This window comes from Hesperophylax consimilis, chromosome 29, assembly GCF_061612785.1.
Source record: "Hesperophylax consimilis isolate HC1 chromosome 29, BYU_Hcon_1.0, whole genome shotgun sequence".
Classification (NCBI taxonomy): Eukaryota; Metazoa; Arthropoda; class Insecta; order Trichoptera; family Limnephilidae; genus Hesperophylax; species Hesperophylax consimilis.
Genome location: NC_142864.1, coordinates 3244727 through 3533084, shown reverse-complemented (window position 1 = coordinate 3533084; position 288358 = coordinate 3244727). Strand labels below are relative to the sequence as shown.

The 288358-nt window shown below is 35.7% G+C and overlaps 4 protein-coding genes, 1 long non-coding RNA gene and 2 other non-coding genes across 11 annotated transcripts; all 7 read right to left on the bottom strand.

Annotated features, from left to right (window-relative positions):
* Window positions 1-53217: 53217 nt before the first annotated feature.
* On the bottom strand, window positions 53218-64667 carry LOC149409781 (peptidoglycan-recognition protein SC2-like). The gene is made up of 5 exons (XM_089649147.1): window positions 64529-64667; window positions 57089-57303; window positions 56363-56474; window positions 55570-55665; window positions 53218-53367 (listed from the first exon to the last, which is right to left on the bottom strand). The coding sequence occupies exons 1-5, from the start codon at window positions 64590-64592 to the stop codon at window positions 53252-53254; spliced, it is 603 nt and encodes a 200-aa protein (XP_089505273.1). The 5' UTR covers window positions 64593-64667; the 3' UTR covers window positions 53218-53251.
* Window positions 64668-78429: 13762 nt separating this feature from the next.
* LOC149409778 (membrane-associated guanylate kinase, WW and PDZ domain-containing protein 1-like) lies at window positions 78430-205427 on the bottom strand. 3 transcript variants are annotated; one of them, XM_089649379.1, is made up of 24 exons: window positions 205226-205427; window positions 179743-180308; window positions 162112-162320; window positions 149881-150002; window positions 145061-145196; window positions 142882-143013; window positions 141333-141447; window positions 137725-137862; window positions 134401-134538; window positions 132769-132974; window positions 129371-129465; window positions 123959-124060; window positions 123446-123593; window positions 122239-122367; window positions 112726-113223; window positions 109363-109511; window positions 107309-107389; window positions 100500-100629; window positions 100220-100350; window positions 95317-95507; window positions 90363-90446; window positions 90076-90203; window positions 86653-86772; window positions 78430-85226 (listed from the first exon to the last, which is right to left on the bottom strand). In XM_089649379.1, exons 2-24 carry the CDS (start codon window positions 180162-180164, stop codon window positions 85054-85056), a joined length of 3777 nt encoding a protein of 1258 aa, XP_089505505.1. In that variant the 5' UTR covers window positions 180165-180308; window positions 205226-205427; the 3' UTR covers window positions 78430-85053. The 3 variants fall into 3 exon arrangements, with proteins under 3 accessions (XP_089505505.1, XP_089505507.1, XP_089505506.1); XM_089649381.1 differs by having other exon boundaries at window positions 112741-113223; XM_089649380.1 differs by having other exon boundaries at window positions 205295-205419.
* Window positions 102841-104339, bottom strand: LOC149409780 (uncharacterized). Its single transcript, XR_016305105.1, has 3 exons — window positions 103963-104339; window positions 103380-103676; window positions 102841-103179 (listed from the first exon to the last, which is right to left on the bottom strand). It is a non-coding gene; the product is annotated as an uncharacterized LOC149409780 (long non-coding RNA).
* LOC149409779 (uncharacterized) lies at window positions 126414-128730 on the bottom strand. The gene is made up of 3 exons (XM_089649052.1): window positions 128273-128730; window positions 127349-127756; window positions 126414-126425 (listed from the first exon to the last, which is right to left on the bottom strand). The coding sequence occupies exons 1-3, from the start codon at window positions 128414-128416 to the stop codon at window positions 126414-126416; spliced, it is 564 nt and encodes a 187-aa protein (XP_089505178.1). The 5' UTR covers window positions 128417-128730.
* Window positions 205428-208658: 3231 nt separating the features above from the next.
* On the bottom strand, window positions 208659-285096 carry Wnk (Wnk kinase). Of its 3 annotated transcripts, none has more exons than XM_089649375.1 (28): window positions 285017-285096; window positions 279502-280637; window positions 278209-278307; window positions 274801-274956; window positions 273286-273426; window positions 253549-253657; window positions 250554-250671; window positions 249547-249649; window positions 247407-247579; window positions 244883-245103; window positions 242900-243057; window positions 242275-242363; window positions 240661-240804; window positions 235537-235701; window positions 234183-234345; window positions 231713-233681; window positions 230889-231100; window positions 230562-230705; window positions 228983-230475; window positions 227707-227786; window positions 225960-226043; window positions 222213-222301; window positions 221489-221587; window positions 220719-220919; window positions 219116-219161; window positions 217874-217972; window positions 217022-217630; window positions 208659-213981 (listed from the first exon to the last, which is right to left on the bottom strand). In XM_089649375.1, exons 2-28 carry the CDS (start codon window positions 279814-279816, stop codon window positions 213932-213934), a joined length of 7329 nt encoding a protein of 2442 aa, XP_089505501.1. In that variant the 5' UTR covers window positions 279817-280637; window positions 285017-285096; the 3' UTR covers window positions 208659-213931. The 3 variants fall into 3 exon arrangements, with proteins under 3 accessions (XP_089505501.1, XP_089505502.1, XP_089505503.1); XM_089649376.1 differs by lacking the exon at window positions 285017-285096 and adding an exon at window positions 284542-284720; XM_089649377.1 differs by lacking the exons at window positions 273286-273426; window positions 274801-274956; window positions 278209-278307; window positions 279502-280637; window positions 285017-285096 and adding an exon at window positions 254887-254974 and having other exon boundaries at window positions 208662-213981.
* On the bottom strand, window positions 238453-238571 carry LOC149409777 (5S ribosomal RNA). The gene has a single exon (XR_016305115.1). It is a non-coding gene; the product is annotated as a 5S ribosomal RNA (ribosomal RNA).
* Window positions 238894-239012, bottom strand: LOC149409776 (5S ribosomal RNA). Its single transcript, XR_016305108.1, has one exon. It is a non-coding gene; the product is annotated as a 5S ribosomal RNA (ribosomal RNA).
* Window positions 285097-288358: the final 3262 nt, after the last annotated feature.

The window sequence follows — 288358 nt, the reverse complement described above, 5'->3', positions numbered from 1 at the left end:
GATCTTTTACGATAGAATATCAAAATAACACCTCTTATTAGAAAACCCTGTATAATATTATTATAAGTTTTGAACTAGAGTGGGATTTTCTTGTAGAGTTTAGTACCATAGTAGCTTTTTGCCTCAATTTTGTATTTGTAGGATCTATTTTTGACCCTGAGATCCAGTTTTTCTAATATACGTGTTGGGTGTTATGTCTTATGTTTCGTATTTATGAATACAATAGTGTTCCCGGTGTAAACAGTGTCCAGAAGTAAACTATTATTAGTCCGTTTATCCGAGTATACACCGCACACCGCATTCAATGTTTACATTGTAAACCGAAGGCGGATATTAAAAATGGTATTAATGTAAACGGTGAATGGATAAATCCGTTATAATTTATATATATATTCACTGGGGGAGAGCTTGACAGAAGCCACACGTGATTGTTTCACTGTTTTGCTATATTTAGTGACTAGATCTGAATGGTTGGGTGTTTCGCAGTCATACTCTTTTGCTTCTCCTTCCCAAAATCAACACTTATATCTTTACCTATTGCATTCGATTACACTTCTACTGGTAGCATTCAACAATGGATTTAGAGTACGGACAATGGTAAGATGATAGTTGTAAACATTGAGGTGACTGAAAAGGTAATACTCAACGTTATTCCATAGTTGTAAAGTACCAGGCAATTCAGATCTTGTCAAATAATATCTAATAATGGAATTTGAAACGCAAATTAATTAATTCCATAGAAGCATATTCTTAAATAATCAAGTAAAAATGTATCATTTTCTTCCAAAGATTAAAAAAAAGTTTAAATCGAAATTAGTATTTAAAAATTAAACACATATGTTTAAGATTATTTTATAATTTTTTATTTCGACCTGTTTGAAAGCATGGGACTTATGGTTTTACGATTATTTCATTCAATCTGTTTAAAAGCATGGGACTTATGGTTTTATGATTATTTAATTCAATCTGTTTAAAAGCATGGGACTAATGGTTTTATGATTATTTCATTCAATCAATCAAATAAGCATGGGACTTATGGTTTTATGATTATTTCATTCAATCTGTTTAAAATCATGGGAATTATGGTTTTATGATTATTTCATTCAATCTGTTTAAAAGCATGGGAATTATGGTTTTATAATTATTTCATTCAATCTGTTTAAAAGCATGGAAATTATGGTTTTATAATTATTTCATTCAAGCTTTTTAAAATCATGGGGCTTATGGTTTTATGATTATTTCTTTCAATCTGTGTAAAAGCATGGGAATTATGGTTTTATGATTATTTCATTCAATCTGTTTAAAAGCATGGGAGTTTAATAATCAATTCTTTTATAATTTTCGTTAATTTAAAACATAAATATCATTCTTATCCAGTTTATTATTTTACTGTAAAAATTGAACGTCGATGATTTTTTTTAATATTTTAACAAACTTTTAAGTATGCTTTTTTTCTTGTTTTTTTTTACATATCCTTTTGGATAGACTTTTGAAGGGGCACATATGAGATAAAAAGAGAAAAATGCACCATAGAAAATTTAAAAAAAGTTTTTTAAATAAACCTTACGTTGTTTTAAAAATCACCTGATTTAGTTTTATGTCATAGATGCGTAGAGTTAAAATTAGTTTTTACGACAAGCGGTAGAAAATTTTTGTGGACATAGTATCTTTTAAGGCCCCGTTGTAAGCGTTCAACTATTGTTTGAATGGGGGATATGTAAATACAAATGTTAGAGAGAGAGCTCCAATATTAAAAAAACAATAATTGTGAAAATATTTAATAAACACTACTCTTTTGAAATAGAGCTAAAATCTCTCGACAAATGCTTAAATAAGAGAACAAAACGTGTTTATAATAATTTTCGAACCTTACTTCGCGATTTTTTTCTATCGAGGGAATTTCATATAATTAACGTTTCATCATAACAAATGTAAAGATATTATATTAAAAAAAATAACATATATTTTTTTGGAACTTAAAAACTTAAAGAGTTAACGAGAAACTTGCTATAAATCGGTAGAAATTGGGTATGCAATTTAAGAATCAGTGATTCATTTGTATAGCGTTGTTTTACTGTCTAAAATTAACTCAAGGACACTTCACAAAGAATAGAATAAAACACTGACCTTATTTTTTCAACTCAACATAAACTTAATATTATATTAACTAACTTAGCTTTTGATTCGAAATAATATAACCTAATTAACAACAACTTATGACTATTAACAATTACCGAAGTTTCGGTCAACAATAGATAATAATTATTCAATGACATTTGGTTGATTCTGCGGACTCTACTGAATACAATATAACATTGTACAGGGTTTTCCAATAAGAGTTGTTATTTTGAATAGCCCGCTATTTCGGTAGATGTTACATTTGAAGCTGTCATTTTTTGACATTTGACAAGTAGAAACTACGCCATTAATAAAAATGGAACGATACACGCTTCAACAACGCATTGAAATTATTAAAATTCACTTGAGTGAATCAAATGCAAATCATCTTGAGTGATGAGGCCCAAATTGTCGCATCTGGGGCTCGGAAAACCCAAGAGTTATTGTTGAAAAGCCTCTCTATCCTCAACGTGTGACTGTTTGGTGCAGTTTATGGTCCGGCGGAGTCATTGGACCTTACTTTTTCGAAAATGAGGCTGGAGCAACAGTTACGGTGAATGGATTGCGCTATTGAGAGATGATTAATGATTTTTTATGGCCGGAATTGGATGGTATTGATCTGGACAACGTTTACTTTCAACAAGACGGCACTACGTGCCACACAAATGCGTGAATATCAAAAGTTCATCCATGTATAGCTACTTAAAAAACTAGCGTTAAAAAACTAACTCAATGTTACCCAAATCTAAGATAAGCACTTGTAGCAATTCAACAAAAACATTGGCGTCCCCCACGGATGCAAGACAGTACCTCCCTTATCCTGTCTACCACCCTTCCGAATCGTTCTAGCTAAAACCTATTTCCTCTTTCTCTTACCGTTTTTCCTCCAATATTCCCATCAATTCACCACTTATTTTCATTCGTCCTTTCTGCTTCACTTCGATTATTTTCAGTATTTCTTTCTGGTTTATTTTCACTTTGTTCGCCATGCCTGCCTTACTCCCGTGGCTTGTTTATTTTCTTCTAACTTTGCTTGCATCTGGGTACTGCGCACCTTTCAAGCATTGAGGAACTTCTATACCGCCTCTCAGCTTCACGCATTTAATATTTCAGTATTTACGAGTTTCGACCACTCAACATAGGCCTGTGTAGAGACTTATACTTCGTTTGCAGTCCCCCCATCGAAAGATTAGAATTTATGAAAATAACAGTTTTATTTGCGTAAATTAAGGATGCTTTCAATATTAGAAAATAACTAAAAACTACAGTTCAAGAACCTTAAAACTTACTTTTCGAGCTTTGATAAGTTTCAGTCTTCTAGGATAAACAGCCAAAAAAGATAATACCACGGAATATCAAGATAATTTCCTCGTGCGTCCCCAACTTCGTCCTATTAAAATCCGTTGCGTAGTTTAGAAGAACTAAGCGCACAGACACCACGAATGGCGACATTATTTTGTACTACTTAGAGATGATGTTTGGAGAGACGAGGTTACCAGTATCTCTTTGGATACTGTGTTTTATTCGCTTTTGAATTTAATAGCAATTTCCACAACAAATAACAGCCCGCGATTATCGGCCCATATCAGCATTTGATCAATATTAATCAAACGTCAAACGCTCTTTTAGGGGCTTTTACAGATATTAAAAATGAGTAAACTGATAAATTGAAGTTGTCCAATGACTAAACATAATTATTTCACTCTATTAGTGTTCTTGGCAATGAGGAATACATATGGAAGTTAGCCCCAGAACTTACATTGTAAAAATGACTGAATTGATAAATTGAAGTTGTCCAATAACTAAACATAATTATTTCTCTCCATTAGTATTCTGGGCAATGAGAAATACATATGGTAGTTAGCACCAGAATTTACATAGCAAAAATGACTGAACTGATAAATTGAAGTTGTCCAACGACTCAACATAATTATTTCTCTCCATTAGTATTCTGAGCAATGAGGAATACATATGGTAGTTAGCCCCAGCTAAATAATAAAAATGACTAAACTGATAAATTGAAGTTGTCCAATAACTTTACATAATTATTATTCCGTCCATTAGTATTCTGGGCAATGAGGAATACATATGGTAGTTAGCCCTAGAATTTACACGGCAAAAATGACTGAACTGATAAATTGAAGTTGTCAAATGACTCCACATAATTATTTCCTTCCATTAGTATTCTGGGCAATGAGGAATACACATGGTAGTTCGCCCCATAATTTATAAACTGAAATAAACCAGAGTTCTAGTAATACGTAGTGGAATCCGAAAGCTTATCAATGTAAGCAATTCTGGACTATCAAAAGCATAATTTAGAATTTTATACAGAAATACCAAGTCAGTGAAAATCCTTCTCTCCGATAATTTAAGCATATCAAAGAGTGTTGTAGTTCAACAAAATTGCTGGAATACCCATTTAGATCTTGGAAAGCGTATGAATTTATTTTGAATTCTTTCAATAGAATGTACATGAATATTGTAATGTGGGTTCCAGACGGGAGAATTGTAATCAAGTTAATTTCAGTAAAATATAACAGTTCAATACACTTAATATTGTTAGAATTTCTAGTTAACCTAGTTTTAAATCCCAACATTTGTAAACCCTTGTTTATTAGAGATTTGGTTGAAAAGTTATGCTTAAGGACGTGTTCATCACAAAATTTGAACAATTCTTCAACTTTCAAAGATAATTTTCAAGTTCTGTGAAAGTTCTATACAAATTCTGTCATTATTTCTGTCCTGTAAAGCAACTGGTCTATAGTTATTTAATAACAGAACTTGAATAGGATTTTAACAGGACCTGAAAATTAACGTTGAAATTTGATGAATTGTTCAAATTTTTTGAAACGACCCATCCTTTAGTCTTTAATTTGTGTTAATGTCTCAAACGCATTGTTATCAATGTTATCAATCAATGTCGTTATATTATTCTCGGCCCATTTCAGCTGTTGATCAAATGTTGTCTTAAGCATCATTGGAGCACTCCTTTAATCTGTAATTATTCTACATTTTTCTACTTCTTTGATTTGCATATAAAAATATCTTGATAACGAACATTTTTCACTTGAGAGCGGGTCACATCAGCGATTCGTTCTTGAGTTCAACAGTTGCCAGCTTCTGTGTTTCCTCCCTCCGACAACTTGGGTATCTTCAAGACCCATGTATACCCCTTCCTCTCCTCAAAAAGACCATCCAAAGACGACATAAGCCGTGAGAGATATTATTTTCCTCGGGATTATTTTCAATGAGGCTGGAGCAACAGTTACGGTGAATGGATTGCGCTATCGAGAGATGATTAATGATTTTTAACGCAAGAGGTTGCGTGGGGTTAATTTAAAAAATAAAATAAAAATTAGGAGTCACACTTAAGCCATCATTGGCAGGAATATATTCCAGTACGTGCGGGTTACCAAATGGCCCAATCTATAAATACACTCGCACCGGTGCGAGGCCTGCTGAGTACCAACCTGAGCGAGTACACTGAGTGGCCAGTCGTTCTGCATTGGTTCATTGGTAAGCTTCGATTATAAAACAGCGGTTTGGGATGCAGCAGAACTATGAAGTCTTGTCACACATCCTCAGATTTTAAATTTTTTTTTCGAATTAAAACCATCTCGCGAGATGACAGACCGGTACACAATTCTGTCTCGACACACACTACTTGCTTCATTCACATTTATATATCGTCTCATACATACACGGTGAAAACTTACTGATACGAAATACTGTTAAAAACGGGACTGCAGGGCTTTTTTGAATGACTTGAAATAGTTCCTAACAATGTATTAGTCAAAAGCGAATATTTTATGAGGGCGGCGGAACACGTGTTCATACAAATATTGATATTGACATACTGATATTGTCACATTCCATTATGACATGTATTAGGAAATAACACGTGTTCTACACACATGGTGATAAGGGATATACTTGACTAAATTTAACCAGTGATTTCTGATATGTATTATTTGGAGTAAAAATGAGAATGAAATTTTGGTCTCCGGTGACTTTTTAAATAAACCTTGTGGAAGAAATTTTCTAAATGATAAAAGAACTAAGCGCACAAACAGACTGATGCTGTTAGCGACTTTATTTTATACTATTTAGCGATTAAAGATGAAGATTTTCATAATATTGTCTCTAATGCCTAGCAATTATAATTGCTCTTTTTACACGGAGAAAATGAAGTACTGCTAACTTATTAGAAATCTCATTTAAATTATTCGTAATCCAGTAAACAACGGGATTGCAGGCCCTTAATGAAATAATAATAGGATTCCTGAAAACTTTTTATAAAATACAAATATACAGGCTTTTCGAATAAAAGGTGTTATTTTGATATTCAATCGTAAAAGATCAATGGTTTCGTTGCTTGTGTGGCACGTAGCGCCGTCTTGTTGAAAGTAAACGTTGTCCATCAATACCATCCAATTCCGGCCATAAAAAATCATTAATCATCTCTCAATAGCGTAATCCATTCACCGTAACTGTTGCTCCAGCCTCATTTTCGAAAAAGTAAGGTCCAATGACTCCGCCGGACCATAAACCGCACCAAACAGTCACACTTTGAGGATAGAGAGGCTTTCAAACAATAACTCTTGGGTTTTCCGAGCCGCAGATGCGACAATTTTGCTTGTTGACGAAGCCACCGAGGTGGAAATGGGCCTCATCACTCAAGATGATTTGCATTTGATTCACTCAAGTGAATTTTAATAATTTCAATGCGTTGTTGAAGCGTGTATCGATCCATTTTTATGAATAACGTAGTTTCTTCTTGTCAAATGTCAAAAAATGACAGCTTCAAAAGTAACATCTACCGAAATAGCGGGCTATTCAAAATAAAACTTCTCATATTGGAATTCCCTGTATTATCACGATGTCAGGACACGTCTTTATAAAATCGTAATATTTTCGCATTTTGCCATTATATATCAAGGCCATGTTAAGAATTGCTCATTTTCCTCCGTGTACTATAAATATTAATTAATAAATAATTATGTAATATTTATATTATATTAATATTTTAACATCTTCAATATTATTTTTCTTCTATTTTAACACTTATAACGGTGCCTTACGCGGGAAACAGAGGTTGTCAACGACTGTCGCGTTGCTATCGAGACCGGGAGATGTATACTGTATAAGAAGGAATGTCGAACTAATATTTATTACCCAGCGTCTGGAATGCAGGGATTGGAAACCATTTTTTTGGACAATTTTATTTTCTTTTTAATTACCCACCAACTTAAATATGTTTTAACTCCGAAGTAATCGTCCAAAAAGAAGAAAAATATGGTTTGAAAAGGAGATATGAAAATATGAATGTTAGAGAAAGCTAGCTAATATTAAAAAAAATTGGTTATACCAAATTTAAAGGCGTAAGAGAAAGTATTTAATAAATTATGAAGTATTTAAAATAGAACAAAAATCTCTCGACCAATGTTTTCAGTAGCATTTAAAGAAACATTGTGAATTTTATACATATTATAACATGTTAAATAACAGAACTAAATGTGTTTTTTTAATAATTTTCGTGACATACTTTGCGATTTTTTTCTATCGATGTAATTTAAGGCGATGCACTACGTCGTGTAATATTTTCAATCGAGCCGATATCAATAGCAGCCCTTATGTAGATGGCGATAAGGTTTAAATTCACCTGTCTTGATTTATGCAAAAAAAAAACATGGCCAAAAAATGCCTTTTATTTTATTTTGTGGATGTTCAGGGATAAATACTTAATTTTTTTCCGATCATTTATAAATAACTTAATTTGCCACATTATGCAATAAAATCATAGCCGAAAATGGGTTCGTAAGTAGGAGATTTTGAACTTTAAAGCAGTTTTCATAAGCCTTATACATTATTTTTTTCGGGGCTTATAAAAAGATTTATCTAAAAAATACTCGATTATTTCAAAGGCCAAGATGTATTCTACTCGCTGTATTTAATTAAAGCATCTGAAACATTTCTAGGCGACCAAATTTTCAAACCAAAAACACATGATTTTGCATTACTACGTAGTGCATTGCCTTAATATAATAATTTTTTAACTCGGTTAATGGATAGAGATATATTTCTTTAAAAAATATATATAAAGTAAATAGTTTTGTCCGTATAAAAACTCAATTCTTTTAAGAAAGGCATCTAATACAATATTTGGTTGGTTCAATCCACCCGTATATTTATTTATTTCTTTATTGCATCGCACTATACACAAATCATGTTTTTTCTATTTAAAAAAATCAATTATTATTATAACGTACGTTTGATTTAACTTTAATTATTGAGTCCTCTACTGCGATTGATACTTTTTTAATGCGACAAGTTTCTCCACAGTGCAGAACCAATGGGTCTATGACATCAAAAATTAAGGTATGAAGATAGATTAAGAAGTATAGCGAGGAAATGGGTTATGATATGTCTATCTGGATTATTCAGTATTCATATTAGAAAACATAACATTGCTGCAGTGGAGTTGTGGACACTGTCAGTATCGCTCTGGTTAAGGCGAAGCTTAATGCTAAATAGTGATTTGTGATTAATCTTTATAACGAATTGGTGTACATTATGAATACCAAAAATATGCTTTAGATAAATTGAAGGTTGTCCTATCGTTTCTCTTGAGGAGAATACAAATAAATATTTGAATTACTCAACAAAAATATAAATGTAAGCTACTTAAATATGTATTTATTCAATACAATCGTATGAACGCACAAGTTAAACAACTTTAAAAAAATACAATATTAAGGCCAAGATTATCTGTGACAGTTTCCCTTGATTAACTATTTTTGCGTTCTTAAAAAAATGTTTTCAAAATAAATAAAAACAAACACTTTTGCGCTTGAAATTGAGTGTTAGTGACTCTGTTTGCCAAGCGATTTTAATGCTTATTACCGATATTCGTGACGAAATAAGGCATACCGAGAATGTACACATTTTTCTCTTAACAACAACTCTTGACCACAAGTCGGGATCAACACGTTGATTAAAATGACTTTAGCTGAGTTTGGTACTTCCCGACCTTCCTATTTGCCATCTCATTCCCCTCCCCACTTCCTGCAGCGTCACAACTTATCCTAATAACTTGCGGATGCTAAAGTCTATCTGGCTGAATTAAAAGATAAATAAATATAAATTTATTGTTTTGATTGTTTTTTTACGGCAATATTTTAACTTAGCATTTGCTCAGTTTTATTGGCGAAAGCCGTCGTAAAAGAGCAGAACCCAAATAGGTCACCTGGCTATTAAACTCCTACGTAATAATATTACACTTCTAAACATCAAACAAACTAATTTCGGTTGTGGGTCTGTCTGTGACTGATTGTAACTCTGATTTCTTTTGAATTTTCAAAATTGGAACTGATTGTGTCAAGAATTCAGAAAAGCGATAAAGTATAATAAACCTATAATAATATAGTATTTTCATCATAGAAAATTATTTTAATTCTTTATTTGAAAAATGTGTTTCTTTTGTTAAAATTTTTTGGGATTAATATTGAAAAATAAAAAGTAAAAATAATTAAATTTTTAAGAGTGTGCTTTTTCCATTTTTAAAAAAAAAATTTACTAACTGAATTTATTAAAAAAATATTCCGTGATTTATCAAATTATAAAATATATACTTGTGTTGTACGTAGCAAGTTTCCCCATCGCTACGGTGGTAGTGGCATCTGTTGAACGTCATAAAGATGGTTAAAATTGGACCGCGGCGGGAACGGGCCGATTTCTCCAGCTTCCAAATTCAAAAACAAGACGTTCCAGAAGGGTTACGGTTCCCATTTGAAATTCAAATTATTCCCATAATGTTTTGAAAGCAAAATGCTAGGTGTATTGTTTGAAATTTGATGGAATTTTCTCGGCCTTCTGCGCACAATGAGATTTATATTACCTATGTATACGTTATACAATTTCTATTTTATTTTTCCTTTTAATTTGTGTTATTTTGTCATTGTATATTACCTGGAGCCAGGAGGTAGACAGCACTCACAATATTGGAGATTGTAAAGGACAGAGGATATTTTTAAAATCCTGACTATTCTGATTTTTTTGAAATTTTTGAGAATTTCACGAAATTTCTGTTATAATAACGGTTTTTTTTCTCTTTCCTTAATTTTATATTATACATTTCCTAGTATTTTCAAGTCAACAGAAGCGAGTTAAAAAAAGAATTTAAAATTGTTGTTTTTGTTTGATTGAGGATTGCACCTTCCTCCCCAGAGACTGACCAAAATGAGTGAACCGCGATATCACTGAAGCCAAACCTGATGAATGGTACCGATATTTATTTCGTATATTATCTGTTTTAAATTTTTAAAGTGTCATCCAATTTCAGTGAAGTACTTTTGTGTACGCGTGTATGTGCTTGAGTGCCACCAAACGTTGATAGAACGCATTGTCATTGACAACGAGTATATCGGCAGAGTTTCAGTTCGATCGGATGTCGTAAAGTGGATTAATTTTCACTTCAAAGATTCAATTTTAATAATTCATTCATTTTTTCATTCAACCTAAAAAAACATTTTTTTTTTACGTTATGTATTGTATTATTTGCGAATCTGCACACTTCTCACACGATCATACTCGGCTTACACATACGCCTCAGGGATCTCATTTTTACAGTCCACTTTCATCCTTCCTCTTGCAGTTCCATACATCAATGCCATCCATCAGAGTAGGTACCAGCACTCTGTTGTGGACTGCTAGCTTCGCTCCTTAAATTTTATCGCAATTGATATCATATTATGATATTTAGTTCATTTCAAATGAATAAATCCACAAATTTAAAAAAAATCTCATTAAATATAATATCTACATTTTTACAAATTTTTATCTGTCTTCAATGAATGATTCACAAATCCTTAATTAACTGACATTGCATTATATCTCTGCTTTACTTGCAAATTTCTGTGTTGGGAACTCTTTGATGAAGTAAAAGGTTCTTTACTATAATTGCGTTTATTTACGTTACGATAAAAAAATTCTGGATTTAGCTACACTGTTCATTACCCGAGGGTCGGTAATTCTCTTTTTCTAGAAGCTTGTTGTCTGGCAATAATATCCCACAGGCAATAGCTACACTCTAGCGACATCTGTCGGACTCGACGGAGTAAGCTTTATGACTGGTGCCATCTATCGCTTGAAAACCCAACTTATTAACAAACATCACAGTAATTAACCCACAAATCAAAAAAGATTTCTGAAAATGAACAAAAAAATCCATTAATTAGTTCGCCACAAGATAGATAAATTTACAAAGACATCCTTTGTAATATGAATTAATTAACCCTCAAAAATCACGATGCATCATTACACTGTCCGCGGTTGTCCAAAATTTGATTAATTTCAGAAATTAAAAATGTTAAACAATTAGTTAATTTGATAAACTGGTTCACCCTTCGTGCGCCTCTCATAGAGTCTAATCAACCTGGAGTAACTGTTCTATTTTTGATTTTCTCCCCTATCTAGGAGGGGTGACTACAATCTTTCAGATTTTTAAAAAGGTCTTTAATTTAAGGCCAGGGGTAAAATTTTAATCCACACCGTACGCCGGTACACAATTTTCGTAACAACTTTCTTGTTTTTTGCAAAATTATGTTTCTGTAAATTGTACTGTCATACCAGATAATGTTTCTATATACATATATAATAATAATATTATATTAATATTATGCTAGTAAGCTATGCTACTAATATTCAGACAAATTTATTTGTGTCTCTCTAATGTTAAAACAATATTGTATAACGAAGATATACGATATTTTCTAGATATTAGAGTTCTTTACAATAAAAATAACTCACTTGAGGATGTCCTATGAATAAATACAGTACTGTGAGTTAGGAAAATCAAAATTATATCATTTCACTTGAAATTTTGCGACGCGCTTTTTCACAGATAAAATAAATATGTTTGCAAGTGACGAACGGACAAGCTAGAATAATATTAAGATACATTATTTCCTTGATAAGCGAATAAATTAAAATACCATAAACCAAGTGTGGTGAGCTACTTGGAAATCCACGTTGGATTTCTTTGCACGCTGTACCAAGAAAAAACAGAATAGCTGATTTATTTATTACTAAAAATGTTATTGCTATCCATTTCCTGATAAAATATCAGTCCGTTCCGAATATATCGGATTACGTGTTCATGCAGGTGTCCTTTTCCCGATAAATATAATGACGGAATGCCACAATATTAGAACTTTTACGAACACGTGTTCCGTCGTCCTCACAACACATTCGCGTTTTACTGATACTTTGTTAGGAAATGTTTCAATTCATTCGTTACAGGCCTGTAGTCCCGTTTTCAACAGGAATACGAATAATTTAAAGAAACGTGAAGTTAGCAACTAAATACGAAATGCAAAAATGACCTATTTTTGAGGATTGGAACAAAGTGTTGCCAGTCTAAAAAAATCTTGCATGGATATTATTATGAGTAAATATTTTAATCCGAGCAGTATACGGCCCTTCTCTCGGTAGCATTTTACCTCTGAATCATTTCCTTTCAAAAGAAGAAATTTATCTTTCGAATGTCAGTAAACTTGAAAAATGTAGACATTTGTCTAATTTTTAAACAAAAATCTTTATCGCTTGTCTAATACGATTTAATCTCACCAGTTCCAATTTAAAAATTGCAAATTCATTGAACTGGAATAATTTCGCGCATTACGCTGGAATATTTCACATCACTGAATATTTCGTGCATTCATGCACCGACAACCGAAATTAGTAGGTAGGTTTGACAATAAATTGTTAAATTTACTGTTCTACCGAATTAATTTCTTGATGAAACCGGTTAGTAAATCATAAAAAATAGTATGATTTAACAACACTTAACATGTATTTTTTAAATCAATCTACGTATAAAATAGTCTTGAAGTTTTTAAATTGCTTCCCAAATAGTATAGGTACTATATAAGTACCTTGTGGTATCCCCCCTCTTTCAAATTTTGACTATCATACCTTCCATTAACTAGGATTAGATCCAGAATTTCTCGCGTGAGCTGCTTCTGTTACTTAACTTACGAACCAGGAGCTGTTTCTTTTTAATTAGTGAAGCCATCCTATGATTGATAATCGCGTGTCCATTTTTAACAAATCTCCAACGTTTAATTATGCGTAGCCCATTTTCTAAGCGTTGATTGATCAAAAAAGCTCCGCCCTGAGCGCAATTGGCAGCCATCTTTGTGTGTGAGTCACCACTCCGGAACGTTTGAAAATAGAACGCTGGCGTTCGAAGTTTGAAATAATTATTATGGGAAATCGATCGTATTGGCCGATTTGAAATGCTATATTTGTGGTTGGTAGCTAGGGGGAAGAAATTGAATAAAGTGTTTAAATATAGTTTTAGGATACCTGGCAACTCTGCGTGAGAAGTTATTTTCGGATTTTGTTGAATTATGTTGTGGTGCAAGTGGCGTAGATGACTTCATGGTTGTAAGTTTGCAAGTTTTATTCCCGTCGATTTGCAAATTTTAAAATTCGGCATCGATTTAAGTGTGCAAACCATTATGCGTGTGACGTTACAACAAATTTAATGATCCTAAAAACAAAGTTTTTTTAAAACTATTAATAATCTATTTTAAATTTTCGACGTAGTTGCCTCATCTCTTGGGACGGCTAGTAAATCTAGTAATCTCAAAGAATTTATATTTTTGGTTTGACTGAGGATAAACCTTCGTCCCCAGGCCCCAGGACCGTGCTAACAACGCGCCAAATCCCGTTTGGGTGGGACTGACATTTATTTCGTACATTAACTGATATCCAATTTCAGAAAAATGCATGCATGTCCTCGATATTTGCGTGAATTTCAACAAAAGTTGATAGAATTCATTCAGCGCGAGCAGATGTCTGGAAGTGGGTTGATGTCCACTTCCAAGATTTACATTCATTCATTACATTCATTCATTACATTCATTATTACATTTATTCATTCATTCATTACATTAATTCATTACATTCTATCATTACATTCTATCATTACATTTAACATTACATTTATTCATTGTATTCATTCATTACATTCATTAATTACATTCATTAAGTACATTCATTCATTACATTCATTCATTACATTCATTCATTACATTCATTCATTACATTCATTCATTACATTCATTCATTACATTCATTCATTACATTCATCCATTTCACTCACTACATCCATTCACGAAAACCAAAGTGAAATTCAAATAGATGTATTTAACGAACTTACGCTATTTTTACTACTTTAGACCATAAGGAGGATCTCCTATCCTTGTCCTATATTCCCAGTGCAGCTTACATCATTATCCTATATTCCTCTTCCTCTCCAATTAAACTATCTCGAAGCAACTTTATCATCGGTAACTTTTTTGGCTTAATTTTAATATTATATTAACCTCATGGGTATATTAGGTGTTTGTCTCTTACAAATAAATATCTTTAAATAGTACAAAATAAAGTCGCCATTCGCGTCTGTCTATTTGTGCGCTTAGTTCTTCTAAACTATGTAACGGATTTTGATAGGGTTTTCACTATCATTTAGAGAACTTCTTTCGGAAGGTTTATATATGTATATAATACAAGTATATTATATTTATAGAAAGTAGAGAAAAGAATATATTTTTTAATCAAGTAGTAAAAAATATATTTTCGGGCACTTACATTGCTAACGCTGGCTAAACTTTATGAAATATATCAAAGGAATGTAATACATAGCCTACAGAAAAGTCTGCGATGGTATATGTCTATCTCCTAAGGATAACCCCTAGCAACGCCGGGTACATCAGCTAGTAAATAAAAAAATAAAAAAAATGATAAAGTAATGTTTATAAGACAAGGTTTTATGCATAGCACCACAGACATAGGAATTAATAGACGAGAAGATAATGGCGAGGGGTAAAATCAACTGTTGAAGAACGAAGGGAGTGAAGCTGACTGTGATTCGTCAATAAATCAATCTGACAGTAAATAGGCATCTCGCATTATAATATCACCATTTACTTCTTAAAAGTAAAATCTGCTTTTGAATGAATAGACATTTTTACATGGGAGCGCAAATTACTCGCCACGTTATGAACAAATTTGCGAAGTCCAAATTCGGCAAAAAAATTCGGTTCTCTTTTCAGAGTCGAATATTTCGTTTAAGTATTTAGTTAAGACACTTTTATAAATGTTCATAATTTACTTCCCAGCAACCAACCAGCTTTGTGTTTCGCGTCCAGACGTTTCTCGATGTGATAGTAACAACTGATTCATATTATACGATGTGAATATGCTTAAAATAAAGTAAAATAATGCTTATATATGGAATGTAATACGACAATTGGATTTATTCTCTTTTTCACATCTATTTTTACAAGTTTTCATAGTACAAGTCAACATTTTGCCGTGTTATTTCGTAAAATGAACCGATGATGCCTCGACCATAGTTCGCACAAGAATGATGACGTCACGTTTTCAAATTTCACTTGAGGCCATACGCGAGCACAGCCGGCTCCAATGGAACCGGTATGGGGAGTGGGGATAATACGCTTTTAATCACTTAGGGCAGGTCTACTAATATTCATATGTCTATGCATAGCACAAAGAATAATAAATTACTTACAGGCGACTTATTATAAGCAATAATAAGTCGCCTGTAATATCAATACGAATTGAAAATATCTTCCGAGTAAAAATAAATGCCGCCGACAGGAATTGAACCCGTACCTTCTCATGTCCGGTCAGGTGCTCTGGACTACTGAGCCACGTCTGCTTATTTCCAACACGCCAAATAATTCAATATGCACTAGGACATCAATCAACAATTAATGAAAATAAATAACTTTGTGTACACTACTATTTAATCAAAATAATCGACAAGCTTCGAAACCAATGGTTTCTTCGTTAGGATAAACTTATAATGAAAAGATAATTTATAAAATAAATGTGGAAAAATTAGTACCTTTGTCGCGTCATTTTTTTTTTTGAATTTGAAATTATTGAAGAAATATATTTTTTATGTATATTAGCAAAAAAATTTTTTTTAATTAAACCAATTTATATTTATGTTTCAGGTTAATAATTATTATAATAAATATAATTTTTATAGTTCTTTTATATTTTCCAGAGTGCATAGATTACTTATAGAGTAGTATATCATAATTCAGAATTGAAACGTCGCTTGAAATGGCTTTGGCCGTGTTTGTTGACCAGATCTGAATAGGTACTTCCTCTTCTCCATCTCCTTCCACTCCCCCACTACCTCCAGCCTCACAACTACCCCTATTAGGGGTTGCCAAAGTCTCACTGGCTCCAGACGTTTGGAAGCAAATATTTTTTATTTATTTTTTAAAAGTAGGTTTGATAAGTACCAAAGTTTTAGACTTACAAATAATGGACCTGAGCCTTCAAATATATGATATATGCAGATTTTCGTGTTTCATTTGGGTCAGCGAAAATTCCAATTAAAAAAATTAAATCATTTTATTTTCCTAAAATTATTCCACGTTTTTTCCTGCAGGCATATTGTTAATTCAGAAAGAAATATTTCTTCCCCAATTTTTAAAATTCAAACTAAAGTGGAAACTCTTGAAGAATCCGCCACTTGTGGGGGTCACGTAAAAGTAAAAATATATTAAACATTTCTTTAAACTGAAGGAAACGATTGAAAAGCCAGATTTACCGATCGATTTTTAAGCATTTGAAGTGAAGTGAGAGATATTCTATAATATTCTGAGCTGAATCTCTTTTCTGAAGATCGACGTAAAAAATGTGATTTATTTGTTAAAACATAACATCATCTGATAGCTTCTGTGGTTGAGTGCTTATGATCTTTGGCTACAAATCCAGAGGCCGCGGGCTCTAATCCCTGCGTGCGCGAGTGAATTTTATTTGATTCGTTTGTGCCATTTGACACATTACAATATATTTGAGGCACGTTTCAGAGTAGTATATACTTTCAGTGTTGCCCTATTCAGAATCGAAACGTAGCTTGAAATGGTTTTAGCTGAGTTTGATAACCAGATCTGCATAGTCACATACTTCCCCATCTCCCCCCCTCCCCTACTTATTACTTTCTGCATCACTACGCACCCCAATTGAGAATGCCTTAGTCTCAACGGCTAAGTGCAGTATTTGGGACGTATTCATACAGGAACCAATATTACTTATTGGATTATCAATTCCTCTGGCGTAGGTCACCCCAAGTGCCAATCTTAGCAGGGGTGCCCTGGTTCTTGGGGTGAGGTTTGTCCAGGTGTTGCCACGAATGCGTAGAAATAGGCCGATTAAATGAGACCCTTTGACTTCTCCAGCAGGACTCTCGACCCATCGCCCTGAACCGCAGTGGGAGGGATGGATTCATACGTCAGTCCTGTACACATTGACCCACCCCTCATTCCTTTTTTTTCTTGGCCGAACTTTCGCTCTTTCCTTTTCTTAAGAACACCTTCCACACAGCATCCCTCAAGATGACATAGGCTGTGTGAAGTCAACGTTAAAAAATACCATTTTGAGGTTTATTGTATGTCTGAAGCAAGAAGGGACGAGAAAATTTGGAACGTGTCGGACTATTTAGATATTTTTTTCTTAAAACGTCTGAAGTCATTATGATAAGTCATTATGTCCTGTTCAGGGTTGATCAAAGCAAAACGAACTCTAAGCAGAATTCTTGCCTGAACAGACTATGCAATAATTACAATAGCGTATTATCCAAGGTTGATATTTTCAGTTGCGAATTTACCAAATACAAGAGATAAAATAATATTTCTCTGATGGTTTGTGAATAATGTTTGTCTCTATTGTTTATATCTCTATTATGATTTGATTTATATCTACAAACTCTCTCCATGGCTATAAATGTATTGTTTTGTAAATTTTTCGTTTTATATAATCTTTTGTTTTGTATAAATTTTTTAATTCATATTCCCATCTCGCCAATTTAAATAACTTATTCCATATTATGCTGTCTCAGTTAAAGTCACAAGGAGGAAATCCATAATTGGTTTTATTTTACTATATAATACTTATGTACAAACTGATTAAATGTAAACTTTCGATTTTCCGAAAATGAATAAATAAATAAATAAGCAACATTTCGCTTCTGTCTTTCATCAGGGTGATACTGAGAGTATCTGCCACGCCGCTTTCTACAATAAAATACAAATATTCGAAAAAGCAACGTTTTACACATTTTTTTAAATATTCATTCACATCTGTCTTTCATCATACTTAATAAAACTGACAAGCCGCCCTATTTCCAATAAGTCGACAAATTAAAAATGAGTATTTCAACTAACCGAGAAGTAATGACGTTTTCTCAGCGAACCGACTAGCTTCGCCCCAGTAAAATATTAACGGCTTTCCACTAACAAGCTATTAATACCACTTCAAACGCTAGACTGTAGTCTGTTCAATGCAACATTGCGACAGTTTTGTAAATATAATAATTTGTTCTTCACAGGTTGGGAGCGGAACGACGGAAGCCACCGGAACAAACATTGCGGACGATTACTGTCAGAATTTGGAGAAATTATGGTGAGCCATTTATTGTTTTATGTTTTACTAAACAAATAGGTTAAACCTATATTTCTACCTACTGATTTTATGGTATTTTAAAGTTACATGTTTTCTTTCAAATTTATCAAAAAGAATATTTAATGTCCCTTGACTAGGAGTTGAAAATTAATATGCTGTAGAGGACATATTATATTAAAACTACTAAGTACTTTTACATAGTATTTCTAAGACTTTTTGTACTTTTTTTAAAGAATTCCTTTAAGGCGATGCCATACGTAGTAATTCAAAATCATGTGTTTTTGGTTTGAAAATTTGGTCGTCTAGAAATGTTTCAGATGCTTTAATTAAATACTGCGAATAGAAAACATCTTGGCCTTTGAAATAATCGAGTATTTTTTATATAAGTCATAAGCCCAGAAAAAAATAATTTAAAGGCCTATGAAAACTGCTTAAAAGTTCAAAATCTCCTACTTACGAACCCATTTTCGGTTATGGTTTTATTGTATAATGTGGCAAATTAAGTTATTTATAAAATGATCGAAAAACATTTAAATATTTGTGCCTGAACATCCACAAAATAAAATAAAAAGCACTTTTTGGCCATGTTTTTTTCTTGCATAAATCAAAACAGGCGGATGGTGTTAAGTGGGAATTTAAACCTTATCGCCATCTACGTAAGGCTTGTTATTGATAGCGGCTCAATTTAAAATATTACACGACGTAGTGCATCGCCAGTTAAAGTATCTAAAGCGTATTTAGAAAAAGTTTTTTCATTTAATGAGTTTACGAGTTTAATAATAAAAAAATGAACCCGCAAATTTATTTTTATTTTAATTTTAAATCATCTATTTTTATAAACAAATGAATTTAAAAAAATGTTTTATTTTGTGTTTGACTTCCTCCTCAGGAACTTGAGTCAACCGCGCTAACAACTGAACAAAATCTCGATTGGGTGGGACCGACATTTATCTCGTATATTACTGCTGTAATGTAATCAAATATCAGAAAAATGCGTATATTTTCGCGTGTGTATGTGTGATGCCACCAAAAGTTGGAAAGAATGCATCTGTATTTGTAAAAAGCCTTATTTTTTAAATTATTTAAATAGGTGTCGGTTTTGGTTTCGGCTGAAACTAGAATAGAAGCTGAAATTCGCTGAAAGATCTCGGCTGAAAATCCGGTTTCAATCAATTAATCATGTTAGTAATTAAATCAGATCCTATCAAAGGGTGTGTGACAGTCAATCCTGTCAACATAACACATGGTACTACTCCTGCAGAGATAAAGTGTGACCTATAGTTACTTAGTTAACTGTGAATTAAAATAATCAACTATGACTGAATTTCTGTGTTATTACCGTTATGCTATCGATAATGACTTTCTTTAATTCTCCCAAAGTGTATATATCGATATCATATCAGTCTATCAGGGGAAGTCTAACCCAATTGTCCCATAACTCGTCCGTTGTTGGTCTAAATGTGACAAGCAATCTTCCAACTCAGACGTAAGCAATCTGTACTGCGTTCTTTATTGAGTGTAATTAAATCAAATACATTTAATCTAATTTCTCCGTATCTTAGCCAAGGTAACTCTATTATATTATTAGGCTTTTTGATATCTTATCTACCCAAAGATATTGTTATACAAGTATCTAATTTACTTATTTTGTAATGATAAACTAATGTTTATAAGACAAGGTTTTATGCATAGCACAAAGGATAACAAATAATTAGTCGCCTGAAATATCAATACAAATTGAAAATATCTTCCGAGTAAAAATAAATGCCGCCAATGGGAATTGAACCCGTGCCTTCTGATTTCCGGTAAGGTGCTCTGAAACCACTGAGCTATGTCGGCTTATTTCCAACCCGCAAAATGATTCAATATGTACTAGTAATAACTAAAATGTTACAATATATGGAAGTTAATAGGTACAATTTTACATTGGAATATGAGTTCCTGAGTTCCACAGGACAGACGGACATCAAAAAAATATTTTTGATAATGTATATACATAATGAATACCATTGATTCGACTTTTCAAGGAATTTTCCCTGTCTGTTGATGTAATTTTTAAAACGAAAAATTATAATAACTTCCTTTTTTAATCTGCAAAGCTATTTTGAAGTCATTTTTTAGTGTGATTTTTTTTTTTGTAAACAATAAACTTGATGATATTCTTACTCTAAGATGACATAGCAGCGTACATCGTACAATAATATAAAAAAATTGATTAAAAATAATCTGGCATCATCTGAATTACAACGTTAATAGAGAAGCAATTAAAATGCATACATTTTTATTGGAGTACCACACAAGAGTCCCAACTGCTTTTGGGAAAGTACCTGGCTATTCAGATCCGCTTACCAAATATGGCCAAAGCTATTTCAAACAGAATGTTTACTATATAATGTATACATTCTATCTAGAATATATCTACTGTGAATACACTGTGAATTGAATCTGCAGCATTTGACCACGGAGGGAACACGCAGTAAAGTATAGGAATTGTTGCTTCGTGACATAAAGTCTTCTCTTTTCTCTTGTCTGTTAATACTAATTCATTTATAGTAATAGCACTCGCCTAATTGACTGCAGTTAGGAGAATGGATAGCCATTTGAAATGTTGGCTTTTTTTCTATTTTCTCGTTCAACTTTTCTACGTCTAGGTGCGGCCCGGAGTGAGAAATCGATTTTCCATTATGTTGTGCTTTTGGGTGCAGCTCTGGCGTAGTACAGGGTGATTCACGCATAGCTTGTGCTTTATTGCAAGTATAATACAGAAATACAGTGGATACAGGGAATACAGTGTAGTTTAATCTATAACGAATGTCAAACATTGATAGCCAATTCTAGTCACAGTTTAAAAATCTGTTTAATTTTTTAAATCACTTGAAACTTTTTTGCAAATATCTGAACGTCAAGTTTTTATGTAAATACGAATGTTCAGATCTGAATGATTATTTATGCAGTCGGAGCATTGCTGATGTAGCTACTGCGGATACAACAACAATCAGTATTCAATTCGTTACCACCTCTTTTGGCCGCCTACAAAGAAAATGTGTTGTTCTGTAAGCTAGCCGAACGATACCATTGTAAAAAATTATTATAAGCATTAATTAGTCGCCTGAAATATCCATACAAATTGAAAATATCTCCCGAGTAAGAATAAATGCCGCCGACGAGTATTGAACCCGCACCTTCTGATGTCCCGTCAGGTGCTCTGGACTCTATTTCCAACACGCCAAATAATTCAATATGTACAAGTACTTCAATCGACAATTACCGCTTATTATTTTTTTTCCCTGTAAACAACCAAATTTATTTTTGTAGGAAAGACTTTGTTATTCGCCTGAATACATTTAAAAATAATGTCGTGTATTTATCCCTCTGACCCAAAATAGAGTGTGCTGAAGTAGAAACTTTCTCTTATAATTTATTCGGATTCAGAAAAACGAGAATTCTACTATTGCTCAAAAACATTTTATTTTTATTTATTTTTTAAAATTATATTTATTCAATAAAACAATTTACAATTTGTAATATACATATATATATATTTCACTAGTAATAAGATGAAAGATATTATGATATGATTAATATTTTTCAATGTTCTCCCATAATAAATGTAACAATTGTTGAGCCAATTATATTATTGTATCTTCGTATCTCTCTTTGTGTCTCTTGTGTCTCTCGTCTCTCTTCGATTATCTGATTGATCTGGATAACTTGTCATTTGAATGAGTTTTTATATTTTAATATTAGTATCTATTTGAATTGAATGAATGCAAATCTTGGAAGCGGAAATTAACCTGCTTCTCGACATTCGATTGAGCTGAAACTCGGCAATGTTGTTGATGTCAGTAAACTATATCAACTTTTGGTGGTAATCACGCAATCACTCGGACATATACACATTTCTGTGAAATTGGATGACATTACAACAGTTAATACGGCATAAATGTCGATACTACCCGATTAGCATTTGGCGAAGTTGTTAGCGCGATTCACTTCAGTCAAACCATCTTTTTAATTTTTTTTTACGGATTGTCTTTTGTATAATTTTTATAACTATGTGCTCCTACGGGCGTAAGTGAGAAGATAATGTGTAAGAAAATAAAGAACTCAGAATATATAAATAAAAACGAGTCATTACGAAACAAACCTTTTTTTCTTCCATATAATAAGAAAAATATTTCGAAAGAGTGATAAAATCCACCGTTTAGCCAAAAAACTAATTCAAATGACGGGCGAAGCCGGGTAGTAAAGAAATAAGCATAACTAAACCGTTCGCAAGTTATTACAAAACTTTTAAAATGTTGATAAAAATATTTACTTTTAAATAAAAATTATTTTTCCTCACCCACAGTTTGAGATTAGCTGTGTGCTTAGACAATATCCATAAACCGAGGATCGTTATCCCTAACCCTCCGTTGATCGTTACGCCATACTACTAAGTATGCAGTAACCGACGATGAGCGGTGACGTCCGCTTCTCATACGGATCTGGGTTACGTCACTTCTATTTTTGGGAGCAATGACTCAACGTTGCAGTAGTCTATTGTTAAGAATTTCTAGCGAATGTCAAACATTCCTCGCAAGGGAAAAATATGAAAAAATAAATAATTACGTAATTATTAATTTTCGGGCACAGCAGTAAACTTCTTAAATAATATTTTATAGTATTGACATGGACAGCCTCCTTGGTCGAGTGATTAAAATCCTTGTCTACGAATCTGAAGGTCGTGGGCTCAAATCCCGGCGTGCGCAAGTAAATTTTATTTGAATTAATTTTTGTTATTTCACAATTTATTTATTTAAAAAAATATATTTTTCAGATTCTAAAAAATGGTTGAAACGGCTTTAGCCGTGTATGGTGATCAGATCTGAATAGTCAGTTACTTCCTCACCTTCCTCTCCCACATCTCCTTCCCCTCCCCGCTGTCTTCACACTCAGAAGATAGCATTTTTTACCAAATTGCGTATGCTATAGTCTCTTGCACTTGCTCCAGACGGTTGGGAGCAGTTAAATCTCTTGTTCGGTACTTATCTAAAAAAATATATAAATACATAAATGTATTTTTACACCTTATTGATGACATGATAATGGATTTAGGTATTTTAAGTGGTCAGGTCTGAAGAGCCAGGTACACTTACCAACCTTTCTCTTCCCCACTCCCATCAGCTCACAACTTTTAATTTTTTTAGTCATTAATATTTATTTTTAGGCGACGTAGCTTTCTAGTCTATTTAAGTCTTTTCAGAAGGCGAAACGGCTATCACAATGAAAAATATAATTGTACCTTGCAAAACTTTAATAATCGTATTTGATTCAAAACAATAATACTCGTATATCATTGGTGAAGAAAATATCAATCAAAAACTCTAAGCCTTCGCCCCACGGGTCGGTAAGCAATCGGCAAAAACCGAATACTGCAAGACCCTGCGCAGAAAAGTTACACACTGAACTGCGTTGCAGACATATCTTGCAAAATTCGGTTTATGTTTATATGCTTGCCAACCCGTGGGACGATGAACTTAATGAAAATATAAAACAGACAAAAACCCAGATAGGTTCGTGTGTCCCAGTGTGACCGTTACCTTTTTGACTGAGCATAGCGGAACACTCTTCATTTCGTCTGTCTGTAAATTTCTTTGTGTGTTCCGGGTCCGGCAACACTGTCAAGATGATAGCCGTGTTTGATGGTACCTTTTTATTCCACCGGAGCGCATGAGCGTTGCGACAGTTGCTCGCTGTCAAGTCAGAATTATCACCATTAAGGCGAAGCTTAATGCTAAATCACTATTTTGATTAATCTTTATAACGAATCGGTGTACATTATGAATACCAAAAAATATGCTTTAGATAAATTGAATATTTTACTATCGTTTCGTTTGAGTAGAATACAAATAAATAAGTAAATTACTCAATAAAAAATGTTAATGTAAACTACTAAAAAAAACATTTTTTGAATAGAAATGTATGAACGCGTAAAGGAAACAACTTCAAACAATACAGTATTATAGCTAAGATTATCTGTAACAGTTTCACTTGATTAACTTTTTTGCTTTCTTATAAAATTATTTACAAAATAAATAAAAACAAGTTTTGTGCTTGAAATTGAACGTTTCTAGACTCCATTTGTCAAGCGATTTTAATGTCTATTACCTACAATATAAGGTATACCAAGAATATACACATTTTTGGCTTGTAGCTTCCTCTCAAGCAAAGTATACTGATCACAGAACTACTAGTTATTTTTTTATGTATGTTTCATATTTTTATCGAGAGTTGTCGATATTATTATCTTCGTCAATGATTAAATAATAGAATTAGGTTTTTAAGCTTCAATAAGCTATTCCTAATACAATTGAATAAAAATATTTTAAATCTAATATACCCCTCTGCCTAGCCCTTTCGTCCACCGGAACTTGACCCAAGCCGGAAATGAGACAGATCCGGAATAGGAGCAGCCAGACAAGACTGCCAGTCACGTTGGCCACTCGACTGAGCGAAAAAAAAATCATACCTGAGCTTATAACCGCTTTCTCCAATTAACCTGAGCGATCGCTAAGTAATTTTTTTGCTCAATCGAACAATCTCAGTAATCCCTAAGAGAGGTCGTACTGCGTTTTAGTAATTTGTGTCTTTTTCCTACGTATTTTTATAATATTCCACATAGTTACTAATTACAACAAAAAGTTAAAACTTAAGTAAACTAACTAACTAACCATCACGCTGTTTCCCCGAAGGGGTAGGCAGAGAGAACGGACCGACAAACAATTCGGTCTTGGCACACACTCCTTGCCTCATTCACATTCATACATCGTCTCATACATACTCTTCTATTATTCTGACTCGAGTATCTGATTCATTTGATCGTGACGTGTCTTCCTCGGGCGTCCCCGACTTCTGCTACCATTCGTATTCGCATCATATATTTCTCCTTACACTCCTTTCTTCGCTCATTCGTAATCTTACTCACTACGCTTACATCAGCCTTGCACTCTTTGCGGATCTCCACATTTCTCACACGATCATACATGGTTTTACCACACATACGCCTCAGGGATCTCATTTCAACAGCATTCAGTCTACTTTCATCCTTTATCTGCTAGTTCCATGTCTCAATTCCATACATCAGGGTAGGTACCAGCACTTCATTGTGGACTGCTAACATCGCTTCTTTGGATTTTTTTCTAGCGCCAACTGCGTTCAGTCCTCCATTAATGGAGTTACCTGCATTTAACCTTCTTTCAATATCTGTTTCAGCCTTCCTATCACTCTAGAACATACTTCCTAGATACACAAACTCATCCACCTGCTCCAAGTATTCCTCATTCACAACTATATTGCACACTGTTTTCGTACTCTCTCTTTCAAACACCATGACTTTAGACTTATTTACATTCATCATTAACTCATTCTTCATACATACTTCGTTCATCCTAGACACGAATGACTGTAGATCTTCCATACTGTTAGCAATCAGCACCGCATCATCAGCATACTGTAATATGTATGTGGCTGTAATATCTATCTTCCAAATACGGCCAACGCCATGATAATGGACATTATTAAAGTGAACAATTTTATATGCATTATTTTTCTAACATCTTTTTTATTTTCTAAAATGCTTTCCTTGAAAAAAAGACACTGCTGCTATATTTTTGGTTGGTATGGTACAAAAATGTTGAATTTTGAAAGCCGAATATATTCGCACCAATCTCTTCCTTCCACCACTTAAAACATCACATTAAAGGCTAAGCTCGTTCGTGAGAAAGTCGAAACATTTAAAATAAACTTTAATTGCGTGTGCTAGCTGTCGAATCAACACCATTTAAACCGCGCAGAACTCCACTGTTAACCCAACAATATCGCTAATGGATGTTCAAATAACATCCTGCGACAAAAGCGGCATTTCCCTGAATCACTTCCTACGGGAAGGTGTTAGTCCGGGCGTGGCCTCAAATTGTTTAGAAGTCACCGTGACAGAGTGACAGAGTAATCACACCATCCCGGACCATTTCCTGCCGTCAATCGGGCCAGCTGAGCAACACCACTAAAAGATGCCCGATTTGATAGCGAACAATAATGAGACAGGTGGGGAACGGTTCGTAAAATAAGGTGGAAAGAAAGTGGAGACTCAATAAAATTGTATATTCGATGCGCAAATTGTGTCCAGTTCTAATGATGGCGGCTTGGAGACAGTTGAAAGTATACAGCGAAATCTAGACAGCGAAATGTTTAAGCAAATGCTAGTAAAATAAGTAAGATAATTTGTTTACTTTACTTTATTTTGGTGAACGGGTGGAAGAATTAAGTTGAATGGAAGTGGGGGCGATATAAAATGGTACATTTAATGTCCAAGGGGTGTCCAGTTCTAATGATGGTGGTTTGAAGTCCGTCGACTGAAGGTGTACAGCGAAATTTAGACAGCAAAACGTTTAAGCTAATTCTAGAAGAAAATAAATTAAATACTTTGTTTACCTTACTTTACTTTGAGTAAAGTTTGTGGGTAAAAAAATAAGGTGGGGAAAAGTGATGACGATATAAAATGGTAAATTTGATACTCAAACTGTATCCAGTCCTAATTTTGCTGGTTTGAAGACCGTGGAAGGTGTAGAGTAAAATCTAATAAAAGACTGCAAAATGTTTAAGACAATATTAGAAAAAAAAGTAAGATAGTTTGTTTTTCTTTGATCTTTCACTATTTGTGAAGGGTTTTAGGCTTCGCCTGCACCAAAATATTAACCAGGACTTTATCAAACACTTGGTACATTTATGAAAAAGTTTGTTTTTCTTTGTATCTTTTAAATAAGGTAGGATGGTTTTATCAAATGTATTTTTTTTGTCCACTACATTGGATGCATTTCACCCAATGTATGCATCTTTTCGCCTAAATAAAGTATTTACTATATATACTTAATTATATTACAATAGTCCGACATGTCAAGAGTAACTTGTCTGTTGTTGTTTCTGCTTCAAATTTCAATTATTTTATGTAACTGTCTTCTTATTATTTTGCTTTTGTTTGCATAATTCTGTTCTGTTAATTATGTTCGTTTCTTGTGTGATTTGTGATAGTACAATCAATAATAATAATTGGATCAAATGCTCTTTACAATTTATTATGGTTTTCTAGGATCTATCTAATGTTAATATTTGCAAACAGATGCAGAAAAACATAGTTACCTGAGAGGTTACTTCAGATAAACGCACTTTTATTAAAAAGTTTACGACTTTGCATGCAGAAGAAATACACTAGAGTAAAAATATTGAACATTACATTTGACATTTTACCCTCAATTACATTATATTGGAACATTTATTAGAAGATTAGTGGCAAAAGTAGAGAGGTTATTTATTTTAAAAGACTGGACAATTTAGGACTGGAGATTTTTTATGAATTGACCTTAAAAAGTTGACAAATACTTAGATATAAATAGCTGAAGTAGAGTCTTGACGTTTTGAATTCTATGATAAACATTAACTTTTCTCTACTTTCTACAAATATAATATACTATTAATTAATTATTAATTATAATAAATGCTGCTATTTTGAAGACATAACACTCCTTACTGTATTATTTAAACGGTAGGTAGAGATATCTTAGAATGTCTACCAAATTGTATAATAAAAAGGCTTGAATAATTTTTCATATTTTCCCTTCAAATACTCGAGTCATTTCAAGTATTTCGTTCACGAAATTGTAAATTACAGATTGGATGACATCTGATGATATCCTTGATCGTAATTACAAGGCTCGAAAATATCTTGCTTGCTTCAAAATAAATTATTGCGTACGTACAGATATCATTATTTTATCTGTCAAGCTTTTCCACGTCATTCCCGATTACAGGGAACCCTTCAATTTGTAAATCAACTCAAATAGGGGGTTCGTTTGCTTTGCGTTGGGTATAAAAACATGCTTCCCATAATTTGAACTACAACTCTTTTTGATACATAGAGACATTTTATTCATTATTTGATGACATATTTTACCTTCTTATCCGTTGTGTTCTGCGTGAAATCTGGTTAAATGTAACATGTTTAAAAAAAGGGATATATATATTATTTTTATTTCTTGCTAGAGCAATCCCGATGTTACAAAACTCATTGTAGGACGATAGGAACTTACAATACATAGGTGGGAGTTAATATTTACAATTTTATATTGGTATTTTGATATCAAAATTATAAGCTTCACATAGAAAGGAGTACAAAATTAGAAAAAAAGGGGGTTAAGTAGAACAAACAAGAAAAAACAAAAAATAAAACAAACAGCGATATACACATAAGTACAAAGACAATGTAGGAATTTACAAATGGGTACTTACCGACTAATACATTGGTAAAAATAGGTTATGCTCAATTACAAATACAGGGGATAGGAAAGGAGAGAGAAAGAAACAAGGCAAAATGCAACACGACCAGAATTACTTTTTTTTTTTTTTAATTTTCTTTTAAAGCATTAAAGTATTGATTTTTTGTATATGCTGGCTGTTTTAAATATATATGTAAGAGAGTTATAGAGTGTGTAGGCAATATAGTTAAGAGGTTTTATTCCATATTTTTAGAGGAATGCGGATTTTATTAATATTCCGAGTATTGTGGGGGTGGATGTCTTGATTGTAAAGTAGCTTGATCGTTGGGTAATCTGTAGGATGGTGCTCACGATTTTTATTATTTCTGAAGAACGTATTACTAAAATCTCAAATGTTTCTATAGAGATCCCTACAAATGTAAGTTATTTATATTTAAGATTAATAAAAACAGGACCTTACCATTAAAATATTTTATTTAAAATTGTTTGAAAATTTTATTAAACGTTTTTCAACTATAAATTTAGCGGTAAGCACCAGATTTTATTTTTCTAGACGATGAATTAGTAACTTCCTGAGGCATCCCTCTAGAAACATTTGAGATTTTGGTAATACGTTAATCAGAAATAATTTAAATGAACCCCACGGAAAGATCGATTTTCTAGGCCTGCTAGGGCAAAGTCGACCGTAGGTCCGTCCATTACGCCGAGCCGCGCTCCGAATATTGTTTTTACACCACTTCATACTTATGTCGTTAAGATTGCCACTTTATGTTAGAGATTTGCTAGGGCAAATTCGACAACAGGTCTGTCCAATACAGCAGGACCACGCGTCGCATATTTTTGTACACGGCTGCTTCACTTACGTCGTTAAAATTCTGGCTTTATTTTAGGGTATTGTCTCGTCTTAAAGCGAAACATTACGAAGTAATGCAAAATCGTTAGTTTTATTTTAATTTTAAAATTTGATGGCTTAGAAATATTTTACACGCTTTAATTAAATACTGCGAGTAGAACACATCATTTCAACATCAACATCATCACAAGTATTGTTACAAGCCCAGCAAAAATAAAGTATTAGGCCTATAAAAACTGCTTTAAAGTTGAAAATCTCTTACTTTTGAACCTCTTTTATTGTAAAATGGGATAAATTAAGTTCTTTAGAAAATGATCGTTAGATATTTGTGCCTGAACTTCACAAATAAAAAAAAAACACACTTTTTACGATGTTTTTAGCGGGAATTTAAACCTTATCGCTATCTACATAAGGAGTGTTATTGTTAGCGGCCCGATTCCAAATGTTACACGACCTGGTGCACCGCCTTAAAGATCGGGGATAGAATTTGTGACAATTATCCTTTTGATTTGGTTTTTGTGGTAAATATTTAAGAGGAAGCTACAAGCCAAAAATGTGTATATTCTTGGTATACCTTATATTGTAGGTAATAGGCATTAAAATCGCTTGACAAACGGAGTCTAGAAATGTTCGATTTCAAGTACAAAACTGGTTTTTATTTATTTTGTAAATAATTTTATAAGAAAGCAAAAAAGTTAATCAAGTGAAACTGTTACAGAATCTTAGCTATAATACTGTATTTTTTTAAGTTGTTTCTTTTACGCGTTCACACATTTCTATTGAAAAAATATTTTTTTCAGTAGTTTACATTTATATTTTTTACTGAGTAATTTATTTTTTTATTTGTATTCTACTCAAGCGAAACGAAAGGAAAATCTTTAATTTATCTAAAGCATATTTTTTGATATTCATAATGTACACCAATTCGTTATAAAGATTAATCAAAATAGTGATTTGGCATTAAGTTTGAGTTTGAGTATGTTTGAAGATGCGTAGATACGTAATATGGTTGATTTTCCAGTTCCATTTCATTTCCCCTCGTCAGAAGGTGTTGTAGGGAAAACTCGTCTAACTTTAATGTTTATTTTACGGGTTGTTGTGCCCTGTGTTAATTGAAGCCCGTTTCATTAGGCCAGTCCATAAAGGCGAGGCGCGATGGCCCAGAAATCAACAACATAAAGAATAATACAAAGATACTCTTATTAAAGACATTTTATTTTGTTTGTTCGAGTTAATGGGGGTTTTATGCGGCGTCGTTTAACCCCCGATGTTTATTAGTAGGCGCCGCGTACACACTACACTATTCTACTTGCATACCAATATTGGGATAATGTCCGAGATAAGGGTAGGCAGAGATTATTGGCTGTAAAGAACCTTTCTTGGGACATCACTCCTGCACACACCTGAAATCTCTTCAAATCTCTTTTAAAAACGGGATTGCAGGTCATTAAGGAACGAATTGATAGTATCCTGATAAATTTTAAGTACATTACCAATGTTTTGTCACCATGTCCGTACACGTTTTTATAAAAGTATTAACATTTTTGCATTGCGTCATGTAGATGAACACGTGTTTCGATATTATTCCGAATTTACCAACACTTTATCAAGAACGGCTTGCAGTCCCATTTTTAACATTTTTAACAGGGATTTATTAGATACTATTAAAAATGTGACTGCGTGACAATTTCGTAATAAAAAAAAATTAGTCATTCAGAATATATTTGAACACGTGTTCACGCAGATGGCTTGTCCGAATAAATATAACATATTCGCGGTTATCTAACAGCGTGTTATGAAGTTTGTGAAATAGGCCTCCAATCCTGTTTTTAACTGTAAAACGAATAAATTGACCAGAATTTTAATAAATTATGGGTGGAACTACAGTATTCTCATTTAGTATCTCAAGAAAGATGCTGTGTTTTTACTTATGACGGTATAAGTAAAAACACAGCATCGTACGAGTGTTTTTTAAATGTGTCCACCGATATTTATAACTGCGTTAAATACCAGGCAACTAAGTCTCTATCAAGTCACTACCTTTATTTTAAGGATATACTTAAAAGAGTTCATTATCTGCTCTTCCATAGATGGCGCTAATTTAATTATTTTAGGGAAATAAAATTTTTGCATGTTATGCTTTTTCAAATAATTTAAGACGAATTATTTGTTTGCCGCCCATACATACGCAATATGAATAGATAGTTTTGTCCGTATAAAAACTCAATAATGTCAAGAAAGGCATACAAATAATACATTATTGTATCTGTGATTCAATCCAATATTGTATTTTTATGTCTCTCTAATTCGCGATTACCGAGAATATTTAAGATAAAAACATAAATGTCATTTTGCTGTACCATGATATTTTTTCAATTGAAAAAAAACATTGCCACTGATCACACTGCTACACGTCGCAAAGGATCGCGTGATACGCGCTCTGCCTAGTCTGTTAACGTGCTGCTGGAACGAGACAAAGTGCGTACCACGTGTATCCCTAGGCTGTAATCAACTGCTCATAGGTTTCGAATTGAAAAACTATCATCGGAAAGCAAAATGATATCAACTTTTTTACTCCAAATATGCTCAGTAATCGCTGGTTAAAATATAATTTTAAATATCTCAACCCTTCAGACTGCATCCCGGAACTACTCTGTGGAACTGCACTCGCACCAGTCACCTAGATTTCGAACAGATCACCATGCAATGCAGCGTCTCCCCATTAATCTTCCCCCAGTGAAAAAGAAACACATTTTTCTTAATACTTTAGGTGTCTGCGACTTCGCTATAAATAGATCGTTTGTTGAAAGCTTCACCCCAGTTTGAGAAAGCCTTTCGAAGTGAAACACCTATCTCGCGTTATCAACAGTCGAAGTAAAAACGAGTAGTGTCTTTACGGGAATTTTAAGGCATAGTGTTCTTACTGCCACTTATTTTTTTATTGCCTTGAAAGAGTGTTTTTTCAAATATATTTAGACCTCACTAAGTATTATGCTTGTTCTGATGTCTACATATTACAATATTGTTTTATATCAGTGGCTGAGTTGACATCGCGTTTGGGTCCCAAACTCAGACGTAGTGTGTTCAATTCCTCGGCTTGCTAAGTCCTCCATCATATCAAAAGCAACATTTTCCGCTTACTGTGTTGGCAGTAGGAGATTTTCAAATATTGTCAGGTTATTCGTAACCCTATTCTATGGTGACTTGAACCAATAATATAAAAATAACTAATATTACATCTTGGCATGTTGCTTCTGTTAGTTGTGTTGTTTATTTTTAAAAAAATCAAAAAAATATTTACTGCACAAAAATACAGAGTACAAAGGATATAGCTTATAGGTTACATCGTATTTCTTCCAGGTAACCTAACAAATACACATTATATTACATAACCCAACAATTACATGTTAACAAATGTATGTAAATAATAAATAAAAAACAGAGGTATTTAATTTATGTAAGGTATTCATTTAAGGTGTAGTGACATTTGTTTAAAATAAATGTTTTTAGTGAAGATTTCAATTGAAGTATGTCGGTTATTTGTTTGATGCTACGTGAAAGGTTGTTATATACTTTAACACCTCGTATGCCGGGCCCGCATATGCGCGGCCCATACAAATTTAAAAAAAAAAAAAAAAAAAAAAAATTATATGCGATTTTAACCCTAATGTACAAAGAATTTGTATGGAGAACAAGGTCTTAATCGCTTGAGCTATTCTCGTTCTTTACGCATCATATTTCAGAAACACTTGAAGCTTCTTCCACATCTAATTTTAAATTTTTCTGTGGGATGCCAACTCAACCAAAAATAACGGTCAAAGCAGGTCAAAGTGAAACATCGCGGTTCTATTTTAAAGTGCCAAAACGAAGTAATTTATCAATAAAACGTAAGTAATGTTTTTTTTATACATAGTTTATTGTTCACGGCATGTGTTTCGGTAAATTTAAAATACGAAAACTCAAAATAACCGACAAAATATTACGTCAAAGTATACGCCATGTCTTCGTGATAAAAATGTTCGTTTTATTTCTAGCTATGTTCCATCATATATTGTGTGATTTGCTTTGTTTCGTATCTCATTTTGCAGATAAATCAATTGAGAACATATATCACAGCCTTTGATTTGTCCATATTTAGTTAATATTTTACAAAAAATAATATTCTAATGTCCTCCGCGCTAAAAAAGTGTCCGAGAAATTTTTTGACGTTTCTCCATCAATATTCACGTAAATATTGCCTAATCTTATAAGGATTGTACATTATTATGTAAAGAAAACTATTGAGATTGTGTATAAAAGCCCTAGTTTCGTCAATATTTAGTTAATATTTTTTAATTAAATAAATACGAGACATCGGAAACCTGCACAAATACACGTGAACTGTTTATATGTATGTGTGAGAGGCCATCTTGAAATCATATCCGCGCCTGCGTAAAACGCACTTCGATCTGCGCGCGCAAATATGAACGATTTTTACAAATTCAAATTTTGTATGGGAGCTACAGGGTTCTTACAAAATACATGATTTATTAGAAATATTTATTTCTAATAATATTTATTAGAAATATTATTTTTTATTTATAAAAATGGTAATAAATATCACAAAATTAGATCAGTTATATAGGGTGTGCAAAAAAGTACTAACAAACTTTTTTTTTGTTTAGGTATAAAATATTTATACGCGTATTGATTTTTTTTCTTTTCTTTCTGTCTATAGGAAACCGACCACGTCGTTGCGGAGTTCTACGGATTCACTGATAGCGAGGATGAATCCCTCGCCGGTGATGTAGAACTTCCGTCAATGGTGGAAATGGATGTTATGGATGGAGGATGAGTTGGAGCCTTTGGAGGAGGGGGAGGAGGAGAATCCAGAGGAGCAGACCTTCACCTGGTCCGAGGATTTCTCCACCTTCACGGGTCAGCGTGAGCATTATGCCGTCCTACAGCCTGGCCCATCACCCGACGTGTTCCCTCCGACAGTCGCTACATCTCCATATGACGTCTTCTTATGTGTTGTTGTTTATGGTTTTGGTTATTTGTTGAATGTGTGTTATCATTTGTTACTTGGATTTTGTTATCTGTGATTGTAATTTGGTACTGGTTGTTGTTATTTATGGTTTTAATTATTTATTGAATGGGTGTATTTGTGCATTATTTGAATAAAAATGTTTACTGAAACAAGTGCATTGTGCATCTTTGCATTGTTTGAATTTTCGTTTCCATTCATTGTATCTTCCACTTTTGAGGAGGACAGAAACAGTGTCTAAAAATTTGAATATTATAATAATAAATTTATGTATGTGAAAAATGATTTTTTTCGCAGTCTCTCGACCAAAGATTAAAAAAACGTGTTTCATGTACCTGTTCTAAAACTGAAATAAATATGATGAAATTTTTTTCTTATTTATTTTTGAACCACACAGTATCTGAATTTAAAAAACGCATTTAAATAAATAAATAAATATTAATAAAAAAAATATTAGAAAATTTTATTTTTATTCCCCGAGTCATGATTTTTTTGTCACCCTGTTCTTTCAAACACATCTGTATACATGGGCTGGCCGCCATTGAATTCAGAGCAATGCAAAAAGATCGCGAATTCTTCTAAGGTAAACTCTTACTTCTTTCATTATTTTTGATATAAATTGATTGTGGACATAATAGATTTGAGGTATCATCAGAAAGATAGTTTTATCTACATTATTTTGATGTAATTTTTATAATATTTCACCCAAGAAAAGTGATGAAAATTTACTTCGTAAGAAATGTCAAAATTTTTACGTCCTAATGAATAGTTTTATTATTAGCATTATTTATTTACAGGTTTCTTGTACAAAATAATATTATTAGTAACAACAGTTGTATAAACTACCGAAATCTGGAAGAATTGTTATCATATACTTATAAAATACGACACAAAAAAATTTTAAGTGGACACTTGACGTTTGATTTTTTTTTTGAATAAATGAAAATATTTTACATTTTCAAAGAAGTGTCAATGGCATTACTTCTTCGAAAAAACCTTTGGATTATTTTTTTTCACGAGGGGTGTCTATTCAGGTTTGTGTAGAAATAAAAAAATCAGTTAATTTTCTTATGAATATATTTTTTTTACATTTGTTTGCCGAATGGGAAAATTTTTACACATTTTTTTTGTTAAAGTTAGCTATTCTGGGAAAACTTGTAACAATATTATCATGTAATATATATGAATAATAAGATACATTATCTGATAAACAGAAAACAATCGCAAAATAAACAATTTCTTTGTTTTTAAACGGATGTTTGACCAAAAGGCAGGAGAGTAATTTGCGCGCGGTTTTTTTCAAAAAAGCTTGGAATTTCCGAGCATACAACAGGTTAATGGCCATGTAGTGTGGTCCTTTTTGAAACATAGTTTTGTTTGCTTTTGGGGTTAATAAGTTTTCTGTGAACCTTGTAGCGTGTTTATGTGTTGAGTTTTTCTGTGGGAACTTTTCTGGAGAAGATCGAACTAACAGGCTTAACTCCATTATATATATATATATGTCCGTCACTGTCAGAAGTTTGAGATTTTTAAAAATTGGTCTATATTAATATGGTTCATGTATATGTTATTCATTATTGTCCAGTTTTTTTTTTTATGCTATCCCTTCCTGTTGACTAGATCCATTTTTATGTTTTGTTTTAAAAGCTAGAATATTTATTTTGTGTTTTAATTATGACTGGAATATTATTATACATTTTTTGTCCTAAGTAGTGCTGCGTCCTTTGTCCAAAGGTAGTATCAATTGAGGGTATTAATGCGTTTATTTATTTAAGCCCTCAGGGCTTTTACACAAAAAAGTCTTAATTGCAATACAAAGTGCATTACAATTGTGTAACATAATAATAAAAGAAATAATAACAAATATTTTTAAAACCAATATGTATTCCTACCTAAAGTAATTTGCAAAAATCAATATTAAAAGAAAATATAGGATATAAATACTGTCAATAATAGCATAAAAAATCAACCCTTAAAAACTAATAGTTGGATTTGATAGTCTGACTTGAATTTGATAGTCTGAATTGCAATTGATACTCCGAATGCCTTGCATTGATAACTTTAGGATTTCACTACCAGAATACTCGAAGTCGGGATTTATTTCAGTGCTGAAATTCTGGGACTAACTACTAAATGTATTCCTCCTTGTCCAGAATATTAGATAAATAGAGGATAGAAATAATTATAATTAGAGTCATTGGACATGTTCGATTTAGCACCTAACAAATACAAAAGATTTTTACTGAAGCAGTTTCGTTATGTATCATAAACACTGTCAATTTTTTACTATTCTTAATATGAAAGCCCCTTAAAAGACGTTAATAAATAATATGTTTTATAATTTCTTCATATTATTCGTACTATTAAATTGTGTAAATGAAATCCTCAGCACGGGAGATTCCAGTGAGAATATTATTAATAAAGAAGGAAGAAAACGCAACATTTATTATTATTATTTGTTTACTAAGCTGTCATCATATCCTTCTGTCCTGTCAGAGTCCAAGTCTGATACCTTGAACCAAGTGATACAATCGTACTTTTGTTAATAACATATATTGATGGTGTTTTAATCGATTAGTTTGCTCGGTTTGCCCGACCCTGGCGGACTATAGGCTATAGCACAGCGGTGATCAACCTTTTAACAGACGCAATTAATCAGTTTTCCTTTTTGTGATATCCTTGATTAACATCAAGGATATCACAAACATAAATATCATAAATCATATTACACTAACGTGTATGATCTCACCCATAGATAGCTCTAGATTAGTCTATTAGGATATCCATAGATGGCGTTTAACCCTTCAGACCTCTGGCGTATAGACCGTTATATTTCTAAAAGATGCTGTGAGAAAGTCGGAAATTTGTGTGCATTTCCGCTTTTCGGTAAAATCCAAATCAATGGGATATTTCTGAACGTATCCGGAAACTAAAAACTTTTTATGAAACCTGATAAAATATATTTAAAAATGTTATTATCAAAAATTTACATGTAATTTTTGAAATTAAAAATAAAAAAGTTTTAAAAATGGGTCTACCTTACGTTTTTCCGTCTAAAACTGAACTAAAATTACTGATTACAAAACAAAAAACAATTTTTTTAGACAAATATATTATAAATATTACTATGACCTCACCTTTTTGTCGTTTCATATAAAAATAATTACAAAAAATAGAAAATTTCATAAATTTTTCTCAACTTGCGATCGGAACCTTTGGTTTCATTGATTATATTTCTTGACACGGTTAACTTGCCAGTCCGTCGCATACCTATTTATAATTTCTAAAACCACAATTTATTAATGAAACAGTCACGAAACGGCAAAACAAAGCGCCGCAGGCGAAAAATTTTATAACTTCAAGGAAAAGCCAATAAATTCTGTCGATTTTTATCATTTAAAATTTTAAGTTTAATCTAAAGTTTGTCACGAAACCTTTCGTATTTTGTAAATTGTAATGCAGATTTTGAAAATGTTAAATATTTGATCATAGCACCCGGAAATCTGAACAATTGCTATTAAATAAGCAATATTAAAACATTTTTAGTTTTAACCGTTTTTATCGTTTGGAGGGACAAAATGTAGTAAAAAAAAACTTTAGGGATAGATCTCAACAAGCTGTGAAAGTGGAAAATATTGTACAGTAATTAATTTCGAAACAAGTAATAAAATTGGATTATGAAGTTACCCATTTAAAAATACACATGGGTAACCTCAAAATCCCGTATCTGATCGGGTAGGAGCGACATTTATTTCGTATATTAAATGCTGTTATGTCATCCAATTTCAGAGAAATGCCTATATATCCGCGTGTGCACGCGTGATTGCCACCAAAACTTGATAGAATGCATAGCCATCGACAAAGAGTCTATCTGCCGAATTTCGGTTCAATCAGATGTCGGGAAGTGGGTTAATTTCCACTTCCCGAAATTCAAAATCCGTTTTTAAAACGCTTATTATTTGACGCTGATTCAAAGCTTTGAAGATATTCTAAAGATTTCCTCTAAATACAGACGGGTCGGCCGAACGAAATGTGCTCGCGAGTCGCTTGTTGCTCATCACTGATATAGGTTCTGTTTGTATCGGCGTGAAATGGGGAGGTTTTAGTTACTAGTTACTGGATGTGGGGACGCCCGCGCTGGCGTCGAGACGCTGTTTGTCATCCATTAGCCCGCCTTATTTCCTTCGCCAGTGTCAATACGACCTCCCCCGTCACATCCCCGGCAGGGTATACAGTGTACAACAGTGAACGGCTCTCAATAAACATCGGTTTTGTATTCAATAATAAAAAATGCAGATAAAACAATGTTTCCACGTTTCAGCACCACGAATAGAGACAATAATATTAGGGGTATAAACAATAATGGTCTTCGAAGATTAAACTAATTGAACGGGTTTTTTATTTGTGTATTTTGTCTGTGGTGCATTCATTAATCATTGGAGATACTATTAAGGCGAAGCTTAATGCTAAATCACTATTTTGATTAATCTTTATAACGAATTTGTGTACATTATGAATACCAAAAAATATGCTTTAGATAAATTGAAAGTTTTCATATCGTTTCGCTTGAGTAGAATACAGATAAAATAATAAATTACTCAATAAAAAATATAAATGTAATCTACTAAAAAAAATATTTTGTCAATAGAAATGCATGAACGCAGTATCTTTAAAATTCAAAATATTCTTTAAATAACTCACATACTTCTACAATTTGCATATCTGATGACGGACACTGCAGGACTGTTCGAAACGTTGTCTCAATACGAAAAAGGAAGCAGTAATCGAATCAAATGACATGTCCTCGTAAAAATCATTTTATTTCCTTTTTTTATTATGGTTAGTCATATAGTATAAACAGATTTAGAAAAAGAGATCACCAAGCTTTCTCTTTGCATTTCAAAGTTTATAATAACGGCTCCCATATAATTTTAAATAATTCTATGACACGGAAAACCATCAAACGGTTCGCCTCGTCAAGGTTTGACTATTTTTCGAATAATTAAATAAATATATATATAACGTGAAAATTGAAGTGAAGTGAGAGCTAACTAACTTACCATCACACCGGTTATCTGCAGGAGTAGGCAGAGAGGACAAACTTCCAAAAACTCGATACCTCATTCATATTCATGCATCGTCTCACACATACTCTTCTATATACTATATACGCCTTTCTTTGGTCATTTGCTATAAATGCCCTATCTGAGCTTCCCTTTCATAATCTTACTGACACAGTAAGAAAAAATTTCACAGAAGTGAAAATAGCCCTTATAATACGCATTTCTAATAAAAAAAAATTCTCATTAAGTGGCAACAGTTTACAAAAAAAAAACATGGGTGAACGATTATACATACTTTAATATTTTTATTTTCTTTCAATCTTTATTATTTGTAATTGCATATGTCCGTATATAAATCTGAAATAGTCTTTCACTTGCTTTTAAAAACAGTATTCAATTTTGGGATACGTTCAACAACAACAAATCTATTTGAAATTGAATGTCATATATTTTAACGATATGGTATTATGTTCGTCTAGGCACAAGGGATTAATTTATTAATTTTATTAATTTAACCACACAAATTTATATTTTCTTTATATCTGTGACCTTTGCGTTCAGAGCCAGGGATCTTACAACTCAATCACCGATTTATATTAGACCACACGAAGTGGATCTATTTTAAATTTAATAAATAAAAAATAAAATAAAATATGTGCACTGGTATTGGTGCATTTAATTGTTTTCTTTTTGTCTTGAATGCTGTGTGTGGAAGTCTTTATTTTTTATGTAATTTGTATCTAATTTGTGGATGATAAAGAAAATGATACAGAAAATTATATCTGAATTCTTAAGCATTTTCTAGATTGCTTTATTTTTATTACACTTCAAGGAAAGACAGCTTCTTAACCATTTTTTTCTTGAGCCTTCCGAGGAAAACATCTCAACCATTTTGTTTCCTAAGTTTTCCAAAGAAAGACATCTTCTTAACCATTTTGTTTCCTAATTTTTCAATGGAAAGACATCTTTTTAACCATTTGTTTACTAGGTTTTCCAAGGAAAGACATCTTCTTAACCATTTTGTTTCCTAAGTTTTCCAAGGAAAGACATCTTCTTAACCGTTTTGTTTCCTAAGTTTTCCAAGGAAAGACATCTTCTTAACCATTTTGTTTGCTAAGTTTTCCAAGGAAAGACGTCTTAACCATTTTGTTTCCTAAATTATTCCAAGGAAAGACATATTAACCACTTTGTTTCGTAAGCCTTCCAAGGAAATACATCTTAACCATTTTGTTTGCATATTGTTGCATATCCCCATCCTGTGTAGGTATTCAGTATACACTTTTTATAGGCTAAACTACCCCAGTTAATGGGTGTGGTCGGGAGGGGGGTTGGGGTGGAAATGGGGGATGGAAAGGGGTTGGGAGACAAATATTGGAAGAAGCCGTGACAGGGATGATTTACTGCGTTGTTTTAAATGCCAAAGGTGGGGTCGTGGTTATTGGATAAGGAGACCTCTGTAGTCTAGTGGAGAGGGTGATGACTAAAGAACATTCTAGGTAATCCGGATCTCGAAGAATTCCGATTGTCAGATTACTCACAGTAAAGATTTAAATTCCAGCTCAACACCAGCCGTATTCTTTTGATTTATGCAAGAAAAAAATCATCGCTAAAAAGTGTGTTTTATTTTGTATTTCGAAGTTCAGGCACAAATATTTGAAGGTTTTGCGATAATTTTCTAAAGAACTTAATTTGACACATTATACAATACAACCATAGCAAAATGGGTTCGTAAGTAGGAGGTTTTGAACATTAATACAGTTTTTATAGGACTGACATTTTATTTTTTTTCTGTCTAATAAAAAGTTTTATAAAAAAAATGCTCGATTGTTTCAAAGGACAAGATTGTTGAAATATTGTCATATTGTGATAAGAACCCAATATCCAAATGACATAATGCAGAAATACAAGATTTTGTACAATAAAGTCGGTTTTTTGTTTTAGGAATGGAACAAAATTTTATAGAATACCGGGGATAAGCTATTGGCTATATTCCATTTAATTATCAAAAATTAGACAATATGACGCTATTTAACTTATTTAACTAATCTAGAAATTTTTCAATCCGTAAAATCAATGTTTTTTTACTATTTAAAAGTACGTATATTTTTATTTTGGTTCGACTGAGGATTGAAGTTTGGTCCCGAGGGACGAATTCAACCACGCTAACAACTGCGCCAAATCGTGATTAGGTAGGACCGACATTTATTTCGTATATCAACTGCTGTAATATCATCCAATTTCATATATATCCGCGTGTGCTACCAAAAGTTGATAGAACGCGTTTTCATCGACAGTGAATTCATTCATTCATTAAAACAAAAGTAAAAATTCCATTCAATCAAATTCGAAGTTTTTAAATAAAGAAAAACATTTTAAACCGATAAAATAAATACGTACTATATGTAATTATATATTGATTATAGGGTGTTCTAAAAAACATGCCACGTGCAACATGGTATTATTATATTGAGTTTATATCGAGTAATGTAATGTGCTATGAACCAGGGTTGCCACCACCCCCCGACCTAGTTCCGGGCTCTACTGCCGACATCCAATATCCGCCCGTGGAAGAAACCACTCAAATAAACGGAACAACATACGCGCCAACGGATGCAGCTACAAACAGGGCTGTGCCATAGCAAATATTTTTTTTAAAGACTCATAAGAAAAACAGAAAATTCAGAAAAATATTCTGTCGCATCTAGGAATTAGCGCTGGGCACAATCGAAGAATCATCGATGATTTACACGATCTTTTTGACCGTCGATATATTTCGATTTATTGTCATGGAGAAATCAATTCTGTCGAAACTCATCACACAGTCAGAGACAATCGTTTTGAAACGTCATCAAACAAGGAATCGATTCTGTCAAAAATCATCAAACAGTCCGAGACAATCGTTTTTAAACGTCATCGAACAAGGAATCTATTCTGTCAAAAATCATCACACAGTCCGAGACAATCGTTTTGAAACGTCATCAAACAAAGAATCGATTCTGTCAAAAATCATCACACAGTCCGAGACAATCGTTTTTAAACGTCATCGAACAAGGAATCTATTCTGTCAAAAATCATCACACAGTCCGAGACAATCGTTTCGAAACGTCATCGAACAATGAATCGATTCTGTCAAAAATCATCACACAGTCCGAGACAATTTTTTGTAAACGTATTCGAACAAGGAAACGATTCTGTCGAAAATCATTCGAAACCACAGCCATCGCGTCATTGGTCGGAATTCATCGATATCAAATCGATTCCCAAATCCGAGAAATGTCAAAAATATCCCGGACTCGGATTGCTTGACAAACGAGATATTTTTCCCGAGGGTGCATTGTGATACGTATTACCATTAGGTATACCATATTAATGATACTTGATTAATTTTCATGAATTTATCCCATTTCATCATTTTGTTAAATTTGTATTTGATTCTTTTTAAAAAAATCACCTTTGTGGAGAGTTTCTACAAAAACAGTGTTGTAAAAATCTATATCAAATTTAAATGTACGTTTGTTCAAAATCTTAAACCTCCGAAAGTTCTTCACCAATTGCTTTGAAATTTTGACACAACTTTGCATTCGAATATTGTGTATTTTTATATACCTATATTATATAGATGTCACCTGTGACAAGTAAAAACATGTTTTTTTAAAAAACAGCGTTGTTGGGTGTAAAGCAATACTTGCTATTGTATCTCTATCTGCACAGACAGACTGAGCCTTAGCAACGCGTGGCGGGGTACAGCTAGTGATTCAATCAATTCTATTTAGTGCTGCATTACTAGTTCAAAACTATTTAATATGATAATACGTAGGTAATTACTTTCAAGTCAGTTAACATAATTATATAATACTATTGTAAATAAATGAATAATAAGAGTGAAAAATGCACCAACCCTGGCTCAGGCTGGCGTCAGGGTGTCCGCTCAATTAGTCGTGCTTTATTGTTGCCCGTCATGGGGGAGATGGGGGAGTGGAAGGGCGGGGTGTTATGGGGAGGAAATGGGAAAACTGTGGAAATTAACACATCTACAGGGGGAGTCCACGCTCTTAGAATAGTCCTGGCGAGTGACCGCATTTCAGATCTGACACGCTTCCTAAACGGCTGAGACTATGGGCATCTCCAAGTTTTGGGTATGTTGTGATGCTGAATAAAATTGGGAGGGGAAGGAAATGGGGAAGAGAAAGGTGGGAGAAGTACCTGTATATTCAGATCTGGTCACCAAACACGGTTGAAACCATTTCACGCAAGAATGTTGGTCTTTCTCCAGGGCAATATTGAGAGTTGTTTTTGGTGAAAAGAGTGAATTATCACCCTTTCTTTCGTTCTCTTTTGTTTGGAACCGTCATTTGTTGTAAAAGTGATATATTAGGGGCCTTTCCAATAAACATATTTTAAATTTTACACAGCTGATGAACAATCACTAATGTCTGGTAAGTGGTTGTTTATATGTTGGGTACTATTTAAAACACGTTTATTAGTAAGGGGGTAAGTGTTTTATACATTATTATTGTATTTTTTCTCACATTCCCCAAGGATTTCCATCAGGACCTATAATAAAGCTCGAGAATATTTTTGTATTTCTTCATTACATTGTTTTTTTTTTATAACATTAGAGAAATTTTAAGTAAAATTAAAGAACTATTAAGTAAAATTTGGAGTGAACCTTGATATTGAAGCGAAGCTAGCAAGTACTTCCACAGCTGTTGAGGACAGGTAGATCGAGTCGTAAAAACTATCCTTTCTAGTGCAGAAAAGGTAAAGCGTATTAAAAAAATTTGAATACCCTTTGGCGTTTGGCGTGATGTTATCATGGAACCGTTTGGCGTATCTTACTGCTTTGCACAATTGGTGAAGGAATACGAGACGCAAGTTCTTCGGAGCACCTTCAATTGAAATACTAGTAGAACAAATACAGCTTTCCACGTGGCGTCTATGTTCTAAAGATTGCACTTTGCACCAAACTCAAATTCTAATACGAAATTTTGAAAAATTATTATGTTTTTAATGCAAAATATTTGTTTTGAGTCACCGAGTATATTTATACTTATAATAATGATAGTATAGTAATAGTCCACTTTATATAGCGCCTTTTAGTGATTGAATCGCCTCAAGACTTTCACCACTAAATTATCGACAAAATTGACGTAAAAATTTAATGTGTCGTGAAAATAGCGCCATTTTCGTGTATCTGTCACGAGGGCGGCCATCTTGGCTAATTTGACGTTTTAAGCATCAAATTAACTTCTGTCAATGTTGACAGATTAGAGGCAATGGGCGTGGAAGTCGCTAGTAGACAGGGACCTAGAAAAAAAACATGGACGTCGTAAATCAAGAAAACATCGGTTTGGGACGTTGAAGAAATGTTGGGAGCGTCTATCTGTTCAGATCAAGTCGTTCTTTCTCCACGGCATTCTAAGCCTTGTGGTCATGGGTTGGGTTTTTTTTTGTTTTAAATCTATCGACATAAGGAGGTGACGTCGTTAGTGTTGCTATTTCACGTGAAAAATAAGTAATTGCATCTTCTATTTTGAAGTTTGTCACTCGGAAAAATATTTTAGAAAATAGTTCGATATACGTAAATGAGCATCATATAATAATATCTTCTATGTAGATTTAAATGAAAACTGATTTCACTACTATCTTCATTCCTTTTGGTTCTATACCATTTACTGTCATATACTGTCTCTCTTACACATTTATCGCCATCTCATTTAGTATAAATTTAAATGTTTATAATGATGATGAAACACAGTAGTTCTGTATTTTAAATTTAAGGGAAAATCTATGGTGTACCACATGGAAGCACACGGGTACCTCTTCTATTTATAATATACACCAATGAGTTACGCGAGCTTGATTATGCGGAAAATTGATTACGTTCAGAAGACGCTATGTTTGAAGGAGACAACTGGACTGAAACTCATATGCGGGCTGCAAATGGAATTAAAGCTAAAGATAAAAATGTACCATCACTAAATACAAGGAATCTAAATCTCTCACAGTTTTGGATCACGAAACACGCCTACATCGTTCTTCTTGTGTTCTTCTTTATTGTATGTCATTACCCCTGGAAGACTTATTAATAGTTTTGTCTATGCACGTCTATTGACACTCCAAGGCTATCTTCCAGAAAACTAGTAATTGGCGAAAAGCGTTGACAAAGCGCGACTAAAAGATAATAAATTCTAAAATAGAACGAGACAAAGGAAAGCAATAAATCTCTTTGGGAGATGATCCCAAAGTTTGTTCTTATTAGATAGTTTCTCAAACAAATATTCTAGTCTATGCACGGTGTCCGGAAACTCGTAGTAGAGCAAGCGCATACACATTATTTCAATAGTAGACCTCGCGTCCAGAAAATTATGTATGTTTCTAATTTTCTCTTATTTAAAAAGGCAAAACTTGCATTGATTTTTATGTAGGTATTTAAATTCCTGCCTACTTAATTATAAACCATTAATATTTTATTTTATTCAAAAAAGAAAATTTTCCCAAATGTCACTATCTAAATGATAATTCTTTTTTAAAACTTTCGTCATGCTGGTAGGTACCATAATCTTGATTATTCCTATTTGACAGCTCGTAAAAGGATCCACGGTCATGTCCTAAGGTATAAAATTTTTTCTCCTCTTCTCTTCAATCTGTTTTTGTCTTTTTTGTATCTTTTTGTCTTATATTGACTATTTTCGTCCCTTTTTGTCTCTTCTTGTCTCTTTTTGTCTCTTCTTGTCTCTTGCCTTGCTGTTGCTTCTTCTTGTCGCTCCTTGTCTGTATTGTTATTGTTGTCAAAATTTACAGCTTATATCTTAGATCTATAGATTTTGTTTTAATTTTCTACAAATTTGCTTTCTAGTGTGGATGGTCGTTTTTGTGTTTTATGCTAATGGGTGGTTCGTTACTTAATTATTAACAATGAATGCCTTTTTATAGATTGTAGACCCTCTTGCCTAATTCATACTATATATTTTGTCTGTTTTACAGGTATTACAAAGGAGCCTGCAAAGAAGATACCAGCATTGACCCCCTGCGCACAGATGTAGGTACCAGTGAAAAACTAGGTGGCACGAGATGAGAAGGGCTCGTTTTTACAACTCTTTCCTTTTTAGCCCAGAGATCTTTGTGAAACTTATGTCATCTGAGTAAAGTTGTAAAAGAATTTATATATACCTGAAAAACGTAATATTAGATATTAAATCTAAAAAAAAGGTTCTTTACAAACTAAAGGATCCTTTACGTAAACAGTAATGGATTTGATGTGATTTGAAAAACGTATTAAACGTACAAAAGTATAGACGTGGTTAATTTTTGGAGTATTATGTAGTGTGGCGCTTTCTCATTTTTTATCCAGCTTTTCGGAAATGGTTACTGAGTCCATCATCAGGGCAGATCTGCCTTTTGATGATCTTACATCTGCCTTGATGATGGACACTGCAACGCTGTTCGAAGCGTAGCTAAAGAAGAATGAAGCTCAAAACTGCATTAAACCCTATATAGTATTTTGATACTAACTTAAATAAGTCAAAAAAATATTTTTGAAACCGAAGTAGTTTCGATAATCAAAAATAATTTTCAAAAAAGCACCTAGTAATAGTTAAAATTATTCGATTTTTATGAATTTCGCGATCATTGGTGGCCCCGAAAAATCATACTCTTTCAGACCTGCATTAAAACTGATAGTGGTAAAACTGTTAAATCTATTTTTAATTTTTATTAACGACTATTTAAAAAAAAGTAAAATAAACTATTATATTCATAGTTCTCCTCACCAGAGATTACTGTTATGAGGCGGACTGTAGGTTGTTGTATGGGTGTTACATCATGATTTCCCCATCTTCACGTTTGTTGGTTTCCACATCTTCATGTTTGTTAATTGCATCATCTTCATGTTTGTTGGTTTCCACATCTTCATGTTTGTTGATTGCATCATCTTCATGTTTGTTGGTTTCCACGTCTTCATGTTTGTTGATTGCATCATCTTCATGTTTTTTGGTTTCCACCTTCACGTTTGTTGATTGCATCAACTTCATGTTTTTTGTTAACACATCTTCATGTTTGTTGGTTTCCATATCTTCGTTTGTTTGTTATGTTTGTTGACAGTACGTTCACGTTTTTCGCCATTTTTTGATGTTGTTTTTAAACGTTTTCAGCTCCATGGTTTTAAACTTAATTTAGAATGCTTGATTGTAATAATTAGTAGAATTATTTATATTTATAGAATGGAGATTCAGAGTTTATTTTTAGGTATCATATAAACTGGATATGACAAACGCACATTCCCGATACCCAGAGAAGCCGTCGCCCCACAATCTGTGAAATGATAGCGCATGATAACCTATGGGCCTGAATGTATGCTCTTACCTGTGCTATGAACTAGGTGAGCAAACTTTCAGGTGTGTTGGTATCGTCCGATTCTTCGGGAGAACTTTGGCTGCCAACAAGCCTACATATTGGTATCGTCCGATTCTTCGGGAGAACTTTGGCTGCCAACAAGTCTACATATTGGTATCGTCCGATTCTTCGGGAGAACTTTGGCTGCCAACACGTTTACATATTGGTATCGTCCGATTTTTCGGAAGCACTTTGGCTGCCAACAAGTCTACATATTGGTATCGTCCGATTCTACGGGAGAACTTTGGTTGCCAACAAGTCTACATATTGGTATCGTCCGATTCAATAAACTCCAATAAACTTTTAGTAAAATACGAATGTATTATCACGATGTCGCAACACATCTTCATAAAAATTCTAATGTTTTCGCATTTCATCATTGTATATTATCAAGGCAATTGCAGGTGTATGAACACGTGCTCCGATATATTAGGAATTTCCTGAAAGGAAACAGAAAACGTATTTCTTCGTATGTATTTCTTGCCATTTTTTGTATTTTTCGCAATTTTTTAATTTTCAAAATTCTGTAAAATTTTTTAATAATCGACCCTTTTAGAATCTTTTCAAATTCTTGTAAAATTTGAAATAATGGTAATTTATTTTATATATTTCAGTACTTGAAATTTTTGTCAATTTATATTTTATTGTTACCTGTTCGTGTAATAGTTGAAATTCTCGTATTTTTGATATTCTTCAATTTTACGAAATTTTGTGTTTTTTATCTACCTCCAGAATATTATACTTGTTACTACCTTAGTCAGGTCAGGTGTGTGTTAAATATTTTGAGAAATTTAATAAAATATTTTTTTTATTACCATGGCAAAACCGTGTACATCGACTTTAGAACAAAATTAATTTTTAATTCAAATTGTGAAATTGTATGAGCACGGCGGAAGACAAAGACATAACTCATTTTTTAACGAAAATGCTACAATTGTAAAAATACAAATATTTTGTATTTTTTAACATCTATTTTACAAAATAATGGCTTATTAATTTGATTTATAAAATGAATGACACGTGAATTAATTTCAAAAATACAAAAAAAAATCTTTTCAACGCAACAATTATTTTCAACATTGAATATTCTTACATTTTTTTAGTACCTAGCAAATCAGTGTCTCATACTGTTGAGACACATGTACTGACATGTGTCAATAATAAAACACCATGTATTAAAACATCCAAGTATGTACATTTTTGGGCATCATGCCTATTTTATACTTAAATAAAATAAAATAAATTAATTAATATAAGTAGCAGATATCTTTAATAGTACCGAAATAAAAACTCATATATATGGAAAAACTCATATAAAACTCATATATGGTTAAATTAAATAATCAAGTTTTTATTTTCCTCTTTTGTCGAGGGGTAAGTCTCCTGACTAGCAAGCCGTAAGGCGCGGGTTCAAATCCTGGCGTGCGCAAGTAAATTTTATTTTACGTATTTGTGTTATTTCACAATGTATTCACCAAAAATAATATATAGTATACTTGCGGCATATTCGAAGCTGCTCTGAGTATCGCCCTGGCTTATGACCACCATTCAGAATTGAAACGTTGTTTGAAATGGCTTTAGCCGTGTTTGGTGACAAGTTCTTAGTAGTCAGGTACTTCTCCACCTTCATCTTTACCATCTCCTTACCCTCCCCACTACATTCAGCCTCAGAACATACCTTAATCGGGGATGCCATAGTCTCACTGGTTCCAGACGGTTGGGAGCAGTTGGGACTCTTGTACGGTTTCACATAAAAAGGACTGAAATTTTTTGTTGTAAAATTAATTACCATGTTACTATGCTTACACTGTAAAATTGAATTGAATAATTTGACCGTTGCGTATTTATTCAAATAGTCATACTGTAACATTCAATAGGCAAAACAGGCAAACACAAATTCTGTTTAGTACCCAGGTGAGCTGTTTTTGAATAATCTAATAGTATTATTATATTAATGACTGTAGAGTTTAGGATTGTTGTAAACGGAGGTGGCGCCCTCTGTTATTTTCAAAAAGAACCGTCGAAGTTTTCAAACCGCGGCAGCGGGATTTCATTAGCTGGTTACCTACATAATGGCTACATATTTTTAAAACTTTCAGTCATTTCTGACTTAGGTTTAGTAATAAATTCCTACACTACATATGGTCAATATTTCCCTAACCGCCGCATTTAATTATTTTATGAAAAAACATATGCTTTAAAATATTTAAATGGTTTTTTTTTTCGCGTTTATACGCATAATGAAAATGAATACATAGTTTTTTCCCATTAAAAAAACTCAATCCTTTCAAGAAATACATACAAATACAATACTGTATCCGTGATTCAATCCAATATTGTATTTGTATGCCTCTCTCGAAAGAATTGTTTTTTTTTATATGGACAAAACTATTTATTCATATTTATATTGCGTATGTACGGGCGCAAACAAATAAATTTTCATCAGCCCCGTCTTTGAACGCGTAGATTATAATGAACGTTACGTTACGAGTACTACGAGAAACAACTGTTTACGTCGCGTCGGGAGAGATGGTACATGAAGTCCTCATAAAACGATGCCTTTTCCTTTTGGACTTTGTTTAGTTTTTAGTGAAACTTGCGAAAGTTTCGTTTAATATTTAATTGCTCTTACTTTAAATAATATTACGCTTTTATGAATAAAATACATTAAAAATTAGGATGGGGTAAACATAGTGGGTAATTTCTTGGTTAAAATTGGCGCCAATCTTTTAAAGCATTTGTTGTGTTACTGCCATCTAGACGTCTGTAAGACAAGCTTTTACGTAACAAATTAACACAAAAAGGAGCAGAACTTAGCTACACTACTCCGTCAACTGGATAATTATTATATCCAACAGATGGTGCTAAATAAAAATAAAAAATTTCGATCAAAGGTCATATAAAACATATTATTTTAAAAAATACGAAAATATTCTTCGGTTTCATTACATTTCCAATAGATCGAAATAAGTGATGGGAATAAGTCAGAAATATAAAATTTCGATGATGCGACGTTCGTTATAATCCACGCGTGCACAGGTGGCGTTAATTTGATTTTTTTATTAAAATATACATACATAGTATGGTAGATTCATCTGTAGTCTGCCATTCAATATTATTGTTTGCAGTAATCAATATTATTGATTACAGTATCAATAGGTTTGATAACATTATTGCCGACTTTATACAGGGTCATAAGGTACGAGTGGAGACGTTGTATATTATTTCAATGGCATAATTATGTATCCCTGTTTATGTGCGCTCATTTTGAAATTAAGACAATTCAGAAATATCTTTTGGATGCTTTTGATATTGTAAAGACTTTTATGATTAACACCACACAGGAGGCCCTGAGAAAAATAATTTCCCACAAGACCCATGTCATCTTTTGGGATGCTGTGTGGTGGAGGGTCTTTTTTAAGAGGAAGCTACAAGCCAAAAATTCGTATATTATTGGTATACCGTATATTGTAGGTAATAGGCATTAAAATCGCTTTACAAACGGAGTCTAGAAACGTTCGATTTCAAGCACAAAACTGGTTTTTATTTATTTTGTAAATATTTTTATAAGAAAGCAAAAAAGTTAATCAAGTGAAACTGTCGCAGATAATCTTAGCTATAATATTTTATTTTTTAAAAGTTGTTTCCTTTACGCGTTCATACATTTCTATTAAAAAAAATAGTAGTTTACATTTAATTTTTTTATTGAGTAATTTATTATTTTATTTGTATTCTACTCAAGCGAAACGATAGGAAAACCTTCAATTTATCTCAAGCATATTTTTTGGTATTCTTATTGTACACCAATTCGTTATTAAGATTAATTAAATTAGTGATTTAGCACTAAGCTTGGCCTTAAGGTAAGGAAGGCGAGGAACTTCTGGGAAGGTAAAAGGTATGAAAGTTGAGAAGGAATCTAGGTATCAATGTGTCCAGGAGAGACGGACATTTGAAATTATCCCATACGCTGCGGCAACTCTCTATCATTCCTTTCCCAAAGAAGACATAGACCCTGAAGCAATTATTTTTTCCTTGGGGTCTCTTGTGGAAGTAATGTAAAAAAATATCCCTCCCACTGCGGCGCAAGGTGATAGGTCGAGAGACTAGCTGGAGAGGTCAAAGGGTCTCCCCAAACCAGCCTCTACCGATCTGGCCCGCCACGCAGGCTGGTGGTGAGGGCATCCTAAACACACCTCGCCCTATGAAACTGGGCACCCCTGCTCCACCAAACGTAGGAAGCCAATTGGAGTGACCTATTGTAATTTTGAACTTTGAATAGTTTCCAATAATAATCGTCTATTGTCAATAGTTGGCAGTAATTCTAGTAGTATGTTGGTAAACGTGAACATAACGCCTGTGTAATTCCATCGTTTAAAGCAATGCACTACGTCGTGTAATATTTTAAATTGAGCCGCTATCAATAACAACCCTACGTAGATGGCGATAAGATTTAAATTCCCGCTTAACACCATCCGCCTGTTTTGATTTATGTAAGAAAAAAACATGGCCAAAAAGTGCCTTTTATTTTATTTTGTGGATGTTCTGGCATAAATATCAATTTTTTTTTCGATCATTTTATAAATAACTTAATTTGCCACATTATACAATAAAATCATAACCGAAAATGGGTTCGTAAGTAGGAGATTTTGAACTTTAAAGCAGTTTTCATAGGCCTTATACATTATTTTTTTCTGGGCTTATAAAAAGACTTATCTAAAAAATACTCCATTATTTAAAAGGCCAAGATGTATTCTACTCGCAGTATTTAATTAAAGCATCTGAAACATTTCTAGGCGACTAAATTTCCAAACCAATGATTTTGCATTACTACGTATGGCATCGCCTTAACTGGTTGGTATATCAATATTATATAAAATGAGTATCAACGATTCCAGAAAGTAAATTTTCCATTTATTATAAGTAAACATAAAAAACTGCATAAAAAAATATCATGAATAATTCAGCCCTTTAACTAATTCCGACCTCCTACTCCCCTGCCAGGGTTGGAGGTCCATCTACTGGATTTCTTCAGCTCGTTGTACAGGTTACTGCCTGGACACTGGGTGGCGGGTTTGGATTGCTTATGCCCTGAAAACAAAAACAAACAATACAATATTCACATTGCTGTTAACAATTAATTAACCAAACAATGAATCAATTGTTTATTAACACCTAATCAAAAATTAATAATAAATGTTTAGGTTTCCCGTAAACTATAGAACATATTATATCGGGATGTTCTATATTAGCGCCGTCCGAGTATACATTTAGGCACAATCAAGTTTTGAAAATAATTCACCAAAGTTTGGTAATTAAACATAACTTGATTGACTGCCGTAATATAATACCATATTATGAATACGAACCAAATTCATTTTGAAAAAACGAATTTTATAAAATATATTATGATGAAACTATGCTAACAGACCGAACGATTAGTTACAATAAACCCGATATAGTTTTACATGACAAAATTAAAAAAAAATAACTTAAATCATTGATGTCGTAAGAAAATACACAGATTTAGGAAATGAGATAAAAAGAATTTGGCATTCCCAGACTATAAAAATATTACCATTTGTTATTTCGACTACTGGCATTATACCTAGCTCTCTTATTCAAAATTTAGGCATATTAGATCTATCAAAAAATTTATATATAAAAATGCAAAAATCAGTGATTTTAAATACATGTAGGATTACGAAAGATTTTTTAAATATTTATGTTGAGGGATCAGTAGGATTTATAGGCCCTGTTAGGAGTTCTACCGAGCCGAACCCTCTGATATGAAAATATCTGGAGTCGGTGAATTATTTTCCCATTTGATCTCTGGTGAGTTTCGTGTTGTTCTTGTATTTATTTTGCTTGTATTATATAATGCACTTGCATAATGTTGATTGGTGTTTTTGTTTTGAAAATATGATGACATAGAAATATTTTAGAAGCTTCAATTAAATATTGCTAGTAGAACATGTATTGAGCTCTAAAATAATTAAAGATTTTTTTTTGATAAGCCTTTTTATAGGCCCGGGAAATAATAAAGTATCAGGCCTATAAAAACTGCTCTAAAGCTCAAAATCTCATATTTTAACCCCTTTTCGGTTCTGATTTGATTGTATAATGTTGCAAATTAAGTTCTTTATAAAATGATCGTACAAAATTTTAATATTTGTGCTTGAAATCCAATGTAATTTAAATTTACAAAATTACACATCTGCCCTTATGATGGACACTGCAATTCTGTCCGAAACGTTGGCTAAAGAAGGAGGTAGCGCAACACGGCATAATACCCCAAAAACAAATCACTATAATATTTTTGGCCGTGAAAATCTCAAATCACATTTGTGTTTGAACTTCGCAAAATCAAATTAAACATTCATTTGGCAATGTTATGTTTCATATCAGTCTTAAATTCTTTTCGAATCTCAACATTTTTAACACGATTATACAAAGTTTTAGCACACATCACGTCATACCTCAGGAATCTTATTTGTACAGCATTCAGACTAATTCCATCCTTTCCCTGCTAGTTATATGACAGGCATCACGGTTGGTATCAGCATTGCAACATGGACCTTGAGCTTCGTTAACACATTCTTTGCGGGAAACGAGAAAACTCGTCACACGCCTTTTTACAGTAAGACGCGGGAGATGAGTTTACTCGTTTTGTTGCGCAAAGCGGTAAGGAGCGGGAAACTTGTAATCAAGGGGTTCTAAATGGGTGCGGGGTCATGTGTTTTCTATTGTCGGCGGTACCCGATCTATCTACCTGTCAATACAATGAGTTTGAAACACAACAAAAAAATAAAATCGTTGTGGCGTATGTTCCGCTCACAAAATACGCAGTGAAACGCGGTACATGTGCAAGTTTTGCAATGTGCCCCTACATAAAGGTAAGTGTTTCGAACGCTATCACACATTGAAGCACTATTAGGTTATAGTTTTTTTATATATGTATTGAAAATTTCTAAATAATCTTGTAATTTTGTATGAATAAATTTCGATATGTTATTTCGATTGTGAAATACTGTTTTTCTATGATTCCCAATAAAGTAGAAAGTTTTTGTTCATTATAAAAGGAATTACACATACATTTCTAAGTAAATAAATAGAGACATATTTTTAAAGTAAAACACTGAAAGTTTCATCGAAAAATATCAAATAGATCATAAGATATGAATATTTTGCGGAAAGTCTAATTTTGCCGCTAAAATTTAAAAAAACACCCGCGCTTCGCACCCAATTTGGCGGTGAAATGCCCCACCATTTATGTTGTAATGTTATGCTGACCTATGACTTTGTAGGTGGACGAAAGGTGTCCCTTGGTGACTGCACAGTCAAGTAGATTCCATAGAGCTGTCATGGCAGAAGAACTGGGCGTGCCGGCTGCAAAATGAAAGACGTAAACATATAATATCCTACATTTATACCTACTGGAGGAAATTCTTCGTGAAACCCGGGAAATACCGGGAACTTCAGCTAGTAGGGAGATAAACAAGGGAGGAAAAATATAATGGATAAAGAAAGAGAAGTAGTAACGAACTACTAGACAGAAATGTCTACTCGTTCATATCGCATTGGATATACAAAATATTTATTTATTTTATATTACAGAAACAAAGTTAAACTTATGAAAAAATTTTAAGATATAAAATATTTTATATATTCCCTTGTAATATTAATTACAATATTATATGGTGTGCATATTCAGCAATTACCGGATGACGTGTGTTGTGTATAATGTGTGCATGCATGTGTGTATGTGTGCTTGTATATGTATGCGCATTGAACAGTTTATAATATTATTGACATGACGCCACTTTTAAATTTGTGCAGTGAATCCGAAAAATGTCGATTTTTGAAGTTTGACGAATATTATTGAATATATGTTAATTGTGCAATTAGATCTCATTCCAAATATAGCTTGCATTATTTATTACAACGCTTACACAGTTTTGGTAACAAGTATTTGCGATAATGTTTTATTTGATAATATTTTGAATTTGGCAAACTTCAAACGTCGTATGTAAGAACTATTTCGCCTAAGCCCTCTGGGTGTTAGAATACAGTAAAACAGACTTACTCTGGTAGTTTCCAATGATGCAAACCCCGAGGCTGAGAGAGTTGTACCTGGGAGCGTGTGCACCCCGCTTCCCCCAGCCGCGACCCTCGTACACCTCTCCATTGCTGCTGATCTGCAAAACATATGGTAATCCACTTTCTTTATTCCTTTACACCACTAAAATACATTAGTAAAGGATATACCTAAAATAATTCATAATCGGATCTTTCATAGATGGCGCTAATTTAATTATTTTTGTCAAAAACATTAACATGAATTATTTGTTCGTACCATTACGCCACATACGCCTCAGGGATCTCATATCCACAGCATTCAGTCTAATATAATCCTTCCTCTGACAGTTTCGTGCCTTACTGCCATAAAGCAGGGTAGATCAACTGTCAAAAAAACAAAATGGCGCTGAATGGCCATTTGATAACAATGTTATTTTTGAATTTCTGTGAAATAACCCGTCATAAATGTATCTTATAAAATGTTCTGTTTTGTCACTGTTTTTTGTCACTATTCTGTTTTTTTGCTGTCTTGTTTTGTCACTTTTCTATTTTGACACTGTTTTATTTTGTTACTGTTTTGTTTTGTCACGGTTCTGTTTTGTAGCTGTATTGTTTTGCCACTGTTCTGTTCTGTTTTGTCACTGTTCTGTTCTGTTTTGTCACTGTTTTGTTTTGTCACTGTTTGGTTTTGTCATGAAACCGCAAAATACATGTATACAATCTAGATACTGACCAAGAAATTGTATCCAATATCATCCCAGTCCCTTTCTTCGATATGGGAGTGCTGAAAGGAGCGGATCCTCTCGTAGCAGGACTCCCGGGTGCTGCAGGGGGCGGAGGCCGAGTGGTGCACTATGGCAAGGGGCAGGTCCCCGCGGTTGGCGGCCGCCGGTATCTTGGGGGCACGGGCCCCCCAATCCCGCCGGCTGATTACACTGGGACAGGAGCCTGGAAATGAAGATTCGATGAAATTAACTCTAACAGCCTTACTAAAAAACGTGGTGTTAATTCTTAAAAGTTTTTTAAATATTTTATTTTAAAATTATTTGTTTATTTAAGCGTATTTTTGTTTTAGAAACAGTTTTTTAGTTGACGAATACATTAAAAATATCCCATATATTTGGATTTTATTGAGAAGAGAAAATACACCCAAATTCTCCAACTTTCTGACAGCATCTCTAAGAAACATAACGGAAATTAATTAATTTACATAACAATTGTTCGCAAATGCAAAACCAACAACACGGATTTCTTCAAAAAGATCAGTATAACAAACTTGGTAAATTTTACGGAATATTTAACGAGCAATATGGACAATAGAAACCCAGTAGATGAAAAGAAATAATCTACACTGATTACTCTAAGGTCTTCGATAAGGATTTCATTTCGATTTCATTCTAATTCAAAAATTAAAACAACTAGGCATCCATGGCTCACTTCATAACTTTGGAGTAGACTGTAAGTGTCTCAGTTGAGGGAACAAAGTCCAGCTTTGTACACAGGAGGGCACAGAAAAGTCTGTGCCCTCCGGTGTACCTCAAGGTTCTCATTTAGGCCCATTATTATTTAATGTGTACATATATACGATATTTAAAAATGTTTTTACATGCTAATTACCTAGCATATGCAGATGATAAAAATATACTTAGTTATTAAATCAATCAATGACTGCATTGAACTTCAAGAGGACCTCAATCGTCTTTTTGTCTATTGCGAATTAAACAAACTTGTTATTAACATCGCAAAATGCAATGAATTAACATTTACACGTAATGATAATAAAATTTCCTTTGTACCTATACACATTGAACGGCACACATATCAATGAAGTAATATATATCAGGGACCTTTGGGTAACACTGGATGTTAAATTAAACTTTATCCAATACACTATATATGTATATATTCCGCCAAGATCAACCCGACAATCTGGTTTATTTTATTTACCCTCGTGTAGAACAAATATTAGAAAACAATCCCAAATTTCTCGTATATGTGCACAATATAATATAAAATTTAACAGCATTGACAGTTTTAGTAATAACCTACAGAAATATCGATATGAAGTAATGCGTACATTAGTCATCGAACTACGGTAGTGGATAGTCGTGCTCTGTGTTTGACGAATTGCCTACCTGCTGTCGCGGACTTCGTACAGATAAGAAATTATTGTTACATTTTTGTTTTCTATTATTTGTTTGTTATATTTAGGTTTTGAAATTCGTGTGTACAGTCAATCAAATAGACTGTATTATTGTTTTTTTTTGTTAATTAATTTATAAATATGGAGGAAGATGAAGATCGACCTCCTGACCCCGAGTCCATATTTAATATTGGAGATGAGTATGAATCGGATGTTTCTATAATACTCCCTTCCAGAAAACGAAGACCATCGCTCTTAATGTACCTCCCAAAATTAAACCTTCGCAATCCGATGAAACCTCAAACCCTAAGGAAATTCGTAAGGATACCATATTATCAGAATCTAAAAATACTGAACTAAGTTATTCCCCATCCTCCTCGGCTCCATTCATTGTCAATGTCCAAAGTACTGAACAAGGAAAAATTATTCATCCTCTGGATTTCGGGAAATTCATTTTTAGTTCAAAAAACAATAACCTTGGCATAGTTAACGGATCTATTAAGCCGGAAGGCCGCTATAAGTTATCCCTAGAATTTAAATCCGCAAACTTTGCAAATGAATTTGTCCAAAAAATTGATACGCTTTCACACCACAAATTTAAAGCTTATATTCCAACTTACAACCTTACTAGAATGGGCCGAGTGAGAGGTATACCAACCGATCTCTCAGAATCTGAAATTGTTGATGCACTTAATGATTCTCAAGTAACCCCTAAGGTTTTAAAAGCACGTAGATTAAATTACAAAGATACATCTAATGGAACCACTACATGGAAACCCTCACAATCGGTTGTTATTACTTTTGAAGGCCAAACTTTGCCATCTCGGGTATTTATTTATTACAACGCACTCCCTGTGGAAGTATATAAATTCCCGACGATACAGTGTTTTAACTGCTGCCGTTTCGGACACTCTAAACCCATATGTCGTTCCCCTCCACGTTGTTTTCATTGCGGAGAGGACCACCCCTTTGATCTTTGCCAAAAATCATCGAATGATCCACGTTGCATTAACTGCAAGGGAAATCATACAGCGGTTAGTGTGGCCTGTCCAGAATTGACCAGACAAAGGAATATTAAACAATCAATGGCTTCAGACAACATTTCCTATTTCCAGGCATCAAAATTATTCCCACCTGCAATAAAATCGTTTGCAGAGGTAACATCTACCTCAATTCCTTGCAATCTATCTTACTCTAAATCTCCTCCATCATCTTCTCACAGGGAAACAATTTTTATACCACTAAAACCAAAACCAAAATTTATTGCTTCTATTGATAAAAATCAACATAATGATATTTTGTTTAACCCAAATGGGAATTATAAATCTCAGACACTCAATGGGAGTGCTTTAAATAGTTCCCAATCTTCCCCTAATTTAGGGAAAGTGGTGAATGAAAATTCTGCTTTCATTCAGACTTTAATTACCCTCTTAATTTCTATTCTTTCAAACAACAATAATATACCGTCCAACGCTGCCGATTGCATTAAATCTTTATTATCCTGTCTTCCTAATGTCTCCGAAACTGAACAGAATTCTTCAGTGGAATATCAGAAGTCTAATCTGTAATAAATTTGAACTTGTAAAATTACTCGATGAACATGAAATTTCAGTTGCCGCTATTTCTGAAACGTGGTTTAAACCCTCGTATCTATTTAAGATTTCGGGATATAATTGTCTTAGACATGATAGACTGGATGGTAAAGGTGGCGCTGCCTTAATCATCCATGACTCTATCCCTTTCAAACCAATCATGTTTCATACTCTCTCTTAACAATTTTCAGATAGTAGCAGCTGTTGTATGTGATATTACAATACTATCAATATATGTCCCTCCCTCCACTATTTTTGATGAAAACGAATGGTCATCATTTATGTCTCAGATCCGTCCCCCGTATATGTTACTGGGCGACTTTAACGCTCATTCTACCTCTTGGGGTAGTGAATTAACGAATCGTTCTGGCCGTAATCTTTTAGATTTTATTGATTCCCATAATTTATGTATTTTAAACGACGGATCTCCAACCCGATTCACCCCCCCTCAACAAAGGAAAAGTGTTGTTGATTTATCTCTCTGTTCATCTTCGGTGATACGTAAATGTTCTTGGAACATACTTAAAGACCCCCTTTCCAGTGATCATTTCCCTATTATAATCCTCTTTCACTATCTAACCACCTCGCATTCCTTTAAAATTAACAATAATTTTAAATTTAAAACGAAAGATGCGAACTGGAGATTTTTTTCTTCTGTATTAGACTCTCTTGTTCACTCTGTAAAATCTTCTCTTGGGAACATCAGAACTCAATGTGAATTATTTCCTAGTATAGTTATAAAAGCAGCAGAAAAATCCATTCCAAAGCGTAAAGTTAACATTAAAACTAAACATTCGACTCCGTGGTGGGACGAAGAATGCACTCGTGCTGTTAACTCTAGAAAAGAAGCAGTTTCCATTTACCGCAAATGCATGTCTTTTGAAAATTTCTTATCAGTAAAACGCGTCCAATCAGAAACTAAACGTATTTTGAAAAATAAAAAGCGGTCTGGATGGCGAAAATTTTGTGAAAACTTGTCTCCTGAAACTCCCCAGTCATCTGTTTGGACTAATTTAAAAAAATTCGGTTCGTCATATGCTCCAGAGCGTACCAAACATATTCCGGAGGAAATTATTATAGGTTTTGCTGATAAGATTGCCCCTCCTTCAGTTGCCAGATGTGAAGAAATGCCCTCTTTTATTTCATATCCATCTCACTCTAACTGGCTAGACTCTCCTTTCTTAGTTAGTGAACTAAAACGAGTAATTAAATCTCTTTCTGACTCTTCTCCGGGTCCTGATGGAATATTATATAGCTTCTTTAAAGCATTCTCCGACATGTCGGTTGAATATTTCTTATCCTTAATTAATAACATGTTTGAAACAGGATTTATTCCGGATGTCTGGAAAGTTCAAAAAATCCTCCCGGTTTTAAAACCAGGGAAAAATCCGTCCGAAGTCTCATCCTATCGTCCTATTGCTCTTTCGTCGTGTTTAATTAAAGTAGTGGAACATTTGATAAAGAACAGATTAGAATGGTTTGTTGAAAATCACAGTATTATCCCTCCTAATCAATACGGCTTTCGGAAAAAGAAATCTACTATGGATAATTTAAGTTTGTTAACAACAGATATCCGTATTTCTCAATCCCTTAACTCTTGTACATTGGCCACATTTCTAGATCTTTCTTCAGCTTACGACGATGTATTAATTGATGTTTTGAAGGAAAAATTAATTAAAATAAAAATCCCTATAAAATTAGTTCAATTTATTATCAACTTGCTAACAGACAGATCCATTATTATCCACTCTTCCTCAAACATATTGAAGCGCAAACTTTGGAAAGGGCTACCCCAGGGGTCTGTAATCAGTCCTTTATTATTTAATATTTATATTAGTGATTTAGACATTGTAATCCCTTCGTCTACTAAGCGACTTTATTTTGCGGACGATTTTCTCATATATTTATCTCACAAAAATTTATCACATGCTGCGAAAGAATTAAATTTGGCCTTACATAATATTAAAGTTTGGATGTTGACAAATGGAATGAATTTAGCTACCTCTAAAACCAAGGTAGTGGCTTTTACTCGCAAAAGAAAACTGCCTCACTTTACAGTCTCTTTTGATAATTTCCCCCTTCAAATCGTTAAGCAAATAAAATTTCTTGGCCTGCTTTTGGACCATAAGCTTTCCTGGCTCCCGCATATTCAGAACGTTTCTGCTAAGTGTGAAAAAGGGCTTAATATGATGCGAGCTGTTTCCAGAGTATGGTGGGGATCCCATCCTACTACTCTTAAACTAATGTATAATTCCCTCGTTCGAAGCCACTTGGATTATGGCACATTTCTTTTCGACCCACTTCCTAAATATCTGGATAAGAAACTTGAAAGAATCCAATCAAAAGGGCTCAGAATGATTATTGGGGCAATGCAATCTTCTCCAATTAATGCTCTTCAGATAGAATGTGTAGATCCTCCCTTATTTTTGAGAAGACAATACCTCGCGGATAGATATATCTTCAAAGCGTTATCTTTATCGCGTCACTCATTGGAACAGAGTCTCGATCGTTTGTTCAGTATTTTGAATAACAGAAGGAGGGTAATAGATAGAGATCGGTTCCCTCTCTTATTAAAAAGTTTTCTATCATTTAGATCTCTGTCTTCTAACCTTCAAAATCTACAAGATGATCCAATCCTTCCTATTTATAGTACCCCGTTTAATGCTATTAATTTTATCCCAAACGTAATAATTTCTGACTTCCGGACGAACATTTTATCATCAGCTAATAACTTTCAAAATGTTGAAGAACATTTTAAAAACTTTATATTTTCAAAGTTTCCTGGATTTTCCCTCATATACACAGATGGTTCCAAATCCGACCACAAAGAATGTGGCGCATCGGTATATATTCCTGAATTCAATGTTAATCTGTCTTATAAATTGCCTAAAGAAATTTCCATATTCACTGCAGAATGCTTCGCAATTGAACAAGCTTTAATTCAAATCCAACTCCTCAATATTCGTCGAGCCTTACTGTGTACTGACTCTCTAAGTGCAGTATTAAAAATTTCCTCTAATATCGTTCGAAGTCCAGAAGACTATGTTATTTGTAATATTAAAAACATCCTCGATTCTTTAAACGAATCTATGTTTGAGACAATACTGGTTTGGGTGCCTGGCCATCTAGGAATTGAGGGTAACGAGCAAGCTGATTCTCTCGCTAAACTTGGAACTGTATCTGGTTCTATTCCTTTAGATTTTAAAATTCCTGTCTCTGACGTCTTCTCTATTCTTAAATCCAACATGTCTCGTTCCTGGGAAGAAAATTGGACAGTCACGAAAACTCAAACTGGATCTTTCTATGCTGGAATACAAAATCATATTCCAAGTAAACCCTGGTTCCACGGAATAAAAAAGTCCAAAAGATTTATTTCCTGTATCTCGAGAATGAGAATTGGCCACTGCTCTATAGCAACTCATTTGTTTAAAATTCGGGTACTCGAAAGTTCATTATGCCAGTGTGGTGTGGAGGATGAGACTCTTGACCATGTCTTCTTCAATTGTAAAAACCATTCTTCTTTCAAGGGCATGTATCGATTGCTTATTAAAATCACCCACCAGTCTCCCCTTAGTATTCCATATTTGCTGTCTCTCAACAACTCTCGCGTATATTCTATTCTTTATAAGTTTATAGATTTGAATGACTTTAATATATGATATGTCCAGTCCCCTTATAGATAATTCACATCAATTTAACCATATATCTTAACCCAATCGGCACAAAGCACTCTCTTTAGGGTGAATTGCCTAATACAAAAAAAAAAAAAAAAGTAATGCGTACAATCTATTATTAATATGAGCGTATGGATTGTATCGGGAGCATCTCCTATCCTCTTCATATATTTCTCTTCCTCTCCCCTTTCTATAACCCAAAATTCATTTAAGATATGATTTTTAGCATAAGAAACTTCTGTGGCTTGACTTCAATTCACTTGTATATTTATCATTGTATATTATGTAAAAGCTTTGTTTGTTTCTTACAAATAAATAAATAAATTATGCCAGAGGCCTGAAGGGTTTAATCACTATAACTTTTAATTACTAATACAGGTGTGCTGTAAAAAATGAAATGTTAAAGAGACCTGTTTTCGGACTTTTACACTGGGTTTAGCAGGGTTTGGTACTAATCCCTGCTACTAATCTATACTAACTCAGTGCAGAAATCCGAAAACAGATATCTTTAACTGTCACTTCATTTTCTTCAGTACAGTTTCTGTATTCATAAAATATGGAGGTGGTTAAACGTATCCTTAAGGATACGCTGGCACTGAAGTGGTTAAATACGTTGTTCCTAGATCATACTAAAATAGGTATTTTGAATATTATGTTCTTTAGTTCAATGTTGGGATTATAATGTTATTTTGATAACTTGACATAATATTAAATTGAAGGTTATTTAGTTTTATTTATAATATAAATAATATGTTTTTGCTTACCTTCAGTTTGATAAATAAAACAGAAAACTCCGATAACTAGGAAAGAAATAACTTGTTTACACATATTTTATCTGTCGGTATCGCCAGCAATTATACTGTAAAGAACGTCACTGTGCACTTCGTCAAAAAATAATGAAGAAAAAACTGCACAAGGAGAGAATAAATACTGTAAAATCTACGATTCTGAGTAAATACATATTTTTTTTTTTTTTTTTTTTTTTTTTTTTTTTTTTTTTTTTTTTTTTTTTATTATTTTATTTACGCCCTAATGGGCTTTTACATGAAAATATACATTTACATTGATTACAATAATTGAACATAAGATAAATGGAGTTAATTGTAAGAAAGCAACACATATAATAAAATTTTGTGCAAATTAGCAAAACACTAATAAGATGGATTCAATATAAAATATACCCAAGCATGAAATAGTAAGTAAAAGAAAGTTCAACATAAAAAGTAAGTAAGTGGGTGTGTTTAAACCCAGTATTAATTGTGAGTTTAACAAATCGATAAACCAATATAAATTAGAGTGTAACTTACTCGTGAGGTAAAGAACATTATAACAGAGATTTAAAAAAAAAGATTTAAAAAATATAATATTGAAGCCTGTTAATAAATCAAACGCAATGTTAGTGTGTTTGAATTCGGTAGATGTTACTTTTGAAGCTGTCATTTTGCGACATTTGACAAGTAGAAACTACGCCATTAATAAAAATGGAACGATACACGCTTCAACAACGCATTAAAATTATTAAAATTCACTTGAGTGAATCAAATGCAAATCATCTTGAGTGATGAGGCCCATTTCCACCTCGGTGGCTTCGTCAACAAGCAAAATTGTCGCATCTGGGGCTCGGAACACCCAAGAGTTATTGTTGAAAAGCCTCTCTATCCTCAACGTGTGACTGTTTGGTGCGGTTTATGGTCCGGCGGAGTCATTGGACCTTACTTTTTCAAAAATGAGGCGGGAGCAACAGTTTCGGTGAATGGATTGCGCTATCGAGAGATGATTAATGATTTTTTATGGCCGGAATTGGATGGTATTGATCTGGACAACGTTTACTTTCAACAAGACGGCGCTACGTGCCACACAAGCAACGAAACCATTGATCTTTTACGATTGAATATCAAAATAACACCTCTTGTTGGAAAATCCTGTCTAGCCCGGGCTTTACGCACAGTTTTTAGAAATAGACAGTGATCTTCTTCTTATTTTGAAGATAAATTGTGCAAAATTTCATCAACCTCGGGACAAAACTGTAGATTATCGAAGCCCGTCGTCCCACGGGTCGGTAAGCAATCGACATAATCCAAATGCTGAAAGACCCTGCACAGAAAAGCTCTACACTGAACTGCTCTGCAGCTCGTTACCGTACTATAACGAACTTATTTTTCTAAAGGTAAATCAAATCCACGCCGTCCGCCCGTTGGTTGTCTGCCACAGACACTCTTATTTATATCAATGGACTACCTGAATTCCCTGGCGTTGCCCGGACATTCCCGATGGCCTTGACAATTTAACGGCCTCCGTGGATGAGAGGTAAGATTGGGAATCCGGATGTGGCGACTTTAAAATCCAGCAAGCGCAAATGAATTTGTATTATATCACAATTATTTATTTATTGTGAAATACAGTTCCAGAGTTGGTGTCACCCTGGTGAAAGACCACCAATCAGAATCGAAATGTTGCTTGAAATGGCTTTAGCCGTGTTTGGCGACCACATTTGAATTTCCCCCACCCCAGTATCTTCAACATCGCAACATACCTTAATTGGGGATGGCGTAATCTCACTGGCCACAGACGGTTGAGACCAGTTAAGGCTCTTGTGTCATATTCATAGAGAAAAACTTATAGTTGTTAGGAAGTAAGAGCTTCATAGATGCACGCACAGAGGGCAGTGCTTAGAGCTTGCGTGGAAGTCCGCAAGATGGAGCCAGTGGCCAGTAGTCGCCAGGGACAGTGGGAAGGATCCCAGATAAACTTACTGAGGAGATTCCAATTAGCAAGCTTTTAGTTAGGTCGACTATCGAGTCACCATTGTAATACGTGGAGTATTAATAAATTATTAAACTACTTCCAAGACGAGTTGGAGAACTGTTGAACTGTTGCGAACACAACATAGTTTTTTCAACATTTATCAAATAAACCTTGCTACGCCGGGTCATGTCCGGCAACAATTCGCAAACAAATTATATTGATACGGAGAATACGATGGGGGAACTTTTATTCCACTTGCTAATCAAAGGTCGCGGGTCGCGCCATTCGGATAAATAAATAATCGCGCATTCTCAGAAGGTGTGAATTAATGAAAACATCGCTTATTTATTACTATTTAATATTTCATATTTTTTATAAGTTTTTATGTTTATTGTTATCGTGATAACTGCATTTAATTGTTTTGTAAATTAAAATAAATCAAAAATAATTTAATTAAGGCGACATAAGACTCTATTAATTAATTATTAATTCCATGTAACGACTAGGAATACAAGACAAAATATAACATTCTTCTGCAATACATACACGACCAACTATCAGACGCACTCACTGACCAATAGGATGCTTGATCTGGGCAACAAGTATTTTTTTTTTTTTATAATATAATATTGATTACATTTTATGATTTTGACTGTCCAACTAGGAAGGATTCCCGTTTCAGGACAGTCAAATTTACAAGTTTCAAGTTATCCCAGACGAATACAGGATTTAAGACTAGCTAAAATAAGTATGTTAAAACAAAGATACATAAAAAGATACATAAAAAAGATACATAGAGGCGTTCGTGATTTCAAATTACATTTTTAGTATCATTTCGGAATCAGTCCTGCCTAGATCCAACAACCATTTTGTCACTCTTGGACCGAAGGATGACAATGACAAAGGATGACAAAGTATGGGGGTGCTATTGATTTATTTATTGACTCCATTTATAGAATTAAGCATAATCTATACCAACACTTTGTCGAATCCTACAAATTAGAGTAGCGTTGGTAAATTAGTTTTAATCTTTTGTCTTATACAGGGTGTATCGGCACGTACCCGACAAACTTTAACCAGCTATTCCTTAGCACATTTGGAGTAAAAAATGTTATGGGCACTTTGGTGTCCGGTAAATTTTTTTTTAATAAAAAATTTTCTATTCATATTTTCACCACATGTCACCAATGTTTTATCCTTTGTCAAAGTTTGAAAACCCGTCTGGCAATATTTTGTTCGAGTTTCGTTGAATAATGTACTACGTACCTACGTTGGCGCGCTTTTACAATCACAACGAAATGGCACGGCACCATTCGTCTCATTTTTAACTATTATTATTTAGTGTGTACGAAAGAGCGAGGACACTTTTTGACACACTTGCTAATAACAGCTGTTGAACACGAGAAACAATGCAAATGACAGTGACGGAGTGTGGATTTTTTATTTATTTTTTTTGTTTTTAATGGAAAAAAAATGTTACCGGACAGCAAAGCGCCCATTACATTTTTTACTCCAAATGTGCTGAGGAATAGCTGGGCTCACTTTTTAAGTATTTCTGATGAACTTATTACTAAAATCTCAAATGTTTCTAGAGGGATTCCTGCGGATGTAAGTTGCTTATATTTAAGATTAATAAAAACAGAACCTAACCATTAAAATATTTTATGTAAAACGGTTTGAAAATTTTATAAAACGTATTTCATCTATAAAATTAGCGGAAAATATCAGATTTTATTTTTTTGGGTGATTAATTAGTAACTTCCCGAGGGATACCTCCAGAAAAATTGAGATTTTAGTAATACGTTCATCAGAAATAATTAAAATAAACCCAACGGAAATATCGATTTTCTAAGCCTGCTAAGTCAAAGTGGACCGCTGGTCTGTTCATTACGCCTGTTACTATAGCCTAATACGGTTTTTCCACGACTTCATCACTTATGTCGTTAAGATTCTCACTTTATTTTATAGACTTGATAGGGCAAATTCAGCCACAGGTCTGTCTAATACAACGAGGCCGCGCGTCGCATATTTTTGTGCACAGCTGCTTCACTTACGTCGTTAAGAGTCTGGCTTTATTATAGGGTATTGTCTCGTATTAAGTGCCTACTTCAATGTCGTATGGGTTCGTATGGACCAAAGTTTTAGAAGAGCTCTAAGATCGATAACTTTAGACGATTAAGGTGAAGCTTAATGCCAAATCAATATTGGTTAATCTGTGGCGTTGAGAGAACTATCCAGAATTGTCTCATTAATAATAAACAGCTCGACCTACTTAGTACCTACTTGCGAGTTACTACGGACAGTTAAATTATAAACAAAGCAACCTACCTGCTACAAGCATCTACTTGTCCACCTGCGACAATACGATTCCAAGTCGGTCTGGCACATTACGACAACTCGCCAGAAGGTTCGAGCCTATCGCCTATGCGTTAACGCAGCGCGACCGAAAGTTCCCGAAAGACCCAGACTGAGCGAGTGTCTCCGATTTAGTTGCAATTCATCTACATACTGTTGCCGCCGGCCGTACTGTATAAATAAGCCCGACGCAGCGAGCAGTCAGCCAGTCATCAATCTGCCGTCAGTTGACAAATCTCGCGAGTGACGAACGGCGCGTCCCGCGCCCCCGCGGAGGACAATATTCCCGGCTTCGTACGTACACATCATGGACTCCGTCGGGACATCATCTTAGCACCTTGGCCACCGTCCCTGGCCAGCGCTACAACGGATTACAGCGCCCTGGTTCCAGAGTCTCTGACCAGCGCTTCATCCACGCACCATGACCACTACGAGGACACGCAGCATCCTCACTGGTCTACGCAGCTCCCGCTCATCGCCTACAAGGTCCACCGCACCTTCGGCCTTCCCGTCAGCACTGGAGTACCTGAAGACCCACGTTCTTCGCAAGTGTCTGACCGTCATCGAGTCCCGGTCACCAGCGCCCGGCGTCGACTCACTGACCCGCGCTTGACCAGCCATCACAGCCAGCGTCCGGAGAATACATCTGTCCTACGTCCACTCTCATCACGGCTATCTGACTCAAATAAACACTGTGACCTTCACGACACGCCTTTTATTTCGTGCCTCTCACCAGATCCCCAAAAATCTTTATAACGAATTGGTGTACATTATGAATACAAAAAAAAATGCTTAAAAATAAATTGAAAGTTTGTATATCGTTTCGCTTGAGTAGAATACAAATAAAATAATAAATTACTCAATAAAAAATATAAATGTAAACTACTAAAAAAATATTTTTTCAATAGAAATGTATGAACGCGTAAAGGAAACAACTTTTAAAAATACAGTATTATAGCTAAGATTATCTGTGACAGTTTCACTTGATTAACTTTTTTGCTTTCTTATAAAATTATTTACAAAATAAATAAAAACCAGTTTTGTGCTTGAAATCGAACGATTCTAGACTCCGTTTTTCAAGCGATTTTAATGCCTATTACCTTCAACATAAGGTATACCAAGAATATACACATTTTTGGCTTGTAGCTTCCACATAAATGAAAAAAAATACCAGTAAGATTTGTGAATAACTAACATGATTTCAACTGAACTCATCTCACTGGTTGGCCGGCAGTGAATGTTGAAAGAATGCGGACAATTTTGTAGGAAATTAAATAATAAGATTATTTCGATGATATGTAGAGCGCTGTTTTTGTGAAAAATCACACGGCCAGGGCCGGCCAATAAAAAACTCAAGGGCGCTGTGTTAGGTATTATCAGCGCCCTGGCTCCTTGGCTCCTTAGCGCTTTGACAAGACGGCGCCCGGAGCGGACTGCTCCAATTGCGCCTGCATACGGCTCACCACTGCGGTTTACAAATTATTTCGAAAGAATCCAATGAGTTTTGGAAATCTTGCTAAATATTTAAATTGTGTTTTTTTTTGTTTTCATACTGACCGAGTGGGATTGATCTCACTGTTAACCGACACAAACGAGGTACGTACTACGTCACGCGTACCCACCCCGTTAGATTTAGATCGTTTTGATGTTTATTTTGACATTAAAATCGAAATGTGAAAAAAAAAATTGGTTAGAAGGAATTCATAATATATGTATATTTATATTGCTCTACCGGTTTAGGAAGCACCCTTCTTTTCACTAGGAGAATATTTAAAAAAAAAAATAACACGCATACGAAGGTGTTAGAGATCTCAACAAAGGGTAAGAAGAGAACAGAGAGGTTTACTGGAAAGATTTTTGGAACAGGACTATAATATAGGGTTTTCCAATAAGAGGTGTTATTTTGAATAGCCCGCTATTTCGGTATATGTTACTTTTGAAGCTGTCATTTTTAATTTATATACATAATAAAATAAAAGAAGTGATAAGTGATAAGAAGTGATGTGTAGTTTGTAGCAAGTGTGTGTTTATGTATATAAAATAAATAAAAATTTAATTTACATACATAATAAAATAACACCTCTTATTGGAAAACCGTAAATATATATTTTTTTATGTGTTTGTTGTAATTATTGTCAATGCCACGGATTAAATGCTTTTTTGAACACGAGAATATTTTAAATTCTATAAAATTACCCAATTTCGAACGGAGACGAACTGAAGACGATTTTGAAAGAAAGTCTGTTTCATGGGCTTTTTGCAAGGTTGGGGTCGAATTAATTTCCTTGACATATTCTGTTCTTTGGCTCCGATTCGACAGAATTTTTTGGTTTCCAGCTGAGTTTCCATCTGAAGACGATTCTGAAGGTAATCTTTAAAAATTATTAAAAAATCTAAATTACCTGTTTCATTTTGCAAGGTTTGTGGTCGAACCATTTCCCTGAGATCTACGGGTATGATTGGAATTGTCCCGGGTAAATCATGAACTACTCGTTGAAACTCGCTCGCGAACCACCAACGGGCGATTGGGTTATTGTTTTGATAAAAGATTAGAATATAATAATAATAATAACACAGAAAATATATAGCGCAGTCATAATAGACCCGATATAGTTTTACATGACAAAATTTAAAAAAAAATAACTTCTATCATTGATGTCGCTATTCTAAATTCCTGTAATATTCAAAAAACTAAATTTTCAGATCAGGAAATGAGATTAAAAGAATTTGACATTCTCAGACTATAAAAATATTACCATTTGTTATTTCGGCTATTGGCATTATACCTAGCTCTCTTATTCAAAATTTAGGCGTATTAGATCTGTCAAAGAATTTATATATAAAAATGCAAAAATCAGTAATTTTTAATACATGTAGGATTATGAAAGATTTTTTAAATGTTTATATTGATGGATCAGTAGGATTTATAGGACCAGTTGGGAGTTCTACCGAGCTGAACCCTCTGATATGAAAATATCTGGAGTCGGTGAATTATTTTTTCATTTAATCTCTGGTGATTTGACGTGTTGTTCTTGTATTATTTTGTATTTATTGTGCTTATATAATACACTTGCATAATGTGGATTGACTAGATGATCATTTGTGGAAAAGTGTGTGGAAGGGTTTAGTTTTTCCTGTGGGGAAGATTTAACCCGGACATAAAGTCTGAAAATAAATAAAGATTTATTTTTTGGAATAACTTTATTGAGAAAAACCTCAAATTGTAATATTGAATTATTGCAAGTCTAGGATGAATATTTATTTTTTGGAATAACTTTATTGAGTAAAACCTTAAATTGTAAGATTTAATTATTGAAGACAATATTAGCGATTTCTAAGCGAAAATATGAAACAGAAAAATCAGAAAAGGATACGGTCACATCTAGGACACGAACCCAAATTCCTTGCCTTGCCGGCAAAAAAGAAATCGCTAATATTGTCCAAAAAATAAATATTCATCCTAGACTTGCAGAAAAGTCAATAGATGTCGCACATTAAAACAAAAAAATAAGATAGGTTTATCTAAAAGACGCTTTCTAGATTGCATTTAGTTCGGGTTGAATCTTCCGATAATACATAAAGATAGTTGCCAATAAAAAATGCGCGGTGAAAAAATGAAGACAATGTTGGTAGTTCTTATTCGAAGTATGATCCAGCAAATGTTACCGAAGGGAATAGGGTCCCATTAGCTCAGTTGGTAGAGCGGTGTCCCGGTAAGACAAGGGTCCTGGGTTCGTGTCCTAGATGTGACCGTATCCTTTTCTGATTTTTCTGTTTCAGATTTTCGCTTAGAAATCGCTAATATTGTCTTCAATAATTACAAATAAAGATGGTAAATATCTGAAATCTCTAATAGGTTATATTTTATTTGCTATCTACCGAAAGTTCCCGATCTCTCTTCTCTACTCTGTGGCAATTTATCCATGTGTAAAAGTATCGAATCAAAGAGAGGGTACTTTTTACCTCGCCAGTGGGTCATATAAAATGATCGATGAGACTTACTTTAAGATTAGAACAAAAAAAATTGATTCAAATTGAGAAATATGATTTAATGATGATTATCAAATTCAAAAAACATTTATTGCACAAAAATACAGAGTACAAAGGGTGTAGCTTATAGGTTACATCCAATTTCTTCCAGCTAACCCAACAAATACACATCATTATTTATTTATTTATTTAAACGCCCATAGGGCTTTTACAGATAATAATGTACATCTTTATTTATTTATATATATTTTTTTAATTATACAGATCTTATATCTTATATGATAAATATAGGTTATATAAAAAAATATCCGAGTTAACAAAATATAGGTACAAATAATTGAAGAAAAATAGAGAATCTGCCAAAATCCTCCAAATCAATGATAAAGATTATAGGAAAGTATAAAAATAGTTTGCAGAGTAGTAGAAATAGTTCGCACATACTCCGTTTAATGTTTGTCAAGTTCATATTTGACATACAGATTTAATAATAATGTGTTTATAGGCTGATAGACATTCAGTGCCGTTAGTGTTCATTACTGTGTAGTCGGTTCATTACTGAATTTATTTCTGCTTTGGTACCTGCAATGTAAAAGCCCAGCTACACTACTCGCGAAGATGATCGAAGTTGACCGAATACGATAGTGTGGGCACGAACTTCACTTCGCTTCGGGCAACATCGCTTCGCTTCGCCCGACTTCCGATTGTTGTCGGTAAATGCGCCCGAGTCAAAGGACTCGAAGCGTTACTCGCGAAGTTGCACGAGTGTGTGGGCACGCACTTCGAACTTCGGCTAACTTCGTCGAGGACTTCGTCGAAGCGTCGAAGCGAGTAGTGTAGCGGCCGCTTTCTACTAGGCACATGAAAGTCGATCAACCTAAGGAGTTCAGGGGAGTCAAACATGTTATTAACAATTTATAAAGAAAAAAGAGATCAGAACATATTCTTCTTTCTTTTAATGTGGCAAGGCCCATGACTTTCAACAGTGAGGTGTAGTTAATGTTTTCAATAGGAATACCTAAGCTATAATTTATGTTTCGTAAAAATCTATGTTGGATTCGCTCGATAGATTTTTCATGAATATTGTAAAATGGATTCCAAATGGTTGAGTTGAATTCTAAATGGCTTCTGACAATGGATGAATACAATATTTTTTAAGTTTTTAAATTTTTGAAATCTTTTGAAGTTCTTTATGAAACCCAACATTTGCATCGTTTTATTGGTTATATTGTTAATGTGGGAGATAAATGTTAATTTGGTGTCAAATATTATCCCCAGGTCTTTTATTTCGGGTACAGATACGACTTGATTATTCATACAGTATGTGAAAATCAATGGGTTTTTGTTCCTATAAAATTTCATGACTTGACACTTTTTTACATTAAGGGTTAATTTATTTAGGATACACCAATCAGAAAAGCTAATGAGATTTGATTGTAATAATAAGCAGTCATTAATATTGTCAATAATTCGGTAAATTTTCATATCATCTGCGAACATCAAAATAAAGACACGTTTAAATACATTTGTAACGTCATTTATAAATATGTTGAAAAGAATGGGTCCTAGATGTGATCCCTGGGGCACGCCGCTTGTAGCTGTAAAAGTGTAGGACAGTTGACCTTTAATGCAGACAGTAAGCTCTCGATTAGACAGATAATTCTTAAACCAGGATAGTATGTTACCGGTTATGCCAATTTTCGCCAGTTTGCTAACAAGAATTTTATGGCAAACCTTATCAAACGCTTTGCTGAAATCAGTATATATAGAATCGACTTGTTGTCTATTAGCAAGTGCATTTGTTATATAATTTTCGTACAGGGATAGATTGGTTAAGGTTGATCTGTTTGAAACAAAACCATGTTGGCAAGTTGTAATGATGGATTTCACGCTGGGGTTTATCTCTAGAAGAATTATTTTTTCAAAAATCTTGGGTATTGATGATTGGATACAAATTGGACGATAATTTTCAATTGCAGATTAATCCCCGCATTTAAAGTAACTTTTTTTCCAAAGTTTTGGGAAATTTCCCGTTGACAGAGACTTATTAAATATCATATTATAATATGAACAACGGAATGGATAAGCTGTCTGCACAGTTTTTAATCAAAATGGGTGGAATTTGATCCGGCCCGGAACTTAATTTTGGTTCAAGTGTTTTAAGGTAATTTGTAATGTCGGTGATGTTAATATTAATATTTGATAATTGCAAGTTTATATCAGAATTAAATTCCGGAATTTGTTCATCTGAAATGTCAGGTTCAAACGCATCTTTAAAGAAATCGGCAAACATGTCAACAATTTCTTTTATGTTGCTAGAACTCCTTTGTTTATGATTCATAGTTCCGGGGATCCCGACTTCATTTTTTTTCATAGACTTTACGTGTTTCCAGAAATGTTTTACATCATGATTTATAGTATTTTCCACTTCCAATATGCGTATAATTTTTATAACAATTTTTAGACAAATTTTTGCAAGCTTTCCTGACACTTTTAAATTTAATATAATTAGGTACAGATCTATGTTCTTTATAGATTTTATGAGTTTCTTTTTTACCATATTGGATACGTTGATTCTTTATGTTGGGTAAGAGGAATATTATTTGAAATTACATTATTGAGTTGCGAGTAAAAATAGTCAGTATTGTAATCAATATCTCATTCATATCTCAGACAGTACCTCATTAACTTTATTGTAATCTGCGTTTTTAAAATTATAAAAAATTCTTGAGATTTTAAGATTATCATTTCCAGTGTAGGGTATAGAAATTATAAGTGTAGGATGGTGTTTATCTATAGGGACAATGAACTCAGGAGATTCGTATACATTTACATTATCTTCATTTGAGAATATCAAATCGAGAATGCGATTGTTAACATTGGGTACGATATTAAATTGAGAAAGATTTAAATAAGAACACATATCCAGAATATCCCTTTCACAATCAGAAATTGGCGAGTAATTAGGATCATTAAACTTACAATTCGGTAGGTTGTAATCACCACAGACAATTATTTTGTGTGTTGGATATTTTGTTTTTACATACTCGACGTCCTCACAGTGATTTTTGTATATCGACAAGTCCGAGTTGGGAGGAATATATACACTGCCAATAATAGTTTTACATGATTTTCCGCTTAATAGTACAAATATTTGGTCAACATCATAATTTTTATGTTTAATTAATTTAGAGTTAGTGCTTTTATTTACTGCTATTAAGACGCCCCCTCCTCTTGATTTGGCACTAGTATTATGACTCCGGTCCATTCGGTATATGTTGTGATTCGGTAATCCGAGCTCCGCTGAATGAATGGAAGGTTCCAACCAGGTTTCGGTGAGTACGATGACGTCTTGTGTGATGGTTGGAGCTGTAACTTTGAATTTGCCGAGTTTTGATTTGATACCCCTGATATTTTGGTAGTAGATGCAGCATGATCCCGGTTTATGTTTATTAGCTGGCCTCTGTAATTTCACATCAACCACCTTCGTGCTTAATTCTATAACATTTCTGATATTCTGATAGTACAGGTTACATTTATTCAGTTGGAGTTTTTTGGCAAAACATTGATAATTTTGGGGAGGTTATTAATATATTTTATAGTTAAATTTGGTTCGCCATTTTTCTTTCTAGTTTCCAGTTCGTCCCGAAGCATAAGTTGTTTTCTTTGTTGACTCGTCTGATCGTTGCCGGCTTTAACACCATCTTTGAATTTTTTGTTATTAATTAAGATTGTCCGGACTAAATGCTCCTCATTGAGTTCTATCTTGATTGGTCTACATTTGTTTGAAATTTTCTTTGTTCCCAACCTGTACATTTTAATGTCTTGAGTATTAATGGTAATATCAATATTTTTCAGGGCCGTAGTAACTTTTTTAACATCATCGGAAATATTTATAGATGTTATATCTGACGTACTCTCCAGGACATTGAAGAGAATTATGTTTTTTGCACGAAACATCCTCTCTTCAATTTCGGTTAATACTTCACAAATATTAGGTGGAGGATTTGTGGGGTTAGTATCAGTAGATTGAGTAAGAGCTGCACTATTATTAATCTAATTGTTGGGTTATGTAATCATAACCCAACAATTACATATTAACAAATGTATGTAAATAAAAAATAAAAAACAGAGGTATTTAATTTATCTAAGGTATTCATTTAAAGTGTAGTGACATTTGTTTAAAAGAAATATTTTATTAGTGATGATTTAAATTTGTATTTGTATGTCGGTTATTTGTTTGATGCTACGAGGAAGGTTTGGCCATTTAGTGTGGTCCTTTTTGAAATATAGTTTTATTTGCTTTTGCGATTAATAAATTTTCTGTGAACCTTGTAGCGTGTTTATGTGTTGAGTTTTTCTGTGGGAACTTTTCTGGAGATGATTGTACTAACAGGTATAACTCCATTATATATATGTCCGTCACTGTCAGAAGTTTGAGATATTTTAAAAGAGGTCTACATGAATCCAGGTGATCAGAGTTTGTTATTTTTCGTAAGCACCTCTTTTGGATGATAAAAACATCTTTGGCGTTTACTGAGTTTCCCAAAAAACTATTCCGTATTTTATCATTGAGTATACGTATCCATAGTATGCGGTGATTACTGACTCGATGTTTAAGATATTTTTAAGGGTGCCTAGAACAAAAGAAAAGCTACTGATTTTTGCTACAACTTTAGATACACATTCTTTCCAGTTTATATTTAAATTGTATTCCCAGCAGTGAACAAGTTTGGGAAGGTTCAATATGATTGATATGATATATACAGGGTTTTCCAATAAGAGGTGTTATTTTGAATAGCCCGCTATTTCGGTAGATGTTACTTTTGAAGCTGTCATTTTTTGACATTTGACAAGTAGAAACTACGCCATTAATAAAAATGGAACGATACACGCTTCAACAACGCATTGAAATTATTAAAATTCACTTGAGTGAATCAAATGCAAATCATCTTGAGTGATGAGGCCCATTTCCACCTCGGTAGCTTCGTCAACAAGCAAAATTGTCGCATCTGGGGCTCGGAAAACCCAAGAGTTATTGTTGAAAAGCCTCTCTATCCTCAACGTGTGACTATCTGGTGCGGTTTATGGTTCGGCGGAGTCGGAGGCTGGAGCAACAGTTACGGTGAATGGATTGCGCTATCGAGAGATGATTAATGATTTTTTATGGCCGGAATTGGATGGTATTGATCTGGACAACGTTTACATTCAACAAGAGGGCGCTACGTGCCACACAAGCAATGAAACCATTGATCTTTTACAATTGAATATCAAAATAACACCTCGTATTGGAAAATCCTGTATATTTTATATATCATCGAGGTAGAATTGTTTTCCCTGATATCTTCAGCCCGATTACAACCTTTTTAGCAGAAGAGCCACGGATCACTTAATTTTTGCGGAGGGAAAATTAAGCAAAATTCTGTGACAAAATCAGCGATTGATTTATTTATATAGCCAAATCGGCCCACAGGCTGCAAGTCGGAGGTAGAGCCATGTACGTAGATACGATTAAATTTAAAACAGCAGAATTATGTTGTAAAATGTTTATTATTAAATAATATATTCATGTAATACAAGATCATTGGTTTGACACATTTTAATAACATTTAATACACTTGTGTTAAATAATAAATACAAGCAACTATGTATATTTTTAATACAACTGTACTTAACCATAAGACTAAAATATTATATAAAATATATTTATATACTTTTCAAATCTCTAACTTATAATGAACGTAGTTATGCAGAAAGCAGCCAGCCACAAAGAACTGAAACCGAGATAAAAGCACATCCGTCTAAACATAGAATGTTTTTTACTTTAAAAAATTATAAATAATAAATATTCGTGTTTTTTCACATCTGTCTATAGACATCGAAATTAATAGACTTGCCTAACATGAAATCTAGGTATCATTTTGATGAGCTGAACGTGATGGCATTTTTAGCATCAGGAGGGTTTGAGAATGCTGCCACCAAATTGGCCGCCGAAGAACGCGCCATTGAAATAACCAGAACCTGCACATAAAAGTAATGTTCGCTTAAGGCAAAGGTTTGCAGCGCCGACTTTTCTGCGCAGGATCTGGATGTTCGTTTTTAAACAAACCGTCTGGCATAGCAACGTTAAAATTGAGAGAGGTGGGTAAATTATACACATTTGTAAAAGTGTCTAGTTAAATATAACATTTTGGAAATTTGGGATATGCAGTTAAGTTTTTTACGCAGCCAGCAATTTGCACGCCGTTGTAAAAAGGACTTTCGTAAGCAGATTTTATTTTCAAGGACCGAGTGGTGATATTACAATGTGAGTTGTCTGTATACTGTCCAAAAGGGGGACGGTCACATCTCCTCGTGCTATACAGCGTGTGAAGTATGCATTCTGCAGAAAACAGCCAGATTAACCAAAAATACAAAATATATGTAATTACAAGGCCGTGAACATTTTCGGCTGATTAGCTAAATGAAATTGTTCAAATGTTAAATTACATGAATTGCTAAAATCGACCAGTTGACTGGCTGTTTTCTGGTAAATATTATGTTTTGAGAAATTTATAAATTAAAAGTGTTTTGAGTGCCGTGGGCGCTTTCTGCACATTTTTCTTCATTCTTTCTGCACAAAAAATATTTCGGAAGGTGATTACTATGAATTTTTGTATGAAAGTGGCCTGGCTGGTTTAACCATTCCTTATCTGTGGTGTGTATTTACTACACATTGCTTCTAATAACTCTATAAATATAATAAATTCTGGGTTCAGATTTTAGGTATTCCTCCGTTATACATTTATGTACTGAATTAAAAAATAAAATATTACGTAGTTTTCAAATTCAATTAAAAATCAGAGATTTAAAAAAAAAATCGCAAACAAATACACCAATACAATCAACCGTGTGACAATGCTACGCGAAGAGTGTGCGAGGAAATGACACGCTATTGATGTCCCGCTTTAGTTCGCTATGCGGGAACATGAGAAATCCACACGTCCGCAGTTGTATTTTGATTTAGACCATCGATTCCTACGACCGCAAGGCTGTGTGTGTGCTAGCCGCCGGCCAGTCGGTCGTGGACCGTCGTTAGATGTTAGACCCCTCGCACGTTTTTTTTAGCATCTGCCGATGGTTTTTTCATGTTTTCGTTAATTAAATTACAATTATTATCACTTTTGATATAATATATAATAAACATAAGCGTTTAGCTATGAATATTCATATTTTTCCCATATTAAACGCTTATTTTGAGATGTGTATTGACTACACATCACCGGAACGCGTGGATTTTTTTAGCACAGTAAGGGAAAGGTTAAGCAGAACATAGAATTGACCTTACTCTGTCGGACGACAACAATATATCTTATTTTTTACAAAATTATGGACTGGCTGTATTCTGCATATCTGTTCAACATGTTTTACAACTTATTTTCCTAATTATTCAAATTGTATGTTTCAATATGAAATTTAAAAAGTTATCAGTTACCCTGTTTCATATATAAGGCTTAATTTCGTGAAGAATTTCTTCTAAATTACGTTTTTTTGTGTTGACACAAGAATCTTATTGACCAGAACCTGTAGATTTATTGCACTACTGATGACAATCAAATCGACTATCAATAATTTAGAATTTTTGACATTCGAACGATCAACGCTTAAATGATTCATCAGCCCGTTACAGTTTCTGATCAAAATTTGACTGTTCAAACGTCAAAAATTAAAAATGGCATTGATCGTCGATTCAATGATTGTGGTGCTCTATCCTCTCTGCCTACCCACAATGTGAAAGATCACCATGATGATGAAAATTTAAAAGTATTGTGAACAAATATTTATTTTTTAAGTAGATACAAGAATAGAAAAATGGTAAAACAAATCAATATAAAAAATAACAGATGTATACTTTTCACCTTCAAACGGATGGCAAATAAGATTTATAAAATATGTTTCATTATTTTTCCTATAACTTATTAACTATTTAAATATAATTTTATAAATAATCGATAATCATTATAAGTCTCGTAATGCATATTCTATTTACATAATAATTAATAAAAATATCCTTTTTGCAAAGAATTACACATAATTGATATACAGGGCACACAATTAGAGTTAAAGCGAAAACAATACAAACTTTGGATCGCGTGTATTGGTGTAACAGTACTTTTTGACTTGCTCTCGCCTTCTTATTGTCGCAAGCGAAAAAGGGGCAGAAATATATTCGTTAATCGAATAAGAATATCCCAAATTTTTTTTACAGTGAATTGAAAAGTTTTCTAGTATTTGCTTTTTATTATAAAACTGGCGCAGAGCCAGAGCCGTGAAAAATCACGGGATAGTCTGAATTCTTGAAAAATCAGTTCCAATTTTGAAAATGACAATTAAAAATATTACATGAAAAGTAGATACTTTATTACCTGTCTGAATTCTTCACATAATCAGTGCCAATTTTGAAAATGACACTGGTTCATTGAACCAGAGTCATGCAGGACAACCGAAATTAATATTTAAAAAAAAAAAAAAAAAAATTTGACTGGAATTTTCGTTTATGAAGTGAAATAACAAGTTTTGTTAAACACGCTGTATGCTAGCAATGCATCTGTGTGAGAAGGTACTGTGTTCATTTCAACCCCGACTGCCAACAATTTTATGAGAAGGTTTTAAATAAATTTAAAGCTGGGAAAAGTAGAAATTTTATAATATAAAAAAAAGTTTATGATAAAATTAGCTAATTTTTTTGGTTTGAAAAAATCGCTAATTTCGAAATTTTTTGAAAAAAATTTTGTGAAAATAAAAATGTTTTCACTTATTTGAAACCATTATATTCTCGGGTTTGTTCTAAAAAATGCATAGAGGGATATATAATACATTTACATACGTTTATGAAGGCACTTTTTAATATTATCTAATTCATTTTACTATGTAAAGCTTTTCAATATTATAATTTAATATTTTGAGGGTTAAATAATTGATTTGTAATATGTAACCGTAGACATCCAAATTGGTAGACTCACGTAGACCGTACATGAAATCTGGGAATCATTTCGACGAGGTGGAGGCAAACCATGTGATCATATTTTTGGCATCAGGAGGGTTCGAGAATGCTTTAAATAAACGATGACAACATTCGTACATTGACCACCGAAGAGCACACATTGAAATAACCAATAAAGGTTTGCAGCGCTGTCCAATGTGGGACTTTTCTGCGCAGGATCTGAATATTTGTTCTTAAAGGAATCGTCTGGCATAGCGACACTAAAATTAAGTGAGGTGGGTAAATTATAACACATTTGTAAAAGTATCTAACTAAATAATGTAACAAAATATTAAATTTTGGAAACGAGCCTGAACTTTTGTTTACCCGATTTGCGAACAATTTGCACGCCATTGTAAAAGGGACTAGCAATTTATAAGCAGATTTTAATTTCGAGGACCTAATGGTGATATTACAATGCGAGTTACCTGTATACTGTCAGATTCATTTATTGTCAAATCACCGAAAGTGTGTCCCAAGCACTCAGCGCAAGTTGATCTCATCTCATTTCACTGATTGGCCCGCCTATTAATTTGAATGTCTATGGTAATAACTTTTACATTGGTCATAAAAGTTTGAAATATATATGTATATATTGAACTCTGTCATTTCAATATATACGCTTAATACACAATAATCAACCGCTTCGTTATGTTAGGTTAAGTTGCATTTTTAACAAAATTTGGCTAAGGTTATATTTTATATACAGTGATGTCAGTCAATTTCTGTAACAATGGGTTTCCGACGCAAAATTTCTTCATACAACACAATATATTGTAATTATAAAAATTGTTGGCAAGTGAAGGTACCCTATATACATTTAAAAACCGGTTTCCGAAAATTTGCATTTAAAAATAAGTGTTTCCGGAAAACCCGTTACCCGCTCAATGACAGCACTGGACATATAAAATATCCCTGAACATACAGTCGGAGATGGGGTTATGAGAAAATCTAACAATCACTAAGATCAGGTAAGGTCAGGTAGGTTACAATCAGGTCAAGATCTGATACCATCAATTACCTGATTTTAGTAAGGTTAGGTTACACAAAATGCCTCCAAGTATTCTATCTAAGGAGTTAAAATTCAATAACACAATCCAAGATTGCTTACAATCAAAAGCAAGTTAAAATATACAAGATTACATTAATTACACAATCCTAGTTTATGTTTTGTGAACATACAAACAAAGGCCAGATAAAATGTACAAGATTACATTAATTACACAATCCTAGATAGTGTTTGGTGAGGAAACAATCAAACGCTGGTTGTTGGTACTTCCTCACCAGACACAATCCTAGTTTATGTTTTGTGAACATACAAACAAAGGCCAGATAAAATGTACAAGATTACATTAATTACAAAATCCTAGAGTGTGACATTAATGTTGGATGTACATTAGTTACACAATCCTAGATAGTGTTTGGTGAGGAAACAATCAAACGCTGGTTGTTGGTACTTCCTCACCAGACACAATACTAGTTTATGTTTTGTGAACATACAAACAAAGGCCAGATAAAATGTACAAGATTACATTAATTACACAATCCTAGAGTGTGACATTAATGTTGCATTTACATTAGTTACACAATCCTAGATAGTATTTGGTGAGGAAATAATCAAAGCTGGTTGTTGGTACTTCCTCACCAGACACAATACTAGTTTATGTATGTGAACATACAAACAAAGGCCAGATAAAATGTACAACTTTACATAAATTAAACAAATCTAGATATTGTGAAAAGACAACTGAAAGGAAAGTAAAGTTATTGTACATGTTGACCTTGATTATTCAATCCTTAATTGCATATGTTGAGGATTTAACCAAAGTTGAAGTGTACATGTTGACCTTGATTATTCAATCCTTAATTGCATATGTTGAGGATTTAACCAAAGTTGAAGTGTACATGTTGACCTTGATTATTCAATCCTAGATTGCATATGTTGAGGATTTAACCAAATTTGAATTTTACATGTTGACCTTGATTATTCAATACTTAATTGCATATATTGAGGATTTAACCGAAGTTGAAGTGTACATGTTGACCTTGATTATTCAATCCTAGATTGCATATGTTGAGGATTCAACCAAAGTTTAAGTGTACATGTTGACCTTGATTATTCAATTCTAGATTGCATATGTTGAGCATTCAACCAAAGTTTAAGTGTACATGATGACCTTGATTATTCAATTCTAGATTGCATATGTTGAGCATTCAACCAAAGTTTAAGTGTACAGGTTGACCTTGATTATTCAATCCTAGATTGCATATGTTGAGGATTCAACCAAAGTTTAAGTGTACAGGTTGACCTTGATTATTCAATCCTAGATTGCATATGTTGAGGATTCAACCAAAGTTTAAGTGTACAGGTTGACCTTGATTATTCAATCCTAGATTGCATATGTTGAGGATTCAACCAAAGTTTAAGTGTACAGGTTGACCTTGATTATTCAATCCTAGATTGCATATGTTGAGGATTTAACCAAAGTTGAAGTGTACATGTTGACCTTATTCAATCCTTAATTGCATATGTTGAGGATTTAACCAAAGTTGAAGTGTACATGTTGACCTTGATTATTCAATCCTAGATTGCATATGTTGAGCATTCAACCAAAGTTTAAGTGTAGATGTTGACCTTGATTATTCAATTCTAGATTGCATATGTCGAGCATTCAACCAAAGTATAATTGTTCATCACATTGGGAAGATACAATCAAAGGGTGGTAAAAGTGTACAATACATAACATTAATTACATAATTCTAGATTGTATTTGGTGGGGATACAAACAACGACATGTTGAAGTGTAAGATATGACATTCATTGAACAATCCTCAATTATATTTTCTCAAGGATGCAACAAAAGCAAGGAAAAATTATATATGTTGACCTTATAAGGATACAATTAAAGGCAGGTTGAATTGTACAGTATGACATTAATTGCACAATCCTCAAGTTTGGTGAGGACACAACCAAAGCCAGGTTAAAGTTTACAAACACATCTTGACCTTGCAAAGAGACAATCAAAGACAGGTTAAAGTATACAACATGACAATAATTACACAAACTCTGATTGTGTTTTGTAGGGATATAATCAAAAGCAGTTCAAAATGTACAAGAAAATATTAATTTTTAAATTACAAAGTATTGCCAGCTCGGAGCGAGTAGTGCCAGTGTCAATGTCAGTGAGGCGACGGCTGAATGGTGAGTGTGACACTGTACCCACTGTGTTTGATGAGTGTGACGATGTCCCCGTGGGACAGGTGGCGAATGGGCGTGTGGTTGATGGCGAGGATTGTGTCACCAACGTGCAGGACACCACACCGCGCCGCCGGGGAACCTGCTATCAGTTGACCTGCAAATAATAACAACAGCGTTAACTACGAAACATTCAAGTGTCCCAAGTGTTATTTGAGATTCTGAGATTAATGAATGGATGTATTACTTGAAGGATGGATGAATTTATTGAAGAGTGGACAGATTGATTACTTGATGGATGGATGGATTGTTCTACTGAATGGATGAATTCATTGAAGAGTGGACAGATTGATTACTTGATGGATGGATGGATTGTTCCATTGGATGGATGAATTTATTGAAGAGTGGACAGATTGATTACTTGATGGATGGATGGATTGTTCCATTGGATGGATGAATTTATTGAAGAGTGGACAGATTGATTACTTGATGGATGGATGGATTGTTCCATTGGATGGATGAATTTATTGAAGAGTGGACAGATTGATTACTTGATGGATGGATGGATTGTTCCATTGGATGGATGAATTTATTGAAGAGTGGACAGATTGATTTCTTGATGGATGGGTGGATTGTTCAATTGGATGGATGAATTTATTGAAGAGTGGACAGGTTGATTACTTGATGGATGGATGGATCGTTCCATTGGATGGACGAATTTATTGAAGAGTGGACAGATTGATTACTTGATGGATGGATCGTTCTATTGGATGGATGAATTTATTGAAGAGTGGACAGATTGATTACTTGATGTGTGGATGGATCGTTCCATTGGATGGACGAATTTATTGAAGAGTGGACAGATTGATTACTTGATGGATGGATGGATCGTTCAATTGGATGGATGAATTTATTGAAGAGTGGACAGATTGATTACTTGATGGATGGATGGATCGTTCAATTGGATGGATGAATTTATTGAAGAGTGGACAGATTGATTACTTGATGGATGGATGGATCGTTCAATTGGATGGATGAATTTATTGAAGAGTGGACAGATTGATTGATAGATGGATGAATTGAATTAGATTAGAATTGAAGTGGTTCACTACATTTGCTGACTTAGCAGAGGTTCAGGGATTGATTCATACATCGCTCTTGGATACAAACCCTTAAATTCCTACCCACCCCTCATAACTTTTTCTTTCCCAGAACTTTCTCTCCTTCCTTGACTTAAAAAGACCGTCCACACAGCATCCCCAAAGATGACCTAGACCCTGAGGGAAATTATTTTCCACGGGGTCTCCTGTGTGGAGTCAGTTAAAAAAAAATTGATGGATGGATTGATTGATTGATGGATGGAATGATTGATGGATTGGCTGATGGATATAAGGATTACTGATTAATTGCATGATTGATGGATGGATGTATTCAATTGATGGATTGACTGATGGATACAAGGATGGACGGATTAATTGAATGACGAATGGATGGATTGTTTGATGGATGTATTTGATTGATAGTTGGAATGATTGACGGAATGACTGACTGATGGATGGATGGATTGATTGACAGTTACTAACCGATGGTGCTGGTGGCTTTGTTGGTGGAGGAGATGATGACGAAGCCAAAGCCCTCGTTCTCACTTCGCTGCACGACCACGTCGTAGGGAGCGCTGCCCGTGTGAATGTTGCTATACTGTCCTGCACAAATAATATATTCTTGTTATTGTATATTATACACATATAAACAAATACATTAGTAATAATGGAGGACTTCACTAGCAGAGGATTGAACCCGCAATATCGAACCGGTACTAGCTTCAAATTATAAGAAATGTTTGCATTATAAGTTATCTATAAGGTATAATAACAAATGTTAAAAACCCTACTGCTGAGAGAATCTCTATAACCTAACTTGTGGAGCATGCATTGTTTATAAGAGCCTACAATAGAGCTATCAGCATTTTTAATTAACTCTTAGACTCCCAAGCCAAAATGCCAAGCTGCCAGGCGTTCACCGGCACCGTCACAATTTCGTAATAATTTTCTGGTTTTTTTGCAAAATTATGTTTTTGTAAATAGTACCACTGTCTTACCAGATACATAGTGTGTTTATACAGGGTTTTTCAATAAGAGGTGTTATTTTGAATAGCCCGCTATTTCGGTAGATGTTACTTTTGAAGCTGTCATTTTTTGACATTTGACAAGTAGAAACTACGCCATTAATAAAAATGGAACGATACACGCTTCAACAACACATTGAAATTATCAAAATTTACTTGAGTGAATCAAATGCAAATCATCTCGAGTGATGAGGCCCATTTCCACCTCGGTGGCTTCGTCAACAAGCAAAATTGTCGCATCTGGAGCTCGGAAAACCCAAGAGTTATTGTTGAAAAGCCTCTCTATCCTCAACGTGTGACTGTTTGGTGCGGTTTATGGTCCGGCGGAGTCATTGGACCTTACTTTTCCAAAATGAGGCTGGAGCAACAGTTACGGTGAATGGATTGCGCTATCAAGAGATGATTAATGATTTTTTATGGCCGGAATTGGATGGTATTGATCTGGACAACGTTTACTTTCAAAAAGACGGCGCTACGTGCCACACAAGCAACGAAACCATTGATCTTTTATGGGAAAAGTTTCTTTGAATATCAAAATAACACCTCTTATTGAAAAACCCTGTATATATAAAAATTGTATATATCTATCATGTGTAGTTTCCTCAGAAAAATTACATACAGTAGAACCCCGTTAATTCGAAATCCACGGGACATCGAAAATTCGAATTAACCAATTTCCACGTAATACACAATTTTAACAAAAAAAACCGAAAAAGTATCTTGGCCGCCCCTTCAAATTGGGGTAGTATCTTTGGAGTAAATTCATAATAATACGACTTATTCCCGTGTAAATCAAATTTTCGCCACCGATTTCCGCCGCAGATTCAGATTAACTAAGACTATTAGATTTACGCCATAATCGAATTTTCGCGGCAAATTTCCATCGCGAAAGACCCTTCAAACTCGAATATTTAGAATAAATTTGAAAAATATGACATTCCAGTGTAAATCGATTAAGATTTACAAAATAATAAAAACGAATTAGGACGATGTATAACCATGTAAAAATACATTTTACGACGTTTTACCGCCACATTTACATTTCAGATTTACGAAATTATAATATGATTTATATTCGTAATTCGTATAAATTTTCGTGTGCGGACAAAGGTTAATTTCGAAATATTATACCATTTTTTATAAAAAAATTTTTTTTTTCTAAAAATTTCGAATTATTGGGGTATTGTAATGTATGCATTTTTTCTCTCTCTAATGTTATTAAAAAGTCTATTTATATAAAGATGAATGGCGGGCGGGCGGCGTGGATTTGTTTTGTATACAAATTTACAGTTTTATTTTCAAATTGATGAAATTTTGCACACTTAATCAAACGAAAATCAAATTAGATTTAAAAAAAACCCTATTTAAAGCCCGGGAACTTCAGCTAGTACAATATAAGGAAGAAATATGAAAATATTACTGGAAATATATAAGAATATTTCCAGTAAACCGCTCTGTTATTGCCGGGATTCCCGCTATTACCCGTCCCCCTTTGTTAACCTCCCACTCAAACACCTAAATTATATTCTTTGTTATATATCTGTCAATATTTTGTATCATAGGTTAGTTTTAATATTCTCCTGACAAAGGAAGGGTGCTTCAATTAAAATTAAAGTGGTCTAAAACAAATTTATGTCTTTTATTGTAAAATAAATTAAATAATAAATATGTTTGCAAGTAACAAAACGATAGGCTGGAATAATATTGAGAAAATTATTTTCTTGCCGAGAGAATAAAATATATTTTAGTATGCTAGGAGCATTTTTTAAGGTTCGGTGGCATGCTGGCATTCCAAGGGCATCTGAAACTTTAGTTATGGTAATTTAAAAAATATTACACTGATAAAACTATTACTATTACTACTATTAACTATTAATAATTCATCTAACCATCCCATCTCCCACAGACATTCTGCTTTCCATTCCATGATCCATAGATTAGTTACCGTCCCGTTATCAAATTCCAACTTCTTATTAGAATTAGCGACGATTAAACAAATCGCGATTAATAATGGCTATAATGCAAATATGGTCAATAACATCCTAAATAAGAAATTAAAAAGATTATCGACAAGTAAATTTCTATTTAACAGCTCCCCTCATAATAATAATACATCAACTAATAATAATCAACCTCAACAATGGCGTAGAATTTTGTACATCGATAATTTCTCTCAAAAAAGCATAAAAAACCTCCCACCAGATATCAAACCAGCTTTTTACACTAACAATAGTATAGGTAAAATTTTTGATGAACGTTAAGGACAAAGAACATCGGTTAAATCACTCAGGTATTTACTCACTGCAATGTAGTGACTGTCCCGCGTTTTACATAGGCAAAACAGCGCGTAATATCAAAACGCGAGTCAAAGAACACCTAAGATGCTTAAACAGTAATGGGTTCTCCGAATTTGCAAATCATCTCATAGCAACCAACCATACGTTCGACAAAAATACTGGCGTCAGTCTATTACATAAAAACGGAATAGGTCTTAGGTTGGGTAACTTAGAGGCGCTAGAGTTAAGGAAAGCCAAAAACGTCAATAGCAAAGTCATCAACAACCAAATAAACCTAAATAAAAGTCCTATACTCAGATTGTTCCCTATTGACAAAGAGCACTCGCCTCTTAATCTCCCACCTATCCCTACCTCTTCCACTGTAGCTCAGACTGTCCACTCACCGTGATATCAACACATGTTAATTTAGATTTTAGATGTTTAGTATTATACTGCCCTGATGAAGCTACGGTTGTAGCGAAACCCGGTCGGCATTAAGTATTTACCTATAAGTGATGTTTACAAAGTTATTGTTTAATTTTAAATTATAATGTCACATCACAAAGTAACCGCTTCATATGAAGAAATAAAAAATATGTTTTTACCTCCATTGTTAGCATCATTCTTCATGAAGTTATTGGGGGCAAGTCGAAATGCGGATCCATTCTGATAGTGTGGCGGATAGGGGGAGCCATCTGACGTATCGTAATTCAGAGTATGCGTGGAGGGTATTCTGAAACATACAAAAATATATACGTAATCACATTGCAACAATACTAAAACAGACATCTCATCGTTAAATAGATTGCTGATAAAGATGAATAGATTTAATGGAATCGCAGTTGAGACTTTTGAGTGTAATTGGCATAAATAAATTAATAATAATTGTTACCGTTCATGACTGGGAATGGATCCATTGAGGGTGAAGTTATTTTCCTGGTAGAAGTTGTAATATGGACTGCTGGAGTTTGTTTGCCTGAAAAACAAATAAACAAAATTATTAAAGAAAGAACGATACTTATTTGTGATGACACCTCAAGGGCGCTTATTAACCACAGAATAAATTAATTCTATGCTGCTACCCGCTTTTTGCCTGAGTTTTAACACTGACTAACTAATAAACTAACCATCACGCCCTTTCACCGCAGGGGTAGGCAGAGAGGACGGACCGCCAAACAACTCGGTCTTGGCACACACTTTTTGCCTCATTCACATGCATACATACTCTTCTATTATTCTGACTTTTAACATGGCCCGACTCAAGTATCTGATTCACTTGGTCGTGCCATGTCTTCCTTGGGCGTCCCCTACTTCTGTTACCATTCACATTTGCATCGTATATTCTCCTTACACTTCTTTCTTCGCTCATTCGCTCTACACGTCCAAACCATTTAACCTGTTGAATGTGGGACGAAATTTCGGAAACGGCGCGAAAATTACCTCGATGTGTTCTGCTCAAATATCTTAATGAAAACTAAGTATTTGCTTTTTTTTCGATTGTTTTCTGTTTACCAGATAATGTAGCTGATTATTCATATATAGTTCATGATTATATCGTAAGACGTTTTCCCAGAATAGCTAACTTTATCTGAAAAATTAATAAAAAATTCCCCCGTTCGGGAAACAATTGTCAAAAAAATTATGTATATGAATATAAACGGATTTTATTATTTCTACACAAACCTGAATAAATAGCCTATATGAAAAAAAAACAAACCAAAAGTGTTTTCAAAGAAATAATGGCATTTACGTTGTTTTGAAAATGTAAAATATTTTAGGCTTTTCAAAAAAAAATGTCAAGCCAAGCGTGCACTTTAGAATTTTTTTGTGTCGTATTGTATAAAGTTATGAAAGCAATTCTTTCAGTTTTTGGTAGTTCATACTATTGTTGTTACTAATAATATTTTTTTATACTAGAAACCTGTAAATAAATAATGCTAAAAATATATTTATGCACTATGATGTAAATTTTCGCTGTCACTTTACTAACCTGGTTTTTGACACAATTATATTGCGAAATATTATAAAAATTACATCAAAATAAACTAGATAGAATTACCTTTCTAATGGAACCTCACACCTATTATTTCGATAATGAATTTATATCCAAAACAATGCTAATATATACAATATTTACCTCAGACAGTTGACCAACTTCAATACATCGATATCCAAAATGGCCGACATTTTTGTATACAGATATTTATCGAAATACAGAGTGGTGCAAAGAATCATGATTCAATGAGAATAAAAATAAATTTTAGTGATATTTTTTTTCATAATATTTATTTCAATTTTATATAACATAAAATGCATTTTTTCAATTTCAAGTAACTGGGTGGTTCAATAAAAATAAAAGTCGGAGATTTATGTTTCATCATATTTATTTCAATTTTAAATTACATGAAATACATTTTTTTATTCAAGTGCTGTGGGGTTCAATAAAAAAATGTTTAGTAAAAAAAGTTTTTTTTCATCGTATTTATTTCAGTTCCTCTTATGTTATGTTCTCTTATGTTCCTCTTATGTGGCCGATTTGAAACCTGAAACAGTAAACATTTATTGTTACACTAATGTCTTTCAATTCTGGAAAAGATGAAGCGTACAATCAACCTAATATAACTACTACTAATACAAAACATACCGTCATGGCGATCGATGCGGTGTCTTTGGTGGTTCTGCCCCCTGCATCATGTTGTATTGTCGTCTCCATTCTGCAAAGCGATAGAAGCAATCAGACATATACTTGTATTTATATAATTTTAAAAAAGATATTTATAATTGCACACTGTTTTTTTTTTATCATATATAAAAAAAAATCTTATAATTTTTTTTAGCACATCCTGTACACCTGATCTAATTTTGTGATATTTATTACGATTTTTCATAAAACAATAAATAACAAAAAAAATATTTCCGTAAATAAAACAATAGTTTTACATTTTCTAGTACACCCTGCTGTGGTGGATTCTTTTGTATGGAGATTGCAATATTCACATATCACTACAGGTGGCGACACTAGTCATTTTTCAAAGCTTTCGTAAAATTCCGTAAACACATACATTCAAACAAATTGGAAATCTTGATTGTATTGGTGTCAATTGCTGAGATGCAAAACTTATTTTTTTATAATATTTTAACTAAATATTGACTAAACAATGATTTTGAAACACAATGCCAATAGTTTTCCCTACATAATGACATATGAATCTCTACAAATAATATAATATTACGATGTCAATAATGATAAACAAAAACGAACTTTTTATAAGCAAGTTTTTTTTGACATTTTCGGCCAGTAATTCATTTTTCATAAAATAAACACTAAATATTGACAAAACAAAAGCTTTTATATATTCTTTCAAATGGTTTTTCTACACAATAACATGTAAATCATTCCAAATAATGTAATATATGACATAAATAACTTGATTCAAACACAATAAATTTTCAGAGCGAAAACACTTCCAGTTTTTGACAGGAATTTTACGTATTTGTCTTTTGCAAAAATGAATTATATTTATGAAAAACACATGACTTGTTCAATGAACTATGCATAAAATCATGTTTACTTACGTTTCTTTGGGAAATTCGTCGTATAATACAGTATTTACTGTAGCAGTCCGTCCACCAGCGAACGTTGAAAAAGATGCACAAAAAAGATGACAACGGCTTTTCATAGAGAAGTCAATTTGAAAGCTACCAAAGAGGCTACACTAATAAAATAAAAGGTATCTTCTAGACTGATATTAGCGCAAGCGATTTTGACCTTGTTCTTCATACAGTTTCTTTATAGATAAGGGTTAAAATAGCACTTAAAAAAAAAAAACCAAGCAAAAATATTTCTCGGATGCCGGCGTCCGACTCACAGTCGAGAGGTTAAGCGTCCCTTTCTTGATCTTACTCATTACACTTACATCAGAGTTGCACTCTTTGCAGATCTCCACATTCCTCACATGGTCATACATGGTTTTACCACACCTACGCCTCAGGGATCTCATTTCAACAGCATTCAATCTACTTTCATCCTTTCTTTGCCAGTTCCATGCCTCATTTCCATACATCAGGGTAGGTACCAGCACTCCATTGTGGACTGCTTCTTTGGACAATTTTTTGTTAGCGCCAACTGCGTCTAGTCCTCCATTAATGGAGTTACCTGCATTTACCCTTCTTTCAATATCTCTGTCAGCCTTTCCATCTCTCTAGAACAGTGTTCCGCATACTTTTTATGTTCACGGTACACCTAACTAATCAAGAAATTTTAACGGTACACCAAAGAAAAAAAAACAAGGTAAATTTTGGATAGGATTGGCTAGGCTTATTACGAATAACGGCGAACTTTGAGGTTAAACTACGAAAGCTGCATGTCATCATAATTTAAAAAAACATCCCAGGTTTTGAATGGTTTGTTTGGCAAAGCAGGGTTTGTCTAGCCGGGTTTGTGTAATTATGATTGATATTTATCACATAACAGTGACAGAATGACCGCGAACTGTCACCGAATCGGTTCGAGAAGTGAATTTTAATTTTACGCAATTAAAAAAGTTTCCTTTTATAGTAATTACGGCATATCTAAAGTTTTTTTCTAAAAATTATTCGTAATAAGCGTGGCCACTCCGAACCAAAATTTACCAAAAACAATATTTTATTTATATTTATTATTAAAATCAATATAACATGAAAAGATGTTTAATGCGAAATGTGAGCCTGTTTAACTGAACACAGACGATCAAAATTTGGAACAATCGTTGATAAAGCTGCTCGCATCTCTTCGTCGATCGTCCTCAGGCGTTCTCTTTTTTTTTACTTTATCGTTGTGAGAATTGAAAACCCCAATTCGCATAAATAGGTCGTGGCAAATGGTAATAGAATTGCAATAGCTCGCTTTGACAGCAGTGGATACTCATTTTTTACGTGGAGCCAAAAATGTGCTAACTCTGTTTCAGAAAATTTTAATTTTAATGTCCAATCAGTTTTAAACTCCATGAATTCGTAATGTTATGTTGTCACGCGCATGCACCCCGATAGCTCGTGCGCAATCACGTGATAATGTAGCAATAGCACCCCACTTATGTAGTGTAGCACACGTGATAATGTAGCGTAGCGGCGCGCGTAGCACACGGCCACTTCGCAGCGATCGAGTCCCACCCACGCCATCTCCGGCCGCCGCGCCGCACAGAAAAGTAAAGACAGATTTACAAAGCACTTTGTAATAAGTGACGCGGGACTCGCGGCACACTTACAAATGGCCACGGCACACCAGTGTGCCGCGGAGCACACTTTGCGGAACACTGCTCTAGAACATACTTCCTAAATACACAAACTCATCCACCTGCTCCAAGTATTCCTCATTCACAGCTATATTGCACACTGTTTTCGTACTCTCTCTTTCAAACACCATTACTTTAGACTTACTTACATTCATCAGTTTTAACACTGTTTCTTCAAAATCTCATTTACTAATGTCGGGTCTCCACTATCGGCCACGGAAAACAAAAACATTGTGGCTCAGCCATGTTTTTGTTTCCCTGCACTTTTGTTTGACATTTGAATGTACCTACTAATTCAGAAGTTAGACAGAAAATGCTGTAAAATTTTAAAACACATTTCTAAGTCATCCTAACTAATATTATAAATGCGAAAATGTGTTTGTTTGTCTCTCTTTCACATCGCAACGGAGTGACCTATCGACATGGTTTTTTGCTTAAGGATAATAGAAGGTCTGGCATTAAATTTGGCATTAAGGTCATGTCTATTTATTCTGACATCAGCGCTCATAAGACAATTCTATCAGTGTAATTTTTCAGTTGAGTCACTGAAGTATAAAATAATTAATGTTGACTTACAGGTAATGTCTGGGGGTGGCTCCAATAGGCATCTCTCCCCCGAGGTGGCCATTGTCAATCAGAATGTGACTTTGTGGCATAGAGGCCAGGTATTGCTGCTGCAGAGGGCGCATGGGCATCACATTCCCATTGCTGGGGGAACGTAGGACGCCTATGTTATTGTTGCGGTTCTTCTTAATGCCTAAAGTCACCTGGAATTCACAATACAATATGTGTAACAATTACAGGAGCTGGTTTTTCAGTATACTCAGGAATTTTATGGGTTGGATTGGGTTGTCAGGAGACGAATGTAATATCGCTAAAGCCAAGCTTAAAAGTCACTGAAATACTGTAGTGTTTGGTGTTTGCGCTCGGGTAGCTTCGGGTTCTACCGAAGATAACCGAACGCTACTACAGGCCTTGTATGACATCGTCGGCTGGCGCGAAGTCATTCTCTCGCTAGACGGCCTTTAGGCTACTTGTTACTTGTATTGTCAGTATATTATATTACGATTAAAACAACCTCCGTATATCAGAATCTACGACTTTTAATAGAGATATTACCAGATCCCTATCCTCGATAGAATACTGGAGATTAAGGGCCCAGTATTCTATCACCTGTAAACATCAATACGTTACAGTGGCGCAGCTTAAAAAGGAGTATACGGAAACAGTTTTTCGGATTGCCGGCAAGTCGGATAATTTCACACCAGTGACTTGCGGAAAAAAAATCTCCGGGATTTTATTGTCAAGGTGACAATAAATGGAGATAAACTGGGCATAATAAGGACAATTGGAAGTAAATAATTTCGTAGTTCTGGGTAACAAATACCAGACGAAGAATCCAGCGAAGAATCAATAATTTCGTGGTTCTGGGTAACAAAGACCAGACGAAAAATCCAGCGAAGAATAAATAACCACGTGGTCCTGGGTAACAAAGACCAGATCGGTGGTCCTGGGTAACAAAGACCAGTTCGGTGGCCCTGGGTAACAAAGACCAGACAAGTTTTACAGAAGAAAAAGATTTCGAATTCCGGGAAGCGGCTGGGCGCTGGACTGCATCGGCGCCGGTTCCTGGAGTCAGGTTGTCTTGTTTCTTGTTTGTTTCTGGAAGGTGTTATTGTTGCCGGGTGGGTTTTTTTTTTTTTGTGTTGTTGTCGTTGCAATCATGGAATCGGGCGGAATTTCCAGGTTCTCCCACGTTAATGGAGATTGGAGTCTATTCCGCTTGAGGTTAGAACAGTTCCTTCTAATTCGTGATGACATTAAAACGACTAAGTTAGATGCTTCACAGAAACGCGCTTATTTGCTGAATCTTCTGGAAGCGGAGACATTAACTCTTTTGATCAACTTATGTTTCCCTGCTAAAGTTACAGACGTGGCATTCGATCAGTTAATAGAATTAATTGAGAAACATTGTTCCAGACCGCAATCGGTATTCAAGGAACGAGAAAAATTTTATCAAGCCAAGCAATCGCATGGGGAATCGGTTAGAGATTTCGCGGTCCGTCTAAGGGGTTTATCTTCTTTTTGCGAATTTGGAACGCGCTTGCCAGAAAGCTTAGCGGATGCCTTTGCAATCGGTATTTTACCAGGCCGGGCTAAGGAGAAAATTTTTCTAGAGGGAACTAAATTAACATTAAACAAGATGGAAGAGTTAGCAATAACGGTTTCAGTTTTAGACAATCTGGTTCCGGAAATTAAATCTGAATTTTCCGCAGAGAATTCGGATGTGAACGCCATTTCGAATCGTTCAAATTCGCCCGGGAGACATTCGTCGCGTTCGAGAGAAACTCAAGGTTTTTCAAGGTTATCTCGTTCAAAGAGCCCCGAACCGAGGAATAAAAAATGTACGATTTGCGGTGAAGATCATGTAGAAAAATATTGTAAATTCAAGAACGCAAAATGTTTTAATTGTCACAAGGTAGGGCATTTGAAGAAATTTTGTAGGAATCACAAGGTTAATCCGATTTTTGAACAATCCCAGAATAATAGTATTTCATACATTAATCCGTTTAGGGCTAATGTGGTAATTAACGAAGTGAAATGTGCTGCTATGATTGATTCAGGGGCAAGCATGTCGGTCATGCCGGATTTTATTTTCAATCGTTATTTTAGAAATGTAACATTGTCACCAGATAAGCGTACTTTATCAGGATACGATGGCAAACCACTTAATCTTGTAGGCAGTGCCTGTTTTACCGTAGAATACAATAATCTTAAAAATAATTTATTATTTACTGTTGTGGTTAATGGCACGGAATTGATAGTGGGTAGGGATTTTATGGAGATTTTTAATCTGAAGATAGTTCCTGTGATGAATAATTCGGTTTCATCAATCAAGGACAAAATCTGTTTTATTGAAAATTGTGAGCATGTAAATTTTCAAGCAGTTGTGGTAGCCACCACAGCGGACAGCGAATTACAGCTGGTATTTAGGTATTTGCGGCAGGGCTGGCCCAAACGAATAAATCGTGACAGCAGTATATGGAAATATTGGCTAAAAAGGAACGAACTTTCTATCGTAGGAGATTGTTTGTTTTGGCAACACAAAATAGTTATACCTTTTTCTCTCCAAAAGCAAGTGTTAGATTCATTACACAGGTCACATTTTGGTATTGTTAAAATGAAGGGAATAGCTAGAGCATATTTTTGGTGGACAGCTCTGAACAAAGACTTGGAGGAAGTCGTTCAATCATGTTCAGATTGTGCGTTGTCAAAACAGTCAGCACCAAAAAGTCAATTGGCGGTTTGGCCAAATCCAGGTAAAGCTTGGAGTAGGGTACACGTAGATTTTTGTGGGCCTTTAGCGGGGAAGATGTTCCTCGTGGTGTGTGACTCATTCTCGAAATGGTTGGACTGTATTGAAGTACAGAAGGCAGATTCAACTCATACGATTTTGGAATTGAGGAAAATTTTTTCTAATTTTGGCAACCCTGACTTAATTGTGTCTGACAATGGCTCAGTTTTTACAAGTGAGGAATTTAGAGGGTTCTTAAAGGAGAACAATATTAAACTTATGACTTCTCCTGTGAAACACCCCCAGTCAAACGGATTGGCGGAAAACGCTGTTAAAACTTCGAAAACGTTCCTCAAGAAACTGTTAGTAAACGGTAAATTCCCACTAAATTTTAATGTCAAGTTATTAAATTTTTTAATGGACTATAGAAATTCTTTGCATTGCTCGACAGGTATTGAACCAGCGGTACTGTTATTAGGAAGGAGGCTGCGTTCTACTTTCGACAATTTAATTCCAGTGAAAAATGGTGATGAGTTTTCGGAAAAAGTCAAGCAAGCAAACGTTAACATTTCTAAAGCTCAATCTGATCAGGTTAAGTTTTACAAAGGGGTTAAAACCAGGGTTTTTAAAGTTGGACAAAAGTTTTTAACAAAAGATTATCGTCAGGATAATAAAGTAGTTTGGGCTAAGGGAGTAGTCTCTAGGAAGCTAGGTAAAAAAGTTTATATTATTAAGATAGGGAACACAGATGTGACATGGAAGAGACATGTCGACCAAATGAGGGAAATGTCAGTGAGCTGGAAGGAAGATGGCAATAGTGCACAGCATCCCGCGTCTGAAATTTCGAGGAATGAGCCTCATGAGTTAGAGACTTCAACCTTATTGCGTGGATTCACTGGTTTTCCTCCTGATTTCAGGTTGGCGGCAGAGGAGGTGGTGTCGGAGCAGACACAGGCCCGGCAACAGAGACCATGGTCGGGGAGATTGCGGCCAAGACGCGAGACACCCACATCTTCCAGAGGAAACGGGGCAACTTGACCCAGGCACCGCGGTTATTAGTCTTAGGATTATTTGTTAGCAAATGTAATAACTTCAATTGATGATTTAATCGTGTTTGGTGCTTAATATTTTAAATTTCTAAGTTGTCTATCTTTAAGAATCAATGTTAAAACCAAATGTAATATAAAATGAATATCTATGTTGTGATTTATATATATGTGAAATATTTATGTTGGTTTGTAAGTAGCTTCAGAATTGAAGGAGGGAAGGTGTAGTGTTTGGTGTTTGCGCTCGGGTAGCTTCGGGTTCTACCGAAGATAACCGAACGCTACTACAGGCCTTGTATGACATCGTCGGCTGGCGCGAAGTCATTCTCTCGCTAGACGGCCTTTAGGCTACTTGTTACTTGTATTGTCAGTATATTATATTACGATTAAAACAACCTCCGTATATCAGAATCTACGACTTTTAATAGAGATATTACCAGATCCCTATCCTCGATAGAATACTGGAGATTAAGGGCCCAGTATTCTATCACCTGTAAACATCAATACGTTATTAATATATTGCTGTTAGCCCGCTGTCCCACAGACCGGAAAGGATTCAACCAAAGATATTAGAAGAACGAGATATGCTATGTTGGCCGCCGGACCGTAGGCGGAGTACTACCTAATTAGGGTACTTTGAATACTGTCGGGACGTGTACGCACAGAAATCTGTTCTATGTATTAGTGCGGATACCTTAGCGTAATCGAAGGTGTGCAGTAGTATTGGTGAACAAAACCGGCGACACTGGGCAAAACAATTTCAAACAGTTTGAACTGCTCATAGCACATCTCGTTCTTCTAATATCTTTGGATTCAACATAAACTGAGTGCTGTAAGACCCTGCGCAGAAAATTAAAGTTCGCTACGGTTTGCAGTCTGTCTTTGGTTAGGCAGGGGTAGGCAGAGATGATGGACAACTCGGTTTTGGCACACACTTCTTGCCTCATTCAGATTCCTTCATCGTCTCATACATACTATTATTCTGACTCTTGACATGGCCTGACTCAAGTATCTGATTCAAATGATTGCAATTGTTCTTGTTCTGTTGTATTATAAAATAAACTTTCAGCTTCACAAATACTACAATTAGGATATCCAATAAGTCTGTAATAGTAGTAAAAGGAAATCCTGAAATTACCTGTCCGTTGGCGGCCGCCCTGCAGACGGTGGCCACGGCCTCGCGATGTGAAGCGCCCAGCGTGGACAGGCCGTCCACCGAGGTCAGGAGGTCACCAGGACTGATGCGCCCATCCATGTCGCAGGAACCACCTATGGGCACAAAAGAAAATAGTCTAAGAATAGAAAATTTATTTTGGTCCCCGCATGAATATTTGAATTTTTAAAATAAGAATTTGTTTCGATAGCTTCACCCGGAAGTAAGTCCTTCATGACTGTCATAAATGTAATACATAACTTACCGGGTACAATGTGTCCTACGGCGACTTGCGATCCTTCCTCAGTGCCCCCCACGATGCGGAAACCAAACCCTGCTGCCCCCCGTCCCAGCACCACCACCAGATCAGCCTCAGGGTCGATGATCTCGTCACACTGGAACATTGGAAAACATTTCAAATCTACAAATAAATATGGACAAAGAACGTTGAACTATATGATTCCCAGTTGTTTTAACCACTCAGAACATTAGAACGTCAAAAGACGTAAATATGATAATAGCGGTCAAGACATTAGAACGTTGTTTCACGTAAACGCGCGAGATTTTACAAAAATCGATTTATTTCCATCACTAGTATACGGATTGCCATGATTTAAAAAACAGAGTATCGATAATGAATAATGCTACGCGTCTGTATTCAAGAATATCTATGGAAAGTAGAGGTGCATTATCTAAAGGCCCGTTTATAATAGGAATAAGCGGTAAGAATAAGCCGGTGCCGTAATCCGTAATCCGTAATATTTAAGATCGTCGTTTATAATTGAAATAGGAATAGAATAGAATACGTCCATAGAAGTGACTATGCCGCTGTCACTTGTCTATGTCAACTGTCAACCGAGAGTATATTCTTCCTCCATCTTATAAAAGTAATATTGTTTTATATAAATAAATATTGAAACGATGGATTCATCAGATATTGTTGCATGCGGAATGTTTTTGTCAATTCTGGGACTAGCATACGCTGCAATAGGAGACACACAGTTGACGAAAAAAATAAGGAAAAAACGGCGTTGGAGTGTGCGTCCCATTAATCATAAAAGGAAGAAAACAGGACATTTCCATAATTTGTTTAAAGACATGGCGACAGTAGACAACGATCAATTTAAGAAATATACAAGAATGTCGCAGACCAATTTCTATAAATTGTTAGGACTTCTACAACACAAATTAGTAAAGCGAAGCAGACGTGAGCCTTTAAGTCCGGAACATAGACTAGTTATCACATTATTGTAAGTGATAATATCTTTTAATATTTATAATGTTGAGAATTATATTTATTCATTTTGATGTAAAAAATAATGTACTTATATTATTTTAGCCATTTGTCCCAAGGCTGCAGTCTGCAAGTAGTTGCATGGTCCTTTATGATTGGAAAAACCACTGCACATGTAATAATAAAGGAAACTTGCGAGGCAATATGGGATGTTCTTAGTCCCATATATTGCAAACAACCGACAGTCGAAGAATGGAGAGAAAAAGCCAACGAATTTTATAAGCAATGGAATCTCCCTAACTGCTGCGGTGCAATCGATGGTAAACATATTACAATTCAGGCACCTAAAAATTCAGGAACTGCTTTTTTTAATTATAAAAAAACATTCAGCATAGTCCTCTTGGCTGTTTGTGATGCTGACTACATATTCACACTTTTAGACATCGGAGCATATGGCTCGCAAAGTGATGGTGGAGTATTCTCGGAGTCAGCCTTCGGCCGAGGTTTGGACTCCGGTAAAATAAAATTACCAGCAGGTACACCATTACCGAACACAAATATTGATTTTCCGTATTACTTTGTTGGAGACGAGGCTTTTCCTCTAAAACCATACATTTTAAGACCTTTTCCGGGAAGGAATTTAAATCAAGAAAAACGAATCTTTAATTACCGATTATCAAGAGCAAGGAGAACAATAGAAAATTCTTTTGGCATTTTAGCATCTAGGTGGAGAATCTTGAGAAATAGTATCATTGCCGAAGTTGATAATGTAGAAAGGATTACCGCTGCCACAATATGTTTACACAATTTTCTGCGAATCTCTGAAAAAAATGCCGAACAACTAGTGTATTGCCCTTCAAATTTTTGTGACACTGTTAGAGATAATGGTCAAATTTCAGAAGGCTTATTTCGAGAAGAACAAAGTGATAGTGGTTTTCAAAGGATAGGACGGATGGGTGCGAATAATCCATCAAGATCAATGATCGCTCTACGTGACAGCATGGCACATTATCTTTTGCATGAAGGGGCAGTTCCTTGGCAGTGGGCACATATTTCAAGAGGATCCAGACCAGAGTGATATCGAGATTTAGTAAGTTTTTAATGCGTTTACACTCTAGTAAACTGAAGTCTCAATAAATGAAAACTCAATGTATCCTTAATGTAAGACAGATCAGACATCGCCTTTGTAATTATTATTTTTTTTTTAATAATAAATGTTGATTAAAAAAAAATAGCAATTTTTATTGTCTTTTATTTTATTTTATTTTTTTTTCACTTGAAGAAAAATTGTACAGATCGTGTTTAGAAAAAAAATACAATTTATGTAAAATTATATATATATAAATTTCCAATTATTCTGAGTAATACATATTATGCAATATGTATTACTCAGAATATTTGGAAATTACTTGCATAATTTCTATTTTGCACTTTATCAAATTAGTTTTTTCTATATTTTTCATATCAGCATATAGTGAATTGCAAAAGTTTTGCAATGAATTTTCTTCTACACTCAAAGTGTTTTTGTCCGTTACAAATTTTTTGAAAACTTCTACGGCTTCATCCATTTTGGCTTGGACGGATGCTATGTTGGGATTTTGTTCATTTAATGGTGTGGATCTGGAGCGCGGGCGTTTTGTTGCTCTCGGAGTGCAGCCTACAGATTCTATGGTCTCGTCCATTGGTATGACACCAAAACCCTCAAGCGTAACTGAAAATTTAATTAGTATTATTACTATGTTTATAATCGAGACAAATCATTATAGATGGAAGAATCACTCATCAGCTGTATAAAATCATTCTCAATTTTACTTTATACATTCAAACATAAACATAATTGCTACAACCGAAAGTGTCTGATGATAGTATCTATAAAGCCATATTATAAAATTTTTAAATAAAATCACAAACCAGTTTGTTCGTCCAGATTTTCCACATATTCTTTTGATGTTCCATCAAGGAACTGAATGTCATCGTATGTAAGTGATTCATCACAAAAATCTGGAGAATCATTTTCAGTATCATTGTTTGGTAACTCGACGTTACCAAATGTTTTCCGTCGTTTTACATATTCGTATAAAAATGATAAATTTTTCATTAGTGGCCATTCTTTGTGACCTGATGCTCCTGATCCAGATCGTTCAAATTTGCATCGTTCTTTTGCAAATCGACTCCGCAAGGCAATCCATCGCAATCTACATTCAGAACCTAGAAGCAATAATTATAATTGTTTGTACAACTGTATTCCATCCAGATTATTTTATATAAAATTGTATGTGACGTGTATTCAGCGCACTTAAACTAATTGAAACTTATACGTTAAAGTATCAATTGATTCACATTTAAAAAGATAAGGAGCTAGAGAGCCTTCCCTAACAAAATAACCTAACTTTTTATGTGCGCATACAAAACGATAAAAAATGTGTAAATCTCTGATGTTAGTAATAATATATAGAAGTATTAATATTTATCAAACATATTGTATTACACTCACTTGATGCTTTCAATTTGTTACCAATAAATAACCAGGAGTTTTCAACGACATTTCGGTCTTTATAATCTTTTTCTTTCTTGTCATATAAATGACGAAATTGCTCGACCCAAGAAATCAATTCTGCGTCATTTATATCCATTATTTTTATCACTTTCGTCTTCAGCAAATTTATATATAAAATTCGGTAAAATATCTAACTCCGCGTAAATACTTGTTCACAAAATTATTGTTCGATTCGATTGTCAAATACATGAATAAACCTGAATTTAACCACTCTTGTCAAATAGTAGATCCATAGAGTATCGATCGAAAATACATAAATCTCGGTATATATCTCAGCTTTCTGTAATCCGTAACCGCAAAAGTTAAAGTTGGACCATCTTTTCGGTTATGGAAAAAAATAAGAGATTATTGCCATCTATTATAAACGGATACACAGGTTTCCTATCTTCCAACTTCTACGGCCTAGGGCCTTACGGCTTATTCTTACCGCTTATTCCTATTATAAACGGGCCTTAAGCCGATTGGATCTGTCATCTTGTTCGTTCATAATTTATTGCGTTTCTAAATAATTTATTAAAAATATTTTAGTTTGGACGGTTAATATTTTGAGGTGACTAATAGTTTTTAATTATATTTCTTCAATATATAAAGTATTATTTCTTTATGATACTCAGAAAAAAGTACATTTTTCACGGTTTTGAAATAATGCTAAGCGATTCTTACATATTTTTGACGTTTTCATAAAATGTATATTTAGAAACGCAAATATTTACGAATTACAACATAATGCGATAGTGGATTTCATAATCTTTCCAAAACATTTTTTAGAATGAGGCTACGTTTCCCAAAACGTGAGTTATGAAGCTTTTAGCAAAACTCGAAAATAACACAAAAATTTTTGTTGTTTGTTTTTGGGGTGTTATGCCGTGTTGCGCTAACTCCTTCTTTAGCCTCCTTCTTTAGCGCAACACGGCATAACACCCCAAAAACAAACAACAAAAATGCTTTTGGCCGTGAGAATCTAAAAACTTACCTGACTAACACAAAAATTATTACGTTTTGACAGTTCTCAGAGGAACACATAGTAAAAAAATGTCTTTGTCTGAGAGGTTAATATGTTACCTGATGAAATTAATAACTGTGCCCAAAACAAACAATTGGTGAACTTACTGAAGACTTGACTTAATGAAGAATTCATTTGTATTAGCTTGCAATGATATATTATTCTAAAGACTTTTTAAATTGTTATTTATTTATGTTTTCATAATTTTCTTTTGCTATATTGTTTTATATGATTGTAAAAATGTAACTATAAACTCACTATAATAAGATTTTTTATTTTTTTTTATTAGGTACAATATTTTTTACAATTTAAGTTTTCCAGTAATGTAGGCCTCACTGGGTGGCTTGCCCGTGCTGAGGCCTTCATTTTATAATATGAAAATATAAACTACATAAAACTAATACATTTAAAGAGAAAAATTATACATTTAAAATTAAAAATACATAATACATAATAATATATTTAAAATTAAAAAATAGTACATTGAAAATAATCTTGTGTGTTTGTGAGTGATGTGTGTTTATATTGGTTTTGTGTGTTACGTGTAGGTTTTATTTTTATTTTATGCTATGAAATTTTGGTAATATTGTCTTTTTTGTTCTTTCCATTTTGTAATTTTGTGTGTGAATTTATTTTTATTTTCCTCAATTTTAATTTCAAGTTTTAAACTGTTGAAAGCTTTTATTTACTGTCGGAGTTTTTATGTTTTCTTTGTACGCTTGTCTAACTGGTCTGTTAGTGTTATTTTGTGTATGTTGAAATTTATTTTTTTTGTCAAAAATGTAGTTTAGAAGTGTTTTAACGTATAATTGGCGTATATCTAGTACGTCACAGCTGTTGAATATTTGGTCTGTATCAGTCAGTCTATGTTTTTTTAGTATTACCTTTAAGATCGATTTATAATGTAAAGAACCCGTTAGACAAACTGTTAAAAAGTAGTTTATCGGGGTAAAGTGTGTAAAAAAAAAAAAAATTAATTTGTTGATTTGCAATATGATTTAATTAAATTTGCACTACTTAATTGGCGGATTGCTCTGCTCTTTCAAAGTGACGTTTCTTTACCCTTTAACACGTTGAACGCCATGTAGGTCACCGGTGACCTCATAACGAAAATCGTCATTTTTCTCCCATAGCGCCATTTCGGTTACCGGTGAACGCAGTTAATTTTTTTGATTTTCATGGAAAATTTTGGTAAAAAAAAAAAGGAATACGTTTTGATGGTCGCCGATACAATCTGAGTTTTTTTATTTCAAATTTAAAATGGTAATTTTTCTTCATGTCCACAATGGCGTTCAACGTGTTAAGAGACGTAATCATAAATCTTTGGATTTTTTCAAAAAAAATTCCTGACTGAGCGTAGCGAAGTCCTGTTTAAACTCGACCATTTTGTATTTCGTCTGTCTGCAAAATTGTTTGTGTGTTCAGTTAATATTTTAAGATGGTGGCCGTTTTAATGGTTCAGTAAAGATTCTTTTTTCAAATGTGAAATCGGCGTGGTTATTTAGGACGGGTTGATTCGGAGAATTTGAACAATTCATCAAATTTCAACGTTCATTTACCAGTTCCGCGAAAGATTTTTTCAAGTTCTGTTTTTATTTCAGTTATGTCAAGCCAATAACCTGTAATGATATACTAACAGAACTTGCATAGGACTTTCACAGACCCCGAAAATGAACGTTGAAATTTGATGAATTGTTCAAATTCTCCGAAACAACCCGTCCTTAGACAATCTTATTCACAATTTTACAATATTATAATACCTGCCTACCTACAGAAAGTTTTAAAAAAGAATTGTCTAGTGATGTATCTTTGAACTAATTGTATAATTCTTTATCTATCTTTAGTATAAATAAAAATGTAAATGTTCGTTTGTTCAAAATTTCAAATCTCCAAAAGTTCTTCACCAATTGCTTTGTAATTTTGACACAACTTTGCATTTTAATACGCGTGTGTTTTTATATACCTAAATTATATAGATGTCACCTGTGACAGGTAAAATCATAAGCCATCTGTTGGACGTAAAGCAAAACGCGCTATTGTTTCTCTATCTGCCGACAGACTGAAGTTTGAAATAGAAAATGTTACATAAAATACATGATTCATAATTAAGTCGGTAGGTATTTAAGTACCTACTAACAAGTTTTACGATTTCAGAGGAAATTCACAGAACTACTAGCGCATATCAAATAAATATGTATCATATTGCCATTTCGATTGTATGTAAAAAAATTAAAATAAAGTTCCAATATTTTTGTTTATTTTGGATTGCATTGTTTATACCTGGTTAGGATCCACATTTCCCCAGTCCACTGCAACAGGTTGTTCAACTTCATCATAGTTGTGTCGGTTCATCTGCATATTCTGCAACATAGCATTAATACACGTTAACTATGTAACTAACTAACATACCGATAATATACACCACACACGGACAAAGACACTTCCAGTATTACGCTACAAAACTTTTTAATTGTATGCACCCTTAAAAATATCTTAAACATCGAGTCAGTAATCACCGCATACTATGGATACGTATACTCAATGATAAAATACGGAATAGTTTTTTGGGAAACTCAGTAAACGCCAAAGATGTTTTTATCATCCAAAAGAGGTGCCTACGAAAAATTACCAACTCTGATCACCTGGATTCATGTAGACCAATTTTTAAAAATCTTAAACTTCTGACAGTGACGGACATATATATAATGGAATTATGCCTGTTAGTACGATCATCTCCAGAAAAGTTCCCACAAAAAAACTCAACACATAAACACGCTACACAAGGTTCACAGAAAACCTATTAATCCCAAAAGCAACCAAAACTATATTTCAAAAAGGACCACACTACATGGCCATTAAAATATATAACAACCTTCCACGTAGCATCAAACAAATAACCGACATACTTAAATTTAAATCATCACTAAAAATATTTCTTTTAAACAAATGTCACTACACCTTGAATGAATACCTTACATGAATTAAATACCTCTGTTTTTTTTTTTATTTTTTATTTACTGTTATTTATTTTTTATTTATTTGTTAACATGTAATTGTTGGGTTATGTGATATAATGTGTATTTGTTGGGTTAGCTGGAAGAAATAGGATGTAACCTAAAGTTATACCCTTTGTACACTTTTTGTGCAATAAATATTTTTTTGAATTTTGAATTTGAATTTAACCATCATGCCGTTTCTACGCAGGGGTAGGTGGAGAGCACACACTCCTTGCTTCATTCACGTTCGTACACCGTCTCACAAATACCCTTTTGTTATTTTGACTATTGACATGGCCCGACTCAAGTGTATGATTCACTTGATTATGCCATGTCTTTCTAGGGCGTCCTCGACTTTTTCTACCAATAACATTTGCGTCATATATTCTTCTTACTCTTCTTCGTTCATTCACTCAAATCATTCAAGCATCTCTTTCTTAATCTTACTCATTACGCTTACATCAGTCTTACATTCTTTGCGGATCTACACATTTCTCACACGATCATGCATGGTTTTACCACACATATACCTCAGGGATCTCATTTCTATAGTCTAATCTAATTCTACTTTCGTCCCTCTTCAGGGAGGTTCACGCTTTACTGTCATGCCTCAGGGTAGTAGATTGATTGATTGATTAAATGCTTATTTGGTTGAATGAATGGTTAAATGATTGATTGGGTTGGGTTGGGTTAAATTAGGTCAGGTTTGGTAGAATAGAATTAATAATGGATTGATGGATTTATGATTAAACGATTGATTGAAAGGTTGATTGATTGAATAATTAATTAATAATGCCGCAAAGGAGGCCCCGAGTAAAATAATTTCCCTAAGGGCCTGTAATGTAATCTTTGGGTATGCTGTGTGGAGGTTTTTTAAGGAAAGGAAGGAGAGGAGGGATAGGAAGATCTGAGAAGGAAAAGGTATGAGGGATAAGTAGGAATCTGGGGGTCAGTATGTCCAGGATTGACGGACGTTTGAATGCATCTCTCCTACTAATTTTACGGTAAAAATATCTCCCTTGACCAGTCTCGCCAAATCCGGCCCGCTACACAGTAGGTGAGCAAACGCATCCCATGAACCCAGGCACCCCTGCTAAGTCACCAAACGTGGAGAACCACTTAGGGTGACCTATGAGGTGTTGATACAATCAGTGGTTTCCGGGGCGGCAATAAATTGATTGATATATTGATTGGGTTTAGTTAAATTAGGTCAGTTTAGATTGAATAGGATGAATGATAGATTTATTATTTTGGTTATGACAGAATGATTGATTGATTGGTTGGGTTAGGTTAGGTAAGGATAGGATATATTAGGTTGGTTATTGGATTGTTTCTTACGGTGTCAGGGTGCACGTGGTTGACGTGATTGCGCGTGGCGAGAGGGGAATCAGTGCCCCCGGGGTTGTAACAACTGAAGCAGCCGGCCGCAGAGCCCCGTCCACTCACAGCCGGGGGCGCCGTCACAGCGCTGCCGTCTTCCGGGAAACCTGCAGAACAAGAAGAAGTTTGTTATCGCAATATGTTAATTTTAATAAACCTACAAATAATATAAAGTTTACATAATTTTAATTCCCAGTTATGAAAATAATGAGGGAAACAAAAAAACATTTCAGTTACAAAATTTAAAAAAAAAAGATGGATTAAAGAACAAAAAAGGCAATATTACAAACATTTTATAACGTAAAAGAACAAAAATTATACAGTAGAACCTCGTTAATTCGAAATCCACCGGACATCAAAAATCAAATTTCGAATTAACGAATTCCCACGTAATTCGAAATTTTATGAAGAAAAAAAAAAAAAAAAACGCCGAAAATCGATTTTCTCGGCCGCCTCTTCAAATCCAGGTGGAATTTTAGTTGTAAATTCGTATTAATACCAATTATTTCTTTATTTTCGCGGCCGATTACCGTAGCGGCGGGCCCTTTAAATTCAGATATTCGCAATAAATTCGTAGAAATGCTATATATTTACGCGTAAATCGAGATTTCGCTGCCGATTTCGGTCGCGGCCTACCCTTTAAATTGAGATATTCGTAAAAATACGATATATTTCCGTGTAAATCTATATTTCGCGGTAATTTTCCGTCGCGGCCGGCCCTTTATTTCAAATATCCGAATTTAAATTTGTAAAAATACGATATATTTCCGCATAAAACGAGAATTCGCGGCCATATTCCGTCGCGGCCGGCCCTTTAAATTCAGATATTCGCAAAAATACGATATATTTCCGTGTAAATCGAAAATGACCCTTTAAATTCAGATATTTGATGTAAATTCGTAAAAATATGATACATTTCCGCGTAAATCGAATTTTATTTTGCAGTTTTTCGTCGCGGCCGGCCTTTTAAGTTCAGATATTTGAAGTAAATTCGTAAAAATATGTCATATTTTGGCGTGAATCGAAATTTTTCGGCTGATTTCCGTCGCGCCGTATTTTTTAACTCGGATATTCGAAGTAAAGTTAGTAAAAATACGATATATTTCCGCGTAAATTCAAATTTCGCGTCCAATTTCCGTCGCGGCGGGTCCTTTAAAATTCAGATATTCGAAATAAATTTGTAAAAATACGATATATTTACGCGTAAATCGAGATTTCGCGGCCGATTTCCGTCGCAGCGGGCCATTTAAATTCAAATGTTCGAAATAAATTCGTAAATATACAATACATTTACGCTTAAATCGAAATTTCGCGGCCGAGTTTCGTCGCGGCCGACCCTTTAAATTCAGATATTTGGTGTAAACTCGTAAAACTACGACATATTTCCGCGTAAAACGTATTTTCACAGCCCTTCAAACTCGGATATTCGATATAAATTTAAAAAAGTACGACATTCCAGTGTAAATCGATTCAGATTTACAAAATAATAATACTAATTAGGACGATGTATAACCATGTAAAAATACATTTTTCGGCGTTTTACCGCCATGGCTGACTTTTAGATTCAGATTTACGAAATATTACGATTTATTTTCGCAAAAATCTAATTTTTTCGAATTACACGAACAAATTTTCGTGCGCGGACAAAGATAAATTTCGAATTACGAATTAACGAATTTCGAATTAAAAAAATTTTTGTATGAAAAAATTTTAAGGCGGAAATTTTTTTGGGCGAAAATTTCGAATTACGCGCTTTTTCGAATTATCGGGGTTCGAATTAACGGGGTTCTACCAGTAGAACCTTGTTAATTCGAAATCCACGGGACATCAAAAATCAAATTTCGAATTAACGAATTCCCACGTAATTCGAAATTTTAAGAAAAAAAAAAAAAAAAAAAAACGCCGAAAATCGATTTTCTCGGCCGCCTCTTCAAATCCGGATGGTATTTTAGTTGTAAATTCGTATTAATACCAATTATTTCTTTATTTTCGCGGCCGATTACCGTAGCGGCGGGCCCTTTAAATTCAGATATTCGCAATAAATTCGTAAAAATGCTATATATTTACGCGTAAATCGAGATTTCGCTGCCGATTTCGGTCACGGCCTATCCTTTAAATTGAGATATTCGTAAAAATACGATATATTTCCGCGTAAATCGAGATTTCGCGGTAATTTTCCGTCGCGGCTGGCCATTTATTTCAAATATCCGAATTTAAATTCGTAAAAATTCGATATATTTCCGCGTAAAACGAGAATTCGCGGCCGTATTCCGTCGCGGCCGGCTCTTTAAATTCAGATATTCGAAACAAATTCGCAAAAATACGATATATTTCCGTGTAAATCGAGAATGCGCGGCCGATTTCCGTCGCGGCCGAACCTTTAAGTTCAGATATTTGATGTAAATTCGTAAAAATATGATATATTTCCGCATAAATCGAATTTTATTGGCAGTTTTTCGTTGCAGCCAGCCTTTTAAGTTCAAATATTCGAAATAAATTCGTAAATATACAATACATTTACGCGTAAATCGAAATTTCGCAGCCGATTTCGTCGCAGTTGACCTTTTAAATTCAGATATTTGGTGTAAACTCGTAAAACTACGACATATATCCGCGTAAAACGTATTTTCTCGGCCCTTCAAACTCGGATATTCGAAATAAATTTGAAAAAGTACGACATTCCAGTGTAAATCGATTGAGATTTACAAAATAATAATATTAATTAGGACGATGTATAACCACGTAAAAATACATTTTTCGGCGTTTTACCGCCACGGCTGTCTTTTAGATTCAGATTTACGAAATATTATGATTTATTTTCGCAAAAATCAATTTTTTTCGAATTACACAAAGAAATTTTCGTGCGCGGACAAAAATAAATTTCGAATTACGACTTAACGAATTTCGAATTAAAAAAAAATTTGAATGAAAAAATTTTTCTGAGGAAATATTTTTGGCGAAAATTTCAAATTACGCGTTTTTTCGAATTATCGGGGTTCGAATTAACGGGGTTCTACTGTATATGCAGGGACAAACTATTCAAATAAAAGTAAAAATTGAGTTAATAAGAGAATAAAACAAAAACAAAAAACTACCATGTTTTCTACAGTAAATGATTTTTTTTCATGCTTTTGCTAAGTAGATTACTTCAGTATGAGAATTGCAAAAAGTATCGACACAAATGAAACTAGAAAATAGTAGAAGAAAAAGTAAAAGGAAAAGTAGAACACTTAGCAAAAAATAGCGTGAAAACGAAAGCAACAATAGATTAGTCACAAGAAGCCAAAGCCACAATGAGAATAGTGAAAAGGTTGTACTCACAATCGTAATTCTTACCTCCGTTGTCGCTGGATTCACCCACACTGTTGCCGTTGTTGTTGACAACACCACCACCATACGCCGCCGCCATGTTGCTCTCGTTCAACGCCAGCGTCTGAACAAGTGGCAATAATGTGGCCACGCGGTCGTTGCCATCGTCCAGCATGTCGTTAGCGTAATTAGACATGTTGGAATTAGACATGTTCGAGTTGGACAAGTCTTTTCCATCGGTTGAGCCACCGACTCCCGTGCCTCGGAAGTGCGTGTTGGCTTGTGACAGGTTTTGCGACACATTGTTGATGTTGCCATTGCTAGATGACAGCTGTACGCTGCCCGTGTTGCTATGGATACTGTTTGAACTGTTGAGAGGTTGCGTCACGTTGAGGTTGGAACTATTTCGTCGCTTTTTGATGAATTTGTACGAAGCGGAGGAGTTTGGAGATATTTGTTGAACTCCAGCCATTGCAGAAGTAAGATCTTCTTGGCTGTAACTGATGCCACCTGAAACGACAATTGATAATTTAAAATACTATGTATATTAATAACTTGCATCAATTTTTAAATTAACCTCATTTTATAATTTGTTACAAATGTTTGTTGAAAAGAATGTAATCTTACAGGTAACTCTAACGATAAAATTTGAAAGCGTATTTCATAACCTTTCAAAAACAGTTTACAATATTCCATTTATTTGGATGTTATCGCCACGTGGAAATACACACAAATTCTGACAGAATATGCCAGTGGCCTGAGAGGTTAGGTAAAGAAAACCTTGAGTGTATGACTCGGAAGTGAATGGTGGAAGAATTCGGAGGGGCCTGAGGCAGACATGGCACAATCAAGTGAATTAAATACTTGAGTCAAGAGTCAGAATAGTGATCTGTATGAGATAATGTATGAATTTGAATGAAGCAAGGAGTGTGTTCCAAGACAGAGTTGTGTGGCAGTCTATCCTCTCTGCCTACCCATTCGGTGAAACGGTGTGATGGAAATTTAGATACAAATTGAAGACAAAATTTAAAAGGACCGCTTTTAGCAAACTGAACCATAACTCAAAAATAATAAAAGATATATAAAGATATACAAAGAAATATAAAAATACACATTAGTTTTCAATAAATGCGTAGTATAAGTAATAATTTTTTGGTATGTTGAAGAAAAAAATACTTGCAAGGGAGTATTTTCAGAAACAATGAATAGCGTTAAAAACACATGGAAGATTTAAAGTCTATTTTTCTGATTCTAATGCACCTATATCGGACGTGCAGAGCCAAAGTCATTATGAGATAACAAGATCTCAAGTTTTTACGATGTCCTTAATATTTTTGATAAAACCATTTAGATATCTGCGTCAAAATAAATATGATACTATAATATTATTCCACATCCTTAATGTGCGACTGCTATAGTTAATATTAATGGATTTTTGGCGCCACCATACATTTAAAAACTAATGTTTTTGTTTTGTTCAACACAGTGAAGAGATAAGGGTGATCGCTAATTACTCTCATTGAACATGTGTGAAATTTAATGTATAATTTTGTCCAATAAATAGAGAAGTAACTGGTACAAACAGTCACTTCTCATCCGAGAGTTCTCGGGAAAGTAATACTTGTTTAATTTAATGTTTTCCTACTGCCCCTGCAAAAACTCTCCGATCAAGGTGTCAATGTGTGCCGGTGCCCTATTGAATTTGCAGTATTTGTGCGGGCTTCACTAACTTGGTCCCGTACAAATTGGTCCTTCGTGCCGGTTCTACGCATTACGCCTTTAATCGTGCTTCAGTAAAGATGCCTTCGCTTCGCAGTGGCCATAAAATCTCTACGTCATCCGGGGCGTCGCGATCAGCAACCAGCGTTCCCGCAGACCGAGACAAACGTATGTCTCGCCGAGCCCCGGACCCTACTTCCAACTCTCCGACTGATGTTCCCATTAGCCAAGATGCACCCCAGCAAGCTGATCAAGCTATGCTTGCCTCGGACTCCATTGAACAATCAACCACAGCTTGGGGTCCCATCCTGACCCACAGTTCCCCGGCCCCCCAGGAGTCCGACGGAGAGGATGATGACCAACGGTCAGAGTCAACTGAGGATGCAATACAAATGTTGCGCCGTGAGTTGCGCACTCGAGAGAAGCAGCACGTTAAGCACACCGCCAACCTACTTGCAGCCCTGGCAGCAGCAACAAAGACATCCGCCGCACTGCAAGCAGGCCACCAACCTGCCGATTCCAGGTTCACAACTACCCAAGCCCCCGTGGCGCCTGGAGCGTGGCCCGCCTCGAATGCCGGCTACTCTATCACAGCACCCGGGCAAGCCTCGAATGCATGCCCGGTGCAAACAGCGCCTGGAGCGTGGCCCGCCTCGAATGCCGGCTACGCTATCACAGCACCCGGGCAAGCCTCGAATGCATGCCCGGTGCAAACAGCGCCTGGAGCGTGGCCCGCCTCGAATGCCGGCTACACTATCACAGCACCCGGGCAAGCCTCGAATGCATGCCCGGTGCAAACAGCGCCTGGAGCGTGGCCCGCCTCGAATGCCGGCTACGCTATCACAGCACCCGGGCAAGCCTCGAATGCATGCCCGGTGCAAACAGCGCCTGGAGCGTGGCCCGCCTCGAATGCCGGCTACGCTATCACAGCACCCGGGCAAGCCTCGAATGCATGCCCGGTGCAAACAGCGCCTGGAGCGTGGCCCGCCTCGAATGCCGGCTACGCTATCACAGCACCCGGGCAAGCCTCGAATGCATGCCCGGTGCAAACAGCGCCTGGAGTGTGGCCCGCCTCGAAAGCCGGTTACACTATCACAGCACCCGGGCAAGCCTTGAATGCATGCCCGGTGCGTACACTGCCGGGAACACGGCCCGCCTCAAATGCTGGCCACGCTATCATAAAACCCGGACCCGCCTCGAATGCACGCTCAGTGCACATACTGTCGGAAACTACGGGACACACGGCACCCGTGGCAAGCATTCCCATAGCCGATTATACTCTACCACAGTACCCCGAGCGACAGCCCCAAGCAGCAGTACCTGGAGAAGTGGAATTTACGCATAACAGATCGCAGCAATTCCCTACGAGTCAGGATTTTTCACCACTGTTTCCGCCACTGCCTACGGCCGATGAGACAGCACAGCACACTCACGAGTGGGTGCAAAAAGGCGCTGATCAGCTGTCCCAGATCACCTCAGCAATAGCAGAGGGTTTTCGCACGTCCCGTGCCCAAGAAAGCCCTCGCACGATCGAGGACGATACACGGATGGCCGCCTTAATCGCAAGGCAGACCACGGCCAAGGATCTTCCCCTCTTCCTGGGTGACCCGCTCGAGTGGCCCACATGGAAAGCCCAGTACACCCAATCCACAACCACTTGCAGAATGACTTCATCTGAAAACCTCATCCGGCTGCAGCGTGCACTAAAAGGGAAGGCTCGGGATGCAGTCGGCCCTCTCCTCATGGATCCCGCTCAAGTTCCAGAGATCCTCTCTGTCCTCGAGCAGCGATACGGTGGCGCCAGCGCAATAGCCACGCTGATGTTGGAAAAGGTGAAAAAGCTGCCGTATCTCACAATAGACGCAACCCTTGAGGACCTGGCAGACTTCTCCGGAACCGTCCAGAACTTGGTGACATCACTTAGGATCCTTAGGACTGACGGATACCTGACCAACCCCACCCTACTGAATGACATCACAACAAAGATGCCGATTACGCTACGGATGACCTGGCTGTATGAGACACGTGGTCTTACGAGTCTAGCTACAATAACTCAGCTGGCAGCATTTCTGAAAAGTATGGCTAACGCTATACCCAACAGCGGGATGATCGACCCAGTGCGACCTCGACCGCGACGGACCGAGCAGGTGCATGTAGTAAACGGTGAAGAAGTTAAACCAGACTCTAGACCCGCTGAATTTGTTACATCGCGTAAGAGGAGTGAGCCTCGCGAAAATAAATTGAACAATACGCGTAAACGCAAACTGTCTAGTGAAAGTTGCGGCCAGTGCGGTGGCAACCACAAAACTCGCGAGTGCACCGAGTTCGCGGAGAAAAATCTCGCCCTCCGGTGGACAATGGTGCGACAGAAGAACCTGTGTCGTAAGTGTCTGGATCGACACCACTCACGGGACTGTAAAACCAAGGCATGGTGCGGCATAGGAGGGTGCAGATCACCACATCACCGTTTGCTTCATGACCCACAGTTCGTACCGGAAGGTGCTGTCGGTGAGGTTAACTTGTGACGCCAGACGACGGACTGGAGCGTGCTGTTAAAAATTGTGCAGGTTATGTTGGGCGTCCCCCAAGGAAGCAAAGTTTTGGTGTTCGCGCTCCTCGACGAAGGCTCAACTGTGACACTTGTCGACGCTGACATCGCGACACGGATCGGGGTGAGCGGCCCAGTCCGCGGCATACGGATCCATGGCGCCAAAGGGATGTGCACCTCTGACACACTCTCCCGCCGAGTGAAGCTGACCATAAGAGGATGTGATAGCAGTGACACCTACTACATCATCGCCAACACGATCTCCGACCTCAACCTGCCAGAACAACAGGCCCAGGGAAACCTTGTCACCCCAAAACTTTTGATAGGGCAAGACAATGCTCATCTGATCGTTTCACGGGGATGCGGATCACAAGTGCGCGAAGACCATGACACTACGCGAATAGTGTCACGAACCGCACTGGGGTGGATCGCCCATGGGGGTGTCGGGACTGGCAGTGACAATAAATCCACGACGCTGGCACTACAAATTGAATCAGCCGCAGATATCCGCCTAAGAGAATTGGTAAAATACAACTTTGCCGTCGACTCTCTTGGCGTAACTGCCGCGGTGAGAACCCAGGCAAGCGAACAAAGGGCCATCGCACTAATGAACACGACTACCCGGCCTCTTCGCACTGGGAGGTGGGAAACTGGCCTCCTGTGGCGTAATCCGGAAGCCACATTGCCTGACAACCGGCAGTGCGCGCTGAAACGACTTCATTCCCTTGAGAAGAAGCTGGCAGCAGATCAGAATCTGGCAGCAGCCTACAGCGACAAGATGAGCCAGCTGGTCAACAAAGGATACGCCAGGAAGCTGTCTAAACTGGAAGCGTCAACAACCGCACCCAGAAAATGGTACCTGCCGCACTTTGCGGTGACAAACCCCAATAAGCCAGGGAAGATCAGGATAGTGTTTGACGCCGCCAGTCGATGCCGAGGGACCTCCCTTAATGACCAGCTGCTTACCGGCCCTGACCTGCTGTCTTCCCTCTTAGGGAATATTCTGCGCTTTCGAGAGGGAAACATCGCCATTGCCGCAGATATCAAGGAAATGTTTCTGCAGATCAAGATAAGGCGGGAAGATCAGCTGTCCCAACTCTACCTCTGGAGATTACCGAACCAACACGAACCTGATACTTACCAGATGTCATCTATGATGTTCGGAGCCACTTGTTCACCGAGCAGCGCCCAGTTCGTCCGGAACAAGGTAGCCGGGGAATACGAACATGAAAACCCGATTGCCGCAGCAGCCATTCGTTCTAAATTCTACATGGATGACTACCTAGATGCGGTAGACAGTTGTCAGGAGGCTGCCTCACTCGTCCACGGTGTGAGCACCCTCCTCGCGAAAGGAGGATTCCACCTAACTAGCTGGGCATCTAACAGTCCAGCTGCCATAGCCGGTGTTCCCACAGAAGACCGGGCCAGTTCCACAGTGCGGATCAGCGGTGGAGGTACGGAGACGGAACGAGTGCTCGGACTAGTTTGGGACCCATCCACTGATAACTTCCTGTACTCATTCCAAGAGGCGATCACCCCAGAAGTGGCCACGCGACCCACGAAAAGGCAGCTGCTCTCAATAGTAATGAAAATCTTCGACCCAGTAGGCTTCATTTCCTGCCTTACAATCCGGTCGAAGATACTGCTGCAGGCCGTGTGGCGCTCGAGTATAGGCTGGGACAACCCCATTACCCCTGAACATACACAGAGGTGGACCGAATGGCTGAGCCTGTTGAATACACACAGCATTTCAGTTCCGAGACGCTGCCTCCATCTCAAGCAGAACAGCGTGACCCTACATCTCTTCTGCGATGCGTCAGAACAAGCCTGCTGCGCTGTCGCCTATTACACCGAAGAAGTAAATGGATCCCTACAGGCGACATTTCTGGCCAGTAAATGCAAAGTGGCGCCACTGAAGCCCCTCTCCATTCCCCGCCTTGAGTTACAAGCCGGACTCATCGCGGCAAGACTAGCCCAGACCATCCACAAGGAAAGCCAGGCCCGTATATCCCAAACGTACTTCTGGACAGACTCTGCAACCGTATTGTGCTGGTTACGAACTGACCCACGTACGTACTCTGCCTTCGTGGCAAACAGACTGGGCGAAATAGATGAGTTAACCAACATACTCGATTGGAGATGGGTGCCAACCAAGCTCAATCCCGCTGACATCGGTACAAGGGACTCAGATGTGCCCGACCTATCACCCAAAGGAAGGTGGTTTACCGGCCCGGCCTTTATCATTTTACCTGAGAGTGCGTGGCCAAAAGAGCATGCACCTGTCAAAAGGCCCGACGACCAGACACTAGAGGTTAAGCCTCACTACGTCGGCCTTCTATCAACTGCAAGGGAAGCCTTACCATCCATCGAGAGATTCTCCTCATGGCAACGGCTGATTCGTGCAACAGCATGGGTTCTCCGCTTTGTGAAACAATGTCGGATGAAAGTTAACAAATCTGTAGGGGGCCCACTGCGAGCGGAGGAGATCAAGGAGGCGGAAGACAGATGGATAAAAGGTCTCAGGAGGACGCCTTCAATACTGACATGACCACCCTCAAGCAAGGCCAAATGCTGCCGACTGGTAGTCGTCTGAACCCATTAAACCCCTTCTTCGGACAAGACGGCGCCCTGCGGATGGGTACCCGGCTGCGAGCTCTAGCGAAAACGAAGTGTGTAGCACGGACTCCCGTCATCCTGGATGGAGACCACCCGTACACTCAGCTCCTGATTCGCCACTACCACCAGAAGGCGGACCATCCCAGCACGGAGAAGACGGTCGCAGAGGTGCGGGGCGATTTCTTTGTACTGCGTCTGCGCACTACAAGCAGGAAGATAGCACACGCCTGCCCCACCTGCCACATAAGGAGAAGCAAACCCTCTCCACCACTAATGGGGGCGCTACCACCACCTCGACTGATGCATCACATCCGCCCATTTACACATTGCGGACTCGACTACTTCGGGCCTATGGAGATCACGGTTGGCAGACATCGGGAAAAACGATATGGAGCCATCTTCACTTGTCTCTCGACCCGCGCCATTCACTTAGAACTGGCCGCCTCACTGACCGCAGACTCAGCCATCATGGCCATACAGCGGATGACTGCGCGAAGGGGACAACCCGCAGCCATGTACTCCGACAACGGAACAAATTTTCATGGAGCCGATGCAGAGATGAGAGACGCTCTGGTATCATTGAGCCACGATGCCAGAATGCTTGATGCCATAGCCACCCAGGGCATTGAGTGGCATTTCATACCTCCAATGACGCCCCACATGGGGGGAGCTTGGGAGAGGCTTGTACGGTCAGTAAAAAGAGCCCTGAGCACCACACTTAAGGAACGGGCACCTAGAGAAGAAACCTTACTCACGGCCCTGGCAGAGGCTGAATTCACAGTGAACAACAGACCACTCACTCACATATCAGTTGACCCACGCGACGAAGAGCCTTTGACCCCCAACCACTTTCTTCTAGGGTCGGCTGGAAAGCGTCCCCTCTTGTCCATGTTTGGCAAAAAGGAAGAGGAAATATGCCTTCGCCGCCAGTGGCGTATCGGCCAGCAACTTGCAGACATATTCTGGAGGCGGTGGCTTCTAGAATACCTTCCCACCATGGCAGCTCGGCAAAAATGGCACAACCCGGTCACACCCATTAAGAAGGATGACCTGGTGGTCATTATGGACTCCACGCTGCCACGGAACAGCTGGCCGCGTCCTTGAGGCCGTGCCCGCCGCCGACGGACAAGTCAGGACAGCCCGTATCCAGACAAGTTCCGGAATATATGTTAGACCGGCCATTAAAATCGCCGTCATACTACCTGCTTCAACAACACCAGCCGATCCAATCACCAGCACGACAACACCTGCCTAGCCGAAACTCCTTGCAATGACATCAACTGCAAACACGAGACGCTGGGATGAAACAGAACACGCCCGACGGAGTAGCTGGGCGCAACAGAGACTGCACCGTGGGGAGTATATCGGACGTGCAGAGCCAAAGTCATTATGAGATAACAAGATCTCAAGTTTTTACGATGTCCTTAATATTTTTGATAAAACCATTTAGATATCTGCGTCAAAATAAATATGATACTATAATATTATTCCACATCCTTAATGTGCGACTGCTATAGTTAATATTAATGGATTTTTGGCGCCACCATACATTTAAAAACTAATGTTTTTGTTTTGTTCAACACAGTGAAGAGATAAGGGTGATCGCTAATTACTCTCATTGAACATGTGTGAAATTTAATGTATAATTTTGTCCAATAAATAGAGAAGTAACTGGTACAAACAGTCACTTCTCATCCGAGAGTTCTCGGGAAAGTAATACTTGTTTAATTTAATGTTTTCCTACTGCCCCTGCAAAAACTCTCCGATCAAGGTGTCAATGTGTGCCGGTGCCCTATTGAATTTGCAGTATTTGTGCGGGCTTCACTAACTTGGTCCCGTACAGCACCAAAAACGTGTAATTTTAATATTTTCATTCACAATTATTGATTTGAAATAAACCCCACATTCTGAAATGGTTCCAACTGGCTACAACGTCATTATGACGTAGAAAACGCCACTGGCTAGTATGACGGCTGTCACCAACGTTGCCCGGCGTGACATCAACGCCGCCGAATTCACGAATAAAAACGAACAAGTTCGTTTTGGCGGCAATCGAAAATAGCAAATTTTAAATCGTTACAGAAAATTTATTCGTCAACGTAAAAATTTTAAAAAGTATCTTAATTACCCTGACCCTATTCGGGCAAAGTAATTAAATCAGTAATCTAACAATTAAATATTTAATCATGAAACATCTTATCCTGTTATATTTTGACCAGTTGGTGAGCATAGCGAGGTCCTGTTTCAACTCGACCATTTTGTGTTTCGTCTCCGTAAATTCTTTTTCCGTTTTAATGGTTCAGTAAAGATTCTTTTTTTAAATGTGAAATCGTGTTTATTTGGACTTTTTTCCAATATTATGGTACCTACCCGCCTGATGAAAGTTTGAAAAAAGAATTGTCAAAGCATTTTGTTTCTTTGGACAAATTTTATAATTCCTTATTTGAAATTAAAAAAAAATTATATAAAATTTATGGTTTACAATAAAGTAGGTACGTATGTAAGTACCTATTTACAAATCTTATGATTTTAGAGAAAATTTAGGTATAGGATTATTACATAAGAGAAAATTATGAACACACTTTTTTGGAAATGAGGTCTACTGTTCACAGAACTAGCAAATGAAATAAAATGTAACTAACCAATATTGATATAGTTATCCATGATCATATTTCTGGTATCGACCAGCGGGGTTTTAGGTCTGGAAGGTAACACCTCTTTGGTCTGAGTGCTGTACAAGTCCGCTGTTGGAGTTTTACTTCTAAATAAACCTGGAAAACAAAAACAAAAAAATCATTAAAGTTTAGTAGAAAAGATTACATTAATAAACATGCAATAATATATGGGGATTTTAACCTTTATGCTTTGAAAACTATTAGAGGATAAAATCAAAATTGCTTGAGCTACTAACTCTGTAGATTATACAATTTATTTCACGAATGTAGCCTTTTTGACTGTTTAGCAAAAAATTTAAAAGTGCATGTCAAAATTCGTTTTGTTTCAACGACGTTAAAATGAAAATTGTTTCTAAAAGTTGAACATCTGTTTACAAGTAAAAAAATTGCATTTTTTAATGTCTGTGACTAGATATTTCCAGTAGACCAGGAGGGTATAACTTGGAACCGAAATATTGTGAAGTTATATGATTGCATAATTATATCCACCAATGAAAAACTCTGAAAACCTATGGAATAAAACTTTCAGAGTTTTTCATTGGTGTATAATGTAATAAGTAGGCTTCGAATGAGAGTTGTACTGTCTTTATATCGGCATATCTATGGTTTTTTAGAACCAATTTGCTTCATACAAAAAGCCCGAAGATATCGATCTAGTGAGTGGTTTATTTACGCAGTAGACCATAGAAAAAATATAGAAATAGTAATATTCAATAATACACAAGTACAAAGTAGGTCAATTTTGGTAACTAACAGAGAATTCATGTGTTTATAAATGAAACAATTTGTGTCATTTTCTGCATAAGTGTGACCGAATATAGGAAGGTGTCATTTTCTGCATGAGAGTGACCGAATATAGGGAGGTGTCATTTTCTGCATGAGTGTGACAGAATATAGAGAAGTGTCATTTTCTGCATAAGTGTGACCGAATATAGGAAGGTGTCATTTTCTGCATGAGTGTGACCGAATATAGGGAGGTGTCATTTACTGCATGAGTGTGACTGAATATAGGGAGGTGTCATTTTCTGCATAAGTGTGACCGAACCCAAAACCGAATGCCTGGAAATCTCTATCACTCGAGAGGTTAAGGGAAGAAGAAAAGAAACTCAAAAACATGCAAAAGTTAAAATTTAACGAGACAATATTTTGTAAGGTAAAATAAAACGTGACTTACTAGAGATATCCTTGGCCAGCCTAGACTTGGTGGTATTGTTGTTGGGGGCGGGATTGGCCTGCCCGTTCTGGGTAGACTTGGCGTAGTAGCCGGGCCGCCTGACCACCTTGATGGTGGCCTCTTTCTTCTGAGCACACTCCTTCAGCACCTGCAAACCATAAAAAAAATTACTAATTTCTGTTGTGACTGCATCTGTCTGTCTGTAACTCCGGTTGAATGGACTGTAGAACTTTTGCAATGAATTCCAAGGGTTATCATTTTTGGATTTTTTGAAGGCTCTCGACTAGCAATCTGGAGGTCGCGGGTTCAAATCGGATTTATTTGTGTTATTTCACAATCCATTCAGAATTGAAATGTTGCTTGAAATGGCTTTGTCCGTGTTTGGTGACCAGCCTCACAACATACCCCAATTGGGGATGCCATAGTCTGACTGGCTCCAGACGGTTGGGAGCAGTTGGGAATCTTGTGCGGTTTCACATAAAAAAAATTGATCTTTTTAAATTTTCTGTTTACCTGAACGACGTGCGCATGAGACATGTTGCTAACTGAAGTCTGGTTGATGGACAAGAGAAGATCTCCTTCCCTCAAACCTCCACAGCGGACTCGGTCCAAAACCTACATACAACAAAGAGGAGGTTTATCAAAAGATTAAGTTAACGATATCAGATAAACCAACAAATACATCAATAAAATGGAAATGGACAGATAAAAACAAAAATAAAGAAAAACTGATTTATTATATGTAATCTCTTTTCATACTCCAAGCAGGTCAGTTACAAGACAGTACCTACCATATTATTGTAGCAATTCTATATCAACGTCCCAATATCACACTCCTATGCGATATTTTTGTTTATACAGGGTGTATCGGCACTAACCCGACAAACTTTAACCAGCTATTCCTTAGCACATTTGGAGTAAAAAATGTTATGTGCACTTTGCTGTCCGGTAACGTTTTTTTTTAATAAAAAATTAATTAAACATATTTTCACCACATGTCACCACTGTTTTATCCTTTGTCAAAATTTGAAAGCAACATCGCAACTCTCGCGTGTTGCTGCGAACGAAGCCCGTATTACATAATCCAGTACCAGAAAAGAAATATTTTATTTAACAATAATGATTATTCACATTTTTCGTATGCGAATCACTGATTGTCTTCTTGTATTGTACACATCAGTTTTATTTTTGTATCTAAATTGTTTCACCTCTGGAATGCTTTGGTTTCACCTCTTACGCGTTTCACGTATTAAATAGTCTAATTTTGAAACTAAGAAACTAATTAGTAGATTTCCTGAATTTATAATCGAAGTCCAATAATTCTGAGCACTTTTAAAAACAATTTTCCTCACTTAGGTACTTATCAATAATAATAATTGGATTATTTGAACAGCGCCGTTGTTTTTTAAATCACCGTAAGTGCTCTGTCAAAATGTTACTTGCTAGGCTATCCTACAACGTATATTTTTTAATAAATTTAGTTATTTACAACTTCGCGGAATGTGATTTATGAATATTATTGCTTATGTTAAAAGCCTTCCAGAATTACCGGAATATAACGAGCAGCTTGACACACTTAAGTTTATTTCCACTAATTTGAAGGTACAAAGAATGTATAGTTTTAAAAACAATCCCGATGAATCAAAAAACGGTTCATATAAAACTGCTGCGCAACACACTGAGACAAAGGAAAGCACTCACACAAACGTCATGACTGCATTGGATTGACCACCTGCAAATGAATGCTGCCAGATTGCTAATTTATTTAAACAATAATTATTAAATTTTATTTAAAATATCGCAATTTTTTTAAAAAATCGACAATAAATTACAACTATAATTTAAAAAAAATATTCTTAACCCCACGCTTTTTCGTAATTGATTAATTAATTCAGAATTTAAACGTTGCTTGAAATGACTAGCCGTATTTGGTGACCAGATCTGAATATCCAGGTTCAGAATTTAAACGTTGCTTGAAATGACTAGCCGTATTTGGTGACCAGATCTGAATATCCAGGTTTAGAATTTAAACGTTGCTTGAAATGACTAGCCGTATTTGGTGACCAGATCTGAATATCCAGGTTCAGAATTTAAACGTTGCTTGAAATGACTAGCCGTATTTGGTGACCAGATCTGAATATCCAGGTTTAGAATTTAAACGTTGCTTGAAATGACTAGCCGTATTTGGTGACCAGATCTGAATATCCAGGTTCAGAATTTAAACGTTGCTTGAAATGACTAGCCGTATTTGGTGACCAGATCTGAATATCCAGGTTTAGAATTTAAACGTTACTTGAAATGACTAGCCGTATTTGGTGACCAGATCTGAATATCCAGGTTCAGAATTTAAACGTTGCTTGAAATGACTAGCCGTATTTGGTGACCAGATCTGAATATCCAGGTTTAGAATTTAAACGTTGCTTGAAATGACTAGCCGTATTTGGTGACCAGATCTGAATATCCAGGTACTTCCTCACCTTCCACTCCTTCCCTTAGCCATAAAACTTACCCCAATTCAACATAAAAATTGTTTAAATTATCGGATGTAATGAAATGCATAATAATTAGACCCCAAAATACTTAATTATTCAGGGAAATAAACCCCTGAGTCATCAGTTGGAAATACCAACGACATTAAGTGAAATTAACAATGCAATAATCCTATTATTGCATTGTTTAAAATTTCACTTAATTATTAGCATTAGCAAATAATATTGGGATTAGCAAATAATAATTTACGACAATTTACTCGGAAATCAATAAAGCCAGAATAATAAAAAAAGAAAGTTATCACTTACGTCGTCTGTAAGTGGCTTTACCAAAGTTTGATAATGCCGTCAGAAGGTGAAACAGCTGTCACGCGTAATAATAATTACAACTAGCAGAACTTGTTTATAAACACACTGTTTTTATAAATTTTTTAATAAGACTGTTAAAATAAAAAAAATCTCTAAATTGAAATGGAGTTCTACAAACTAAACTTAAAATCAAATAAATTTATTGCGAAGGTTCAAAGTACTGTACTGTAATATTATATTAAATAATTTTTACGTGTTTAATTATTGTTTAAAGTCAGATTAAAGCGATTAAAAAACCCACCTGGCAATTCTTATTCGAGTTTCGTTGTTTTTACGTATTGGCGCGCTTACAAGCATCAGTCGTCTCATTTTTAACCATTAATATTTAGTGTGTAGGAAAGAGAGAAGACGCTTTTCGACACACTTGTCGAAAAACTTGTTGAATGCCGACGGGCATACTCTTCTACAGATTTTATTAAATATTGATATGTAGGTAATATTGATGTGTAAATGAATGACATTGTGAGAATTTTACCAATAAATAATAAATGAAAATGCGGACATGTAGTTTATGTTAATTTTTTTATTGGAGCATTTGTTCGAAGTGACTACCATTATTTTCGATGCAAGCGTGTAGTCTTGTTATATTTTGATTATTTAAGTTTGCAGGATTTGCTTTAATTTCTGCAGCGGCTTCCATCACTCGTTCGAGCAGTTGCTCTCTTGAGGCTATTGGCTTAGCATACACTTTTTCCTTGAGAGCCCCCCACAGGTAGTAATCCAGGGGGGTCAGGTCGGGTGATCTTGGTGGCCAAGCAATGGCCGGACTTCCACGGCCTATCCAACGACCAGGAAACTCGACATCCAAGTAGTTCCGCACGGCAATCGAATAGTGTGGTGGGGCTCCATCGTGCTGGAACCACATTCTCCGTAGTAATTCGAGGTTCACATCTTCCAGAATCTCGCCCAGTTGCACTTGTAAGAACTCCAAATACATCGGTCCATTTAGTCTGGGAGGCAACTCGATTGGACCGAGTATTTGATTTCCCAGGATTCCTGCCCACATGTTGATGGAAAATCTGTCCTGGCTCGACGACTCCCGAACAAGCTTGGGGTTTTGTTCAGCCCAATGGTGCAAGTTGTGCACATTTAGCACTCCTGTTTTAGTGAACTGTGCTTCGTCGGTAAACAATATGTTTTTCATGAAGTCTGCATCTCTTATGACATTATGCAGCATTCTTCTGCAGTACACGACTCTGGAAAAGTGGTCATTCTCCATGAGGCCTTGGCAGCGCCTATAGTGAAAAGGTTTGAGCCCGTGCTTCTTCAGAACTCTCCATACCGCCATGTGTTCCCTGTGTCCTATCATCAGAGCGACCCGACGCACGGACAGCGTGGGGTCTTCGGTAATTAAGTTCAGGATTCTCTCCTCAACTGCCACAGGAACGATGTTGTGTCCTCCGCCGGCGCCTTCAATCCGTCCGATGCCACAGTCACGCAATTGTTGATACATCTGAAACAAAACAACAAATAACAACTGCTTTTATTATTCAGCTCAGTAATAATGTCAAATAAACAATCGCGGGCTTTTTCACTCATTTTATTTTTAAAGAACACTTATTTTAGGCACATATCAGAAAACTTACGTTTTCTCTTCATTTATTTCATTTTTTTATAGTAAAATGTATAACAAAGTGTTTTAAATTATAATTTTCTTAACTAGGTACGGTTGATATCTTGGATTCACAGGGGTGAAATTGAATTCAAGTAATTTAAATAATCCCATGGTGAGAAAGGGAGTGAATTCAATTGCAGTGAATGATGCATTTATTAGAGATTAAAATTAATTAACTTTTTAAAACGCCGTTTAGTGACCACTGAACACAAATCACCTAAAGTACAATTTACATTTTTAAAGTTGGTGGCCCCTTGTTATGTTTTTAATGTTCCCAGTTTAAATTTCAAAAGCGCTTTTTGGCATTATCAATGAATGTAAATAGTTTCAATAAACAATTGATAGGGTACAAACCTGGACAAAGGTAGCATGGTGTGGGACGCGTCTTCCAGGAAACCTCATGCGATACTCCCTTACGGCTGCTCGTGAATTTCCATTGCAAAATCCATAAACAAAAACAATATCTGCTTGCTCGGCAGGTGGATAATTGAGGGGCATATTTCAACAGTAAAAACTTAGATAACAAAACAAAAACGAAACTAGAAACTTGATGACATGCGAACTCCCAAAACAGCACTGACCACTGATACGAGACGGGGTGGCGGGAACCACACGGGACTTGAGACAGAATATGTGTGAAAGAGATGACAGTAGCGCGGCGTTGCCAATTATTTTACCCCTATACTGTGGGCAGTAGCGGAGTGTGGAAATTTTATTTATTTTTTGTTTTTAAAAGAAAAAAAATGTTACCGGACAGCAAAGTGTACATAACATTTTTTACTCCAAATGTGCTAAGGAATAGCTGGTTAAAGTTTGTCGGGTTAGTGCCGATACACCCTGTATACAGGGTGTATCGGCACGTACCCGACAAACTTTAACCAGCTATTCCTTAGCACATTTGGAGTAAAAAATGTTATGGGCACTTTGCTGTCCGGTAACATTGTTTTTAAATTAAAAACAAAAAAAAAATTAAAAATCCACACTCCGTCACTGTCATTTGCATTGTTTCTCGTGTTCAACAGCTGTTATTAGCAAGTGTGTCAAAAAGTGTCCTCGCTCTTTCGCACACACTAAATAATAATAGTTAAAAATGAGACGAATGTTGCCGTGCCATTTCGTTGTGATTGTAAAAGCGCGCCAACGTAGGTACGTACGTACATTATTCGACGAAACTCAAACAAAATATTGCCAGACGGGTTTTCAAACTTTGACAAAGGATAAAACATTGGTGACATGTGGTGAAAATATGAATAGTAAATTTTTTATTAAAAAAAAATGTTACCGGACAGCAAAGTGCCCATAACATTTTTTACTCCAAATGTGCTAAGGAATAGCTGGTTAAAGTTTGTCGGGTATGTGCTGATACATCCTGTATGTGTTTTGAACAGTCATTTCCTGCACTATTTACGAGTATAATTTCGTAAATGTTATTATAAAAACAGTTGCAGGTACCTTTTTAACCTTCTGTCCCTGAACGCTGTCTGCTATGGTGAAGCCAAATCCTGCCGCTCCCTTCATCAGTCTCAGAGTCAAGACACCTCCGTCCTCTGCAAATACAAAATTAAGTTGTTTTTTTTACACTAGTGTACCCCGCAATGCTTCGCTATTGCTAATGTCTTCCTCAGTCGTCTCCGACTTCTTCCACCATTCACTACTGTATACTACAATGTCACTGTTAAAAAACTACATTATGTCGAATTTAATTGTGAGATATTGCGATAAGTATTCCTCGGGCATCACCGACTTCTACCATTCAAACCACTTTCTGAACCAGGGGTGGCCAACCTTTTCAGCAGCCGGGCCAGATTTAAGAAATGAGATTGCCTACCGGGCCGTACTAGAGGTGAGTCGTACTAGCTCGTCTTGATCAGAGATGTGCAAAATGGGTACCCAAAACCATTTGAAATGCAAAATGGAAATGGGTCAAAACTTTTCCATTTGAAAATGCAAAATGGTTTTTAGAAAAGCATTTCAAATGCAAAATACCTATTTTCAAAATGCATTGAAAATGCACAATGGTTTCTCAGGTCAAACAATCAAAATAATTATAGAATTTTTAAACAATTTTGTCATTTAATGGACATCAATGTAGAACAAACATATTACATGATGGTAAATCTAAAAACACCACGACTACAGATTATGAAACCACAAAAAATTTGTGCGGGACTAATGTTGCCAACGTAAAAACATAGAAACTGCTATCTAACATTTAATATTACAGTGTCATGGCCCCATGTTCAGTATTTGAATCAGTATCTTTTGTAATGGTATCACTCAATTGCCAGGGCTCCTACCAGGGAGCAACTTGACAAATGTAAATTATCTCTCATAGCGAGGTTGAGGACCGACTGATATTTGGGGCTTATGAAAAAAAGATGAGTGGAGATAGTAGGAAGAATGTTGCAAAAAAGCATTTAAAATGGAAAATGCATTGAGAAAAGCATTTAAAATGCAAAATGCAAAATGGTTTTTAGAAAAGCATTTAAAATGCAAAATGGAAAATACCCATTTTGCATTTTGCATTTCCATTTGAAATGGATTTATTGGAAATAAAGCACATCTCTGGTCTTGATACTTGGAACAACTGGTAAAAGTATGAATAAATACCTAGTCCAAATACCTGTTCCCTAGTATTTCACACTTGTACTTAATTTTACAAGTAATGGTATGCCGAAAGGAATTATTGTATGGGGTATTGCTCACTCGGTGCTGGATTCCCCACAATATTTTTTCGAATCCACGGGGGGTTGCTAGATTATTTAGATAGACGAACACAAACATATGCACGCTGAATTTTATATATTAAGAAGAAGATTACTCCACACCTGAAGTGAATAATTTTACTCAGGGTCTATGCCATCTTTGAGGATGTGTGGATGGTCTTTTTAACCCTTAGAAGCCCAGTAATATTTTGTAAATATCTCAAAGCCAAATATAATATTGAAAATTATATATGAAATAATTGACAGACATCTACAATATCAATATTTTACTTTTGGAATTTTCATGGACAGTATTAAAATGCGTTCAAAACTTCTAAAACCTAGTTCTGCACAATACACATTGCAGTGCACCTGAAGGTAGTCAAGATTTCACTGAACTGCTATTGTAGTTGGTCGGATCCTGAGGGTTAAAGAAAGGAAGGAGCGGAAGTTCTCGGAAGGAAAAGGTATGAGGGGTGAGTAGGAATCAGGGAGTCAGTGAGTCCAGGAGTGATGGACGAATGAATCCTTGCAAAGCTATGGGTCAAGAGTCCAACTGGACTCAAAGAGTCTCCCTCAACGGGTTTTTTCCGATCTAGCCCAACAAGCAATCGGTGAACGGTCGCATCCTGTAATGTATATTGTTGTAACATTCCAATGTTTACAAAAACGGTAGAGTAGAGATGTCCATCTCATGATTGTGGGATTAATTTCCTGTCAAGTAAGTTGGGTGATCATAAATAATAAGAATGAATTCTTAATGGAAAATATATTGAAACATCAAGAGTTACAACAAAGCAGTACAGATGATAAACATGTAACCATAGAAATAAATATAGGCACATACCCGATGGACTCCTGAATCAAACTAAACTAACTTAACGTGAAACGAAAGAACGACAACGGATGGCGAACGAAAACTTGCTCTCGGCAGCGGGGAACGGACCCGAGTCGAAAGCCAGGACATCCTTCTCTTGGTGGAAGCGGGAGGACGCAACTCCTTCAATGGACGCCTGCAGGGGCATCAGGCCTGCAGCACGTGGTAGTCGACCAGACTCTTCAACGGAGCCAAGACAGCAATCCGTTTTCTTAGTGGAAGCGGGAGGACGCAACTCCTTCAATGGACGCCTGCAGGGGCATCAGGCCTGCAGCACGTGGTAGTCGACCAGACTCTTCAACGGAGCCAAGACAGCAATCCGTTTTCTTAGTGGAAGCGGGAGGACGCAACTCCTTCAATGGACGCCTGCAGGGGCATCAGGCCTGCAGCACGTGGTAGTCGACCAGACTCTTCAACGGAGCCAAGACAGCAATCCGTTCTCTTGCGACACGGGGACACTCCGCCAAGAACAACCAGCCACAGCTAGGACCAAACCAATCTCGGTTTCAAGTCCGAAACACGAGCACTCCGACATGACCACCGGCCAACACTCAATAAAAGCGGGATTCCATATTCCCCCACTAAAATAATAACAAACACGAACTGTTCGTGAATGGATAAACACCCCGCGCCTTTTTTAAAAGAAATAATAACTCCTATTCACATGATTAACTCAGATTGAAGCCCCTTTAAAGGAGAGTGACTGGATCCACCGACCCACCGGCCTAATGGGCCGGGGAGGAAGTCACCATAAACAAAACTGTACTTCCTTCCTTCAAAATATTGCCAGAGTTCGAGAAAAAACACTCTTTCAAACACCATTACTTTAGACTTACTTACATTTATCATTAACTCATTCTTCATGCATACTTCGTTCATCCCAGACACGAGAGACTGTAGATCATCTAACCATTGTCGCCATTTTACATAAAATCTTTTATCCTGTGATTTGATATGTATCTATCTGCTTCACTCGAAGTAGTCCTGTTCTATTTTGAACACGAATACTATTATTTTTGACCCGATCACAAACCACCAATGATCGATCTGGTCACTTTTAAAAAAAAGATTCGATCATTTGATCGTTGAGCTATCAGCTTGTAAATATTGTAGAGAAATACAGATACTAGATAACTGAAATAGGCTGTCATTGTGATTGACATCTGCCCTGATGATGGAAATTGTAACGCTGTCCATAACGTTGGCTAAAGAAAGGAGAAAGCGCATCACGGCATAATAATGCAGAAATTAATCATGGTAATACTTACGCATATACGGCTGCGTGGTAGACACACTATCCAGCAGCAGATGATCGGCAGAGGGGCACCTGGCCGGGAGCCGCTCCTCGAGGAGAGGGTCCCTGCGCTGTTCCAAGTCGTAGCTACGGTTCTCTCCAGACCAGCGGGTTCCCATCAGGCGGTCAAGGTCAAAGGAGCGGTTCAATTGGGACATTCGTTGCTCCAGTTCAAAGGATCTGGGAATATTAATTAAATTTGTTAGATGAGGTAAGGTATCAACTCAGGAGGTGGTCATTTGACCGATATCATTTTTTCAACTTGATGTCATCAATTTTACACCTTTAAATAAACTTTCCGTGAAAACAGAGCCCAATTTATTTAATTTCTAACAAAATGGCAGCCAATTCACATTATGGCATTACTTCTGCCACAACTTGTATTCATACTTATAGTAGAACCGCGTTAATTCGAAATCCACGGGACATCAAAAATCAAATAAACGAATTCCCACGTAATTCAAAATTTTATGAAAACAATAAAACAAAAGATGCAGAAAATCGAGTTTCTCGGCCGCCCCTTCAAATCCGGGTAGTATCTTAGGAGTAAATTCGTATCAATACGAATTGTTCCCTTGTAAATCGAATTTTCGCAGCCGATTACCGCCGCGGTCGGTCCTTCAAGTTCAGTTATTCAAAGATACCACAATCGTAAAAATACCACACATTTCCGCGTAAATCAAATTTTCCCCGACCGATTACTGTCGCGGCCGGCCCTTTAAATTCAGATGTTAGAAATAAATTTGTAAATTCGTAAAAATATGTCATATTTCAGTGTGAATCGAAATTTTTCGGCCGATTTCTGTCACGTTGTATCTTTTAACTCAGATAATCGAAGTAAATTTAGTAAAAATATGATATATTTCCGTGTAAATTGAAATTTGGCGGCTGAGTTCCTACCCTTTAAATTCAGATATTTGGTGTAAATTCGTAAAACTTTTTATTTTATTTATTAAAGGAAAAAGTACATATAAGTAATAAGGTTTACAATTACAATGACAATATTTAATACAACTCTTCCAGAGAAGCATTAGCTTGTGGTTAGAAGAGGAGTGTACATTATATTATTGTAGATATTATATGTATAGAGACTCGCTGCGTCGGGCCTATTTATATAGCCAAGCCGACGGCGGCAGTAGCTTCGCGAGACCGCTGGTAAACTGCTGGCTACTCCCTGGATCTCTATGTTTCAATACTACAACTACAATAGCAGTTCAGTGAAATCATGACTACCTCTAGGTGCACTGCAATGTGCAGTGTACAGAGCTAGGTAATAAATTATAGTTTGTAAAAAATTACAAACATATCATTGCCAATAATACCAAATGAAAACTTCATTATCTATGGATCTATGGAGCGATTGGCATTTAAAATTTTATTCTCATTTGACCGTTTTTCATTTTTAGACCGACCTACTGCTGGATGATGAGACTCGTGGTTTGTAGTTAAGTACTTGAGAAGTACATCCGAGTCCTACTGGAGGTCTAAGGCCAATGGGTAAGACCTTCGTCTAGCAGTCAGATGGAACGAGTTTGATGCAGCAGGTAACTATAAATATATATTCATAGTTTTATTTTTATTATTTTTTAAATGTAATGCCCTGTACCTGTTGAGATGGTTTGGTCTATCCATCATGTCCTCCGGTTCCTCCAGATGCTCCCTCTCGTAAGGGTTGGTCATCCCTCTTGCGTCTCTCTCCAGACTGCTGCCCTGTGATCTCTTATCAGCTTCTTCCATGCCAAATCTGTAAATAGCCAAGATGATAATAAAATATTCTTCAACTTAACCTAACCAATAGGAAGCATGATCTGGGCAATAAGTTTGGGGGTACTATTGTTATATTTATTGACTCCATTTATAGAAATAAGCATAATCTATCTTGTACAACTGGCATTTTGTTGAATCCTACACATTATAGTAGCATTGGTAAACATAAGCATATGTTCCGATAGCCAGGCAGTCCTAATGGCACTGGGAAGTAACCGATGCGACTCCAGACTGGTGATGGAATGCAGGACTGTTCTTACAGAACTCGCTACCTAATCGGGCTGACGAACTAGCAAGGAAAGGGGCGAAAGCACCACTTGTAGGATCCGAGCCGGCCGTAGGAGTAACAGCTTGCCACACTAAATTACATATTGATAGGTGGGTCAAATCCCAGCACCGCAAAGAATGGGAGAGGGCACCTGGAATGAGACAATCCAAAGTACTCATAAAAGGACCAGACCCTAGACGAACCAAGAAACTACTCGATATGGACAGAAACTCCCTGAGGGAACTGGTAGGACTACTAACGAGACACTGCCATCTCAGGAGACACATGCAGATATTGGGAGTGGAAAACACCAATAGATGCAGGAAATGTGAAGAGGATGAAGAGACTCCAATTCACCTATGGTACCAATGTCCTGCCCTGGTGGGAACTAGGCTCAGATACCTGGGGAGACATACAGTAGAACCAGAAGACATAGACACATACCCAATGACAACCCTTGTGAACTTTATTAAAGGGACTGGGTTGTTGAAAGGGCCTATGGCCTAAGTGCTCAAGGAACTATGTGTAAACTGTCTCGCTTTAAAAAAAAAAAAAATAGTAGCGTTGGTAATGTAGTTTTAGTGATTGTCTTATATGTAGAATTGTTCTAGTTTCTATTTAATTTATATTACTCTTACATACATGTTATACTAATATTTTTTCATATTCAATTTATCAGTTTACCGTTATATCATGCTCTAAAACTTTTTGTATTTTTTTCAATAGCTCACTAGGTATATTCTGTTCCTAAAATCCATGTAAAAATCAGGCTGGGCATAAAACCAAATAAAATAAAGTACTGTATTCCGTGTTCGTCTTATAGTGTAAGCGAGTAAGCGTATCTTGTTATCTCAGTCACACCCGTGATATAGAATGTGGTATTGATATACATTCAACAACGTTTGAATTAAGAATTTATTGGAAACATAGGAGTCATATTTCATCTTGAGTTTGTGAGACAATAGCAAGTCTACATGTATTGTAACATCATTGCATTTAAGGCGAAGCTTAATGCCAAATCACTATTTTGGGGCCGTTCAAGTATTACGTAAGCAGATTTATTACAATTATTTACCCCCTCTTCCCCCTTGTCACCAAAAGTAAGCAAAGCTCTTACCCCCCCCCCCCCCCCTCCCATGCTTACGTAAAAATTGGTACCTATATGCATTTTTCTGTTAATGTATTCTGTTTTTTAAGCGAGTACCTAAACGTATTAATTATTTGTGGGAATCCCCGAATATGTATTCGGTTTTCAAACATAGACAATGTGTGGGTTGCCAATGTGTAAAAACTACTAAACTACTGCTGAGCAGTGCTGACGTAATCACTATCTCGACCCCCCCACCCCCCATATCATCAAAAATAAGCAAAGCAAAGACCCCCCTGCCCCACTATAGTGCTTACATAATACTTGAACGCACCCTTTGATTAAAGGGGGGCTAGGGTTTTAAAATTTTTTTTTTTTGCATTTTTTTTTAATTTTTTTTAAATAAATGCTTAATATGTTAAGAATATTGTGTTCAAATTTCAAGTTGATTGGAGCAAAATTGACGAAGTTACGAGTATTTTTATACCTGTCGGATTTTAATCCCTACCCGACCATACGTATAAGCCGAGCAGAGCAGGAAGCTGAGAGACAAACTAAAGAAGGCAGGATTCGTCGTAGACAGGAGCAAAAAGGTGCTTTAGACATCATGGATGATAGCAACATCCTTTATGGACCTGGCATTGATGATTCAGTGTGAGGTAAGCCGATAAAATTTGCTAATAAAGGTTTTATACCAGATTTTTTAGTGTTCAAAACTTTATAGAGTTTTTCCCACAACTCACGTTTTCAAAGTCGGTGACCGTCATAACTTCAAAACTACTGCACCGATCCTTTTAAAATTTTGAAAACTATTTCTGTACATAATTTACGAGGTAACGCTGGAGAGTTTTTTTCAAATTTGTTAACAATTATTATTTTACAATAACAAATTAGCTGATTTTTTTCACTAAAAATAGCGTTTTTCCCTTCAAAGTGTTCCAAAAAAGTGAAAAATTAAAATTTCGAAAAACCCTCCCAGCGTTACCTGGGAAAAACTATTATCTAACGAATGAACTTTATTTTTTTGATTTCAGATGACCCAGCACCGAGTTATGAGGGGCACCGCCATTCTACTTTTTTTGAGACACGTCCGAATAATTGCTGCCATTGCCGTATTTTTTAATATTTCTCCGTGAAAATTTTATACAACATTCTTAAAATGTCATACTTTACTGTACTATTAGATTTAATAAAGAGATTTTAACTGTGTTGTCACAAAAAATTCACAAAAAAATGCCTTTTTTCGTACGAACTAACCCTAGCCCCCCCTTAATCTTTATAACGAATTGGTGTACATTATGAATACCAAAAAATATGCTTTAGATAAATTGAAGGTTTTTCTATCGCTTCGCTTGAGTAGAATACAAATAAATAAATAAATTACTCAATAAAAAATATAAATGCAAACTACTAAAAAATATTTTTAATCAATAGAAATGTATGAATGCGTAAAGGAAACAACTTTAAAAAAATACAGTATTATAGCCAAGATTATTTGTGACAGTTTTACTTGATTAACTTCTTTGCTTTCTTATAAAATTATTTACAAAATAAATAAAAACCAGTTTTTTTTGCTTGAAATCTAACGTTTCTAGACTCCGTTTGTCAAACGATTTTAATGCCTATTACCTACGATATAAGGTATACCAAGAATATACATATTTTTGGCTTGTAGCTTCCTCTTAAATATAAATGTAGCTATTTTCTATATATCCTCATTCATAGTTTATTTAATAGGACCCTTCAAAAATGATAGATAGATGTTAGTTACACTGTAATAGTATGTATTCAATGTACAGTTCAGTTACCTATTATGGTGACTAGATCTGTCTAGCAGGTCTTCCGGCTCGTCCAGATGTTCCCTCTCATAGGAGCGGTTCATCCCCCGCGCGGCCCGCTCCAAGCTGCTTCCCTGGGATCTTTTATCTCCCTCTTCCAAGTTAAACCTGATATTCAATTCAAATTCATTAGAAAGTACAGCAAAACTCAATGAAAATAATGCGTTTTAAGTGTCCGGAAAAAATCTCTATATGGAAATTATCATGCTCAATTAAGAACTGAAAAATGTGATGCAAAGAATGTTAATTTTGCCTTTTTCATGAGAATAACGCATAATTCTTAATTATCAGGAAAAAAAAATTTCAAGTGATTTTCTGGGTGACCGGATAACTCATCAAAATGATAATTCATCACATCTTTAAAAAGTTATATAAAATCATGGAAAGTGATGAAACAAAAACTTTATTAACTGGATTAAGTAGGTTAGGTTAGGTTTAAATTATTATTTTTTCATCGTTTATAATGACTTTATATCACTTTTTAAAAGTGTGTTGAATTGTCACTGTGTTGAGTTATCATGGAACCAATTTTCTGATATCTATATGTTCCAAATATTTTATTGTCCAAGGATTTGACATGCTTGGGAAGACAAATGGAAAGCAGCTAATTTCACGTCCAAAACGGCGCATACTGTCATTAATTATTGGATTTTGTAAAAAAAAATACATAAATACAAATAAATTTAAAAAAATCCCATGAAATAATGCGAGACAACTGTAAAAAATATCTAAATATGTAGTATAAAATAAAGTCACCATCTGCGTCGGTCTGTTTATGCGCTTAATTCTTCAAAACTATGCAACGGATTTTGATAGGGTTTTCACTATCATTTAGAGAAATTCTTCCTACCGGCTGCGCCAATTGTTATATCTGTCTTACTTTGCAGATTTAAGTGTTGGGAACTATTTGTTAAAAAGTCAAAGGTTCTTTATAATTGTGTTTATTAACGTTACAAATAAATAGGTCTGGATTTAGTTACACTGTTCATTACCCGAGGGTTGGTAATTCTCTGGTTTGAGAAGCTTGTTCCCAGTCACTATAACCTCATAAGCAATTGTTACACTCTAGCGACATCTGTCGGACTCTGCAGTAAGCTTTATGACTAGTGCCATCTATCGCTCAAATACTCAACTTATTACCATACATCACAGTTTATAAACATAATACATGCATATTACATTTGTAGAAAGTAGAGAAAAGTATCAAGTGGTAAACCAACTATTTTCAGGCACTGCATTGCAACGCTGGCTAAACCTTATGAGATACTCCTAAGATAACCCTCAGTAACGCCGGGTACACGTCAACTAGTGTAAACAAAGTGGTTTTATTATTTCTACATAAACCTAAAAAAATAAACTCTATACGAAAAACAATCGAAGGAGTTTAATTAGCTTTATACTACTTAATTAATGTAATTGTCATAAAAATTATTGAGAACATGAGCTCGTAAAACAGTCAACTGGTTATGGACGTTATAAAAATATAGTAAGCAGTAATAAGGAAGTTGAGTGAAAAATATTTTGACTTATAAAAAATATGTTCATGTAGATAAAAAAATATCGATTCTAAAAATATAAATATATTTCTATATTATTATTCTTAGAATTAGTTAAACGTTCTTGAAAAAGCATTCAATAGCAATAGACTGTATAGGCTCCACGATTGGTCGAAAGAATTCTGACGTCACATGTGTCGTGACTTGTACGTTCAACGGATCACCTATGGTGCATCTCTTTCTATTACATGAGAGATGGTCGGTTTAGATGAGAGAGGTGTATAGGCCAAAGGTTTATTTGGGTTTGTCAAATATATGTACGTATTTGTTGTTATTATTATATGAAATGGATTTCTAAAGATACATATTCGTATAGTGCTTTATAATAATATGTTGTTTATTGCATAACTTAGAAGTTTTTATTATTATACATGTCACATAGCATGTGATACACTTCAGGCCGCCGGCCGCCCAGAAAGGTCTCACAGTGAACTGGGCTGTAAACCGTTATTTTACTTTTGGTCTTTACTTTTCTGCGCGGTGGTCCTGAATTAGCGCGTGGAACGTCAACAAGTAGCGACGGCAATACCGTACAAGTACCGTACTGGGCGGGAAAAGCAAATATTCTAACTTAAAATATTAATTTAACTATGAAATCTTAATCAATTTTCTTTTTTTTTAATAACATCAATTCTAATAGACGGTTAACATTGGTAAAAAAATTACTGGAATTCCTTGTTGAAGAATTAAAATTTTTTCCATACAAAATGCTTGAGCGTCGTGGTTTTCACAGTTCGAATGACGTCACACCACACCCCGCCTCTTACCGCTCAGATTCCGCTCGTTTTGGCGGGCTTAATAAAATTTAAACTTTGAGAATTAATTTAATTATGAAAACAAACTTTAAAAAAAATGCCAGTATTTAAGTTTGAATGCGAACATTGATAAAAAAAAATAAATAAAATGGACTCAACTTCCTTATTGTTGATTGAGGTACTAGTACATATTGAATTGTTTGGCTTGTTGGAAATAAGCCGACATAGCTCAGTGGTTCAGAGCAGCTGACCGGACAACAGAAGGTGCGGGTTCAATTCCCGTTGGCGGCATTACTCAGGAGATATTTTAAATTTGTAATGACATTTCAGGCGACTAATTATTGCTTATAATAATTTGTTGTCTGTTATGCTATGCATAAAACCTTGCTTGTAAACATTAGTTTATCATTAAAGAAACTAATATTAACGTTGAAATATGATGAACTGTTCAAATTCTGTGAAACAACCGGTTCTAAGTGTAGTTGGAAATAACTTTAACCTGTGGTGTCCCAGGAAATTCCAAGCTCAATTTCCAAAGGCTCAAATTCCAAAATCAAATGTCAAGTGTCCACTTAAATTTTTTTTGTGTCGCATTGTATAAGTATATGATAACAATTCTTCCAGATTTCGGTAGTTTATACAACTGTTGTTACTAATAATATTATTTTGTACAAGAAACCTGTAAATAAATAATGCTAAAAATATAATTTTTCATTATAACGTAAAAATTTTGACATTTCTTACGAAGTTAATTTTCATCACTTTTCTTGGGTGAAATATTATAAAAATTACATCAAAATAATGTAGATAAAACTATCTTTCTGATGATACCTCAAATCTATTTTTTCCACAATCAATTTATATCAAAAATAATGAAAGAAGACGCTTTGACACTAAAAACGCGGCAAATATTTCGTTGGCATTCCACAGAAAAATTCTTTGTAAAAAATCTGAAAAGCTAGAAGTCATTCCGGTATTTGCTGCGTAAAGAACGAGAATAGCCCAAGCGATTGTGACCTTGTTCTTCATACAAATTCCTTATACATAAGGGTCAAAATCGCATATAATTTTTTTTTTTTTTTAAATTCATAGATAATGTGCCGCACTCACATATGCGGTCCCGGGACATGACGGGTTAAGAGTTAATATAAAAGGTGTCTCGATTATGTGGAATAAAACTTCAGGGTTAGGTTAGGTTAAATTTCATCAATAAAATACACAAAAAGGGGAGTCTGCATCAGATGATCACATGGTACCACAGAAATACCTTTCTCTCAACTCCTCGGTGAGATGTCTCATCCTGGAGGCGCCGCCAGCTTCCACCGCTACGGTGGTCAGGACCCTGGTGTTGGGATCATTGGGGTCAAACGGAAGAGGGTAACCTGCAAACATAAATAATATAAATTAAACATTTTGTCACGAAAATTGAGTAGATTGTATCTTAGTATATATTATTCACAGACGAGCCAATCAGGGAAAGAGGAACAATCCAACTGACTGTCCCACTTTCGGTGATTTGTCAATAAATGAATCTTACAGTATACAGGCAACTCGGATTGTTATATCACCATTCGGTCCTTGAAATTAAAATCTGCTTATGAATTACTAGTCCCTTTTACAATGGCGTGCAAATTTTTCCCGAATCGGGTAAACAAAAGTTCAGGCTTGATTCCAAAATTTAAAATTTTGTTAGACACTTTTACAAATGTGTTATAATTTACCCACCTCACTCAATTTTAGCGTCGCTAAGCCAGACGATTCCTTTAACCTTTCCTTATCTGTGGTGTGTATTTACTACACATTGCTTCTAATAACTTTAATAACTCTATAAATATAATAAATTATGGGTTCAGATTTTAGGTATTCCTCTGTTATACATTTATGCACAGAATTAAAAAATAAAATTTTGCATTGTTTTCAAATTGAATTAAAAATCAGAGATTTTTGTTGAAAATCGGGAACAAATACACCAATACAATCAACCGTGTGACAATGCTACGCGAAGAGTGTGCGAGGAAATGACACGCTATTGATATCCCGCTTTAGTTCGCTATGCGGGAACATGAGAAATCCACACATCCGCAGTTGTATTTTGATTTAGACCATCGATACCTATGACCGCATAGCTGTGTGTGTGCTAGCACTGCTAGCCGCCAGCCAGTTGGTCGCGGACCGTCTTTAGATGTGGACCCCTCGCATGTTTTTTTAGCATCTGCCGATGCTTTTTTCATGTTTTCAGCAATTAAATTACAATTATTATCACTTTTGATATAAAATATAATAAACATAAGCGATTTGCTATGAATATTCATATTTTTCCGAAATATTAAATCGCTTATTTTGAGATGTGTACTGACTACACAGCACAGGAACGCGTGGATTTTTTTAGCACAGTAAGGGAAAGGTTAAGAACAAATATTCAGATCCTGCGCAGAAAAGTCCCATAATGTCCCAGCGCTGCAAACCTTTGCCTTACTTTACTGGTTATTTCAATGTGTGCTCTTCGGTGGTCAATGTACGAATGTTCTCATAGTTTATTCAAAGCTTTCTCGAACCCTCCTGGTGTCAAAACTATGGTCATGTGGTTTGCAGATTTTATGTTAGGGCAAGGTTACTAATTTGAACAGTCCGTTCGGAGCGAAGACTTGTCGGGCGAAGCTAATGTCTAACACAGCGCCTTTAAGGTATTTACTAGCGCCAGGCGCCCTTTGACCCATTACCGGCCCTGTATCTATGACATTGAATCATACTAATTGTAGCCAGGTTGTATTGGAATCTTGTAGCTGTTTGAGAAGTGTAGTAATGTATGTGCTAACCTCTACATAGTTCCAGCGTCACAGCTGTTCCTGGTGGGATGTCCTGGAACAGGCGTGCCACTCGTGCGTGGCCCACCCCCAGCACGCACGTGTTGCCAACACGCACAAGGAGATCACCGGTTCTCAGGGCACCTGGAATCAAAAATAAATATTTTTAATTAATTTTCATATTCAGATATTACTATCTCTAATCTCTAAATAGTATAAAACCAAATCATTATCCGCATCTATTTGTTTCGGCGCTTAGTTCTTCTAAATTACACAATGGGTTTTGATAAGGATTTCACCATCATTTAGAGAATTTATTAATATAAGTTTTATATACAGGGTGTATCGGCACTAACCCGACAAACTTTAACCAGCTATTCCTTAGCACATTTGGAGTAAAAAATGTTATGGGCACTTTGCTGTCCGGTAGCATTTTTTTTTCAATTAAAAACAAAAAAATTTAAAATTTCCACACTACATCACTGTCATTGGCATTGCGTTTCGTGTTAAACAGCTGTTATAAGCAAGTGTGTCAAAAAGCGTCTTCGCTCTTTCGCACACACTAAATAATAATAGTTAAAAATGAGACGAATGGTGCCGTGCTATTTCGTTGTGACTGTAAACGTGCGCCAATATAGGTACACACGTGCATTATTCAACGGAATTCGAATAAAATATTTGCCAGATGGGTTTTCAAACTTTATCAAAGGATAAAACAGTGGTGACATGTGGTGAAAATATGAATAATAAATTTTTTATTAAAAAAAAACGTTACCGGACAGCAAAGTGCACATAAGATTTTTTACTCCAAATATGCTAAGGAATAGCTGGTTAAAGTTTGTCGGGTACGTGCCGATACACCCTGTATAGGTATAATACATGCATATTATATTTATAGAAAGTAGAGAAAAGTTAATGTTTTGTAATCAAGTCGTAAAAAAATATTTTCAGGCACTACATTGCTAACGCTGGCTAAACCATGTGCGATACAGCAAAATAATGTACTACGGAATTGTATATCTTAAAAAGGCCTATAGAAAAGTCTGCGATGGTATATGTCTATCCCTTAAGAATAACCCCCAGCTACGCCAGGTACACGTTGGCTAGTGTTATATATTTTCAATGGTGTGATGTATGGTAATAAAGTTGAGTATTTAAGCGATAGATGGCGCTAGTCATAAAGCTTACTCCAGAGTCCGACAGATGTCGCTAGAGTGTAAAAATTACTTGTGAGATGAGATTGACAGGGAACAAGCTTCTCGAACCAGAGAATTACCAACCCTCGGGTAATAAACAGTGTAGCTAAATCCAGACCTATTATTTGTAACATAAATAAACACAATTATTAGTAGAACCTTTTACTTTTTAACAAAGAGTTCCCAACACTTAACCACTCAGAACATTAGAACGTCAAAAGACGTAAATATGATAATAGCGGTCAAGACATTAGAACGTCTTTTCACGTAAACGGGCGAGATTTTACAAAAATTGATTTATTTCCATCACTAGTATACGGATTGCCATGATTTAAAAAACAGAGTATCGATAATGAATAACGCTACACGTCTGTATTCAAGAATATCTATGGAACGTAGAGGTGCATTATCTAAGCCGATTGAAACTGTCAAGATGTTCGTTAATAATTTATTGCGTTTCTAAATAATTTATTAAAAATATTTTAGTTTGGACGGTTAATATTTTGAGGTGACTAATAGTTTTTAAATATATTTCTTCTCTATATAAAGTGTTATTCCTTTATGCTACTCAGAAAAAAGTACATTTTTCAAGGCTTTGAAATAATGGTAAGCGATTTTTACATATTTTTGACGTTTTCATAAAATGTATATTTAGAAACGCAAATATTTACGTATAACAACACAATGCGATAGTGGATTTCATAATCTTTCCAAAACATTTTTTAGAATGAGGCTACGTTTCCCAAAACGTGAGTTATGAAGATTTTAGTAAAACTCGTAAATAACACAAAAATTATCACATTCTGACAGTACTCAAAGGGACACATAATAAATAAAATTCTATGTCTGAGAGGTTAAATCTGCAATGTAAGGCAGATATAACAAATGTTAATCTGCTCAATTTATCTATTTGCTTACATATTATTTAAATTGTATGAATTGTATTGTATTTGTGTGGTCTTATTTGTTAGTTTTTAAAAAGAAAAATAGCTTACCATCGAGCCAGGCAGGACTGTTAGGAACTATGGACTTGATCTGAAGGTAGTCCTCACAGCATCCATTGGAAGATTGTGCCTCACTGGCATCATCTGCAGTTTCACTGGCTCCCCCGACCAGGGTGAAACCCAAACCCTGTAACAAACAGACAAAATATTTATTAAATACGTAATAGACACATATTCAAAATTGGAAATAATGTGTCGAGAATTCAGACAAGCGATAAAGTAGGTACCTACCTATAACAGAATTTATTTTTTCCATTTTTTTTTTAATAATTCTATATTTGAAATTTATATTTCTTTTGATTCAAGTTCTTTTGATTAACGCGATGCACTACGTCGTGTAATATTTCGAATCGAGCCGCTATCAATAACACACCTTACGTAGATGGCGATAAGGTTTAAATTCCCGCTTCACACCATCCACCTGTTTTGATTTACGCAACAAAAAAAAATGGCCAAAAAGTGCCTTTTATTTTATTTTGTGGATGTTCAGGCACAAATATTTAAATGTTTTTCGATCATTTTAAAAATAACTTAATTTTCCACATTATACAATAAAACCATAACCGAAAATGGGTTCGTAAGTAGGAGATTTTGAAATTTAAAGCAGTTTTCATAGGCCTATACATTATTTTATTCTGGGCTTATAAAAAGACTTATCTAAAAAATACTCGATTATTTCAAAGGCCAGGATGTATTCTACTCTCAGTATTTAATTAAAGCATCTGAAACATTTCTAGGCGACCAAATTTTCAAACCAAAAACACATGATTTTAAATTACTATGTAGTGCATCGCCTTAACCTTGACAAGTATTCAGTTTTGTAATTTTCCAATGGTCTGCACATTTTAGCTGACATGCAATTATCAAACCCACAATAATTATAATATCCCGTGATTTCATAGGTCTGCACTAGTAATATCATACATAAATAGAAAGAATACTCTCAGTATAACCCTGGTGAAAGCCTAATAGAATCGAAACGCTACTTGAAATTTGAAGGCATCTGTGGTCGAGTGATTATGACCCTTGACTACGTATCCTGAGGTCGCGGTTTTAAATCCAGACGTGAGCCAATAAATTTCAAGTGATTAATTTGTGTGATTTTATAATTTAATAATTAAAAATAATACATAGTATATTTGCGGCATGTTCCACAGTAGTAGATACTTTCAGTATCGCCCTGGTGGAAAACCGCCATTCAAAATCGAAACGTTACTTAAAATGACTTTAGCTGCGCGTTCGGTGTCCAGTTCTGAATAGCCAGGTACTTCCGTCTTCCCCATCTCCTTCCCATCCCTACTCTCTTCAACCTCACAATATACCCCAATTGGGCAAATAGTCTCGCTTGCGGCTGGTCCAATCGCTCCGCTCATTCTCGGCAGGACTGCAAGACGACTGCAACATAGCTGCTTTGGTCAAGTCACAATCTCATCTTAATATTTCTCTTATAATTCTTGTAACTTTTGAACGCGTTAATTTGCTCCGTTTTATCTATACCTGTACGCGGAACATATTTTAAAATACCTATGCACGCAATTAAATATCAAATTATAGCATTCTGGCATGATTTGTTGGACTAAATAGACAGAACAGATTATTCTCCACAATATGAAAACAAATCCTCGTGTGTCAACACTCTTAGATGTTTATAAAAACAAAAACATTAAATTTCATACAAAGACGTACCGTATCTTTTGAATGTGGTCCCGCCATTCACTCGGCGTGTGTGTACTTAGGTGATAGACACAAGTGGGACACCATGATCACTTATCATTTTTAGTTATAAAAAGTTGTGAATGACATACTAGTACTAACGCCATCCGTTGACAAAAATGTAAACTAAAGGACTAAAAGGCGCGAAGAGGCGCACTTGATTATCGATCTTTTTTTATGAAATACAATTTTATTTTTGAGAAATTCTTGTAGATGTCAGCATCGTGATAGTTCTACGAATGTCCAAGTGAGCAAGAAATACATTTATGACGAAAGAGCGCTGGAATATCGGCTGTCAAAGTTTCCGTATCAATTGTTGATACAGCCGCGTATGAGTATAGACTTTTTTCCGTAACAACAGTTGATACGGCCGCGTGCAATGAGTTAATAAAATTTTAGCAGTAATACAAATTGGCGAAGATTAGATGTAATCCAGTTATATCACTAACAACATGTACGCACTCACATACTGCCTAATAAAACTGTATGCCTGGACATTGGAGGTCTAGAGTCATTTTAATAAAAATTAGCTTCCTTTATAAATAAAACATTAGTTGTGAAGAAGGAAACCATCTGGCGATTGGGGGCAGTTTTGAGACTCTTGTGCGGTATTCACATTTAAAAGCGAGAGTATTTTTGGTTCAACGCACCTATTTTTAGCTCAATTAATATTCAATACAGAGATAACTTTATTCTTTAGTGAAATAAATATACAGGGTTTTCCAATAAGAGGTGTTATTTTGAATAGCCCGCTATTTCGGTAGATGTTACTTTTGAAGCTGTCATTTTTTCAGCTGACATTTGACAAGTAGAAACTACGCCATTAATAAAAATGGAACGATACACGCTTCAACAACGCATTGAAATTATTAAAATTCACTTGAGTGAATCAAATGCAAATCATCTTGAGTGATGAGGCCCATTTCCACCTCGTTGGCTTCGTCAACAAGCAAAATTGTTACATCTGGTGCTCTGAAAACCCAAGAGTTATTATTGAAAAGCCTCTCTATCCTCAACGTGTGACTGTTTGGTGCGGTTTATGGTCCGGCGGAGTCATTGGACCTTACTTTTTCGAAAATCAGGCTGGAGCAACAGTTACGGTGAATGGATTGCTATCGAGAGATGATTAATGATTTTTTATGGCCAGAATCGGATGGTATTGATCTGGACAACGTTTACTTTCAACAAGACGGCGCTACGTGCCACACAAGCAACAAAACCATTGATCTTTTACGATTGAATATCAAAATTACACCTCTTATTGGAAAACCCTGTAGTTTTCATAATATAAATTTGATAAAATTATCAAGTACCGGTTGCAATAACTTTGAAGATGAGCCCGATCGTCTCTGTTAATATTAACTAGCTGATGTGAACCCGGCGTTGCTAGACTTTTCTCTACTTTCAATAAATATATTATCCACGTTTTATATATGTGATCCTTCCGGAAGAAATTCTTTAAATGATAGTGAAAACCCTATCAAACTCCGTTGCATAGTTTACAAGAACTAAACGCACAAACAGACAGACGCGAATAGTGACTTTGTTTTATACTACAGGGTTTTCCAATGAGAGGTGTAATTTTGATATTCAATCGTAAAAGATCAATGGTTTCGTTGGTTGTGTTGCACCTAGCGCCGTCTTGTTGAAAGTAAACGTTGTCCAGATCAATACCATCCAATTCCGGCCATAAAAAATAATTAATCATCTCTCAATAGCAATCCATTTACCGTGACTGTTGCTCCAGCCTCATTTTCGAAAAAGTAAGGTCCAATGACTCCGCCGGATCATAAACCGCACCAAACAGTCACACGTTGAGGATAGAGAGGCTTTTCAACAATAACTCTTGGGTTTTCCGAGCCCCAGATGCGACAATTTTGCTTGTTGACGAAGCCACCGAGGTGGAAATGGGCCTCATCACTCAAGATGATTTGCATTTGATTCACTCAAGTGAATTTTAATAATTTCAATGCGTTGTTGAAGCGTGCATCGTTCCATTATTATTAATGGCGTAGTTTCTACTTGGCAAATGTCAAAAAATAACAGCTTCAAAAGTAACATTTACCGAAATAGCGGGCTATTCAAAATAACACCTCTTATTGGAAAATCCTGTATTTGAAGATGGGATTGTTGTTGATTTCAATTGCCTCCGTAATTAGGTGTGTGCAATGCGTATTGGGCCTTCTCAGCACTCCAGGAACAAATCCAAAGTAATGACCAGTTTCAATTAAGTGCTCGGCAATTGCCAATTTGTCCGGATGGCCGAGTTTGCATGTTCGAAAGTTTTCTGCAATCCTTTTGGAGATGGTCCGTTCTGCCTGGCCTACATACACTTTGTCACATCCGGAACAATCTACAAACATCAAGAGGAAACTTGGGATTTGCAGGCCTCGGAGGGGGATGGATTTTAGCCATTATTCCGAAGATAGTCTTGGTGCTTTGTTCTTCAGTATCCTGGCAACATTGTCTATGATCAAGTATCGAAGGATAAAATATAAGTGGGAACAAAGTGGTAAACAATAATACTCACACATTAACAGTCACACTCCATTGGAATACATTTTTATCAATGAACAGATAGGGACAAATTACTGTCACGCTGGTGTAGGCTGACAGTATTAAATGACATGGGTGTCGCTAACATAATAAGCAATTTATATTTCCCTTATCATTGTGAAACTGATATTATGTTGAATGTTTAACCCCACAGGCCTCTGGCATTTTCTGTCAGAAGGTCGGAGCATTTAAGCTTTGCAATAAAATCCAAATAAATGCTCAATAATTCTGAATGTATTCGAAAACTAAAAACTGTTTTTTAAAGGTGATGAAATACGCTTTCAAATTATTTTCTCAATTAATTTTAAAAACATTACAAAAAAAAAAAAAATTTATGTGTTTTTGAAAATAAAAAATGTTATGTTATTACAAATTTTGAGCGCGTCGCTTTGAGATACCAGTAAAACAGACAAACAAATACGCCCACAACTTATATCGATTTTCTATTCAGTGTCTTCAGCCGCAGTCCGCTATAAACTCACTTTCATAGGAAAAAAATATTGAGCACCTCGCATTGAAATACCAGTAAAACAGACACATACCTGAGAGGATTTGAGCAGTGTGACGGTGAAGCGGTGCCCCGTCAGCTGGCCGGGGTCACGGGAAAGCATAGAGCGCAGGTTCATGGCTTCTGCGTCCACTTCGCGCTCGACGCTGCCCATTTCTAGAAGAAAGGAAGGATTCAATTAGTTAATGATGTTGTTGTTTGATGTTGCAGCCAATTGTTGAGTGTGGTGAATCATGAAATGGATAATGGTAAGACTTGTGCGGAAAGGCGGTACAATTCTGAGATTAGTAAAATTTTAATGCATCCATTATCAATCCAGTTATTACAGTGCAAAAACTAATTTTGAGAATTATATTTAAATGCCAACCTGCCCACCCCTCAAACAAACTATTTGCTAGAATTATGGTATTAGATATTCGCCAGTTATTTAGTAAGACAAGCTTGTGCTACATACGGAAAAATAACCTGCTGGTGTCTCCACAACATCATGCGTGTTCCCTAAAACTAGAACCACATTCGCTCAACGGCAATTCTGGTTCATCGCTCCTAAAATATACAATGTCTTAAACACCGATATAAAGTCAATTAATTCTATATCCCCTTTTACTATCTGTGCATTGGCTATTTGAAAGGGGACAAACCTTCTTTGAAGAATGCACGAGTTCCTAACACTGTTTAAAAAAAAAGTTTGAACTTTATCATTTATTTAGTTTTTTCTTTATCTTTATTTCTAATATGGTTTCTATACACCTTTGATTAAAAAAATAACTATTCATTTTGGTTTGGTATTTTGCCCTCAAATCCAAATTTAAGTTTTATTTAAATCAAAGTTGATGCAATTGAGTCGAATGAATGATTGAGCAAGTGTAATTGAGTTGAATGAATGATTGAGCAAGTGTAACTGAGTTGAATGAATGATTGAGTAGGTGTAATTGAGTTGAATGAATGATTGAGTAGGTGTAATTGAGTTGAACCAATGATTGAGTAAGTCTAATGGATTTTTTTTAAAATTAATTAAAATCAAATTTAATAATATAATTATTAAGTTCTGCAAGTATTTTTTGGTTTTTGTTATTGTTACAGCTGTTTTGGCTTTCAAGGCTATTTTCAAACTGTGGTTTTAACCACATTTAGATGACTTATTTATATGATTCTATTTTACCCCCTCCCAATTTAATGATTTATTACCAGTTAAACCGATTTACTAATAAAATGTGTTATATATATAACACATTTAAATAAATCAATAGCAGCCACATCATTATTAAACAATTAAGATAACATTAATGTGGGGAAAACAGACTTTAAAATACCCCCACAGAATATGAAATCCACTGTCACAATTATTTTATTAGTAAACCAAAAAATACTTGCAGAACTTAATAATAATATTATTAAATTTGATTTTAATTAAATTTAAAAAAATATATTAAATGGAGTTCAAGTGTAACGGCCGTTGTTCCCAACATTTCGAACGATCAATCTCAGGGTCCGATCAGCCAAGTGATTTATTCAGTAACGTTCGATTCGCCTGTTTCCAAACATCTTTACTGTTGATTATCTTAAGTGGCCATGCCCACTTTCATAGACAATAAAATGACATCAAAGTTAAAACTTTCAATGCTAAATTAAAATTGAAGAATTAATTATTGTATTTATTATTAATGCATATATTTTTTTAAGTACTGTAATACGTAAACTGATATTTAATATTTAAGCGTATGAAATATGTTAAAAATAAAGTATTAGCTTGTCTTTAATGTCACCGTGCCTTGGCCTCGCAAATATGTTTCACTCTGTTGACACTTTTTATAAGTAGTCATTTACTGAGGCAAGCTTAATCCAGTAGTTTGGCTTCCTTAAATTGGTTGATCACTCAGTTGTCACTTTTCCGTTGGAAAGAGCATAGGTGTGCGTTTCAGCAGTGTTGAGCCAAAATTTCGGCTCAGTAGTTGATCAGTAGGATTGGGAATAACGGCCGTAAGTGTAATTGAGTTGAATGAATGATTGAGCAAGTGTAACTGAGTTGAATGAATGATTGAGTAGGTGTAATGGAGTTGAATGAATGATTGAGCAAGTGTAATTGAGTTGAATAAATAATTATTGGGTGCAACTGAGTAGAAGAAACGAATCGATGAAAGCAATTGAGTTGGGTGAATGGTGTAACGGATGTGATTCAGTTAGACAAAGGTTTCAGAAAGTATAACAAAGTTGAATGAATGATTAAGTGCGATTATTATTGAATTGAATGAATATTGGTTGCAAGCAATTAATTACAACGAATTTTATGATAATTTCAATTGAGTTGTATGAATGATAAAATTAATTGCAATGGGGTATTTTCATAAACTGCGAATACCGTTAAATGTGTTGAAGATTTAAAATTTATTTTCTGATTATGATTATAATACAAGAAATATGTAATTTTAATATTTTCATTCACAATTATTGATTTCAAACACGATCTTAAAACCGCACATTCTGAAACGGTTCCAACTGGCTACGTCATTATGACATAGAAAATGCCAAATGGCTGGTAAGACATTAGGCTGTCACTAGCGTCACCCGGCGTAACGTCAAGGCCGCCGAATTCACAAATAAAAACAAACATGTTGTTTTGGCGGCAAATCGAAAACAGCACTTTTTATTATTTTATAGAAAAATTATTTATCAACATAAAGGGAAAACAAAAATACCTTCATTATCGTAATTTTTTTCGAGAATAAAAAAGGTGTTAAAAAACCCTATTGAGTTGATTAACAGGATGATAGTAACTGAGTTTGATAAATGATTGAGTAAATATAATTGAGATGAATTTGGGGTAAAATTGAGCACAATTATTACCCAGGTAACTCCATTAATGGAGGACTGAACGCAGTTTGCGCTAACAAAAAATTGTCCAAAGACGCAAAATTAGCAGTCCACAATGGAGTGCTGATACCTACCCTGATGTATGGAAGTGAGGCATGGAACTGGCAGAGAAAGGATGAAAATAGATTGAATGCTATTGAAATGAGATCCCTGAGGCGTGCGTGTGGTAAAACCATGTATGATCGTGTGAGGAATGTGGAAATCCACAAAGAGTGCAAGGCTGGTGTAAGCGTAATGAGTAAAGCGCTAAGATGGTTTGGGCATGTAGTTTAGGCGAATGAGCGAAGAAAGGTGTGTAAGGAGGATATATGATGCAAATACGAATGGTAGCAGAAGTCGGGGACGCCCGAGGAAGACATGGCACGATCAAGTGAATCAGATACTAGAGTCGGGCCATGTCAAGAGTCAGAATAATAGAAGAGTATGTATGAATGTGAATGAGGCAAGAAGTGTGTGCCAAGACCGAGTTGTTTGGCGGTCCGTCCTCTCTGCCTACCCCTGCAGGAAACGGCGTGATGGTTAGATAGTTAGTTAGTTACGAATGACAGGATTATTAAATGATTGTTGGAATAAAAGTGAATTAAAACAATGATACAAGGACTTGGTTAAGTCATACAAATGATTAATTTATTCATATTGGAGTGCTTTACAATTGAATGGTACATGTACATACAAATATTAATACAACGTCCGCATAAAATGGAATGGAGTTGATCATAAGTGTAATTGAGTTTAACGAATAATGGGAGAAATAGGAAAAATTATGAAAATTCTGCAATTGAAATGATAGAGCAATTGCGTAGGACAATGAGAACTTATGATAGAATAGGTACATTACGCTTGAGAGGCATGCAGTTAAATTTGTTGTAACCTATCCCTCTTAACCCCTTGGGCCTCCGGCAGATTTTATCAGAAGGTCAGAGTATTTAAACTTTGCAATAAAATCTAAATAATCTGAAAGTATACAAAACTAAAAACTGTTTTTGAAAGGTGGTGAAAAATGCTGTTAAATTATATTATTAGGAAAAAAACAAACACATTTCATTAGACAAATGTACTATAAACATTATCGTCACTCCACTTTTTTGTAATTTCATATAAAAATAATTAATATTTCATAGACGTGCACATTTTATTTTGTCTGTGGTTAACTTCTGGATTTGAATATAAAGCGTGGTGTTTTATTTTTCTAACACCGTTTAATTCACATTCATATCAACAAAGCATGTATCGTAAAGAAAGATAACAACGGAGCTCTCAGCGGCAGGACCATACAACTTATGATAGGCCACACAGATGACTTTTGTCACGGCAACAGTTTCTGTGATACTTGAAATATTAGTTTCCGTTACTGTGCACAGATGGCTCTAGTAAGTAACTATTCGGCATGGTAGATTGCTAGTTCACGAGCTTGTCTCAAGGTCAGGAAGATTTTAACATTACAAGACACCGGTCGTCGGCCACCTGGCTGTCCATACACACGATACCATTCTAAAGAGTAATTCAGTGTATTTCATTTCAAAAATAGATTGTATCGATCGTTCGTCTATGCATCGTTGAAAGCATAAAGTATTTGTATTACGTATTTAATCTACATTATTTATTATTATTATTCTACCGTTTTTCAAAATATGAATATGCAACTAAATGCTTGGTAGTTGCGCGTGAGGTTTAAAATTGAATAGCCTTAAATGTGTACCCTTCACCCCCCTTTGCCCCTTGTCCCCTTTCCTTGATCCGGGCCCAGAGACAAGGAGTATTGTTATCAGTTGTTATCGTTGCATCTTACCCGCGAACATTTCGTGTCATATTGAAACCCGCATATGTTGAACTCGGCCGTGACTATTTTGGAGCACACATCGTCCAGTGAAACGTTTTTACCCGCCGCAGTGAATTTCACTGTCTTGTTTTGTTTTGTGTTAAGTGTTAATGTTAATTGTATGCAAACTGATAAGAGAACAGAACCAGCGGCTTAAGGAGAACGAGACCAGGGTAAGTCTTTTGGCCTTTCCTACTCATTTTTCTCTTGCAAAACACTAAGGCAATTCAATTCGTTTTTATTTGTCTTAGTCTATATCGCATCCGCATTACCGCAACCCCCCGCACAATTGCGTACGAAAGATTTCCGCACAACCATCAAATTGGTCCTTCGAGCCGGATTATATTGTATTACTTTCGTTCGCAATTGCAATCTATAATCATTATTTGTACCAAAATCATGGCATTTGCATTATAAATGGGTTAAAATTTAGTCCGTCAAATAGTTATATTAAAAACGAATTACATTTAATTCCTCGTGGCAAATTATAGGTTGACAATAATTTAATCGTGTATGTAGGTACCTGGTTTAACGCAAGGAATCGTATTGTGTAAGTAGGTACTTGTATTCAATACTGAATTCTAATAATACGAGTACATACTTCGCTAGCGTTAAGTACGTAGGTATGTATTAACGACCGCTAATAATAGTTAGTAAACAAAAATAATAATTCAGTTGTTATTGAGTTTAATTTGGAAACACATATCAGAAGAATTGTTTACTTTAATCAATTACGCTAGCGTTAATTAAATTATAGCGTTATTTAAATTATAATTAATTATTTGGGTTAATTATTTATTGCTAAATACATAATGGCCACTAAAGAAAAAAAGTTGAGATTACTGACGGCTCAGCGAGATGCGTTAGATGCACGTCTTACTAAGTTATTTGAACTATCAAATAAAATTTCCGACTTGAGTATTCTAGAGGAGTTTCTTTCGTTAGTTGAAACTCTAGACTTGACTAGAAGTAAGTATGAGGACATATCTCAACAAATAAATATATTAAATTTGGAAATCGATTCAAACTTTGAACCTGATTTTGAAAGATGGTTCAAGTTCGACGATATGTACGGACATATCAAAAGAAAAATATCATTAAATCGGGAAAACACTTCGCGGGTGGTTAGTAAACAGAAAAAATGTAGTGTAAAACTCCCACCGATTGAATTGGCATATTTCGATGGGGAAATAAAAAATTGGCCCATATTTTATTCAAGTTTTATTAACACCGTACACAATAACGATACACTTTCGAATTCAGAAAAGTTATATTATTTGTTGGGAAAAATTAGTAACCGTGTTAAATCAACGTTCGCCGGGATCATTTTGTCGCCGGAAAATTACGAAATTATTTTTAACTCGTTGATCGATAAATATAACGACAAAAGAGTAATATCTTCTGCATACATCGATCAAATTTTGGATTTTAAATCCTTTGCTGTTGCAAATATTAATAATCTGGAATCCTTCATTGATCATTTTGCGTCAGCTGTGGCAGCCGTTAAAAATGTAAATTTAGATAATTTGTGTGACTTTATTTTCTTACACATTGCATTGAAAAAACTTGATATGGACTCGGTGAAAGGATTCGAAACATACAATCGGGAAAATGAATTCCCCTCGTTTGAAGAATTGGTGAAATTTGTGCGTGAACAAATTAAGATCTTGCAAAGAACCGGTTCTTCAAGAAAATCGGTGGAAAATAAAAGTGAAACGTTAAAACGGTCACAAAAATCGACGCATGCCTATATGAGCGCTGGTAGTGAGGAAAATCGTCAGCCTATTAAATGTTTACTTTGCAATAATCTATCGCATGGAAATTTGTTTAAATGTTCAGAATTTAAACTTTTTTTAACTTAGTGATAGACATAAGGCTAGGACTTGCAATTCAAATCAAAATTGTCATAAGTGTAATGACAAGTTTCATCATACAATGTTACATTTTGAAGAACAGGGTGCATCACACAAGGGGCAGTCAGACTCTCAAAATGCCCAAAGAATTGAAAACCAGAAAGCTGATCAATTGAATGATCCAAAACCGGGCTGCTCCAATTCTGATGTAGCTTTGTGTACTTTTTCAACTGTTCGATCTCATAATCTAAAGACTCATTGTACTGTATTGCTGGCTACCGCACGAGTGGGAATAATAGACGCACAGGGAAATGAACATCTCGTTAGGTGTTTATTGGACAGCGCATCTCAGAGCAATTTTATTACTCGGGATTGTTGTAGAAAATTAGGATTTTTTGAATATCAACGCCCGTCTTGTTCCACCGTTAAGGGTATTGGAGGTTCGTCTAAGCCCATTACAGGCTCCATACAGACCGAAATTTACTCTCGTTTCAATCGAGCAATAAATTATAACATTACTTCATTGATTGTGAATAAAGTTACAGAGCGCTTACCTACCGCCAAAGTTGATGTACCTTCATTGTCATATTTGAATGACTTACCGTTGGCGGATGAGTCATATGGAGAACCAGGAGAAATTGACATGTTGCTAGGAGCCCAGCTCTTCCCGCATCTCCTGTTGTCAAAAAGGGTTCAAGACCCTTTTCAGAGGCATAATCTGCATGCTTTAGAAACAGTTCTAGGATACGTTATTTTGGGATCAGCACCAACTCGGGTTGAGGATAATGTTAGCGTATCTTGTTGTGCCATGCTAGAAGAACCAGATGATATTTGTCTCAAAAGATTTTGGGAATTAGAAGAGGTAAACGTACCGTCTATTAAAAGTCCTGAAGATCGTGAATGTGAGGAAATATATCAAAGAACAACCACAAGAGACCCTGAAAATGGAAGATATATAGTAACTTTGCCATTTAAAGGGGATGTTTCAACCCTTGGGGATTCATTTGCAATGGCAAAGAAACGTTTTTTATGCCTTGAACGTAAATTGGAAGCCTCTCCAAAATTAAGAGAAGCTTATAATAATATTATCAATGAATATTTAGAGAAGGATTATTTGACTCTCAGCACTTCAAATGAAGGAAATGAGATGCCTTCATACATAATTCCGCACCATGGAGTTGTACGAGAGGATAAAATCACGACCAGTTTGAGAATAGTCCTGGACGCTAGCGCAAAAACAAGCACTTCCGTGTCATTGAATAATATTTTATATAGTGGGGAAAATTTACAGGGAAATTTATTTAATATAATTATGAATTTTCGTGTATTCCCAATAGCTCTTTCAGCTGATATACGCAAAATGTTTTTGTGTATAGGAGTGAAAGATAGTGATCGGAGATATCAACGAATCTTGTATCGCTTCTCGCCCAGCGAAGATATTAAAACTTATGAGTTTAACCGCGTTTGTTTTGGTCTTACATCCAGCCCATTTCAAGCTTTACGCACTATCAGGCAATTGGCCTCCGATGAAGGAGATGCTTTTCCTGAGGCTAAGAAAATTATTGAAGAATTTTTATATATGGATGATTTTGTATATAGTATGGAAACTGAGGAGGGTGCAAAGGAAACGTCCTCTCAGTTAATCGCATTATTGAAGACTGGCCAATTTGACCTTGTCAAGTGGACCAGCAATTCGCAAAATGTTCTGGAATCTATTCCAGATTCGCATCGCTTATCAGCGATAAAGGAATTTGATGAAGTAAGCATGCATAAAATATTGGGCTTATACTGGTCACCAAATTCCGATTTATTCTCGTTCGTCACTTCTACACCTAAAACAGGTTGTACAAAACGAAATATATTGTCTTGTGTCGCAAAAATATGGGATATTATGGGCTTCATCGCGCCTGTCGTTTTATATGCCAAGCTTTTAATTAAACAATTGTGGCTACACAAATGCGATTGGGATGATGAGCCTCCCGACGATATTGTAAGGATATGGACGCAATTCTGTGAGGAACTTTCCTCACTGAATAGAATACAAATTCCGCGTCATACTGGCATCACGTCCAGTAGCATCGTAACCATTGTTGGTTTCGCAGATGCCAGCGAAAAGGCATATGGAGGTATAGTGTATTTCCATGTCCAAAATCATGAAGCAATTTCGGTACATGTTGCTTGTGCAAAATCGAAGGTTTCTCCTGTGAAAATTGTTTCTCTCGCACGATTAGAACTTTGCGCTGCATTAATACTTGCAAAATTAATGCATAACGTAATAGAAACCTTAGAAAAACGCTTGAAAATTGAAAATATATACGCATTTACTGATTCCACTGTAGCACTTTGTTGGATTCAGTCTTCTCCGCACCGTTGGGGGACATTCGTGGCTAATAGAGTTGCTAAAATTCAATCTGAATTATCAGCTACCTGTTTAATCATATCGCAGGCACAGATAATCCCGCTGATTGTCTGTCACGAGGGCTTACCCCCAATCAGATTTTAGATCACCCGCTATGGTTTCATGGCCCACCGTGGATGAAATTTAGGCCTGAACGGTGGCCCATTACCACATTTGATGTCAACATGGTCACAGAACCACCCGAACAGAAGTCTATTTCGTTAGTAATGACTTCTGGTTTAGAAGAATATGATATTCTAACCCTGTCAAAGCGCTTTTCCTCGTGGAATAAATTATTACGATGTTTGGTTTACGTATTTCGTTTTCTTAAGGTGTTGCCATATCGAAAATATATACGTGGGTCAGATTTAGAGTTCGTTGAGCTTAAAATATTGCGCGAAATACAACGAGCGTACTTTCCCGGGGAATTGATAAATCTACAACAAGGAAAGACGTGTAAACCCGTATTTCAACGTTTGAGACCGTTCTTGAATGACGGAATCATAAGGTTGGGAGGTCGTTTAGTTAATTCGGATTTAAATTATGATCAAAAGCACCCCATAGTTCTCCCGCGAAAGGATCACGTTTTAAATTTGTTGGTTGATCATTATCATAAAATTCATTGTCACTCGGGTCCCGCATTATTAATGTCTATTTTGAGGCAAAAATATTGGATACTGTCAGCCCGTAGTTTAATTCGAAATCGAGTACATAAATGCAATTCGTGTTTTCGGCTACACCCTAAAACAATTGCACCTTTAATGGCGGATCATAGAGATTGTCGTGTCATTCAGTCTATAAAACCATTTACGCATGTGGGTATAGACTTTGCCGGGCCTTTAAGGGTAACCGTATCACGTGGACGTGGAATTCGTTCTCAAAAGGCGTATATTTGCTTATTCGTGTGTTTGACAACAAGAGCTATACACCTTGAATTGGCGTCAAGTTTGAGCACCGAATGTTTTCTGAACGCATTCAAACGATTTCTTTCTAGGCGTGGTCCTGTGTCAAATTTATACTCAGACAACGGAACTAACTTTGTAGGAGCCAAGAGAAAATTGAATGAATTGCACGCATTTTCGTCATCTTCACATTTTGGTGAAGAATTCGCAAGTATTTTGGCCAATAATAGAATAAGCTGGCATTTGAATGCGCCAATAGCACCCCACTTTGGAGGAAATTGGGAATCCAATATTAAAAGTATGAAGACTCATCTTTTTCGGGTAATAGGAGATCAGATTCTATCGTTTGAAGAGGCAACTACAGTACTTGCACAAGTAGAAACCATTCTGAATACGAGGCCATTGTGTAGAACGCTCTCTTCAGACCCCTCCGAGCCCCTTGCGTTAACGCCAGCTCACTTCTTGACGACAACTCCCTTAAAAAACCTGCCCGCCATGGAAATCGAGAAGGATAATTTGAACCTTCTATCGCGTCATGATTTACTCGATAAATTAATTCAATCATTCTGGAAGCGATGGAGATTAGATTACTTGCATACTTTGCAAGTACGTCCAAAATGGAATACTCCTACTAATCCAGTAAAGGTCGGCTTAGTAGTAATAGTGGGAACTGAAAATGCCCCACCATTACATTGGCCGTTAGCTATTATTGATGAAGTTTTCCCCGCAAAAGATGGAGTAATTCGTGTTGCTCGTGTCAGAACAGTGCTGGGATCTTATATTCGCCCAGTAATACGGCTATACCCTTTGCCAACTCAATAGTAGTCTAGTAGCATTAGGTTTAGTCAATGTAGGTTAGGAAATTTAGGATAACTGTAGGTTATGTTAATTTGTTTATATGATAAATGCCATGACAATGCGGTTTTAAAAGGGGTGATTTCGCACCCTTTCAAGGCGGGGGGGATAGTTGCGCGTGAGGTTTAAAATTGAATAGCCTTAAATGTGTACCCTTCACCCCCCTTTGCCCCTTGTCCCCTTTCCTTGATCCGGGCCCAGAGACAAGGAGTATTGTTATCAGTTGTTATCGTTGCATCTTACCCGCGAACATTTCGTGTCATATTGAAACCCGCATATGTTGAACTCGGCCGTGACTATTTTGGAGCACACATCGTCCAGTGAAACGTTTTTACCCGCCGCAGTGAATTTCACTGTCTTGTTTTGTTTTGTGTTAAGTGTTAATGTTAATTGTATGCAAACTGATAAGAGAACAGAACCAGCGGCTTAAGGAGAACGAGACCAGGGTAAGTCTTTTGGCCTTTCCTACTCATTTTCCTCTTGCAAAACACTAAGGCAATTCAATTCGTTTTTATTTGTCTTAGTCTATATCGCATCCGCATTACCGCAACCCCCCGCACAATTGCGTACGAAAGATTTCCGCACAACCACTTGGTTTTGATTAACGGTATTCTTAACAACTCGTCAACATACGAAATTTTTAATCTTAGTCATTAGCTCCCCGTACTTGCAAACATAACCCCGCCAAATATAAGAATACAAGAAGGCTCTACAAAAAAGCACAATACCTTTGCACGAAGATGTTGTTTCCCACCCGGCATGTCGCTTGAAGTCAGAAAGCCCTTCTGGGCGGAAGGAGAGAAGCTCCTCCGATTACCTCTCACCCCAGAAGATAGGTGGAAACTTGAGTGGCAAACGGCCAACGTGGGAAATGCCCACCTCATACAGGACCCCACCGAGAGACAGCCTGGGTTCTTATTGCCTCGCAAAACGTGGTCCGCCATCAATAGGTTAAGGTGCTCCCATAGCCGCTGTGTCCACATGATGCACGGATGGGGCCTTAAAGAGTCGGCGATGTGTGAATGTAGTGCGGTCAACGATTCCCGCTCCATTCATTCCCCAGCGGGATTGATGAGGTTCACATGGCGACGCCTGAGGCCCTAGACTGGCTCGCAGACCTAGATGTCCCCCTCTGACCCCCCCACCATACGAAAGAAAAAGAAGAAGCTGTCATTAGACATTCAAACATAGCTGTGCGTGCAATCTTTTTACTGTGCGGAAAATCTTCGAAAACTAGAAACACACATCGACGTCAAAGGGTTAGAAAGAGGATCTGGCAAGAATTGGCCCTCGAAGAACCTCGATGCAGAAATGGGCACAACACAATGAAATATTTTATCATTTGTAGACATTTGTGCAGCTCAATGTGATACGACATTTGTGTGAATGTATCTATTTTCTATTATTCCCGCAAATATTGCCAAAACGATAGACAGAAGAGGTTCTACTCTAACCACACCAACATTCAAAATCCATTGCAGTACATGCACATAAGTGCACGCACTTAGCACCGTGATGACTAAAATCATCACCGTCTGTAATTTATGTAAATGAATGTCTAACGCACCTCCTGTCCTGTTGCTTCTACGCGCCTGGATGACGGGATTCTCGTACTGCGTGCGGCGGTTGACGTGGTCGATGAAGTAGGAGCCGTAGCGCGGGCATTCTATCCTCTCCCAGCCGAAGGGAAGCTCGTCCTCGCGGCACTCGGCCAGACTCTTCTTGCGGAAGCGGGACAGGCGGGGGTCCAGCCAGTGCGAGGTGCCCGTGTTGTGGCTGGAATTACAAAATTCATCATTTTTATTAGTCTTATGACAAAATAGAACATCGACAAAACAGGACGTTGACAAAACAGAACATTGAAAAATCAGAATTTGAACAAAACAACATTTAAGAAAAAGTAGCCTAAACTAACCCATTATTTTGATTATTTGAAAAGTTTAAATGCACTTAAATTATGCAATTGAACTGCACATAATATCTGTGATTACTGATTATAGTTAACTAATATATTTCCAGTAGACCATAGATAACATACAGAAATGCAGAGTAATATTCAATATTACGCCCCAAATAAGTAAAAGGTGGACCAATTTAGGTAACTAACATACAGAATTTATGCATTTATAAACTAAACAATATTTTATAAAACTTAAAATTATGGGATAAACGGAGAAATATAGGTGGATTTATTAGCTGTAACCTTTTGTTCGTCTACTATTAAAAAATCAGTTCTCTGAAAACTAGTTATTCTCATTGAGGTACATAGATAGTGTATATTCCTCGCAAAATCGGTGTAAAATGTTGTTCCCGTGCGGGAAGTAGGAAGAGGGGTGTGGCGGCTGTCGACGTCGCCCGAATCCTTTCAACCGCAAACGAACTCATCGAACAGAGTCACCGACTGCCAACATCAAACGCTAATTGAGTTTTTTAACATTAAAAAGCCAATTTACACTGATTATCTACTTATATTATTACTCTATCTTTTCCAGTTCGACTTGTACAATATCCCAGCGTGCTTGTAACCGACTAAAGCCCATGGTATCTCACAACGGACGATGAACCAACGTAAGCGGCTTATATTTTGAACGCCAATGCTGGCTCTATATACCTCAACAGTTATTCTGGGGAAACTGCTTATGGTAGATTATATAATATTTTTATAAATATATCTTTACATTATCTAGTAAGACAATACAATTTAAATAAATTATTTTTCAAAAAACAAGTAAGTTATTACGAAAACAGAATCGGCTCGAAAGCAGCGAAAATTTATCATCCGCGATCATGAACTTAAACCACAGTGATCAGTTTATATGTTTCCGTATATTTAGAGGTATGATTTTTGGAATAAGAGCGGCCAAATCCAAAACCGAATGTCCGTAAATATATATCGCTCAACGTTTATTATTTTAATACACAATCGCTCGAGAGGTTAATAACTTTGTGAAACAGATGCTATACGATCAAAAGAAGAAAGCAAGAAACTAGGTCACGTCTAACGGAATTTCAAAAAATTTAAAACAAACAAATTAAAATTGAAAGTGTACTTTAGTAAAAATGTTTACAATAAAACGTTTAGTTTGTGTGGTTGTGAAAACAGATGTTATTTTTTAAATAAATTAACTCACTAAGAAGTATGTACACACTTAGAAACCCCACACAAATTTACACTCACCACTACTGAATGTTTGCATGCAATACTTATATTCAAGGACTTTAATATAATTATTCCCCAGAATGTAATTATTTACTGTGAAAAACAGTGGGTCCAATTACAGTACATTATTAAATTGACCGACTCAAGTATCGGGGCTCTATAGAAACTCAAGTAAATCTGGCTTCCAACAAACTGGACGTCTTGCATAAGGATAGCCCATTCTTCAGCTGCTAACCCGACAATTGAATTTGGGAGCCACCTCTGGGCTACAGCCCCACAATTCTTGATAAACCTACTTGATTCTGTGCAAAGGAGTGCGGTCCGACTGATTGACAATCCATTGTTAACAGACCGATTGCCATCTCTAATGCGCAGACGCAATGTGGGCATGCTGAGTCTGTTCTGAAGGTATTTTAATGGAGCCTGCTCTGAGGAGATGACATGATTGATTTAGCATCATTGATCCCCGATGAACCAGCGCAAAAATTGAGACGCAACCTTGTTGCTAAGAAATATATATATCCCAGCCTGAAACGGTCTAATAAAAGTTTTTTTATTCACTTTTTTATTTATTTTATATTATAGAAACAGACAGTACATGATTTACAGAGATGAAACAATATACAGGAATAAGATATTTCATGTTGGGTACCTATGATATGTTTCCTTGTAATGTCTGTTAAGTGGTATGTTTATTCCTTAATTACCAGGTGAAGTGTGTAGTTTATAGGTGTGTGTGTGACGTGTGTAATGTATGTGTGAGTGTTTGTGTGTGTGTGTCTGCATGAATACGCATTGAATAGTTTAAATTATTGACATGATGCCACGTTTGAATTTGGGCAGTGAATCTGAAAAAATGTCAATGTTAGAGTTAAGACAAATATTATTTAGAGTATGAGGAGCTCGGTTAATTGGCGAATTAGATGCTTCGCCAGATGCTATCTCATTTTGTATTACGGTGATAAATATGATTTAAACTGGTTATTTCAATACGCGCTTTTCGGCGTTCAGTGTATGACTGATGTCGTTGATTATCCAAAGCATTCTCAAAACCTTCTGGAGTCAAAAATATGGTCATGTGATTAACCTCCAGCTCGTCGAAATGATAACTGGATTTCATGTTAGGTCAAGTCTATCAAATTGAATGTCTATGGCCCCACCCAAATTTATACTCAAGCTACCATTGTTTGCATGCATCAAAATACTTAAATTCAAGGACTAATAACTAAAATATAATTATGAGAAATATTGTTACACCCTCTCCCTCTAGTGACATCAGGGGAACCAGAAACTATTAATTTTCTACGGTTGTGTCTTTTATTAAATTTACTATTCAAGGGACTTATTAATATATAAATTAATTATTAATTTGTGTAAAGTTATATGAGGTTAATTTACATATTTCAAAAATTTATTTTTTATCTAACTCCACAAGTAGACAGATACATATTAGATAGTCTCACTTTGCCCTGATGAAAGACCACCATTTGGAATCAAAACATCGCAGAATAGAAATAGCTTAGACGTGTTTGGTTACCCCTCTACCGTCGTCTCACAACGTGCACCAAGAATTGGTAATGCCATCATATGAGGATCTTATGGGGTTATATCTTGTGCGATATTCACATAAAAAGAGTTCAATTTACATAGTTAAAATTTGTTGAACTCTTTTTATTTTATAATTCAATATAAAAAGAATTCAATTTACATAGTTAAAATTTGTTGAACTATGTAAATTGAACTCTCTTTATTTTATAGTTCAACAAATTTTAACTATGTAAATTGAACTCTTTTTATTTTATAGTTCAACAAATTTTAACTATAATTGAACATATGTTTATGTTCAATTTACATAGTTAAAATTTGTTGAACTATGTAAATTGAACGCTTTTTAATTTTATAGTTCAACAAATTTTAACGGGCAAGCCACCCACCCAGTGAAGCCAACATTACTGGAAAACTTTGAAATGTAAAAAATATTGTACCAAATAAAAATAAAAATAAAAAAATTATGTAAATTGAATTCTTTTTATGTTCAATTTACATAGTTCAACAAATCTTATTATTTTAACTGCCTTTATATAATATAGTTATACAATATCCTCTTGGGGATCCAGCGTTTGAGGGTCATATATGAGCGGGCCGTCATATTTTATAAAAGTATTTTTATCTTTTTTTTCATCATGCAGAAATGCGTAATTTTTTGACGTTAATAATTCTTTCCAGTTTGCCTCAAATATTTGTACTGGAATCCATAAATAAATTCCAGAAAATAGCCAAAATTAATAATTCATATTTCGCAACACTATCGTAACAATTGGTTTAATTAAAAAAAATATTTTTTTATTATAGAGAGATACAAGTGAAGGTACAGTTTTCTTACAAATTTCCCAAACAAAACGAATGTGTTTTCGAAAAATGGAGTTCTCTCAATCTGTCTATGATTTGAGTAAAAATGTGGTTAGCGTTTTTGAGAACATTTTTCACGTTTGATATAAAAGTTTTATTATTTTGAAATACTATGTTTATTTTAAATGCATACACCAGAAAGAAATTTTATTTCTAATTACTAAAACAGTATTTTTTTTTAAAGAAAATTAAAAAATATTAAGTATATAGCGCATTTGAAATACACAGAAAACATTGCAAACTGAACAAAAGTGATGAAAGTAATGTAATAAAGCAGGCATTAGGTGGGAATGCTATCTCTGTTCTACCGGTATTTCAATGGAAGATGCTCTGAGGAAATAGCACCATTGATCCCTTCGGCAAAGGTGCATAGTGGGGAACACGCCAAACGCACGCTCATCATTTGTACACGGTTGACATTTGCCACATGAGAATGGGTAGTTTCTACAACTCATTCTTGAGATCAAAAGTCTCAAGATCCATGTTCACCCCTTCCTCTCCTCAAAAAGACTCTCTACACACCATCCCCAATCATGAAATAGCAAGGCCATGAGGGAATTTATTTTCCTCAGTACCTCCGTGTTGCGTTGAGGAATACTTGGAGCAGGTGGATGAGTTTGTGTATTTAGGAAGTACGAGTATGTTCTAGAATGATGGGAAGGTTGACTGAAATATTGAAAGAAGAGTAAATGCAGGTAACTCCATTAATGGAGAACTGAACGCAGTTGGCACTAACAAAAAAATGTCCAAAGAAGCTAAGCTAGCAGTCCACAATGGAGTGCTGGTATCTACCCCGATGTATGGAAGTGGGGCATGGAACTGGCAGAAAAAGGATGAAAGTAGACTGAATGCTATAGAAATTAGATCCCTGAGGTGTATGTGAGAAATATGGAGATCCACAAAGAGTGCAAGGCTGATGTAAGCGTAATGAGTAAGATTAAGAAAGGGATGCTTAGATGGTTTGGGCATATAGAGCAAATGAGTGAAGAAAGGAGTGTAAGGAGAACAAATGACGCAAATGCGAATGGTAGCAGAAGTCGGGGACGCCCGAGGAAGACATGGCACAACCAAGTGAATCAGATACTTGAGTCGGGCCATGTCAAGAGTCAGAATAATAGAAAAGTATGTATTAGACTATGTACAAATGTGAATAAGGCAAGAAGTGTGTTCCAAGACCGAGTTGTTTGGAGGTTCGTCCTCTCTGCCTACCCCTGCGGTGAAACGGCGTGATGGTTAGTTAGTTAGGACCTCCGGCGTGGAGGTAATAGAAAAAAACACAATTTAAATTAAAAATAGGTAATAGTAAGAAAACAAATCGGGTAATAACGTAAGAAGCGCCATGCTTGGTCAACCGAGAAATTGTGAATTTTTATTGATGATTTAATCAGACGTTGCATTACCTATACTAACTTCACTAAAGCACGGGAAACATATTCTCAGGGAATGAATAGAAAATTCTGTTAAATATTATACAAATAAAGAACATAGCTACATCAGATAAGCAGTGAGTTCATTAGATTAACTACAGAGGTTGCAGGTTTAATACGCGGAGAGGGCAAATAAAAAATACACGCATTGACATTGATTAAATTATTAGCTGAAAAAAAATTATACAAAGAAAGGCATTATATTTCATACTTCTATCAGAGTCTCAAAATTGTTTCAGTGAGAGCAATTCTGTGGTACAAAATTATATTTCAGCATATAAATAACCCCTTATATATATAAACAGGCTGGATAGAACACAATCATAATACTCGTTTTAACTTTAATGAAGGACTTATTGTACCTAAGCATACACATAAATATGGACAAAGAACGTTAAAGTATATGATTCACAGTTGTTTTAATATGTTACCTGCTGAAATTAAAAACTGTGCCCAAAACAAACAATTGGTGAACTTACTGAAGACTTGGGTTACTGAAAGAATTCATTTGTATTAGCTTACAATGATATATTATTCTAAAGACTTTTAAAATTGTTATTTATGTTTTTCATAATTTTCTTTTGCTATATTTCAGTAAATTTTTTAATTTTTTGTTTTATACGGGGACCGGATAAATCATCAAAATGATAATTCATCACATCTTTAAAAAGTTATATAAAGTCAAACAAAAACTTTATTAACTGAGTTAAGTAGGTTAGGTTAAGTTAGGTTTAAATATTTATTTTTTCATCGTTTTTAATGACTTTATATCACTTTTTAAATGTGTGTTGAATTGTCGATGTGTTGATTTATCATGGAACCGTTTTATACATATAATTGTAAAAATGTAACTGTAAACTCACTATAATAACATTTATAATGTAAAGAACCCGTTAGACAAACTGCTAAAAAGCAGTTTATCGGGACTTTTTTTGCCTTATATTTGTTAAGGCGATACCTACGTAGCAATGCAAAATCATGTGTTTTTGGTTTGAAAATTTGGTCGCCTAGAAATGTTTCAGATGCTTTAATTAAATACTGCGAGTAGAATACATCTTGGCCTTTGAAATAATCCAGTATTTTTTAGGTAAGTCTTTTTATAAAAAATAGAAAAAAAAATAATGTATAAGGCCTATGAAAACTGCTTTAAAGTTCAAAATTTCCTACTTTCGAACCCATTTTCGGTTATGATTTTATTGTATAATGTGGAAAATTAAGTTATTTATAAAATGATCGAAAAAAATTAAATATTTATGCCTGAACATCCACAAAATAAAATAAAAGGCACTTTTTGGCCATGTTCTTTTCTTGCATAAATCAAAATAGGCGGATGGTGTTAAGCGGAAATTTAAACCTTATCGCGCCATCTACGTAAGGGTTGTTATTGATAGCGGCCCAATTTAAAATATTACACGACGTAGTGCATCGCCTTAAGTGTGTAAAATATAATTTAAAAAATCCATCTTCCATATAAATCTACATAAATAAAAATGTAAATGTTCGTTTTTTCAAAATCTTAAATCTTTTAAAGATCTTCACAGATTGTTTTGAAATTTTAACACAACTTTGCATTCGAAAACGCGTGTGTTTTTATATATCTACATTATATAGATGTCACCATGAAGAAGAAAAAACACGCTTTTATTAAATACAGCGCTTTGGACGTAAACGCAACACGCGCTATTGTTTCTCTATCTGCACAGATAGATGAGCCACAGCAAAGTGTAGTGGGATATAGCTAATATAGGAACAAAATTACATTTAAAAATAAATTTAAATTGTTACAGATTAGGAATGTAATCAAAAATGCTTCGTCAGCTGGAAAAATAAATGAATAGAAAATGTTTGAAAAATTCAAACCAATGCCACATAATTCACCACATATATTTATGTATGCTACATTTTGTTGCGCTACACAAAAAAACATTTAGTCATGCTACATAATGGAGCTACTGTGTTCGCATTAGGCACACACATGGTCTTCTCATGCAAACCAGATTAGAAAGCTGTAACAGGTGGCTGGGATGAAGTGATGCATGAATTAGTGTCATTACCATGTGAATCAGGTGATAATATAGGCTGAAGATGGGTATTGCAGTTTTCACTTGATTGGCAGAATTTTAACCCCTCCAGTGCTCGAGGGTCATATATGACCTTCATAATACATAATTTATAATTACGTAATTTGATGTTAGAAAGAGAAATAATAATTCTTTATAGTTTGCCTCAAATATTTAAACTGGAATCAATACAAGGTTCACAGAAACCTTATTAATCCCAAAAGCAAACAAAAGTATATTTCAAAAAGGACCACACTACATGGCCATTAAAGTATATAACAACCTTCCACGTAGCATCAAACAAATAACCGACATACTTAAATTTAAATCATCACTAAAAACATTTCTATTAAATAAATGTCACTACACTTTAAATAAATACCTTACATAAATTAAACAACAAGGCGATGCACTACGTCGGGTAATATTTTAAATTGAGCTGCTATCAATAACAACCCTTACGTAGATGGCGATAAGGTTCAAGTTTAAACACCATCCGCATGTTTTGATTTATGCAAGAAAAAAACATGGCCAAAAAGTGCCTTTTAGTTTATTTTGTGGATGTTCAGGTATAAATATTTAATTTGTTTTCGATCATTTTATGAAAAACTTAATTTGCCACATTATTCAATAAAATCATAACCGAAAATGGGTTCGTAAGTAGGAGATTTTGAACTTTAAAGAAGTTTACATAGGCCTTATACATTATTTTTTTCTGGGCTTATAAAAAGACTTATCAAAAAAGTACTCGATTATTTCAAAGGCCAAGATAGATAGGCCCATCTGAAACATTTCTAGGTGACCAAATTTTCAAACCAAAAACACATGATTTTGCATTACTACATGATTACTACGTATGGCATCGCCTTAACATGTAATTGTTGGGTTATGTAATATAATATGTATTTGTTGGGTTAGCTGGAAGAATAGGATGTAACCTATAAGCTATACCCTTTGTACTCTGTATTTTTGTGCAATAAAAGGTTTTTTTTTAAATTTTGAATTTGAATCCATTAAGAAAATCCTAAAAATACTAAAAATGAACAATTCATATTTCGCGCCGCTATCGTAACAATCAGTTTAACTTTAAAAATTATTTCTTATTTTTTTATTTTATGAAGTGAAGGTACAGTTTTCTTACAAATTCCCCAAACAAAACGAATGTGTTTTCGAAATATCGAGTTCTCTCAATTTGTCTATGATTGCAATAAAAAATTAAGTAAAAATGTGGTTAGCGTTTTTGACAACATTTTTCACATTTGATATTAAAATTTTATTATTTAGAAATATTCATGTTTATTTTAAATGTATACACCGGAAAGATAATTTTATCTAGTTTCCAAAACAGTATTTGTTTATACGGAAAATTAAAAAAATATGATTATATGGTTCCATGATATTTCATGAAAATAAAAATTCAACACGCCTTTAAAAAGTGATATAGAGTCTTTAATAGTGATGAATCAAAAACTTAGTTTAGTGGTTACCTATGTAACCTATTTAACCTAGTTTTTGTTTCATCACTTTTCATGACTTTATACCACTTTTGTAGGTGTGTTGAATTGTCATTTCGATGATATACCCGGTCACCGTGTATGTATATATAGCGCATTTGAAATACACAGAAAACATTGCGAACTGAACAAATGTGATGAATGTAGTGGAGGGTTAAATAATAATTCACTACTCTCTCGGAAATATGTCGCTTGATTTTCCAATTACTAATAGTAGAATCTGCTGTTATTTTAACTAGTTTAAAGCAAAAAATCAAGCTCTTTAATTCGCTGGTTTTCATATGTCAAAGTGCCTAGACTCATCTCAGATAACGCGTTGGTTCATCTTACCCTTACAAACTCAGTTACCATACTGTCATCTAGCTTGCTTTCCCTGACCATTTTACCAATCCACCAGGGTTAATTATTAATTATTGCTGTAGGACATGCCAGTTAGTCCTCTGTGCATTCTCAGGCGTTAAGCATGCAACAGAAAAGTTTCTGTTCGTTTCGTTCTGTCACGTTTTTTGTTTAAGTACGTTTACAAAATGAAGTCTTCCGCAAGCGCAAACATGACATGACGTATTCGATATTTGTTTGTTTTTATGGAATACCTGTTTTGTTTAATAAAGAGGAGACGGCTTACATAATAGTTCCCGTGAGCACGTAATAAGCCTATTGTGCTATCTTCCATTCTACCTGATTCCTTTAACAGTAACTCGGTCACTTTGATAAAGTTCACCAGATTTGTCATTGGATATGTGGCTCCATAATGTGTCTTCCCAGGTATCTGAGCTTCATTCCCAACAGAGCGGGTACCGTAAGTGTATTGGAGTCTCTTCATCCTCTTCGCATTTCCTGCATCTGTTGGTGTTTTCCACTCCCGACAACTACACGTGTCTCCTGAGACGGCAGTGTCCCGCAAAACCAGTAAATACCTGTTTTAATTTCGAGCATATTTTGTACATAAGCACTATAATCCACCGCTTTCATTAATTGGACAGTCGCCCTGTTTTTGGAGTAGCGGATTAGTGAGAGACTACTGTATATTGCATTCAATCTCCTATTCGTATATAATCTGTATTGCCTGCATTCTGACCGCTGTTCCAAAGCATTGGGTTCTCACTTCGGTATCGCGGATTCAATCCTCTATAATATAATTGCACAACCAACATTTTTCGATCCCTCCTGGAAAAGGACACCTTGCCCCCAGATTACTACCCGCTGCCCATTTTTTCTTCCCAGAACTTAATTTCCTTAAAATCACCCTTTACTCCTGAGCGAAATTATTTTGCTCAGGGTCTCTTGTATGTATTTAATGTAAAAAGCGTAAGGAATTATAATATTTTCAGGTCATTCGTAACCTGGGAACAGGACCAGCCACGAGCAGGCGCAATTGGAGCAGTCCGCTCCGGGCGCTGACTTGCCAAAGAGTCAAGGTGCTAATAATACCTAACGCCTAACACAGCACCCTTAAGGTTTTTACTAGTGCCAGGCGCCGTTTTTCTCAAGGCCGGCCCTGAGAAACCGTTGACCACATGTTCGGTGGTCTGTACCGCACCACATTCACACATCTCCGACTCTTTAAGGCCCCATCTGTGCATCATGTGGGCACAGCGGCTATGGGAGCACCTTAACATATTGATGGCGGACCAGGTTGTGCGAGGCAATGAGAACCCAGGCTGTCTCTCGGTGGGGTCCTGTATGAGGTGGGCATTTCCCACGTTAGCCGTTTGCCACTCAAGTTTCCACCTATCTTCTGGGGTGAGAGGTAATCGGAGGAGCCTCTCTCCTAATGAAAAACTATTTTATTGTATCAAGAGTCAGAATAACTTAAGGGTATGTTTGAATGTGAATGGACGAGGGAGCTTGTGCCAGTACAAAGTTGGGTAGGTTACATACATCATTCCGGCTTCGTTGCAGATTATAGACTGTCAACTTCATTCCTTCTTTTCCTAAAAATATCCCCCGCACAGGATACCCTAAGATGACAGAGCCCCAATGTGAATGTTGGTTAGGTTGGTCAGAGTGGAAGATACTACCAGTATCGCCCTGGTGTAAGACCACCATTCAAAATTGAAACGTTGCTCCAAATGGCTTTAGCCGTGTTTAGTGACTAGATCTGAATAGCCAGGTACTTCCCCACCTTCCTCTTTCCCTTCCCCACTTACCTTCAGCCTCACAACATCCCCCAATTGGGGATGCCATAGTCTCACTGGCTCCAGACGGGAGCAGTTGGGACTCTTGTGAGGTATTGACTATAAAAAAAAAATAAAAAAAAAGGACACGATTTCAAAATGAGTTTGTATGAGATACTCGAATGCTGAAATGAGGTGAGGTATGATGTTTAAGGGATGAAAGAGACAACAAGGAACTAAAATCTTGTGAAGCCAGCCAGAGTATTTATTCCTCAAAATATTTTCGTTATTTGGGGGTAGTGTGAGTTGGGATAGTGCTTGAGTTGGGATAGTGCTTGAGTTGGGATAGTGCTAGGAAGAAGAAGAAGGGGTTAGTTAGACAATTTCAGAGAAAGCAAATTCCCTAGAATATTTTTCGGATCCTGGGATAAAGTTTTAACATGAAAATGTCTCACCAACACATCCGTAGTAACGTAGATGTAACGAAACATTTAAAATTTCTGCGTGGGAGATTTGTAGTTTTTTTACATCAACTCCACACAGTAGGCCCTGAGGAAAATAATTCCTTCTCTGGCTTATGTCATCTTTGGGGATGCTGTGTGGAGGGTCCTTTGAGAGGAAGTTCTGGGAAGGAAAAATGTATGAGGGGTGGGTAGGATCTGGTGGATGACCGGATAAATCATCAAAATGATAATTCATCACATTTTTAAAAAGTTATATAAAGTCATGGAAAGTGATGAAACAATAACTTTATTAACTGGGTTAAATAGGTTAGGTTAGGTTAGTTTAAAAAAAAATTCCATCGTTTCTAATGACTTTATATCACTTTTTAAAAGTGTGTTGATTTGTCACTGTGTTGAGTTATCATGGAACCGATCTGGTGTTTCCAGGAGTGACAAGCGTGTGAATCTATCCCTCCTATGCATTCGCCGCCAAGATCTGGAAAAACCTCACCCCATGAACCCGGGCAACCCTGCTAAGTAACCAAACGTAGCAAACCACTTGGTGCGACCTAATTAATTGTTTCCGGAGCGGCGGTACCATACCCGCCTCCCAAAATGAAAAGTTCATCAAATAGTGCATCTTGTATGAGGTATTCAAGAGTACTCCAATAAGAGTATTGATTTTTTTTTTTTAAAGAAAGAAAGACAAACATTCCCAGTTTACGAATAACCTGACAATATTTGAAAATCTCCTACTACCACCACAGTAAGCTGAAAATGTTGCTTGTGTTGTGATGGAGGATTTAGCCGGCCGAGGAATTGAACACACTACGCCTGAGTGGGACCCAAGCGCGATGTCAACTCGGCCACCGACCGGTCTGTAATATCTGTAATGTCCTGATCATTCTCTGTGTTTCTCAACAATACTGTAGTTACAGCAAATTAAAATGAATGACAATATAATAAAGTTATTTTGTCAGCAACACAACGCCCGCTCAATTGGCTTAATTGCCTTCGAAATGATTAATTTATGACATCGGGTGGTTGACATTTCAATGAAATGCATTCCATTCGAGGAATCTTTTATTGGATTTAATCACATAGTTTGCCAACCGCACTAACTTCTACTTACTGAACTAACTTGATACATACTTTAAAAAAAGATGCGCAGAATCACATTTCAAGTATGTTAGTCGTAAGCCATAGTTGTAAGTCATATTATAGCTGTATTCTGTAAATACTTACTCGGTTATAATAATGTGCATAGCTTTAAGTCACTAGTTATAACTCTTAGTTAAGTCACTAGCCATTAATCTTAGTTATGACCACTAGTAGTAGATCTTAGTTAAAAGTCTAAGTGAAAGGGAATAGATTAAAAAATGTATAAATTAAGTTGTGCAACCTTGAGGTGATTATCTCACGAAAGCGGCGCTATAGAAATGATCTAATCATAATCATTATTTGAAGAACCTCTCATAATTATTTTTTGGACAACAATATGTTTGAATCAACGGTTACGAGTCTAGGGCATCCTCCGCATTCTCTGGAGAACCACAGGGGTCAAATCTAGGGCCTCTCCTGTTCTTAATATTAATTGACGATCTACAAGATTGAATCCAACATGCAAGTTTCTTGCTTTTTGCTGTTGGTCTAAAATTGTTTGTGAAGATTGTATTAAATTACAACTAGACTAGGATGCAACTTGAGCTGACGTTAATAAATCATAATTTAAGACAAAAATATGTTTCAATGACCATATGCACAAGCTCAAAAATCCTATTAAATTTATTTATAAAATATAGGACCTAAGGGGTAGTCTTTGATTCCAAACTTCGTTTTCAGACAGTATATTGCAGTTGTCCCCATCGTGTGCAATGAACGATGTGGAAAGCTCAATACTCATAAACGAACTCTATGCTCACCGCTGTGAGTATTGAGTTCGTTTCTTCCGATCGCCTAAGAAGTCCTACCCAATTACTAATATATATATTTTAAAATTAAAACTATTTGATGAGGGTTTTTAAACACTTCTTTTTGAGGAACAACTTTTCTGTTACTTATCATGAAGGTTATATAAGATTATAAAATATATCATTGAAGAAGAAGATAATAGTAAGAAATTTAAACGAAACATGAAACCGTGCAAGACACAAACAAATAAAAATATAACGGTCACAACTTGGAATTCTACCCAGGATCGCTTGTTTTACCGGGTGACGCCTGTCCCGGTAAGACAAGAGATTCTGGGTTCGATTCCTAGTTGTGGCCTTTATCTTTTTTATTTTTCTGTGTCTTGTTCTGTTTCACGTTTCGTCTAGATTTATTAGTACTATCTTTTTCTTCAGTGACATCTATTTGAATTTTACTATTGTTTTCGTGAATGAATGCAAATCTAAAAAGTGGAAATTAACCCACTTCCCGACATCCGATCGAGATGAAACTCGGCAGATAGACTCGTTGTCGATGACAATGCATTCTACCAACTTTTGGTGGCAATCAAGCGCGCACACACAAACTTGTATACATTTCTCTGAAATTTGAACACATTACAGCAGTAAATATACGCAATAAATGTCGGTCTTATCCAATCGGGATTTGGCCCGGTTGATAAAGTTGGTAAAGCTATAATGAAATGAGTATACACAACCATTTCTATTCGCCGTGTTTTTCAAATAGGCGCATATCATAAAATTTTCCTTTATTTCAATGATTAGACATTGATTACATCTGCCACAAAATCCTATTTAAAAAACTAGAAAACATTGGTATCAAAGGCAAAAAACTGCAACTAATGAAAAGTTATATGAGTAACAGAACACAACTAAGTCAGAATTAATCACCATACTAGCAAGCCAATGCCGATTACATATGGAGTTCCACAAGGAAGCATATTAGGGCACGTTCTATTTACTATTTACATAAATAATCTATGCAAGATGAAAAATAGACAGAGAAATTGTAAGTTATGGGGAAGATACAGTTTTTCTATTCAAATCTAAAGATTGGACTAAGGTGTACAATATAGCGGAACGAGGAATCAAGCAAGTAAAAAGAGGTTAGACACAGCTTATCGAAAACAGAATTCACAACGTACAGTATAAATACCAGAGGACAGCCAAATAATAAGACAAGCACCATTAGAACACATGAATGCATGGACACCAAACATTTGCGATTGCCCTACTTTAGAAAACACTGACCAAATAAAATATCTAGGAATCATAATAGACCAAAACTTCAGATGGACACATCATATCAAAGACATCACAAATAAACCTCTCAAAACAATACACATTTCCTGAACATAACAAACATATATAAACTAAAACAATATATTATGCACATTGCCAATCAATTATACAAAATGCTCCTCCTCCCTAAGCTATTAAGCTTAGGGAGGAGGAGCAACAAACTCAGCTATCAGTCATATGGAAATTAAACAGAACACTATCATAATATAGACATTTATATTTTTTAAACTCATGTAATAGTTCCTTGCATGAAATTGTGCGTTCTTAAATCAAAACAAGATTTATCAATTCATCACTATCTTCTTTTCGCAAACAGAATTGACTGATCAGAATTATTATTGACATTGTTACATTTTAAAATACCAAGGCAACAAGAAAACTTACAATGCAGGAATTCTCAGAGTTAAATCATATTATTATGCTGCCTTGCCAAGATTACTGATGCATACAAATAATTATGGCAATTAGTTGATATCATAGGTTCTTCTGTTTATATATATATATTTTTTTTGTAATAAATATTTACTTTGTGGCTCGTCATAATTTACAATAAAAGATATAAATTTGTTTTAGACCACTTTATTTTAAATTGCACTCTACCGTTTAGTTTTAATATTCTCCTGACGAAGGAAGGGTGCTTCCGAAACCGGTAGAGTGCAATTAAAATTAAGGTTAAACGCAACGCTCGTTGTATTCTACGTGTTCACAGATGGCGTTAATTAATTAATTTTGTTTAAATACGCTTTTGCAAGGTATTGCTTTACAATATTAAGACAAATTATTTGTTTGCGCCCTCGTATACGCAATATGAATAAATAGTTTTGTCCATATAAAAACTCAATTCTATCGAGAAAGGTATACAAATACAATATTGGATTGAATCATCGGTAAAATATTGTATTTGTGTGCCTTTCTCGAAAGAATTAAGTCTTTAAACGAACAAAACTATTGATTCATATTCATATTGCGTATATACGGGCGCAAACAAATGATTTGTCTTAATATTGTAAAGCAATACCTTGCAAAAGCGTATTTAAACAAAATTAATTAATTAACGCCATCTGTGAACACGTAGAATACAGCGAGCGTTGCGTTTAACCTTAAAGTGGTCTAAAACAAATTTATATCTTTTATTGTCTTCTGTTTATAACTAAACTAGTGGACCACGCAATTCTTCGCTATTACTAACCTATTTCTCTTACGTCATAATATTAGTGTTAAAAAACTAAATTACATCGACTCTATATCTCATTACGGTGCAGAGATATAGAGTCAAGTATTCCTAGGGCATCCCCGACTTATTCTACCATTCAAACCACTAAACACTCCTGGCACTAATAAGAACAAATGTTGATATTTTCAGCGATATCAATGGACTAATTTTCGAGTTTTGAAAGCACAAACAAACATACGCAGGCTGGATTTTTTATATATAACTAGCTGACGTGTACCCGGCGTTACTGGGGGTTATCCTTAGGGAATAAGACATATACAATCGCGGACTTTTCTGTAGCCATAGACATATGAATATTAGTAGACCTGCCCTAAGTGATTAAAAGCGTATTATCCCCACTCCCCATACCGGTTCCATTGGAGCCGGCTGTGCTCGCGTATGGCCTCAAGTGAAATTTGAAAACGTGACGTCATCATTCTTGTGCGAACTATGGTCGAGGCATCATCGGTTCATTTTACGAAATAACACGGCAAAATGTTGACTTGTACTATGAAAACTTGTAAAAATAGATGTCAAAAAGAGAATAAATCCAATTGTCGTATTACATTCCATATATAAGCATTATTTTACTTTATTTTAAGCATATTCACATCGTATAATATGAATCAGTTGTTACTATCACATCGAGAAACGTCTGGACGCGAAACACAAAGCTGGTTGGTTGCTGGGAAGTAAATTATGAACATTTATAAAAGTGTCTTAACTAAATACTTAAACGAAATATTCGACTCTGAAAATAAAACCGAATTTTTTTGCCGAATTTGGACTTCGCAAATTTGTTCATAACGTGGCGAGTAATTTGCGCTCCCATGTAAAAATGTCTATTCATTCAAAAGCAGATTTTACTTTTAAGAAGTAAATGGTGATATTATAATGCGAGATGCCTATATACTGTCAGATTGATTTATTGACGAATCACAGTCAGCTTTATCCCCTTCGTTCTTCAACAGTTGATTTTACCCCTCACCTTTAATTTCTAGTCTATATATTCATATGTCTGTGATTATTTTGATATCTCATGAGGTTTAGCCAGCGTTAGCAATGTAGTGCCCGAAAAAATATTTTACGTCTTGATTACAAAACATCGACTTTTCTCTACTGTATATAAATATAATATGCATGTTTCATAGATGTAAACCTTCCGGAAGAAATTCTCTAAATGATAGTGAAAACACTATCAAAATCCGTTGCGTAGTTTAGAAGAACTAAGCGCACAAACAGACATACGCGAATAGCGACTTTATTTTAGTATAATATATGTATAGAGATGGTAGTATAGTTAGTACAGGTTAGTAGCAGGAATTAGTACCAAACCCTGCTAAACCGAGAACTTTAACTGTCACACGAGACACAAATTAGTAAAATTCATAATTCGAATGGCAGTTCTGTGTACAGAAAAGTACTAATTTATAATATAATGATATATTTGTAAATAACATGAATTTTCGTTGAAAGATACAACCTCACGGTTTAAAAGAACATTCCCGCAATGTTCCCCGTTTCGGGAATATTCCCTAAGAATTATCAATCACTATGCACAACTAAAAAATCTGTAAAAATGAAATATATAAATCAGTACTTACTCTATGAAGTAGACCTCTCCATTTGAGGTGTATGCTTTCTCCCACAACGGGGGTAGTGGTCCCAGTGCATAGTCATCTCCCTTATCCTTCTCGCTATTACCGGAAAACTGCAACCTCGCCCTATCTTCCGCTACCGCCGCTACGGTAGTGGCAGACGAGACCGAATTGACTGAACTCAGCTGCCCGGTAGACAGCTTGCCCGTACTGATGCTGGCGGTCGATAACTGACCGGTCGATAAACCACCGATCGATAATTGTCCGACTGATAACTGACCGGTCGATAAACCGCCAGTCGACAGACCGCCAGTCGATAAACCGCCAGTCGATAAACCACCAGTCGATAAACCGCCAGTCGATATCTTGTCCGCTTCTCGTTGGGGGTCGGACAATTGGAGGGAGGTGGAGGCGATTTGCGAGGCCATTTCTGTCGTCACATCTTGATTTTTAAATTTTCAATAAAAATTGTTTCCGTTTATTTTACACTTTTTCTTTAATTGGTAATTTCATGTTGCACTTTCACATAATATCACTGGCGTACCTTTTGAAGGTATTTTATTTTATTTAAACTGAAATTAAATTAAGCATATTAATATCGTTATTATTGTATTTAATCTGTAGTTAAGGTTAGAGATAGATTATGTAACACCGCGAATCACAGTACTCGCACATTTCTTTCGTTTCTTCCATATTCGGATACACACACACATCCAAACTATTTATCATCTCAACTATGACGATGCAGTACGTCGTGTAATATTTTAAATTGAGCTGCTATCAATAACAACCCTTACGTAGATGGCGATAAGGTTTAAGTTTAAACACCATCCGCCTGTTTTGATATATGCAAGAAAAAAACATGGCCAAAAAGTGCCTTTTATTTTATTTTGTGGATGTTCATGCATAAATATTTAATTTTTTTTATCATTTTATAAATAACTTAATTTGCCATATTATACAATAAAATCATAACCGAGAATGAACTTTAAAGCAGTTTTCATAGGACTTATACATTATTTTTTTCTGGGCTTATAAAAAGACTTATCTAAAAAATACTCGATTATTTCAAAGGCCAAGATGTATTTTACTCGCAGTATTTAATTAATGCATCTGAAACATTTCTAGGCGACCAAATTTTAAAACCAAAAACACATGATTTTGCATTACTACGTAGTGCATCGCCTTCGTTAAGCTGTCGGGAATAACTGTAATACGGGGTAACTTTTGAATTGAGGGGTGATTTTAATCATAACGGATATCTGTACAAATCTCGCAACCACTTACAAGCTTATTTTTAATGATTTTTTTCGGGCCAGATAGGTACAATGACGCTTTGAAAATAAGTGTCAAGTGTCAAATTAGTTGATTTCTAGGTTTATGCAAACATTGACCGGTCGGTGGCTGAGTTGACATCGCGCTTGGGTCCCACCCAAATTCCTCCGCTGGCTAAATCCTCCATCACAACGCAAGCAACATTTTCCGCTTACTGTGATGGTAGTAGGAGATTTTCAAATATTGCCAGATTATCCGTAACCCGGGAATGTTTTTCTTTCATTAATTTTTGATTGTTTGTTTTTTTTTTTTAATTTTGTCTGTGATTAATATTAATATGAATATTGTGAGGTTATTTTTTAGCAGCTTTACCAATAAACAAAACATTTCCCAACCGTTAAACGTCGTTTTAGTTGCACATTGATTAAAGACTGTACAATTTTCGTTTCGAACTCTTAATAATAAAAAATGTCTTTAACTAGCTGCGAAAGGGCTGGCAACGTTGCATTTTGGTTGAGTGACACAAGAGGTTCATGTCTTGAAAAATTTAGGTTATTTCTGACATATTACTTCTTAATTGACCATTACCGCGTGAAAGTGATGTTTTTTAGTAACATAAATGCCTTACGCGTGCGTAGATAAATATAATTCCAAGAAATCAACGGTTACATTGCAGTAACAATGAATCCAACCAGTTTTTGGGATATTCTCTGGAAAGTATTATAATATCTTCTTATTGTGTAAACGAGAAACAAAGTGAGGTTGAGACAATTTTCTTTCAGATTCCCTAAATAAAAGGAATGTGTTTTCAAAATTTGGTATTCTCTGCAATTTTTCCATGTTTGGAATAAAAATTATCACTTTTATTGTAAAGTATATCAGTGCTATTATACATATAACTACATACTTGAACATTTGAACTGTTATTTTATTTTTTAGGATTGACATATAATTGTAATAAGGTTATAAAAATGGTATGCGAAAGTACCCCACAGCTTAGATCATATTCTTTTCTTTTTACTCGCCAAATACAAATACAATTGCTTTTAAAATAAATTTAGATTGTTTAAAGACATAAAATTTTCAGTATAAATTTTTTAGAAAATTTATAAAAACAATGTTTAAAAGTTGAAAATAAATAGTCACCCCATTTTATACTACATAGTCTAACGCAACCATTTTCAGATTGCGACGTCATTTCCATCATGAGAAACGTCTATAAAAAAATTATGAGAAATAACTCTATTTTTTTTTTTTCAAAAATAACGCATGACCCTTTAATTGCCTAGAGCCAATGGAACTATGGCATTGAGTGCAGGCATGAAGGCAGGGAGTAGAAGAAGAAAACAATGTTGAGAATTTTCTTAATATTCAGATCTGGTTACAAAACACAGCTAAGGCCATTTCAAGCAACGTTACAATATTGGTGGTCTATACAGGGTATATCGGCACGTACCCGACAAACTTTAGCCAGCTATTCCTTAGCACATTTGGAGTAAAAAAATTTATGGGCACTTTGCTGTCCGGTAACATTTTTTTAAAATTAAAAACAAAAAATTATAAAAAATTCCACACTCCGTCACTGTCATTGGCATTGTTTCTCGTGTTCAACAGCTGTTATTAGCAAGTGTGTCAAAAAGCGTCTTCGCTCTTTCATACACACTAAATAATAATAGTTAAAAATGAGACGAATGGTGCCATGCCATTTCGTTGTGATTGTAAAAGCGCGCCAATGTAGGTACGTACGTATATTATTGAACGAAACTCGAATAAAATATTGCCAGACGGGTTTTCAAACTGTGACAAAGGATAAAACAGTGATGACATGTGGTGAAAATATGAATGATAATTTTTTTATTAAAAAAAATGTTACCGGACAGCAAAGTGCCCATAACATTTTTTACTCCAAATGTGCTAAAGAATAACTGGTTAAAGTTTGTCGGGTACGTGCCGATACACCCTGTATATAATATCGGCCAATCGGAAACGAGACAAATATGCAACAATTTAAATTAATTTAAATTATGTATGTGAATGTACAACTGTACCGAAAAAAAAAACAAAAAAAAACTGTACCGAATAAATTACTAGCCGAAGTCCCCAGCGTTGCCCGTACTTAACACAAGAGTTTTTTCGAAATCTAATGTAGTCAGTGATCTTCCTGTTGTTTTGAAGGTCAAGTGTGCAAAATTTCATCGGTCTCAAAACAAAACCACGCCACCCGCCCGATGTCTGCCACAGACAATCTTAATTATGTAGATAGATTTGGTCATGCTAGGATTTTAACCTACAACCAGAGTCAAGGAGCTTTCCACAAGCTAAATTAAATATACCATTCCTGATAGAAAGTCCAGTTATATCCAATTATGTCCTAAATCCTGTATCTAAATTTCGCTAATAAACAATTAGATAATGTTAATTAAGTGTTAATCTCAAGTGACCTAGCAGGTAAATATTGTACTGTATATTATATCCATAAATAGTTAAATGAAATGTATTATAAATTTGTACAGCGCCCTTGAGGTGATTTTGCACAAAAACGGCGCTATACAAGTCATCCAATTATAGTCCTCATATTGCGTTTATCATATTTTCAACTCACCCAGACACAAAAGATAAATTTAAATAAAATGTTACCACAAAAATGACAGCGAAATTTTTAATGAGAACTGTGTTGTCATTTTACAGCTTTTTTTATACAGTTCAAAATGTTGACTTTTAACTGTTAATTGAACTTAATTCACGCTGTAATTAAAACAAATGGTATATGTTAGATATTATTGTAACAATTTAATGTATACTTGTTGATATCTATCTACGTAATGTTGTGGAAACTGATGATTATAAAAACAAAACGGATGTAAAACTCATTATGTTTGTTTGCCATTATCTTTTCGATGTGAATAGTCCCAACTGCACCCAACTGTCTAGAGCCAGTGGGACTACGGCAATCCCAGAGACTGAATGAAGAGGATGGTTGGGTAGCACCTCGCTATTCAGATCTGGTTACAAAACACCACTAAACGGGCGTCTTGTTTGGGGCTATCAGTTTCTTTAGTCGTGACCGGCTGTTAATCCTACACAAATCTCAAGTACGCCCAACAATTGAATTTGGTAGCCACCTCTGGGCTGGAGACCCATAATACTCGATAAACCTACTTTATTCTGTGCAAATGAGGGCGGTCCGTCTGATTGACAATCCATTGTTAACAGACCAATTGCCATCCCTAATGCAAAAACGCAATGTATGCATGTTGAGTCCGTTCTACAGGTATTTGAATAGAGCCTGCGCCGATTCACGTGCGTGAAACTCGACGGACACGAGCGGAACACCCGTTCACTGTCGATGTGCTGGGCTTCATGAGAACGGGCCGTTTCTTCGACTCGTTTTACACGCAAGTCGGCTCGTATGTGGAACGAGCTACCGGCATCTGTTTTTCCTCCTTCGTATAATCCGGGCCTCTTCAAGACCCGCATTAATAAATACCTTCCTACAGCCCATACATTAACCACCCTCACAACACTGCCCAACCGTGTGGCGACTCACCCTTGCCTTTACACTGTACAGGCATGTGGCGCTCTTGTGAAGTGTCACATTAAAATAAAGCCATTTTAAGCAATGTTTCGATTCTGAATATTGGTCGTTCACCAGGGCGATACTGAGAGTATCTACAACTCTCTATTAGTTTTTCCATCATTTTTGTGGAAAGTCGTATTACAAAGGCAACAATGGAGGAAAACCGTAGCATAAAAAATAATACAATGGAAAAAAAACCCACAACAGTTACACTAACGTGACACTTCGCACGATCAAGTCAAAGGCGGACAATCATTGAATAATACATATAGCTTTTACAAAACATATACAATACCCTTTAATATATATTATAAAGGGTTATTTTGTAATTATCAAGATTTAGACTGACAGAAGAATGTGTATAAGACAATAATACAGCAGTTTTGGCGCGGTATATCCTCACTGCCTACCCCTACGGAGAAACGGCGCGATAGATAATTAAACATACTCATTCGTTTTGCAAAAATAATAATAGAAGTCGAGATTTATTTCAGTGCAGAAATTTTGGTACTAACTACCATATTTTTTATTTATTTATTTATTTAACACCCAGAGGGCTTTTACATGGTTGGTAGTATAATTTTAATTTGACAGATACTTGAAAATTACAGCTATTTGTAGGTTTACATGATGTGTTTAGGAGTATTGTTGAAATAAATGTTTTAAATGATCCACAAAACTTGCCAAGTTGGTATTGAATATGTCAACATCACCAGAGAGTGGGCAATGTAGTTACGCTTATGTGTGCTGCTGTAGAATATTGTATTTTGTTGTGTTGTTACTGTTGTTACATATTTATTCCAAATTGCCCAGAATACTAATGGAGAGAAATAATTATACCAGTGGACATTTTTTACTTCTCACTTAACAAATACAAAAGATTGTAACTGAGAATGTTTAGTTATGTATTATAAATATGTACTGTATTAATTTATAATTTGTATTATTCATTTGTAAAAGCCCCAAAAAATGGCGTTAAGAAAGTAATTTATAATAAATAAATAATTTCGACTGTTGGTGCGTAGGTATGTTGGTAAATAACGTAAATATTCCTGCGTAATGCGTAACATCATTCAAGTTCAATGAACTTTTAATTCGAAATTATAACTTTCCAGTGATATGGCTCCCCAAATGTTGTGAGACTGAAGATAGTGAAGAGGGGAAGGAGATGAGGAAGAGAGAGGAGTGTAAGTACATGGCTATTCAGATCTGGTCACCAAACATGGCTAAAGCTACTGAAGGTGGCCTTACACCAGGGCGATACTGCGGGTATATTCCACTTTGAAACGTGCCGCAAATATACAAAATATTATTTTTAATGATTTAATGGTGAAATAACACTTTTTAATCAAATCAAATTTACTTGCGCACGCCGAGATTTTAACCCGCGACCTCCGGATTACCAGTCGAGAGCCTTACCTCTCGACCACGTAGGTCGTCTACCTATCATATCAAAATAGTAACTACTTATCATATTAAAATTGTAACTACTTATCATATTAAAATTGTAACTACTTACCATAAGTAACTACTTATCATATTAAAATTGTAACTGCTATCATATTAAAATTGTAACTACTTATCATATTCACATATCATATCATATCACAGCGCCCTTGAGGTGATTTTGCACAAAAACGGCGCTATACAAGTCATCCAATTATTATTATTATTATATTAAAATTGTAACTGCTATCATATTAAAAATGTAACTACTTATCATATTAAAATTGTAACTACTTACCATAAGTAACTACTTATCATATCAAAATTGTAACTACTTATCATAAGTAGGTACAAAAATTATTTATGAATCAATAATTCTTTATTCGAAATGTGTATTTCTTTTGTTAAAAAGCTTGACAGATGATTAGATGAATTAATAGAGTGAAGATACGTTAGAGACAACGCGCGTGGTTTCACTGAACTAGGTTCAGTCGACATACTTTAGCCGAAACAGAAACGTATATGAGACGATGAATGAATTTGTATGAAGCAAGTTGTGTGTGTGAATGCCGAGTTTGGCAGTCCATCCTCTCTGCCTACCCCTGAGGGAAACGACGTGACGGTTAGTTAAGAGGAAGCTACAAGCCAAACATGTGTATATTCTTGGTATACCTTATATTGTAGGTAATAGGAATTAAAATCGCTTGACAAACGGAGTCTAGAATCGTTCGATTTCAAGCACAAAACTGGTTTTTATTTATTTTCTAAATAATTTTATAAGAAAGCAAAAAAGTTAATCAAATGAAACTGTCACAGATAATCTTTGCTATAATACTGTATTTTTTTAAAGTTGTTTCCTTTATGCGTTCATCCATTTCCATTGAAAAAATATTTCTTTTAGAAGTTTACATTTATATTTTGTATTGATCAAATTATTATTTTATTTCTATTCTACTCAAGCGAAACGATAGGAAAACCTTCAATTTAACTAGAGCATATATTTTGGTATTCATAATGTACACCAATTCGTTATAAAGATTAATCAAAATAGTGATTTAGCATTAAGATTCGCCTTAATTAAAATTTTTCATTTGAACACCACCGATTGGTTTCTGCAGAATTAAAGAAACGAATAAAACGAATGACAACAAAGAAGTGATTGTGCTCTCTTCTGCCACTGAATAAAAAAACCCTAGAAATGTGATCTATACAGATTTGAAAGAAAACTGAAATCGCCAAATTACGTAAGACCATTCTATTCCTAGATACCAGGGTATCTAGTAAGGAAGATCGGTAAAACCCTACATCAATACGGTATTGACGAAATCCGTCATCCATGATCAGTTGTCGATATTTGCGAACACGGTCAGAATATAATTCGAAAGCGAAAGAATATAATTCGGTAGTCGAAAGCCTCGGGGCTCAAAGTTTGGTAGGGTCACGGAGACGCATTTTTTGCTGGGAAAAATGTGTCACTCATCAAATACCGTGTAACGCCACTGTTGCACTCCATTAGCAACACTACCAATAGTCCTACTCCTAGCGTCCACGAGTGGTCTCTTAAGCCCCGCGAGCCCTGGGCAATGTGGCCAATGGCAATACCATCAGCCATAGCAGATAGGAGAGGATGAATGGCGAATCTCCGGCGCCATAAAACCGGAACCCCCCAGCTAAGGGATGGAAACCCCTACAGAAAAACCCTGGCCCTCCTGGTAGGGGGTTGGGCGAGAGGCTAATAACCTCTCCCTGTAAAAGCAACGCTATTACGAATCCTAACACAGAGCCTCGGACAACAACTGAACTTAGGAAAAGACCCAGCAAACGAAATAAGGACTTGAAAATAGCTACCTGGAACGCAAGGACGCTGTATAGAAGTGGAGCCCTAGGAGAGATCACTAGGGAGATGACGAAATATAAAATTGACATAATGGCGGTGCAAGAAACCAGATGGATAGGATCTGAGCCATTTGACACAAGAACGCATACGATACTGCATAGTGGAAATGAAAGACATCATAAATTCGGAGTGGCCTTCATTGTGGACCGGAAAATGGGAAAATGCATATTAGACTTTAAACCCATTAATGAAAGAATGTGCAGCTTACGCATAAAAACGAAGTTTTTCAACGTAACATTGATCAACGTACATGCTGAAACGGAAGATAAAGAGGACATAATGAAAGATACATACTATCAGAAACTCGAACAGGTCTACGACACATTACCATCGAACGACATTAAGATGGTAATTGGAGACTTTAACGCCAAGATAGGACAGGATCCTCTGCTCCAACACATTGCAGGAATGAACAGTCTACACAAGCACGCTAACAATAATGGAACCCGAGTGATTGATTTCGCAGAATCAAGAAACCTAATCGTGGCCTCGACTCAATTTCCAAGAAAAGACATACACAAACGGACCTGGACGTCGCCAGATGGTAGACACCATAACCAAATTGATCATGTCCTGATAGAAAGAAGGGGGGCAACGAGCATCACAAACGTAAGGACGTATAGGGGTGCCAACTGTGATTCAGACCACTACATGGTGGTGGCCACCTATAGGAGCCGAATTGCAAACAACAGGACACAAAAATCACCAACTATTCCAAAAATCAATACGGAAGCTCTAAAAACACCAGAAGGCAAAGAGCAGTATCACAACGCCCTTGTAAATAGACTACCAGATCAGATCACTGAGCAGAACTCCCAAGAATCACTCGAAAAAGATTGGAATGATATAAAAGAAGCAATCGTAAGAGCAGTGGAATCAAGTGTCGGAAACATGCCCAGACAGCCCAGGAACCCGTGGTTTGATGAAGAGTGTGAAAGAAAGATAGCTGAAAAGAATATACTCAGAAAAAAGTACTTGGAAACGTCAACAAGAAACAAAAAACAGGCGTACGAACAAGCGAGAAAAGAAACGAATAAGCTGATACGGGGAAAGAAAAGAAAATTCTTGAATGATATACTGCTAAAAATGGAACAGGACTTTGTCAATAATAATCCTAGAGAAGCATATAGGGGAGTAAACTTCTTCAAGAAGGGTTTCAAACCGAATACAACACTATGCAAAGACGCTGATGGATCAATTATATCAGATAAGGAACAAATAAAAACAGTGTGGAAAAACTACTTCTATAAACTTCTCAACCCTAATAGCGACCTGAGAAGTCACCCTACCAACATCCCCACTGAATCAAGTAATGAAGAATCAGCGAATCCACCAACAATGCAAGAAATAAATGCTGCACTAAAGAAACTTAAAAACAACAAATCACCTGGGAAAGACAACCTCCCGGCAGAGTTGTTCAAATATGGAAATGAGCATCTGAGAAATCTGCTACTCAATTTAATAACTAAAATATGGACACTGGAAAAAATCCCAGAGGAATGGCAAATAAGCATAATATGCCCAATTCACAAGAAAGGTGATAAATTAAAATGCGAAAATCATAGAGGCATATCACTCCTATGCACAGCATATAAAATCTACACCATGATACTGAAACAAAGAATTGATAAATATGCAGAAAACCTACTGGGAGAGTATCAGGCAAGCTTCCGCACCGGTAGATCCACAACAGACCAACTGTTCACCGTCAGACAGATCTTGGCAAAGTGCTGGGAATTCGACATAGACATACACCAACTATTCATTGATTTCAAGCAAGCATATGATAGCATAGATCGGGAGTGTCTATATGACATACTACTACAATTCCAGATTCCACCTAAATTGGTTAGGCTCATAAAAGCCACAATGTCAGACTCAAGATGTCAGGTCAAAATAGACGGAGAATTGTCGGAAGAATTTACAGTATCACAGGGACTTAAACAGGGGGACAGTCTGGCTCCCACTCTCTTCAACATTGTGCTCGAACATGTAATACGAAAAACACTAATAGACACTGGCTCCAATATTTGTTTCAAGAGCAGTCAAGTTGTCGGATATGCGGATGACATCAACATTGTCGGAAGATCAATTTCAGCCATTAAGGAGGTCTTCGACCCTTTAGAAATAGCGGCGCGGGAAGTAGGACTGCGAGTTAATGTTGACAAAACAAAAATGATGGTACAGAGCAGGAACCCTTCGCACAGAAGAAGAAGTAGTGCACTATTTAAAGACAACTACTCATACGAAGTGGTCGATCAATTCACCTACCTGGGCTCCAGCCTGACAGAGAACAATGAGGATCCAGCAGAAATCAGAAGAAGAATCACAGCAGCCAACAAAACATACTTCTCTTTGGTGCCAGTGTTTAAGTCACGTAGTGTCCACAGAAAAACCAAAATAACCATATATAAGACCATTGTAAGAACTGTATTGGCATATGGATGTGAGGCGCTGACACTGACAGTAAAGATGGCTGAAATGCTGGATACTTTTGAAAGAAAGGTGCTGAGAAGAATATGTGGACCGGTGAAAGAGGACGAACAGTGGCGTATCCGGCACAATAGAGAATTGTACGATATATATAAGGCCCCTAGCATCTCTGCACACATGAGACTCCTCAGGCTGAGATGGGCTGGTCATGTACAGAGAATGCCGGATACACGCGTCCCAAAAAGAATTCTGACTGGTCACCCAGGTGGAAAGAGAAAAGTGGGAAGACCCAGACTGAGGTGGGAAGATGAGGTAAGAGGGGATGCAGCACAGCTTCTCCAGGTGACAAACTGGAAGTCAGCCGCTGAGGACAGGAGGAGTTGGAGGCGACTGTTGCAGGAGGCCAAAGCTCGATATGGGCTGTAGCGCCATCGAAGAAGAAGAAGAAGTCGAAAGCCTCTGCTTTTAGCGCGGCCTCCAAGGTGTCAGATAAGCTGTCAATATACACAACTTTTTGGATAATGTCGTTCATTATACAAAAGAACTAACTAAGCTCTTAGAATTGAACCCCTCCAGCGTTTTTGGGTCAAATATGACCGGGCGTCCATGTTTTATAAAATTATTTTTATCTCTTTTCTACCATGCGGAAACACGTAATTTTTTGACGTTAGAAAGAGAAATAATTATTATTTCCAGTTTGCTTAAAATATTTATACTGGATGCCTTTAATAAAATCCTAAAAATTGCCAAAATGAATAATTTATATTTCACGCCGCTATCGTAACAATCGGTTTAACTTTAAAAAAATATTTTATTATATGAACGAGATATACAAGTGAATTTTCAGTTTTCTTATAAATTCCCCAAACAAAACTGTGTTTTCGAATGTGTATATCGAGTTCTTTCAATTTTTGACTCTAATCGTGGAAAAATTGAGAGTAAAAATGTGGTTAGCCTTTTGGACAACATTTTTCACGTTTGATATTAAAATTTTATTATTTAGAAATAGTAATTTTTATTTTAAATGCATATACCGGAAAGATAATTTTATATAGTTTCCAAAACAGTATTTGTTTTTACGGAAAATTAAAAAATAAGATGTATAGCGCATTTGAAACACAAAGAAAACATTGCAACGTGAACAAAGGTGATGAAAGTACTTGTTGAGAAGAGTTTCATAGATGCACGCACAGATGGCAGTGCATAGAGCTTGCGTGGAAGTCCGCAAGATGGAGCCAGTGGCCAGTAGTCGCCAGGGCCAGTGGGAAGGATCCCAGATAAACTTACTTATCTGACAAGATTCCAATTAGCCAGCTTCTAGTTAGGTCGACTATCGAGTCACCTTTATAATACGCGGAGTATTAATAAATCCCTGATTAATCTAAAAGAACCAATTTTATTTATAAACTCCTTCCAAGAAGAGTTGGAGACCTGTTTGTACGAACACAACAGTACTGAAGGATTAAAGAAATCGTATACACTATCCATAGATTTAATTAATTTATCTAAGACGCGATTAATTGATTCCGTTCCAAAAAAATTACCTAAAGTCGATCACACCACGGACACGCCCACAAGACACTTCTATCGTTTCATACATGATTTTATCTCTTCCAGTAAAGATAAAATATACCCGCCAAAAAGGTCTACAAGACATTCTTGAAAAACGAATGGCGAATTTCTCTGACCTCACAATGAGTCATTATTTCACGGAAAATGCCGAGACCTTTAGCTTGTCTGGACTTGTAGAGCGGAAGGACTGAGAAAGAAGTGTCAGAGGAGAAAAATATATGTGATACGAAAGACACAAGCGGATAGAAGTGGTCGGAGACGTCCAGCGAAAACTAGATAAAGAATGAACCCCTGACGTGTGACAGTGAAGGATTGCAAACTGGCAGAGGAAAGATGAAAGTAGGCTGCTGTAGAAGTGAGATCTCTGAGGCGTATTTGTGTAAAACCTTGTACGACCCGTGTTAAGATGAAGCTACACGCCAAAATGTGTATATTCTTGGTTTACCTTATATCTTAGGTAATAGGCATTAAAATCGCTTGAAAAACGGAGTCTTTATGTAAATATTTACTATATTTTAAACTATTTTGTAAACAATTTTATAAAAAAGCAAAAAAGTTAATCAAGTGAAACTGTCACAGATAATCTTGGCTATAATACTGTATTTTTAAAAGTTGTTTCCTTTACGCGTTCATACATTTCATTATTTAGCATTAAGCTTCGCCTTAAGAGGAAACCGGGTGGTGTTTTTTCCATACAAACGTATTCCTCATTTCCTTCTCTGGATTTTGACACTAGAGAAAATATTTTTTTTACATAATATGAATATTGACCGCAAGCGTGTCGGTACGTTTTGATTTTTTTGATAAGTTACTTTTTATAGGAGTTGTAACCCTTCAAAAATTGTTAAAATTGCCTTTTTTTAACGCCATCAACAAACGTTCAGTATACAAATAAGACGATGTATTTTTTAAAAAAGCAAAACGTACAGACATAAAATGTTTTCTTCCAATACATTTGGTAAAAAAAATCTTGGAAATCGGTTCAGTTTTGGAGTAGAAAAATGAGGACTACAAAACCTCGATTTTGACAATTTTATTTAGGTATTATCAGGCTGAGGTGCATGTGTCCCTTTCTCTCAGTATTCGGGGGTGAGGGGGGGGGCGGAGAGGGTTTTGTTGAATACGTATACAGTCAACGAAGTGATGTGACATTCTCAATAATTATATCGATACACTAGTCCACTAGTGTTGTCATGTCCCGAGTTATCGATGTTTTTTTAAAAGTATTTTTCTGTTTGGTGACTTATCTTGAGTGTGCCAATACTTACCGAGCTTATTTACTAAAGTTATTGTGACAAATTTAATTTGTTTACGTCAAATAAATTAATGGAAAAAAATTGAAAAAAAAACACCTGTTACAGACAGACCCCGAGATGATTCCGTTCCGTATTGCCGAGTTGGATATGGAACACAAAAATTAATTAAAATATTTTTTGATAACTTTTGAAGGTTGTACTCAACATAATATTATCCCTTTATACGACACTTTCTTTAAGATACAACTACCGAACCAAAAAAAAACTTTTATATTTGACTAAATATATTGTTCTAGATTTTTTTTTTTAAATTATATTTTACAAGAAAATATGTGATGGTAAGTACATACACCACTGATCGTTTGATGGAATGCTGGTACAGCGTATGTTCAGTGGTACATGCATCTACCACATGTTGTTGAATCGATTATGTTATTATAATATCATATTATACAAATGAATATTGAAATCTATGTATAAGAGGCACCATATTGTTTATTGTGCTACATATTAGGTACATACACATAACTAGTTTAGTTTTTATTTAACTTTTTTAATACGTTATATTATTACAGAAAAATGCACTTTTGGGAATACCTCCTACATCACTTGACATTTTCAATCTTCTTCAATGATCTAATATTTTTTGTTTTTAAACGCTTTATTGTAAAAAAAAATACTGTTTAACATCTACACAATGAAATTAAAACAATTTATGGTCCAGACCTTTCCCTCGCCGGTAAATTTCTTGGTATGCGACCGTCAATTATTTCTGGTAAAAGGCATTGGTGGTAGAAATTTTCTAACAGTGGAACGATTTTTTGCCAGATTTCATCGTCCCTCTCAATTTTTTCATACAGCAAACCTTTTGGACTCCACACAACAAAATAACAATAATTACGACGAGTAATATGTAACTGGCCTTGTACTTGGTAGAAGTAATTATGATTCCGTTTTAATGTTAAAGAATGGTCTTCCAATTTACAGTAATCAATTATCTTTTGTGCAATTCCCTCTTCTGGTGACATATTTGCTATACTATAAAGGCATTTAATTTCAATTATAGAATCCTCACCGATAAGGCCATCCGGACTTGCCGCTAAAAAGTTTTTGGTTTTATCGATAAATAGCCCACAAGCGGATACCTGCAAACTTGTTTTTTTTGAAAATTGCTCTATTGCTAGGCTTTCATTTTCTTTTCCATAATTTGTGGCCATAGTTCCTTTGAATTGTGAGTACAGAAAAGAGTTTAATACTCCCGTAACTGAAGTTTTTTGCCGAAGCTTATATATTTTTCCAAAGTTAGACGCCGTTATCCGCTTACGTCTTTCAATTGCCCACAGATTGTTATTGCTTTGGCCTACCGTATTCCGTTCGAGCTCTTCCTTATTCGTTGAAGATAATTCTTTGAGAAATTCCTCTTTTTTCGTTTCAAATATTTCAGGTGGCATATCTGGTTCTAATTCCAATTGACCATAATTTTCATCGGGCCCTGTAACTTTTTTTCTTTTTTCTGTCGTATTTTCATTATACTTTAGTTTTTTTTTTCGACACATTTGTGTATACTCCTTCGAACGTCGTTTTCTCTCTATAAAGTGCTTCGTGTATTTGCCGGGACTGTGGCCTTGGATTTTCTTTTGTATTCTTGAATGGGTTGCCAATTCACTATTCCACGAAGCTACTGCTCCAAAACATCTTGCTTGGTAAGATCCTCTTGTAGTAAAATTTACCCTTTTTCCACCTATAAATTTGGCGATAACGTTGTTGAATTGCTCCACAGTGTTATTTGTCACGTCAATAATAAGACTTTCTGCATTTGCTATTAGAGACAATAAGAATTGTTGGATATCAGTCCATATTCCACAATCTCGAAGATCGCTTACTAAATTTGGATCATCAGTATACTTCTCCGGCTTGCAATAGTACGATGCACAATTTTTATGATCACCAAACACATGATTTGCGGTATTTTTTATATCCATTTTCAATTTTTTTATTTTATCACTTTGTACTGTGTTTTCTTGCTCTTTCCTGTAATTTACTGCTCCAACTACAGCTCTTCTCATGCGTAAAACGTTTGCTTCAACCTTTTTCCTTATATGAACTGGTACAAAGCCTTTAGCGTTGTTGGTTTTTTTTCCAAGTGCTTTCATTTTGTTGCAAAAATTGCGGAGTAAGTGATTTTTGCACTCTATTTTTTGTACTATAAGGTTAGGACCATATGGCATTTGTTGCATTATTTTTTTCCTGATGCTGGAGTCGCCATCACCAACTAGTTTGTTAAATTTCAATCCATGCATTTCCATGCTTCTCGAGAACCCTTCTGCTATAATGTGGGCTTCCATGGCATTAGCACTGTCACGCCAGTTTATGAAGCACCTGTGCTCAGAAGCAACTATGTGTAGTTTAGTAGCTCTAGCACATATGCAGCAGTATGAGTTTCGCACTCCCAGAAATAAAACCTTTTTAGTTCGTAGTCCAACTATGCACCCTGCGCCAGATGAGGAGCTAAATCCACTTTTGTACGACCTCTTTGCCCAGGAGCCATCTGCAACCACCGTTACCAAAGGATAGCCACCCTCGTCTACGTCACCGTTTAAAATGGCTAGCCTTTTTTCTTCTTCACCAGCTGCAATCATTTCTTCTAAGGCACATTCTTCAATTGTTGGCGCTAAACATTGTTCTATGTTCGTGTAAGTCTTACAATCCATATTTGGCATATTTAAAACCCCACAAATTTCATTCCATTGTGAATACCCATTTCCTGTACACATCACTCCTTCGACGATAGCAGTATTTATAGACATTTTCCGTTTCGGGTCTTCGGAGTGTACGTATTCTATTTTCTTGCACATTTTGCACTCGAAAACATACTGGCTTAGAAGACCATTTCGTCGTTCCTTCACAAATTTTAAATCGGAAAATGTGCAGTTGGTGTGTTCGTGCTTTATATTTGATATCTCCGAAAACAAAAAATATTTTATATCCACAATTCTGCGACCTTCGAAATTATAGGTTTCATCAATATGGTCTGGTTCTATCACCAAATCATCAAGCGTTGTTGATGATGATGAACTTGCGTTTTCGTCTATATTTTGAGCAAATGATTCATCCATGGAAGTTTCATGCATTAGTGAAGATGTAGTTAAGTTTCCAAAAGTAGTATCGATGACATCCATATCCCTGTAAATGCAAATGATTTATTTATTTAAATTTGTCCATCCCATTTTCCCGTTGTACATGCTACATAATACACGGCTCTCATAGCATAAATCTTTAGGGTTTTCTCGTAAGTCGCTCACGTAAGAGAGTTATGGCAAAATTATCAATGTAAACGATACCCATTGGTAATTTTGCCATAACTCTCTTATGTGAGCAACTTACGGGAAAAAAAACTTTACGTACGTAAAGGTAACCTTAGGAAGGTTCAGTAGTAAGAGTAACAGGAAAGCGATATTTCGACTTACCTAGATGTCGAACGTGGTGCAACATGAATCTATCGTTTGATACTAATAATCGGTTTTTTTCGTCTAGTAGATAAAAACAAACGCGCTTTGTTTCCATTTCTTTTACCCATTACACTGGTCAACACATTTTTTGTCCCTCTAACGAAAGTAGCCAAATCTGACAGGAGATTTCACGCTGATTTCAGATATGTGATTAGTTTTTTTCTATCACGTCAGGTTTTTGTGGGTTTTAAGTTTTACTAAAATGTGTATTAATTCATATTTATTCGTGAGTTATCATTGATTTTTTGATTTTTTGACCATCCATTCCACTTATTCATGCTGCAAACATGAAAGAGAACTATGACAATATGAAGCTGCTGTTAACAAAAAATAAATTTGTAAAATACGGATGGAAAATATGTGGTGATCTAAAAATAATAGGGCTCCTACTAGGACTGCAAGCGGGATATACAAAGTATTGTTGTTTTCTGTGCGAGTGAGACAGCAGAGAAAGGAAAAACCATTATGCCAAGAAGGACTGGCCTACTAGAAATCACCTTAAACCTGGCACGAAGAATGTTCAACATGGTCCCTTAGTAAAATCTAAAGATATCTTACTTACACCCTTACACGTTAAATTGGGTTTGATGAAAATTTTTGTAAAAGGATGGAAATGGCATGATTTACTTAAAGCAAAAGTTTCGTAAGATCAGCGACGCAAAAATTAAAGAAGAAATATTCGTGGGACCACAAATAAGGGAGGTCATGACTGATCCGAATTTTATAACAGTGTTGAGACCAGTCGAGCTAGCCGCTTGGTCAGCCTTCAAGAATGTTGTCGAGAATTTTCTTGGAAGTCATTAAAGTGAAGACTATATCAGCATTGTGTTTGAAATGCTCGTGGCCTACAAAAATATGGGATGTAACGTCACTAAAAATACACTTCCTTCACTTTCATTTGAATTTTTTCCCAGAAAATATAGGAGATGTCAGTGACGAGCACGGCGAACGATTTCACCAAGACATTGCGACTATGGAAAAGTGATACCAAGGAAAGTGGAGTCCATCTATGCTAGCAGACTATTGCTGGACCCTGCAGAGAGACTCTCAAGATATTCACAAGCGCAAATCAGGAGCAAAAAAGTTAAATCCAATTAGTTTTGAAATTTTGTTAAGTAAGTACCCGTCATACTATGGAAGAATTATGTGAAAAAACTTTGTTAAATAATTAAAAAACTTGACCTATAATTTTTTTTTGTTTCATTTCGTGTTTATGGATACTAAATACATATAAAAAAATTAGCTATGCTTAAGGGACTGCACTTAAAAAAATAAATGTCGACCAGTGTTATTTATCTGTAAGAAAAAAAAATTTGAGTTGAAGGTAGGTAATATAGTAGTCGATTTTATGTAACTCAATTTCTAAATACACATATATTATGCTACGTATATATTTGCGAATAGTGGCGTGCACAGAATTTGAAAATTGAAATTTTGGAAAAAAAATAATTTTCAGCTACGACAACATCATTAATGTAGTATTTTGAATATTAGGATTCTAGCCCACTGAAAAATCAGTGCACGCCACTCTTTGCGGACAGAGACGCGAGCCGAACCACGAATTATGGTAAAGGTACGAAGCATCCGCAAGCGGCGCAGCGTTTCGGGCAGTTTGCTTTTGCTTCGTTCCTTTCCCATAATCCGTTGTTCGGCTGGCGTGTGTATACGCAGCCTAAGACGTAGAATAATATTTATTATAGGTTACTAGATATGTTAACAAATGTACCGACTTGCACTAATGCACTTTATGCATACAGTCAAAACTGATGAATTTACGTTATTCAGGGAGAGCCAAAAAACAACAACATTTTTAGCGATATTTATATGTTTAATTAAAAAAGGACCTACTGCGCCTATGCTGCCGTTTTATAAAAAAAGATGGTATGAATCTCCCGATATTACTAAACCAAAACAGCGTGCATCTTACTTTACTAATAGTAACAAGATGAATGAACTATGAGCGCAGAAGATATCTATTATATAGGAATACGCACGCTCAAGTCGCGACGCGTATTGACTTATCTGTTGCAGCAGGCAGCAACCTGTATGCACGCACGCACAAGTCTCATTGACTTGTGCGTGTGCAGAAGATGAGCTCGGAGCAGGCAGTCACATGTATATACCTACGCACAAGTTGCCATGTGACTGAGATGATGAGTCAACAGCAGGCACACACACGCATTGGGGTTCACCAATACACCGATAGCGCTTTTGCTGTCCCCGCTGAGATGAACGAAATAGAAATAATTTTTACAAATACCTATCGTTAAAATTTCTCGGCGCTCCTGCGCGCCCTTAATTCATTTTAGGAATACTACCGATATATAATTATGCATATAGATATTTTTTCTCTTAATGTAAGTACCTATTCTGGGGAAACTACATAGGATAGATATATAAAATGTGCATAAATATATAAACACATTATCTGGTAAGACGTTACAAATTACTAAAACATATTTTTGCAAAACACAAGTTAGTTATTACGAAAATAGTGACAGGCGGTGAACGGAGGGCGATTGGGATTTTATCCCCGGTATGAAAGGGTTAAGAGTAAAATAAAAATTGTTGAAAATATTGAAGTCCTTCGTAAAACTTTGATTTAAGGCGATGCACTACGTCGTGTTATATTTTAAATTGAGCCGCTATCAATAACAACCCTTACGTAGATGGCGATAAGGTTTAAATTCCCGCTTAACACCATCCGCCTGTTTTGATTTATGCAAGAAAAAAACATGGCCAAAAAGTGCCTTTTATTTTATTTTATGTTCAGGCATAATTTTTTTTTCGATCATTTTATAAATAACTTAATTTGCCATATTATACCAAAAAATCATAACTGCAAATAGGTTCGTAAGTAGGAGATTTTGAACTTTAAAGCAGTTTTCATAGGCGTTTACATTATTTTTTTCTGGGCTTATAAAAAGACTTATCTAAAAAATACTCGATTATTTCAAAGGCCAAGATGTATTCTACTCGCAGTATTTAATTAAAGCATCTGAAACATTTCTAGGCGACCAAATTTTCAAACCAAAAACACATGATTTTGAATTACTACGTATGGCATCGCCGTGTGGAAAACACAAAAAATAAGTAATCTTATGAGGAAAGCGAATTCTCTTTGCAACGATCCGGCCGAACTACCGCGTCGGCAATATTCATTGCGCGTGTCAGCCGGTGCACGGCAAGGAATTGTAATTTTATCTGCGGAATTCTAAAGTTTAATACTTGTGTTTTTTTTATTCTAGATAAAAGAATTATTACATTTATCACTTATTTAACTAGAAATAACGAATACATTACACATAAATATATTACACAACGATATTATTCACTGTCATTGTTTTGTTGATTGAGCATAAAACTGAACAATTTTTTTTTAAATGTACCTACACTTTTTTCATTTTTAATTTCGTCTGGGAGGCAATTATGGTGCTGCCACACGCAAAGCTCACATCAACAGATAATATAAAGCACAATAGCGCTCGCCATACAATCCCATACAGACCCGACACACGTAAAAAGATAACGCGCTATATGTGTGGTTCTGAACTTCGCTAACCGAATTTATTTTACGTAACCGCTCCCGACGCGATATTTGAAAAGTTATGCGTCCCCCTCTCCGCCGTAAAAAGGAGAGGGGGTCATTTTAATTACGGAGCTACCGACTAAGTTCCGTGTTCCCTTTGACAGCCATGACATAAGCAGCCTAATAATGCATTTCTTATTTATTATGTTAGCTCATATCGTCATGCGTGCTAGTAAATTTAGAAACATAAAAAAAAAACTTTATTTGGCAAACATACTTAACATATATTTAAAATATAAATATAATCAATATTTGAATTTGAAGTAAACAAATTTTCGCCCTTTCAAAGTTAATCATATTTTTAATCTCAGTATGTTTATATGGTAATATCATTCGGTTTTTTGATAAAAGTTGCACGGCTTGGACGAAAGTTTATTTTACAATAATTTATTATATGTCGCTTTCGTCGATCGGCGTGCGAACTGCGAATTTCCTGATTCGACGGAGAGGTTATGTCAGGTTATGTGAAAATGCGCTATTTACGCGCAGATTGTTTAAAATCTAAAAAGTTTATAAATAGCATTTATAATTATATAGTTGGCGGCATCATCATCTGAGGATGAGCTGTCCAACAGATCCAGCAATAGGCGACAAGTATCATCCATTTCGAAAACGTGCTCAAGCTGTCAGTAAGTAAAGTTATCACTTTGACAGATGAAATTATGTTCCTCGGCCGCTCTCGAATTCAACTGACCCCCTCTCCTACCATAGGAAGAAATATTTGATAGCGTCGTGTGTCGGTAGAAAAGATGATGCGCTGTACATTAACTTTTGATGTGAGCTTTGCGTCTGGCAGCACCATTATATATGTTGCTCCCCTCGTAACCAATGGATTGCTTGCTATAATGAGTATGCATGGTGTTTAAATGTATTTTATCGTGTTGCCGTGTAAAGTGTGTGTGTACTTGGGACGTTTTAATGAGTTCTGTATTTGTATGTATGAGTTTATTATTTATTTTGTAAATAAGAAGACATGTATTATATTCATATAATTTTAATAGTTTTGTTTCCATATATAATTTTTTTGTTGATGTTCTAGGTTTGAAATGAAATAGCTTTTTGATTACTTTGTTTTGTGTTACATTGTAGTTCATTTATATAATGTTTCTTATGCATTTCCCCAGATTTCAATCAAGTAGTTTAAATGTAAATGTACAAGGCTATAATATAGACCTTTTTCAATTTTATTTGGTAACAGATATGATATCCAGCTAAATACGCTAATTAAGGGGGTGACTTTATCTTTGATATCTTGAATATGCTGTTTAAAAGTTATGTGTTTATCAATACACAGCCCAAGATATTTCTCCTGTATCAGGATTTGCAGGTTGTTATATTCAATTTTGCATAATTATTGTTCAATTATTCAGGTTTGCGTAATTATTGTTTAATAATCATTAAAAATGACTCAACAACGGTTAATTTCATACGATTTTAAATCCAAATGACTCCATAATCGATTATAATAATACGATTGTATTTCGCAGGTATAGTATGATTCGTAGAATCGAGTTTTTTTTTTGGCGACCGAATAAATTATCGAGATTCCTAAGTTGTGATTCGTAAAAGGTTTAAAGCAGGTAGGAATGACTAATATCGGATGCTGTCTTTGAACTCAAATCGGATGCTGCCTTTGGCTCTTCTTTGCAATTTGAGATAAGGAATGATGAATGCTGTGTGGATTAGTGGTTGGCGCTTGACCTCAAAATTATTATTTATACCGCTTCTATTCGGACCTTTTAATGTGCGTAAATACTGACCTAATTTTTTTTAAATCCTATTAAAATATTGACCTACACTACTAAAATGATTAAAATACTGAAATTATAAAAACACGGACCTAAAATTATTAAATACCTATTGACCAATTATAATTAACATATTATAGTTATAAAATACTGACTTAAAATTATTAAATATGGACCTTTTTTAAAAAAAAAAAAAGATAAACATTCCCGGGTTACGAATAACCTGACAATATTTGAAAATCTCCTACTACCACCACAGTAAGCTGAAAATATTGCTTGTGTTGTGATGGAGGACTTAGCAAGCCGAGGAATTGAACACACTACGCCTGGGTGGGACCCAAACGCGATGTCAACTCAGCCAAGGACCGGTCAATATAAATATATATTTTTTTTAAATATTGACCTAAATTTTTTCAAATCATATTTTAATTTTGACCTAAACTAATTGTTATTGAACGTAAATTAATAAATATTGTCTTAAAGTTATTAAAAATACTGACTGAAAATTATAAAATATTGACCTAATGTTATTAAATATTGCGATGAAATTATAAAAATATTGAACTTAAATTAATAATAATAATATTTGGATGATTTGTATGGCGCCGTTTTTGTGCAAAATCATCTATTCAAATATTTACTCAATATTATTAAAATATTGACCTAAAATTATTAAAATATTGACTAAAATAACTTAAAATTATTAAGATATTGACCTAAAAGTAATAAATATTGACCTAAAATAATTAAGATATTAAAATTATAACAATACAGACCTAAAATTATTAGACATTGACCTAAAATTACGTAAATATTGACTCAAATTTATTAAGATATTGACCTAAAATTATTAAAATACTGACCTCAAATTAAAATTAGTAAAATCCTGATCAAAATAAGCCATTATTGTGTTATAATAATTAACCTCGCAACAATGGCTTCGAAACTATTGTAAAAGGTATTGATTTTGTGCTTAATTTGCAGAAAGCTGTACAATTTACAAACTGTTATCTGTTTGCATAGTGTGATTGGCTTCATGTGGGACACTGAACGAATACATCCTAGAGTGTTATCATTTTTTATGAGAACACCGCCGAGAGTCCCAACTGTACGGAGCCAATAGAACTATGGCATCCATTGGGACCATTGCGAAGTTCCTGGCTATTCAGTTCTGGTCACTAACACGACTATCGCCATTTTAAGGCGAAGCTTAGTGCCAAATCACTATTTTGATTAATCTTCATAACGAATTGGTAAACATTATGAATACCAAAAATATGCTTTAGATAAATTGAAGGTTTTCCTATCGCTTCGCTTGAGTAGAATACAAATAAAAAAATAAATTACTCAATAAAAAATATAAATGCAAACTACTAAAAAAATATTTTTTCAATAGAAATGTATGAACGCGTAAAGGAAACAACTTTAAAAAAATACAATATTATAGCTAAGATTATCTGTGACAGTTTCACTTGATTAACTTTTTTGCTTTCTTATAAAATTATTTACAAAATAAAGAAAACCCAGTTTTTTGCTTGAAATCGAACGATTCTAGACTCCGTTTGTCAAGCGATTTTAATGCCTATTACCTACGATATAAGGTATACCAAGAATACTTACATTTTTGGCTTGTAGCTTCCTCTTAAGCGACAATGGCGGTGATTCACCAGAACGATGCTAATATCTCTGTGGTCATGTTCATATAAAAGTTTAATAAGTTTTCACAGAAGTAAGGTAATATTGAGCTCACTTTGGGCCCACGGACAGGCCCACAACACACTTATATTTATTATCTGCTCAGTGATGTGGAGGTATTTATATTTTGTATGGTTTCCCAGCTGCGAGCGATTTAGCACGTAAAATAGATTTAAATTTTCTTTATTGTCAATAATTTGATGTAGATAGGTCTAGCTAGATTTATTCATTTGCAAATGTCGCTTACGAGAGCTGTGAAGTATTTTTTACAAATGTCAGTCTCTAAACTTACAATAATCACCAGCAAACATATGAAAATTATTGTAAATACAGTAGTATGACACAAAGTTGTATATTATTGCCCTTAAAGTCCACAAAACGTTGATTTAAGTGGCTTTAGCCGTATTTAGTGACTAGATCTGAACGTCCAGGTACTTGTCAGTCTTACCTTTCTCTCGCAGATCGTTTGGCTTCACAAAATACTCTATATTGTGAATATCATAGACCCATTTGTTCTGAGTTTTTGAGAAAATAATAGGTATATCCACATAACAAATTAATGACACAAATATACAGAAAATATGGAGATGCTTAATATGCATATTTTATTTTAAAACACTCTGTATCAGTTAGATTAAAATGAGAAGTAATTATTAAGTATTTATTATAATGCATCTTAATATATTTCGTTAATTAAAATCGTTTGTTTGCCTGGCGGCCATTGTTATCGATGTCAAAGTAGATTTTTTTTTCTTAATTTATTTAACCCAAAATATTAACCTATGAACCTAAAATAGGTTCATAGCTTACGTTTAATTAAAAAAAAACTAGCATACAAAAATGTTTATATGTCAAAACATGGCATGAAGAAAAGACGAAAATTATCAGTTTTTTAACGAAAAAGCTATATTAACTGATGTTTTTAAAAAATAAAATGTGTGTATTGCGTGTCCCTAATTCTAGTGGCGACGTTGTTTGAAATGGCTTTAGCCTTGTTTAATGAACACATCGGAATAGCCAGATACTCTCCTCTTTTAATTGTATACTTTGACATTGTTAGCGCATAATACATTATTTATAATCCGACGTCTAATGAAAAGGTAAGAATAATTATTATGTTTTGTTATAACTTATAACGTGTATAATTATGAAAGAATGCATTCAATATAACTGTTTTAGGGCGTGCTACATATTCCCATACAAAAATGCATATATTATTATTAATTTGTCGGAGAATGGTTCATCTAATAACGACAGGAAGTTGTATAGTAGTTCAACAGGTGTTCTTACCTACTTACTAACGAATCAACGAACTAACGAACTAATGAACTCCAGTTTCGCGGAAAATACCAAACACCTGACTTCATCAGTCGATCTTCAACCGGAGATAAACACAACAACACAACTTTCACACGGTTAGTTTTTCTCTTTTCATCCATTTTCACTCATTCACTGCTCCGACCATAAAAACACAATATGAAAGCTACCATACTCGGAATTGTTTACTATTTTTTCCAACACTTTTGCATTAAATTCTACACAGATTTAGATATAATCTCACTGGGGGTTACGTCCACCCTTGTGACGCACTTCTTTGTTCGCGTTTTATTTATGAAAAGTAAAAGTTTTGTCACTTCTTTTTAACAAAGTTTTGTAAAAGTTGACGCAGCGCGACAGCACTACGCCCGTTCGTGTTGAATTTTTTATGACACTGGTCGCTAGAGATGGGCGCGCCGCTATCGATATATATTGCTTTTACCGTTATCGATATTCTGCTTCCAACGGTTTTCCTGATTTTTTGTTGATGTTGTTTTACTATTTATTTTTACAGTACGTTGTTTAATTTTATATTTGTAAGGTTTATTTTATTTATTACCTTAAAATAATTACATGTTTGTGTTTCTTTCGTATTGGTGTCAGAGAAACGATTGTAAGTAGAGAGGATCCAAATTTATATGCTTCACAAGATTTCAATATTTCTACAATAGGTTATGCTGATTGGGATTTGAAGTTTTTCTACTTGTTTGCGAATTATTGTTTATAATTCATAAGTATTTATTACTTTGGTCGTTTTTAAAATTAGGTTTGTAAACAAGTTTCGTGTTCAATATCTAACAAATTATTTTTTGTACATAGGCATCGTTTTGAATTTTGCAAAAACAAATAATTAAAATCAGTGTTCTTGTCAGCTTCACCGTATTTACAATATATTCCTATATTTTCAAAACATATTAGGTGACCGGTGCGATTACAATTTATTATATTTTAACTAAATACAATTTTATAATAATATCAATATATCGATCTTTTCCACTAATATAATATCGATCACGTCAACTCACATTCCTACTAATTGCTGAGGAATGTTGCCACAGCTAAACAACGTAAAAATTTATTGCGCTGTGAACATTCCACAACGGAAACCTAAATAACTTCCAACTACTTTAAAACAAACAAAGATAAAGAATACAACACAGAAGTTAAAATGTGTTTGTTTATTTATTTTTATACATAATTGGAATGCATTGATCGATAACGATGAAAACCATTTTTTATATTTTCATAAAATTATGTTTTTGTATTCCAAACTAATATTTAAAATTTTATATGTGATCTAATATTTTAGTTTGCTATGTATGTATTTGAAAAAAACATTACTTAACCCGGTAATTAAATCAAACAATAGGAAAGTATGCTCATTTATTCATTTTTACGAATTTTACTTTTTTGGGAAGGATCAAACAAAAATACAAATCATCCGAATAGTATTTATTAGAATGATCACCTATCTATTACCTAGGGCCTAGGCGTCTACTGGTTTTGATAAGGGGCATCAAAATTTTAGTCATTAGGATGGACGGCAATCCTAGTCAGACAAGAGGTACCTACCAAACCCCAAATTAAATCAACCCCTTTCCCCAGTACTTGGCTTTTTCCATCTGTTCACTCACATAAAGAAATTTGCTCAAGGCCCAGCACGAAGGTCTTCAAAATGCTGTGACAAGTTGGCTTCATTCCCAGACAGTTGAGTTTTATAGAAGAAGGAATTTAGGAATTGGTGAAACACCTGAACAAGTGCGTGAATTTAAATGGCCAGTATGTCGAAAAATAGTGGAAAACAGGTACATAGTTTTAACCTTTCAGAGCTCTGCCATATTTCTTAAAGATGCTGATGGATGAATTTGTGTATATTTCAAATTCTCAATAAAATCCAAGTAAATGGAATATTTCTGAAGGAATCACCTCAATATGTTGTCATTTCATATAAAAATAATTAGTAAAAAATTCACAAAGTTTCATAAATTTTTCACAAATTGCGGTCGGTACCTTTGGTTAAACAGAGGTGTACATTTTAATTATTCTGTGGTTAACTTCTATATTTAAATGTAAAGCTTGGTGTTTTCTCTTTCGAACTCCGTTTAGTTTATATTTCTAACTATGACGATAAGGGAGACGCATCGATTCCTATGAGACCATATGAGCAGTTCCGAAAAACCAACAAATTGTCTCTACGGGTAATAGATGTTTGTTCCCAAAAGCAAACAAATTGTCTCTACGGGTAATAGATGTTTGTTCCCAAAAGCAAACAAATTGTCTCTACGTGTAATAGATGTTTTTTCCCAAAAGCGAACAAATTGTCTCTACGGGTAATAGATGTTTGTTCCCAAAAGCAAACAAATTGTCTCTACCGGTAATAGATGTTTGTTCCCAAAAGCAAACAAATTGTCTCTACGGGTAATAGATGTTTTTTCCCAAAAGCAAACAAATTGTCTCTACAGGTAATAGATGTTTGTTCCCAAAAGCAAACAAATTGTCTCTACGGGTAATATTTTATTATATATATATATTTTATTTTATTTTATTTGTGTACAAAAAATTACCAACATTAAAAATTTTACAACATTAAAGCCTTAATAGGCGTGAAATAAATAAATAAATATTTTATCTAACTAATTGTAAAAGTACCATTTTCACAGTGAGAATGTAGCGCCAAAAACCTTACAAACTCATTGAATTTTCCGAAGAATATGTCGAAATTTTTATCTAATATATTTAAATAGCGTATCGCTCTTCCCACGGGCGAATTCGGGTACAGATTTGTAAGACTCAATCGGCAATATAATATGTTATGGTGACGTGCCCAAGAGTGAGACTCTGGGACAAATAAATTGATTTGCGACAGAATCTCACCGTTAGAGGCGAGGCCATTGATTAATTGAAAGAAATATTTTAGCAACGCAAAACATCTACGAGTTTCTAGAGAATGGTAGTTAGTCATACCCAGAATAAATCTCGATGGATATAAATATGGATATGTTCCATAGTCGTAAAAATGAAAAACGTAGTAATTTTTTATGAACTCTTTCAATGTTTAAAATATAGGATGCTTCAAATGGGGCCCAGATAATGCAATTCGACTCCAGTACACTTAGCACCAGTGAGTTGTAAAGTAGCCTAATTGTTAGTGGGTTTTGAAATGAGCGTGAATTGCGAATGACAAAGCCCAGCAGTTTATATGCTCTGTTGCATAAGTCGTTTGTGTGCTGGTGGAATGTCATTTTGCTGTCAAAAGTAACCCCTAGATCTTTTATTTGACTAAAGCGATGTAAAATGTTATCGTTAATTGAATATTCAAATATGATCGTCTGTTTTGCCCTTGTGAAAGAGACTACATTGCATTTAGGTGCACTGAAGCTTAAGCAGTTCATTTTTGCCCAGTTTGCGACAGAGTTCACATCGATTTGTAGGAGGACACAGTCAGCAAGATTTTTTATTATGCGGTAGAGTTTTAGGTCATCAGCAAACAATAAATAAGAGGAATGAGTGATGATTGAGCCAATATCGTTGATGAAAAACAAAAATAATAGCGGTCCAAGAATTGATCCTTGAGGGACTCCAGAAAAAACCAGGAATTCAGCAGAGCGAGAACCTTTATAAAAAACGTATTTGTTGCGATTAGTGAAGTATGAAGCAAAAAGTAATAAAAGTTTTTTGGAAAAGCCAAACGTAGCTATTTTTTTTAATATGTAGATGTTTGTCCCCAAAAGTGAACAAATTGTCTCTACGGGTAATAGATGTTTGTTTCCAAACCTGTACAAATTAGTAAAGAGGCTTGTAATATTTTGTTTGTATCTTTTATGTAAGTTTTTTACTACCACAATAGTACCATGTCTTTCTCGAGCGTCCCCAACTTAAATCATTCGCTTTCAATAAAACAAAAATAGAGGCTTTTGGGATTTATTTTCCATATTTTATATACATAATTTAAGATATATATTTTTATGTACAAAGGTTGTATGCTTTCAAATTAGTTCCATTTTCATGTCGGGAGAATAAAAAACACAACAGTCAAAACATTTCATAATCAGAAAATCAATCATCAGTTACGTAACAGGAGACGAGTTTTTAATTAATTTTCAATATATTTCAACTATAAACAATATTGTTTTATATTTAAACTATAACCTCCCATTTTGATTCTATTTAATTTATGATTTACTTGAGATTTCCAATCATTTTATAAATTTTACAAACAATGCATTTTTTACAATTTGTAATGCACAATCATTATCAGAGTTAAATTGGCGTCAGCCATTTTTTTTTCGAAAACACTTCCAGGGATTATCGGTTCGGTTGATATAAAATTAATAAATGTTGTATTTTAACAAGGATTCCAAGGCATTCACAATAAATGTTGTATTTTAACAAGGATTCCAATGCATTCACAATAAATGTTGTATTTTAACAAGGATTCCAATGCATTCAAAATTTTAAAAACCGCAAGAGTTCATTATTCATGGAATATACATAATATTCTAATATCATTTACATAGGACAGTCCATATCATATTGTCGATGCGAATCCATTTCCACGAAAATCATCGAAACATTGCTTATAACGTCTTTAGCCGTGTTCGATGACCAGATTTAAACAGCCAGGCACTTCCCAATCATCTTTCCTAACCCAACCGTCCCACTGATTTTGGGTAGTTGTGACTCTTGTGCATTTTTAACATTTTTTTAAATTTTCTAGTTGGCAACTTTCCGGATGATTTCAGGCATTAGAAATTTTGTCTACAGAAGAATATCAAAATTTTACGTATACCACCATTTTTCTTATATTAATTATTCTCAAATTAGATATTTATTATTTTATACACTACTCTAACCTAACCTCCAACCTTTCTCTAACCCTGTTATTTCCCACCTAAACCCTTTCTCTCTATCTTATCTTATACTTATCCTTTCCTTTACCCTCCTCACAGCATCCCCAAAGTTGACATCATTTTTGGAATAATTTTAAGTAAATACCTCTTCACGGCTAATTAGTGATGAAAAAAAATGCATTCTACCATATTTGTATAATTTAATGTGTACTTTTACTCCTGTTGAATACTAGTTGTAATAAAAAAATCAACCCGTTTTTTTTACTATATATAAATCTATTTTAAGATGTCTTTTTTTGACTGAGGATTGAACCTTCCTCCCTTGGAACTTGAGTCAACAACTCGTAACAATCTCGCCATATGTCGATAGGGTAGGACTTTTATTTTGTATATTAAATGCTGTAATGTCATCCGATTTCAGAGAAATGCATATATGTCTGCATGTTTGTGCTAGATCGAGAAGTTGATAGATTGCATTATCATCGACAACGAGTCTATCTGCCGAGTTACAGCTCAATCAGATGTCTGGAAGTGGGTTGATTTCATCAATTCCCGAAAACAAAACTGAAATTCAGACAGATGTATTAAAAAATGTTGTTTTTTACATTTGGAATCTATTTTCCAGTTTCAATTGTAATCTATTTCTTGGTTTCACGTTCAATGTGTTTATTTAAAACAAAAACATCTGACAAAACTAACTCCTCTACCGAAGTTTTAGGTTATATTATTGAAGAAAATTGGAAAAATTAGGTTACCTGTATACGTATATTTTCTACCAAAGCATGTTTTTATTTTTAAGACGAACATTCCCAGTTAACGAATAACCTGAGAATATTTTAATTCCTCTGACTACCATCAAAAAAACAAATATGTTGCTTGCGTAATGATAGAGGACTTGTTTAACCCACGATGCCTGGGTGGGAACCAATAGCTTTGGACAACTTGGCTATTAACTGGCCATTTAGGACTATTTTCGACATCGAATGGTAAAGTTCGTACGACAATATTTGCGTTAATGGATTCGCAGTACAACTTCTCACAAAAGTTTCCAAATTGATTTGTGATAATAACTAATAAGTGGCCATAACTTCAAAGTTCAAAATTTCACAATCCGTCATAGTAGTTCCAATTCATAGCACGAGACCAATAGACTTAGAGGGTATTTCACTACCTCTGAGTAAACTATTGATTAGCACTACTCGTAGAGTAATATATATTATCTGTTTCACCTGATAAGTAAATGTCTGTTTTTACCGCCATGTTAATTTTATGATTAAAGATGACGTGTAGTAACTCAAGAGTTTACTCAGAGGTGGTGGAATGCCCCTTCAGTTCGCCTGCATACAACAAGTCGTACAGAGTGGTAAATTATTCAACTATAAATAAATATTTAATATAAAATCAAAAAGGATTTGTTTAACCGTAACTAGTTAAGAGTAGTTTTAGCATAGCTTCAACTGGCGGTTACAATAAATCTTTAGATTACGCACAATTAGTTAAAAATTAGGTTAAATGATGATGATTTTTAATCACAGATATAGTGTACTAGAATCTTTATAGTTTTGTTGGAACGGAATGCTTTTTATGAGCATGCATTTTGATTAAATCAATTGATATCAGTATAAGAAACAATATTTTGCATAAATTAATTGATAATGTAACATTTTTGCTGTAAATATGTGAATAAATAAATAATATCTGAGGCCGGAATTTTATAGGTTAAGAAATTTCTATGCCACACATTTAGGTACTGAGTTATTATGAGTTAAACAACATTTTGCCTCAAATATGTGGGTTCAAAAGCAACTTAACTACAAATACACGAGTTAAGAAAAATCTATGCCACACATTTAAATACTGAGATATTACGAGTTTGACAATATTTTGCCTCAAAAATGTGGGTTCAAAAATAACTTAAGCACAAATTCACGAGTTAATAAAACTCTATGCCACACAGTTAGGTACTGATGTATTGTGAGTTTAATATTTTGCCTCTAGTATGTGGGTTCAAAAACAACTTAACCACAAATACATGATGCCACACATTTAAGTGTTAAAATGTCCGAGATATTATAAGATAAAAAGGCATTTTGCCTCAAATATGTGGATTAACTGAAATAACTTAACCACAAAAATGTGGGTTCAAAAACCACCTTACTGTAAATTCACAAGTTAAGAAATCTCTTTGCCACACATTAAAGTTGAGATACATGTTAAATATTTTGCCTCAAATATGTGGATTAAGAAATAACTTAACCACATAAATGTGGGTTCAAAAACCACCTTACTGTACATACACGAGTTAAGAAATCTTTTTGCCACGCATGTTGAAATGCGAGCTAAATATTTTGCCTCAAATATGTGGATTCAGAAATTTCTCAAGATATAAATAATACGTAAGTTAAGCAATATTTTATCCAAAAATAATATAAGTTTAAGATACTTTTGCGCCACAAATATGTGGTTTGAGAAATTATACGCGAAAATAATTGTTTTTAATTTAATAATATTTTTGAGTTTGTTTTAAGTTTTTGGTATAAATAAGAATATTCTAGTTTTTTTTAGTAAGCACTATAAAAATTGAGCATACATATGATATATAGAGTAGCAATGACTAAATGACTTTTGGATGAATAAGAAACATACATTAATGTGTGTATTTAGCTGTAAACATAAAAATATATTAGGTAGATACCTAAATTTTAAATATATTTATGTCAGTACCTACTGTCTTTAAGACTTTTCCATTTAAATAAAAAAAAATACATAATAATTGAAACGAGTTAAATAATAAATTTACTGAAAATAAATAAGTGTTTATTTTTTATAAAAATGCATGTTAATTTTAATAATTTATGTATCATGTTTTTGACATTTTTTTTTGTTCAAAATGTAGATAAAACAATAGTTTCTATGGAAAAAAAATAGCCGAATTATCACCTATTATTCGCTTATTCTAAAAATCAAATACAGTAAAAAATGTTTACCCACCGATATTAAATATCCAATATCCACTCGAGGATTGGTGTCATATGTATAAATACATTTAACGCCGTATTTAATTATTACCATTCCTCAAAATATTAATATGGAAACATATGAAACTGGTTACTACGGTTTAAAGCCAATGAATCCACCTTGAAATCAACGCTTATCCCATATTTTTAGGTTATATAAATTTGGCAAATTATGGCAAGCGATCGCTCAAAATGTTTATGCAAACTTGATATACTATTTTTGTTGTTTGTTTTTGGGGTGTTATGCCGTGTTGCGCTAACTCCTTCTTTAGCCGACGTTTCGGACAGCGTTGCAGTGTCCATCATCAGGGCAACGCTGTCCGAAACGTCGGCTAAAGAAGGAGTTAGCGTAACACGGCATAACACCCCAAAAACAAACAACAAAAATGCTTTTGGCCGTGAGAATCTAAAAACTTACTTGATATAATATGCCAAAAATTGCTCGAGTGAATATTAGCTTTTGCAAAACTAAAAATAAACATTTCATGCAAGCCATACTGTACTGTCCACTGAAGAGATAAACCCATAGAAGTGTATTGTGGCGTGTTTGTGTGCCTGAAGGTATGCGAATAGACAATATCAATTTTATAAAAATCTTTTTTATAGTTCACATTTCTAGGGGTTCTATCTAATCAGTGGTGTCGACGATGAAGACAACGACGATGTCGACTTACAATAATAATAAAATTATTTGCAAGTGTTGATAATATCAATGGGCTCGATTTAATTTGTTTTTTGACTCATTTAGTCATTGAAATCATTGTTTAAATCCAAAACATGATAAATTATGGAACTAAGCTAGCGAAAGCACCTGAAATTACGCATGCGTTTTAATAAGTTTTTATCTTTTTTTTTTTCTCGTTTTACTCGATACTCGTGTCAATGTCACCTATGAATACAATAATTATTAAAATAAGTATTATAGAATAGTATTAATAATAAATATTAGTGGTTGCATGCGCAGTGGAGGATGCTAGCAGCGGAGGATGCAATGTTTCACGTGCGTTGAGAGAATCATAACTCAACGGTGTTGAGAGCAAGAAGCACTATTTGTCTGCACACATCTGCAAAAATAAATAAAAATACATGTTTAAGGTAAGAATTAAAACAAGTTTCAAGAAAATCGGGGTAACTAGGTACTTTTTCTGCCAAATTTGACATCGTACTTGAATGCATTCCATTTTTTACATCACTTTCGAATGTGTTCTATTTCTTCATCCAATTTTTACATCACATTTGAATGTGTTCTATTTATTCATCCAATTTTTACATCACATTTGAATGTGTTCTATTTATTCATCCAATTTTTACTCCAATTAAAAGCTCCATTGTTTTCTTATTTGGAGAGAAGAAAGGGTTAACTTATTTTAAAGAAAAAAAAACTCAATTACTGTTAAATTACTAATATTAAATAATTATTTATTATGTGTGGGTTTCAGGGGATAATATTTGCGGGATTCAGGGGATAATTTTTTATGAGCCGATTTCAAGGGATAATTATTTATTATGTGCGGGTTTCAGGGGATAATTTTTTATTTGTGGGTTTCAGGGGATAATTTGTTTTGTGCAGGTTTCAGGGGATAATTTCTTATTTGCGGGTTTCAGGGGATAATTTCTTATGTGCTGATTTTAGGGGATAATTATTTATTATGTGCAGGTTTCAAGGAATAATTTCTTATTTGCGGGTTTCAGGGGATAGTTTCTTATGTGCTGATTTCAGGGGATAATTATTTATTATGTGCGGGTTTCAAGGGATAATTTCTTATTTGCGGGTTTCAGGGGATAATTTCTTATGTGCGGATTTCAGGGGATAATTATTTATTATGTGCGGGTTTCAGGGGATAATTTCTTAATTGTGGGTTTTAGGGGATAATTTGTTTTGTGCGGGTTTCAAGGGATAATTTTTTATATGCGGATTTAAGGGGATAATTATTTATTATGTGCGGGTTTCAGGGGATAATATTTGCGGGATTCAGGGGATAATTTTTTATGAGCCGATTTCAAGGGATAATTATTTATTATGTGCGGGTTTCAGGGGATAATTTGTTTTGTGCAGGTTTCAGGGGATAATTTCTTATTTGCGGGTTTCAGGGGATAATTTCTTATGTGCTGATTTTAGGGGATAATTATTTATTATGTGCAGGTTTCAAGGAATAATTTCTTATTTGCGGGTTTCAGGGGATAGTTTCTTATGTGCTGATTTCAGGGGATAATTATTTATTATGTGCGGGTTTCAAGGGATAATTTCTTATTTGCGGGTTTCAGGGGAAAATTTCTTATGTGCGGATTTCAGGGGATAATTATTTATTATGTGCGGGTTTCAGGGGATACTTTCTTAATTGTGGGTTTTAGGGGATAATTTGTTTTGTGCGGGTTTCAAGGGATAATTTTTTATATGCGGATTTAAGGGGATAATTATTTATTATGTGCGGGTTTTGGGGGATAATTTCTTATTTGCAGGTTTCAGGGGATAATTTCTTATGTGCGGTTTTCAGGGGATAATTATTTATTATGTGCGGTTTCAGACAAAATTTTAATCCGTCCTACTACCATATTATATTGGAAAAATGTTCATTGTGCAATGATGGGGGACACCAGGTTAACTTTGGACCACATGACTAACTAACCAATGTTAAAAGAATTACTTTTCGGGAGGATCAGTTATTGGGATGAAGCATTAGTATAGTGGATTCCGAGGTGATATTTTCATAAAATAATTGATAAGATTGGTACCTCTACCTTACTTACATAATCATTGATTAAATTCCACAAATATGTGGCTTAGAATCCATTCCCAAGTCACAGTTATCACAAAAAGAATGGCAGAACTGACATGGGAATGGGCTGGCCACGCTGCAAGGAAAACATATTGTTCTAGCAACACCTTGTTAAACCGGAGACCAGCAGGAAAAAGGCCAGATTTAAAAGATGTAGTGATCCACACAAAATATGAAACATTGAAAAGACAAGACCTTTAACAAAAAACTTCCCATATAAAAGCCTAGACACTGGCAAAAATTTTTGCTACAGAAGATGCAAATGAATCCGGATATAAATCAATTATTTTCAATAGGATATCCAATTTTGAGTGAGATGTTCCTTCAATATTCAGGGACAATATTTTTAATTGTTCACCGATATTTAGTGATTCCTCTTGGCCGGGAGACCTGTCGGTCTTCGGCCCCCTATGTAGCGGTATAATTTGTAATCCCAGCCCGCTTATTTTGAGTGCCGCATCACTCGCTGCCTTACCTACCAACACGGTAACATTAAACGTGCTAGCGACATCGCCAACAGCGCGGCGGAGACAACCTTTACGTGAGGCGGTTAAAGGCGATAAAGACTTGGATACTGTAAAATCGGATGACTTTGATCAATTTTCAACTTTCAAACTAACTAACTTTTTATAAAAACATTTGTGGAGTCATATTTATTGCACATGGTTAAACTATTGAAATATATTAAAAAAATATTGAATGCGTTAGGGGAGTGGGGCGACTTCGATATGCCTTGATGTTATGTGGCTTATTACAAAGATAAACTAAAGAATTTTGTAACAATAAAAGTTCTAATAAGCAAAAAATTATATTATATATCGATAGAAACTGATTTTCTTATAATATAAATGACACAAAACTATTATAATCATTCAGGGTTTTATAAAATATGTACAATATCTTAAAAACGCTCCACAATTCAACCGACAATATGTTTCAATATAACTCAAGACTAAAAAATTTGTTATTTATTTTTGAAGGGTCATTGCATGCACGTCCAAAAGAAGGAAGCAATTTTTGAGTGGCTGCAAGAATTATTGCAGATATCCACGATAGAGTGGTCCAAAGTGTTGGGTTCCCACCCAGGCATCGTGGGTTCAATCCTTTGCTAGTCAAGTCTTTCAACATTGCACAAGCAACATTTTCCCATGACAATGTTGGCAGGATAAAAACGACCACTATGTAACATGTACATAATGTTTGAGCAAGTCGGTTGTTAGAGTCTAGGCATTTATATAGGAAAGTTTTTGCTTTTACATAACTGGAATATAAACTTCATCTTTGTAACCAGAACTCTTCTGTTAAAAATAATTAAAGGTATAATTACATTTTTCCGTCAGCGATTCTGTCACAACCGCGCTGGCGCTCAGCCCCTCCGCCTCGTTCTGCAACTCCTCACTCCGGTACGCCCCCTCCCGCCCCTCGATCATCAAGCAGTCTTTTTCCTCTATCATCTCATCCCGCCCCCCGCCTCCCCCCCACCCCCTGCTAACAACGCTGGCCCTCCTCTCCCCTTCGTCCACCGAACCCCGACCACCATTACCGAACATCTTTAAATCTTTCGCCTTATCGGAAAAGGGAAAGAAACAACCGTCCGGATGCGACAGCAGATCCATGCTTGAATCAATCACGAAACATGTCGATTCTTTCACAGGATCATATATCAGCGTCGAAACTGCTTTGTTGTATCGGTATCCTTCGGAATCTTCGTCTTCTTGCGTGTGATCGGGGATGTAACGCGGGCACGGCACTCCCTGCGACAGAATCTCGGCCGGGTCGATGAACGTGGCCGCTATGTGGTCGAAGGGGTCGTGCACGACGTAAGAGCGCACTCGCAGCGGGTCAGTGACTACGAAAATGTCCGTGGATTCGTCCAGTGAGGAGTTGTTATCGGCGCACGACATATCGTCCATGTCCATTTTGGAAACGGATTTGCCTGGAATTACAGAAAATTGTTTTACATAGATGCACAAAAAGTGAAATAATTTAGCATCGTTAAAAGCCATTTAAAAGTCGGTCAAATAATTTTATTTTTTGCCAATTTTTCTTTGCTGAAGTCCGGCGTTCCCCGGGCTTTACAAATGCAGACCGTCCGTCTCGCTCGCTACAGCCACTCTTCTTTATTTATACACAGATTGTTTGAATATTTAATATGAAGAGTATTTATAATATATATCACCTGCAAATAGACTGGTATCCGAGGGACACAGCTCGTGGTTGGGAACCCGGGCCACTGGAAGCACTGTGAGACGGCCGTAGGACCAGGGGTTCGTACCAGCTGCAAATATAAAACAAAATACATTACATAACCACAACTCTCTTCCATCCATTTATTCAATAACACAATCCCAATGGTCTCCGTGGTCGAGAGTGGCTCTTGACTAACAATCTGTAGGTGGCAGGTTCAAATCCCGCATATTCTGTCAGAATTTGGGTGTGTTTCCCAATAAAATCCCAATACGTGGAAACTTTCTGAATGTATTCGAAAATTAAAAACCGTTTTGTCGTTTCATATAAAAAATAAAAATTCATAAAGTTTTATAATTTTTTCTCGAATTGCGGTCAGAACCTTTGGTTTCATAGAGGTGGTGGACTTATTACTTACTTGTTAACTTCTAGATTTGAATATAAAGCATGGTATTTTCTCTGTCTAACGCCATTTAGATGATATTTCTCACCATGGCTTATCAAAAAATATTCTCATATCTCGGTCCTAAAATATATAATAAAATCCCCTCTCAGCTGAAACTGTGTGAATTGTCATCCTTCGGTCCAAGAGTGACAAAATGGTTGTTGGATCTAGGCAGGACTGATCCCGAAATGATACTAAAAAATGTAATTTGAAATCACGAACGCCTCTATGTATCTTTATGTATCTTTTTTTCTATCATTTTATGTATCTTCGTTTTAACATACTTATTTTAGCTAGTCTTAAATCCTGTATTCGTCTAGGATAACTTGAAACCTGTAAATTTGACTGTCCTGAAACGGGAATCCTTCCTAGTTGGACAGTCAAAATCATAAAATGTAATCAATATTATATTATAAAAAAATAAATCAATAAATGACAGTAAGGGAAAAGCAACGATATCTATGAGAAAATCTGAGCTATTCCCAAAAGCGAACAATTTAGCCTGAAGGGTTCAAATAATATATAGTATAATAATAATGGTATATTTGCGGCAAATTTCAGAGGGCAAGATACTCTCAGTATCGCCCTGGCGAAAGACCATCATTTAGATTTGAAACGTCGCTTGAAATGACTTCAGCCATATTTGATGATCAGATCTGAATAGCCAGGTACTTTTCTCTTCCCCTCCCCACCACCAACCTCGCAAAACACCAGCCATAGTCTCAAATAAAAAAAGTCATTATTCATCAATAATGGAATTTCATGTTGCGTATATGATATAGGACTTACATGCTGAATGTCGTAGAGCAACGCTGTCATCGTGCAGTGTTTCTTCCTGCAATCAGAACAAAAAAAAAATTAATAACATTGAATGTTAATGCAATATTTTGTATACCGATAAAAATGTGTGGAAGATTTAAAGTATTTTTTTCTGATTCTGATTATATAAACGTACTAAAAATATGTATAGTTTAAATTTTCATTGATTCCAAAAATGAGCGTCCGAAATGGTTCCAACTAGCTACAACGTCATTATGACATAGAGGTCGTCTTGTGAAAAGGAAGGAGTGAATCTGGGTCTTGAAGGGACCCACGTTGTAGGAGGGAGGAAACACAAAGGCCGGCATAGAGGAAGCAAAGCCAGGCAGTTTGAACTCAAGACCGAGTCATAGAAACGACGCTTTCTCAAGAGACAAAAGTCAACTACGTACACGTGTTGGGCGTGCGTTTGGCGTGTTTCCTGACTGTGCGCCAGTGCCGAAGGCCTCAATGACGCTATTTTCTCGGAGCATCTTCCATTGAAATACCGGTAGAACAAGGACAACATTGCCTGTGATCTAAAGATTGCAATACATTTGTTAACCCGTCATATCCCGGGACCGCATATGTGAGTGCAGCACATTATCTACGAATTAAAAAAAAAAAAAATTATGTGCGATTTTGACCCTTATGTATAAGGAATTTGTATGAAGAACAAGGTCACAATCTCTTGGGCTATTCTCGTTCTTTACGCAGCAAATACCGGAATGACTTCTAGCTTTTCAGATTTTTTACAAAAAAAATTTCTGTGGAATGCCAACGAAATATTTGCCGCGTTTTTAGTGTCAAAGCGTCTTCTTTCATTATTTTTGATATAAATTGATTGTGGAAATAATAGATTTGAGGTATCATCAGAAAGATAGTTTTATCTACATTATTTTGATGTAATTTTTATAATATTTCACCCAAGAAAAGTGATGAAAATTAACTTCGTAAGAAATGTCAAAAATTTTACGTCATAATGAATAATTATATTTTTAGCATTATTTATTTACAGGTTTCTTGTACAAAATAATATTATTAGTAACAACAGTTGTATAAACTACCGAAATCTGGAAGAATTGTTATCATATACTTATACAATGTGACACAAAAAAAATTTAAGTGGACACTTGACGTTTGATTTTGGAATTTGAGCCTTTGGAAATTGAGCTTGGAATTTCCTGGGACACCACAGGTTAAGATAGGAGAATCTATCAAGTGGACCGATCGTTTCTGCAGAGTCCAGGGTTTTTTTCAGGTATTTTGGGACTCCAGACCGGAGGTGGCTGCCAAATTGATTTTTGGGGCGCACTTCTAGCGTGTTTAACAACCCGGCTGTGGGATGATTTACCGGAATTTGTTTTTCCTCCCTCCTACAATATGAGTCTCTTCAAGACCCAAGCTCACTCCTTCCTCTCATCAAATAACTATGTGGGTGCCCCAGTAAGTTACTCCAGAGGGAAGTCGATGAAGAGTTGGACTAACTACGTGAGAGGGCAGGAGCAAAATGGGGAATCTAGAAGAGGAAATGAACGGCGAGGGACTGCAGCTAGTGGAGAACATTTGTATCAATGGGCATGGGTGGGCTCACGTGATGGTCAGGCGGCAATACGGGCGGAGACAGCAGCTCTTCCTCGGGTACCACGGCTGCCTTATCGGCCAGCCCCGCCTTGTGCTGGTGCGAACGGTAGTTCAGATTGATCTTGGAGAGTTCGTGCTCCAGATCGGAGAGGTGTGCCACGGTGCGACGTGCTTTCTGCTGGTGGTGGTGGAGCACCTCTCCGTCGTGCATCTGCAATGGAAAATAGAAACTTAACAACAGCTATTGAACAGGGGGAAGTGAATGATAGAAGAAGTCGGGAACTCCAGAGAAAGACATGGCACAATCGAGTAAAACCACCAAAAAATTAGTGATATAAAGTTCCTTCTTCTAGACCACAGAGAGTACACTCTAGGGAGTCAAGCAAATGAATTTTAAAAAGGTGAGAGGGAACTGTGTCTAATACTTCTCATTCAAATAAGTGAGTTTTTTTTGGAATAGTGGGGAAATTGCTGAAACAAAGGTTTTGATGGGATATTCCTTTGTATTGAGCATGACAGGTTCCCTTGGATCGACTAGTAAAGCGCCAGTACTCTGCCCAAACATTGCGGGAACTATCTTTGAGGATGGAAAAATTAGAGATAGGTTTACAAGGGTGGTTTACAAGGGTGGTTTACGAGGGTGACAACATGGTTGGACGCTCCTTGTTTTGCAAAGAAATCCGCAATATCGTTACGCACCATACCAACATGCCTAGGAATCCAAATCAGAATTACGGTTTTTCCAGAGCTTTAGATAACTACGAATTAGATTAAACTAACCTTATCGGCATTCATGACTTGCTGTCCAGTATTCCTGGCATTGGGAGACAGGAGGGGACTACATGACACTTCCGATGGAGATTGCGGCGAAAGTGGACCCTGTAAATACAATTCAAAACCATCAACTAAAAGCAGAGGTTGGACCTAGTCAGTTAGTTCGGCCATTTTTTTAATGTATTTATTCAAAAAAGTAATGATACATAATTCACAAAAAAAAAAGTTACAATATGTAAAACATAGATCCGCACACATGTTCATAAAATTTTTATCCTTTTCATATTTGTTTCGTTTTAGCGTTGAAACATAAAATAAGAACGTGTTATACTAGCAAAAACTTTTGTCAATGAGGTGGCAGGCACATTTGAGCTACATTTTAACATAGTGATTGCTCAGTTTCATTGGTGACAGCAAGTGTTGGTGATATGATTGAGTTCTATTTTTGGATGCTCCATAATTTTTTTGTTTTGTAAAATTGAACCCTTTTATGGATTGTGTCAAAAATGTTGAAATATTTATTATCGGTTGGATAAAATTAACACTAGATTAAAATTATAGATATTGTTACAATTTTGTTGTCAGAGAAAAGTACACCAATTAGTATTCTTTGGTAAAAAAATGAATATTATTATAAACTATATTATAATTAGATTTCAATAAAAATGATTTCATGCACAAAGTCGATAATATAAAATTAGAGTGTAGGTAAATATTTATGTGAACTCACAGAAATGGAGGCGAGTTTGGCTTGCAGGGCAAGCATGTAGGCATCGTAGGACTGCCCCTTTTGCTGGCCTCTGGGTCTCTGGTCAGGCCCTGAAAAGTTATCAAATAAAATAAGAGAAATATAAATGAGGCACATCTTCATATGCCCTCTCCTATCAACGGATGGTTATCATCACGGCAATCAGTCCAGGAACAACTCATGCACTTACACGGCAATCAGACCAGGAACAACTCGGCAGAACTGCACTTACACGGCAATCTGTCCAGGAACAACTCGGCAGAACTGCACTTACACGGCAATCTGTCCAGGAATAATTCGGCAGAACTGCAATTGCATGGCAATCTGTCCAGGAACTACTCAGTAGAACTGCACTTACACGGCAATCTGTCCAGGAATAATTCGGCAGAACTGCAATTGCATGGCAACCTGTCCAGGAACAACTCGGCAGAACTGCACTTACACGGCAATCTGTCCAGGAATAATTCGGCAGAACTGCAATTGCATGGCAACCTGTCCAGGAGCAACTCAGCAGAACTGCACTTACTTGGTAATCTGTCCAGGAATAACTCAGCAGAACTGCACTTACGTAGCATTCTGTCTAGGAATAACTCAGCAGAACTTTAATTACATGGCAAAATGTCCAGGAACAACTCAGCAGAACTGCACTTACATACTAGTTGCATAGTTTCAATGATATGAAATGCAGCATTTTCCTCTACCACATTTTCAATCAAGCTTTCCCTGGATTGTCAGTTGGATTAATTTGTATTTGTTGCCCCTCATGATGGGACTAAGATGAACAAAGCACAGTTGTGACCAAGTCCGGTTGACTTTAATGTGGTTGCCAATAATCTTCAACCCTCTTAACCTATAAACACCCCCCATCTATCGGAACACCTATATCGTGCTAAACCCTCACAACGCTGATCTGCAACACTAAGGCCCTTCTAGCACAGGAATAAGCAAGTATCAGATTTTTTTTTATTTTTTTTTTTTTTATTTTTTTTTTTTTTATATTTACTCCACACAGGAGGCCCTGAAGAAAATAATTTCCCTCGGGGCGTATGTCATCTTTGGGGATGCTGTGTGGAGGGTCTTTTTTTGGAGAGGAAGGAGTGAACATGGGTCTTGAAGAGTCCCATGTTGTAGGAGGGAGGAAACACAGAGGCCGGCAGTTCGTTCCACAGCCGAGCTGTTGAACTTAAGAACGAATCGTAGAAGCGACCCGTTCTCATGTGACAAGTGTCAACTGTGTACAAATGTTGGGCGCGCGTTTGGCGTGTATCCCGACTACGCACCGGTGCCGAAGGGATCAATGACGCTAGTTCCTCAGAGCATCTTCCATTGTAATACCGATAGAACAAGGACAGCATACCTACCTGACGCCTGTGCTCTAAAGATTGCAGTCCGTTTGTTAAGATTGGGGAATCTATCAAACGGACCGCCCGTTTCTGCACAGAGTCAAGGGTTTTTTTCAGGTATTTTGGGGCTCCAGACCAGAGATGGCTGCCAAATTCGACAGTAGGGCGCACTTGCGATTTGTACAGGGTGAGCAGTTGTGTACTATTAAAGTATCTGCGGGCCCTGTACAGTACGCCCAGCTTCTGAGAGGCCAACTTTACTCTGGCTTCGATGGAGCCCCCGTACCTGAGCTGGTCACTTATAGTTACACCAAGCATATCAATGGAAGGCCTGTTCGGAAGATTGCTTCCGTTGAAGGAGACTAGATTATCATTTGGATCCCTTTTAGACGTAATCAGACAGGATTGGGTCTTTGAAACATTAAATTCGACGAGATTATTTTTACCCCAGGAGGAAATACTCTCGAGATAACCGTCCATTCTCTGCTTCAAAGCCCTCCGAGCCGTTGGAGTTTGTGTGCCCTTTGGGGGCTTGTCAAACAAAAAGCTATCATGAACTGTACTGTCATCCGCGTAACAATGAATCGGTGCACATGTCAAAAGGTCATTGATGTGCAACAAAAACAAAGTCGGAGACAGAACCGATCCCTGTGGGACGCCAGCATTTATGGAGTGCGAGGAAGATGTGAAACCGTCAGCAACCGCCTGAATCGACCTATCCCTTAAAAAGTCAGCAATCCACGTACACAGGGATGCGGGAAGTCCGTAAGAATGCAATTTGTTGACAAGTCCTCGGTGCCAGACCCGGTCAAAGGCCTTGGATATGTCTAGTGCGACCGTTTGGGTCTCACCGTGACGTTCCAGGCACCGCCCCCAAACATGCGTCACATACGCGAGAAGATCACCGCACGAGCGGTTCCGCCGGAATCCGTATTGACGGTCGTTGATAATTTTGTTCTTCTCGAGGTATGTGAGCAGTTTGTCGTTGATCACACGTTCCATCACTTTGGACAGAACTGATGTGATCGCTATGGGGCGGTAGTTGGCCGGGTTGGAGCGGTCACCTTTCTTGGGAATAGGGTGAATTACCGCTTTTTTCCAACCAGAGGGCACAGTGCCACACTTCAGGGACATTTTGAAGAGCTTTGTCAAAACTGGAACTATTTCCGCAGCACACCTCTGCAATACCAGGGCAGGTATTCCATCAGGTCCACTAGCTTTGTTAACATCGAGCCCCCGTATGACGTGGAGTACATCCTGATGCCGGATCCTCAGCTTTTTCATATAGAAGCCGCAGTGAGGAACCGACGGCGGAACAGCACCCCCGTCGTCGAGGGTCGAGTTTTCCGCAAAAATTTTCCCTAATAAGTTAGCCTTTTCGGTGGCGGTGTTTGCTAGTGAGCCGTCAGGTCTGGTAAGAGGTGGCAAACTGGGTTTGCAAAAATTTCGACCTATTGAGCCCGCAAGCGACCAGAATGCTCTGCTGCCATGCGGGCAGGCAGCCAGCTTTTTGCTGATCTGCAGGTCGTGTTCGAATTTTGACCTATTGATGATTCTCTTGCATTCCTTTGCCGATTTGTTGTATGCTGATCTGCTTTCGGGCGTTCGAGATGTGTTGTAGGCTCGGTAAGCCGCGTTTTTACGTCGGACTGCTTCGGAGCAGATTCGGAGCAGATACAGTTATGTACTCACGTCGCAAACAGTCCGTACACGTGGCTACTGAAATAACGAAACCCGCGTCGCCACCAATCATTATTGAGTTCTCGAAACGTCTAAACTAGAATGCTTTCATAACCTCACTTACAACCAAACAGTTGCTGTAGCTTATCACAAGTAATACCATGTTTAAAGTCTCAACGTGAGTGGTGACAACCTTGCTCGGTTGTTTGCAGGAGACTGGCGTCACTGACAAGTTAACAAAATGTCGGAAACACGTGCCCGGGTATGGTGATAGTTGACAAGATACTTGTATCATCAAGTATTGGGTACGGATTGCGCATCCCTGTGGACGAAGGGCCTTACCCGACACGTATCTGATATCGTGTATCGTTAACAGATGTATCGTTAACAATGTATCTGTTTTAGTGAAATGTTTTCGTGGATTATGTGTAGCGTGCCGATGTATCACATATGCAACAGCTGCCTAGGAAAGGTTAATGACACATTATTCTTAAACAATTTGGTTTTCATTTGCTGCAAAACGGTTGAAGCCAAGATGGTTAAAGAATTGGGAAGACCGGATTGTAATTGGCGCCAATGACCACACCAGAGCCTACGGGACTATGGAACCTCCAATATTGGTGAACAGGGTGAGGCGTAAGCGACTGGCAGGCGGGAAGGTGACAAGATGAGGAAGGTAGCAGAATTATGAGTTTATTTTACATACCAACTAAGTTGGGCTGGTGAAAAGGAGGAAGAGCATCCTGAGGAGCGGGCAGAGCTCCCCCACCACTAGCCAAGTCGTACAGATCTACAAATTACATCAAATTGTTACAAAAAAAAATGCACCCAACAGGCAAAACACCTGTTAGTGTGCAATTAAAAAAAAACCATCAAAACAGAGGCTAAGAATAAATCTATTACAGTGAAATCTCGATCGATCGTTTGTTCCTCGAACAATCATTTTCCGTATTATAGTGATTTGTTTTTGGGGTATTATGCCGTGTTGCGTTACCTCCTTCTTTAGCCAATTTTTCGGACAGCATTGCAGTGTCCATCATCAGGGCAGTTGTGTAAACATATAATACTTCATCACAATAATCGTTACATTAATAAGTTGTTACTAATTAATTTCATACAAACCTCGCAAAAATTGATCGTATCTCGATTTTGCTCGATTAATCGGTGCCGGAGGTCGATTCTGACATTAGTCGTCGTTAGATATTTAAACACAGCGGTGTGCTTGGTGTTACCTTTTTACTTGCTAGTTTTCGAGCTATTCAATCTTAAAAATGAACCGTCCGGTGAACACAGTTTGTACTCCTCAAGAAAGCATTTAGGAATCACGGCGTTTTTATTTAAACACATTCATTTATATGTGAAATATGTATCTTTTTATAAAGAATTGAATTTGAGATATTTTTATTTTTTCTATATTCGCGCATCCATTGTTTTCCTGCATTTTTTTTATTTTTTTATATTTTATTATTGTTGATACATTTTTTTTACAATATTTCATATTTCAATTTAGTAATGTTGGCCTCACTGGGTTGTTTACCCGTGCTGAGGCCCCCATTTTATAATTTAAGAATTTATACATTTAAAAAAAATAAAAGAAAAACAACATTAAAATAAAGATAAATTTAAAATAAAAAATAAAGATTAAAAATTAAAATATAATTATAACACTAAAAGAAAATATCAAAAGAGAATGTAAATCGGCATTTATAATAATATATGTGTTTGTGCGTGTTGCGTGTTTTATATATTTTTTTTTTGTGTTGCGTGTATATGTTTTATTCTTTTATGTTATAGTATTTTGGTAATATTGTCTTTTTGTTATTTAATCCATTTTTTTATTTTGTGTTTGAATTTATTTTTATTTTCCTCAATTTTTGTTTCAAGTGGAAGACTGTTGAATGCTTTAATAGCGTGGTATTTATGGTGTCTTTGTCCAAAGGTAGTGTTTACCGTCGGAGTTTTTATGTTTTCTTTGTACGCTTGTCTGACCGGTCTATTAGTGATATTTTGTGTTTGTTGGGGTTTGTTTTTTTGGTCGAAAATGTAGTTTAGTAGTGTTTTAACATATAATTGGCGTATATCAAGTACGTCACAGCTTTTAAATCTTTTAAATATTTTAAATAGTACTCTTCAAAAACGATACATAGAGATTTCACTGTGCATAGTTATTCTATGGTTGCGATGTTTCAACTTTTGTCACATTTGATCGACAATCAACGCCATTTTGAATTTTTGACAACTTAACTAATTATTGAAGATTTTCGCCCCGTTTCAGCTTTTGCTCAGCCGTCAAGCATAATGGTCACGCTGTTATGCTTGACGGCTCATCAAAAGCTCAGACCGAGAATCAGCATTAGCGGAACAGTTCAAATGTGACAGGGATTGCAGCTCCTTAACCTCACTAAATATACTATGAATATATTATATAATATTAAAAATTGGTAATAACTTACTGGCAGATCTCAGCAGTGTTTGGTGTTGAGAATTTCTCAAGTAAACACCTTGTAGAAGTTGTTGGTTGGCTGCTTGCTGCCTGTTTTGACAAATAATAAATAAATTAATCAAATTTTATAATAATTTATCAGTATATCCACTCCAAACATATTATGGAATTTTTTAAAAACGTTGTGAATGATGAATTCTTGGAGCAGTTGGACGAGAGATGGGAAGACTAACAGTGACATTGAAAGTAGGGCAAATGCAGGTAACTCCATTAATGGAGGACTGAACGCAGTTGGCGCTAACAAAAAATTGACCAAAGAAGCGAAGCTAGCAGTCCACAATGGAGTGTTGGAACTGGTAGAGGAAGGATGAAAGTAGACTGAATGCTGTAGAAATGAGATCCTTGAGACGTATGTGTGGTCATGTATGATCGTGTGTGAAATGTGGAGATCCGCAAAGAATGCAAGACTGATATAAGATTAAGAATGGAACGCTTAGATGGTTTGGGCATGTAGAGCGAATGAACGAAGAAAGAAGTGTAAGGAGAATTTATGACGCAAATGTGAATGGTAACAGAAGTCGGGGACGCCGGAGGTAGACAAGACAAGATCGAGTAATCAGATATTTGAGTCGGGCCATGTCAAGAGTCAGAATAATAGAAGAGTATGTATGAGACTATGTATGAATGTAAATGAGGTAAGGAGTGTGTGCCAAGACTGAGTTGTTTGGGGTCCATCCTCTCTACCTACCACTGCGTGGAAACGGCGTGATGGTTAGTTAGTTAATTGGAGCAACTTTTTGCAATAATGTTCCAAATTAATATAGAACCTAAAAATAAGCAGGGAAATCTAGGTGGATTCATTGGCTTAAACTACAGTAATCAGTTCAAATTTTTCCATATTATTTTTTTGAGAAATGATGTTAATTAAATCGAATGGCAAAATCAAAAATTGAGGATGACCACTCGAGCGATAGCGTGTATTGAGCGACAGACATTTCCGGGCATATAGTTTTGGATTTGACGCGCTAGTTCCAAAAACCATACCTCCGAATATTAATACGGAAACATACAAACTGCTTATTGTGGTTAAAAGTCAATAAATCTACTGTTTATCCAATTATAACAAATAATCATCAAATTAAACATTCAATTCATTGTATCGATACATCTCAATTTATTACAGACTGCTGGTAGGTCGGCGGGATTTGTAGGGAAAAGAACCACAGTAAAGCTTATCAATTGAAAAAGCTGTTATATCAACAACAAAAAAATGTGGATAAACTTACCCCCTTAAATTCTGCTGCAAAAGCATCATGGACAAATTTTCATTCGTCATCATGGGATTCTGCAGACCTAGTCCTTGATCTGATCCCACCATGTTCAAACCCCCGGCCATTAACTGATTGGTGGACAGATTCAACGCTGCCCTCTGATTGTTCAGTCCCAACTGCGACACGGATTGGTTGCCATACTGCCCGAGCTGATTTGATATGGAAACTTGCAAAGGAGCCATGTAGTTGGGCTGCAGTTGCTCCACCATCTGATTCGCCATCTGGTAATTCGCCAGCATTTGATTCTGCAAGTTCGGCACACTCTGCTGAGCCAGATAATTCTGTATCGCTGCTTGTGGTATTTGATTGGCCATACTCATCATTTGACTGGCCTGGGGGGTCAAAGTTGGCGTAGGTCGACGCACGGGCTCTGGGTGGTACACATTCTGGACGGGCGCTTCAACCGTCTGCGGCAAATTTGAATAATCGACATCCATAGACATCGAAGTAACAATTGGGTCTCTTTTGATCGGGTATTCGACATTTTTAATTGGATAATTGACTGCTTGCGAAACGTTCGGCATGCTTTCTTGTACACCGTTCATTTTCGCGTGCGGTCTTTGTAGCTCCTCTTCGCTGACTTTCTTAACTTTAAACTTGGAATACTTTTTAGCTTCTGGCGTCTTCTCCGCTTTTACAACATCGGAATAAGTGGTTTTATTATCTCCGACGATGTCTTTTGTCTCGTTTGCGGGAAGAACTTTATCGACAATTTTGACTTCTTTCTTAGGAGTGCTTGGCCTATCGGGTTTAGTAATCTTATCTCCTGTGACTGGGCTGACCAAGAACCTTGATATCTTTCGGACGGGTTCTTTATGTGTTTTCTTTACGTCCAATTTACTGTTATCTGTTTTCGTCTGCGTGTCTTTATCTACGCTGGTCTGCCGCTCCACCTTTGGCAAATCTTTTGGCACGCTACTATCATCTACTTTACCTTCTATTTCTAACTTGTCTACTTTACTAGTGGGTTGTATGACTGCTTCCGAGGATTGTGCAATATGACTAGAATCTCTCTCCTCGGCTAAATGCTTGGTTTGACTATCATCACTGACTGACTGATTAGGAACAATGGGGCATCCGTCTGTGACGGATTCGGTTAATTGTGCAACGTCTAGGATTGGCTCCACAACTTTTGGAATATCTTGAATGGGTGTATCGACTGCGGCATTATCTTTTGCTTCTACCTCTTTTGCATCGTCTGTTTGGAACTCTTCAATTTCTTTTACGAGAGGGTCTTGAATAAGATCATTGGTTGGTGTCTTGGATATATCCGAAACAATTGGTTGGCTAGCTATTTCATCTGTTGCAATACTAAGTGGCACTGGGTCGTAGGCCAGTTCTGCTAGAAGATGATCGTGGCTTGCTGTCGGAGTGGTGCATTCTGAATTGTCCTGATTGGAGTCGGTGAGATTTTCTTCTTTCTCAGTGTTTTCAGAATCGTAATCCGTCTGAAATAAGAATATGAAATATTTTTGCAACAATTTGAGATATTGAGAATGAAAGATTGTTCTACAGATTATTTGGTGGATTTTACCTTGTCATTGACGTTCAGCTTTAGATTAGGCACTGCCGGGAGCACTGGAAGAGTGTCGGGGCGTGCAGCCAACTGAGCAGCAATGTCCTTCACCAGCTCTATGAAAGTGGCAGTCTGGTGTTCCGGTAGCAGAGAATTTGAAACCTGGATGGAAACAAAGTAATCAGTTTATTTAATTCTTCCATCATCATCACGTCGCTACAGTCTTGGAGTCTCCTAGTTGCCTCTAGGAAATGACTCCACTCCCGCCAGACATTGCGGTTAATGTGTAATTTAATCGAAGGAACATTTGGTGATGAAATATGAATGAATTATTATGTAACACACCAGGTTAGCAGCAAACGCCTCTGGGTTCACATCAGCCACATGGAATTTGAAGGTGACGGTCTTGGACTTTGACTCGAGCTGGCACTCCACCTCGGGCCCGGAGAGAGACAGCACGGAGAGGCGCGGGGCCCCCGAGCCAGAGGACGCACGCTCGCCTCCCCGGCGGCGCTTGCCGCTGCGGCGCTTCTCTCCGCTGCTGGTCGACACTGCCACTGGAAAACACAACATTTATTATTATCGCACTAAACTTCATATGGGAAAGTGGGTAACATCAGAGAAAACAGATGCAAATTAGATGACTCAAATAAAATAGAGCTGATTTATAATATACTGACTTGTATTGTGTCTGTAAAAGCCCTTCAGGTGTTCAATAAATCCAAAATGATTAACGGCAACTGCTTAATGTGGACAGAAACTTGCTAAGGAAGTTTGTAGGACTATAAATAGGACACTGTGGCCTCAGGAGACTTGTGTAGCTGTCAAAAGTGGAAAGCACCATTAGCTGTAGGAAATTTTACGAGGATTAAAAAACTCCCATTTATCTAAGGTTCCATTGTTCTGGTTTGATGGAAGGAAGATTCAGATACCTGAGAAACCACATTGTAGAACTTGGACTGGGCTACCATTAAAGGAATACGGTGAAATATGGGAGATAGCACAGTGAACCCATGACCCGAATGCTCACGGTAGCTATGCAGACCATCTCCAATCATAATCATAACTATGTAATGTCCTGTTATTTTCACATAAAAAATCTGACAAATACAGTTTGAAGGAAGCAAATCGCTGTTGTCTTAATGCATATAAAATCGAAAAAATCTTACCATCAGCTGGCGCTTGCTCCTGCGGCTGAGTTTGTCCAATCTCTTCCGGCGGCATTTCACCTGAGGGAGTCATAAAGTGCTCCAACTTTCCCTCCAGAGTTCGCCCAGGACCATACTCCATCTCTTCGTTGCTCCTCCCCTTGGCCAAATTCTGGACAGGGGTACCTTCGTGACTCGAAGTCCTGGACAACGGCTGAGAGGCCGACGAACCAAAACTGTCCGGTTTTCTGTGCAACATCTGGTTTGGTGGTTGTTGGACAACCGGTCGGAATTCTTCATTGGACCAGCCTTGCTGTTGAGTTGGCAATTCGTTGCTTACTGCTGGTTGTTGCCATTGCTGCATCTCATTAGAAACATTTTGCTGTTGTTGATATTGCTGCTCATTTACTGACTGCTGTTGTTGCAAAACTTGCTGCTGGTTTACCATTTGGTTGTAGTCTTCACTCTGCACGGATTGCTGTGTTTGCAACCTGTGGTAGCTGTTATCTACACTTGTTATCACTTCGTTTGACATGACTTGCTGTTGTGTGTTTTGCTGATCGTTTGTTATTCCTTGCTGCATTTGTTGTTGCTGCTGTTGATATTCATCATTCTTTTGCTGCATTACTTGTTGATACTCTTGCTGGTTCTGTTGAAGCAACGCTTGCTGATACATCTGCTGATTTAACAAATACTGCTGTTGTTGATTCACCATAATTGCTGCCATTTGTTGTTGAATAGCTTGTTGGTTGATTTGATCAACAGTTGAAGCAATTTGCTGCTGATTCAGCAGTTGTTGCTGATCGGGGTAAGCCATGTTTAGCAACTGTTGTTGTCTGAATGGATCGATCTGTGGCAAGAAATGCATCTGATCTGTCAGCTGTTGTGGAGGAAGAATGACTTGTTGCTGCAACTGCTGTTGCTGATGTTGTAAGATTTGATGCTGTTGAGCAAACTGCTGAAGATCTATAGCATTCAAAATTTGTTGTTGATCATTAAAGGTTTGAGATTCTGTTTGGCTCTGGTCAGACACCTGCCTTTGGTACATCTGCTGGTGTCTTGGAATGTTCAAAAATTCTTCCATGTAATTCTGTTGTGAGTTTTGATTGTTCTGTGCAGTCCGCCAATTCTTTTGATCAATCATTTGCTGTTGGGCTTGTCTAGCCAGCTGCTGATGTTGCATATCCAAAGTCTGGCCTTGTTTCTGCTGCATGAATTGTTGCTGGTCCAACATTTGTTGATGCACTATAGCCTGCTGGGCCAGCTGTTGGGAGTTCAGCTGTGCAAACATTGGATGCTGATTACCAATGCTTGGACTATCCAAAGATCCGTAACCTATTGAATTCACTGGCTGAGAAGTTTGCTGTTGAAACACATGGGTCATATTAGGCTGGAGTTGCTTCATCATTTCTAGATCGACATTATCTTCGCTACTACTTTGGATTTGCTGTTCGTTTTCTTGGTCCAACTTTTGCTGTTGTGTAGTACTGTCTTGCTTTGGTATGATTTGAGTCAAGACATTCTTTAAGTACTGTAGAGACGGATCCAAGACCTGGTTAAGACTGTTGATCTGGGCTTGCAGCGTTGTGTTTTCGGCAGAGTTAAGCCGTTGTTCTAGAACTTGTTGCTGTTGTTGTTGAATTTGCTGATTTTGGAACTGCTGTTGAAGCAGGTGTTCCCTGACTAGATTTTGTTGATTGATCAACTCTTGATTTCTTCCGATCTGTTGCTGATTCGATATCATTATGTTTTGAGCCAACTGTTGAGGCACAGACTGTTCCATGAGAATTTGCTGAGACAAAGATTGATCTCGCATCATCTGTTGCTGTTGACTTAGGAGTGTTTGGTCTTCAGTGTTGAGTGGAGACATTCTGGCTTGCTGAAATATGTTCTGGTTGATCAAGTGCTGGAAGTGGTGGGAATCGGATTGAAGATATTGTTGCTGATTTCCACTTGAATAGCCCTGGGATTGTCCGCTAGACCCAGCAATCTGCAATGACGGTTATATTTCAATATTTCACAAAAAATATATAAAAGTAGGCATCGTACCAGAAGCACATATTTTAGGTGTTCCCCAAGGATCTGTCTTTAGACCAGTTTTAAATAAATTTTAATTATTTGCACACCGTATTAATTAGAAATAGTATGATACTTGGGAAGTAATATAAAATGTATTGAAGCTATGAAAGCATTTAAAAAACGGTAGCAAAATTCAGTATCTTGAATTAAAAGTTTCTTTGCTGTTGAAAAGCAAGGGTACTTTAAAACATTTGCTATTAATGTGACCAGTTAATGGTTGAGTTGACAAATTCGTCAGATTCCAACCCAGGTTCAATCCTCTGCCAGCTAAGTCCTCCATCATTGCTCAAGCAACATAATCCAACTCTATAATGATGGTAGTAGGAAGTTTTTAAATATTGCCAGGTTATTCGTAACCTGGTAATGTAATGTTTGTCTTTCTTTAAAAAATAAAGTGAAGGTCTAATGATACCTGATATGGGTAGATCAAAGTGTCGGACTGGTTGTTCATCATCTCCTGTTGGTTTTGGATGATCTTGGCTTGCCGCAGTTGCTGCTCCAGGATGATTTGCTGCTGCTGAGCTTTCTCCAACTCCTGGTTGAAGAGCAGCTGTACTTTCTTTTCGGCTCGTTCTCTGTAAACACAAAATTTGACCAGTCAATAAAAAGAGACCAGAAAAAATAAAAACTTTTACGGTACAATTCTATAATTTTTTTTTGGATCTACCCTAGAAAATGGATCTTAGAGGATAAAGTTGAAACATGAATGTGATTATATGGTTCAAATCCCGGCGTGCGCAAGTAAATTTTATTTGATTAATTTGTGTTATTTCACAATTTATTCATTCAAAAATAATGTATAGTATACTAGAGGCACGCTCCTGAGTGGAAGATACTTTCAGTATCGCACTGGTGTGAGATCACCATTCAGAATTGAAACATTGCTTGAAATGGCTTTAGCGGTGTTTGGTGACCAGATCTGAATAACCAGGTACTCCCCCATCTCCTTCCTCTCCCCACTAACTTCAGCCTCGCAACATACCCCAATTGGGGATGCCATAGTTTCAATGGCTCGAGACGGTTGGGAGCAGTTGAGACTCTTGTGCGGTATTCACATTAAAAAAGTTAAAATATGACACTACTAACACTTATGAAATAATACAATTTTTTTTTTCGCCGTACTATTATGCATACGACGTGGCGTCAGAGATGTACACGAAGTTGGGTTCTTAAGTATCAACTTTCAAATATGTTGTGTGAAAATTTCAATGATGCTTTTTGAAAATAACAGAGGGCGCCACTTCCATTTACAACAATCCTAAACTGTACAGTCATTAAGATAATAATACTATCAGATGGACATAGGTACTTCGCTTGTCTGAATTCTTCACATTCACAGAATCAGTTCCGATTTTGAAAATTCAAATCAAATTTGAGTTCATTGAACCAGATTTCACTCAGGACTAACGCACAAACAACCGAAATTAGTATTTTCGATGATAGGTAGGTATTTTATCGCTTGTATGAATTCTTCACACAATCAGTTCCAATTTTGAAAATGACACTTAAATTAAAAGCGTTTGTCTGATTGAGAGTCAAACTACATTAGAGATGGCAATCGGTCTGTTAACAACGGATTGTGGATCAGACGGACCAACATCCTTTGCACAGAATCAAGAATCAGGTATTCGGGAACTTCAGCCGAGAGGTTGCTCCCAAATTCAACTGTTAAACGCACTTGAGATTTGTATAGGATGAGCAGCTGAAGTTAGCAACTATTGTAGAATCTGCTAGGGCATAGTAGTTCTCGAGAGGATCTAAGTTACCGATTGAGGCTGATGAGCTGACTCTTGAGGAGTTTGAAGACTATGCGGGCATCCTCCTCCATGATGAGACCGGTCTTGGCCATCTCGTTGGCCACCTCCTGGCAGTCGTCGTGCTGCGTGTCGAACTCAAACTGGATGGCTTCGTTCTCCTTGTGCGTGTATGATCTGCAACCAATTAAACACCAACATGGGTTTGTAAATGGATGCTCATTCTTTCTTTTGCCCTGCAGAAGATCGAGTAATAAAAAAAAATGGTTAACAGATGGCGCCACCAGAAGATGAAAGAAAAGTACATAGATAGCTAATGGCAAATTAATCATACAAAAAATGGTTTACAGATGGCGCCACAAGAAGATGAAAGAGAAGTAAATAGATAGCTAATGGCAAATTAATTATACAAAAAAATGGTTAACAGATGGCGCCACCAGAAGATGAAAGAGAAGTAGATAGATAGCTAATGGCAAATTAATTATACAAAAATGCATATTGCAAGGGAAGTTTTACAGTAATTAATACAGTACCCCTTAACCCATACATCGCTGCTACCAGTTCCTGGCATTGGATTTTTATGAAATTTGGGAAAGGGAGATAAAAGTACACATTAAGAAAACAAAATAAATTATAGAAAACTTATACTTCAAGTGTTGCTTTAACTCTTTGCACGCGGCCGTATCAACTGTTGTTACGGCAAAAAGTCCATACTCATACGCGGCTGTATCAACAGTTGATACGGAAACTTTGAATGCCGATATTCCAGCGGTCTTTCGACATAAATTTATTTCCCGCTCGCTTGAACATTCGTAGAACTATCACGATGCTGACATCTACAAGAATTTCTCGAAAATAAAATTGTATTTCATTAAAAAACATGGATAATCAAGTGAGCCTCTTTGCGCCTTCGAGTCCTATAGTTTACAATTTTGTCAACGGATGGCGCTAGTCCAATTTTGTTATTATATTATGTGACATAAAATTTAAATGTTTTCATAACTAAAAATGATAAGTGCTCATGGTGACCCACTTTTGTCTATCAACGCAGTGGCCTAAGTACACACACGCCGAGTGAATGGCGGGACCACATTCAAAAGACACGGTTCGTCTATTATGTTTTTGTTTTTATAAACATCTAAGAGTGTTGACACACGAGGATTTGTTATCATATTCTGGAGAATAATCTGTTCTGCCTATAAAGTCCAATAAATCATGCCAGAATGCTTTAATTTGACATTTAATTGCGTGCATAGGTATTTGAAAATATGTACCGCGTACGGGTATAGATAAAACGGAGCAAATTAACGCGGCTAAAAGGTTAACTAAGTAAACCAGTTCACCCGTGTTCAGTAATGGGTGCTGGTGTGGCGAGCGACCATAGATATACGATTTTTGTAGACCGAGCATCTCTAGATCGATCGTCCTCCTTTCTGGCTCATGTCAAAGATGTATCCTGCAGGGCTCAGTCGCTGTTTCTGAAGCTTCGAAGAATCTCCACGGCAGAGTGGGGACTTCGCAGACCGGCTTTGCACGCTCTCTACAAGGGGGTATATGTTGCGCAAGTCGCATATGCCGCCTCTGTTTGGGAGCATCGCCTGGATAACTGCTTAATACTTCTTGCTCTCACTGGGGGTCAGCGCACTCCCCTGCTGGCACTATCTGGGGCATATCGAACCGTTGCTTCGGACGCTTTGCCAATTTTGGCTGGTATATTACCAATCGATCTAGAAATTAGGGAGGTGTTAGCGAAGCAGCGATTAATCCGTGGATCCCCGGCCAACCACCTTGGTGTCGTCCTGACACCGGGTGGACCAGGAACTCTCCCAGGACTGCTCCGAACGATGAGGGACCTGTCGCTCAAAGAGTGGCAGGTCCGTTGGGATAGGTCGAGCAAGGGAAGATGGACCTTCTCCTTCTTCCCTTCAGTTAAACTCAGAATGGAAGGGGCCTTCCTCAAACTGGACCATCACGTTACGCAGCTCCTTTCAGGACATGGGGAATTCAGGGGAAGGCTTCACAGCTTTGCCCTGTCCACCCACCCCAATTGCGCTTGTGGCAATAATTACCAGTCGGCCGAGCACATTCTGTGGCACTGTGAGATTTTGAAGGATGCCAGAGACGAAATGATAGAAGGTCTGAATGTCCCCATTAGACCGGTGTGGAACACCGATCTTGTTTCTAACAGTGTGAATTTCGAATGTTTGAGGAAGTTTACTAGGATCTGGGTTGAGAGATGGCCTGTGCTTAGAGTCGTTGACTAGTGTAATAATTGGGAACTCCCGGTGTACTGCTCCTGCGCCATGACTTATTCTTTTGCAACTCTTTCATTATTGTATATGCTATTCTGTTTTTCTTATTTTATTATTCTTATCTTATTTCTTTTTCTTACTGTACCAGCTGTTGCAGATGATTTCCATTCGTTTATATTTTGTTTTTTTAATTAACTTGTCTTGTACTTTTTAATTCTTATTTTCTGTTTTCTCTTCATATGTTTCTTTTTCCCTGTCAAGGTTAACACATTGTTTTTGAAGTGAAACTTCTTTACGCGCGTCATGCAATTTCGAGGAGTAAAACCAACTCATGACCGAAACGAAAATGCGGGACCGATTAAAGTTCATTTGATGTAGTAAAAGTTTTGAAGTAAAATATAAATGCTTCTTAGCTCATCTCGACAACTGGCGTTGGTGGTGTAATGGTCAGCATAGTTGCTTTCGAAGCAGTTGATCCGAGTTCGATTCTCGGCCATGGAATATTATTTTTTTGTTTTTAAGGAATTTTTTTTTTTTAATGGTTGACCATAATATCAATCCACTAAGTAATATTTTAGGCCTGTAGCATAATTGAAAAGTTAAAGAATGATATAAAATTTTTTATGATGTTAACGATAAAAAAATGAAAAAAAACATAAAATTAAAATAAAAAATGGGCCAACGGCACGCGGTGTTCCCAAGCGGTCACCCATCCAAGTACTGACCGCGCCCAATGTTGCTTAACTTCGGTGATCGGACGAGAACCGGTGTGTTCAAAATGGTATGGTCGTTGGCAAAAGTTAAACAATATTAATTTCTATTCTACCTGCCAATAAATATATGAAAATTAGTATAAAAAAGCCCTAATAATATTGAAAAAATTAGCAAGGTGTGTGCGAGGTTGATAAAAATAATCATTACATACGCGCTTGAAAAAGATCGTAATTACATTAATAAGTTTGTAGGAATTTTTTTTTTCAATGGTTGACCATAATATCAATCCACTAAGTAATATTTTAGGCCTGTAGCATACTTGAAAAGTTAAAGAATTTTATGATATTATTAATTATAGTAATGATAAAAAAATAAAAAAAACATGAAATTAAAATAAAAAATAGGCCAACGGCACGCGGTGTTCCCAAGCGGTCACCCATCCAAGTACTGACCGCGCCCAATGTTGCTTAACTTCGGTGATCGGACGAGAACCGGTGTGTTCAACATGGTATGGTCGTTGGCAAACGCTAAACAATATTAATTTCTACTCTACCTGCCAATAAATATATGAAAATTAGTATAAAAAAGCCCTAATAATACTGAAAACATTAGCAAGGTGTAAATATTATATACCTAGTTTAACTCACTCTCCTAACTCATCTTCGCTGTCTACAGGCAGAGCGCACGACTGTGGTCGTGAAGAACCGAGGTTCGATCCCCGCTTTAACTAATTTTTTTTTTCTTTTTTTATAACTTTTAATTTTTTTTATCACATGCTACTTATAAATATGTCAATAGACAGAAAAAAAGAGAGAATGAAATGAAAAGAGAGAGAGAGAAGAATACTAGAAGTTTCACTTCTGTCTTGCGTAGGCTTGACACACCCATTTTTTCTTTTTACAGACACTGTAAGCACTCTTATATATTTGTGTTTACTAATTATCTCTCTTACTTTACTTTGTTATCTTATTCAATACTTACTGTCCTCTTTACAGACCATGCAGATCTTATTTTTACACTTTTACTTTTGTTTTTACTTATTTACCGTTGCCCTTATGTGGCACTTTTTGGATTGATTATTGTTTTTCATTTTTCCTCTTATTTTCTCTTCTTTTTACATGTATTTTTTCCGGTTTTCTTTTCTTTTTTTTTTAGTAACAGCAACGAGTTTACAGGCGAGAACTGAACTCCGTTGTCTGTTTTGTTTTGTTTATTTTCCCCATTAGGGGTTGGATAACGGGCCTCGTCCCCGCATGCACGACTGGAGCTTCTTATTATTCTTTCTTACCGGGGTACTCCGCCAATCACCTGCGCCACCCCTGATGAGCGTTGGTGGTCAGAGGGGTGACTGTGCGGGCTGGGGTAACCTCCACCCTGCCTCCGACCTCCTGACGCTTCTTTCCCCTAGGTTCTTTAGGGTTTTATCCCTCTTTTTCCAATACTTATCTTCAGGGCACCACCGGGTGGTCGGCTAAGGGGTGTGGAAGTCCTGACCTGCACCAGTCGCCCCAACCACCACCAATTTCTCAACAGGACTGCCAGTCGTGGTTCGGCGAAACTCCCCCGTCACTCTATTGTTTACTTTACTTTTATGTGTTTACAGGTACTGGAGTGTGGGTCCCCTCCACCAACCATCTGCCTGACACTTGAACTTGATTGTTTTGTTGTTTATTTTTCTGTGTTGTCCTTAGTTTAGTACTTGTAAGCGCTTGCATACCGCTTCATAACACCGTATGCGGGGACTTTGAAGGCCTAGCTTCATTTATATAAATTGTAGAGCCGTTTATTCAAAAAAATTAGATTCATGCGAGAGCTCCGAAGGGGTGACCATAAGTCACCTATACCGGGGTGGGACAGGGTGGGTGTACCTTCAAAGACCGAGCATCTTAAATCTAGTTCACGCGATAGACAAAAAGGGATAACATAAAATATAAAATAGGCTAACGTTTACCTACGTCAAATGAATTTACCGAAGGTGACGGGCATTCGGGTGTCGAGTATGATGGGTACTTTCCACTTACAGTGGGCTAGCAACGGGTCGCTCTTCTCGACTCTATGACATTTTTTCCACGTGTAAAAGTACCCAATCACTTCGCCAGTGGGTCGTGTAAAATGGTCGATCGACCCAGCTCTAAGTAAGAGATTAGCTAAATAATTATAACCTTCCTACCTTTTCTTTGGATCAATAATCTTGAGGCGGAACTGAACAGTGGTAATGTCGGAGTTCACTACGAGGTCCCGAGAGACCAGTTCCAGTCGCAAGCCAATATCCTCGCCGAAGAATTCGTGATTCAGGAGCTCTTTTAATGCTGGTCTGAAAGATACAACAATTCATTTATTATTGTTTATTTTACTGAGATTTTACATAATATCGGGAAACATACTATAGCGATACAGGTGTCAAAAATTTTCTAATACAAACAGAGAGAATAAGTAATAAATCAGTAAATTTTTGTGACTAACCGAACATATATGATCTAGTCTAGTGGCATACAAGATTCAATTAAATTTTTCGTGGAATGTACAGGTCAAATGGTACTTAACCTGGCTTTAATTGAGGTTTGGGAGGGGTTGTTGCTCAGAAATTGAAATGGCCATTCAGCGCCATTTTGTTTTTTGACAGTTGAAAGGTCCCTGTCAGATGTCGATTCTAAGGACGAGATGTTTCACAGAATTTGAACAATTCATCAAGTTAAATTTGAAGTTCTGTGGAAGTTGACATCTGTTGAAATTTTCAAGAAGAAATATCTTTATTTCATCCAGATACATGAAAAAACATAGTCTGCAATTCTCGACAGCCGGGAGGCAATCTCCCGCTATTTAGTCGATAAGTAATAATAATAATAATGATGATTTGTACAGCGCCATTTTTGTGCAAAATCACCTCAAGGGTGCTGTACAAATATATAATACATTTCTACAATGATCTATGTTATTATGTACTAACTATATATGGAGATAATATACAGTACAATACTTACCTGGTAGGTCACTTGAGATTAACACTTAATTAACATTAACTAATTGTTTATTAGCGAAATTTAGATACAGGATTTAGGACATAATTGGAAAATTGGATATAACTGGACTTTCTCTCAGGAATGGTATAATTAATTTAAGGGTATGACAGCTTAAAAAGGTAAGTTTTTAGTTTAGACCTGAATTCTGTTGGACTTGTTATGGATCTTAGTTCCGGAGGGAGTTTATTCCAAGCCTTCGGCCCAGATACTCCAAAAGCGCGATCACCAAACTTAGTATTTGGCTTGCGCACAGGTTCTATCAGTCTGCCTACAGCTGCTGCCTGTATAGTACCTATATAATCTCTCTCGCTTTGGGTTTTGTTTGGGTCTGATAAACAATAAAAGTCAAATCTAACTGCGCAAGGTGGTTTGTTGAGCGGTGTATGGATCAATATTATTATCACATTCCGTGCAGTTAAATACATCGCTAACACCGCGTACGTATTACAAATTGCATCCAATTTGGGTACAAGCGAGTAAGAAATTAGATTTATTTTTTGTGTCCTATAGCGCATTTGCGAGATTTTTGGCATTGCATATACACTGCATAAATGGTACAATTATAACATCTTAGGCTTTATTACCTGTAATTGTTATAAATAAATGTACAAATTATATATAAATAAATAAAAAATAAAAAGTATCTATATGACCCGGTCCTGATATAATTTTTACGTTTGGCCCTTGATGTGTATGCATTATATAAGAGTCACTATCATTATGATTGGTATATTCAAAGAGGTAGGAATGCACCATGAACTCACCTATCGGCCTTATTGGGTTTGATGCACGACTCAATGATGTTCCTGACTTCGGGGTTTTGCACTTTTTCAAAACTCTGCGGCTTCACACCCTGAAATAATACAGAACATATAATCATTAGTGTCCGATCACAGATGCTGTTAAAAGTCAAGACAATTGTGTCTGAAGAGTTCATTACAAGTGCACTATTACTATAATTACACATTACTGTACTCTTGTAGCCTCGCAAGATTTAATTGCAATACTTAATACAGTCATTAGTAATAGTTTTGTAAATGTTTAGATCATCAGCAAATAAGAGTATCAAAGTTATATTATTGATAAAGAAGGAAAACAATACTGGTTCCAAATGAGACCCCTGTGGAATGCCAGTGAAAATGTCAAATTGGTGTGAAATGAATTTACCTGACATTTTTCTTGTGCGTACATAACTATTTCCGGTTATTTCGAGGGTACTTAATTTATGTACAAGAATTTTACGTGAGACTTTGTCGTAAGCCTTACTTTAACGTCTGTGAACACTGTCTGTTTGAATATGTTGTGCATGGTAATAAACAAATGTTTCTGATCAATCTTAAGTTTGTAAGAGTGGATCTTTTTGCCATGAAATCATTTTTTGTTACTCACCGAGACGACCTTCTTATATATCTGGGCGGGTCCGCTGCACTCGCTGTAAGGGTACTCTCCAGTGGCCATCTCCAGCATGCACATACCGAAGGCATAAACATCCACCGATTCGTCGTAATGCTCCTCATACATCTCAGGGGCCATGAACTCCGGAGTGCCTGCAAAAAGTAATAACATTTAACTATCAGAATAATTAACAAAACTCTTGGTGCTCTTCGTAGAAAAGTCACAATTGTGATGGACTGGTCATGTATATCCACTATACCAGAGAGAAGACATCCAGCAGGCCGCCCCAGACATAGTTGGGACAAACAACAGGGATGGAGGCCACTGAAGTATCGAAAAAAGTAACCAGTCGTGGAAAAGACCCGTTCTCATGTGACAAATGTCAACCATATATTTTTTTTTAAAAGAAAGACAAACATTCCCGGGTTACGAATAACCTGACAATATTTGAAAATCTCCTACTACCACCACAGTAAGCTGAAAATGCTGCTTGTGTTGTGATGGAGGACTTAGCCAGCCGAGGAATTGAACACACTACGCCTGAGTGGGACCCAAGCGCGATGTCAACTCGGCCACCGACCGGTCAAAATCTATAAATGTTGGGCGCGTTGTAGCAGTTCACTTTTGCCCCGGGTTACGAATAACCTGACAATATTTGAAAATCTCCTACTACCACCACAGTAAGCTGAAAATGCTGCTTGTGTTGTGATGGAGGACTTAGCCAGCCGAGGAATTGAACACACTACGCCTGAGTGGGACCCAAGCGCGATGTCAACTCGGCCACCGACCGGTCAAAATCTATAAATGTTGGGCGCGTTGTAGCAGTTCACTTTTGCCCCGCTACCGTCTTAAGACAAAATTAAACAAACTTTAACATCAACTCCATCCAAGACCGCCTTCGTCTATGGGACACGTGCTCTATGGGCCTTTCTAGCCCTATTTGTCATTTGAATAAATGTAATATTAATCATCGTACCTCTTTTATTCAATAACAAAGCAATCCTCATTGTCTTTTACTAATCATGTTACAATGGCCCTAGAGTGTTTGAATTTGTACGTGAGATTATTGCATTAAACTGGTGACCAATGGTGTCTAAATTATTATTAGCCCAATGTTCAACGGTTACAGCGTGTTTGACATGTTTCCAGACTGAGCATCGGTTCTGAAGGGATCAATAACGCTAGTTCCTCGGATCATCTCCCATAGAAAAACCGACAGAACAGGGACATCATTCCAAATTCAATAGGGAACAGGGATATCATCAAAGATTGCAATCCGTTTGTTAAGATAGGGAATCTATCGAACAGACCGTCCGTTTCTGCACTTGAAGCCCCGTACCAGACGTGGCTACCAAATTCAACAATAGGGCGCACTTGCGATTTGTACAAGGTCAGTTGAGAACTATTAACCTTTTGAATGCCAGTAGGTAGAAGTGTAGATGTGCACAGCAGGCTGTGAATTTTTAATCGAAATAAATCATTTTTAAATCTTATTTTTATAAATTAACAACATTACACCTTGAAAGGATATTTAAATGACTTACCAAATTTATTCAATATTCAAGAAAAAAAAAAAAAAAAAAAAAAAAAAAAAACGGGACATTATGTATGATACAGAGGCTCAAAGAAGAGCGAGTAAACTCGCTATTTTTCTATGGCTGGCCTGCTGGGCACGGCCAAGAATGCGAGTAAACTCGCTCTTGGCACAGAAGCGGTTAAAGTATCAGCGGGTCCTGTAGGCTTTGGCTTTGCTGAAGCCCCCGTGCCTAAGCTAGTTACTTAAAGTTACACCAAGCATATTAACCAAAGGAATGTCGGGAAGATTACAGGAGATTGAAGGATGAACGAAGATAGGTATGAAGCAAGGAGTCTACGAAGAAAGATTTGTGTGCATGCTAGTGCGGTGTGAAAGATTAGACTTGCACGAATGCAGGAAGTTAACTAACACTATAATACATGCGTTAAAGATTCACCCACCGATGACAGACTTGGCGAAGCTCCGATTCTTGAGCGTGGCAAGTCCAAGGTCTCCGATCTTGACGCTGCCTGTGGTGCCGGTGATGAAGATGTTGTCGCACTTGAGATCGCGGTGAATGATGGGGGGAGTTCGCGAGTGCAGGAAGTTCAGGCCCTTGAGGATTTGGCGGCACCAGGACTTGAGCACCTTGGGGTTGATCTTCTTGAAGCGACGGAGGTAACTGGATTAAAAAAAAAACAAAAAATCACATTTCAAAATTTATTCTTTTCATTTAGTTCGGCCACGTTTTTTGTTCGCATTAAGTTTACAAAATGCATCCTATTCGCAAGTGTAAACATGACGCCTTAACCCATCGGCATACCTGCCGCCAAGATTGGTGGGCTGCACTTTTTTCGTACCGGCATATTGCCCACCCCATCGGGGCGACTAAAACTTTTCCCACATACTTAGATAGTTCACAATAAAATTATAATCTATATAAAACATAAAAAGTGTTTAATTTGGGGAAATATGGGGTGCGATACTGCACAGTAATAATAATCCTTCTCAAGTATGCATAGATGTCACAAATAAAAAGTAGTATGGAAATTTTACGAATGATCAATAGAGGTGTTTATTTGTTTTTCGAAATACACTTTTTAATTTATAGCACATTTTGAATGTATTCACTACAATTAATCGCTTTTACTAATTGAACACTCGTCCAATTTTTGGGGTGGCCGATTAGCAAGAGAGTACATAAATATGTATTTACCTTTTTGTATTTCTAGGTAAAATCAAGACGCAGCATTTAAAAAATTTCACAATAAAAACTGTTTTTACAAAATACGTATTTTAATTTTTAGCGTAGTTTATGCGTATGCCTTACAATTCGCCACTTTCACTAATTGGACACTGTAGAGTGCTGTATTCTTGTAAATACAAACCCCCTCTCCTATAATTACGGTGTAAATATAGCGCAGCGCGTAAAAACGGAACAGTGAAAGACTTGACTTATTACCATGGCGTTTATATGGTTACAGCGGCCTTAAACCAGGTTCGCATCAGATACTAAAAAACGTACAAACAATGCTCTTTGCTGCTTACCACTTTCACGCCAGACACAAACACGGGTGATTTAATTGAGGCTTACGGAAATTGAGGCAGTGACGAAACTGTCACGTGGGTAAAAACTACCCATGTCCAACCTACTTAACTATTGATACAAACACATAATAGGATTAAGTGCTGTGAAAGTATCAATGGATTTATTCAGCTGATAAAACATTTAATAGGTATCGCAACCAGAGTTGACTCGAGCGCAGTACTCACACAGATGCATTGCTAGACGAAAGCATGTCTCATACTGTTATTTAAAAAAATATATATTATACACGGTGTCCGGAAACTCATAGTATAAATAGCGGTATTTTGTTTAAAAAAATTTTTGAAGCCACCTGGCTTTTTAAAATTCTTTAAACAGGGCGCTGTTTACATTTATTTACACAACTATTTAAACTACATATTAAACATGCACAAAATAGGTTTTTAGGTTCTTAGTTTGAATTATTTTAATAACGTATGGGTATTTCCTAATCTTCAAACTTAAGTGATACCATGCAAACAAGAAAAAAACATGGCTCTCAAAATAAGTTAAATTTTGAACTTAAAAAAAAAAAATTATGCATCTTTAATATCTCCCTGACATAAATAGTTGTATTTTGTAGTAATGAGGCAGAAACAAAGTGTTATGCAAAAAAAAAACCATTTTTATTGCATATTAAAGCGTGTAGTGAAATAATACAACTTTCCCAAATTTTAAAATAAAAAATGATGCATATTCCTTTGTTTCTATTATCTAAACTAACAAACTAACTATCATGCGGTTTTTTTCCGCAGGGGTAGGCAGAGAGGACGGAGTGGCAAACAACTCCATCTCGGCACACACTCCTCGCCTTGTTCACATTCATACATGGTCTGATACATACCCTTGACATGGCCCGACTCAAGTATTTGTTTCACTTGATTGTGCCATGTCTTCCTCTGGCATCCCCGACTTCTTATACCATTCACATTTGTGTCATATATTCTCCTTACTTCTTCTTTGTTCATTCACTTACTTACGTCAGCTTGCATTCTTTGCGAATCTCCACATTTCTCATGCGATCATACATGGTTTACACACATACTTTCAATCTTCCTCTGCCAGTTACATGACTCACTGTCATACATCAGGGTAGATACCAGCACTCCATTGTGGACTGCTAGCTTCGTTTCTTTAGACAATTTTTAGTTAGCGACAAACGGAATTAAGTCCTCTATTAATGGAGTTTCCTGCATTTGCTCTTCTTTCAATATATCTATCATCCTTTCCATCTTTCGTAAACATACTTTCCAAATACACAAACTCATCCACCTTCTCATTTACAACTAAATTGCACATCGTTTTCGTACTCTCTCTTTCAAGCACCATGACTTTAGACTTGCTTACATTCATTCTGCGGTACACACGGAAATAGAAAAGTAAAAGAGAAAAGAAGTTACGCCTTGAGGGTCCCAGATAGCATGAGCTCCGTGATGAGCACAATGTTCTTTTTCTTGTTGACGGTGACCTCCCAGTAGTTGTAGAACCTGACGATATTGGGGTGCTGCAACTTCTTCAGCATCTCCGCTTCCTCGCGAAACCGAAGACGCTCTGTCTTGTTCAGCTTTTTCTCCTGGAAATTAAAAAAAAAACTGGTTAAATCATAATTGACTTGATCTACGCGCCTGTCACTAATGTGATCCATCGGCCGTTATCACTAAAACGCATACATTGGTAAATGAAACAAAAACTTTGTTTTTAATCACTAATTTATTTACCGACCGTTTTCGCTTGATTCAAGTTTCGTCACGGTAAAATTTAAACTAAACATAAATACGAAGAGTCCACCTGGTCCGCCATCAATAGGTTAAGGTGCTCCCATAGCCGCTGTGCCCACATGATGCACAGATGGGGCCTTAAAGAGTCGGCTATGTGTGAATGTGGTGCGGTACAGACCACCGAACATGTGGTCAACGAATGCCCGCTCCATTCATTCCGGGATTGATGAGGTTCACATGGCGACGCCTGAGGCCCTAGAAAGGCTCACAGACCTAGATGTCCCCCTCTGACCCCCCCACCATACGAAAGAAGAAGAAGAATACTAAGAGTGAGCAACATATATTATATAGGTAAAGAGGGAGACAAAATATAACAATGAAACAGTGAGAAAAAGATAAGCTTATAAAATATATACTAGTCCCGGAGAGAGGTAGTACATGATGTCATCATTCTAGTTTCTTTTGTGTTTTTCGTTTTTATACAAGACGAGTGAGAAGGAAGAGGATGACCGTCGATGATGTGCGTATAAGCTCTCTCTGGGAAAACTTTAAAAGAATGGGACATTTGAGGCAAAAATATTTGACGAAACTGAATAATTCTTTTTTATGCCAGTAACATGCTTCACTACCATACTAGAGACAGTTGGCGTTTATCAAAAAATAAATTAATAGTGGTCCAAACAAAGTTAAATTGTTTCATTTAATTCTTTTTTTTTTATCAAAGTGTTGCAAATATCTAGTACAGAAATGTGCTGCTATATTTGTTTGTGTTTTAAATTATAAAATATAGGTGATTAAAAAACTCAATTTTTCATGATTTTAGAGGTAAATTATTAACAAACACAAGCAACATTTAATAATAATGATTGGATTATTTATATAACGCCGTTTTCGTGAGAAAATCACCTCAAGGGCGCTTAACAAATTATTTATGCATTTAATCTATTCCTATCACTTATACCAGAGGTTCCCAAAGTGGTCTATATGGACCCCCAGGGGTCGATATCGGCTTGCTGGGGGTCCATGTCAGCGAAAAAAAAATTTAGGGGTCCACAAGATTCAAATGAGGGTTCATACGAGCCGACCCCCATTTACCTTAAGTCAACATTTGAGAGTTCCGTAAATGACACAATACACCTAAAACAAATAACACAGTTTACGTAATACTAATAATATACTGAGAAATGACTTATTTGATATTTGTATTATTATATTTCGTAAAGTTGTTAATTGAGGTATATAAACAGAGATATACGTTCCTTTTCTCGTCAGAATTAATATATTGAAGCAAAACATTGCACATCGGAAGCCGCAAATTTTCCTAGTTCCCCAACTTGTTTTTGAAAAACATCCAAGGTAACATCGTATCAAGGTAACAAGGTATATCAACATTTAAATGTACTTCACACAGACAAAAAAAAAAAATTTGTCAAGTGGTCTACGGGGCAAAAAAGTTTGGGAACCTCTGACTAAGGCTTATTACATTTCTGCATACTGTGGTGGTAGTAGGAGATTTTCAATTTATTACCAGGTTATTCGTAACCCGGGAATGTTATTCTTAAAAAAATAAAAACTAATTAAAGCATAAATATTATAAACATTGCAATATTTTAGTATTGTTTTAAGGCGTATAAATTGCCGAGCGTGGTGGGATAGATTAAGTTGGAAAGGCCAGAAATGGAAAGGTTAAGAAGAATCTGTCAGTAGAAATTAGAAAAATCAATGGAGCAACCATCGGAGAGTTTTTTCCTCTAGGAAACATTTCCTATTGTTTCCATCTAGTTGCTCATGCCCAAGTACAGAAATAAGGCGTTATAATTACCAACAGTTCGCACCACGCTACAGCCACGCCTGTTTGAGTGTCTAGCCCATGGTACACAGTCTTGAAAGAACCCCGTCCCACTTCCTTGTCGTACTTGAAAAACCTGGAAAACAAAAATAACAAGTGAATATAATTTTTCTTTTATGTGAGTTGTTGAGGGTCACAGTGTTTTTATTGAGTCAGGATGCAGCACGGGAGATGACTTCGGGACCGAATGGCGATGTCACCGAATGCAGGAGGTGAAGTGGTCTAGGCGGTAGTTGGCGACGGCGCGTTGAGACCGGACTCTTGGATGTGTCAGAAACTGGTGAAGACCGTGGGTCTTCCGGGTGCTCCAGTGCTGAACAAGGTAGCCGAAGATACGAAGGATCTGGTCGGCGGTTGAACGGGAGATGCAGGCCGGCGAGGATGTCGCGGGCCAGGGATGCTGAAGCCAGGGCGCTGTGATGATCCCGTAGGAGTCCATGGATGAACCGTGCAGAGCCGGGTGTATGTATCGGAGGTTCGAGCGACGCGGCGAGGGACGCGCAGGGGGGTCACTCGCGAGGCAGCAACTGTTGACTGACTAATGACTGACTCACTGCGTCGGGCCTATTTATGTAACCAAGCCGACGGCGGCAGTAGCTTCGCGAGAGCGCTGGTAAACTGCCAGTTACTCGCCGAATCTGGATGTTTCGATGGCGCTGAAATTATGCCTAGGCAGTTGCCTAGAACCTTCTTGCAGATTCGCGTAATGTACCTAGTCAAACTCGCAATTGTATTGACGTAGGTAGTTCGTTCAGCGGCAAGTAGGTGCTCGTAGACAGTAGGTAGCAGGTATTACTCAAGGAGCGTCGATCGCTACACTTTTTGTGCGAGTCCCAACTGCTCCCAATCGTCTGAATCGCAAACTGAGGTAAGTTGTGAGACATATTCAGACCTGGTCACCAAACAAAGCAACTTTCCCCGTTTATCGGCTACAAATGTCGGAAACAATGTGAGTAATGGTGAGAATTATTTAAGCCTACCTGCCGCAAGGAGACACGCCGATGGGTTCCTCTTCATCTTCCTTGTGTCCCTCTTCTCGGTCCAGCTTCTTCTGTAATTCCAGCTTTTCCAGATCGTAGATTGGCCCATACACCAGACCTACAACAAAAGGAGTAAAAGACATATTAGATACGGGCTGTTAAACATTTCATTTGACTATAGTGAGCGTATACACATTGAAAGCCTAATAAATGTATTATGTTTATTGATAAACTAATGTTCATAAGACAAGGTTTTTTATATATAGCACAAAGGATAACAAATTATTATCGATTAATGGTTAGAGCAGCTGACTGGCAATCAGAAGGCTGCGGGTTCAATTCCCGTTGGCGGCATTTCTTTTATCTCGGGAGATTTTTTCAGTTTGTATGGGGCTCTTCGATGATAATTATTGTTTATACTAATATTGTTCCGTCACACCGATTTGCTTTTGACAGGCCGTGTGCTGACCAATAGTATGGTTAGATTTTGAACTGTACAGTTTGAATTCACACACGTCAACTATAATCACGGAGTGCCGTGAGCCGTACAATCGCATCAAAACGTTCGTCTTGTCAAAACCAATGTGTGTACTATCGCCGGTTATTCATTAGAATAATCCCTTAAATGTATTTTATCGCAATCCAATTCAAACAGAACATGGCTCGTACAAAGCAGATTTCGTTCGCCACCCGGTAAGCTGACTGTGAATTAACCTTACAAATTGTGTTATCGCATTCGCCTGTCATAAGCCATAGGCTTTATCCATGCTTTATCTGTGTGGAATAGCCCTTTAAAATACGGCTATCCCAACCCTTGTTCGTTCCTCGAACAAATATGTTATCAAATAAATTAATATGTAAGATATTTAAACTCATAGACAACACGTTTTATGTATTTTCATCAATTTATTCATCATTGAATGTAACAAAAAACGTAAAAGAAATAAAACTAATGCAGTTTTTCCATAAATCAATATTTTTTCATTTTACTAACAATTTCCTGGATTGAAGGCGAATGGCTAAGGACCGCAGCCAGTGGGGAACATTTAAAACCCATCCCGGTAGCACCATTTTTGTGAATACCGCACAAGAGTCGCAACTGATCCAAACGATCTAGAGCCAGTGGGACTGAAGTGAGGTTGAAGTTAGTGGGGAGGATGAGGAAGAGAGTCTGTTTCATTTTGATGTTGTCGGGAATTTCATTGTTTTTATAGTATGTTTTTTATATGTCACATCAATTATTAACCGCTTAAGTACTAAGACAGAGTAGTTTTTAATTTTTTTTTATAGAAGACGGCTGACTTAAGGTTCCCGTGAGCACTTAGGCCATAGAGGCCCACTGTGCTATCTCGCATTTGACCTCATTCTTTTAACAGTAATCCGGTCCGTTTTATAAAGTTCACCAGGGTTGTCTTTAGATATGTGGCTATGTCTTCTGGTTCTACAATGTGTCTTCCCAGGTATCTGAGCCTTGTTCCTAACAGAGCGGGACATTGGCACTAAAGGTGAATTGGAGTCTTTTCATCCTCTGCACATTTCCTGCATCTATTGGTGTTTTCCACCCAACAACTGAATGTGTCTCCTGAGATGGCAGTGTCCCATTAGTAGTCCTACCAGTTCCCTCAGCGAGTTTCTGTCCACATTGAATAGTTTTCTGGTCCGTTTATGAGTACTTTGGATTGCCTCATTCCGAGTGCCCTTTCCCATTCCTCCCAGTGCCGGGATTTGACCCACCTTTCAATATGTATTTTGGTGTGGCAAGCTGCTACTCCTACGACAGAGTATACTCGGGTGGCTATTATGTGTGAACTTTACCTGCAGAAAGGACCACTTCCAAATATACTTGGGTGAAAATAAATACGATTTATGTTATGTGAAAGCGAGACAAAAGACAACTGCGATGATTTAAAACAAGGTACCACCCCCTCCCATCTCCCAATCTCATATCGGCTGACATAACGCGATGTCAGTACTGCGCAGTGTTTCGAATGTTAAAAAAATAAATAAATTATTTCTTGGCCCACACTATGCACCATAATATACAGGGTTTTCCAATAAGAGGTGTTATTTTGATATTCAAAGAAAAATGCCATTTTTTAATATAAATGATCGAATGTTTATTTCATTATAAAGAGGAAGGTATGTCGTTAATAGTGAAAAATAACATCAGTCAAATGACCACCACGACCAAGCCTACAGGACCATATCCTTTTCATGAAATTTTCCGTAACCAAATCGCAAGGTGGCTGCCTTATGTCCTCGATAGCCTCACGAATTCCATCTTTTAGGTCTGGAATCGACGCTGGGCTGTTGGCGTAGACCTTCTCTTTCACGTGGCCCCAAAGGAAGAAGTCGCAAGGTGTTAAATCACAAGATCTCAGTGGCCAATTGTGATCACCTCTTCGAGAGATAACACGGTCCGGAAACTTTTCCCGTAAAAGATCAATGGTTTCGTTGCTTGTGTGGCACGTAGCGCCGTCTTGTTGAAAGTAAACGTTGTCCAGATCAATACCATCCAATTCCGGCCATAAAAAATCATTAATCATCTCTCGATAGCGCAATCCATTCACCATAACTGTTGCTCCAGCCTCATTTTCGAAAAAGTAAGGTCCAACGACTCCGCCGGACCATAAACCGCACCAAACAGTCACACGTTGAGGATAGAGGTTTTTCAACAATAACTCTTGAGTTTTCCGAGCCCCAAATGCGACAATTTTGCTTGTTGACGAAGCCACTGAGGTGGAAATGGGCCTCATCACACAAGATGATTTGCATTTGATTCACTCAAGTGAATTTTAATAATTTCAATGCGTTGTTGAAGCGTGTATCATTCCATTTATATTAATGACAGCTTCAAAAGTAACATCTACCGAAATAGCGGGCTATTCAAAATAACACCTCTAGTAAATAAAATTCATTAAAAAAAATGTTATTTTTTTATTTATTTTTTGATGATTGTGTAAGCATGCAAATGTCTATATTACAGAGTAGGTACCTTTAAAGTCGATGGGATCCGCTTGCCCCGCTTCTGCGGTGGTGGCTTCCACCGGGGCAGGGGAATGAGCCCCTTGCAGTCCCTTCTCCTCTATCTCGATGTTCTCCTCCTAAAACAACATTGACTTTAGTTGTGTTGGATTTTGTTGACATTATTCATGTTGGTAACAGTCCTTTATTAAGTTTATTCAAGTTGGTAACAGTATTTTGTTGAGTTTATTCTCGTTGGTAACAATCATTTGACAAGTTTATTCATCTTGGTGAGAATCTTTTGTCGAGTTTATTCAAGTTGGTAACCGTATTTTGTTGATTTTTGTTATTTGTTTTTGGGGTGTTATGCCGTGTTGTGCTAACTCCTTCTTTAGCCAACATATGCCCTGATGATGGACACTGCAATGCTGTACGAAACGCTGGCTAAAGAAGGAGTTAGCGCAACACGGCATAACACCCCAAAAACAAATAACAAAAATACTTTTGGCCGTGAAAATCTGAAATCGTATTTTGTTGAGTTTATTCACGTTGGTAAGAATCTCTTGTTGAGTTTATTTGCACTATATTATTATTATTAAGTTTTGCGAGTATTTTTGTTTTATTATTATGACAGCTGTTTCGGTGTTCAAGAAGTTCAAAGACACAAAGTTCGCTGTTAAAGAGGCTATTAAAGGCTTTAAACACCGAAACAGCTGCCACAAAAATAAAATGCTTGCAGAACTTAAAAATAAGATTAACATTGTGTAAATAACATTATTATATTTTATTTACGTAAGGTGTTTTTAAATCATTTGTAATACAAATCATAAACAAAGTTTATTTTCTGTATGGTTACTTGGGGCAATCGTTATTATTGAATTTATTCAAGTAGGAAACAAAACATAGTCCATTATTCGAATTGAGAATGAGGTTAAGTGAATTTATTCAAGTAGGAAACAAAAAATAGTCCGTTATTCGAATTGAGAATGAGGTTAAGTGAATTTATTCAAGTAGGAAACAAAACATAGTCTGTTATTCGAATTGAGAATTTTTAGAAGTGATTTTATTCAAGTAGGAAACAAAACATAGTCTGTTATTCGAATTATTAGAAGTGAATTTATTCAAGTAGGAAAGAAAACATACTCCGTTATTCAAATTGAGAATGAGGTTAAGTGAATTTATTCATGTAGGAAACAAAACAATGTTTATTATTCCAGTTGAGAATGAGGTTAAGAGAATTTTTAATTTTTTCAGAAACATATTTGGACAGATTATAAATTTATATTATAAAGTACACTAGATTTCACACGAATCTCGACTATGTGAGAACCTGCTAATTCAAAATGTTATAATTGTTTACTTTGTTTACCTTGGAAAACGCAATAGGATGGTCACAGAAAGTACACCTTAAAAACATCACTCAAACGTCACATTATAACTTGTTTTGTATATTAAATTCATCCGTAACACTATTCAAATACAATGCACATTTATCCACCATTGAAACTGATATAAAATCAACAAAAACACATTCATTTCAACTTTATTAAATGTAAGACGAAGACTGACAACTTTAAAACATTTGTTGTTATTATAAAAGTGTTTTTATCTCAAATATTAGCGCCTCATTTTAAAAACAGATTAATCAAATATATGGAAAAAATCTTATCTCAATATTGGTAGAAATGGCTTGATTTATGAATAATTTTACAATTTTCACTTATATTATGACATTTTTAAACAGAATTTAGGAAACACACGTCACAAGTGTCAAACTGATATGTTGAGAAAAAAATGTGTCATAAATACTTAAATTCACAATTTGTTTTTTAATTTATTTGTAATTCATTTAGATAATTAAATAATTAAATTGTGGTACCTATTAAAGTGTGTGGTAGCTATTTTGCCCTTCATGTGGTTTATTTATAACTAGCTGTACCCCGCCACGCTTTGCTGTGGCTCAGTCAGTCTGTGCAGACAGAGAAACAATAGCGCGTGTTGCTTTTACGTCCAACGCAGCAGTTTTTCAAAAAACTTTATTGTCACCTGTGACAAAAAAGCATGTTTTTACCTGTCATAGGTGACATCTATATAAAATAGGTATGTAAAAACACACACGAAATCGAATGCAACGTTGGAATGATTTGAACGCAACAATCCATAAAGAACTTTAAAAGATTTAAGATGAGGTGTTATTTTTATATTCAATCGTAAAAGATCAATGGTTTCGTTGCTTGTGTGGCACGTAGCGCCGTCTTGTTGAAAGTAAACGCTGTCCAGATCAATACCATCCAATTCCGGCCATACAAAATTATTAATCATCTCTCGATAGCGCAATCCATTCACCGTAAATGTTGCTCCAGCCTCATTTTCGAAAGTAAGGTCCAATGACTCCGCTGGACCATAAACTGCACCAAACAGTCACACGTCGAGGATAGAGAGGCTTTTCAACAATAACTCTTGGGTTTTTCGAGCCCCAGATGCGACAATTTTGCTTGTTGACGTAGCCACCGAGGTGGAAATGGGCCTCATCACTCAAGATGATTTGCATTTGATTCACTAAAGTGAACTTTAATAATTTCAATGCGTTGTTGAAGCGTGTATCGTTCATTTTTATTAATGGCGTAGTTTCTACTTGTCAAATGTCAAAAAATGACAGCTTCAAAAATAACATCTACCGAAATAGCGGGCTATTCAAAATAACCTCTTATTGAAAAACCCTGTATATAATAAAAAATAACTAGCCAATATGTACCCGACGTTGCTGGGGGTTATCCTTAGGAGATAGACATATACCATCATGGACTTTTCTGTAGGCCTTTTTAAGCTAAACAATTCCGTAGTATATTATTTTGATGTATCTCATAAGGTTTAGCCAGCGTTAGCAATGTAAGCACCCGAAAATATTGAACTTTTTCTACTTTCTACAAATATAATATGCTTGTATTATATACATAAACCTTCCGGAAAAAATTCTCTAAATGATAGTGAAAACCCTATCAAAATCCGTTGCATAGTTTAGAAGAACTAAGCGTACAAACAGACAGACGCGGATAACTTTTCATTTGATAAAAAATATTCTGAAGTGAATTCAAAAATATATAGGTATTTGAGAATTTCGCTATTATTTCAAAGATATTTTCACATCTTACACGGTGTCCGGAAACTCGTAATACAAATGGGAAACTGGTGAATCTACATCACATTTGGAGTCGATTTTGTGTTACAACTTTTTTTTATTCAAGCTTTCGTTTTTGAGTAAATTGAGACCGAAAATGAAATTTTTTTGCGAAAATCGGTTGCTTGTTAATAATATTCGGTTACCTTTTAGTTTAAGAAATGGTTAAAAAAAAATTAAAATCGAAATACTCTAATTGATTCACCAATATCCCACTTGTACTACAAGTTTCCAGACACCATGTATAACGATATAGTAATTTGAAATCAATTGATGATTAACAATCTTCAATAGAAAATAGCACCACGAGAATAAACATCATATTTTAATCAAATTATGATATTTAATTATATTTTAATCATATTTCAAATGAAATTCTGATATTTTATTTCACCTCAAAAAACTAAACACAAAATCATATTTTAATCAAAATGTGATATTTTATTTGACCACAAAAAAAACTAAACACAACATCATATTTTAATCAAATTATGATATTTTATTTCACCACAAAATCATATTTTAATCAAATTGTGATATTTTATTTCACCACAAAAAATCTAAACACAAAATCATATTTAAATGAAATTGTGATATTTTATTTTACCACAAAAAATTACATTGAATTAAATTTTCATACTTATTTTAAAACACTATTATTTTTATTAATTAATAAATTTAATTTTCAAATATTTTTTTATAGCATTATTTATATTGTAATGTTATTATTATGAGTTTAAAACTGTAAATTCGTTTGACAGGCACCACAAAACATCCTGAAATCCTGTTACGAAGTGCTCCTTCATACATTTCACATTGGAAGGACTAAATTGAATAATCACATCGGCCATTATTTGAGGTACGTGCAATGAAATAGCTCCAACAAGTGGGTCATCACATCGCTGAAAATGACTCAATGAGCAACAAATTCCTTGGCTCTGGAACCTTGGTTTGCGGGTTAAAAAATCAGCACATACAAATAAATATGTTTATTAAAAATTTATATTGGACTTTTCAAAAATAATTTATTTAACTCCTCGGACTAATTTGTCAAAGTAGAAATCGTTGTCTCCCTTACTGTCAGGGTTATAAATATGACTTAACCTCTCAGAAAAAGACTTTTATTTACTTTGTGTTCCTTTGCGAACTGTCAAAACGTGAAAATTTTTGTGTTATTCACGAGTTTTGTTAAAAGCTTCATAACTCACGTTTTGGGAAACGTAGCCTCATTCTAAAAAATGTTTTGGAAAGATTATGAAATTCACTATCGTATTGTTTTGTTATACGTAAATATTTGCGTTTCTAAATATACATTTTCTGAAAACGTCAAAAATATGTAAAAATCGCTGACCATTATTTCAAAGCTGTGAAAAATGTACTTTTTTCTGAGTATCATAAAGAAATAACACTTTATATATTGAAGAAATATAATTAAAAACTATTAGTCACCTCAAAATATTAACCGTCCAAACTAAAATATTTTTAATAAATTATTTAGAAACGCAATAAATTATGAACAAACAAGATGACAGATCCAATCGACTTAGATAATGCACCTCTACATTCCATAGATATTCTTGAATACAGACGCGTAGCGGTATTCATTATCGATACTCTGTTTTTTAAATCATGGCAATCCGTATACTAGTGATGGAAATAAATCGATTTTTGTAAAATCTCGCGCGTTTACGTGAAAAGACGTTCTAATGTCTCGACCGCTATTATCGTATTTACGTCTTTTGACGTTCTAATGTTCTGAGTGGTTAACAGTATTAAAAAATAAAACACCATGCTTTATATTCAAATCTAGAAGTTAACTATGGAAGAATTAAAATATACACCCCTATGAAAACAAAGGTTTCGACCACAACTTGAAAAAAATTAATGAATCTTTGCGATTTTTTTACTAATTATTTTTATATGAAACGACAAAAAAGTGACACAGCAATAATGTTTATAATATTTTTGTCTAATAAAATAAGGATTTTTTTTTGTTATCAGTGATTTTAATTCAGTGTTTAGACAAACAAAACGTAAGGTAGACATTTAAAAAATATATTATGTTTGATTTCCTAATTTTAATATTAAAAAAATTATATTATTATTTCTAATAATACAATTTGAAGTTTTATCTTATCACCTTTTAAAAACAGTTTTTATTTTTCAGATAAGTTCAAAAATATCCCATTTACTTGGATTTTATTGCGAAGCGGAAATACGCACAAAATTCTCCGACTTTTTGACAGCATATTTAAAACAAATAACGGTCAAAGAGGTCTGAGAGGTAAACATAATTTTAAATAATACGGTATATTTATTTGGGCCTTGTTCCAGTGTGTAAGTACAGTTAAAATATACTTCATATAATATTATCTACATACATGTAATTGAATTTAATAACCGGATAAAACAAAACAATGACAAAATAGAACACGATACAATAATAGATTGGGTTAGGTTAGGTTAGGTTACTTTAGGTTAAGTTGGGTTACTTTAGGTTAAGTTGGGTTACTTTAGGTTAAGTTAGGTTACTTTAGGTTAAGTTAGGTTACTTTAGGTTAAGTTAGGTTACTTCAGGTTAAGTTAGGTATGTTATTCGGTATGATTGAAGATTTTCCCGACCCAAAGTATTATAGTGATTTATTTTTGGGGTATTATGCCATGTTGTGCTTCCTACTTCTTTAGCCAACGTTTCGGACATTATTATGGTGTCAACCATCAGGGCTTGTGATAAGTATATGTAAGAAGAAGTGATACCGTGTTGCGTGCGTCAATTCTCTTACTTTTGTATAATTGGCTCAAATTAATGTGGTCTTCGGCGTTTAGTTTTGGTGTAGCTGTCAAGTATATGATACCAAGAACTATTAAGATCTGGAGTTTTTGTGGATTTCGATTGCTGGAATGAGCTCAATGCGTTTTGGGTCTTACCAGGAGTTCAGGAACAAATCCAAAGTAATGGCAGGTTTTAATTAAGTGCTATAATTAATGATGGACACTGTAGAGCTGTCCGAAAGGTTGGCTAAAGAAGAACGAAGGAGGCACACAGGAGGCCAATGTCATCTTTGGGGATGCTGTGTGGAGGTCTTTTTAAAGAAAGGAAAGAAATCCAGTACGGATGATATTAGAACGTTTACCGGTGTGCGATCGCCGAGTTCGGTCGACATAAAAAGACGCTGACAGGAAAGCGATAAACATTCAAGAGTTTAAGAAAGAGTCGCTTAGATGGTTTGAATATGAGAATGGGTAAACGAACACAAGAATGTTAGGAGAATTCATGACGTGAAAGTGATTGATAGAAGAAATCAGGAACACCCAAAGACATGGCATCAAATACTTGAGTCAGAATAACAGAAGGGCATGTATGAATGTGAATGAAGCAACGAGTGTGTGACAGAGTTGTCTTGCTAGTTAGTTAGGGTCACATAGTGCATCCCATGTCAATGGTAGTTTTATTTAAATGCCAATCCCAGCACAGGGAAGACAGTATTGTGCCATCAGAACGGCAGAGCTATATATAGAACATGGTTTATTATTGTTCGCAATTCAAAATTATTATTTATAGTACATAGCCAATACTTTCAACCAATGAAAAGGACGATACATATATTATTTGAGCGGTTGCGATTATGTTGATGATTATTTATTGTTGTGGGAATTTGTTTAGTTTAGCAATTATTATTGCAGGGAACCAAGGAGAAGTGGACTCTTCCCCCATGGGGCCTTCGGGGAACCAAGGAGGAATGGAGAGAAGAGATGAGGCCCTCTTCCCTCGTGGGACCTTTAGGGAACCAAGGAGGAGTGGAGAGGAGAGATGAGGCCACCTCCGTGAACTCTTGCCTTGTGGGACCTTCACGGAACCAAAGGGGAGTGGGAACCAAAGGGAAGTGGGAACCAAAGGGGAGTAGGAACCAAAGGGGAGTGGGGAGGAGAGATGAGGCTCTCTTCCCTTGTGGACCCTTCAGGGAACCAAGGGGGATTGGAGAGGAGAGATGAGACCTGGGAAGACACATTGTGGAACCAGAAGACATAGCCGCATACCCAATAACAACCCTGGTGAACTCTATAAAAGAGACTGGGTTGTTGTTAAAGGATTGAGGTAAAATGGGAGATAGCACAATGGGCCTATGGCCTAAGTGCTCATGGGAACTACTTGTAAGCCGTCTCTGCTCTATAAATAGTAAAATAATTGCTAAACTAAACAAATTGTCAATTATTATTATTTTTTATTTTTTTTTATTTATTCACAATTAAACCCGCTAAACTACTTATGTAGTTTGTCAGCAGGGACATAGAGACAACATTTATACATTCATAAGATACAATTTGAACGATACATAATTACATAAATTGGTTACATTGCAGAAAAGTTTAAATAGCAGCATAAAAGCCTTATATAATAAGCAAGTAAAAATAAATGTATGAACAAATTAGTATTATCAACATAAAACATAAAAGCCTTATAAAATAAGCAAGTAAAAATAAATGTATGAACAAATTAGTATTATCAACAAGTACATCAATAGTTTCATAAATAGAGGTAGGTAGTCAGGTATTACAAAATAATTGTTTTTCCATTTTCTAAGAATATGAATTCCATTTCAGGGGCATCAGTATAGATCATTATTATCCAATAACCATTTCCTTAGATTATATTTAACATTAGCAGTATACATGTTATTATTTTTAATTGTCATTGGTAATAAGTTAAACATTTTGGGTACTATATAGTTTAAAGTTCTTTCACCATATTTATTAGTACATTTCGGAACTACCAGTCCTTCATTTTGAGTGAATCTTGTGTTATGTTTATGGCAAACTCTTTCCCTATACAATGAATCAGACAATATAACATGTTGACTTACAATATTATAAAACAATAATCCTCTGACAGGTAAAATATTCAGAGACTTGTATATTAATTTAATGTTACTTCTGTGTTGATTGTCATATTTATGGATTAACAATTTTATAATGGAGTTTTGTAATGTTTGTATATAGCTTATATTAGTTTTACAAGAATGTCCCCAAGAAGTAATTCCATAACGTATAGTGGATTCAGCCAGAGATAAGTAGATTAACTTTAAAGTACTTATAGGCACGAAATATTTTATTTTATAAATCCTACCCACAATAGCTCGTAGACGTTTACAAACATTAGCAATTTGTACATCCCATTTCATGTAGCAGTCAATAGTAACACCCAAATATACATAACTTTTGACAAAATCAATGGTTTCACATGAACAGGGCTGTGCAACATTTTTATGTATGCAGTCAAATGTGTGTGTATATAATGAAGGAATTACATTACATCTAGCGTGTGGAGATCTGATGTGCATAATTTTAGTTTTTTTGGCGTTTATAAAGAGGCCTGCATCATGCGACCATTTCAGTAGGGCAATAAAATCATGTTGCAAAAGGTTCATTGCAGTAACCAGATCTTCGTGCGATATTACGAGCGCCGTATCGTCTGCATATACAAAATGTTTAGCAAATGAAAACAATTTTCTCATAATTGAGACATAAATAATATAAAGGGTTGGCCCTAGAATTGACCCCTGTGCAACACCTGTTGAGATATATTTTCTTTTGCTAAATTTTTTAAGAATTTTTACTCTTATTTGTCGATCAGTTAGTAAATTTTTTAATAAAACTAGCAGCTTTCCTCTAATTCCTATTGCCTCCAGTGTTTCTAATAGTTTATTTGTATCAATGGTATCAAATGCCTTAGAGTTATCTATGAATAAAACCAAAACTTGTTTTTTTAGATTTAATTCATAATTTATGTGATTTGAAAATTCCTGAAGCAGCATTTCCGTACTTTTTTTCTTTTGAAATCCATATTGGTTGGGATCCAACAAAGAGAAAGATTCTAGATATTTATTAAGTTTTATGGAAATGTATTTTTCAAGTATTTTTTCTAGGGCTGGCAATATGCTTATTGGCCTATAATTTTGAATATCTGTATGTTTGCCCCCTTTGTAAATTGGCCTAATGATGCTACTTTTTAGTTCATCTGGTATTACTGCTTGCGATAAAATTAAATTGATAAAGTGTGTTATAACAGGCCCTAAAATATTAATATGTGTCTTAATGTCAAACATTCGAATGTTGTCAATCCCCGGTGACTTTGAATTGTTTAATTTGCTAACAATAATATTGATTTCTTGGCAGGTAGCTCTGGGTAGGTACATACTATGTTGCACTTCATTCGGCCTGACGGTCGATGCTAAATAATCACATTTATGTATCATAGAGCTAACACTATTGGTAAAATATTCAACAAACTTATCTGCTACGGTTTCTTCATTATTCGTATTTAACATATATTTCGAGATTATTTCGTCACAACTACTTTTGGACTTGCGTCCTAATAATTTATTTATTTCATCCCAAGTTTTTTTTGTATTTCCAAAATAATTTTTGAATTTATTGTTAAAAAAGGTAGACTTACATTTAATAATTTCTTTTGTCACCTTATTTCTGAAAGTTTTATATTCCAATTCAAAGAATTGATTGCTAGGAAAATTCTTCCACCTTCTGTACAATGAATCTTTTTTTTTTATGTTTTCTAAGATATTAGAAGTTATCCAAGGTTTTATTGACAGAGGTCTTTTTTTGGGTTTATAATTCATAACGATTTTACTCTGTTCATACAAATTCTTAAAGTTGTTTTTAATTTTACTATATAGTATATTGCAATCTTGTTCCTCAAGCAAGGAGTGCCACTTAAAATTATGAATGTTTTTGTCGATTTTGTTTTGCGATAAAAACGAAATTCTTTCCCCGTGTTCTGGGGCTTCTTTCCTTGCACTATATTTAATATTAACTGCAGTTAAAAAGTGATCCGCTATAGTAATATTATTACATACACATGAGGAAAGAGAATCGCTTTGTTTACATCCACTGTTAAATCGGACAAATATGTGGTCTAAACAAGTACGAGTAACTTTTCCTGCTAAAACTGCTTCTCTAGTTACGTCACAAATACATTTGATTAAATAATTATCCGACATTATATTTTCATATGCCATAATAATAGGGTTTTGACAATTTAACAAGTCTAGATTAATATCTCCTATAAGTAAAACATTTTCTTTGGGGCTTATAGTATGCAGAATGGCAGATATTTCATTAAGAAATTGTGGTTGGCTAGAGTTGGGGGGGCGGTATATTGCTATGATGTTTAAAATACTCTTGTTTGGAAGTGTCATAGAGCCAAGCACACATTCAAAATGATTTGTTTCTATTGTTTTCTGTTGAAATGTGAATTCATTTCGAACATATAGCAATATACCTCTATATTATAATTATTATTATGTATTATATATACAAAAGTCAGAGTGTAAATTATTTTTTTATGTATATAAAAAGAATACTTTCACACATAGAACAAAGATTAACACTAGAAATGCCTTTCATATTGTAGATTTGGGAAATATACAATAAACAGATACACGGTTAATAGGCACATTTAAAATTTAAAAATAAAACACTTTGTATAGGTTAGATAACAACGAGAATCTCCTTATGTATTACTGTGAGATATATATTAGAAAGTATGTTAGAAAGTGCAGTGTTAGAAAGTGGCAACACCACACTATGTATTTTCATTAAAAAATTTACCATAGACATTTAAAAATAATCATAATATATTCCAAAAAGTCATCGACTACCATTGCTTGCATTTTTGCGAAAGATTTGTCAAACTTTGTGAATTTTTTATTAATTATTTTTATATGAAGTGAAAAAAAAGTGACAATAACCTTTATGATACATTTTTGTAACTAAATATGTTTTTGGTTTTGTATAAATTAGTAATTTTACAGTAAGTGACAGTAATCAGTAAGTGACAAAACAATTGTAAAAATATTCCTCTATTTTTTAAATCAAAATTTTAATTGCATATGTCAGTAAGAATGGGTTGTTTTGCAGAATTCGGGTTCTGTGAAAGTCCTATTCAAGTTCTGTTATTATATCATTATAGGTTAGTTGCTTGAAAGAACTGAAATAAAAACAGAACTTGAAAAAATCTTTCACAGAACTTGAAAATTAACTTTGAAATTTGACTAATTGTTAAAATCTCTGAAACAACCCGTCCTTAGTATTATTGAAATTTGAATCTTTCGTTTATCTGCTTTCAAAAATAGTTTTTATTTTTAGATATGTAAAAAAATAGGGAATCTATTTGAAAATCAGTCTAACGGGAATATTTATAAATAGGTCACGAAACTGACAAATCTTTTAAAGTAAGTTGACAACAGAATCTCAAAAGACCCCAGGGGTTAAATGTAAATACGACACAAGAGTCCCATCTGATGGAAGACAGTGGGAAAGAGAAATGGAAGAGAAAAGTCGGGAAACAAAATGTTGATTTATCTTTCGTTTCAGTCGATTTACGTCGAGATACATCAAAATAATGTACTACGGAATTATATATATTAAAAAGGCCTACAGAAAAGTCTGCGATGGTATATTTCTATCCTTTAAGGATAACCCCCAGCAACGCCGGGTAATCGTCAGCTAGTTAGCTAGTTGAATAATAAAAGAAAAATTTTAAATTATAATGGAGTTCTACAAATTAAACTTGACATTGTAAAAAATTAAAAAAAGGTATGTCTAACAACTCAAGTTTGCAAAAAAGTTTTGAGCGATCGCTTGCCATAATGTGCCAAATTTATAGAACTTAAAATATGAGAAAAACGTTAAAATCCTTGTGAATTTATTGGCTTTAACCCGCAGTAAACAGTTTCATACGTTTAAATACGAATATTTTGTGAAATGGTTTTAATTAAATAATATGGTAAATATATATACAGGGTTTTTCAATAAGAGGTGTTATTTTGATATTCAATCGTAAAAGATCAATGGTTTCGTTGCTTGTGTGGCACGTAGCGCCATCTTGTTGAAAGTAAACGTCCAGATCAATACCATCCAATTCCGGCCATAAAAAAACATTAATCATCTCTCGATAGCGCAATCCATTCACCGTAATTGTTGCTCCAGCCTCATTTTCCAAAAAGGAAGGTCCAATGACTCCGCCGGACCATAAACCGCACCAAACAGTCACACGTTGAGGATAGAGGCGCTTTTCAACAATAACTCTTGAGTTTTCCGATCCCCAGATGTGACAATTTTGCTTGTTGACGAAACCACCGAGGTGGAAATGGGCCTCATCACTCAAGATGATTTTTCGATGGAATTCTAATAATTAATAATAGTGAATTTTAATAATTTCAATGCGTTGTTGAAGCGTGTATCGATCCATTTTAATTAATGGCGAGTTTATACTTGTCAAACGTCAAAAAATGACAGCTTCAAAAGTAACATCTACCGATATAGCGGGCTATTCAAAATAACACCTCTTATTGGAAAACCCTTTATATACGTAGAATAATTTTCTCGGTTTACCCGCGTAACATAGTCCTTAAAAGGACTTTTTAATTCCTGACATTTCGGACATATCTCACTGTCCATCTTCAGAAGCCTTATGTCTTGAATTTTGTCTCAAACTGAACGCTTTCGCGTGTCTGTTCTATCCAGAAGTCAAGATACAAGTGGGTGCTTATCAATGCTTATGTCTAGGACGAAGTATGCGTGTTGTGAGTGATTTGACGGTAGAGGGGGTGGCAATATCAAGCGGTATGCGAAACGTCAGGAATTAAAAATTCCTTTTAAGGACTACGTTACGCGGGTAAATCGAGAAAATTATTCTACATCTTACACCCGTGAAAACCTTAACCAAAACATATATATATATGTAAAGAAAAATATTAATTTTCTTTAATTCAAGGCAATGCCGAGCTTGTCTCGTCATTGTGGCTGTGTGTGTCGTGGACTGTCACTGGCTGGATGTGCGCCACAGTACCTACACAGTCGACTCGATATTTCGTAATCTATGGTTTAAGACATAGTAAAAATAATCTATGGGTTGCGACAAGGCAGATTGATGGGAATAATTACTTAATTTGTAATTGCTATCGTGATTGTGATTAAGGAATTGACATAACAATTAATAACATTAAATGTCGTTTCTTCCTTACAGGTAATGTTTTGTTAATGAATGCTTTTCTTTATGAAAATATTGTGAGATTAAAAAAATAAACCTCTTTCTTCCTTACAGAGAAACTATTGTGTTTTATTATTTTTCGGAATAACTTATTGAGTAAAACCTCAAATTATAATATTTAAATACTGAAGACAATATTAGTGATTTTTTCAAACGAAAATCTGAAACAGAAAAATCAGAAAAGGAAACGGTCACATCTGGGACTCGAACCCAGGACCCTTGTCTTTCCGGGACAATGCTCTACCAACTGCGCTAATGGGACCCTATGGTCCCATTAGCGCAGTTGGTAGAGCATTGTCCCGGAAAGACAAGGGTCCTGGGTTCGAGTCCCAGATGTGACCGTTTCCTTTTCTGATTTTTCTGTTTCAGATTTTCGTTTGAAAAAATCACTAATATTGTCTTCAGTATTTAAATATTGTGTTTTAATTGACTGTGTCGTTCAAATCACAAGGAAAATATCATTATATATTGCTTGAGTGGTTAAAGAAAAAATATATAAAAAATCAGCCCATTGTTCCACACACAACTTAGTTTGAATTGTTTCATAACATTGACCATTCCACTTAGAAATTACCATAATCTAAACCATTTCCTCTCACAAAGGACAACTCAGAATATAATACGCCAATTATGTGTACTTTTGTTCCCAACCCACTCTGAATTACTAAACTCAAGTTACTTGGGCACAAGTAACCAATTTAGCAGTTAAATTGTTTGTGAACTTTGAACTACTATTGTCAGATTGTAAACAAAGAGATAAGGTTTACTGAGGTAGCTTTATTGAGGTAGGTTCAAACCAAAATAAATATTTTTGTACTCAAAATGATAAACAAATTCTTCAGTACTTTTATCACTTTTGTTCAGTTTGCAATGTTTTCGGTGTAAATGCGCTTTAGACAACTTATTTTTTAATTTTCCGTAAAAACAAATACTGTTTTAGAAACTAGATAAAATTATCTTACCGGTGTATGCATTTAAAATAAACATTAGTATTACTAAATAATAAAATTTTAATATCAAACTTGAAAAATGTTGTCAAAAATGCTAACCACATTTTTACTCTAATCATAGTAAAATTGAGAGAATTCGATATTTCTAAAAACACATTCGTTTTGCTTGGGGAATTCGTAAGAAAACTGTACCTTCACTTTTATCTCGTTCATATGGTAAAAATTAAGAAATGATTTTTAAAGTTGATTGTTACGATAGCGGCGTGAAATATGAATTATTCATTTTGGCTATTTTTAGGATTTTATTAATGGATTCCAGTATAAATATTTGAGGAAAACTGGAAAGAATTATTATTTCTTTTTCTATTGATGATGACATGGGACTTTTCTGCAGAAGATCTGAATGTTCGTTCTTAAATGAATCGCCTGGCGTAGTGACGCTAAAATTGAGGGAGGTGGCAAAATAACACATTTGTAAAAGTGTCGAACTAAATAGTGTAATAAAATATTAATTTTTGTTTACCCGATTTGGGACACATAGTTTTTTACGTAACCAGCAATTTGCGCGCCATTGTAAAAAGAACTAACTGTAATTCGTAAACAGATTTTATTTTAGAGGACCGAATGGTGATATTACGATGCGAGTGGCCTGTATACTATCAGATTCAATAACAGCTCCGCGCAAGTTGGTTTGTTCCCCTTTCCCTGATTGGCTCGTAATATGTATCTATGAAAGTGACGCATTTTAGGTTTGGTTCATTATTAATTCAAACAATCGTCTGACAGCAGGAATGTTCATGGACTGCTTGTGTATAAGATTAGAAGATTTAGTGTGGATGTGATTATGTACAACTGCGTTACATGCGTCATTATAGAAACATCATCTTCCAAGAGTAAAAATAATTAAAGCAAATGTTAACCCTTTCGGACCTGAATTAAAAACAGCAGTGGTAGAACATATTTGATGCTTGTTGACAATTGGTAGAGTTACATGAATATATATTTTTTAACCCTAGATAACTAATCGGTCGTCGAGGCGACGACGCGCTACTCGACGAAATTCGAGCATTCATATATTCTGATATTTATTGTTAATGTTGGCGAATCTACAACGATAGAAGCTCCGGTTCCATCTACGTCAAACGTGCATAAAATTTGCTACCTGTGTCCATCCAAGGCCCAGAGGATGACCAAACACCGTTGCACCAGATGTAGAGGGGCTATTTGTGGTCCACATAATGTTGACATGTGTGGTCACTGTGTAGACTGATATTTTGATATTAATTTGTCCATTATAAACCTTACTTTTGTGCCATGTAACAAGTTCCTATCTAATTAAATATTTTCGATTTATTTCTAGTGTTTTATTGCGTAGTTCACTCGACGAAAGTGTAGTTACAATGAAACAATGAAAACAGTTTAGTTATCTAGGGTTAAACAACTTAGAAGTTATCGCCACATTCATTTCAAAGAACATTAAGTCTCAGAGGGCATGTTTCACATAAAATGACAAATATTACACTGTATACCTTAATTACACCTTCAAAATTCACATTAAAAAAATCAAAAATTACCTTTTAAAATATAAAAATTGCTACTGCCTGAACTAGTAGCTAACATTCAATATAAAAATTGCTACCGCCTGAATTAGTAGCTAACATCCAATATAAAATTTGCTACCGCCTAAATTAGTAGCTAACATCCAATATAAAAATTGCTACTGCCTGAACTAGTAGCTAACATTCAATATAAAAATTGCTACCGCCTGAACTAGTAGCTAACATCCAATATAAAAATTGCTACCGCCTGAACTAGTAGCTAACATCCAATATAAAAATTGCTACCGCCTGAACTAGTAGCTAACATCCAATATAAAAATTGCTACCACCTGAACTAGTAGCTAACATCCAATATAAAAATTGCTACCGCCTGAACTAGTAGCTAACATCCAATATAAAAATTGCTACCGCCTGAACTAGTAGCTAACATCCAATATAAAAATTGCTACCGCCTGAACTAGTAGCTAACATCCAATATAAAAATTGCTACTGCCTGAACTAGTAGCTAACATTCAATATAAAAATTGCTACCGCCTGAACTAGTAGCTAACATCCAATATAAAAATTGCTACCGCATGGACTAGTAGCTAACATCCAATATAAAAATTGCTACTGCCTGAACTAGTAGCTAACATCCAATATAAAAATAGTGCAAAAAGCCAGTCATACCAGCAATTGGAAAATAAAAACCAATTATATTTTCACTATAGCGAAAAAATGTTTTTTCAAATATACACACGGTCTGAAAGGGTTAACCACAATGTGTACTTTTTGTATTATGTCTGCTTTACCCAAACTTTTCGAGTCATTAGTATTAGATACCATTGTAAAACCTATCAACAATATTATTGTTCCTAACCAACATGGCTTTATCAGAGGTCGATCTACCTTAAGTAATTTAACTATCTACAATAATTACATATCTGAATCGCTCAGTCTGAAACAACAAGTGGATTCTATATACACCGATTTCAGTAAAGCATTTGATAAGGTTCGACATCATATTCTTATATCCAAACTCCGACTGTTAGGCATCAAAGGTAGTTTATTGACATGGATTATTAGTTACCTCAGTAATAGAGTTCTTTGTGTCAGGATTAATTTTATAGAATCCTATGTATTCGAGGCCACAAGTGGTGTCCCGCAAGGGTCCCACCTTGGCCCAATATTATTCTTAATATTCATTAATGACATTGTAAACATATTTAAAGATGTACAAGTCCTACTTTTTGCAGATGATCTAAAATTGTTTAAAAGAATACGAAATATATATGATTGCCTAATTTTACAAGCTAATTTAGATAAATTTTTTAAATGGTGCGAACAAAATATGTTATTTTTGAACATTGAGAAATGTCAAGTAATACGATTTTCCAGAACTCATTCTCATATCTTACATGAATATAATTTAAATAATGTTAAATTAACACCAGTATCACAAATTCGTGACTTGGGAGTTATATTCGAATCAAACTTAACATTCACAGCGCATATAGATGATATAACTAATAAGGCTTTAAAGATTCTTGGCTTCCTTTGTAGAACCCTAACTGATTTTAAGTCATTGGATTGCATGAAAACACTCTACATTTCACTAGTTAGAAGCCAAGTGGAATATAATTCACCTATTTGGTCTCCTTTCTATAAAGTACACTCTAACAAATTAGAACGGGTTCAACACAAATTTCTTAGGTACTTAAATTTCAAGCTTAAAATTCCAATAGAAAACATTAATTATGTAAATTTGATGAATGGACTTAATTTAATTACGCTGTCTGACAGAAGAACCATTTCAGACCTAATTTTATTATACAGAGTCATGAACAACCTTATTGACAGCCCTGCCATCGTTGCTGCTATTAAACTCTATGTACCGACAAGAAATACTAGACAAAATACAACATTCTTTTGCGACACATATAAAACCAACTATCAGTCAAACTCACTTACCAATAGGATGCATGATTTGGGCAACAAGTTTGGTGGTATTATAGATATATTCCATGATTCCCTTTATAATCTTAAATTCAAATTAAACCAACACTTTGTGGAATCATACAAATTATTGTAATAGATTTAACGATTAGATATGTTATTGTAATGTTTTATATTATATTTTGTTCTTTGTTATTGTTAAATATTATGTTGTTTAAAATGTTTCTTTACGCCATATTCTTCAAAAACTACTTGTATATTTTTTTAAAATTCTTCACTTTTATAACTCTTAGTATAAATTCTAACTCGATAACTTATGTAAAACTTATTTATAATCTATGTAAAAGCCCCTATGGGCGTATAACAACAACAATAAACAATAAACAATGTCAATTACATTCAGATAGCGTTATCGGCCACTTATCTGAAAGTTATACCACCAGATAACAATACTCCTCGATTTTATCGCGTCTTTAGAATGACCTGATTAATTTTTATTACTTATTATGTATATTATTTCAAATATGGAATGTATTGCATTGCACTACCCCTGCATACATTCTGGAATAAATTCTTATTATTATTATTATTATTATTATTAATTTCCCTAATAAATGCCTTCCTGCTTGAATACAAGATTATGTTTTTAAAAAATGTGCCATCTAGGATTTTTTCTCTATCATTACCCTTATTGGGAGATCATCTTATCTGACAGGAGGTGTTATTGGAGGGACGTCTATAAAAATAAATCATAACACTGGCTTTTGTCTTTGCCTTTGACGAGAGTGAAAGTGATAAACTTACTTTTTCATATTAGTTACTGTCAGTGACAGTTCTCTTAACCTCTCAGAAAAAGACTTTTATTTACTTTGTGTTCCTTTGCGAACTGTCAAAACGCGAAAATTTTTGTGTTATTCACGAGTTTTGTTAAAAGCTTCATAACTCACGTTTTAGGAAACGTAGCCTCATTCTAAAAAATGTTTTGGAAAGATTATGAAATTCACTATCGTATTGTTTTGTTATACGTAAATATTTGCGTTTCTAAATATACATTTTCTGAAAACGTCAAAAATATGTAAAAATCGCTGACCATTATTTCAAAGCTGTGAAAAATGTACTTATTTCTGAGTATCATAAAGAAATAACACTTTATATATTGAAGAAATATAATTAAAAACTATTAGTCACCTCAAAATATTAACCGTCCAAACTAAAATATTTTTAATAAATTATTTAGAAACGCAATAAATTATGAACGAACAAGATGACAGATTCAATCGACTTAGATAATGCACCTCTAAATTCCATAGATATTCTTGAAGACAGACGCGTAGCGTTATTCATTATCGATACTCTGTTTTTTAAATCATGGCAATCCGTATACTAGTGATGGAAATAAATCGATTTTTGTAAAATCTCGCGCGTTTACGTGAAAAGACGTACTAATGTCTTGACCGCTATTATCATATTTACGTCTTTTGACGTTCTAATGTTCCGAGTGGTTAAAGTGCGTTGTGCAGTGTACTCTCATACAAATATAACGAAATAAGACAAACTTTTATTACAATTTTACCAAACAGTGCGCCATTCAAATTCCGTGCTAAAAAATTCACCTGTCCTGTCTGTACCGCCCAAGAGCGAGTCTGATTTTTTTTTTGTTATCTTTAATCCCATAAGTGCGTTAAAAAATCAGCACCTATGAGACTTCCATCATATTTCTTAGGTTCATCCAAAACATACTAGTGACGCCAGAGCGGTAGAGCTGCAAACCTTAGAAATCTGGTTTTTGTTCATTTGAAGCAGATACTTTGTGATGTGACATTTTAATTTAAAATAAAACAATAACTTAGTATTTACCACTTTTATTTTTTATACTTAATGCCGACCGGGCTGTATAATACAGCCTTGACGAAGCTACGTTTAGAAACCTTAGAAATCAACAAAAAAATATTCTAAAATTAATGTAGTTAACAAGATTATAGCACCCTGTAAGTCACCTTTATTGACAATTTTTCCCTGTTTTCTTGACTCCTCCCACCTTTCTCCCCCCCTGAAAATTTGAAATCTGAATTCTCACCAGGTCTTGCTCCGAGATGAAGGCGTCGTCCTCCAGGCGCGCCACCAGCTTGTTTCCGCTGGCGTCCAGGTCTGGCATGGGCGGTGGTGGAGGAGCCTGACCGGAGCCACGTCTGCGGAAACCACCTACGTCCACAGCGCCCTGAAACACACATATTATCATTAGTTTATCAACGGAAATCTTAAAATATTGAATACATTCGGCCAAGCCTTGTTTAACTAAATTTTCACCGTCCGCCAGCTGATTCTATTTCTGACTTTAAAAGAAAGAAGAGAAAGGGATGATTGAAGGGCATCAAAGATCTCTTCACTACCAAAAATAGTTAATAAAACACCTTTTGCATCTAATCCTAGGAAACACTTTCTTGCAAATGGAGTAGTGGAAGCATGGAACAAACTTCCACAACATGTCATCGGTGCTACTAATATAAACCAATTCAGCTGGATTGGATTTTTATTTGGAGAGAAGAAAGGATTAATTTATTATAAATTTAAAATAACTCAATGACTGTTAAACTTACTGTGAAATCAGATATGAGCGCATTAGCAGAATTCTGCCTACTTATTAAATAATAATAATTTACTAAAAATTATAGGAAGCATGTAATCAAAGATACAAATCGAATTGATGATTTATGTAGAAAATGTTTGGCTTTTCCGGAAACTATAGAACATATTATATCGGGATTATCTGTATTAGCACCGTCCGAGTATACATTTAGGCACAATCAAGTTTTAAAAATAATTCACCAAAGTTTGGTAATTAAACATAACTTGATTGACCTGTCGTAATATAGTACCATATTATGAATACAAACCAATATATTATGATAAAACTATACTAACAGACCGAAAGATTAGTCATAATAGACCCGATATAGTTTTAAATGACAAAATTAAAAAAATAACTTATCATTCATGTCACTATTCCAAATTCCTGTAATATTAAAAAATCTGTTTCTGAAAAAATAAGAAAATACACAGATTTAGGAAATGATATTAAAAGAATTTGGCATTCTCAGACTATAAAAATATTACCATTTGTTATTTCGGCTACTGGCATTATACCTAGCTCTCTCATTCAAAATTTAGGCATATTAGATCTGTAGAAAGAATATAAAAATGCAAAAATCAGTCATTTTGTATTGAGGGATCAGTAGGATTTATAGGTCCAGTTAGGAGTTCTACCGAGCTGAACTCTCTGATATGAAAATATCCGGAGTCGGTGAATTATTTTCCCATTTGATCTCTGATGAGTTGACGTGTTGTTCTTGTATTGTTTTGTATTTATTATGCTTAAATAATGCACTTGCATAATGTGGATTGACTAGAGGACCATTTGTGGAAAGTGTGTGGAAGGGTTTAGTTTTTCCTGTGGGGAAGATTTAATCCCGACATAAAGTCGGAAAATAAAAAGTGTTATTTCACCCTTTAAAATCTTAAAGTGGTGATCCAACCTCTCTGCATTACTCCTGGGGAGAAACGGCACGATAGTCAGTTAGTTTACGATACTTACGGCCACACTGGTGGAGAGCGAGTTGAGCATGTCGTATCCGCTTTGCTGCGTGCAGATGATGGACAGAGCGCCCCCGGGGTGGTAGTGGTGCTCCTGCAGTTTGTGTCCTCCGGCACCCCCCTTCTTCATCAGGGGATCGGCCGTCGGGACCACAACCTGGAAGTGAACATACACATAGGACGGGTGAGATGCTATGAATGAATGAATGACTAAAAAAATATTAGGTTAAAAATTCTAACGTTAAAAAAATACAACGTAAAGAAACAATAAACAATATTTTTTTATCTCATAAAAGTGCAGCGTTTTCTACAGGTATTTTAATGGAGCTAGCAGCATTGATCTCTTGTGCACCGGTGCACATACGCGAAGCTAGACGGACAATAACAAAACACCGTTGAGAATGGGTCATTCTTTAAATCGTTTTTGTATAAGTCGGCTCATGTGAAACGAGCTACCGACATCTGTATTCCCACCTTCATATAATCTGGGCCTCTCCAAAATTCTATTCTATTGGATTGTAATCTAAGACAATTAATAAAGCCATTCCTACAGGCCCTAATGGGGCACCTCACAGTGCTGCCCAGCCGGGGAGCAATACAGTTTCCCTAACTTTACATTGTACAGACAGGGGTGATCTTTTGAGGTGTCACGTAAAATAAAATAAATAAACAAAAAATAAATTAAACAAACAAAACTTTGAAACTGCAAAATTGTTAACAAAAACAGTAGAATCTGACACATGGAATCATACAGGATTTTCCAATAAGAGGTGTTATTTTGATATTCAATCGTAAAAGATTAATGGTTTCATTGCTTGTGTGGCACGTAGCGTCGTCTTGTTGAAAGTAAACATTGTCCAGATCAATACCATCCAATTCCGGCCATAAAAAATCATTAATCATCTCTCGATAGCGCAATCCATTCACCGTAACTGTTGCTCCAGCCTCATTTTCGAAAAAGTAAGGTCCAATGACTCCGCCGGACCATAAACCGTACCATACAGTCACACGTTGAGGATAGAGAGGCTTTTTAACAATAACTCTTGGGTTTTCCGAGCCCCAGATGCGACAATTTTGCTTGTTGACGAAGCCACCGAGGTGGAAATGGGCCTCATCACTCAAGATGATTTGCATTTGATTCACTCAAGTGAATTTTAATAATTTCAATGCGTTGTTGAAGCGTGTATCGTTCCATTTTTATTAATGACATAGTTTCTACTTGTCAAATGTCAAAAAATGACAGCTTCAAAAGTAACATCTACCGAAATAGCGGGCTATTCAAAATAACACCTCTTATTGGAAAACCTTGTAGAATAAATAATAACACAAGAAATGCCTTGGGAGCGCGTTTCACGATCCAAATATGAGCCCAATTTTGGCTGTAGCGATGCTACGAGAATATTCTAGAACGCACGCCAATTCAAAATGCATTGTAGCGGGAACACTCTAGACACAATGCGAGTGTTCGGCGTTTCTACCTACAGGTCTGAAATGTTCTAGAATCTAGATGCACCTGGGTGGCTATATAACGAGGCGCGCCGAGATGTACTTAGTCACTCATTAATTAGCAGTTTTACGAGTGACCATGCTGCAAGCTTGGCGACCGTTTGCTGCGTACTGTTCCCCCCGTTTCGCGTCCCACTGTTTCTTCACAGCGCCTCTACAGGACCATCACCTACACAAGAAGTGACGTGTGGGCGTGTTTCGTTATCCAAACATTTGTATAATCGAGACAGAGAGCTGAGCTATTGGGCTAAATGTAACATTTGTTTCCAATCAAATTTGTATGGAAGGCACTTCTAGTGCAAATTCTTTATCCTATATTCTCACATATCTTTACAAAACTCTACTATCTTTCATTTCAGTAGCTATTTCAATATTTTGAATCTATCCTAATCAGCTACATATAATTCAAAATTCTTAGATATCACAAAAATTATTGGCATTGTTGTAGTTTTAGGAATCAGTGACAGAATTATCAGATTCTGAGATTAATCTCTATTTCTCGAAATCAAATTGTCAATTTTTGACATCTGCAAAATCTATTGTATACGTAGTAATAAAAACGGATTAAAGTTCGATAAAATGGATTACATTAAAAAAAGATTATAATTTTTTTTTTGAGAATTTGGTCAGAACGATAAATACATAATGTAAATGAGGTTATATACCAACATCCAAACATACATATATGTATACATACCACTTTTTCTGCATCCTCATATGAGTAGGCAGAGAGAATACAGCACCACACATCTAGATCTCCCCTTTTTATTAGTGATAAGTGTCCCAACTTACTTTGGGAGGCGGGTATGGGTAAAATAAATATCTAATATTACGTAATAAATAACACATCTGCCCTGATGATGGACACTGCAATGCTGTCCGAAACGTTGGCTAAAGAAGGAGTTAGCGCAACACGGCATAACACCCCAAAAACAAATAACAAAAAAGGTATTTCTATAGTTTAAAAGCCCATAAGACAGAAAAATCATGGGGTCGTCAGAAGACCCATTTGGTTATAGACGTTATGTTTGGCATCTTGGCCTGTCAAGAGTTAAATAGACCCCCCAAAAGCATTACGACAGACGACATAGCTCCAGAGGAAGATTACACTGCCTCCTGTGTGGAGCTGATGTTAAAAAATAATATTTTTTTTAAATGCTCGAAAAACGTCCAGGGTAATAATGACGGAATTTAATTAACATTTAAATGCACTTCACACAGGCTTCAAAACTAACTTTGAGGATATTTTGACTATGGAAGTTGAACGTTGAAGAATCAGATATCATGTGACAAGAAGAACTGACCGGAATAAGCACTGACAAAGAACTTAAGGGGCAGTTCTGTAGGGCCATCTACAGAAAGAAATTCCCGTTGCTTATCCTGCTTCATTTTCATTTGGTGTAATACCTCACAAGGGTGCCCCTGTCTGCACAATGTAAAGTCTATACCGCCACCCGGTTGTTGGGCAGGCAAGGGAAGGGAATATTTTTACTAAAAAAATAAATGATAATCACATGGGCCGTTAATAGTTTTACGAAAATTCAATATTCGGCAGGCAGGGGGTCTATGGAAAAAAAAAAATTTGGCAAGTGGTCTACGGGGCAAAAAAGTTTGGGAACCTCTGATTTATACATATGTATATTTATAGTTGAGCAACTAAAAGATTGGTTTACAATGTTCATATAGAATTATCGGACAGCAATGCCTTTACAGCCATTCAAGTAGGACCGGCGTAAAAGGTAAAACTGCCCTTCCCGCCTTAAGTGTATTAAGATATGTTGCAGGCAGACAATTGATATCATATTGTGGGTGGCTAGCTCTTCTTTTCCAGCTCTATTTTTCTCCAGCACGAGGGGGGTTAATAATGGGCTAGGAATAATCTTAAATTAGCGGAGAATCGAACCTTGAATTTTTCCTTCCCGTGGATGGTCTTGTCTTTATGGTGATCCAACAGATGGTGCTGGTTGTGATGTGGAACAACATGGTGGTTTACTGGAGGCAACTAAAATCAACAAATAATTTAAATTATTAATTTTTTTTAATGACATAACTAACTGCGAAACGGGTTAAAGGAGATTGTGCAAAATTGTAAGGGACTAGCTCGGTCAAATCGATAACTTTACAACATCAGATTGGAAGGCTTAACTGACGAAGATTTTATATTGATTGTTGCGCTCCGTCTTATGCTGGCAACGCTGGCGTGTATTGTCTACGGATCGATATTCCTAGACGTCAAATGGCTGATCAAAAGTACACACAAATTGACAATTTCGAATCCAGCTAAATTTTCGCCGTCCGCTAGCTGATTGTATTTACGTAATAACTTCTTTGATTTTTTTGTAAATTGTACATCTTACAATGCTTTTTATATATTGATAAAGATAATATAAATCAACAAGTGGTTTCCTCAGAATAGCTCAGAGAAATTTAATTTTGATTTTGCCGCCATATCCTTAAGAATACATCGGCGCTCAAGCGATTAAGCGTGCAGCGAAGTAATGCGATTGTACTATTTGACGAACAACTATTTTCTATTGACATAATATTTTTTAAATCGCTATATCTAAAATAAAACATTTTAATAATAATTTCTACGTAGTAGCTCTGCATATCCAAGATATAAAAGTACTAAATGAAAATCGAATATTATTTGAAATGCAACAATATGTTAATTACGGTCTGCTGCTTGAAGTCCCGAAAGCCCTTCTTGGCGGAAGGAGAGAGACTCCTCCGATTACCTCTCACCCCAGAAGATAGGTGGAAACTTGAGTGGCAAACGGCCAACGTGGGAAATGCCCATTTCATACAGGACCCCACCTAGAGACAGCCTGGGTTCTCATTGCCTCGCAAAACCTGGTCCGCCATCAATAGGTTAAGGTGCTCCCATAGCCGCTGTGCCCACATGATGCACAGATGGGGCCTTAAAGTGTCGGCGATGTGTGAATGTGGTGCGGTACAGACCACCGAACATGTGGTCAACGAATGCCAGCTCCATTCATTCCCTGGCGGGATTGATGAGGTCCACATGGCACCCCCCCACCATACGAAAGAAGAAGACGGTATGCCTATCGGTATTTGCCCATACCTGCTTTCTTTAAATACGCCCGACATCTCTCACTCGCTTGCACATAGGAGTTGATTGGGGCGGAACAGTGATAGAGATTCGAATCGAACTATGTTCTATTGATATAATTACCTGATGAGTAAATCTGGCGGACGGCAATTGCAGATTTCTGGTTTTAGAATAGTTCATCGGTTTGTTTAGTCCAAACTTGGTCTGCCCCATGGCTATCTTCTTGGGCTTGTCCAACCTCTCTATGGAGCCCAGAGCTTCTTCATCTTGAGAATCCTGGAGCTTCCTGGTTCCGGAAGAAACCACCTTCGCAGCGGCATCCTTCTTGGCACCAGGCCTCACCGCTTTCTCGGGACTTTTGTCGTTCTTACGCGTGATCAAGTTATCTTTCCTCGGTTTGCTGATCCTTACCGACATGTTGGAAGGGACGTTCTCCATTTGAATGTGAATTTATAGGCGAAATGAATTTTGGACAAATATAAATGTGAAAAAATGGACGTCGAACAAATGTATGTTTTATATGAAAAAAAGGACGCAGAGACAAATTGATTTTAAAGGGTTAAAACTAGTGAACTGAACGCATTTATTGAAGTGAATGAATTTAACGAAGTGAAATTAATGTGATTTAATGAAGTTAATGAGATGAATTGATCAAATAAAGATGTTTAGTTACAATAATTATTCTCCTTGAAGACGGACACGCACGGCAATTTACTCTTTTTGAATATACTTTGAATCAATATTGAACAAGCGGGCTCCATTTGATTACGAATTTTCTACGTTCAATATCCCTCAAAAACGTACTTAATTAACCACGACAGTTAAATTTAATAAAAACGATATTTAAGAGTAAACAGTTGGGTAAGTAAAAAAAAATAAAATATTAAAATAAAAAATATGTATATATATATTTATATATATGTCAGAGATATTTCATAATTTTTTTTTTCTGTGTACCGGCGCTTAAAGTCGTTATTGAACAAAAATTACACTAAACATAGTTTGAAGCAGAAAAAAAAAACTCAGTCTTGTTTTGATGATTTGGCTAAAATATATATTTTTTTTTTCGTAATATAAAGAATATTATGAATTAATCCGTTTTAACTAAATCACATTTTTTAATGATAATATTATTTAAAAATAAAATGTATAATTGTGGATATGATTTTTTTTTTTTTAGTTTCTAAGTAAATTAAAATTCTTATATTAAGGAGATTATTAATGTTGCGTAAGATGGTTTTTGTCGATTTCGTCTCGATCTGAAATTAAAAAAAACATGGATATTAAAAGCGGTACCTAAAAAAATGTAGCCTAACAATTTCGGTCGTGAATGAAAAACGTTAAATTAACGTAAGAGTCGTTTAACCTCAGGCTAATTTGTTCACTTTTGAGAACAGCTCATACGGTCTAATAGAAATCGTTGTCTCTCTCACTGTCATGGTGAGAAATATGATCTAAACTGTGTTAGAAAGAGAAAACACTAACTAACCATCACGCCGTTTCCCCGCAGGGGTAGGCAGAGAGGACGGACCGCCAAACTACTCGGTCTCGGCACACACTCCTTGCCTCATAAATATTCATATATCGTCTCATACATCCTCTTCTATTATTCTGACTCTTGACATGGCCCGACTCGAGTATCTGATTCACTCGATCGTGCCATGTCTTCCTCGGGCGTCCCCGACTTCTACTACCATTCGCATTTGCATCATATCATTGGTCATCATTGATCAACATCTTCGCTGGGATCAGCACTTGGCCAGTCTAACCCCAAGCAAGCAAACTCTCTTATGCTTTTCGAAATCTAAGAAATATCCTTAACACCTCAATTCTGAAAACTGTAGGTATACTACGCTCTCTGCCAATCCCTACTAGCTTACGGCATTATAATCTGGGGTGGCTGTGCACAATCTACAATCGAACCTCTACTAAAAACCCAAAAAATGGTAATAAGTGTCATTAACAAGCGACCGAAAAGATACCCCTCCACTTGACTCCTCATAGAGTATAAGGTCTTAAACATGCGACAACTCCACCTAAAATTTTCGCTAATACATTTCCTGTTCAAATATAAAAACAAAACTCTCTTACAACACAACTACACCACCAGAACAATAACCAACGGTCACTACAAAGTACCTTCACTACATACCGGGTCAGTTCAAAGACAATTTTTCTTCCTAGCTCCTAAAATCTTTAACCGTGAGTCAACCCCATTCCTTTAAAAAACAAATTAAGAAATTGATCCTTACACACGGAATACATTACAACTACAATACCCATTCATTTTACACTCTATCAATTTAATCACCTTTCAGACAAAACATAATATATCCTTATTCCCTAACTTAGCGGTATAGTATGTACATAATTAATTAGTGTGATCTATTTACTAATAATTTCTCAAATTTTTCATCTTCTTATAATTCTCTAACTTCTCCATCCTCTTTTTGCAACCCAAACTAGCTATACATTATTTTTATTTTTTATATTATAGTAATGTATAGATTCTATGTCCACAAACTGTAAAATTCACCCTCCATAACACAGGGTCATCCCTAGCATGGAGGGTGAAATATCACAAAAAACCACATGTACTCTCTAAAGCATGTATCAATAAAATTAAAATATATATCCTCCTTACACTCCTATCTTCGCTCATTCGCTCTACATGCCCAAACCATCGAAGCATCCCTTTCTTAATCTTACTCATTACGCTTACATCAGCCTTGCACTCTTTGCGGATCTGCACATTCCTCACACGATCATACATGGTTTTACCACACATACGTCTCAGGTATCTCATTTCAACAGCATTCAATCTACTTTCATCCATTCTTTGCCAATTCCATGCCTCACTTCCATACATCAGGGTAGGTACCAGCACTCCATTGTGGACTGCTAACTTCGCTTCTTTGGACTTTTTTTTGTTAGCGGCAACTGCGTTCAGTCCTCTATTAATAGAGTTACCTGCATTTACCCTTCTATCAATATCTCTGTCAGCCTTCCCATCTCTCTAGAACATACTTCCTAAATACACAAACTCATCCACCTGCTCCAAGTATACCTCATTCACAGCTATATTGCACACTGTTTTCATACTCTCTCTTTCAAATAAGTGTAAATTGTTAGTACTCAATCAACTTTAATAATGAATAAGTTATACAAGTAGGTACTTGATAAATAAATTAAGCTTTTAAAAATAATTACTTGTGATACGTAACGTATTTATTACGACTAATTATATAAACTGAGTTATTCCATTCCCCGTACGCCATGGATGTTCAATGAATCAATCTCTAAATATTGAACATTAAAAGATAGGGTAATTATTTTCTAACGGCCGCACTTTTAAGCACATATTTTGGATATTATTGTAGAAAGCAATCACTTTGTGGTTTGACATATTTAAAATGAAATAAAATACTTTTTGTTGTAATAATTTGAACCCTGAAGATACTTGAGTAAAGCGAAACCGGTCGGTTCAAAAAATTATTAAAAACTCGTGGTTTTAAAACAAAAAGTATTTTATTTAATTTTACTATTTTGGAAATTACACTTTGTTTGAATAATTACTACATGAAACAAAATAACACAAAATAGGTTATTACATTCTCAGTTTGGGTTAATGAAGTAATTTATGCATATTTAAATATGATTTAAGATTTTCACGGCCAAAAGTATTTTAGTTATTTTTTTTTTGGGGTATTATGCCGTTTTGTGCTAACTCCTTCTTTAGCCAACGTTTCGGACGATGTGTCACACATCTGCCCTGATGATGGACACTGTAACGTCCGAAACGTTGGCTAATGAAAGAGTTAGCGCAACACGGCATAACACCCCAAAAAAAAAAAAACTATATGCATATTTAGATTGAAACGAAACTTTCGCAAGTGTCACTTTATACAACAACATAAAAGTGAAAAATGGCAGCAAAGGAATCGTTTTATAAAGTAAATTTGGAACTTTGAATAAAAATGGAATTATAATCCATATTTTACAATCTATCCTGATGAAAATAGTTGTTTCTTGTAGTAATTAAGTTGAAATGAAGTGTAATTTACATAATCTGTGCCTATCCGTGGAGCGGTTAGGGAAATATTTATCAAGGACACGTAGTAAGCGTTCAAAGATGGTTTATAATAAATATTAAGTTAAGCGAAAATGGTTAAAATATTTAATAAAACATGCCTCATTTGAAATAGAGCTAATCTCTTGACAAATGCTTTAGTTGTATTTAAAGATACACTGTGAATTTTTTCATGCCTATAACATATGAAATAACAGAAAAAAATATGTTTTTAATAATTTTCGGATCTTACTTTACGATTTTTTTCTATCGAGGGAATTTCATATAATTAACGTTTCGGTATAACAAATGTATAGATATTATCTTCAAAAAGAACATATATTTTTTTGGAACATAAAAACTTAGAGTTAACGAGAAACTTGTTGTAAATCGGTAGAAATTGGGTGTGCGGGGGCTTAAAGATAGTCAGTTATCAAATTTGAGCAAATATTTTAAGAATTTTGAGGTTTCCTATGAGGTAGCTTAGTTTAAATCAGTAAAAAATATAATTTATCCACATCAATTTTGGCAGGCTCAACTAGATAAATAATAAATACTGTGTAAAAACATGTAATTAAATAATGTCAACATAAATTTGTCGGTAAATTACTACTCTATTACGTATTTTTTAGTTTTTTGCATCTAGTACCAGTCACACTGTATGCACATAACGTGAAATATTGTTCAATCAAAAATATTATGTGAAGCCATACATTTGGTAGTGAATTTTTTTTACACAAAACCGAAAATGCTTATAATTATAATGTACCTGTTAATTTTGTATCTTTACAATAATAAATTTATATAAGAACAGTTATGTGAATCGAATTCACCATCTTCTGACCTAAACTAAAGTGTTTACACAACACGGCGCAAATATTTTAGTGGCCAGACAAATATGTCACATGTATTAAAAAAAATTACAGATGGAATTAGATTAGCACAATTTTAAACTATCAGAAAATAACAATTTAGATTATCAGGGAGTTACATGTGCGTAGAATAAGTACCCGCAGTAAAGTATAGAGAAATATACGCAGTATGTAATCGAGAGGATTGAACATTTGCACAAAGCTGTCACTTCACATTATTACCTTGATATGGACGGTAATTGAACGATAAAATTGCGACTACCGCGAGATAGTCAATGCGGATATAGAACTCTCGGAGGCGTATTGAACAGCCGGCATATTGACAGTAAAAAAAAAACACAATGAAAACGGCATTTTGAATACAGTCACTATCGACACGCCAATGAACTGGTAATCTGTCAAAATTCGTTGAACTTTTAAGCACGTATTTGAAGTGGTAATTTATTGTAAAAATGGGCTTTATGACCTCTGCCGCTGTCCAACATTACATACATGCATACTTCGCACATACTCGCCTGCAATAATAATGAAATATACAAAAGCAGCTATCTGACATTTGGTGTGGTCGGACAAGTCGGCCTCCCGAGAATGTCGCATATAGAATCAGGCGGGACTAAATATAAATGTCCATTGACGATGCGAAATTATTGATTGCCGCGCATTCCGGCCGCTGTTATTGCGTTCTAAAAATACTTACAGGAAAAATGTTGGAAATTGTCTACACCATTGTTTTTTCTAACGCAGTGGGAGAAATCCAGAGACGAAAACAATTCTGACATTAAATGTGCAAAGATCAAAAATCTCTTTTTTCGTCTGATCAGCTGACGAGCGGAGAAGCTCTTCGCTGGCCAGGTACAATTGCGCAACTAAACGGGGTCGAATGTTTCAAAAGTGAATGCACTTTATATTTTATTATTTTTTTGTAGGTTTGATTCTGATAGATCTAAATAGAATATTATAAAATTTTAGTATTATGTCGCCTTACTAATACTTTCAAAATAACCAAGGACAAATTTTGGTATAATTTCAGAATTTCTGGAAACAAACGAATATTTTTTTGAAATAACTCGTCAATTAGAACTTAATTTGTTATAAACACAACTATTTATGTGTAGAAGACGAAAATAATTCACTTTCACAGCTATTTCGTTAAAAATACGGATAATTTGACGTATTTTTGATACATCAATATGAAAATAGATTTTTTTATCTAGTATTTTCTTCTTTTTTTAATTAAACTCATACCTTAGTATGAGTTAAACCTAACCAGAGAAACTATTTTAGGTTCTCAGTATGTGAAATAAAAGAAGAAAAAACTAACCTTAAAACTCTCACTTTAAAAATAATTACCGCCAAGTGAACAAACTTTTTAACGAAACTAAGTTTAACGATATAACTATTAAAATGCAGTATTATCCACCTCCTCCAACATAAATATTTGTCTTGTCGTTAAGTTGAATCAAAGTTTTATTTCCAGCGATTCAAAAAAGGTTGTATGGAATCTACTCCAATTATCAATCTCAAACCGCCTGACTGCTTTTAGTTAATTTTTTTTTTCAACTCTACTCGGTCCTTATCTTAATAGCTAATTTCTATTATGCTGGTTCATTTTACCTAAACAATCATTCTTTTAAATTATGTTTTTTGGCAGCGTTAAGACAATATATAAGACTCTAATAACGGGGTTTTCTCGACGCCCATATTTTAATTATTTCTGAAGAACGTATTACTAAATTCACAAATGTTTCTAGAGGGATCCCTACCTACGGATGTAAATTTAAAATGTATATTTAAGATTAATAAAAACAGAACCTTACTATTAAAAAATTATATGTAACATGATAAAATTGCTGGTAAGCACCAGATTTTATTTTTCTAGACAGTGAGTTGGTAAGTTCCCGAGGGATCCCTCTAGAAACATTTGAGGTTTTAGTAATACGTTTATTAGAAATAATTAAAATAAAATCCACGGAAATATTGATTTTCTACGTCTGCCAGGGCAAAGTTGACCGTAGGTTCCTCCATTACGTCGGGCCGCGCGCCGAAAATTGTTTTTACACAACAATTCACCAGGGCAGCGCGTTGTTATATTTTTATGCAAGGCTGCTTCACTTACGTCGTTAAGATTCTGGCTTTATTTTTGGGTATTATCTCATCTTAATACACTCATTCTGAAGGGGGCAATACGCTTACCCCAAATGAGAATTTTGTAAGATATCTAAGTAGTTTTTTACATCACATACTCAATAATTTAGGTTATCTTAAAAAACTATTTAGTAATTGATTTATACCAAAAAATATATCCTATTACTATTTTTTAAGATTTATATAATAACTATCAATTTCAGACTACTCTCCCCCTGGGAACTCGCTACTTTAAAAAAATCATACTCACCGCAAACAAGCCAAGAGCGCAGTCGTTAAAGGAACATTTACTGTGAAGGGCTACAATAATATATATTTGAGTCACGCTATCTTACCATCCCTCTTACCGTTTTGGTTGGCTTAACCTTTGGATCGAATATTGCGTTGTGTGCCTGAATTTTGCAGGCAGCCCGCCGTGCATCGGCTGAGTCTATTTTCATATTATCTTACTTGTTTTTTTGCAAAATTATGTATTTGTAAATTGTACCGTCTTGCCAGATAATTGTGTATATATTTGTAGTAAGTAGTTTCCCCAGAATAGCTACTTATATTCAGATAAACAATTTTCTTCTTCATTTTATAATATACAAAAGTTAAATAAAGAAATCTAAAGATTTTCTTATAGTTTTATTATATTTTAATAAAGCTTAACAATGAATTTAAATAAATATAGTAACTTGGGGATCTGGTGAGGAGACACGAAATGAAAGAGGTTGTGAAGGTCACAGTGTTTTTATTGAGTCAGGATGCCGTATATGAGATGACTTCAGGACAGATGATGAAGACTCCGGATGCCTTTGAGTCGACGCCGCTGCTGGTGACCAGCCTTGTTGACGTGTCAGGTACTGGTGAAGACCATGGGTCTTCCGGGTGCTCCAGTTCTGGACAAGGAAGCCAAAGGTGCGGTGGACCTGGTCGGCGGTTGTGCGGAAGATGCATTGACCGGCGAGGATGCCGCGTGGTCTAGGTGCGTGGATGTAGCGCTGGTCAGATGTGCTGAAATCAGGGCGCTGTGATGATCGGATGTAGCGCTGGATAGGAATGCTGGGGCCAGGGCGCTGCGATGATCCCGTTGGAGTCTATGGATGAACCGTGCATAGCCGGGTGTATCGTCCTGTGCGCAGGTTGTCACTCGCGAGACTTGCAAATTGTTGGCTGACTAACGACTGACTGACTGACTGCTCGCTGCGTCGGGCCTATTTACATAGACCAGCCGACGGCGGTAGTAACTACGCGAGACCACTGGTAAACTGGAGACAACTAGCTCAGTTTGGATACTTCTGGTAGTTTCGATGTCGCTGGAATTATGCCTAGGTGATTGTCTAGACTCTTCTAGCGAATGCGCGAAATGTACCTAGTCAAACTCGAAATATGTTGACGTAGGTAGTTTGCTCAGCAGCAAGTACTCGTAGGACATAGGTAGGAACGTAGGAACGCCGACCGCTTCGCATTGCGTCTGGAGTGTTCTAGATAAACCTCGTAGCATCGCTACAGTAATATGACAGTTGCACGGTCGGTGATGCTCCGTAATGGCGGTGTACTTTTTCAGATAGAATAAATGTTTTAACAAGTCAAAACGACAAGATAAAATAATATTAGAACATCACTATTTCCTTACCAAGCGAATAAAATTTATTTTGAAGGTACAGAATCCTACAAAATGAAAAGTATCGTTTTACCTCGCCTATCGAGTCACGGTCTACTGTGATTGTATTTCGCAGATCATATGTAATTTTTATCTTCGGGTACATAGAGTAAGTGAAAAAAAATGAAGAAAACATTTATAAATATAATATTTAATTGTGTTCATAAAAAAGTATAAAAAAGATTTGCATTAGTTAACAATAAACCAGATAAAATTTTTATATAAACGTCTTAACAATAATATTTTTTA

Excerpts from the sequence above, each read along its gene's own strand:
- LOC149409778 (XM_089649379.1), bottom strand. The coding sequence starts at position 180,164 with ATGGCCTCGCAAATCGCCTCCACCTCCCTCCAATTGTCCGACCCCCAA. Across the intron at positions 132,975-134,400 it reads AGACCAAACCATCTCAACAG|ATCCTTTGAACTGGAGCAAC; the intron begins GTACAGGGCATT and ends TAATATTCCCAG. Across the intron at positions 122,368-123,445 it reads GCTGGCCAAGGATATCTCTA|GTTTATTTAGAAGTAAAACT; the intron begins GTAAGTCACGTT and ends TTTGTTTTCCAG.
- Wnk (XM_089649375.1), bottom strand. The coding sequence starts at position 279,816 with ATGGAGAACGTCCCTTCCAACATGTCGGTAAGGATCAGCAAACCGAGG. Across the intron at positions 273,427-274,800 it reads CGCTCTCCACCAGTGTGGCC|GGCGCTGTGGACGTAGGTGG; the intron begins GTAAGTATCGTA and ends TGTGTGTTTCAG. Across the intron at positions 221,588-222,212 it reads CCAAACTCGCCTCCATTTCT|GGTCCACTTTCGCCGCAATC; the intron begins GTGAGTTCACAT and ends TTGTATTTACAG.
- LOC149409781 (XM_089649147.1), bottom strand. The coding sequence starts at position 64,592 with ATGTGTAAACAAGTTATTTCTTTCCTAGTTATCGGAGTTTTCTGTTTT. Across the intron at positions 55,666-56,362 it reads CATCATTGGAAACTACCAGA|CCGGCACGCCCAGTTCTTCT; the intron begins GTAAGTCTGTTT and ends TTCATTTTGCAG. Across the intron at positions 53,368-55,569 it reads GTCCACCTACAAAGTCATAG|GGCATAAGCAATCCAAACCC; the intron begins GTCAGCATAACA and ends TTTTGTTTTCAG.
- LOC149409779 (XM_089649052.1), bottom strand. The coding sequence starts at position 128,416 with ATGCCCCTCAATTATCCACCTGCCGAGCAAGCAGATATTGTTTTTGTT. Across the intron at positions 127,757-128,272 it reads ACCATGCTACCTTTGTCCAG|ATGTATCAACAATTGCGTGA; the intron begins GTTTGTACCCTA and ends GTTTTGTTTCAG.